General features: G+C 32.2%; 10 protein-coding genes across 21 annotated transcripts; 6 read left to right on the top strand and 4 right to left on the bottom strand.

Moving 5' to 3' along the window:
• Positions 1-3,837: 3,837 nt before the first annotated feature.
• LOC115875164 (signal transducer and activator of transcription 5B-like) lies at positions 3,838-32,868 on the bottom strand. Of its 5 annotated transcripts, none has more exons than XM_030890559.1 (16): positions 32,707-32,868; positions 32,259-32,411; positions 28,834-29,010; positions 23,140-23,308; positions 21,538-21,619; positions 21,383-21,480; positions 21,127-21,305; positions 20,862-21,071; positions 19,027-19,193; positions 18,796-18,968; positions 18,061-18,189; positions 15,027-15,283; positions 13,846-13,970; positions 13,627-13,782; positions 13,286-13,427; positions 3,838-6,691 (listed from the first exon to the last, which is right to left on the bottom strand). In XM_030890559.1, exons 2-16 carry the CDS (start codon positions 32,390-32,392, stop codon positions 6,556-6,558), a joined length of 2,334 nt encoding a protein of 777 aa, XP_030746419.1. In that variant the 5' UTR covers positions 32,393-32,411; positions 32,707-32,868; the 3' UTR covers positions 3,838-6,555. The 5 variants fall into 5 exon arrangements, with proteins under 5 accessions (XP_030746419.1, XP_030746421.1, XP_030746423.1 ...); XM_030890560.1 differs by lacking the exon at positions 3,838-6,691 and adding an exon at positions 10,561-10,731; XM_030890561.1 differs by lacking the exons at positions 28,834-29,010; positions 32,259-32,411; positions 32,707-32,868 and adding an exon at positions 27,578-27,696.
• A 1,052-nt stretch (positions 32,869-33,920) lies between these two features.
• On the bottom strand, positions 33,921-99,348 carry LOC115875163 (S phase cyclin A-associated protein in the endoplasmic reticulum). Of its 4 annotated transcripts, none has more exons than XM_030890556.1 (9): positions 99,197-99,348; positions 98,875-98,917; positions 51,676-51,845; positions 49,884-50,069; positions 49,428-49,574; positions 46,603-46,743; positions 45,066-45,218; positions 39,272-39,412; positions 33,921-36,081 (listed from the first exon to the last, which is right to left on the bottom strand). In XM_030890556.1, the coding sequence occupies exons 2-9, from the start codon at positions 98,912-98,914 to the stop codon at positions 36,013-36,015; spliced, it is 1,047 nt and encodes a 348-aa protein (XP_030746416.1). In that variant the 5' UTR covers positions 98,915-98,917; positions 99,197-99,348; the 3' UTR covers positions 33,921-36,012. The 4 variants fall into 4 exon arrangements, with proteins under 4 accessions (XP_030746416.1, XP_030746415.1, XP_030746417.1 ...); XM_030890555.1 differs by lacking the exons at positions 98,875-98,917; positions 99,197-99,348 and adding exons at positions 59,316-59,393; positions 94,399-94,661; XM_030890557.1 differs by lacking the exons at positions 46,603-46,743; positions 98,875-98,917; positions 99,197-99,348 and adding exons at positions 59,316-59,393; positions 94,399-94,663.
• LOC115875162 lies at positions 96,259-98,782 on the top strand. The gene is made up of 10 exons (XM_030890554.1): positions 96,259-96,603; positions 96,959-97,130; positions 97,198-97,311; positions 97,363-97,549; positions 97,605-97,712; positions 97,768-97,940; positions 97,998-98,141; positions 98,232-98,388; positions 98,441-98,576; positions 98,644-98,782. The coding sequence occupies exons 1-10, from the start codon at positions 96,599-96,601 to the stop codon at positions 98,738-98,740; spliced, it is 1,293 nt and encodes a 430-aa protein (XP_030746414.1). The 5' UTR covers positions 96,259-96,598; the 3' UTR covers positions 98,741-98,782.
• A 910-nt stretch (positions 99,349-100,258) lies between the features above and the next one.
• On the top strand, positions 100,259-101,750 carry LOC115875161 (protein lifeguard 4-like). The gene is made up of 5 exons (XM_030890553.1): positions 100,259-100,388; positions 100,523-100,770; positions 100,832-100,937; positions 101,011-101,162; positions 101,219-101,750. Exons 2-5 carry the CDS (start codon positions 100,535-100,537, stop codon positions 101,469-101,471), a joined length of 747 nt encoding a protein of 248 aa, XP_030746413.1. The 5' UTR covers positions 100,259-100,388; positions 100,523-100,534; the 3' UTR covers positions 101,472-101,750.
• Positions 101,751-104,102: 2,352 nt separating this feature from the next.
• LOC115875160 (anoctamin-1-like) lies at positions 104,103-116,352 on the bottom strand. 2 transcript variants are annotated; one of them, XM_030890551.1, is made up of 19 exons: positions 116,257-116,352; positions 115,973-116,116; positions 115,666-115,902; positions 115,228-115,413; positions 114,913-115,069; positions 114,790-114,858; positions 114,597-114,668; positions 112,838-113,001; positions 112,614-112,782; positions 112,324-112,556; positions 111,991-112,151; positions 110,048-110,280; positions 108,367-108,531; positions 108,101-108,304; positions 107,914-108,042; positions 107,735-107,855; positions 107,473-107,678; positions 106,482-106,908; positions 104,103-104,476 (listed from the first exon to the last, which is right to left on the bottom strand). In XM_030890551.1, the coding sequence occupies exons 2-19, from the start codon at positions 116,092-116,094 to the stop codon at positions 104,304-104,306; spliced, it is 3,228 nt and encodes a 1,075-aa protein (XP_030746411.1). In that variant the 5' UTR covers positions 116,095-116,116; positions 116,257-116,352; the 3' UTR covers positions 104,103-104,303. The 2 variants fall into 2 exon arrangements, with proteins under 2 accessions (XP_030746411.1, XP_030746412.1); XM_030890552.1 differs by lacking the exon at positions 114,597-114,668.
• Positions 116,353-122,922: 6,570 nt separating this feature from the next.
• Positions 122,923-135,922, top strand: LOC115875159 (zinc finger protein 501-like). 3 transcript variants are annotated; one of them, XM_030890549.1, is made up of 6 exons: positions 122,923-123,120; positions 123,361-123,535; positions 123,597-124,141; positions 124,194-124,469; positions 124,531-124,734; positions 124,918-126,893. In XM_030890549.1, the coding sequence occupies exons 2-6, from the start codon at positions 123,386-123,388 to the stop codon at positions 125,102-125,104; spliced, it is 1,362 nt and encodes a 453-aa protein (XP_030746409.1). In that variant the 5' UTR covers positions 122,923-123,120; positions 123,361-123,385; the 3' UTR covers positions 125,105-126,893. The 3 variants fall into 3 exon arrangements, 2 of the variants coding, with proteins under 2 accessions (XP_030746409.1, XP_030746408.1); XR_004048979.1 differs by adding an exon at positions 135,885-135,922 and having other exon boundaries at positions 123,118-123,535; positions 124,918-125,180; XM_030890548.1 differs by having other exon boundaries at positions 123,118-123,535.
• Positions 133,319-137,633, top strand: LOC115875179 (pickpocket protein 28-like). Its single transcript, XM_030890583.1, has 6 exons — positions 133,319-133,555; positions 133,617-133,928; positions 135,885-136,179; positions 136,575-136,773; positions 136,833-137,021; positions 137,209-137,633. Exons 1-6 carry the CDS (start codon positions 133,404-133,406, stop codon positions 137,337-137,339), a joined length of 1,278 nt encoding a protein of 425 aa, XP_030746443.1. The 5' UTR covers positions 133,319-133,403; the 3' UTR covers positions 137,340-137,633.
• A 21-nt stretch (positions 137,634-137,654) lies between these two features.
• LOC115875178 (mitotic spindle assembly checkpoint protein MAD2B) lies at positions 137,655-138,454 on the top strand. The gene is made up of 4 exons (XM_030890582.1): positions 137,655-137,679; positions 137,746-138,031; positions 138,098-138,263; positions 138,323-138,454. The coding sequence occupies exons 1-4, from the start codon at positions 137,655-137,657 to the stop codon at positions 138,452-138,454; spliced, it is 609 nt and encodes a 202-aa protein (XP_030746442.1).
• LOC115875158 (histone H4 transcription factor-like) lies at positions 138,095-143,544 on the top strand. The gene is made up of 9 exons (XM_030890547.1): positions 138,095-138,263; positions 138,323-138,633; positions 139,679-139,826; positions 139,886-140,218; positions 140,394-140,546; positions 140,600-140,798; positions 140,856-140,988; positions 143,002-143,120; positions 143,177-143,544. The coding sequence occupies exons 2-9, from the start codon at positions 138,460-138,462 to the stop codon at positions 143,511-143,513; spliced, it is 1,596 nt and encodes a 531-aa protein (XP_030746407.1). The 5' UTR covers positions 138,095-138,263; positions 138,323-138,459; the 3' UTR covers positions 143,514-143,544.
• Positions 143,545-145,584: 2,040 nt separating this feature from the next.
• On the bottom strand, positions 145,585-220,720 carry LOC115875156 (chitin synthase chs-2). 2 transcript variants are annotated; one of them, XM_030890546.1, is made up of 18 exons: positions 220,472-220,720; positions 193,871-193,970; positions 171,671-171,915; positions 170,783-171,076; positions 168,416-168,816; positions 165,828-166,629; positions 163,270-163,440; positions 158,137-158,403; positions 156,526-156,724; positions 156,306-156,471; positions 155,914-156,180; positions 155,400-155,705; positions 155,003-155,247; positions 154,618-154,927; positions 152,573-152,749; positions 148,253-148,417; positions 147,946-148,192; positions 145,585-146,325 (listed from the first exon to the last, which is right to left on the bottom strand). In XM_030890546.1, the coding sequence occupies exons 2-18, from the start codon at positions 193,966-193,968 to the stop codon at positions 145,994-145,996; spliced, it is 4,692 nt and encodes a 1,563-aa protein (XP_030746406.1). In that variant the 5' UTR covers positions 193,969-193,970; positions 220,472-220,720; the 3' UTR covers positions 145,585-145,993. The 2 variants fall into 2 exon arrangements, with proteins under 2 accessions (XP_030746406.1, XP_030746405.1); XM_030890545.1 differs by lacking the exon at positions 152,573-152,749 and adding an exon at positions 153,090-153,266 and having other exon boundaries at positions 220,472-220,718.
• Between the last annotated feature and the right edge of the window lie 2,707 nt (positions 220,721-223,427).

Genomic DNA, 223,427 nt, shown 5'->3' with positions numbered 1-223,427 from the left:
TCCATAGAATACAGGTCATGCAACGGAAAATGGAAAGGTCTATGTTGGGTGTTACACTCAGAGATAAAATACCCAGTTACACTCAGAGATAAAATACCTACAATACGAAATCGAACAGGAGTAAGAGATGCGGTGATATCTGTCTTACATCTTAAATAGAATTGGGCAGGACATGTGGCTAGGATGACAGATGGACGGTGGACAAAGAGACTTGTGGAATGGAGACCGAGACACGAGGCCTATAGAAGCAGAGGACGACTTCCTAGTCGATGGACAGATGACATTAAGAGGGTGGCTGGAAACTGGATTCAAGTGGCACAAAATAGAAGGAAATGGCTAGAGTTAAGGGAGGCTTTTGTTCAGCGGTGGACGGTATAAGCTAAATGATGATGATGGTGATGATTCCTTCGAGTTCTCTGTTCCTATTGCTCTAGTTAGATTTGTCATGCCCATTCAGTGCCAATTGAGCGCCTATGTACACGCTCAATTTGTAGATATTAGTTTAGTTTTAATCATCTGCTGATGATGCTAACATGGTTAGCGAAACACGCGTACAGTGCAGAAGTAAAGCGTTTAGGTGTAACGTGAATTACTTTACTTTGCTATTGTAACACCAAAGCTTCCAATCCTCAACTATAATCGGATTAAGTGGTTATGTTATCTACCATAGGATTAAAAGAAACACGGCGATAAGTTGGCTCGGAAATGACGATTGGTGTCATTTACTATATAATTTTTCATATAAAATGACAGTGATATTCATTTCTAAGTCCGTTCTAGTGCCGTTTTTTAGATCTTGTTGTATTGTAATTTATAGTGTCTTATTTTAGTGACGATATTCTCACACTGAAAATAATATTGAGGTATACCGGGTGCGTCTTAAAAGCGTCTCACCCCTATAACTTCTTTATTTTTTTCAGATAAAAAAAAATGAGATTTGGTATGACATAAATTAGGATTGATTGACGTATTCAATTGTTTTTTATCACATCCTGTTTCACCGGAAATAACTACAACTTTTGATTTTTAAATCCTCCTGCCTCCTCAATTTGTTTTTACTTTATTCAATAGAAAATGACACTCTGAGTAGAATGACATATCATGTCAAAGTTTTGACATTTTCTCTTATGGTTTATTTGAAATTGTAACATGCGGTTCATAACGACAATTTGACTCGAAATATCAAATGTGTGGTACTAAATTATTCGTAAAAAAATGCTTTTTCCAAATATGTTAATAAGCCACCCTCACTCCGTTTGAAAAAATTGAGATATGATTAAAAATACGATTTGGGCATCTTTTAAACGGCCGGGTACAATACGAAAAACATTAGACCATGAAATCTATTTAAGGGTCGGGAGCCTACCTCTAAACCCAACAGGCGACACAAGCTACCGTTTCGTCTACCCGGCCTGGGTCGTAGCTCCTCGACTGTGAGGGACACGGGTCTCCGTAGGAAGTCCTGGGACTGTATGATGAGTTATAACTCAAGAAAGGGGAACACAATAGATCTCTAAAGTCGCAGAAATTAACCCCCCTCCCACTTATTCTAATTCTAAATCTATTTTTCCAATGTTCCTTGATTAAAAATTAGTATTTTTTTTAACACAACCATGGGCACTCTAGATTGAAATTTAAAATACGATTTTTTTTAAAGCGAAAATGCCAAAAGCTGACTTATGATATGTCATTCTATTCAGGACGTCATTTTCTATCGATAAAGGAGAAAAATACCGAGGGTGCCATTTAAAAATCAAAAGTTGTAGCCGTTCTGGTGAAACAGGAAGTGACTCAGAATAACTGAATACGTCAATCAATCCTAATTTATGTCATATGCTAACATACTAAATGTCATTTTTATTTGAAAAAATAAAAAGTTATAGGGATGAGCCACTTTTGAGACGCACCCGGTATACAGTTGTCCTTATTTAAAATAAATAAAAAAAAAACAAATACAATTACATTAAACTTTATTTGAAAGCAGCCAAAAATGACTTACAATATTTTACTTTTGTTTAAATCTAAAATGGTCTAAAAGTTAGAGATTGTCTAAAAGATTTTTTAAGTCTAATCGATATAATTGTTTATCAACTATCCAAGAGCGATTTTCAGTACTAATGTTCTTTCATGAATAAAATTGGTAAATTGCACGTTATTTATATTTTAATCTATTTATTCTTATTACAATAAAAACACGATAATAGTGAAAATATGTTTGAATAAAATATTATTTGAAGCACCAAAAATATTTATAATATAGACAAATTATATACAAAAACTATTTAACTTATTGCACTAACTTAAACGCTAACGTATGACAAATCAAATAAACGAAAAATCAAAAATAAAAGATTTGTACTAGCTATCCTCCTGCGATAAAAATATTTCAATTCACAAAAAAACATAAAAAGCGTATATAACTACATTGTTAAAATACATTGTACAAAAAAATAATTTCACATAGAGACCTTCACTCTAAATTCAATTCCAAGTCAAAAATCACCTCCTTTATATATTTCTAAAAATATATATCTCTCTCTTTAAAGGATTTTAGTAACAATTAATAAGATTAAGTAACCCACTCTAACGGAAGAGGAACAGGCAAGGTTGCTATAATGGGAACAAAAAGCTCAATTTTGCCTGTTCTTACACTCTTAAATCCATAACAGTAAGTATGAGCTTATATGCATCATGATTTTGTAATGCGTTTCTCCAATCCTCCTGAAATCTCATCTGTTATTTCTAAAATAAACCAATGGAATCGCAAAAAAACGACTACAGACGACGCATACCGGATTCATATAAACTCACCTTAAGAGAATAAACTTCGATAAAAAATCGAAAATATAATATGGCAACTGTAGAAATAGATAATTTCACCTAATTCTAAACAACTAGTTTAAGTGCAGCAACTTATTTTAGTTATAATTTTTTAAAGCTAAGGTAACAAGAATCCTACTCTGAGTGACGCTGTTTTTTTTTTCGATTGTATGGTACAATATGATAAGGCGGGAGTATGGTACAACTATATGATCGAAAAAAAAACGGCGTCCAATTGGCTTCAAAACAGGGTTGGCAAATATCATGATATTTATATAAATATCAAATATCGGATGTATATCCGATATATATCAAGTTTTGATATTTATTTATTTTTTATTTTTTACGTAAAACTGCGTTTAGTATCAAGTAAAATCTACAGTTCAAGCAAATATTTTTATTTCAACTTAATTATTGTTTTTTGTACATAATAGGAACAACATTAAAACAAAAATATATAAAAAATATACAGAAATTCTAAAAAAATAAACAGAACTTCTAAAAAATAAACAGGAATTCTAAAAAATAATCAGGAATTCTAAGAAATAAATGGAAATTCTAAAAAATAAACGGAAATTCAAAAAAATAAACAGATATTCTAAAACTAACAACAAACAAATTTATATTTGATTTATTAATTTCATTAATGGTAAATCATCGTCAGATTCGTCGGAGTCAGAATCAATTCATGCTGTTTCTGGCAAAGTTTTTGGTGCATTTGAATTGTCCCAGATCTAATCAAAATTATCTTTTTTGTTTTTTTCTTTCTAATTGTTGAGTTTTATTTTTTTATAAATATCATGATATATATCAAGGTATAAATATCATGATATATATCAATGATATATATCCGATATATATCATTGATATATATATATATATATATATATATATATATATATATATATATATATATATATATATATATATATATATATATATATATATATATATATATATATATATATATATATATATATATATATCATGCCAACCCTGCTTTAAAATGACGATCGATGACAGTTCCCATATAATTTTACATATAAAATGAAAGCGATCTTCGTTTAATAGCTATCGCTAATGCGGTTTTTTTTTATCATGTGGTATATTATCGAGCACAGTTAGACTTTGACAGATAAAGAAATTCATTCATTCAAATATGACATAACCTAAAAGTTTACATTGAATTTATATAACGAATTATTTTGTGTCGGCAAAAACACAACAAAGCTTTAAAACTTTAAACAGCTTATTCTTGTATATGAAAATCACAGACAAATATATAAACAAATCTAATTAAGTATAGGCACTACAACAGCCGTATCATTATCTACTTTAAGGCGTCCTAACTTGTATATAGGTATAATTCTATTTAATAAATATATTCTTCAGGATCATGTAAATATACTTTTAGTTTCTAAGATAGAGATAAAATTTCAACACTAATTCTAACAACATGTTAACATTCAATTTTGACAAACTCCTAATATTTGATAAAAACTAAGTCTGAAAATATCCTCCCGAATTTATGTAAATATAGTTTCACTTTATTTAAACTACCAGTTACTGCACTTAAAAATCGTGTCATCTTAAAACTTAATATTAGTCAATTAGTGACAACACTGAGACGACATAAGCGAGTGCCAGCAGACAAATATTTCTATTTTTCTATATCTGAGAATATAGAAAAAATACCATTAAATCGACACATAAAATTTATTTTCAAAATTATTTTTTTATGTTTAATAATGCAGATAGTGTTCTTGAAATTAATAAAAAGTTTGCGCATATACTATATTCCTATTAGAATAATTCTATATCGTTTTATTTTCCCAGATTATATAAATTAATTTAAATACATTGATAATATACCAAGGTAATAGTTCCAAGTTACATTAGAATAACTATAACTTTTATGAATATGGCGACACACGATCCATCAAGACGCTCAAAGTTGAAATGGTGTCAGAGAAGAACAATCGTAGAGAAGCGACAAAATGAATCCCGCCTAAAAATTTGGAGTGGGAGGTAAACCCGCTAACTGTCATCTCAACGTGTTTTCGGAATACGGCCAGCGTTGCCATTGTTAACGATAAAGTCCTGAAATCTTACTGTTTTTTTATTTGTGTACATAATTAACCTTTTTGAATTAATTAATCTATATTTTATCCTTACCTTATAATACCGTATGATCGAAAAAAAACGGCGTCCGGTTGGCTTGGAAATGACGATCGATGACATTTCCCATATAATTTTACATATAAAATGACAGCGATCTTCATTTCATAGCCATCGTTGACGCCGTTTTTATTCGATCATACAGTATTACTTAAAGAAAGAACTAATTTTCAGAACTAAATATTATTAAAACTTAAAATAGGTGCAGGTTGTTAGCGTTTAATAAAAAATAATTAGAAAATTTAAACTCTGTATTAGAAAATTAAATAATATTTTATCGCGAATATAATATATTAGCGACGCTAATTTAAATTGTGTTATCTTTAAATTAATGTAATATGTTTTTTTATGTAAACTATGATTTTTTAATATACAGTTACATAGTTTTAATCATCTGCTGATGCACTGCAGAAGTAAAGTGTTTTAGGGTATTACGGTAAATTAGTGTTTTATTTTGCTGTTGTAACACCCCGGTTCCAACCCTCAACTCTAATTATGTTATTTACTTTTTGGTTTGTTTTAACTCTTGTGATAACAGCTGATAAATATTCGAAATTGTCTTAAAATTGTTTTATTTATAATTTTAATTAAAAAATACACTTTCAGATATTAATTTCGAAACAAACAATATTATCAGATACGATTCGAAAATGTCCCTCTAAAAGGAATAGGTTAGAAAATGATTAGAACGCGGTAAATCCACAAACCGCGGAAACCCGTGTTAAATCTTAAAAGATAGTTACTATTCAATATGATTCCTAAATGAAGTTTATAGCTTTTTTCATTTCTTTTGCCTTCATTGAATTTCTCTCAGAGTAGCTAGAAACCGGCGATCTCTCAAATATGCCAATTTGAAGGTCACAAAACTTGGTCCCCCTCACTTCAATAGTGCCGACGCCGACGGTTTTTGTCGTTTCTCTACGATTGTTCTTCTCTGATCGTGTAAAAACAACATCTGTATTTAATGCATGCAACAGAGATAAATATAAATGACCAGTTGACAGACAGAGAGACAAAATAAAAAGCATACAGTGTTGCCGGTTTTTACGTTTGTAGGTAAATGTGTTCCAATCGTAGATGCATCATTTTTCATAAACGCCTACTTGTGCGGTTTGAAATTTTGATGCAAAATCCGGCAATACCGCAAAGAAATGTATCAACTTTTATCTCTTTTGTCAGCTACAACACCTGATCTCCGAGACCGCCGCAGCGTAGCCCTTCTTTGAAAAACAAAGCTGGAGCAATATTGCGAATGCTGCATCATTCTTATAAGAATCATCATTATAATCATCTTATAAGAATGATGCAGCATTCGCAATATTGCTCCAGCTTTGTTTTTCAAAGAAGGGCGTTTTGAGGTAAAATTAATGTTTTTTGTTGAAACGTCAAATGTTTCACCCTAAATTGTATAATGGCATTTTAATTACACATATATGGCTCAATTTTATTAAAAAAAACCTACTACTAGCTGCCACAGTATCCCTTCAAGTAACAGAAACTCTCGTAGATCGTGGAATTAAAAAACAACAATACCTTCCTAACTTATCTTTCTGTTTTTTATTTGCCGTAATTCATCATGAGATCGAAATCGTTATTGAGGCCGAGAGCTGCGTAACTGTTGTCGTCCAACTGATCCAAGTAGTCCATGCCTAACTGAGGTGCGGTAGCGGTGGTGGCCACAGATCCGGCATAGCTGTAAACAGAACACAACCAGACTTAACACTGCTGCAACACAGACCATAACCATGGCATACTTAAAACTTATCTCAATATAAAAATGTTAAAATCTTTCGAGTTTATTGACACTCTATAAGTGATACCAATTAAACTTTTAGCTACGTAATCGAGGGCCCGATTTTAAATTCATTGTTGCCAACCATGGACATTTTCGGCGCCGGGCTGACTAACTGGAATTTAAATATTCCGCTGGGGATTCAGGTGGTAGCTCTGCTGTAAAAAATGTCAAGTTGACACATTTATTTATTTATTTCCTGGCATGGTGTCGTTCGTTTTGACACACTGGTTTTGTATTACGAGTTTTTGGTTTAAGTGAATTGTGTTGTGATACTTTAAGCTTCAAATTTTTACTAGTAGACCTTGCAGTCGAAAATTCTTTTTAAAACCGCTTTTAGTGTGAAATGTACCAGATGCCGAAGCAGCTCAACAGCCGTGAACGGGAAAGCGATAGTAATGGCCCTTTATGTCCCTTAAGTGCTGTTAAAGAGTTTTGTTAATGTGAACAATAACTGTATACATATATTTATAATTAATTCATTTTTATTTCCTAAGATATTTTGATTAAAAGAAAATATGTAAAAGTAGGCAACGCTGTGTCGGTCAAGCTTAATCACGTCACTAAAAAGTTTATTTGGTATGAACTATAATGTATTTATTTCTATTAAAAATTTGTATATTTTTTAAGAAAACCGGCAAAATCTTTTGTTTGTTTATTAAAATACCGCCGCTGTAACGCAAATTTTGTGTCTATGTTCCGTTCTTAGTATTTATATTCAACGGTGTAAATATACAGTGTGAGTCTTATATAAGTGCAAATATTTTTAGGAGTGGGAGATCTCGATAAAAGAAATATATATTCTGTGTCTGCCGTTTTTCAAATTAGGCCAAAATAAGACTTATATTACTTTAAAAATTAAAAAAAAATATATATTTTTTGGCTTAAAATTTGGGAACTACTGGATTTTTTCTGTTTTTTTTCCTTCTCCTAAATTAATTTACAACCTATGTTGCCATATTATCAAGATATTACATTTTTAACTATTTTTTTTTAAATCGCAAAAAACTCATAGATCTGTTCCTGGGGGCGATTTGGTTAGGCTGTAAGCCACAGGGGCGAGCCACTTTTGAGACGCACCCGGTATGCGTCGTAACTTTTTTATTTTTTTTTGTTAAAAAACGGGATTTGGTATGTTAGTATATGACATAAATTAGGATTGATTGACGTATTCAATTGTTTTCGGTCACTTCCGGTTTCACCGGAAACGACTACAACTTTTGATTTTTAAATGGCACCTCAGGTATTTTTTTACTTTATTCGATAGTATATGTCACTCTGAATAGAATGACATATCATATGTCAACTTTTGACATTTTCGCATATAGTTTATTTGAAATTATAATTTGCGGTTCGTAACGAAAATTTGACTTGAAATACCAAGTGTGTGGTATCAAATTATTCGTAAAAAAATGTTTTTTCCAAATATGCTAATGAGCCACCCTCGTTCCATTTGAAAAAACTGAGATATGATTAAAAATACGATTTGAGCATTTTTTAACTGCCCAGGAAAAGACACTAAAAAGCGAGGGGTAAACCGCAGAGGGAAAAGTGTACACCGTAATTCCTTTTACTCAAATAATTCCTCAGAATTCCTCGTAATTCCTTCGGAATTCCTTGGAATTCCTGGTCTTCAAGGTCAAGGTCAATCATTCAAGGTCTTCCGTGGTACGAACTCGGTAACTCTTTCAGTCTGAACCAGCGTTGCCACCTCGGTTTCGCAGTTCCGCTATGAATTTTCTGGTGATTTTTATAAATGTCTAATGTCTCTATAAGTACTAGATCTAACAATAAAAAGTACTCTTACGAGATTTACGTTTTTTTAGTTAAATTTTAGGACTAATAGGGGATCATGAGGTGAAAATACTGGAAATATGTCGGAACTTACTTATTAAAATTAATTTTTCTCGAGATTTTTTGAAAATGATAGGTACCTAGTTATACTCGTATCTATAGGAAAGGAAATTAATAAAACTTCAGTTGCACGTCATAATACGATCACCAGTAAATTCCATAAGATTACGCATGGTATCATTGATGAAGTGCACCCAAAGTGGTATTAATTTCCCTATAGTATATACCTAGGTATTATTCCGAGGAAATGAAAAAATCAACTTTACACTTTCTGAGTACTGAATAAAAAAATCTTATGAGGGTTTCTTTAAAATGGCGAAATCAGGGAACGTTATAAGTAGATCTCTCGGGGGTGGTTCGGCCGTACTATTGGAATATATTTTAGATATATAATCGAGGGTACAATATTAAATTAAAAGAATATCTATCTAACCTGTAGATATTTGATATTGGGAAATTTTGGAAGCGATTCTAAAACGAAAAACGGATAGTAAAAAATCGCCTGCAAAACGTTTTTCTTTAAATTTAGTACTACCTATTATAGTATTCATGGTTTACTAATGTTCGTTAATTTTTTATAAAGTTGCTTGTAATTCCTTGGAATTCATTGGAATTCTTACGGAAATAATTGGAATTCCTAGTAATTCCTATGGAATTCCTTGGAATTCCTCGTAATTCCTTGGAATTCCTGTAGAATTCCTTCATAGTGTACACCATAATTCCTCTGCGGTTTACCCCTCGCTAAAAAGATTGGACAATCAAATTTATTTTTCCAATGCTCCTTGATGAAGAATAAGTGTTTTTAACATAGCCATGGCACTCTAGATTGAATTTTAAAATACAATTTTTTATTAAGCGAGAATGTCAAAAGTTGACATGGCATTCGATTCAGAATGTCATTTTCTATCGAATAAAGTAAAAAAATACCGAGGGTGCCATTTAAAAATCAAAAGTTGTAGTCATTTTCGGTGAAACAGGAAGTGACCAAAAACTGAATACACCAATCAATCCTAATTTATGTCATATACTAACATATCGTTTTTTTATCTGAAAAAATAAAAAAGTTATAGGGGTTTGCCACTTCTGAGACGCACCCGGTATACCACCAATAAAAATATTTGCATTTATTTAAGACTCACCCTGTATAATCACGAATACCATCCTATCGAAAAGAATCGGCGTCATAGTGGCTATGAAAATAACAATCAATGAGAGAGACATCACGAATTTTGAGAAGAAAAACTTATATCATAAATCAATATTTAAATAAAGTTCAAGACACGTTAAATATTTCACATGTAATATAATTAAAAAGTTTTTTTATGGAAAATAGATTTATACCAGGAGACTTTTTACTTTTTCCTAAATTAAATATTAATTTTTGAGTATATTAAAAGTTATATTGTTGCCTACTAACTTATCTTTTATGGTTTTTACATTTCCAAAAATTTATCAAATATTTAATTTATCTAATGCAGAAATGAACTTGGCACCTAAGAAACATCAAGTATGATATATTTCCCTTTATTCCAAGTATGCAACCTATTACTAATGTCTTGAAACATAGTGTAAGAAAAATAAAATTTGTAATAAACTTGAAACCAAAAAAAAGTTGCAAGTGTGTCTGGTTATGTCTGTTTGCAGCATGTAATTTGTCATAGGGGTTACAAATATGAGTAATAATTGTAAAATATAATGGATTATCGGGAAATAAAAATTCTACACGAATAGAATAAAATAACGGAATGAAAATGTAGTTTAAAAAGTATTTTATTAGAAATTTGTTTTAATTAAATATAAACGTTATATTATATTTAAATTCATAAACTTTACAAAATGTATAAAAACTTCAAAATCCAAAACGCCAAGACAAGCGATTTCGTATGTATAAAATAGATATAAAAATACAACTAATATAATAACTGTCACAAATTTAATTGTATTAATAATTCTTAAATATTTAAAGACAGCATATATGATATAAAAATGTTTATAAATCTTTATCACTCATATTATATAAAGCTAATATATGTTATATTCTTTCATAACCCATAAACCTCTTTTAGAGATCGAGCATACTCTGAAAGCTAAGAGATAAAATATTTTATTTTTTTTTCAAACTTATCATCCTGTATAAGGAACGTTATACATGAACTTCATGATCATTTAATTCTCCAAAAAAAATATAAATATTAACTTATATCCCAGCTTGTTAATAGCATACCATATAAGTGTGATGATCTATATAGAACACTGAAAAAATATCGAATACACTCTGATTAAAGAAAGATGACAATTGCGTCAGAATATTTTTATGTGAAAAAGATATGCGGAACTGATATTTAAATATGTTAAGTCAATTTCGGGCGAACAACCGTTGGATATGGTTGACAGATAAACAATGTTTTAAACGCCAGTTGGCTACCGATCGTTTGACAACTGACGTTTAAAGCATTGTTTATCTGTCAACTATAACCACATTTTGTTCCCTCGAAATTGACTTTAGAGTGAGACAACTTTTTAATTTATGATCTCAAGACCAATAAAAAAATCCAACTAGATGGAAAAGAAGTACTGCCATCACAGGAATTCAAATATCTGGGAATAACTACGGACAGGAAAATTCTATGAAACATGCATATTAAGAACATTACCAGCAAAGCCACAAAGGCTCTCATGATATGCATATGAGACCGGCGGAAATAAACTAACATTTTGAGCTGGATATATACCGTGATAGTAAGACCATAGTATAAAGAAACTAGTAGCTTTACTCCTTGTCAAATCCTTTGTTCTTTTTCTGCCACTTTATATGACCTTGTTCTCGCGTCCCGTGACCACTGACCTAGCTGTATAGTCGTGGTCTATAACTAGGCAAAGTATAGTAGTGACACTCGCCATAGTTTCACAGAGATGTATTTAGGAAAATATGAGTTCAGAATAAAATAAAATTCATCATCGGTTAAAAATTTGCTTGAAAACAGAATATTTTCACATTTCGTGTAAGTAACAATTCTTCTGTATCATCTTGATGGGAAGAAATGCGGAAAAAATATATGACATATTTTATTATCTATTTCAAAGATTTTCTACAACTTTTTTTTGAATTTAAAACAAGTTTAATTTTAACATTAATATGTTTGTTTTGTAGATATATATGGGTTAGATGATTTTCTTTGGATAACTAATACATTCAACAACACATTGTACTAAATAATAAAATAACATATTTAAACTTCAATAATTGCTAACAAACATTACAGAAATTTCAAAAGAGAAAAGAAGCAAGAACAATGAGAAATAGCATCACTACTTTCTCACGTAATAAAAGAATAATTTTTTAGTTATTGTTACCGAGTCCCGAAGGTACCGAAAGAACCAGGAGTTAATATTTTCGAGTCCCGGTTCTTTGATATCTCAAAAGAACCGGGAATTTCCGGTTGAACCCTAAACTGAACCCTAGTGATCATATTATCAATAAATTATTTTATTTTAACTAAAAACTAAAAAAAATACTAAATCCAGATTTTTTTTCAAAAAAAAATTGCGCAGAAAAATCCTCATATGTCTGGTGCCAAAATATACTACCCCTAAAAGTATTTGCACTTATTTAAAACTCACCCTGTATAGGGAAAATCACGGTTATGGTACGTTATAGCGTTTCCGGAACGGGAGCTGTTTTTCGGAACCGGTAATTTCGGTGCTACGCCTCTAAGGAACCGGGATTTCCATTTTTTTTTTCGGTATTTTCGGTACTAGCAAATTTTTGTTCAATGATGGTGCAGTTCGTTAAACAGCAAGCAAGGGATGGTTGTCAAAAGTAAAATCGATAAAAAATTGAGGTTTAAACGAAAATAATATCAAATTATTAAGTAGTAATCAGTCAGGATAAAATTAACCTGAACAAAAACATGATCACAAATGACTCTCAAAAAAAAATTCAAAGCACAATTTTTTGAATTATTACTACAACCAATAGCACCACACAGTAAGGCACTCATTTTTTGTCAATCCGTCTCTGTGCTGGGACGCAACGCTCGAACCTCGCAGGTCGACGGACGGAACTCAACTGAAACGCTCTGCAATCTGCCGATATTCGACAGATTGTAAAAACTGACAGAAAATATTTGGGAGAGTGCAACTACTCTTTTCCTTAAACTATGATATTACCCCACCTCCAAACTGACGTTCTAAACATAGTATGACTTCGCCAATTACGAAGACAAGAACAATTACTCACAAAAAACTCTTCGGCTTAATGTGCACGTTAAAACAAGATCAATTTTTTAAGCGGTAAGACCCATGATACTTGGTACATTAAAGTAGAGCAACGTACAGCAAGGCAAAATCTCTGCAAAATGCAGAGTGGCAACCTGCCTGATGCTTCCAAAATCAAAGTAGGAGCAGGGATAGAAGTATTTGAGCCGAAAATTAAATAGCCATCTGATCTGAGAGCCAAGCACCATCAGAAGCGATTAAACGATCAATTCGAAGTTTTCATTTTGAATGGACAAACAAATCACATATCCACATACAAGTAAGTATTAAGACAACAAAGTTCATGTATAAAGGACCTTATATTATGAAAGTAATAATAATAAACTATAAAAAATAAAGGCTTAAAAAGAAAAAACAGCTTACCTGCTATCCACAGAAGGTGTATCTCTAGTGGGATCTGGACTCATAAAAGCGTGAGGAGGTGTATTGTAGTTGGTTCCAGCCAGTCCAAGTACTTGTGTTACCAATACAGGCTTAATATATCCATTAGTTGACGGCCGTTGTTCTGGAAAAAAGAAATGTAAACTGCTATAGAAGATAAAATAAATATGAAGGTCATAATTAAATCAAGTGTTTTGTACCCACAAAGTTTTAATATGTATGTACAGTTTTTTTAAAGAGTTGTGATAAAATTGTCAATTAGAAAAAAATAACAATATTATACAAAGACTGATTATTCATAATTAAAAAGGGGATTAAAATACCTTGAAATGGCGTATAATATTTCTGAAAGTATATTTCTTTCGCCGTGTCCGGATACAACGTCACCAAATGGCCCAAGTCGGCAATTCTGTCCGCAAGGGATCGCACCGAAAAGTCCTTAGAGGTAAACGGCTGCAAACTGAACACCTCCTGTGTATCTAAAATGTGATCAAAAAAACGTTTAGGTATATATTTGTTTCATGATAATTTAAATGCCTTACCGGAAACCCACGCTATAGTAATGCCACCTAATTCACTGTCTGAAAATCTTAGAAGGAAAGTACCAGCTTGGCAAGTAGAAAGCATTTCCTCGGCCTGTTTCTTCTTCACGAAACCCATAATGGCGCTGTAACATAATTAATTTTGTAAATAATAGTTGTATGTGAGAGCAAACATTTGTATAGGCTCGGTGCATTTCAGCTGATTTGAACGAATTCCGACCGCAGCGCTTCAACAGCAAAAATCTGAAATTATCAGTACCTATTTCACGCCGCCGCGCCGTCATGTTGAGCACATTAAAATAATACTGAAATCGGGGTTTTGTCATAATATATAAGTATTTTAGTTTTTTGCTAGTGCAGTTATTGAGACTATAAAACACTCAGGTACGAGGTTTGTGTGATATAACGCTGTTTCAGGTAGTAAAAAATAAGTGAAAAAGAATTCGAACTAGGCGTCGTGTTGTGTTGTGACAATTTCAAATGTAAATATTACCGAAAAAGTGTTAACGCATAAAGGAGAGCGTAATTAGGGCGTTGTTCGGTGCAATAACATTCAACAACTCAACTTTCCCGGATATTCAACTCTTCCAAAACAACATTTTATAGCTTCATAGGTTCTCACACCGATTTGATCAATAGCAAAAATTGATTCAAGCAGTTCGCCGAAACAAGTGAGTAAACAAAGTGCTCGTTACATAATCAAAAAATTAAATAGACATATACTATGAGAGGATAAGATATAATTTGGAATATTAATGGTATACTTTTTTTAATCAACTGGTGATTAAATGTTTTATTAACATCTTCTAAAATTTATAATTATGTACCTTTAAAAAAATTTCGTTATAGCCGAAATAGCCCCAAATATGCCCTGCTATCAAAACCGGTGATTAAAACTATGCTCGCTACCGTAGTTGAACTCATCTAAAAAGTTGTTTTCTGCAATAATAAATTATAATACAATTTATATTATATATATTTATATTTAAGTTTTTATTTTTATTTTTAAAATTCTCACAAATTATACTTCCTAACACTTTTAGAATAATAAAATAATAAATTATTCGTACTCTCGCTATTTAAACCGGTGTATTTGTTTGTTTACGATATTCTCCGATGGTGGCAGCACCGGCGGAGAATGCACCAAGCCTATAAACACTCAATGTATATGATTATCTTACCCATCAACCCATGGTCCTCTCAAATGTTCTCTGGTCAATTTCATTATTGCAAAGAACCATTCCCAGAAAGTAAAATTTCTGTCGCTCAGTGGTTCCTTGCAGAACTGTGCCCAACTGAGCATACAGTTGCTTGACTCACTGTAGTTTCCACGGAAAGCTTTCTCAGCGAGGAAACGCAGATTATCTTCGGTCAAACCGCGTCCAGTGGCCCATTTGAACTTCTGAGACAACGTCTCTTTCACTTTACCCCATGGAACCTAAATCATTATTTATTAAAATGTAGCCTTTATATCAATGCAATAAGTATATTCGATACCAATTAAACTTTTAGTTACGTAATCGAGGACGCAAATTTAAATTCATTGTTGCCAACCACGGACATATATTCGGCGTCGTGCTGACTAACTGAAATTTGAATTTCCCACTGGGGTTTCAGGTGGTAGCTCTACTGTAAAAAATGTGCAGTTGTCACATTTATTTATTTATTTCCTGACGTTGTCATTCGTTTTGAGACTTTAGTTTTGTATTAAAAGTTTTTCGTGCAAATGAATTGTGTTGTGATATTTTAAGCTTATAAATTTAACTAGTCGACCTTGCAGTCGAATATTTTATTTTTAGAACCTCTTTCAATATGAAGTAGTGATGTGTCGGTATTTGAGTAACGCGATTTTGGAGCGGTATTTTTTTGTAACGTCGTGTCGCGGTCCACAACAAATCAGGAACCTGTTACTGAAGAACGACGATCGTAATGACGACAAAATTATAGATTACTAGCATGTACCCGCGACTTCGTTCGCGTCGAATTAATCATTTGTAATGGTGATATGATAAAGCAAAGCAAGAATTTCCATTAACATACAAACTGGAGCAGAATCGTGGTTAATCAATTACCCAACTTTTTGGAACACCCTGTATGATTTTTTAAAAAAATTAAAAATATGTAAAAAACAAAATAAATTATACGTGTCCAAGCGTTTTCCTGAAAGACTAACCGTTTTTTAAATAACAAATACTGTAATATTTGAGGGGCGTTTTCTTCTTGGAATTTGAGATTAGAGAAACCCCTCCTCATCGAACCTCTACACCCCACAGTCAATCCGTTTGCCAAAATCAGCTTTAAACGTCAAGCAGTTTAAGCAGAATCGTGATTACTCAATGGTCATATTTTATGAAACACCCTGTATAAATTTATAAAAAAAACTTAAAATATGTAAAACAACAAAATAAAATATACGTTTTTTTTACACCGGTTTTTAAATAAAAAATATTCTAATATTTGAGGGGTGGTGTCACCCCCTTAGAATTAGAGTTTCGAAAAATCCCCTCTTATCGAACCTCTAAACCCTAAAGTCAATCCGTTTTCCAAAAATCAGCTTTTTACGTCAAGCGCTTTAAGCAGGATCGTGATTAATCAATGACCAGATTTTTCGAAACACCCTGTATACATTTTTAAAAAATCTTAAAATATGTAAAAAACAAAATAAAATATACGTGTACGAGCGTTTTTTCGGAAACTTGATCGTTTTTTAAATAAAAAATATGGTAATATTTGAGGGGTGGTTTCACCCCCTTGGAACTGGGATTTCGAAAAATCCCTTCTTATTGAACCACTACACCGTAGAATCAACCTGTATGCCAAAATTGAGCTTCTTACGTTGAGTGGTTTGAGCAGGATCGTGATAAATCAGTGAGTCATTTAAGAATGTTATATATTAGTATAGATTATTTGAGGGACGTTTTCACCCTCTTGGAATTTGAGGTTCGAGAAACCCCTCCTTATCGAACCTCTACACCCCACAGTCAATCCGCTTGCCAAAAATCAGCTTTAAACGTCAAGCAGTTTAAGTAGAATCGTGATTATTCAATGGCCATATTTTATGAAACACCCTGTATAAATTTTATAAAAATCTTAAAATATGTAAAACAACAAAATAAAATATACGTGTTTAAGAGTGTTTCCGAAAAACTCACCGGTTTTTCAATAAAAAATATTTTAATATTTGAGGGGTGGTTTCACCCCCTTAGAATTCGAGTTTCGAAAAATCCCTTCTTATCGAACCTCTACACCCTAAAGTAAATCCGTTTTCCAAAAATCAACTTTTTACGTCAAGCGCTTTAAGCAGGATCGTGGTTAATCAATGATCAGATTTTTCGTGACACCCTGTATACATTTTTAAAAAATCTCAAAATATGTAAAAAAAGAAAATAAAATATACGTGTTTAAGCGTTTTTTTTTCGAAAACTTGACCGTTTTTTAAATAAAAAATATTGTAATATTCCACCCCCTTTTTACCCCCTTAGGAAATGAATTTAAAAAAATCCTTTCTTATCTCACGTAAACATCATAAAAAGAACCTCTGTGCAAAATTTCAGCTTTCTAGGGTCAAGGGTTTGGTCTGGGCGTTGATGATTTATATATATATAGATTTATAATTTGCAAATAAATTATTTATAATCGCTCTTGAAGTTAGCTGAAACTGTAGTAACCGCATAGCGACCTGTTTAGCTCCAGCCGTCGCGCGTGTTCGCTCCAGCTGTCGCGCGTTTTCGTTCCAGCCGTCGTGCTCCTAGAGAGCCGTAGTTCCGCCTGTCGCGAACAGAAGTAACAGGAAACGGTAGGTATGAACAGGAAAGCGGTAGTAATGTTATGTCTCATAAGTGCTGTTAAGAAGGTGAGTTTTGTTGATGTAAATAACTGTTTATAGCTATACATATTTATAATTAATTTATTTTTGTTTCTTAAATATTTTGATTACAAGAATATATGTAAAAGTGGACAACGCTGTGCCTGTCAAGCTTAATCACGTGACTAAAAGTTTATAGGATAAGAATTATACAAATTCGCCTATCAAACAAAAAAGATCAACTATCAAGTATGAACTATTTGCCGTGAATACAACCAAGCATATTGTGCACCTTGTTTTGCAGAAAATGATTAATCTTCTGCTCAAAGTACTCACTCGAGCGTGTACTTTCAGAATAAAGTTTAGCTAAATTTTTAACGCACTAAACGCAACAGAGATTGTTTACTTACTTTGTCTGGTACTTGAAACGGGCACCTTCCTGGCTCACTGAATGCGTTGTCCCACGTTATTGTGGCCCAAGCGTGGGGCTCTTGATTGCCGTGAACGATAACGACTACAGGCAAACTAAGAGTCCACACCTGCAATAGATAGATAAATTAACTCTAATCAAGCATACTGTTAATGACAACCTAATGTCTGTCCGGCAAAAGCATATGACAGTCACAAAATAGAAATGCAACCCACTCTATTAACCTAAACATATTTCCAACACAGTGTTGACAACTAAAGGAGACAGGATCGTCATCAATGACGCAACTACATAGCGCTCCTTCTTTATATGCGACCACTTTACGACTCCTAATTATATTAAAATTAAATAATTATCAGTGGCAGCTCGTCGAGTAAGTAGATGAAGAGGCTCTTGTATAAACGAGTTTTATGAATTTTATTTAGTAGTTTCAGTAGCGTACCAGTATTTTTGTTATTAAATAATTACATTTTTTTTAATATTAACATTTATTGACGCAATATAAAACAATAAACCAGCAAATTAATGACTCTACCCGAATTTATATTTTAACAATTTAAAAAGAATAGGACGCCACTGATAAACCAGAATATCACATAGCTATATTAAACTACCTTTGGGGATTCTCTAACTTTGACGATAATATGCTCTTTCTTTAGTCTTTTTTTCAATACTACTAATAAAATTATCTCACAGCAAAAAAAAATGATTTTACCTGGAACATTAATTCTCCACCCCCAACACTGAACTGAGACTGGAAAAATAATGAAAACTTCTCATCCATCACACTCTCAGTGCCTTTCTTTTCTGCTCTCTTGATTTTCTTCAGTTGCATATTTCGGAAACTTACAGAGAGTTGTCTGGTTGTTTGCTGATACTCCATTGTACCTGAATAAGAAAATGTTTTCATTAACATATCAAAAATGTACTTTTTTTTAACTTATACCTGTGTTATTTAATATTTCTCCTGAACTGTCACCGCCCTTGATCAATTTGTCATTTTTCAGTAAAAGATTAGCTTGCGATTCGGATATGATGGTAACCTTAACTTGGGGAGGGGTCATGTGTACATTTAGCTTACCACCAACCAACAGGCGAACAGTTGCTGTAAATCTACGAGAACCATCAATTTATATAAAGTGAGTCGTCAATTTGGCAACAAATGGAGAAAATATTTAAAATTGAGTTCTTCAATAAAATTAATGCAAATTTATTTGAACATCAAAAAGAAACATTTTAGTCCATTAAATAGTCCGAAAAAGTAGCAAAATAAGCGTTGGGCATTTAACGTTTTATGTAAATCTGGCTAAGTATTATTACACAAATGAAGAAGGAAATTAAAGATGAAGGATTACACTATACAGGGGCGCCGACTTTTATGAAACCTCGTGGGTGCTCATCATCGGTAGTAGATTATGTTTACAAAAAAGAAAACCCAGAAAAAAAACTGTGGTTCTCAATATAATATCTTAATTAATATTAAGATATTTTTTAATTAAAAATTAAAAAAATCCATTTTTTTTGAAAAATACCAAATTTAAAAAAGAATCGCGAAAGAAACCTTATAGACGTGTTTCTGGGGTCGAAATATACCACCCCTAAAATATTTGTACTAATTTAAGAACCTTTTTAGAGCCTCCACAAACGCACAGTTATTTATTTTTATTTTTATTATTAAACACAGGCAGACTGTGCAGGCCAGTCTGGCACAGTTAGACTGGAGCGTGTATTGGAACAAACCTGTGCAGTTTTTTTAGCCGGTGCAGGCGACCGGCGCAAGATTAAAAATCAATTTTTAAAGAAGCACCTTACGATAAACCTGTGCGTGTGTGCATGTTCGCCAATGGCCTGCGCAGGTCGCATCAGTTGTTATCTGCTGTCTGTGGCAAGTGTAGTGTACGGTTTGCCCACGTGGTACAAACTTCCATATATCTTGCGGAAAGAATGTGGCGCCACTGAATTCAAAGAGAGTTCTGACAGATTCATCGAAATATATAGATCTCATCCATTCGGAGATGTTTGTAGTTTTTGTAATCTGCATGTTCGAATTTCAATACAGCCATTAAATTCACGTGACTATACGTTTTTCTTTATAATAACCAGTTTTTACACCACTTTGTTCGCTTCTTTTTCACATCAGTGAAAGTGCATCGTCGTTTTCAACCCATTCCATGTCCATCTCGAAACGAATTGAAGAGCTCTCCGGCATACCCGATATGTCCCACACACGCGGTAAACCTGTGCAGGTACACCTGCACAGGCAGACCTCTCCGGTAGACCGTTATGTATGTGGCCGGCATTACAGCCTGTCGCACACACATGCAATTTTATAGTATAGTTTTATCTATAATGAACTGAGTTATGAAATCACTTCGGCACATTTTTTCTCAGTAAAAATGGCCTCCCGAAATACACATCTGTCTCGGATTCTATTCGCTTATAGAATAAGCAAAAAAGCAAAAAAAAAACAATGGTTACTTAAAGGAAATAAGTATCGCCATGTTAATTTGCTTTGCTGATTTAACAGTTGAAAAACAGGATTGATTTAACTACCTAAAAATGAACGAGGAAACTTCCTTACACCTACTATTATTATCCGTCATGCGTGGTCTGTCGTTCTGTCACCTCAATCTTGTTCAAGTATGATCTGTAATTCTTGAAATAAACCAATAAAATTGAAAAAAAAAAACAACGATGGACAACGCATTACGGGTGCATGTAAACCCACGCTAAAACTGCATAAACAATATATTTAATTCAAAGAATATAATTATGTTTTACCTTGTGTTGGTTTTCATGACTTGTGGTGGTTGTTTCTCGATGATAAAAGTCGAAGTTACGAGCGAAGATAGCAGCTGGGTGATTTCGGTTAAAAGCGATGGCAAAACATCGACCACTCCTGGTGGATCGAGTGCCAATTTTTGTTTAAGCCTTTCCACCTCTTTAATTTGCTGTCTGCTGTGCCATATTATTTCTGCCAAGCTTTCGCACCTAGAAATGAATCGTTGCTACGAGGTTTCTTTAAAAAAGTACTAGTACTACTTACCAGTCTTGGATTTGGTCCAGATTACTGGTGAAAGGTACTCCGTTTCCGGCTAATTGCTGGTCGCGCTTCCACCGAATTAGCTCGTCGTCGATTATCTGACTTTGTAATTGATGTAGTACTTGATAAATTTGTTTGTATTTTTCGGTTAATTTTAACCTCAGTTCCATTAGAGCGGCAACCTAATTAAAATACGTTGACAAAATACTAATTTCCGCAAACTAAAGCTTCATTATTAATAATTGACTTTTTTACTTACCCGGCGATTTAAATCTAATTCCAGCATTTCCTTTCGTTTTATGTAAGTGGCTTGTTGATCTTGAGCCGTGCCTTGACTAACCAGTTGTTGGATATGTGCTAAAAGGAAAATTTAGCTTTAAATATACTTCAACAGGAATATAAAACTCAACATACCATTAACTTTTGTACATTCGTGGTACTGCAAAGCAAAGGCTTCCTGATCCTGTTCCAGTTTTCGAGCATCTTCAGCAGTAGACTGCAAATAACGTATAAATAATAAAGTACCCTGTTTCTACATCATCGTTAATAAACTATACATCAAATATGGCCTTTATATAGGGCCGGTATATACAAATAATTATTCTAAAAGTATTAAGAAGTATAATTTGTATAAATTCTAAAAAAATAAAAAAAGTTAATACATATTTTGATATCTTCAGAAGGTCTAACTTGTATTATAATTTCTACAATCCATTCGTTACACTGTTCCAAGAATTTGTGGAAGTATAGAATAGTCGGTCCAACAAAAGAATATGCGTATGATAGTTACTGTATGCTATTCTATCATTGTTATTTCTGTCATTTTTAATGTCAACTGACGAAATCATAATTCTCTTACTGGACAGACTGCAATAACCTTACAGAGTTTATAGAATTACATTCCTATCACTTATAAACGACAAATATAATTTTTGCAAAAAAAAAGTACTTATACAGCAGATTATAATCTTTGTTTTTTCTTTATTGTTTTTCGTGGTTCCAATTTTCGGAATCGGGCACTAGTTAGGTGACTAGTTTGCGCACATAGCACGCCCACTTATGGCCTCTAAAATTGTACACAGCGCCTGACCGGCACAGTTATTAGAGAGATATCGGAAAACTGAACAGCGTCATCCAGTATTTACGCGTACCTTATCATGATTACGATATGCCCGAGTCAATTTTTAACACCCGCTAATAACGTTACGGTCTGACGTAATTTGACGATCAATTACACCAAGCGCTCTTTCTAAATAACCTCTGATAACGTTTAAAAATTGCTTAAATGGGCATGTGCGGGTATTTGACAACCGGAGCCGGCCGGCGAGATCTTTTATTTTAGGTTATGTTTGAATTGTTTTGAATTATTGCTTTAGTTTTATTAGGTAATTTGATATTTAAGTAGCTGGGATTAGTTTTAATTAAATAAATATGGCACAAAATATGGATTCCACCTCTTCCAATACTAAAGAACCTATAAAGAGTCTTAGGTTTACAGCAGATGACGACTTAGCCCTTCTAAGAGAATTTGTTGCTGGTTGCCCTAAACCCACTGGCAGACGTTGAACAATAAAGCACTGGAAATAAGCACTTTAGCCCTTTAGTTTTAAAATACCTAGTAAATAAAACAATTTCAAAGTTAGGTTAAGTTTAAATAGCGGACGCGACGCGATCAGAATTCTTTCCGATCCGATAACTATAAATGAATAGAATTAATACCACCTCACGTAAAGGAAATAACACCTAGCCTTATTAACGTCCATGCACGCTATTCGGTTTAGCGATATCTCTCTATTACGCTGTTTATTGTTATTTTACGCGAGTTTATTTTTGCGCACAGGAAATTTGACTCGTTTGCACATCGTCATAAAAAACAACTTTCGTACCACGAATTAGGGACAAGATTTTTATCTGTATACTTATAGGATACCTAATCTGTGGTACTTATGTCGTTTATGCAAATCACATTATTATCTTTAGTCAACGGCTAAAATAACACAGTTCCGCAATACATACCTGAGTGCGCCTCCTTAAATCGTCCAATTTGTGTAGGACTTCGGCGGCAGAGTTGGACAGCGGCAACGTGGGCCCCATTCCCAAAAAATCGGCGCCGGCCGCCTGCAGAAATTTCATTTCCGTGGCCAGACACTGCCGGATAAAGTTGAACAACTGCAGCGGGTTCGAGCTGTTAACAGATAAGATAAGCGGGTGAAGTGCAAAATATTGGCGGATTATGACGAATACGACAAACTGCGTTAGTCAGTGAAATTTCCCGCTTTTTATTTTCGAAGGAAACAACATGGCCGCAATCGAATTTGTTTACGTTTCCGATGCGATAAAATAAACGAAACTCCCGCGCGAAAGTTTGTCTTGTTGAAATTATATTCCGTTTAAACTTGAAGAGATTTATACCGGGTGCGTCTCAAAAGTGGCTCACCCCCTATAACTTTTTTATTTTTTCAGATAAAAAAACGAGATCTGGTATTTTAGTATATGACATAAATTAGGATTGATTGACGTATTCAATTGTTTTTGGTCACTTCCTGTTTCACCGGAAATGACTACAACTTTTGATTTTTAAATGGCACTCTCGGTATTTTTTTACTTTATTAGAAAAGTTATAGGGCTGAGCCACTTTTGAGCCGCACCCGGTATACAGGGTGGAGCCTCTCATACGACGCGGGAGCTCCATGGAGAACGGTACTTTATATCGAAATGAATTTTTGGTAGTTTATGTAGATTAGTTTCAAGCATTTTTTAAAAATATAGAGGACTCTATAGGGTGTCCCCAAAAAAAGTTACGCATCAAAGTTGTTTTTTTTTGTAATGGTACAACCTATATATTAATTGATTTTCGAATTCTAGGAAAAAATAAAGGTTTGAAGAAGTCATTAAAGAAGCATACGCCTAAAATGTAAGGATTTTGACATATTTCAAATTTCGTGAAAATGAAGAATAAATTTTAAATTTCAATAACAGCTATCTAAATTGTAATTTCCTCTGTCTAGCTTGATATTTAGTTAAAATAACCGTTGTATGTTAAATAAAAATGTGACCCGAAAAGCTATACAGGGTAAAACAAAATTAATATAGAACATTGGTCACATTCAAAAGCAAGTTACTCCTTTATTTTAAATGGAACATCCAATATAGTATTCCGATATTCAATGGAGAATTGATATATTTTCAAAAAGCTATTAAGCCTACCTCTTAGACAAAGATTCTCCTAGATATTTTCATTTTTATAATTTTGCGTAAGTAGATCTTTATTATTTGATAAACTCCAGGTGGTTAGGGAAATACCTTTTGTTAATTTAGAAAAAAATTAAAGAATGTAGAGTAAAATATTCATGGGTAATAAACAAATACACGTTTAAAACATTTTTTAATTATTACACAATTAAAACTAGGATAAGTTTCCATTTTCCGCAAAATTCTGAGAATTTTGTTTTGTTTTAACTGAAACAAAATTAGAACTAGTTGTTAAAGTTGAACTAATGTGACAGCTATGTTGAAGTAACGTCAGACATATCACAGCCACCTAGATTTTATCAAATAATAAAAATCTACGGACACTAAATCTTAAAAATGAAAATATCTAGAAAAATCGTTGTTGGATGAGTAGGCAACATTAATAGTATTTTGGAGAGACATGAATTCCCGATTGAATATCGGAATAATATACTGGGTGTTCCATTTAAAATAAAACAGTAATTTGCTTTTAAAAGTGACAATATTCAATATTAATTTTGTAATAACTAGTTTAGAACCAACCGTACATGAATGTAGGTGGTAGACAAATAAAGATCCAATAATGTTTACATAATAAACTACTGTTCTCTAGTCCTCTATAGCTAATAACTTTTTTCAAGAACTGTTAATAATATTCTCTATTGAACAGAAAAAATAGTTTAAAAAGAAATTTTTAAGGAACGGTTTTAGAAAGCCGAAAAATAATAATCCGTATATCGCATGTAGTGAAGAATCAGATTCATATGACTACATTTCCAAACGAAACTTATTTATACACAAGACACAAGTAAAAATAGCAAAGAAATTTAGGGTAACTTAAACCGGATAGTACTTACAAGCAAAGATTAAAAGTTTATCATCATGTTAAACATAATATATCGTAAACAAGCACATCGTGGCACTAGATTACACACACGAGCTGAATTAAAAACATCGTAATTGTATGCTATTTAGTATGAATCATGGTATTTGTTTACAAGGATCCTGATGTGATATCGATGACCGGAGATGCATGCATACAAATTATTAACATGTTTGCAAAAAACCTTCGAGCATTCGGTGTAAAAGACCAGTTGTTAAGAAACAACACCTGTAAAACTTCTTCATAGGGTGGATATGCCAGTGATCGGACAGTTTAAAAAAGCTGAGTTTAAATATTTGTCGATTAAATTTTCTTTATTGATGGCGTGGAAATGAAATTTTATGAAATAGATAGTGTAGTTACCGTTTATTGTTATATGTTATCCATATGAAAAAATCATCTTTAAACGATACCAATGCGGTTCATAAAACCACGCTACCAGTTTACTAATGGTAGCGTGGTTTTATAGCCTTTTCAATTTTTCTTCTTCTAGATACAATTTTTTCATCTGTATTAAGTAACACCTGTTTTTTTATTGGAAAACCGCAAACGGCTAAATTTTCAATCAAAGTATCAAAAACGTCGCTTATTTGTCTTTAATACGGTCCTGTACTGTTGACTTGGAACCCTGTACTGACTGCATGTTTTACGCGATTTTCTCTCTTCTCGGACAATTTGGGACTGTTTTTTGTAATGCATGTTTATTGTATTGATGAAAACTCTCTTTCAAGGATTTCTTCAGTAATGTCCATTGCTATACATTTTTGCACATTAAGAGCTTTGTGAATTTGTAAAAAGTTGTCAAATTAAAATTAATTCATTTTATAAAAAGCTTTTCTTGAATTTGTAATTTTATGTGCATTTTTTTACATTTTAATACATATATCTAAAACAACAACAGTTTCATGTAATGCGCTTATCAACAAATAACGTATAAACATAGCTTAAAATTATCTGATGATGACTTAATACATAGATCTTATCGCAAAACAAACAACAATAATACCAATTTAGAGTTCAATGTCAACTTAACATTGAACCACTGGACATTAATTATTGAACCTTATATTTTTAAAAAAAAATCATAACAAGATCATCAATAATAATTTATTATAGATTTGTAAATAAAATTATATACATAAAAATTAATAATTAACATCACTTAACTTATAGGTTACTTAGAAAATAAATATAAATCTTATCAAAAAATAAACAAGACAGAAATTTGTAATACGTCATATCCATATATTTCATAAGATTTATAAAATATAGTTTAAAAAAAAATACTATTAAAAACATCGAAAATTCATTATGTTGAAAATAAAATTATATAGAAAAAGCTAAATTCAAATTTAGAAAGTAATGACATACTTACATAAGTTCAATAACTCCACAATCTATTTTTTTTTTAAATATTAAAAAATAATATCAGCGACTTTAAAAATTGATTATAAACTTGTGTAAGATCTTCGATTCGCAAACTAAGCGTTTAGCAAATGCAAACCATCATCATAATTTACATATTTCTCGGGAATCAACCGACACATCTTACGTGTACAGGTTTACTTAATATTTTATTATGTGCAAATAGTTGAAAATGTCCAGTAAAGTGTTATTTGAATTTATTAAAACACTTTTGCAATTACATATTAATTATTGTATACGGCATTATTTCGCTACCATTTTGCGCTTTTGTTTTAGACTAGTTTCTAAAAATATACTTTTTTAACGAATCGACAAGATTTTTAACCGCAAATCCGGGTGCAACGATAACATGAGTCCAAGGCAAAGATATAAGGAAAATTAAACGTTTTCAGAGTCCATTTCACTAGTCTACTAGAAAAAATAGCAAATAAGTATTTTTACACAAATGAAGAAGGAAATTAAAGATACTTCATTATGTTACGATTTACCTCTATACAAAAATGCTTCGTTTGTCCTTTAGAGGGCATGAAACTTAAAAAAATAAACACGCTTTTTTCAGATATCTACTTTAAGAACTGTTATTCCAATTTAAATGAGATTTTGGGTGTCTATGTTTTGCTAAGTGCTTTAGTAATACATTTGACTTTTACAAAAACAAAAACCAAGAAGAAGTACGGTAAGGGTGAAAACTACCCCCACCCCTACATAAATTTTAATAATAATAATAATAATAATATAGCTAAACAAAACATAATAATTGTTTAAATCGAAAAAAAAGACAATGGAAGTTAAAAAAACGGTGTATCTTCCAAAGAACAAAGCTATACAGCATAAATCATTCCTGCTTAAAAAAATCAATGACCAACAAAAAACGTTATAAAAGAAGGTATTAAGTCAATCTTAATATTTACTTACTTAATTATCTCTGCATAAATAATTAACGCACACTAAATTAACAACACTTTATAACTGATTTAAAACCATGTATTTTACTAATGAATGTAATAGCACGACTAAAATTTATCGTAATTTAAAATGATCAAAATAAAATATTGCGGTTTCCGTAACCTACTGATAAGAATATATGCATTTAAGAAAATAATATCAAACTAGGACTTCCCAAAATTACTGATTTATCGTTTTCCTCTAAGTGTTGATAATATTTTTTTTTATTAAAATTCGAAAATCTTGACCTCTTAAGCGTCCTCTACACATTTAACATAGGTAAGAACCTGTAGACGAAAAACGGACGTTTTAAGGTTGATTATTATACTTTCCGTTTCCATTCCATATCCGTTCCGTATTTTTTATTGTATTGGCGTTATACGTAAGCTTCCGTTCCCTATCAGTTCCATATCTTTTATTGTACAATTTATAACTAATCATTACGAAAGTTTAATTTTAAAAATGTGTATCTTTTAAAAAAGGTAATAGATTTAATTAAGAGGTGAAAGGATAAATAAATATCAGCAAAATTTTAACAGAGCTGGTACAAATGTAAGAACTTAACAACGCTGTTTCCGATTAGCTTCAGTCCAATGACTAAAGAATACAAGGACATGTAACGCCCATATACGGGCTGCAGCAGAATTTGTTACGTTAGACGCCATCATTTTGGAGCCTACGGATGAGTCACCACCTCGTCAACAGCGATAATTTTAGTGATTTTTAATAAGTTGTTGTGTACAGTGAATTTGTATAAACTTTATTACAATGGTAACTTGTTCAGCTTTCAAATGTAAAAGCCGCAACGATAAGAAACAGCCAGGAGTTACGTTTCATAAGTAAATAAACAGTCCACTCCACCTCTTTAGCGTTTTCTTATTGAATTTGGTAATTATTTTTCTCATACTATATGTTCTTAATATTATGTGCTATACTTTAATACTAGTTTTGTACCTTTTGTTAACATTTTAATACGTTTTTTTCTAATTAATTAGTTGATACCACCGCCTATGCCATAGGCGTTAAGAAAGTTAAGAAAAATATATGGCCACGGCACTGTTTGGAGCCATGGTAACAATTTGGTCTCGGGTGTTATATGTCCTTGTATTCTTTAGTTATTGGTTCAGTTCGTTCGCCAAAAAAATGTTGGGAGGAAAGTAAATGGAACGGAAGGGAAACGGAACGGATAGTGTGCATTGTCCTAAAAATAATAAAAAGCATCTTACCTGTAACGTTCTCTAAATAATTTGGCAGCCTCGGCTAATTTCAGTTTGGTTAGGAAATACTCTGAAGAATCCGTGGATCCTTCAGCTTTATTTTCTATCTCCTGTATTAGCTGATTTACCAGTGTTGCCACATATTGTTCGTAGCTGGGATTATCGGAGACAGGGTCTATATTGGACCTGAAAGGACAAATTCAAATATGATTTTCGAGTAGAATAGATTAAAGCTTCATTCGGTAGCTCGAAATTAGTGAATTTACGTATACTTTATACTAATAAGAGCTTGTATCAGATGTATCCACAGATAAAGTCCTATTCTAGGCCATTATATTTAATACCAATTAAACTTTTAGTTACGTAATCGAAGGCACGATTTTTAAATTCATTGTTGCCAACCATGGACATATTCGGCGCCGGGTTGACTAACTGGAATTTAAATTTCCCGCTAGAGATTCTGGGGGTAGCTCTGCTGTAAAAAATTTCAAGTTCCCACATTTATTTATTTATTTCCTGACATTATCATTCGTTTTGACACTTTAAGCTTAAAAATGTTTACTAGCAGACCTTGCAGTCGAACATTGTTCTTTTTAGAACCTCTTAGAAGTGTACAAGATAGCTTAATAGCCGTAAAAAACTCAACGCAGCTTTATTAGAATATTTTGAACGGGAAAGCGGTAGTAATAACCCTTGATATCCCTTATGTGCTGTTAAGAAGGTGAGTTTTGTTCATGTAAATAATAACTGCTTATATATCTATAATTAATCCATTTTGATTAAAAGAAAATATGTAAAAGTGGGCAACGCTGTGCCGGTTAAGCTTAATCACGTGACTAACAGTTTATTTGATATGAATTATAGACACATGTAATAAGTACTTTCAAATATTGCCACTAGGTGCTATAATAAATAAATATTACAATTTATATTAATAAAATTCGAATTTTATGCGGAAAAAGTCGCGGGAAAAAACTAGTTATCTTATAAAACAATAGATTTTTTATTTCTAACGACAATATTGCTTTTGACAGATGATGAGGAACAAAATTACATTACTGGCACATGCGCAATAGCAGTTTCAATTATAATTAGTGGAAAAAGTTAAAAGTTTGTTTAAAGCTTCTTCTGCTAATTGAAAAGTACTACTAGGTTATAATTTTTACATTCTGAATGCTTGCATCCAAATTAGAACATAGTTTATGTACTCAGCTATTATATTTTAGTTCTGAATGATGTTTAAAAAGTATGAGTAATTCATATTTTACAACCAATATTTTAATAATGAATAGCAATTTTAACTCAATGGCAATTACTAATATTATATATAAACAAATTTGAGAGATTTAAAAACATATCAGTTATACTGAATAATTCCTTAAATTTCTGTTTATTTGCTATATTAATTTATCAAAGACTAAAACGGATAAAGTATTTATACAAAAGATTAGCTTAGATTAAGATTAGATCTATAAAATACCCTGTTTATGGAATGAAAACTACATTACAGTAGGCGTAGTAACAACCTTTTAATTCAAGTCAAGTCGACTTGTATTCAATATAAAAACGCAAATACCTTACAGATTAATATCATATCAATTATTAACTTTACGATTAAGCTTGGCCGCCACAGTGTTGCCCAATTTTACACATTTTCTTTTAATTTAAATATTTTAGAAAACAAAAGTTTTTGGGAAACAAAACTAAGTCGCTAATTGTAAACCGCCGATTGTAAATCGCTACTTTAAAATTTTGAAAAGCTCTTTTTAAGATCAAAATGGTTAAAAATAAAGCCTAAACTACCATTTGAGATTAAACGGGAGGTTCTAAATAATGTTGCCGATTCTAAACAATAGTAAAAAATGATACTTTTCGTGGCGAGACTATACGTTTGACGACATTACAAGCAAGGCACAAAAATTAATTTTTACTCTGAATAGAACATGCTATTTTTTCAAACGTTCACAAATAAATTTTTAAACCAATATGAAAAAAATTAAAAGTAATACCCCGTAAGTATTATACAGGGTGTCTGGAAATTAATGCAACAAAATTTGGTCATAGATTCTTGGGGAAAAAATAGATGACCCGTATTTTTAATTTTTGGCGAGTGGCCCCCCCCCCCCTTTCAGATTTACAGCCCCCTGAATTTCGCCCCTAAAACGATTTTTTTTAATATCTCAGGGCCCTGTTGGACGAAAATCACTAAATTTGATACACGTTGTTTCACCATAAAATTACATTTTTGTATAGCTATAAACTTTTCTTATTTTCATCAGTGGCGTCCCTACGGTATTTAAACTAAATATTATCAAGAGATCCAATTTGTTCCAAATTTAATGTAGATTTTAAAAATAATTTTTATTTAAAAAAAACAGTGGCGTACCATTTTTTTCTTCAATAATATTTAGTTTAAATACCGTAGGGACGCCACTGATGAAAATAAAAAAAAGTTAATAGGATCAAAAAATGTCATTTTATGGTAAAACAGCATCTACTAAATTTCGTGATTTTCGTCTAACAGGGCCCTGAGATATTAAAAAAAAACTCTTTTAGGGGCGAAATTCAGAGGGCTGTAAATCCGAAAAGGGGGGCCACTTGGCAAAAATAAAAAATACGGGTCAAATATTTTTTTCTCAAGAATCTATGACCAAATTTTTTTGCATTAATTTCCGGACACCCTGTATATCGAGAAATTATGGTTACACTCGTTAAATTTGACACTTAATGTCAGTTTAATAATAGATTTTCGTACTTTTACTTAGGCGTAAAAGTGCTTTACTTTTATGCCTAGGCGTTCAAATGACTTTTTTATCTTGCAATCACGTCGCAAAAATTAATACTTTTGTGACGTTTCAAAAAAAAACATTTATTTATAAGTTTTAGAACAAGTCTAATTAAATTTGGACGAAAGGAATATTGCTTGTTGCTGTACATCGCCCAGGTACCATGGTATGATAGGCCCAGGTACCAACCTTTCAGACATTTTATAACGGTGGGTACCTGAGGATAGTGTATAATGATTCACATAGAATAAACACAAAATAATTAAGATTAGCACCTACATATGTATATATTACTTCTTTATGCTAGCGTCACGAAAAGTAAATGGAGTCCTCAGACAGATAGACGGAAATAAGAAGTTTTACTTCAGATCAATGTCTCAGATTCAGAATTCACTGTCATTGTCAAAATTCAGTAATATAAGTAACTCTTGTACTTCAATGGCACAGTAATATCGACTGATAAGATAAGGTATAGATAAAAATGAAAAAGATTTATAAATTTCATAAAATGGTATTTTTCTAATGTTTTTTTTCCAACAATAAAGGGACCCGATTATTAATTTTAAACTAATCTACAAAACGCTTTATTTAAATATTTTTTGTCAATATAAGTCTATATATAGTATGTAAAATGAATAATGTGCTTACCAGAATTTTTCTTCGATAAATTGGGCTAGGTAATGCCTAACCTCTATGGGAAAGTGTTCCCCATATATGCCTCTTATTTGTTGCAAATGAATACTATCGGCAGGGAGTTGCTGTGCCTTAGCCCACAATGCCATGTTGTATATTTTTCACTGCCTATAAATAAATAGGTACTTATATTCTATAACAATACTTATCCACATAAACGTTCATCTAAAAACCGGCAAAGAAAAGAAATGTATGTATACACAATTATCATAATTATGTTTACATTCAAAGTTGATATGATTTGTATGATTTCATTAAAAAGGAAGGTAATTAGATAAGTTAATTTAGCAAATGCAAAAAATCAACATATAACTCGGAAGCCAAGGTCATATAACATAGAGCCGCTATTTATTTGTTTAATGCAGACTTACTACCGTTTATTTATATATAAAAATACACTAACCTGATGTATAAACTCTAATTTGCACTACTCGAACAACAGACTTCTTTTTTTAACATTTAGTAAAAATTGTAACAACACATTTACGAAATAAAGTTACTTTCTGCAACGCACTCAAAGAAAGCGCTTACATGTCAGCCATATTTGCTTGCAATTGACGTCAATTTATCACGTGAACAGGTAGCGTCAAAGATAACCAAACAGTAAGATTAGTATGCAACCTCAAATACACCTGCAAATTTTGCACACTATCCATGATAAATAACTTATTGTATTAAACATACAATATTGATACTTACTAAGTATAATCAGGTATAATACGGTATAGTATTAAGACAGAGAATACTCTTGTATAATATTTTCAAAAATATTGCAGGTATAAAAACACAAAACTATAAAAGTTGAAATAACATTACTAGTTGCATAAGTAACGATTTCTTCCAAAACTAAAGTCTGTTCAACAAGAGAAGAGACAATTTTGACAGACATCCAAAATTATAAAAAAATTGCTGGCATCTACTCTTTAGTTTGCTTTAGCCATTGTCATAAATTTTATCCTGGACAGCGTATAACATATAAAAAATATGTACCGGCTGTGTGTACCGGTAAAAGCCCATAACTCCATTCTTCAATTATTTCTTGTTAAATAACTAAAAATCCTGGATAAATAGGTGTAATAATAAAGAAAATTTAATCAACAATTTAATCTCAGCTTTTTCTAAACTGGCCGACCACTGGCATATTCGCCCTATTTGAAATTAATAACACAATAAAACGAATTAGTATTTTTAATATGTTTATTAATAAGCCATATTAGGAACAAATAAAAAAAACTATTACACTTCTTAAACTAAAACATGTTAATATATGATCTTTATTAAACTAAACTATTTTAAGAAAACTTTATATTATACGGCTGTCATACTGCAGAATATAAATTTATTCCCTTACAACTAAATAAATGCAAAGTAATAAAACTATTGATAAATACATCGTGCATCACCAAGCAAATTAGAACAGATGGCACTTAACTTTCAATAATGGCAAGATTCTCCTAGCATTCATACGATTTTACGTCACAATGCACATTACATTTATCAAAAACTTTAGACTAAATATATTCCAAACATTTATCTTTAAACCAAACTTTATTAAATGACCAACGTTAACTGAACAATAGGAATAAAAATGAAATTTTAATATGTTTATATATGATCTTTTTTTATATAGGTAATAATTAAATTAAACAATCCATCACAGAAGCTAGCAGGTAAAACTTATGTCTGTTTTTTTTTCATGTCCTCGCTTGATATTTCTTCTAATCCTTAAATTTTCTAAACTTTTGAGCCAAATTTTCCCTAAGAAAACATTTCTAAGCTTTCCATTGCATAAGCATTTTTTAGAATAACATTATTTATACGTATTTATATCGAGATATTTTTATATAAAAGGCAGCAATAGCGTTTTTATTAAAATCTCATCATTGGATAAAATACCAACGGGTGTAAAATTTTTAGTTAATTACATTTAAGTAAAAAAACAACACATTTATATAAATCCACGTTTAAGATAAAAGAAGTTCACTATACACACACCAAGTGGTAATAAATATTATAATTATAAAAGTAGTTACAATTAAACAGTAGATGAAAATCGCAGTTTGAAATTCTTGTAAATTATCATAAAAACATAATCGTTTTAACACATAATCTAAACGTATATATCTTTTCTTAATCTATACAGGGTGCGCCAAAAATAAAAGTGGAAAAAGTGGGGTTATAAGTTACAAAATTTCGAAAACGGACCAAGAGAATGGTTGTTTATAATTCAATTTTAAGTTTATGTACCAAGATTCATAAACATATACAGGGACTGTATATTGATTAAAATGATGTTGATCAGTGATTATGTCGTATGACATTTGCATTTTCTTTGTTACTGGGCATAAGTACTGAAGTAATTCCACATTTTTCAATAACTCAATAAAAAAATCCCCTATGCTACGAAATTTATGGCGCACCCTGTATATTTCAAAAGATATTACGAAATGTATATATCCAGATGTTTAATTATACATAGTAAAAAATAAAAGAAATTGAAAATATTTTCTGTACTTGTATATTATTTTTTTTTACCGAGTAACAAAAAATAATTTCAAATTCATTTCCATCCTATACGTCCATTCTACAATTATTATTATTTAGAGTCATATGGCGGTTTCTACTTCAATGGAACACCCTGCTTCTGCCAACAAATCTTCATACAAGTGTAACTTACACCTAAAGATCTTGCATAATACATAAATACTTTAGAAATAATTTTTAAAGGTAACATTAACTTCCTAGAGTGGTCTTAAGTTACTAAGTTTATTGTTACTCACTTTTCTTCAAAAATACAATATGTATTTCGGTTAACGTTATTCAACAACCAATGGCAGGCAATACTCTTGTTCTCCCCTTTATAATTCCCTAAGAGCCCGCCTCTGGTTAGTAAAAAAAAACATTAACTAAAATATACATCTCCTAAGTTTTTATCTCTAATATTTGCAACTGTACGAAATTTAACTTTTTCTTGAAAAATTCTATCCAATTGTTATCACTTGTATTTTAACTGCAAACACTCGTTGAAATCTACAACTTCAGACAAATATTGTGTTTTTTCCTCTAATAAAATATTCTTTTATTCCGAACCTTAAAATTATTTAATACTTTTATTTCTTACTAATCTAATCCTCTATTCTTATTAGAATACTTACCTTTTTGTTGTACAGTTTTACAAAATAATTATTCATATAATTTGAAATTCCTAGCTACCCGAAATTGCAACAAAACTACGAAGCTACATGGTTCTTACTCACAACGCTAAGCTAGCTGGTCATTTAACATTTCTTATATATTTTTTTTTGTTTTTTTTTAGAATCTCTTAAGTAGGTCTAGCCTTCAAAATACAAAGCACGGTTTGCGAGCTGTGAAAAAAACTTTCAACTCGCAAAACTTTGCACAAACAAATAAAAACGAACTAGAAATATATAATATTAGTATTTTAGTATGGTCAAATGGTAAATAATGTAGAATAACTAAAAATTAAATAGAAAATACAAATAAAACAAACTTAGAATAAATCGTAAATGAAGAATAATAAAATGATCACAAAAAAAAACTTCAGTCTAAAAGCAATACTTCGAGGAAAGGACTCGAGAGTGCTCTTCCCTAATGATATAAGTTTTAACCTCGGGTTAAGTTAACCGAGGTTTAAAGCAGTTGAGTATAAAGTTTGAGAAGGGGATAACTACTCGCTGCTGCCTGGACGTTAACCAGAAGATGGAGCTTTAGCTGCCAGTACTGCCTTGTTTTGACGGACCAGTTCAGCATGTTTCTCCTTGAAAGAAAAGAATTATTAAAATACATTGCCGGATCAGAAATATTTAATGGTATTTAATAAAAATTAAAAGGAATAGAAGCAAAGACACAGCCTTAAACTGTAGAATTCAACTAACAATAATTAGTAGCCTTTACGTTCTCTAAATTAATTAAAAAAAGTATGCACACAAAATCGCAATTATTTTAATATGTTAAATTAATTTAGTCCAATTTATACTTTGACTTTTTTGAAAATATACTGTACAGGCTGGCTCGAATTCGACGTTCATCATTGGGATTTCGGAAACCGTAATATATACAGGATCGGTTAAATGGAGGCAAAGTTGCGCAATTTGATGCCCAATAAAATGCCGTGTTGCATTTTGAAAAATTCCGAATATGTATATTCGAAAAAAAACAGAATTTTCAATTTTGTTTTCTATTGTTTCCCGGCTTTATTTGTTAAGATAACTTAAAATGAAAAACACATGTTTATGGCCATTTTTTCTGCTCTATAACTCTGAGTGATTAAATATTGACTCTGACGTTTCGGCTTCTGGCGACCATCATCAATTTAATTTTTTTAAATACGGACCTGATTTTTTTTTCAATTTAATTAAATCCTTTCATCACTCTTAAAACACTATATATATATAGTCACTTTGATATTTGCCGACGTTTCGTACAGAAAATTCCATCACCAGAATATTTTATGCAAAAAAAATAAAAAATAAAAATGCAATACAGCATTTTATTGAGCATCAAATTGCGCAACTTTGCCTCCATTTTACCGATCCTGTATCTTTTACGGTTTCCGAAATCCCAATGATGAGGGTCGAATTCGAGCCACCCTGTACAGGGTATCCCACTAAGAATAGCTCTCGGCTGTATCTCGGAAAGTATTAGCCGTAGGGGCTGCGGATAAAAATATTTATAACTAAAGAGGCTATGAGAAATTGCTGGAAATTATTTTCAAGTTTGTAGAACGACCGCTAGGGGGCGCAACTGCAACAAAAAATAAGAAAATGGAGTTTTTACACCATTTTGCCTAGATAAGGTGTACTATAAATAATAGCTTCATAATCTTCAGTAAATTTTGAATATTTTTTATTAGAGCCATTTTCCCCTATCTACCAAAAGTGGTGGGGGAAGGTTAGATCTGTTTTTATTTAAATATTAATAACTCTGGACTGGATGATCGGAATCCAACAAGCAAGGGCTCGTTTAAAAGAGCGTTTCTTACTCTATATTGTACCCAAATACGTTTAAATTTTCTATACCGCGGCCTCCCCATAAGGGCAATGAGAGAATTTATGTCCCAGTATTGAAGGAGGACAGAAAATCGAGTCGAATGGTTTCAAGACATAGGTTCATCCTTGTTTAGTCAAACCTCCTACCACACAAGGATAGACTTATGTAGGAAATGCATTGAAATTCTATAGCCATCCTTTAACATCGGGACAGGAATTTAAGCGGTACCCTCCGTATAGGTAATTTAAACGTATTTGATTGTACCATATAAACAAGAATAATAAGCTTTTGAACGTAGACGCTAGGGGGCGTTGTCTTACAATTTAACAAACATTGCGCGTTTTTTCAAAAAAAAAAAAATAAATGCAATAGTTTAGCTGATAGTAAAGAGTAGTAAAAGCTTAAATAGTCAGCGAAAACCGCATCTTGATATCTTCTTTCAAACCGAAGATAAAACCGAAGTAAAATTATAATAAATACCAAAAAATAAGCCCTTAGTTACCTTATTTTTACAACATGGTATCAGTAGCCCTCTTGATTATGCCCATTCCAACAAAAAAATAAGATAGAAACAGTTAGTTTATTTTAAAATCGACGAAATACCAGAATAGCATAATACCAGAGGTATTAATATCTAATAATTAAGACATTAATAACAGTGAACAAGAAACGATGATTCAGTGAAGTCATGGTAGGCTTTGGAAAAAAGTTGCTTTTCACGTAATAGTATAAACGTCAAATTGTTATTAGATCAACATTTTGATAGTCTTACCAGCGTTTTTTATCTTTTGATTGCTTTTTCAAAATGCCAACAACTTCAACTACTTCAAACAATGAAGTTATTTTGAAAAAAAAATTAAAAGATAAAAAACGCGACTAAGACTATCAAAATGTTGATTTAATAACAGTTTGACGTTTATACTATTACGTGAAAAGCAACTTATTTCCAAAGCCTACCATATGACTTCACCGAATCATCGTTTCTTGTTCACTGTTATTAATATCTTAGTTATTACATATTAATACATCTGGTATTATGGTATTCTGGTATTTCGTCGATTTTAATTTAACTGTTTCTATCTTATTTTTTGTTAGAATGGGCATAATCAAGAGGGCACTGATACCGTATTGTAAAAATAAGATAATTATGGGCCTATTTTTTGGTATTTATTATAATTTTGCTAATATCTTCGGTTTGAAAGAAGATATCAAGATGCGGTTTTCGCTGACTTTTTAAGCTTTTACTACTCTTTACTATCAGCTAAAATTACATATACTCTCGTATTTAATTTTTTTGAAAAAACGCGCTATATTTGTTAAATTGTAAGAAAGCGTCCCCTAGCGTCTACGTTCAAAACCTTATTATTATTATTTTTATGGCATAATATAGGGTAAGAAACGCTCTTTTAAAAGAGCACTCGTTTGTTGGATTCTGATCATCCAGTCCGGAGTTATTAATATTTATATAAAGATAGATCTAACCTTCCCCCACCACTTTATTTTAGCAGATATGGGAAAATGGTTTTAACGAAGAAAATCCAAAATTTACTGAAAATTATGAAGCTATTATTTATAGTACGCATTATCTAGGCAAAATTCTGTAAAAATTCTATTTTCATATTTTCTATAGCAGTTTTCGCCCCCTAGCGGCCGTTTCACAAACTTGAAAATAATTTCCAGCAATTTCTCATAGCCTCTTTAGTTATAAATATTTTTTTGCGTAAGCCCTACGGCTAATGCTTTCCGAGATACAGCCGAGAGCTATTCTTAGTGGGACACCCGGTACACTTTGCTTTAACCCTTCCAACAAGACGATCAATGAAATTAAAATAGTATTTTTTAAAAATAAAAAATTACACAGATAAGAAAGAACCGCTGTATTTTCAAACGAATATAAAAATAGTTTCGATTCTTGTGTAGCAATGCATGAAATCTTCTGCTCCAAAACGAATACCTACATGTTTTTTAATATGCTCGAGTTTCTTCTGCATTTCCTGTTCCCTCTTCTGTTCGGCGGCGGTGAGCTTGTTTTCGATTTTGTTTACTTGCTCGCTTTTACGATTCCCTAGCGTTTGCTTAACCTCGTTTAAGTGCTCATTCTAGATGAAATGAAAGAGTGAAACGTACATCAAATGTGAAGCTACGAAACAAAAGGCGAAATAGGGTGCTTTTCGAAAAGGAAAAAACTACTGTATATTTTTTATTTACAGCATCTAACTAGAAAAATCTGCCTGTAACACGGTGGTGAGTTATAATCATTTTCGATGCTTAGTAGTGATGTAAAAATTCTAAGTAGTGATGTAAACATTAGTTAGTTTTATAGACTCGGAACTACTAGTTACTTTTCGTAATAGGACTCGTTACTTTGGACTCGTTACTTTAGTTACTCGTTACTTTGGTACTTAGTATCGTTACTTTATAATCGTTGTTTTGTGTACAAGTAGGAAGACTTTTCACTTCGTTACTTATTGTGCGTAAAGTAACTGTTACTTTGTAACGATTACTTAGAATTTTTACATCACTAATTCTAAGTAATCGTTACAAAGTAACAGTTACTTTACGAGGACTCGAAGTAACGCTTACCATTTGAATTTAGGACTCGTTACTCGTTACTAAGCTAATTCGTTACTTTTGCGCCGACAGTAATCGTAATTCCTGGAAATGCACGAACCGAGGACTCGAACTCGATACTGAAATATTCCTTACTTCGACGTAGGTCTAGTTCTTATCAATATGCTTATGTTTAAAGTGTTGACTTGACGCCGGCCGGTGGTTTGGATGCAAATGTGTGATATTTTCATTAAAATTATTATGATTGGCTCATGCCGACCCGGCGCCGGCGGCGGTCTATCCCTTTGCCGTTTGTCCGCTTTTTATTTATGTAATTCCGCACGTTTTTTCAATTTTAGTTGAAATAAATAATATAAGATATTATTTAGGAGTAGAGTGTGTTTTATTTTTTGATTTATAGTTGCTCGGTGGGCGAAGAATAGAATTGTTTATTTAGATTAACATGTCTTAGATATTAATTAAAAATGGATTCACGTTAGTCACAAAAAATATTAACATCTGAAAAAGCAGAGCAAATATTTTTCCTTTTTAAAAAAGAATAGATATTTCGATACTTACACTGTAAGAAAATCTACAAAATAAAAATAGTAATTTTTAGTAAACACTGCTGCATTAATCCAAAGAACTTTTTTGAAGAAATGAATCCGCCACAGAGGAGTATACATTTTTTTAATATTTTTACATTTTAACAAAAATATATACATTTTTTTTAATTTTTACTCTGTAATGTTTGCATATTTATTAATGTAAAATACAAAGAGAGAGAGAGAGAGAGAAAATAAAAAACATACTTTATACTTCATATTATACACATATTTTCTTTGTTTGATTTGTTTTCTTTTATTTTTAATTTTATTAATAGTATATATAGTTTTATTTAACATATCATTATAAAAATATTATTCATACTATTAAAAACATATTATTCAGCCCAAGTAGCATTTTCACAACTTGCGACCACATGTTTACTAAACACAACGTTGGATTAATTACAAAAATAGTTAGCTCCCTACCTTGGGTATTAAAATAAATTTAAACGTTTTTATAACGTTGTGCCGACGTTGGATTAGTACTACAGCAAAGCAGAAGCTTCTGCGACGTCGAATAAACGTTGTCTTGTAACCTTTTTTGCTTAAGTGATCTTTAGGTGATTCAGACAACGTAGTTACAGCGTTGGACAATATAGAGTTTTCCGACGTCAGTTTCAGGACCTATTCCAACGTTATGCAAACGTCGTCTGTTTTACTAATTCCAACGTTGTTTAGATTTCCTTATTCTTACGTTGGTAGGACGTCGAGTCACTACCTTTTTGCAACTGTATTGAACCATAACCTTAAATCTTAAATTTTCACTTCATTGTTCTGTTCAGTCAGACAGTTCAGTGCTGTTTTTGTTTTTATAAAAAAAAACTTAATTAAAATGGGACATAAGAAAGGTACATATAAAACTAAATTTAAATATACATCGACATATATTACCGATAGTTTATCTACTCCCTCGTTTATTAAGATTATAGAGGGCGGCACAAGCTAGACTCTAGGATGACTAAATTAGGCAATCTTGCGACTTTATTAGTCCAGTATGCGACTACTCGAACTACTCCGTCTTAATCTCCAAAACAACAAAGTGAAAGCCGCCATGTTGTTAAATAAGAAAATGTTTCGTTCCTAAAATAGCAATTCCTGCTTTTTGAACACATTAACTTGAAATATTTGACCCTAAAAAACACGCGGAAACAATTTTTTCGACTGCGAATAAATTATTCTCATTTTATTAAAAAAAAATTCAAGAAAATTTTTAAAACTTCTTTAATTTTCAGGCCCATTCGTATTTTTCAAAGTAGAAACAATACATTTATCAATAAAGTTGTTTGCGTTTAACTTTTTTGCCTCGGGTAACGAGTTACAGAGTCGGTTAAAGTGTTTAAATAATTATGATCTTCAAACATCCTCCACACTTAAATACTTTTGTTTTGTTTTCCTTCACTGCCATCTAACTAAATCATAAAAATAATATTTTTACTATAATTATCCCAATTTAGGATAAAATGCGACTTAGACGCCATATTAGTTTTGTATTTCTGTGAAATAGAAATTACATACTAATAATTATAATATACACAAATAAAGTTAAAGGTATAAAATACAAGACAATAACACCGCCACTGGATATTTCAATACCAGTCAATATTGCCACTATTTTCAGGGAAGGGCATACAATTGGGTGTAGCACTGACCAATAGAAAGACTTATGAGCATGGCTACAGCCTGGCAACGAAACGTATAAGAATTTCCACCAATTAGGCTGATTGAATCCATGATGATACAATGAATTTTTACGGCGTTGTCAGCTTGCCTGAAGCAGATGGCATCTTTAGAATATATTTACCTTTATAATAGGCAAAATTAAGAAAATCAGTAATTAAATAAATATAGATCTAACAACAAGTATTAATTTAAAATACTGAGTATACAGTATGTCCCCGGATTGTCTTTACAAGAGAAAAAACTTTTTTATTATTGACATTTTGAGAAAGATACATTCTTCATAAAAATTTTTGCTTGTTCTAAAATAGTTAATCTCGTTTCAAGGATACTATAGAGCACTGTCAGTTTTTTACGTCATCTAGGGACCGAGTTGAAGTTGGCGCTTTTTTAGTTGCGAAGATTTTAGACAGTGACAGTTATTTTTGCGTTTGACGGACGAGCGCACAGTGCGGTGGAAGATAAATTTAACGGGACAAAACCGTTTGGTTAGAAATAAGTCAAAAAATGTGTACTGATAAGAATAAATAGTAGACATTCCAATTGATTTAAAAATGCATGAATATTCCTTGTATTTCGATACATTTTTATCAACCAAATTTTTTTTTCAATTCAAATTATACAGCAAGATTTAAATAATTGCAATTTCTCTAAGTCAGGACTATTGAGATGGCCGACGGCCAAACTCAAAGTGACGTTAAGCGCGGAGAGGCGCCTTGAAGTGATGTTGACAGCGCCTCCACAGAGCAGTGAAACGATAACAGGGTTGCTGACTAGAGAACGTAAAAATTACGCCAGGCGCGTCAAGTAAATTATCCGGCCTGAACGATGGGGAATCATATACATATAATATACAAAGACATGTAACGAACTAAAAACGTTACAATGCATGAATATTCTTTGTATTTCGATACATTTTTATCAACCAAATTTGGTCGTTTTCTTTTCAGCAAGGCAGAGATCATACGAAAACAAAATATTTACAAGTGCTTATACATTTTATTCCGAAGCCAAATTATGTTGAAGATTGCCAAAGGTAACGTAGCCAGTTGTAAAGAGCCAAATAAACCGATAAAAATCTCTCAAAAAGAAGATATTTCATTTATTTTAATATTTATACAATCCAAAAGTTTTCCATATAAATAATATTTGCCGCAAATTGAAATGAGATTCTGATCAATTAACTAAAACAGCAAAGACTGACCACAGCAGATGAGATAAATATACGAAAAAAAAAATGGAATCGAAAATGAGAGAACAAGACCGACTAAAGCATACTGGCATGTACTCACGTTTTTCTTGAGTTTCTCCAGCTGTTCCTGTTCGATCTGTTCCCGTCTGTTCGTAGCCTGGACCAGCTTCTCTAGGATGGTTTTCCCTAGGTCTTGCAGTTTAGTGTTATTCGAGGACTTTACCTTTTGAACTTGCTCCTCCTTGAAGTAAGCAACAAAAAAACAGTGCAAAACGAAAAAAAATACATGTAGTGGCGCAGCGAAAACAATATAGTTTCTTTCGCATAAAACATAAGCTGGATGATGAAGATGTACAACTAGACTAATAGAAATTGAAGAGCATTCAAAAGAAGAATTGGGTTTTGCAAGTACTATGAGCTTTAGGGCTAGTGGGAGTAAGGATGCTGCTGTAATTGTTAAAACCTTAACTCCACTGAAAGGCACTGAGTTTAAAAAATTAATAAACAGTTAAAGCAAGGCACAATACCTATACGTATCTCTCGACACATAACGCAGAAACCTAGGTTACGTCTGCCGTTGCGTTGTCGTGTAAACAAGAGTTAAAGCAAGTATTGTGACGTACGTAACGCCAATTAATTTTAAAACTGAAAATGGATATCTATTATTTCATCGATTCCACATTAAATTGATAAAAGTAATATCGAAAAATTGAAAAGAAAGATTACAAATGGATGGATTATAAATGGAAATTATTTATTACAGAAAGTAGTCCTTACAACTTAAAATGCTCTTAGTAATAAAAAATATTGAAAAACAAACACAGTTTTATGACTATTTATTAGTTGCAAGTTGTTTGTGAATTTGAACGTTCGGCATCATTCGGGTGAAAATCGAAACTCCTTCGGCTCGATACGTTTGCGTTTTGTACGTACGTAAAGGCACGTAAAGATACGTATCACGTATCGGTAAACGCAAGTGAATTTCTCACTGCGCAAGCGTACATGTCAAACGATACGTTTACATGTACGTCTTTGGCCGTGTTTTAACTATCTAATAGCTGACTATACACGGAAAGGCCCGGCCTTCGGACTTGGCCTTGAGGCCGTGGGTTTCACTCAAATTACCATAGCGAAAATATATCCGCGGACTTTGCCTTTTACTGAAACCTATGGTTATTATACTAAATATACTAATGAAAACTAAATTATATTACCATAGAAACACGTCTTGATTTCTAAGACTTTTCTAAAAATTCAACTATGTATTCATGGTTTTTTTTTATTTTCTCTAAAACGGTACTAAAATTTGGAGAAGTATAAACGGGATAAGCCATTTTAGAGCAAGCAAAATTTTTTATGAAGAATGCACCTTTCTTAAAATGTCAATATTAAAAAAGTTTTTCCTCTTGTTAAGACAATCCGGGGACATACTGTATATGTAATGAACTAAGCTGGAATGAACTAAAAATATATTAAATTTAGAGATAATATATCGCAATTTCGCTTTTGTATTGTTAAACTTGATAACATCGATTTTTTTTATCCGCATTCATGATCCCTATGACAGATAATACTTTGAAGGTATTTTTTTTAGTTGACAAATTTAGTTTAAAACAAAAAGCAATTAACCACAACAATATAGATGCCCTGTATTTACAACACAGTAATAATTTTCGTTTTATGAAAAGCACCCTTGTACCGTATAAAAAAAAACAAAATAATTACATGTTTCTTAGCTAGTTCCACCTTTTTCTGGATCACCTTCTCTCGAATCTGTTCGGCGATGCAGAGTTTATTCTCGATCAGATTGATCACCTCGGACTTTCGACTTTCAATAGTGGATTCTACAGATTTCTGCTTTTCGAACGGTCTGGAATTCTACATGATACAAAATAAAAATTAAGCATGTCAATAGTCAGCCTTTCGTGTGTAAGATCCATATTATGTTTAAACAATACATTTAGATGTTTGTAAATTCATATTAAAATGGATGACATGACATGTATTGATATATATATATTTAAAAGCCAACTCTGACGCTGTTCTTTTCAATGGTAGTTCCTAGTATAGTCTGTCCAATGACAAGATCCTTGACAGTGACAGTTTTCTGTCATTTTTTTGACGTAGTTTTTTTTAACGTTGCACAGACTTTAGTAAACTCTAGCTAATTTTTGAAGATCACAAAATATCAATTTTTGACGTTAGAATTAGTTATTTAATATTCTACGTATATTCTCCCAACTGACTAAAGCGACAGACTATGACAGATAAAATCAAAAATTGACAGAAAATACAGTTTACTTGTAAATTTAATACGGCACACAGACATCTGTCACTGTCATGCTCTCTCTATTTGGATAGACTTCACAGTGTCACTGATTAAGTTTGCAACTTATGAAATTGTTTTTATTCATTGCTTTAAGTCAAATTTGACTTTGGAATTAGTTCTTGCTTTGAATTGGATTGAACATTACACAAAGAAAATTGGCGCCGGGGGCACGTACATATAGCCGCCCATACTAAAATAAGTTAATAAACAGTTGGTGCGCAGTAAAGGAATTTTTTCATTTTTTTATCTCAAAAACTGCGACTTTGACTGATTTTGATGTTATTATAAATTTTGTTGCAAATATTAATCCTAATCTTAAATTGAAAACCGCGTTTCGCTAGCTACGGTAATTTTGGAGTTACGATTTTTTAAAATTTTTAACCCCCTCCCATACCCCCTTACCAACCCCCACCCCCACCAAAAACTAATGGCCAGATTCTCGGGTGCCACAGTATTTTTGTGCCAAATTTGGTTAAAATCGGATTAGCGGTTTTTGAGTTATCGTGTTACAGACGGACAGACGGACAGATAGAGACCATGAGAAAATATTTTGTATTTAGGTCATTTATGACCCAAATAAGTCATTTTGAGTGAAAGTGCATCCATTTTCAGTTATCTAATTTATTTAGATGAAATTCCCCTTAATTTTGCACAATTTAAATTACATAAGAACTATAGTTGAAAGAAAACTGAAATAATTGAACAATAAATTTAAAATGGAATAAATATTCGTAAGTCTCGCAAATAGAATACGCCACCCATTTTAATATTAATACAACCCAAAAATTTAACAACAAACATTTATAATTTGAACAGGCTGTTTAGCTAAAACGGAAAAGACTGACCATAGCAGATGAGATAAATATTCGAAAAAAACAATGGAATTGAAAATGAGAGAACAAGACCGACTAAAGCATACTGGCATGTACTCACGTTTTTCTTGAGTTTCTCCAGCTGTTCCTGTTCGATCTGTTCCCGCCTGTTCCTCGCCTGGACCAGCTTCGTTAGGATGGCGTTCCCTAGGTCTTGCAGTTTAGTGTTATTCGAGGACTTTACCTTTCGAACTTGCTCCTCCTTGAAGTAAGCAACAAAAAAACAGTGCAAAACGAAACAAAATACATGTAGTGGCAGAGCGAAAACAATATAGGTTTCCTTCGTATAAAACATAAGCTGGATGATGAAGATGTACAACTAGAGTTTGTTTAACTAACACTAATAGTAGGTAACTAATAACTTGAATATGTTAAACATGTAATATAATAATGGAATTTAAGTAAATAAATTGATTTTAGTTTAATTTGGAAATATATATAAATTAAATTTCCAGAATTTGATAATAAGAAACAGTCTAACATTTTTCAAAAAAACTGCCATCATCAAATATAGAAACAAAAAATAATCAATTTAAATAAACTCACCGGCAAAAAAAAACAGGCCACTAAAAACTAGTCCTAATTTCAAAGTTGGATTTCTCGCGAACCACTCATTAGATTTTGATGATTTTTTTTTTAAATTGTAAATTAATTCCTTCTTAACGGATGCTACCTACGTCAGAAATACAGGGCACAACAATAAGACGAAGTTTTTTGCCCGAACTTTGTAACACCCTGTAGGGTGCAGCAGTTGTAGTAGCTATTGCTAAATCAAATCACATTGTAGCCTCATCTTTTGTGAGTATTTTGTTTTTTTTTAATCACGACATTATCTCTCTCTGTATTGGAGATACGCTGCTTTAAAACGAACGTCTCGGAAAAATGCTTCGCAGGCAGAAAGTTTTATGTGTAAATAATCAAGAGGACATAGGCGCAAACGGATTTATGAGTATTTGCAATATGACAACAACGGTTGTCAAATTAAAAAATGCCATTATCTGTGACGGATGTTGCTCGTATTGTTGCTTTAATTGAGGATAGAAGTGGGAATTCTAGTTCCTTAGTTCTAGTTCCTCCAGAGGAATAGTTCCTTGAACTAGGTCTTTAGTTCACAATAGTTCCCGACTAACATTGACATCCCCCTTGCTTGCTAATGCGTTTCGTTGTCAGTCAGAACTATTCACAGTATGAACTGTATAATTTTTATAATGTACGGAGATATAACGAGACGTGTAATTGTGTATGTTAAAAATATATATAGGGAAATTGGAACAACTTTCGTTGCACGTCATCAATGACACCATGCGTCGTCTTATGGAGTTTGCTGGTGGTCGTATTATGATGTGCAACGAAAGTTATTTTAATTTCCCTTATAGGTAAGTTTTATTGCAGATAAAAAATATAAAAAAGAAACTCAAATCAGAGTTTGAAAAACTATATCACAAATCAATTAGAGCAAATATTACAAAAATTTTACGAAAAATTGCATTTTTCCTCACTAAAAATTCAGGATATCTACTTCGTTTTATAAGATATTTCTTAATTTTAGGGACCTAAAGTGAAACATTCGCATAAAATATTTAAAAAACAAACTAAAAATCAAAAACAGTATCCACGACAATTTTCTGTAGTAATTACGCCGCGCCGGCTGTGGCAATAGACAAGGCTGAATCCATCGTCGTCGCCTTGTATTATATCTCGGATCTGCCGACTGAATAGATTCCCGTGAACTAGTCTTTTAATAGTTCCTCTATGTCCGCATCCGATACGGCTGGCACTCCCCACGCCTGCCTAGCATCAATCGCGCTGGCTGATCCATACGTAAACTAGTCTTTTATTTAGTTCCTCTAGTTCCTTTAGGTCCGGATCCGATAACCATCCGATAACATACGGCATATGACTGGGACTCCCCACTCCTGCCTAGCATCGATCGCGCTGGCCCGATTCGTACGTACGTAAACTAGTCTTTTATTTAGTTTAGTTCCTCTAGGTCCGGATCCGATAACGTGCCGCTGGCATTCCCCACTCCTACCTACAATCGAGCTACGCGCGCTAGCCGATCCGTCGCCGTCGCATATCATTCTATATCGGTCACAGTCTCAATCCCGGAATAGGTCCTGAGGAACTAGTTCTTTGAGAAACCAGGAACTAGTTCCTTTCATTCCGGGGTCGGAATAGTTCATTGGAACTAGTTCGTTCACGAACTACACCTCTAATTGAGGATGGCCGAAGTCAACGTTATGTGTCCGATACCCTGGGTATACCTCAAACAACAGTCAAGGATGCCTGGAATTATTATATGAAAACGGGAAATTTCACCAGGCGAGTGGGTTTCGGAAGAAAACGGAAGACAAATGACGATCGCTTTATTGTCCTGAATACTTTATGAAATCGTAGAATTACAGCGTTTCAGGATCAACGTCTGCTACAAGCCGTGCGTAGAACTCAAGTCAGTGAGAAAACAATCCGACGAAGACTAAAAAAAACAGCTTGTCTGCAAGGAGGCCTGCCACAGAAAACAAAATGCCCACAAAACATGAGGATGTGATTTGATTTAGCAATAGCTACTAGAGCTGTTGCACCCTACAGGGTGTTACAAAGTTAGGGCAAAAAACTTCGTCTTATTGCTGTGCCCTGCATATGCTCAAAATAAATTCGGAACAAAAATTTCTGACGTAGCATCCGTTAAAGAAGGAAGTAATTTACAATTTAAAAAAAAATCATCAAAATCTAATGAGTGGTTCGCGAGAAAGGCTACTTTGAAATTGGGACTAGTTTTTAGTGGCCGTTTTTTTTGCCGGTGAGTGTAATTTTAATAATACAAAATCTAGAATGAATATTATATTACATGTTTTATTGGGGGTCTAAAAAACGTCAAAAACTTACATGTTCCTTTAGACGTTCTAACATTTTCTTCAGGTTTTCATCCCTTTGAATGGTGGCAGTTTTCAGTTTCTCTTCAATGGCAGTACGGACTTCATCAGTTTGTTGTTCCAAAGACAGTCGAGTTTTTTCAACGTTTTCAATGTGATCCTGCAAATAAAGATATTTCTAAATAACTTGTTTCTATATTACTATAAAAATAAACTAATCCCTTCAATTTGTTAACATTATAAAAAAATGTTAAAGAACTAAATGAATTCGTTTATTTTTGCTTCTAACAATGGAGTAAGATATAATATCCGTTGAAACGTTTTATTTCAAGACCCAAAAAATAGATTGTTTGGACAATTATTATGACAATAAAAAAACAAAATTAATACGTTTGATAAAATAGTCACAAAATTAGTTTTAGATAGGTAGCTAACTTTAAATACCTACTGTACCTAAATCTATAGTTACCTTAAGTTTGGTCTTTAAGTCGCTGATATAAGCTTCTCTTTTCTCGGTAACTGTGCCCATTTTCTGTTCCAAAGCGTCGCGAGTAGCTGTAATGAACTGAGTGGTCTGTTCGTCCTTTTTGCGACTGGCCTCTTCAATTTTCTGCATCTTTGCTGACAAAGCAGCAATCTTAGAAGATTCTAATTGCTGTAACAATAATAAAATCAACATTACTAAAATGAAATAGTAATAAAGTTTTTTTTAAATTTATTATTCTATCTATTTTGAGAGAAAATGTCAACTATAACATCCAAATCGCTTGGTATACCACATTTGGTGTACATTTTTACCTCCAGAAATTGAGGTATAAAATATATTAGATATTTTTTTAGAAAATTGAACACCTGGGCTCTGTTAACATATGTACATTATTCTTCAAAAAATAAAAATGGACTGTCTATATATAATAAAGTGAACCACCCTGTATATGAGTAAGACATTATGCAAAGAAGACACTTGTATCATATTATAATTTCAAAAAAATTCTATGTACCTACGAACATGATGTAATAATATGTATATATTACAGTAATAATATTCATCAAGGGTTGTATTATACCAATATTAGGATTGGGAAAGTAATTATTTTACTTAAACAAAAAATAGCCTTAAACAAAACATGATGAAACTCTATAACTTAAAAAATAGCGCTGTTTTTAGATACAGGAAAAATACTTTTACCAAAAGCAGCCTCTGTAGCCTACAATAATTTATTACATCTTTTCTTGCCTCTATAAGTAAATTTATCTCTATAAATCTTGAAGGGCTTTTTTCGTGCCAAAATAAAAAAAAACTATCTAAAGGGAGTAAAAACCTTCTTCGGGCAATTTATGATGAAAAAGTCTTATTCTTAATACTCCTTTCTTGATAAATTGCCTCTGGATTAGATTTAGTCTTTCTTTTATAAGGTGTACTTTCAAGAAAAAAAGGTAAAGCCCTTCGGCTTTATAAAAAATGATTTATTCAATTCAAAGCTCAACATTTTTAACTTATATTAATCCTAATTTAAAAAAAGACAAAAGGATTTTTGTAAATTTAATGAAATTAATTCTTATTTTTTAAGTTAAAAAAAAAAACAGAAATGTCTTTGAACTATATTTTAATGATTCATTGATTAGTTCGATTTGTAACACAATTTAAAAATAGCATAAGTGTGTCAAGAACCAATAATACACAATAAAAAGGATTAGGGAACATTCTAAATTCAGTTTCTTTTAAAAGATGAGTGTGGGTGTGGGTTTAACAGTTCGTAGGCAGTATTTGTAGTAATAATTTTTATGACACATATTCATAATAATATCGAAAGTTACTTTCTATTTATGCATTTTAGATTATGATGTATCTTTAGACAATATAAATAACAGTAACGATTTTTATTGCATCAGGTTACCTAGTTTTTCATGAAATTATGTTATTGTACTGTTGTTGAGGGTCCCAAATTTGGTTTCAAATGAGAGATATCTCGCTTATTAGTAAGTATAAAACAAAAACATTGTGCTTTTCAGGATCCTGCGCTACTGATTTTTGAAACCCAAAGATACCGAACAAAATTGTCATGGCATTCTTAGTTTCCATAAGACAAAGTGCTTTTTCTTGCTTTTCGCGAAAGCCAAATATTAGTATCTAATGAGCTTATTTACCAAACCAAAAATACGTAGTAGTTCTATGCCAACGGAAGATTGGGACACCCTGTATACTGATATGGCCACTTCACCTATTACTTATTCTTTTATCTATGACCAATACAACCCACCTGTCTGCGTTCCTCCGCGGCCTTGAGCTTCTCCTCGATGTCCTGCACCGACACGGAGTTTTTGGGGGACAGGGGCTTTTTGGGGGGCGCAGCCTTGACCTCGGGCTCGCCCAGGATGACCTCGTACCGCACCCCGCCGCGCGTCTTCTCCTGGCATCGCACCTCCGTAGCTAGAAAACCAAAAGAAAAATACCTTGAGTTACTTCTAGGGTTAACGAATATCGATTATTTAGGATTTTTTTCATGTAGGCTATAGTCTATTCTAACATTTTTGTTGCAACATTGGTACAATGAATGCATCAGAAATGTTAAAAACAATATGGATGAATTCGAAGGTGGTAAAGCTGATTATAATAAGCAAAATATATTGTGATTCAATAAAGACAAGGTCAGAATAGTGGTAAAAACAAAATATCAGTTTAAAACTTACTATTTTTATTAGCTCTTGTTTATAAGTTCCTGATAGTGACAGAGGCAATAATATATATTAATACATATAACTCTTTCTACAATATAATTCGACGTTAAACACTACAACTATTCTTCTGTAAAAAGAAATTTGTAAAATATACTTGAGTTAAGAGACAAACCAAAAAAACAACTTGTTGGGCTCTATTCATTTTGATATCACATGAAAACATACTTGTATTTTTAAAACTCCCCTACTCAAAAAGATGATATCCCTCAAAGGGTAGTGCTAGTTAAGTAAGAATAACTAAAAATAACTTTGAGGGTCGAGTCACCAAGAGTAAATGTTGAAAGATTAGTCAGATGAGAAAAACGACACAAATATCCTGAAGCAACAACCACTAGGCACTTATTACTGCCCAGTCCAAAAAAGCTAATTCGCCCCAAATGTATGTATCTTCAAAGAGAAAGGTTGAGCTTTACAGAGAATCGACTAACATATAAACAACACACAATATCCTCCAAAAAAGGAATTTTAAGTCTACTATTGCCCCGAACAAACGAAGACTTTGTTCTGAATTACTTCAGAATGATGCCAAAGACAATCAGACAGAGATGATAAAATCAAGACCTTGAAGACAAGGATGAAAGTCTATTACCTATTGCAGTCTCTTGTCGTCAAGGTAAAACACTCCGACGTCGAATAATAGTTAAGGAAATGGAAATAAAGATTATGGAAGACTCTGCAGCCTAGTACAACTGTCGCTTCTTCAGCTTGAAAATGAGGCTGATGGCCAGTAAATCCCACACTACAAATAATTGGATTGGAAGTCACTTCTTCTACTACTGTAGCCGATTTAAAGATGAAACCCATGAGGTAGTGACTCACATTGTCACCTTCTTTTCTAAATTAGGTTGCCTGGTAACTTGGAAGATATACGTCCTCTGAAGAAGGATTTAGAAGAGGTATAATAAAGCCTAAGTCTTTAAGTTCTTTTGGACTGCTGTTCCTCTATCTATCACATCATTAAGGAGATGGTATTAAAAACTAGAATAATTTAAACAATCTCACCATGATAATGACTACTTTGCTAGATATATGATCGTGTAAGATGACCAGTAAAGATAACTCAACAACTCTCCTAGTTTGAATGTTGTTAAATCAGCTTTTGACTTTGAAATCCAACTAGATCAATAGCAGCACTACGTACAACAGTCACAAAACCCCTTTCTTTGTTCCCTATTCGGAACCCCTTTGGGCTAATCTTTTCCCCATGTATCTCCTGAATATTTTACCTCGTCGACGGCCCCAGGGTTAGGCCAGTCGCAGTCGGCGCCTCGTCGTCTGGAGGCGTCACGACGCCGCCAGCCTTCTCGATCGTCGTTCGCCGTCGGCGGCAGGTCGCTTTTTTTCCTGATCGATACGGTTCGTGTGTCAAAAGCAGGCGACGCTTTGTATAGATTACCTTTGTGTCGACTTTGAAAAGAGAGCCGATTAAACAAACCGGCGATCTTTTTTATACAGATTGGCGGTTTCACACGTGACTTCAAAAGGTCTTTTGGGTATTTTTATTATTTTTTCTAACTATATAAACTGTTATATTTGATAAAAAATAAGTCTCAAAATGAATTTAGCAAAAAATAAAGTAATGTACAACGAACTAGTGGAAATACAAGACATTCTAATAAATAACACAACATTGGAATAGTAGAAGAATATACAAATTTGGGAAAACTAATATACACAGCTCTACTACCAGAAATCAATACAGAAGAATTGCTATGCATGCGAAATCTGAACACTTAAAATGGACATCACAAGGAAACTGCAGGTCGCACAACGTTCACTGGAATGAAATATGCTGGGAATAACCAAGAAAGACAGTAAAATAATAGAGTGGATACGACAAAAGACCCAGGTAATAGACGGCATCCACAGAGTCAAATGGCAATGGATAGGACACCTGGCAAGAAGAACGGACAACAGATGGACCACAAAAATTACAGCATGGTAATTAAGAGAGCTAGAAGAAGACCGAACCTGAGATGGGATCATGATATTAGGAGATTAGCAGGGATAGCTTGGGCCCGCATAGCCAACAGTAGACAACAATGGGCCCAACTACAAAGAGAGTATGTGAAGGAGGCTACACCATAATTGGAAATGGTTAAATAAACTGAATATGATGATGATGAACATACTGTACGGTCTTTTATAAATACAGGATGGTCTTCTTTCTAATTATGAACATAATAATTAGAAAAATTTACCAGGACAGAGGCAGACGAAATAGTTCACAATAGAACACTCAAAATTTTCAGCAGACTTGATCAGTAAAGACAGGAAGACTGTCAAAACTGTAGTGGTCTAATAGGGCAATACAAGCTCAATAGGCTTGTAAAGCTGATGGAATTGAAAGATAAAGCCAGCATGTACAGATACTGGAAACCAGAAGAAGAAACAGCAGAATATTTTTGGCATTTTGGCATAACAACAGGCATATTTTTTCACTGCGATAGCCTGGCAAATTTGCGGTTTTTCAACTATATAGGCGATGGTAAGCTATTACCATCTCGGCGACTCTTAAATACATAAGGGCAAACATTTTTATGACAGGTAGATTAGACTTATCTTAGATAGGAACTATCGGAAACAAGAAATAGCCATCTTGTCTGATAGTCAAGCAGCGTTAAAGGCGATCAACTCAGTATCAATCAATTCGAAATTGGTCAAAGAATGCATAGAGAAGCTGAATAAATTAGGCAAAGAAAACAAAGTCCTCCTACACTGGGTGCCTGCTCACCAAGGGATAGAAGGCAATGAAAAAGCAAATAATCTAGCTAGGAAAGGAGCGAACACTCCACTAACTGGACCAGAACCGTTCTGCTTTCCAAGTGGTAACCAACCCAAGGCGGAACTCAAGAACTTGGAAGATTCCATCCGCAACCTGGAATGGACATCTTGCAATGGTCTAAGACACTCGAAGAAGTTTCTGAGGGCTTATGATCAAGAAAAATCACAGATCTTCCTGGGTCTGAGTAAGAACAATCTTCGGATTGTCACGGGGTTTTTAACAGAACACTGTCTCCTCAATGAACACCTCAGTAGATTGAAACTAAGAAGAAACGGCGAATGCAGATTCTGTGGGGAAGATGGGGAAACACCAGTACACCTCATCACTGAGTGCGCCGAGACGACAACCATTCGTGCCATGAATTTTGGTACGACTGATATTGGAGATGGAAAACTACCCTCTATAAAACCGTCCCAGATACTGGCTTTTGTCAAAGCCCTGGGACTGTATGATGAGTTATGATTCAAGAAAGGGGGACACAATGGATCTGTAAGGTCGAAGTGATTAACCCCCCTCCCACTCATTCTAAATTCTAAAAAAAATGGCAGGTAGATCTCGCTAAAAGAAATATATTTTCTCTTTGCCGTTTTTCAAGTAAGTTTAACATAGCAGAGTTGAATATCTACATATATAAAATGCTAATGCTTATCAGTGTCGTCTCTATTGAAGTAACGACTTGCTCTAGAAAGTTGCCTTTTTTACTAAAAGATAGCTAATCCGCTCTTCTAAAAACTGTCGTCGCCGGATTTTTTGTTTTTCATTTAATTAAAAAAAAATAAAAAGTATTTTTTTTCCTGATGTCATGGCGGATGCGCCAGGCTCCAACTAGTTTAGAAAAAAAAATTATTTAAATTTTGATAAGTTTTTACTTGAAAATTAAAAAAATTGCAGAATAAAAATTTGTATTTTCGAAAAACAAATAGTGTTTCAGGTATTGAAATGTATCACCCCTAGAAATAGTTGAACTTATATCAGACCCACCCCACCGTGCGGATTATTCTCACGAAGCCTGAATATTCAAAATAAATGGATCTTAGATAAGGACACTGGTCAGGACATGGCCAGAGGAATGAAAAATAGTCAGGTCAAATAACTACCGAGTCTGCATAAGAATGACTTTAAGTACTCATGCAGGCCTTCCATGGTAACGAAATTATGTCCAAAGATATATAATGCTAAAACCGAAAAGGAATAAACACTCAGTTGATAGGATACATTTGTGGCTATGAAGTGCCATCTGAACAAGCTTAACCTGTATCAAGGAAGCATTTGCTGCAGACTCTGAGTTCTAACTCATCATACAGTCTCAGGGCTTTGACAAAAGCCAGTGCCTGAGAGAGATTTACAGAGATTAGTTCCCCATCTCTAATATCAGTCGTACCAAAGGTTATAGCACGAATCGTCTGGCGTACTCAGTGATGAAGTGTTCTGGTGTTCCCCATTTTCCCCACAGTGAACCTGCCGTTTCCTTATGACGTCCCTTTTAAGTGTCCGGGTTTCGCATGCATAGGTCATGACTGGTAGTACACTTTGATCAAATGTTTTCTTTTTTAAATAGAGTGGCATTCTAGATTTGAATATGATTGAGTTTCTTCCATAAGTACTCCATGCTAACTTAATCTTCTGTTGATTTCTGGTAGTAGAGATCCCGAGCTGTGTATTAGTTGTCCCAAATCTACTATTTTTTCTACTATTTCCAATGTTGTATTATTTATTAGAATGTCTTTTCTTTCAACTAGTTCGTTGTACATTACTTTAGCTTTGGCTAATTTCATTTCGCGACCCATTTTATTGCTCGCTGTACTTAGTTCATTAATTCTTCAGGACTATTAGAAATTAGGACTATCTCATCAGCGAATCTTAGATGATTAAGATCTTCTCCATCTATTTTTAACCCTTTGTTGTACCAGTCCAGTTGAAGGAAGATTTCTTCGAATGTTGCTGTAAACAGCTTTGGCGATATTGCGTCTCCCTGTCGTACTCCTTTGCCAGCTGGGCCTTTGTCATGAGAAATAAGACCGACCATCCTGTATTTATACAAGACCATACAGTATATTAAACACCCATATATCTATTTTTTCTCTCTCTAAAGCGCTAACAATCAAACAACCTCTTTAAAATGCAATGCTACTCTCGTTCCCAGATGCATCTCGACCGCAAAATGGAAAACCAAACGGTCTTAAACGATGTTTGGCCGTTGCTCACCTTGAGTTCCCGTTTTCAAACGTGTTCGTTAGACGCAAAAATTGAGAAAGATTTTTTTCGTCTGACCGAGACTCAAGTAACCGACGACGGACGTTTCTGATTCATGCGGCATTAATTTTACTTCCTAAACGGGCAGTGTTATTTACCTTTTAAATTGTCGTTAGAACGCCGAGTTAATATGCGGTTTAACGGACTTTTCGAAATGACAACAGAAAAAAGAAATAAGATACGACCTTCACATTTTTTTCTGTTTGCGTTTTCATTCATTTAGAGACCGATTTAAGGTGATTATTCAATTTATTGATACAGAGGGATCCACAATGTCTGGAATAGTTGGCAATACTGTTTTAAAAATTTTTAGGATTAATGATTGGTACCGATAGTATATCTAATTATCGATTGAAAAATTTATTATTTACTAGAAAATTAGGTATGAATTAACCTCTATAAATTTTTATTTTTTCAGATAAAAAAACGAGATTTGGTATATTAGTATATGACATAAATTAGGATTGATTGACGTACTCAATTGTTTTTGGTCACTTCCTGTTTCACCGAAAATGACCACAACTTTTGATTTTTAAATGGCACCCTCGGTATATTTCTACTTTATGCGATAGAAAATTACACTGAATAGAATGACATATCATATGTCAATTTTGACATTTTCGCATATGGTTTATTTGAAATTGTAACATGTGATTCATAACGACAATTTGACTTGAAATACCATCGTGTGGTACCAAATTATTCGTAAAAAATGCTTTTTCCAAATATGCTAATGAGCTAATTTATACTATAAGCAACTTAAACGATTAACAAATTAGGAATAGACTATAAAAAGAATTCGTCTAACATTACTTCTAACTTTACTTTAAATTTTTGGGTACTTACCATCGTATGACCCACGTAGTACTGCGCAGTTATTCCCAGACGCAGACTCATTTTTCTGGGGTACGATTACTGCAGGTACCCCACAGAAAAATCGGTCTTAGTATTGAATTTAATACCACCACAGACTTACTATAAGTAGGTCTGTGATACCACATAACAACAGTTGATTTAGCTGGTAAAAAACAAAATAAACCAACTGTTGTCGGTAAATTACAAAAAAATATAAAATATACACAAAAAATGGGTGCCAAAAAAACTATAATGGACGTTTTATAAGTACTAGTAAGGCATTCTAAATCTATTTAAACGCCAAAAAGTGTATTCTGTGGTAAAAAATAACTAAAAAATAAGCGAAAATAGATGCACCAAACAATAGTAGCTTTGTCTAACAAAAAAAAAATCCATTCTTCGCAAAAACTTATTACTACTACAGAAAATGACAGGTCCAAGAGACCAAACCTTTTTCGAAAAAGAGTGCCAGACTCGTCATAGTTAAGTAACAGAGAAAGTTTAAAAATATTCCAATTCCCCTACTATGTTGGGTGGGTTAGCCTTCAAACTACTAGCAAAACTTAAAAAAAAAGTTATGAAAAATACCATACAATCGAAAAACCAAACTTTAAAGTTAGTTTAGAAATGAAAAAAAATTATTTTTAAATGTTATCGATCGCTATTTCCCAGCCAACATGATGCCGTTTTTTGGATTATACGGTATCAATTCCAAATGTATGTCAAACAAATGAAAACAATTCGATTAGGCGTCAGAAATGTCAACATCATAAAAAAACAAGAATAAATCAATTATTAGAGTAAAAAATGAGAGGCGTAAAAAAATATTCTACCCACTTTGATGCAATAAATAAATGAATTCCAATGTCAAACTAATGCAACTAAAATATTCATTGTTAGAATGCATTTCTAGACCTAGTTAAACAATACTGCAAATCACTTTGCATCATTAATATTAAGCTAGAAATTCTGTGAAAGGGTGCTGTGTTCGTGGCAAGAAGCCATTCTTACTGAAAAGCTAATAAAATATAATAAAAACAACGGAGAGAGCTAGACAGACTACCAAACTGCAGTGCGACAACTTTTTTGAGATGCCTTTTAATTAATTACGTGAATTCATTAACAGAACAAAGCTAAAATAAAATAAAACACTACAAGAATAAAAATAAAAGGTGCTTTATTAAATAAATGATAGAAAAATACAACAGCAAGATATAAATAAATAATAGATAAAATAAAACACAGTAATAGAACAAATAATATACTTACTAACAAACTGAACACGTTTAGGTTGATTAGTTCTTGGTTTGGTTTTGACTTTCGTAATGGGAATATTCCTCCTGTGGACTGCATGAATAAAAAAAGGAAATAGAACAAATTAGAATATTTCATTAAAAAATATATCGTTATGTGCTATGAAACTAAATCTATAACTACCGAATCAGATTCCTTTATTGAATTAGCTTGAACGAAATACATATTTTCAGGTACCTATACGAGTAACATTTTTAAGCAATATATATTTTTGATGTAGGTTATTGAAACATCTTAATGAATAATTAAATATAGTATAAAATATATCAACGATTAAGTAATAGTCATATTTACTACCTACAACATTTAAAATCTCCCGATATTTGGGGATGAATCGATAGTTTGACATATATATAATTAATAATTCCAAATTATATAGAATATTTGACTTGCTATATGCTCTAATGGCTGGTTTATATTGCTAATTTGCTTTTAAGATGGCTTCACAATAAATAAAGATAAAGTTTGTCCTACAAGTCACGGAAGATCTCGACAGACTATATTCAAAAAATTACTAAAAATATAGTTTACCTTTGAATTCATATGTATGTTAGTTATGTTAATATTTAATTATTAGTTATTTGTACTTCGAAATTGCTAAAGTAATAAATAAAATAAAAATTCCAATTTAAATTTGATTCTGTCTCGTAATTAAGTCAATTTTATCAGATTCAGAACACACAGCAATATTCCATCACATCTATTTAATCATACTTATTACTACTATATAAATATTATCATTCCCTCGCATATATTTGTCCTTAACTCGATACCATCATCGAGTTCAGACGCATTTCAACTAACTTTTAACGCTTGTTAGTCGAGTGGGAAACTTTCTTAGACGACTCATAACTTTCGAAAGACGACTCACGAATTACATTTACCCGGGGGCAGCTGGGATGACTAAGGGCGTTTCTTGTAAAACTTACGACATCGTCGATCTGCGAGGGAAGGAAGTTTAAAAGGCCTATTTGCCGGAGTTGAAACGTTATGAGACAAAGGGTAATTTGTTTTGGCAAGTTGTTGACTTATTATTGCTGTGCTGCGAGTACTTTGCAAAGTGGTTATTAGTCTTCTGTGGGGTGAGGGTAAGAATGAGATAAAATTAAAATGTAAATAATAGGGAATTTTATTTTTAGATCAGCACAATTTTTTTTTTTCAAACGTCACAAAACTATTAGTTTTTGCGACGTGATTTAAGAGTCCATTTCACTAGTCAGTCAAAGTAACAAAATAAGCGTTCGGCATTTAACGTTTAATGTAAAATTGAATAGGTATTTTTACACAATGAAGAAGGAAATTAAAGATAAAGGATTATACTATATCCGTATTGTAGCACTTTTTTAGACAAATTCTTTATTTTTAAGATTTTGATGGTCAAACATCAATAAAATATTCCTTATGTTTGGACTAAATTTTCTCGAAAATAAAGACTTAATTTAAAATTCCGTTACAATACGAAAATAGATTGAAGTTTTGTGATTACAGTGATATATAATTTATATGGTTTTGTAACAAATTGCTCACTATTTTATGACAAATGCTGAAGCTCTTCAAACCTTAATCAAGCCTTAATCAAAGCACGTGTGTTTGGAATTTTGGGCGTGGCTTAACACGACAGGATCGGGTAGTCTTAGAAATATTTCTGAAATATAATATATATTTCCTTCGACCACACTCGCTGTACCCGTTCCCTGAGAGCGACTCGAAAGTAGAGCGTAATAGATTCTTAAAAATCACTGGTATTACTACTTCATATTCTAACAATTACCTTAATTTCAAAAAAATGTGCCAATTCTCTGTAACGTTTTTAGTTCGTTACATGTATTTTTTATATATGATATATATGATGTCTGGCGTATCGTCATCGGATTCCGATCGTTCAGGCCTGATAATTTATTTGGCACGCTTGGCGTAATTTTTACGTTCCCTAGTCGCCAACCCTGTTATCGTTTCACTGTTCTGTGGAGGCGCGCGCTGTCAAGATCCTCTCAAGGCGCCGCTCTGCGTTTTAACCTCACTTTGTTTTTTGCCGGTTTGCGGCACGGTTGCAAATCCTGCTTTTAGAAATGGCAATTTAAATCTTGCTGCAAAATCTGAAGCAGCTGCCATTTCGAAGCTACAGGGTAGAGTTTTGGATTGACCCACCTTAACTCGTTTGTATTTTGCTGACACGTTGTTCTACTTTTGCTGTTGTCCTCCAGAATGTTAAATGGAAGAAAGGACAGTTCTTTTGTTTATTATTGAGCCCTCGGAAGTGTTTCGAGGGTCTCATGGACGGACTGTGTCCAAGGTATGGGCAGGTGTCCCATATCTATGTATTGATTCCAAGGTACGGGCATTATCCAAGGTCCTAGTAGTGCTCCAAGGTACGGGTAGTGTTCCCCTGTACCGTTATCTTATGGACAGTATCCAAGGTTATAGTCCTAGGTTATGGTCCAAGGCACGGGTAGTGTTCCCTTGTACCATTATACTATGTACGGATGTCCTGTGGACGAGTCCCCAGTAGGAATGATTTTTCTTACATATAAAGTGCCCTAGCGTGGATGTAGCTTGAGCCCCATGCTGCTTCGTTCCCATCTATAAGCTAGTTAGTAGTTACGGCTGTATGAATTCATGATGTCCTCATTCTGGCCCCCTTTTGTTGTATTGGATGGCCGAGTACAGAGATGCGAGCCCACCTCAAGCTGTTACTGTTTGAAGCAAGCTTACATAAAGAACAGCTAAGTGTAGATTTAAGTTCTAGTTTTACATTTAACATCTAAAACATTTTCAGTCTTAAACAATAACGTACATCTTAAGTAATATCGTACAGACTATGTTTAGTGGTTAGATTGTTAAGAACATTCATGTCGATTTAATATTTAAAATATGATTTAGATCTTAGGTTTCATTACATTACGTCTTGTAATGGTATTACTTTCATAGATATTATTATTGCACTATTTTAACAGATGAATAACCAAACATAGATTCTAGAATCTACGGGTTGCAACATTTTCGATGCAAATGCTACATTTCATATATTCTCTTAAACTTTATATGTCTTCTATTTTATCATAGTTGTTTTCATAGATATTTAGTACAACTCTTAACACCACTTTCTTTGACATATAACCACTATATATTTATTAGAACTCTATAATGTCATGTACCAGCAAAGAACATGATGAATAAATATAGTCATTAGTTTTAAGTAATATACAACTGTGTTTTCTTTCTCTGTACATGCCTGGCGCCCAATATCTATATTTTTTTGTTTATTGTTATTGATTAGTTTTCTTTCCAGTGAAATACCTTATCGCAGTGGTAATGTTTTATAAAAAACGTTACATCTCTATGCACATTTTATTCCTTTTTATAAGACCACTTTTACTCTAAATTTGAGAAAAAATTAAGATTAACTTTTAACATTTTAAACAAAAAGTTGTAGTGCAATTTTATCCTAGAGATCAGCTTTATCTTGAAAGATTTGTTGAAAAATTTGTTTATCTTATTTATATGACTTTTTTTTCTTTTCTGAGATGGACGTCGTTCTCCTAAATAGCCTCAAAGAGAGACACAAAATAACATACTGGTCGGTATATTAAATAATACCATAGCCACAATTACCTTTTAGAATGCCCGTCGTTTTGGTCATTAGGTCGGACCTTGACGGTCGTTTATTAAATTTTCAATTAAAATTTCATCACCGGTTTAGACCAACGGCGACGACATGCTTTTAGTGCTTTAGGGATTTAGGGAGGGAGGTCAATTCCGCGCCTAATAAACCCTCCGGGCCGTGCCATTTGGCTTTAAATTAAATTCCCAGCAAAAAAGTCGGTCATTTGATAGTCTAAACAATAATTAAAATGAAATAAATGGATCTATATTTAGATTTGATAAAAATCTTAAAAAATACTATCATATAATATTAGGTCTTTTGTGGATTTTGGCGAATGTTCAACTTTGAATTTTTTGTCTGCCTCTTCCCTGGTGAATTTCTCCACCATTTTAGAGATTTATTGGCCAAACACCGTTTTGTGTCATTTGCCGTTTGTTCTCAGTCATTCTCGTGACTGAATGGTTCTGGACCTATGAATAACATTGGTGAGCAGGGTTGCTACAAGCTACACACTTGTGTAGTTTGCTACACATTTGCTTGAGCTAGAGCTACACATTTTGAGAATTTACATATTTCGTATAAAAAATAATAGCAGAACAGTAAATCAGCTGACAAAAGCTGATTTTTTTGCTTTTATGTTATCGAAGTTAATACATCAAAAGAGGCCACAAGTGTACTTTAAATTTTGAACTGACAAATATCATTTTCCGTCATCAGTGTTCGGGTGTTCAGTAAAATTAACTTAACCTTAAATAATACATAATACTTTGGCCAAATTTCACTGCTCAATTACGTCACTGTAGTTCATAGTCTCACTTCCCACTCGTTTGAATACGTGAATATTATTCAGTTCCTATTTCACTTCCTCCCATGACAGCAAGGACTGCAGTTTCTATGGACTTTTTTTTTATTTGGCCGATTAAACAGTCCTGAATAGTTTACAGTTTTTAAATAGAATTAACCGGTCTAATTTGTCCATAAAACCGTTAGTTTCGCGACATCAATTTTGATCGCAAAAAAAAAATAAAAGCGTCCAGTGTAAAAGTAAAAGTGTTTTGGTGTATTGTGGTGATTTAGTGTTTTTATTTTGCTGTGTAACACCAAAGGTTCCAACCCTCAACTGTAATCAATTTTGATGTCACTGCAATACTTGCTGGCATGAGAGGAAATGAAATAGGAAATGAATATATTGACGTATACAAACGAGTGCAAGTGAGACACGTAATCATGCTTTAAAATTTAGCAAACGTACGTCTTATTGGATAGTTTACAGTTATTGGTCATGGATGGGTATACAATGCTACACATTTTTATGGTCAAGTTCTGCACAATCAAAAATTTTCTCGCAGCAACCCTGTTGGTGGGCCTTGTTTGGCCATTTCATCTGCCAAAAGTTAAAGTATGTTACGTAGATAATTACTTATAATATTATTATTAAACAAAATAAAAAAAAACACTTGAATTAATATTTTTTATTGCATAAATGTAATTTAATCTTAGAAGTACATACCTATTAAATTATCATTAATTAAATGACTCATAACAATTATCTTGTTTATTTATAATAATTAAAATTAAAAATAAATCCTTAATTTTTCCCTTTGCAATTTACAGATAACAATTCATCAATTATATCCTCCTATCATGAGTAGTCATAGATTTGTATTGACGCATACAATCCGAAATGTCATTATTATATTGAGTATTCTGGTATTTCGTATTCATTGTGACAAATATTTTATTGGTCCGTGTCGAGCCCAAAACCCAAAACCGTTTACAGAACTGCCGTTAGTTCTCCAGACGTTCTTCCTTCTTAACTGGCAGGCAAAATTTAAGGTGTAGAAGGAGCTTTATCTTTAAATGAATACTTTTTTTAAATAATCTCACGAATTTCTAATTCGAACATATATTTATAAGCCTAGAGTATGAACAATATCAAATTTGTCAAAATAAATAAATAATACCACAATACTCAATAGAATAATGGCACTTTGGATTAGCTGTTTGTATGCGTCAATACCAATCTAAATACAAATATATTGCGCACATCATTATCTACCTACACATACTATTTCATTGATTGTCAGCACAATAAAATTAATTTTATTAAAAACAATTGTGTATCTGTGTATTGAGCTACATGAGGGAATAACACAATCATGTCAATATATTTGATTAAAGTTGGTTAGTAGAAAAGCATAGTATACAATTGAAACAGTTCATTGAGAAAATAATACATCAATACAAAAGGATTATTTATTATATCAATATCAACGTTATAATAGACAGGATGGCCTATTTAACGGCCTTTATATAGAAAATACTTTTTCCTTTGTAATTCTATAACAAAAATAGTTTAATTATTTTATCTTATTTATCTATTTTTATATATTGATGAATATTAATTAAACAGATTCTAGAATCTGTTCAATCTAGAAAATACGGATTTAACATCGTATAAAATATAACAAATTAAATAAAGTAATGCTAATTTTTTATATTTTCAATAGCTCTATCTGTATTGTATTTTTTCATAGTATTTAATTGAACATATTTAATATTATTTTTAACATAACTTTCTTTGACATATAACCACCATAATGATTATAATTTTACAATGTTATTTACCATCAGAGTCCATCGTGAATAAATATAGTCATTAGTTTTAAGTAATATACAACTGTGTTTTCTTTTTCTGTTCATGCCTGGCGCCCAATATTTATATTTTTGATTTATTATTGTTAGTTTTTCTCCATTATTATATCTCCAGAATTAAGAGACCTAGAAGACCAAACCTAAGATCGGATCATGATATTAAGAACTAATAATACATATAAAAAAATAAAACTTAACTTGGGCCCGCATAGCCAACAATAGACAGCAATGGGCCCAACTACAAAGAGAGTTTAAATATGTGAGGGAGACTACATCATAACTGGAAAATGGTGGAATAAGCTGAAAATAATAATTAGAAGAAAAATATTGAAGATTAATTAAATGTCAAATAAATCCCCCATGATAAGATAATACAGATAATATCTCTATAGAATTTATTGCTAATACTCGGCGACATTATATACCCCATATATCACAGTAAGGATCATGTCAAACCCAAAACGAAGCGAAACTTAATTAGGCTGAAATTTGTTATGACCCAATTTAACCCTTAAGCCGGCGGAAGTTTCATTTTGACGGAGCCATTTTGAGGGAGCAATTCCGCCGCCAATTGTTCCACGATTCGCCCCTTAACGCAGCCATTAAGACCTCCGCTGTTAATTTCATTTCAGTTCGGCCTTTTTCCTCCGAGATTTCATTAGATATTCCGTTGTTACGACGAAAAAGCTTTGTTAAGAGATCTATTTCTTCGTATCTTTCATCTACATCTATTGATTTTACGTTTTTATTCAATTTACTGCAGTGTACAGGGTCGTTGTAATGCTGCATCTATCCGATAGTCAAGTAGCCTTAAGAGAGACCAATTCAGTAACAATCAATTCGAAGTTGGCCATAGAATACCTGGAGACGCTGAACAAATTAGGTAAAGAAACTAAAGTCCTCCAACTCTGGTAATGAAAAAACAAACTATCCAGCTAGAAAATCCGGAGCAAACAATCCGTTAACTGGATTAGAACCGTTCTGCTTCCCAAGTCGAAATCAACTTAAAGTAGAACTGAAGAACCTGGAAGATTCCATCTGTAACTTGGAATGGAAATCCTCCAACGGTCTAAGGCACTTGAAGAAATTTCTCAGGACTTACGACCGAGAAAAATCAAAGATTTTCCTTAATTTAAGTAAGAACAATCATCGGATTGTCACGGGGTTTTTAATATGACCCTGTCTCCTGAATGAATACCTCAGTAGGTTGAAGCTAAGAAACAATGGCCAATGCAGATTATGTAGGCAAAATGGAGAAACACCTAAACACCTAATCACTAAGTACGCCGAGATGACAACCATTCGTACTATAAACTTTGGTACGACTGATATCGGAGGTGGAGAACTAACTTCTGTAAAACAGTCGCAGATATTGGCTTTTCTCAAAGCCCTGATACTATATGATGGGTCAAAAAAGGGGGACATAATAGATCTGCAAGGTCGCGCTAATTAATTTCCCCCCTCCCATGTAATCTACAATCTTGTCCATAAAAGATGAGTCCAAAATACGATTATGCGTAAACGCAAAGTAGGAAACGCCCTTATTTTATCATTGGTAGTAGTTGACCTCTGGGGAAACTATCATAAATTTTTATTACAGAATAAATAGGTACGTTCATCAGCCATTCCTATTTTTTTTTGCTAAAATTTACCATATTTTTGTTTGTGCTCGTTTAAAATTAAAATATAATAATTCATAGAACTTGATTTAAGTTGCTAAAAATATAAAAAATTCTGTATAAGGGAACTTATTTATCCTGAAAGTAGAGTATAATCATCATCATCATTTTCAGCTTATTCAACCAATTCCAATTATTGTGTAGCCACCCTGGCATATTTAGATACTGTCTTTGAAATTGGACCCATTGTCGTCTATTGTTGGCTATACGGGCTCAGGTTATCCCTGCTAATTTACCATGATCCCATCTCAGTTTTTTTCTTCCTCTAGGTTTCTTAATTCCCCGTGGATACCATGCTGTAATTCTTGTGGTCCATCTGTTGTCCGTCCTTCTCGCCCAGAGGTGTCCTGCCCATTGCCATTTGAAGGACTTGATTCTGCTGATGACATCTATTACATATTGGGTCTTTTGTCGTATCCACTCTATTCTTTTACGGTCTTTCTTGGTTATTGAGTACATACATTCCTAGTATGTTGAGTATAATATCTCTCAAATGGCAATATATTGGTTCAAAATAGTGATGGGCAAAACTGTTATTTTTAGATAACAGTTGAAACTGTTATAGTTATTTATAAAAAACAGCTTAAAATAACAGCTTAAAAATAACAGGTTTCTTTATTTTACTGCTAAATATCTGAAAGAGTATGAGGCGGTCACCGCCAGGCGTATTAACGCAGTTGCAAGTTGCAACAATGACGTGCTCGGTGGTAGTATTTCCAGGGTGTCAAAACATTTCTAAATATCGATTGTTATCTAAAATACCTCTCTAAAAACGGTGGTTTGGTTTGGTAATAAGCGCTGTTTACAAATTGCGATATAAAAAAAGCCAAAATTCCGCCACTCGTCTATACCTATACATTCCGATCTACCTACGCCCTGCCCCTCGATCCGGGTAGATCCTGAATTGCGTAGCAGTGTACAGGGTGCATCTCACTCGACGGGCGGGAAGCTCTTAGTTATGCTTTTACCATTTGCGTCAAAAAATAGCAATATAAGAAAATATGTAATATATTCTTCATAAGTAAACCAACTACACACTAGAGTTCGAATTAATTTTACACTTAAACTAGCGTGTACCCGCGACTTCGTTCGCGTCGAATTAATAATTTCTAAAGGTGATGATAAAGCAAAACAAGAATTCCATTAACATACAAACTGGATAAAATTTTCTCACATTTGCCAAAAATAAGCTTTCTAACGTCGAGCAGTTTAAGCAGAATCGTGGTTAATCAATTACTCAACTTTTTGGAACACCCTGTATGATTTTTTAAAAAAATTCAAAATATGTAAAAAAAAACAAAATAAATTATGCGTGTCCAGGCGTTTTCCCGAAAGACTAACCGTTTTTTAAATAACAAATATTGTAATAGTTGAGGGGCGTTTTCACCCTGTTGGAATTTGAGATTCGAGAAACCCCTCCTTATCGAACCTCAACCCCACAGTCAATCCGTTTGCAAAAAATCAGCTTTAAACGTCAAGCAGTTTAAGCAGAATAGTGATTACTCAATGGTCATATTTTATGAAACACCCTGTATATATTTTTAAAAAATCTTAAAATATGTAAAACAACATAATAAAGTGTTTTAAGAGTTTTTCCGAAAAACTCACCGGTTTTTAAATAAAAAATATTCTAATATTTCAGAGTAGTTTCACCCCCTTAGAATTCGAGTTTCGAAAAATCCCTTCTTATCGAACCTCTACACACTAAAGTCAATCCGTTTTCCAAAAATCAGCTTTTTACGTCAAGGGCTTTAAGCAGGATCGTGATTAATCAATGACCAGATTTTTCAAAACACCCTGTATACATTTTTAAAAAATCTTAAAATATTATTCTGAAAATTTTTCAGAATAAATAAATACCTAAATATTGAAACTTAATAAGTAAGTACTGAAATATACAGCGCCATAATATCTCGACCTCCGTCCGTTATGCTCGTAACAGGTTGAAACAGAATGTATCTAAAACAACTGATGCATTATTCCCCAACCTGTTTCGAACCTCCATCGACAATCGACCGATGCAGCAGCGTTCCTTTCCCACACCGATTATCTCGACCGCCGCCCTGTTATGCTCGTAACAGGTTAAAAACAACATATCTAAAATGACTGCTTCTCCAACCCGTTGCGAGCCTCCATCGACAATCGACCGATGCAGCAGCGTTCCTTTCCGACTCCTGTTATCTCCACCGCCAGGCGTTATGCCCGCAACTGTTTCAAAAAACCTGCTTCTTTTATATCCTATTATTTTTAAGCTGTTGTAAATACGACCATCGACGGTATCGACCGAAGCAGCTACGTTCGCCGTAGCGCTTTCCCCACTCCGTTGTCTCGCCGCCTGTATCGATGGTTGACGAAATAACATGTTTTCCATCCATACTAGTTGTTTTTTGGAATTGCTTCGAGCAGCATAGAATTTCGTGGTGATGCAGAGCGCCGACTTCGTTTTTCGTTTCACGAGCGGCCGATCTCTACGTGTCGTTATTTTATATCTGTTATTTTTTAGAAGTAGTAACGGTTGCGTTATGTTATTTATAAATAATTGTTATAAAATAACAGATAGTTAAATAACAACCCATCACTAGTTCAAAATAAATTAATGTATATTGGTTAGTCTCATTTGTTCATTTTTATGATATCAATTATTATATATTTTTGACATTTAAGAGTTCAGTTTCAGTGGTGAAATTAGTTGAAATTGAATTTTCACTTTATACATGAAATACCCATTAAATGAAAAAAAAAGAGATTCTCTTTCCATTTTACGAAGTTATTTTTTCTTTCACAAAAGTTATTTAAAAAAATACGAGAAAATTTCGAAACGGCTTTCAAAGGAACGAAGAAAAATGACGGAAGACCCGACTGAAAAGCTACGGTATTTACTTTTTTTCGTTCTGCAGAGGATTTTAATAGAGTCTGGATTGAGGTACGCGAGAGGAATTTTTATTAGTTCGGAATCAGAGCTTTGGAGGTATGGATCGTGGGTAGAGAACTCGCTCAATTTTATTCCAAAAAAATCTCTGTTAAAAAAATAGCAGTAAAATAGGCCCTGGTCAGATAAAATTATTCGATAGTTGTCACTGCTAGCATTAAAACTATTAGACAAAATTTTTCTACACTTTTTGAAAATATTTTTGTCAATATACATGGCGATGCAAATATATATACTGTAGATTGTATTGTGAGGATTGACTTTCCCTTAAGTTATTATCAATCGACAACCAAACCAAACCTAATCGATAAGATTATATAAATCATTACCCCACCCTTTCATTAAAGCACCCAATAAAATAATCATCCCCTCCGGCTGCACACAGCGACGCATCCTCTCCTCTCCGGTACCGCGTCCCGTTTCCGGTCGTTCAACTCCCGGATTCTCACTCGTCGAAAACTCCTCCGGTAACCCGGAATTCCCCGTCTGCTTAGCGCGCGCCACCAGACGGCCGGCGCCACATTAACGGGCCTAGGGGCGCCGCAGGAGTATGGCGAGGGATATTGTGACTCATCCGTTCGCCCTATGCGCCCTCCACGCAATTGATATAGGGCGGGAATGGGGGGGAAAATGCTATGGTATCGCCGGCTGGCGCCCCACGAATGTCGTTAGGCCGCGGGAACGTCTGCGGTAAGTAATTAGCACGAAAGTAAAGCATGATTAGAGTGGTGGACAAGGAAGGTTTCGTATTTGCGAAGTAGGGATATTAGAATTTTATCTGTGATATGGAAATATAAAAAAAGAGGTATAAAATATAGGGGACACCCGAAAATTTAGTCATAAAAAAAGAACTATCGATGACTAACTCCTGTCGTTTCAATGATTCTCAAAATGTATTTCAGATTATTACGATGCAGGGTTTTCTATTCCTGAAAATAGATTATTAAAATTGGAGGGCTTATTGCAATAACATGATATGCCACAAATCTATAATTCTGAATTATTCGACTTCGCAGTTTTGAAAAAATGTGTAAATTTAGCTATTAAAAATATAAATTTGAAAACGTTTTATAGTTAGTTTAGTTTAACTCGCTAAGTATTTAAAAAGTTAAATTCAAAAGTTAAAATTAAAGAGAGAGAGAGTTCCTAGTAAATAAAACTGACTTCTGGTTGAGTGGCTTATGTTATTGCAATAAGCCCTTTAATTGTACTGAAGATAAATAATTTAGACAAAAATTTGCTATTATGTACAAAACCAAAATATATGACGCAAATATAAACAGAAAAATACCAGATTTCTACTTATTTATTAAACACTAGCGTGTACCAGCTTCATTCGCGTCGAATTAATCATTTATAGTGATGATGATAAAGTAAAGCAAGAATTTCCATTAACATACAAACTGGATAAAATTTTCTCACATTTATGTCAGCATGAGAAAAAACAATATGGCGATATTATTGTATTGTATATAACTTGGTAATATTTGAGGGGTAGTTTCATCTCGTTGGAATTTGACTTTCGAAAAATCCGTTTGCCAAAAATAAGCTTTTTACATCAAGCAGTTTAAGCAGAATCGTGGTTAAGAAATTACACAACTTTTTGGAACACCCTGTATTATTTTTTAAAAAATTTCAAAATATGTAAACAAAACAAATAAATTATGCTTGTCCAAGCGTTTTCCCGAAAGGCTAGCCGTTTTTTAAATAACAAATATTATAATATTTGAGGGGCATTTTCATCCTCTTGGAATTTGACATTCGAGAAACCCCTCCTTATCGAACCTCTACACCCCACAGTCAATCCGTTTGCCAAAAATCAGCTTTAAACGTCAAGCAGTTTAAGCAGAATCGTGATTACTCAATGGTCATATTTTATGGAACACCCTGTACAAATTTATAAAAAATCTTAAAATATGTAAAACAACAAAATAAAATATGCGTGTTTAAGAGTTTTTCCGAATAACTCACCGGTTTTTAAATAAAAAATATTTTAATATTTGAGGGATAGTTTCACCCCCTTAGAATTCGAGTTTCTAAAAATCCCTTCTTATTCGAACCTCTACACCCTAAAGTCAATCTGGTTTCCAAAAATCAGTTTTTTACGTCAAGCGCTTTAAGCAGGATCGTGATTAATCAATGACCAGATTTTTCGAAACACCCTGTATACATTTTTAAAAAATCTTAAAATATGTAAAAAAACAAAATAAAATATACCTGTTTAAGCGTTTTTTCGGAAACTTGATCGTTTTTTAAATAAAAAATATTGTAATATTTGAGGGGTGGTTTCACCCTCTTAGAACTGGAATTTCGAAAAATCCCTGCTTATCGAACCTCTACACCCTAGAATCAACCTGTATGCCGAAATTGAGCTTCTTACGTTGAGTGGTTTGAGCAGGATAGTGATTAATCAGTATGTCAGTCACTTAAGGATTTTATATATTAGTATAGATAGGAACAATGTGCTGCTAATATAGGTACCGGGACATGGCGGTCTAGAGGGAAACAAACGTGTCGACTCCCTCGCCAAAACAAATGTCATTTATGGGTCCACAACCGACACTTAGCGATCCAAAAAATGTCCGCAAGATATAGGCTCTGAGAATGGGTTATGGGTACGGCGACGCGACGTTACGAGACTGGAATGGCAGTCCCGGAATGGAACATGCCAAGAAAATCCTAAGAGAGCCATCCAAACGCAGAACAGGTGAACTATTGAAGGCCGGCAGGACTGGAGCGCATACGCTCACTCAGTATACACGGGCCACTGCCGGCTGAGATCCCACCTGCAGAGGATGGAACTGGTGGAAGACGCCGAATGCCGACTCTGCATGGAAGATGACGAAACCATGAAACACGTTATGTGTACCTGCCCCGCTCTGAGCGGGTTTGAGGTATTTGGCAAATTGGGTCTTGTTGAACTGAGCCACAATAGGCCATCGCGATCGTAGTGGAGGGTCCCACAAGGGACTCAGTTTTAGTAAATTTAAAAAGTTTTTCTCAAAATCAAATTCAAATAAATTGATTCATTATTGAAAAATTCTGTATAAAAGTCCTGTTTCTCACTGCAATGCAAGTTATGACACAATGTTTTTTTAAATTGCATTATGCAAACCCTGTTATAAAATACACAACAAATTACATAAGATACACCAAATGTATTAAGGAAATTGATTCATTATATACATGAATTTAAAAAGGGTGTTAGACTCTTTTCTCGATCATTTTATTAAAATCAACTTGAAGACGAATACAAAAAAAAATCTTCGCCAAGCTCTATTTTAATATCTACAAGTATATGGTCAAATGTTTGCCTATCCTTGAAACTATTAATCCCATCCTAGCAAATATGTCTCCCTATTTCTTTCCCAGTTTCGCAGAGTATACACAAACGGTTAGAAAACCGACACACCAACACAAGCTGCGAGAGGAAAAAACTAGCGAAACTTTTCTGGAAAGGTCTCCCGGGTGAAGGCCACCACGAGGGAGATCCTAACGCAATTTGGCCCTTAATAATCCAGAGACGGGAAAAAAGGAGAGAGAGAGAGAAAATTTATAGGCGACGGGAAATATGGGGGAACCGAAGAAGAAATATAGAGGAAAATGGAAAATGTAATAACAGAAGGAAGACGTATCAGTCTTTTGAAGACGAGTGAAAACAGAAATAGAAAAAAATAAACTCTATAACAGTTATTCTTAGAAAACAAACTTGTTCTAAAGAAAATTGAATTAGTTTGAAAAAATATGTTAGGCAATACAATGAAAACCGGAAAAAAATATTTTTTACATAATAAATATTTTATTTTTAATCTGTTCAAGGGTTTAGTTTGGATCTATTCTGATCAGTATTTAAGTTCCTAATGAAAGTCACAAATTTCAGTAGAATATCGACACTTTAATTTTATGCCTCTATGACTTTATGAAATTGCCTCTAGCAAAAATCTATTAAAAAATGCAAGACTTGCAAGGGTCTTGCAGCAAGACCAAAGCCTAGACCAAGAAGTCCAACTTCGACGTTGTGCGATGTCTAATCGCCATTGGTTTCGTTCATCCCAATCTCCGTCACGCAGATCCCTTGAGCTCATCGCCTGCTTGTAGTGATGGGCAAAACTGTTATTTTTAGATAACAGTTGAAACTGTTATAGTTATTTATAAAAAACAGCTTAAAATAACAGCTTAAAAATAACAGGTTTCTTTATTTTACTGCTAAATATCTGAAAGAGTATGAGGCGGTCACCGCCAGGCGTATTAACGCAGTTGCAAGTTGCAACAATGACGTGCTCGGTGGTAGTATTTCCAGGGTGTCAAAAATTTCTAAATATCGATTGTTATCTAAAATACCTCTCTAAAACGGTGGTTTGGTTTGGTAATAAGCGCTGTTTACAAATTGCGATATAAAAAAAGCCAAAATTCCGCCACTCGTCTATACCTATACATTCCGATCTACCTACGCCCTGCCCCTCGATCCGGGTAGATCCTGAATTGCGTAGCAGTGTACAGGGTGCATCTCACTCGACGGGCGGGAAGCTCTTAGTTATGCTTTTACCATTTGCGTCAAAAAATAGCAATATAAGAAAATATGTAATATATTCTTCATAAGTAAACCAACTACACACTAGAGTTCGAATTAATTTTACACTTAAACTAGCGTGTACCCGCGACTTCGTTCGCGTCGAATTAATAATTTCTAAAGGTGATGATAAAGCAAAACAAGAATTCCATTAACATACAAACTGGATAAAATTTTCTCACATTTGCCAAAAATAAGCTTTCTAACGTCGAGCAGTTTAAGCAGAATCGTGGTTAATCAATTACTCAACTTTTTGGAACACCCTGTATGATTTTTTAAAAAAATTCAAAATATGTAAAAAAAAACAAAATAAATTATGCGTGTCCAGGCGTTTTCCCGAAAGACTAACCGTTTTTTAAATAACAAATATTGTAATAGTTGAGGGGCGTTTTCACCCTGTTGGAATTTGAGATTCGAGAAACCCCTCCTTATCGAACCTCAACCCCACAGTCAATCGGTTTGCAAAAAATCAGCTTTAAACGTCAAGCAGTTTAAGCAGAATAGTGATTACTCAATGGTCATATTTTATGAAACACCCTGTATATATTTTTAAAAAATCTTAAAATATGTAAAACAACATAATAAAGTGTTTTAAGAGTTTTTCCGAAAAACTCACCGGTTTTTAAATAAAAAATATTCCAATATTTCAGAATAGTTTCACCCCCTTAGAATTCGAGTTTCGAAAAATCCCTTCTTATCGAACCTCTACACACTAAAGTCAATCCGTTTTCCAAAAATCAGCTTTTTACGTCAAGGGCTTTAAGCAGGATCGTGATTAATCAATGACCAGATTTTTCAAAACACCCTGTATACATTTTTAAAAAATCTTAAAATATTATTCTGAAAATTTTTCAGAATAAATAAATACCTAAATATTGAAACTTAATAAGTAAGTACTGAAATATACAGCGCCATAATATCTCGACCCTCCGTCCGTTATGCTCGTAACAGGTTGAAACAGAATGTATCTAAAACAACTGATGCATTATTCCCCAACCTGTTTTGAACCTCCATCGACAATCGACCGATGCAGCAGCGTTCCTTTCCCACACCGATTATCTCGACCGCCGCCCTGTTATGCTCGTAACAGGTTGAAAAACAACATATCTAAAATGACTGCTTCTCCAACCCGTTGCGAGCCTCCATCGACAATCGACCGATGCAGCAGCGTTCCTTTCCGACTCCTGTTATCTCCACCGCCAGGCGTTATGCCCGCAACTGTTTCAAAAAACCTGCTTCTTTTATATCCTATTATTTTTAAGCTGTTGTAAATACGACCATCGACGGTATCGACCGAAGCAGCTACGTTCGCCGTAGCGCTTTCCCCACTCCGTTGTCTCGCCGCCTGTATCGGTGGTTGACGAAATAACATGTTTTCCATCCATACTAGTTGTTTTTTGGAATTGCTTCGAGCAGCATAAAATAAATTATGCGTGTCCAGGCGTTTTCCCGAAAGACTAACCGTTTTTTAAATAACAAATATTGTAATAGTTGAGGGGCGTTTTCACCCTGTTGGAATTTGAGATTCGAGAAACCCCTCCTTATCGAACCTCAACCCCACAGTCAATCCGTTTGCAAAAAATCAGCTTTAAACGTCAAGCAGTTTAAGCAGAATAGTGATTACTCAATGGTCATATTTTATGAAACACCCTGTATATATTTTTAAAAAATCTTAAAATATGTAAAACAACATAATAAAGTGTTTTAAGAGTTTTTCCGAAAAACTCACCGGTTTTTAAATAAAAAATATTCTAATATTTCAGAGTAGTTTCACCCCCTTAGAATTCGAGTTTCGAAAAATCCCTTCTTATCGAACCTCTACACACTAAAGTCAATCCGTTTTCCAAAAATCAGCTTTTTACGTCAAGGGCTTTAAGCAGGATCGTGGTTAATCAATGACCAGATTTTTCAAAACACCCTGTATACATTTTTAAAAATCTTAAAATATTATTCTGAAAATTTTTCAGAATAAATAAATACCTGAATATTGAAACTTAATAAGTAAGTACTGAACATACAGCGCCATAATATCTCGACCTCCGTCCGTTATGCTCGTAACAGGTTGAAACAGAATGTATCTAAAACAACTGATGCGTTATTCCCCAACCTGTTTCGAACCTCCATCGACAATCGACCGATGCAGCAGCGTTCCTTTCCCACACCTATTATCTCGTCCGCCGCCCTGTTATACTTGTAACAGGTTGAAAAACAACATATCTAAAATGACTGCTTCTCCAACCCGTTGCGAGCCTCCATCGACAATCGACCGATGCAGCAGCGTTCCTTTCCCACTCCTGTTATCTCCACCGCCAGGCGTTATGCCCGCAACTGTTTCAAAAAACCTGCTTCTTTTATATCCTATTATTTTTAAGCTGTTGTAAATACGACCATTGACGGTATCGACCGAAGCAGCTACTTTCGCCGTAGCGCTTTCCCCACTCCGTTGTCTCGCCGCCTGTATCGATGGTTGACGAAATAACATGTTTTCCATCCATACTAGTTGTTTTTTGGAATTGCTTCGAGCAGCATAGAATTTCGTGGTGATGCAGAGCGCCGACTTCGTTTTTCGTTTCACGAGCGGCCGATCTCTACGTGTCGTTATTTTATATCTGTTATTTTTTAGAAGTAGTAACGGTTGCGTTATGTTATTTATAAATAATTGTTATAAAATAACAGATAGTTAAATAACAATCCATCACTACCTGCTTGACACCCTCCATCCAGTTTGTCCCTGATCTTCCCCGTTTCCTTCTCTTTTGTGGAAGCCAGTTTAGTACCTTCTGAGGCAGTCGCCTGTTGTCCATCCTTCTCACATGTCCATACTTTCTACCGCCAGTAATTTTCTTTTGTTACTCTCCGTTAACTTCCATGTTTCCGCCCCAAATAATAACAGATTGCTCTTTATTACCGCATAATAAATCCTTAGTTTTCTGTATTTACCTATTTCGTTACTCCAGAGTATATTATTCGGACATTTTATTGCATTTCTGGCCTTGACTTTTCTCGAGCTTATTTCGTTGTCGTCTTTCCCGGATTTATCGAAAGTAACGCCTAAGTATTTGTATTCGTTACATGTTTGTATATATTCATTATCCAGTTTTATCGCTGTTTGATCCAATCCAACGCAGAGATATTTAGTTTTTGTGATATTCATCTCCAGTCCCCAAACTTGGTATTCCTCTTTAAGTTTTCGTGTCATATATTCCAAGTCATCTTTGTCTCCTGCACAAATAACCTGGTCGTCAGTGAATTGCATAGGATGAATAGTCATTTTAAAAGGTTATTTTTATTTAAAAATGAAGGAGGGCAAAACAATATACTATATTTCGCCAAAGAAATTTAAATTGATATAAATGAATACATGTAATCTTAAGAAAACTAAATCGTTTAATATAAAAACTTCAAAAATAACAGAATTTACTCACGCAAACTAACCATTACGTATTTAGCATCACCTGCAAACTCTCTGTTTTAATCAAATTACTTCAAAGTTTTAAGACAAAACCTAGTATATTATTCATAATAGCGAAAGAACAATGAACAAGAATAAGGAAGCAATACAATACAAATTATTATGTTATTGCATGTGAAAGATAATTTAGCACTTGGATTACAACGAGGAAGATGCATATATTTTATTTTTTGCCAGAAACTGTTCAATTATTAGAATAAATATGTGTAAATGCAAAAAAAAACTTTTTTCTTGAAAGCAGTACTACAATTTTATAAAACGGGCCATTAAAATACTATGGATAACGCAAACGACGCCTCGCGAATTGAAATGATATTCTATTGGTCTGACGTCACCCGCCGTTCTCGTCGACGCGCGATGGCCAGCAGCAGCCAGACGTGTTCCGTTTATGTACGTATTTAGGTGGCGTACTAAGACATTTTTGTTGCTTTTAGCGTTGATTGAAGGAGCTTTTTATGTTTTTTGTGCAGTTATTATTTGTATGTGTTGTGTGTTCTGAGAATTTTTTAAGTAATGGCAGATTCCGGGTTTGTAAAAGCACAATCAGATAACTTGCCAAAAGTCGATACTTTTATGTTGGCTGCTTTTATAAATACAAATTCCCAATTTATTGGTGCTGAATTACGAGGAAAAAACAGAGAGGTATATAACATTTATTCTTTGTAGTACTGAGGCATATTTAAGTATAAGTAGGTACCTACTGTTACGAACTTTTATATAGTTATAAATATTAATGTTATAAACTTATTTTTCAGATCAGGTAGGGAGACGTATGGAGATAATGCTTGTAGGTTATGTAGAAGTGAAAAGAGACAAAAATATTTGGTTAGTATGTGGAAAAATAACTCCAGAGCATAGCGTGAAAAAGAATTTTTTTTTATATATTGACACCCCCTTACCCTTGTTATTTTTAAAGATTGTTTTTTTATACGAAATTATAGGAAATAAATTGTTTATCAGCAATGAAAATATTATACAAGGTGTCCCATAAGCAAACGCCAAAATTAAGTTACTTTTTTAAGTGAAACACCCTATATATTTTTGGATTCTTCGGAAATTTCTAGATATTCTAGATATATTTCATGTATAATATCCTATACCTATCTTCAAATGTTTACAAAATATTGACAGTTGAAAACCAAAAATACCTACAATTTTCTGAACCACCTTTTTTGAGACACCCTGTATAACTAGAATTAATTTTAAAAGAGAGTATATGAAAAACCATGCAACTTTTTTATTTAATGTTTTCTTCTGAAACTTGCAGTTAAGGCTGTATGTGGGTGTCAAAATATAATGAATAACCCTGTACATTCCAATTTCATATACCTGTAAGACAATATAGATAAATATATGAACTTACATCAAAATGATCTTCACAACAATAAATCGTAAAAATAAAGGATAATTTAATGTTTTTCTTTTCATCTCTTCTCATGGCCTTGGACCATTTTTTTCTGTTTTCGCTCATCCATTACTATTTATAAATATCACTAGTTATGATTAATTAACACAAATAACTGAAATTTTGACTCGGATTCAACAGCGTTTAAAAGCAAACTGTGTAAAATAAACACGCGTCTGGCTCCACTCAACCAGAAGAACGGCGGGTGACGTCACAGCGGCAAGGCGCGGTAGAGAGCGTTTGCCCGGCCATTTAAATTAACAATATTTAATTATTTTATATTAGAGGCATTCCTTAACCGATATCAACGATTTTTTTTTGTTCAATTTGTAATTATATGAACTATTTTTTAAAACCATTATTTAAAAACATGCATTTTCCTCATTTCAATGGTATTACTCCATGTGCATTGTTCAAAATTTCTAAAGCATAGTTTCGTATAGTTCAAGAACTTTTCTTTTATTTGATTTTTTTTCTTTCTGATTCTGCTGGTCACTACCAAAATTTGAAAAAAATCACTTTATAATTTTTCATCCGTTCCCGGTGGTGAATTTAAAAGAATCTGAACTGGAGTTAATTGAAGAAAATGTTGAATATATGAATTTCTCAGCAACTGTTAAAAATTGTTCATCCTCTAGCTTATAGCCCCTCTGTCTCGGTTAATTTTGATTTGAGCAAAAAAAGTATAGAGATTATTTTTATGTAAAATTTGACGCTCTACAATTTACGATTTATACGAGCTTCTTATCGAATCTATTTTATGAATCGAATAAAGTAAAAAAATATCGAGGGAGCCATTTAAAATTCAAAAATTGTGATCATTTCCGGTGAAGCAGGAAGTGACCGAAAACAACTGAATACTTCGATCAATCCTAATTTATCTATTTATGTCATATACTAACACACCAAATCTCGTTTTTTATCTGAAAAAATAAAAAAAAATTATAGGGGTAAGACACTTTTGAGAAACACCCGGTATACGTAAGTTGACGATCTCCTGTTTAACCAAAAAAGGTACAGATCGATAAAGGTGCAAAAAAAAGAAATAAAATGCTATTTTAGGGAAGTAAAAGTGACACGCGGTCCTCGTAACTTGAAGGTTTTCCCACTTTTCCGACCCCAAACGACCTTTTTTCCACAGACAGTCATCTGAGCGGTACAAAAAACCGTAAAAGTGTGTTTAGATAAGGTAAGTTTCCAGGTAAATATATTATTGACATTTCCCCAGTCGGAGATAACGAAAATTTATACTCCTTGCGGTCACTAATCCCACTTAAGCATTTCCACGCTGGAAAATTCCTTGGTGTCGTATTAGTAAGAGTAATATAGCCTTATATATTATTGTGTGCAGTGTTGTATGGCAGAAATTTATAGTAAACGTAACAAAGAAATATAGTTTTTTTCCATAGCAACTGTTAAAATTGCCTTATATCTATCAAAAATAGTAGATAAAATAGTACTTTAATCGCAAGGGTAGATTAAATGCAAAAAAATGGCGCCGGGAGGCACGTATAGCCCCCCATACTAAAATATGTTAATAAAAAGTTGGTAGGCAGTTCTTTTAGTTTCAATTATCTCAAAAACTGCGACTTTGACAGATTTTGATGTTATTACAAATTTTGTTGCAAATATTATTCCTAACCTTAAACTGAAAACCGCGTTTCGCTAGCTACTGTAATTTTGGAGTTACGATTTTTTTAAATTTTTAACCCCCTCCCATACCCCCTTACCAACCCCCCACTCCCACCAAAAACTAATGGCCAGATTCTCGGGTGCCATAGTATTTTTGTGTCAAATTTGGTTAAAATCGGTTTAGCGGCTTTTGAGTTATCGTGTTACAGACAGACGGGTAGACAGACAGACAGACACCATGAAAATATTTTGTATTTGTGTCATTTATGACCCAAATAACTAATTTTGAGTGAAATTAAAAAAAAATTTTTTTTTGCCGATCTTAATAGCCTACCATACCTGTTGGTATGGTCGGCTAAAAAGCAGTGCAAAGAAATTTCACGGCATCTTCTGGGATTAAAATTTTAGACTTTTTCGGTTTGTAACCGCTACATGACTGCTTCAAGAAATCTATGAGCTTGCAATATCTACAAAGTTTAGATGTTACTATACTACTACGAACATTTAAACGGTATAGCATATCCTTAACCATGAAATATCAATGTTTTCATTGACTAGTATTGTACTTTTTAGCATTGAATAGTACGACCATAAACGGGACGGCTGCATTTTCTTTGATTTTTCAGAAAAATATGCTAAAAGTATGTTTTTACTTGATCTTTCTTCTCGCACGTTTTTTAATTGCTTCCAATTTTGAAAATTTTTGTATTCCTTTTCATAAGTTATTCGGGATTTAAATGGAAAGTTATATCTTGATATTTTGTTAATTTCGATCTCCTTGATGAGATAAACGCAAATTGATTAATCACAATTAATAAAATTAAAATAAAAATAAAATTAATAATTTATTTATTTTATCTAAGTATTATTAAATATTATTACTATTAGCTATTATTATTATTAGCTATTACTACTATTAGCTGTTACTACTACTAGCTGTTACTACTATTAGTCCAACCGTCCAACCTACAGCAATTTCAAATAATAAAATAATGGTATTTAAGATAATTACAAAAGACATAATTTTGAAAACTTTTAACATCCTGAAACTTTAAAACTATGCATTTCCATAACCATGTTTATAGGAACTTTTTTCATATTTTTTGATGAGAAATCAACGAATACTAATTTTAGCACTTTCGAAAGTTAATGATAATAAAAATTATAGGCTGCTACTAGACTTGGATCAAAGTAAATTAATAAAATTGCGTTTATCAAGGAGACCGAAATCGACAAAATATCAAAAGACAATTTTTAATCTCCATTAAACTGCTTACACTATTTCGCTAACAAAAGAAAAGAAAGTCAGTGGCGTACATGTATTTTTTAGAAAAATATTTCAGTGATTACCGATATGCACGTCCCTGGTGAATATGTCAACACTTTTTTAGCATTAAAATATGCCTCACTTATAGTAACGTTTACCACCAAAATTTCATTCGAATCGCTAAAAATCATATAAAACAAACTTCAAAAGAATACTGCCAACACAGGAAGTTAAATACCTGGGAGTAACCCTGGACAGTAAACTCCTGTGGAACAGGCATATTAAGAACACTACCAGCAAAGCCATAAAGGCTCTCATGACATGCAGAAGACTGGCCGGAAATAGATGGGGCTGCTCCCCTAACATTTTGCGCTGGATGTATACCATGATAGTAAGACCCATGATTACTTATGGAGCAGTTGCCTGGTACACAAAACTAGAGCAACGGACGGCAAGGCTAAACCTATGCAAAGTCCAGAGACTAGCATGCGTTTGCATCATAGGAGCCATGAGAACCTGTCCAACAGCAGCAATGGAGGTCATTCTAGATCTAACACCACTGCACATTGTCATTGGTAGATATGCCAATGCGACAATGATTAGAATGGTCACTTACGGAATTAGTACTGGGAGAATTGTCAGATCAGGGGCTTGGAACACCCTCATAAAGGAAATACCACTCCTGCAACTCCCAGTGGACGATATGCCAAGAACGTACAACTTTGAGAAACATTTCAATGTAGTATTGAGCAATAAAAAGGATTGGAAGAGCGAAACGCTTGCCCAGCAGTTAAAAGACCATACCATAACTTGGTATACTGATGCTTCCAAACCAATACGGGAACAGGGATCGGGTGTTTGGGCCGAGAGCTAATTACTCCGAACCAATGGGCACTTACCCTAGTATCCTACAGGCAGAAATCTACGCTATCGAGAGATGCGTACAACTTATCTTAGATAGGAACTATCGGAAACAAGAAATAGCCATCTTATCTGATAGTCAAGCAGCGTTAAAGGCGATCAACTCAGTCTCAATCAATTCGAAATTGGTCAAAGAATACATAGAGAAGCTGAATAAATTAGGCAAAGAAAACAAAGTCCTCCTACACTGGGTGCCTGCTCACCAAGGGATAAAAGGCAATGAAAAAGCAAATAATCTAGGTAGAAAAGGAGCGAACACTCCACTAACTGGACCAGAACCGTTCTGCTTTCCAAGTGGTAACCAACTCAAGGAGGAACTCAAGAACTTGGAAGATTCCATCCGCAACCTGGAATGGAAATCTTGCAATGGTCTAGGACACTCGAAGAAGTTTCTGAGGGCTTATGATCAATAAAAATCACAGATCTTCCTAGGTCTGAGTAAGAACAATCTTCGGATTGTCAGGGGTTTTTAACAGGACACTGTCTCCTCAATGAACACCTCAGTAGATTGAAACTAAGAAGAAACGGCGAATGCAGATTCTGTGGGGAAGATGGTGAAACACCAGTACACCTCATCACTGAGTGCGCCGAGACGACAATCATTCGCGCCATGAATTTTGGTACGACTGATATTGGAGATGGAGAACTACCCTCTATAAAACCGTCCCAGATACTGGCTTTTGTCAAAGCCCTGGGACTGTATGATGAGTTATGATTCAAGAAAGGGGGACACAATGGATCTGTAAGGTCGAAGCGATTAACCCCCCTCCCACTCATTCTAAATTCTAAATTCTAACTTCAAAAGAATCAATGTGTGTGATACTCAATATACCATAAACCATGTATAGGGCAACATTTATAGGTTGCGATATTCTTTCGTTAGTTTCTTCCTTCAGTTAAAAATCGATTTTCAGTGACTTTAAAATAGCAGCAAGGCTGTATATTCTACTTTTTGTAAGACTGCAACCTTCCGACGAAAGCAGCAATGTAATTTAACACACCCATGCAAAACGACAATCAAGGATTTATATATGTATAGTGCACAAACATTTCTTTATACTTTCCTATTTCCAAATGGGAGAATCGATAACGGAGGGTATGAATCGTCTGACCTTCAAAGCGATCGACATTAATACTTAAAGAGCTCTATTGCATCAAAGTTAATGTACTTTTTTACTACATAAGGCTTTTTTGTTAAACCCCAATAAAGACAATACGAACAACTTTTTAATAATATTTAAATTAGGTTGCTTGCTAGCCAAAATAAAAGTTACACAGAAATTATTATTAATATGCAAATTATACACCGTGTGCGTCTCAAAAGTGGCTCACCCCCTATAACTTTTTTATTTTTTCAGATAAAAAAACGAGATTTGATATGTTGGTATATGACATAAATTCGGATTGATTGTATTCAATAATTGTTTTTGGTCACTTCCTGTTTCACCGAAAATGACTGCAACTTTTGATTTTTAAATAGCACCCTCGGTATATTTCTACTTCATGCGATAGAAAATGATACTCTGAATAGAATGACATATGACATTTTCGCATATGGTTTATTTAAAAAATTTTAATGTTTATTTGAAACACCAAATGTGTAGAACTAAATTATTCGTAAAAAAATGCTTTTTCCAAATATGCTAATGAGCCACCCTCGTTCCATTTGAAAAAATTGAGATATGATTAAAAATACGATTTGGGCATATTTCAACCGGCCAGGACAAGACACGAAAAACATTAGACGATCAAATCTAATTTTCCAAGGCACCTTGATTAAAAATTAGTGATTTTAACACAACCATGGCCACTCTATATTGAAATTTAAAATATGATTTTTTAAGCGAGAATATGTCATTCTATTCAGAATGTCATTTTCTATCGAATAAACTAAAAATATACCAGAGTGCCATTTAAAAATCAAAAGTTGTAGTCATTTCCGGTGAAACAGGAAGTAACCAAAAACAATTGAATACGTCAACCAATCTTAATTTATGTCATATACTAACATTCCAAATCCCCTTTTTTTATCTGAAAAAATAAAAAAGTTATAGGGGGTGAGCCACTTTTGAGACGCACCCGGTATAATTAAACCAAAATTAACATATAAATTTATGTATTTGTATCCAAATGAGATTACATTAAATAATTATGTAGGTACACTGAAATGCCATAAACAATTTCCAGACAAAAGATACCGAAAAACGTAATTATATAGGAGTAATTAACAGCATTACTGAAACCAGATGCGACAATTTCCCAAAACAGCATTATTCAATTGCGAAATTATTGTTTAAACACGTAAATTATGTCCGGCAACAAACCGCAGGTTCTAAATTTGAATCGAGTATTTATACCGCTATTTTAAATAATAATACATTTTCACAGGGAAATATATTTCCTGTTAACAAAATATATTCGAATTTGGAAATGTAAAGGCAATCACGAAAAAATATTTAGTAAAACTACAGATTTATAAATATTACGTATAAAACAATGTTCATTCCTCTATTAAAAAGGGATACAATTATAAAATATACAGGGTGCTACAAATTCGAGGTACGAGCATTGATATCTCGCAAACCGTAATAGATACGAGGATGGTTAAATTGGGGCAAAGTTGCCCCCTCCTTGGGATGTTCAGCAAAATGCCATCAAAAAAGTTTTAAAAATTTCAAGGATTGCTGAGTTTTTTGGAAAAAAACGACTTTTTTGAAAATCAATTTTATTTTTTCCTGTCGTTACTTTTTAGAAAATTAAAAAAACTAATTGCACATTCTCATGGCCACTGTATTACGGCTATCTGATCGTATTTTTAGATTTTCAAATTAGCTGATAATTTGTGAGATACAGATATAGACGTATATACTAGCGATGGGAACTATCGAATGAATTAGACTATCAAATGGTTAATGAATGAATGATTTCAACTATCGAATGGTTTTATTCGAATAAAATCATTAATTCATTTGTATACTAAAGCATATGGTGTATATTCTGTGCCAGGACTATCGAATGCTTTTGATAAATGAAATTTAGTATTCGTTTGATTTTTTGTTTTGTATGCGTCAGTGCATTATTAGTTCTTCCAAATTATTATAACTTCGCCGTATAAATACTGTGCTATTTTTGCGTTTATTAAAATAGTTAAAATACTAAAATAGTAGTTATTTTTTAATTTTATTTATTGACGATTGTGTGCATGTGCAGGTGGTCAAAATTTTTCCAAAAATTTGTGTAGTTTTCCGTAGTCCAATCTTTCAATTATTTAATTTTATAATATATATATATATATATATATATATATATATATATATATATATATATATATATATATATATATATATATATATATATATATATATATATATATATATATATATATTTTATAATATATGGTCTATTTTTAATGGGAAATTTTGAGAAGTAGCAATTTTTAAGAGAGATGAGATGAACTTACAATTAATTTTAAAAATACATATTTGTATTTTAGATGTTGTAATAATATGAATTAGTTGAACTTAATAATCATATTTAAGTAATGTGGTTAAGTAAATGGGGTTATCGAACTCAAACTATGGGGTGAGAAAATTAAAATGAAAGTTTTACACGTGCCAATTTAAAAAAAAAGTTAACGATGGTTGTATTATGTTTATGCTAATTCTCTTACATGTAGTTTTTTGCGAAGAAATATTTCATTTATTTTTTAAAGTAAATGCCAGTAAAAGTAAATATAATTTTTAAATAGTAATATAAAGCACCTAATATAAATAATTTTGATTTCTAATTTTTTATTTATATTTTCCTTCCATTACACTGCATGCTTAGAAAATTAATAAATGTTTATATTTCATGATTTTAAAATTTGTTGTTAATATAACAAATTAGTTCTGTAATAATTATTATTTAATAAACCAACGTTGCCACACACAAAAAATTTATAGACTATATTATTTTTAAATAGGATCTAATATAAATAATTTTGACATCTAATTTGTTGTTTATATTTTGCTACTACTTAAAAAAAAAATATTTATATTAAATGATTTTAAATTTTGTTGTTAATAGGTATAACAAATTATTACTGTTATTATTATTTATTAAACCAGTCTTTGCTTAAAAACATTAAAAATCATTTTCCTACATCCAAAATAACAAGTATTATTGCAGTGTAACAACAGAATATTAATAAAAAGAATGCAGAATATATAGACATACTATCCCTAACTAACTAAAGCCAAACAATAATATTCTTTGCTAATATCAACTAATACCAAAATATGGCAACAGCGCCCTTCATAATGTATTTTCTGTGTAAATACTAGCACCTCAATAAAAAAAAATAATGTGTCCTTATCTATATCTGACTCCGCAAAAATCAAAGATGCCGGCTTCTTTCATAGCATTGCCACCGACCGTTGTCGGGTTTCTCGGAAAGAAACCTACGTCGCCGGGCGACAACTAAAATTCAGTTAATATTTTATTATAATCGATCCTGACGAATAAATGAATTTCATAAATGAATGAATTTTATAAATGAATGGTTTTTGCTGCCGAATTACTAGAATACAGTATTTCAAGGCAGATGACGGATCTATTCGATAATTTTTATTCGAATAGTTTTCAACGAATGTTTTCTTACTAACTATCGAATTATTCGAATGAATTGCAACTATCGAATGTTTCGATAGTATTCATTCGATAGTTCCCACTACTAGTATATACATTTTTTACCCTTTATAATGGTTTAATGATTCCGCTATTGTCTAAATGAACTTTTCAAAGACTAAATAAATACTACATTAATCATTTCCACTGAAACTACGAACGAATTTCGCGTGTCAATTTACTTCCTTTGTCCCCTTTGACCTCGGCTGCCCCTACTAAACTAAGTCAACACGTTTAAACGGCTTAACAAGTTAACCCCCCGACTCGTTCGTATAATATGTTGATAGGTTCTGGCGCTAGCGGAATACCAAAAAGCGGTCAATAAAGAAAGGGATCTATTTTTAGCGTCCGTGGGCTAACGGGCCCCATTTTTGGCAAAGGCTTTGCAACTCGTTACAAAAATTGATTTATGATTGCTTTTGTTTTGACGTTTTTTGTTGCAGGTGGCCGAGAGTATTCCTATTTTTCCTTTGTTTTCCATTCGCTCGCGATGGCATGGCGTGAGTGGTCGCTTTTGTTTTTGATTGGGGTAGGATTTCCCGTTTTGTATGGATATTTTGTTTTGCCTTAATTGGTACGACTGACTGGCGGAAAAATATCATGAAATTATGACGTAAAAAGTCATAGAAACTCGCCTTGTGGTAATTCAGTTTTGGACTTTTCTGTGAATTTATATCGCCCAGCATACCAGGTGTTTTTCAAAAGCTTAAACCTCTACAACATTTTTGTTTTTTGAATAAAAACACAGGAGATTTGGTATTTTAGTATACCGGGTGCGTCTCAAAAGTATTACCTTTTTTTTTCTTAGATGAAAAACGAGTTTTGGTATGTCAGTATATGACATAAATTAGAATTGATTGACGTATACAATTGTTTTTGGTCACTTCCTGTTTCACCGGAAATGACTACAACTTTTGATTTTTAAATGGCACCCCCGGCATATTTTTACTTTATTCGATAGAAAATGACACTCTGAATAGAATGACATATCATATGTCAACTTTTGACATTTTAGCTTAAAAAATCGTATTTAAAATTTCAGCCTAGAGTGCCACGGATGTGTTAAAAACACTAATTTTTAATCAAGGAGCCTTGGAAAAATAGATTTGAGCGTCTAATGATTTACGTGTCTTGTCCAGGCCCGTTATAAGATGCCCAAATCGTATTTTTAATCATATCTCAATTTTTTCAAATGGAACAAGGGTGGCTCATTGGCATATTTGAAAAAGGCATTTTTTTACGAATAATTTGGTACCACACACTTGGTATTTCGAGTTAAACTGTCATTATGAACCGCATGTTACAATACCAAATAAACCATGTGCGAAAATGTCAAAAATTGACACATGCTATGTCATTCTATTCAGAGTGTTATTTTCTATCGAATAAAGTAAAAAAATACCGGGGGTGCCATTTAAAAATCAAAAGTTGTAGTCATTTCCGGTGAAACAGGAAGTGACCGAAAACAATTGAATACGTCAATCAATCTTAATTTATGTGATATACTAACACACCAAATCTCGTTTTTTTTATCTGAAAAAATAAAAAAGTTATAGGGGTGAGCCACTTTTGAGACGCACCCGGTATACCTATCTATAAATTAGGAGTGCAAAAGTAAAGTGTTTTGGTGTATTGTGGTGAATTAGTGTTTTACTTTGCTTTTGTAACACCAAAGTCTCCAATCCCCAACTGTAATATAAATTAGGATATCCCTAAAGTAGATTCAAAATTTTATCTGACACTTAAAATAGAGTAAAAACAATATTATACTCAAAACACACGTTTTATGAATATCAACAATAATGTATGCTCTTCTTCGTTATTTTTTATCTATGCTTGTATCTTTGTCGTTATTTCTAATTAAACATAAAAAGGAGTGTTTTTACACTCAAATAGATAAATTAATCATAACGGCGTAACTAGTATCTCTGCACATTACAATACAAGGTATTTCGTTCACACATTTTCAGAATATGTCACTCCTTTTCAGCAATTTTTTACTTGTTGGTGGCATTTTTTCGTATGAATAATTAAAAATATAAATCATGCAGGAAGTGGCAATATTGCATCCCTTTTAGTGCCGTTACCATGGTAATATCAGAGATTAAAAAATTATACCGTACAAATATGCTAATGAGCCAAACTCGCTCCATTTGAAAATATTGAACTATGATTAAAAATATGATTTGGGCATCTTTTAACCGGCCAGGAGGACACGAAAAACATTAGACGATCAAATCTATTTTGCCTCCTTGAAAAATTAGTGGTTTTGACACAGCCATGGCACTCCAGATTAAAATTTAAAATACTATTTTTTTTAATTGAAAACGTCTAAGGTTGGCATATGATATGTCATTCCACTCAGAACGTTATCAATCAAATAAAGTAAAAAAATACCGACAGTACCATTTAAAAATCAAAAGTTATAGTCATTTCATTCATACGTCAATCAATCTCAATTTTTGTCAAATACTAACATACCAAATCTCGTTTTTATCTAAAAAATTAAAAGTTATAGACGTGTGCCACTTCTAAAACACACCCGGTATAAACTACTTATGATACAAAAATTATATAACATAACATATTTGATCATAAAAAACTGAAAAGCAGTTTGTTACATAAAAAAAAATGTTCATCATAGACTGAAAAATTATGATAAAGTTATCAATCCGAAAATTTAGAAGTTTCTAAAGTCAAAAGAGTATAATGTATTAAATTTGATACTTAAATGCTTACAAAATATATAAAATCTGACTGACATGTGCTATTAAGAACCTTTTTTAACTTAAAAACAATCTGTAAAATATTCATTACAACTCTGTATTCAGTACACTGTACAAAGTGTCTGTACAAGGTGCCTTATGGAGTGAAAACAAATAAATGTGTATATATATTGACTATCTTTTTTTTTATCTTTTATGCATGTCTATAAACCATCCAAAAAGAGATATGTAAGTGTTTAGTACATTTTTAGTGTTAGTGCTTTTTTATAAGCATTGAAACGTTCTTGAATACATGAAGATATTGCTTTATGCAAAGTTTTCTTTTTCATCTAATATTATGTAGCATGATTTTAGTTTAGTAAAGAACGGTCTTAGAGTACTTTATACGTATAGTAGTATACTTATAATAACATTCTTAAGTAAACTACAAGAAGGAGAGACTGTGATATAAAAATAAATCTAAAGTCTGCAAAATATTTTCATAAAAATTCCGGTTAACCGATCAATCCAGTCAGCTACAGTTTACCGCATTTGTCAATTTTGCTGAGCTATTTTATATGCACGACGAACATTTGTTCTCCAACAATTACCCCTGGCAACGTGACATGAAAAGTACTTGCCTAATTTTTTTTGCAAGTCTTTTAAGAGAACATTGCCTAGCAACGACGACAATAAAGTTAATCTATATCTTTCAATCTCATTTATCAAAGAAGAAAATATAATGATTACAGCATTTACATTATATAAAATATAAAACCTTTTTATTCTTCATTCCTTCTAAAAAGTTTAACTTATAAAGATCATAATATTTTTTTAATATAATTAGTTCGTATAATCTAAAGATGAAACTAAAAAATTAATTTCAAATATTTTAACACCCCTTTAATATTTTAATTAATTGTAATACAAAAACTTATACAGGGTGAGTCTTAAATAAGTGCAAATATTTTTAGGGGTTGTATATTTCGACCCCAGAAACACGATTATGAGGTTTTTTCGCGAAAAAAATATCTTGAAAATTTCGATTTTAGTTTTTGGTTAAAAAAACATAATTTCTTGATCATATAGTAACGTAGGTTGTCTATTAAATTTACAAGAACGAAAACCCACTTCAGACTCACCTTGTATAATGGTCTTAGAGTTTATAGTAATTTTCAAAATAGATTTTCTATCTACAAATATTAAAAAAAAATATTTTCATTATACTACACAGTTCTTATCAGAGTAATAGTTATTATTTTACTATAGTATATGTAGATCTGATATAGGCACATAACGATATTTTAAAAAATGTATAAAATGTACATCATGCCCCGAAAGATTATGATAAAATTATCATAATCCTAAAATTTAAAAGTAACTAAATTAAAAGTAATAAAAGAGTTTTGTATTAATTAAATTTCATATTTAAATATTTACAAAATATATAAAATCTTAATGAAAAATATATCGAAAATAATATACCTAAAACAGTTTATAAAATACAAAAAACAACATTGTGCTATTTTAAAAAACTCTTTTAAAAACTCTTTTAAAAAAAACGTAATCTGTAAAATACTCATTATAATTCTATAATAATTGTAAAATCATAAAGTTAAGGAAAAAATAATTTCTGCATTACAGCTATGTGCGATCACAGAGAACTAACATTTTATCAACAGAACTACTTATTCTCTAAGATTACACGAACAACCAACGATCTATGTTTGTTAAACTTTTTTCGGTTCGAAACATATTATTTTATAAAAAACAGAAATGTTCAGTAATCTTCCAAGAATATTGCCATCAAAATAAAAAAAAATATTTCGTTATGAATCACTGGGTGGTTCAAAACCAAAGTTCAAAACCCAGACACAAATTACCTATAACAGATGCGAAAGAACACCGAATTACGCGTTCAGGTTTCTGTGACCTTCAGAAAGAGTTCATAGACAATCCGCATCAATGTATAGTTTGGGTTATTATTAATTTGGGTGAAAATAATCTGCACCAATATGTTATCGAGGCATATAATCTCGCAGTAATTTAATAGATTGCTCGTCATATTATATCAGTTCGTTCAGGAGATTAGGAAAAAAAAGATATTTATAGTATAAAAAAATAATTTTTTTAACAAAATTTAATTAAAGATGTGACAAAATAGTTACTTTTCTATTGGTTCTATCGGACTTTTTTGACTATATAAATCTTTATTTGTAAACTTTAATGCATAAAATACAGTAAAGACTCGATAATCCGGATCAATTAAAGCACAGGTTAATCCGGATTAATAAAAAATCCGGATTATCGCAATTTGCATTTTTTATAGACATATAGTTAAAAAAACGAATAAAATAAATGGGTAAATAATTTCGAGTTATCCAGAGATTCGGATTCTTTTGCAAATTTTAGACAAATATCACATTGATGTATTTGAAGACCCTTTTTAATGATGTAGTCAAACATAATTAAACGCATTTTGAGTTGAAAACATTTCTCAGAGGCTGTTTGATATAATGAAAACTATAGAATTTGACCATCCATGTGAGAAATTTCCTCTTATTTACATCATTAAATGATTTATTAGATGGAAAATATTTGATGTATTAAAGTTTACAAATAAAGATTTATATTGTCGAAAAAAGTCCGATAGAACGGATAGAACCAATAGAAAGGTAACTATTTTGTCACATTTTTAATTAAATTTTTTTAAATAAATTAATTTTTTATACTATAAATATCTTTTTTTTCCTTATAAATAAACACATTTATATCCCATTTTAAATAAGATATACAAATTACCAAAACTTAGAAATAACAGTTCAAAAGTTCAACAAAAATCCTACACGCGTTTTTAAAAAGAAACATATAACCACGCACTATGGCACTCCAGCAAGCGAAGACGACACAACATGGGTTTCCGGACTAAACGACTGGTGTATTTACACCACTCAATAGGCGTGTCGGGTTTGCCGAACGGTTTCCGATGCAGTTTTCGCTTTCTTTCGCATCTGTTATAGGTAATTTGTGACCCAGAGGAACACATTTTCCACTGACTCTTTATTTGTACGCAAACCGACTGACTAGTAAAGAAAACTTAAAGCCTATCCTCAACTTGAAGCTCTATCGCAAACAATCCAGATTTTAAATTGATTTTTATTTTCTGTTCCAGATGACAGGCGAAGATATACCCTTCAAACGTCAAGTGTTTTTGACGACTAGACAAATTTGAGTATTTTTTTATGCAGAAAGTGCCTCTAGTAAAAATATATTAATAAAGTACAAGAACAAGGCCAAGGGAGGAGTCATGGTCTTACATTTGTTCATCACTACTTTTTCTATTTCAGTAGCAATATTCTCAGAAGTTGAAATTAACACCATATACAAAGACTATAATTAAATCAAATTATTTACGCTGATAGTATGGTTGTAGTACAAATAAATGTTTCGAAAAGAATTCAATAGTTGTATTTTGGCAACGAATATTTTTTCTTGCCTATTATTTTTTCCTTACAAAATCAATTTACTTACCAGCAGCTGCTGGTATCGGTGCCCGGCACGTGTGACAGAAGCATTGCATTACCGACTCTCTGACCAATCCGATCAACATCTTGCCTTCTCTTTATTTCTCCCTCCAAATAGCCACAAGTATCAAAGAAAACCCGTTGGAAAACCCTAAACGATGCTGGAAAAGTAGCCGTAGAGTGGTTTGGATGATCGCCAAGGGCGGAAATCACCTCCAGGAAAACCTGTCCTGCGGAAAAGCGTGCGGTTCGCGTCGAGGGTTGGGTGCCGACTGGACGCCGACGCTGGGGCGGATGGCGTCGCGGCGCTGGTCGCAGAACGGACGACGCAAAAGAAGGGAATTCGCGGCGATCGAAGAGGGCCGTGTGGATGCGGTGGTGGAAAACCGAGTCGAATGGATCGGAAAAATCAAAGGCGTATACAGGATGCTTCGAATTGTAATCAGGAAACTTCGTAATACAGGGTGGCACAAAATTTTTTGTGGGTATATGTAGAGAGGCAATGGGCATAAATTAAAATTATTTTCAAATGTACAGGTCAGAACTAAGATCCATACCAAACTTATATTATTTCTTATGGAACACCCGGTATTTTATTTCATTTTTTAATCACGATCCTGCTCAAACCGCTCAACGTAAGAAGCTCAATTTTGGCATACAGGTTGATTCTAGGTTGTAGAGGTTCGATAAGCAGGGATTTTTCGAAATTCCAGTTCCAAGGGAACCAACCCTCATTAAATATTACAATATTTTTTATTTAAAAAACGGTCAAGTTTCCGAAAAAAAACCGCTTAAACACGTATATTTTATTTTGTTTTTTACATATTTTAAGATTTTTTAAAAATGTATACAGGGTGTTTCGAAAAATCTGGTCAATCACGATCCTGCTTAAATCGCTTGACGTAAAAAGCTGATTTTTGGAAAACGGATTGACTTTAGGGTGTAGAGGTTCAATAAGAAGGGATTTTTCGAAACTCGAATTCTAAAGGGGTGAAACCACCCCTCAAATATTAGAATATTTTTTATTTAAAAAACGGTGAGTTTTTCGGAAAAACTCTTTAACACGCATATTTTATTTTTTTGTTTTATATATTTTAAGATTTTTTCAAAATTTGTACAGGGTGTTTCATAAAATATGACCATTGAGATTTTTTAGTAAGGTTTATATCTTTGGTTGAGAAGTCAGCACAAGAATTAATTCTGAAAAGCAATGTACAGGGTGTGGACAATATTTTTTTATTACAGCATGCATATTTAAATATCTTTAAATATCTCAAAAACCAAAGCCTGTAAACATATTTAACCCTTATAATAAATGCATTTTATTGTGTCCAAGGATCCAAATATGGCATAAAATACCGGGTGTTCCATAAGAAAAAATATAACTTTGGTGTGGATCTTTTAGTTCTGACATACCCTGTACATTTCACAATAATTTTAAATTATGCACATTGCCTTCCCACATATACCCGTAAGATATTTTGTTTCTACATATTTCCGTTTTCGTATAGTCAACCGAGGCGAATGAGGTGCGCCACCCTGTATAAAATATAGGTCGTAGATAAAAAATTATTGCCAATAATTGAGCCAAAACCAATAAAACAACAGTCATTCTCTAAAAAATACTTTTTTGGACCTTAAAATTCTTCAGATAAATAAGTATTAGAAAATTTAGTCAGCAAACAATATTCAACACGACATAGATTTAGGCTGACATATAATGCAGAAACAACCGTTATGAAAACGCATATTCCGTATACGCGTAGGAAGACGGACAAAACCTCCACGATATTAAAAAACTTGCTTGCATGTAGGCAACGACAAAGCTTCCTTATAAGGCAGAATGAGGCCGTACCCGTATTACTTTTTGAACTGCAAGAAACGACCGTGCCAAAATACAGATTTAAAAATAAACGGTCAAAATCGAGTTCGTTGATCTTTGCTTCACGGTCGCCATATCCGTAGCCACTCCCGGATTATTTGAACTACTTTGAGAAAATCTAACCTCAAATGCCAACTTTCAAAAACATTTTATTTGTGAAATATTTTAGTGTCTTTATTCTTTATTATTAATTTAAGGATAATATATATTTTAAAAGCCTTTTAGTTTCAGATATTCCAAGGAAGTTATTAATGTTTTATTGGCATTTTATCTTGGATATAGATAACACAAAGAAATAAAATTGTCTATTATCGAAGTAAAAATTATGGAGTAAGTTTATGTTGAATATAAACCGATCTTAATCTTAACAAATTAAATTTTTAAAAGTTTATACAATGAATCATGATTTAACAATCAAGTAGCTCTTAATATCATTGTTGATAAAAAATATTAATCTATAGAATAAAAACATACCGTGTTACCAAAATATTTATAATTAAGAGCTTTGAGTTTGATAGTTAAAAAAATTCCATTATTTATTATTTTAATATAATTTTCCCTATGAATTATTTTTCTGTTATCATACAAAACATACTCAATCATGAAACGTCTGATCCTATTGTACTTGAATAAAACATCTATAAAATTAGTTTGAACTTACATCAATTACAATAATTTGTTTTAGACCGATTATTGAAACTGAAAAAAATGAACAATTGCCTGGACAAGTTTTACCTAAACCCTTTGAAGTTCTCAGTAATATTCTCCAAAGAACTAACAACCATAAAAATAATCCACACTTATGTAATTTGTTGATTTGTGAATCGAATTTAAACCTGACCTGCGAGGCTTATGCAGTAAATATCTTTTGATTTATGAATTATTCATACTAATAATTCTTTAATACAATTCTTATCCTTGTAGGGTAAACAGTGGGGATACACTGAAGTGTTTGATCATGGAGAAAATGATGAAAACGGTAAATACAAAACATTAACGAAAAACAGAACAATGGCTACACAGGCAATAACACTGATGGTAAACAAAGCAACTAAAAAATTTCATTTTCTAATTCAGTGTAATTTACAGGTGGTATCGCTGGAAAGTAACTGGAAACTACCTGTTGGATTACTTTTCACAGACAGTTCTATCGAGACGCCATTAGCTAGTACAATCGAAGTATACCTTACTAAACTTAATTCGATTGGTATTAAAACAATCTCCATAAGTTTGGATCTTCTCAGCAACTTGAAACATACATTGCTGACCCAATTAGGTTTTATTACTTAGTCAGTTATCAAACTAATGGTAATGGTACAAAAAAATTTCAGGTTTTGATATAGATCATATGGAATTAAATAAAACAACCTTTAAGTCCTACTTTAGACACCCTGTTTGTGGAAATATTTACATTTATTTTGAATTACCTCCCTTAATAAGTATATTTCTTTATATGAAGTATATATTATAAGTTTCAACACAGTCATTTTGTAGATCACATCTGCAACTGTTGGAAATGGGAAAAATGTCTGAAACACAAGGACAATGGCATTTATTATTCATTCATAAATCACGTTAAAAATCTTCAGATTGTGAAAAATATACTTACTGAATCAGAATACAAGAAACGAAAAATAATTAACGATTGGTATATTATTCAACGGCGAGTATGTCTTTATAAAAACTACAGGGCATATATAAACTTTATAAAATGTATTATTTAGATTATTTACAACGATAATGCTATTAGTAAGACAGTTGCAGATGCATTAACTTATTTAAAAGACATGGACTATCCTACTATTGATGGATGTGGCCCTACAATTCACTTTATAAGAGTGATGGACTGCCTTTCAAATTTCAGTAATGTACGATATGCATTAGAGATATAAAGAGACTAGAAGTTGCCGTTATGGTTTTTTAAACTAAAAATGTATATTTAAATATATTATTTTCAGAATTCAATTCACAGTAAATCTTCTGTCTATAACATGGACCCAAACTATGAAAGTTCATGGATGCCAGTACTTGAGAATATCATCGCATATATCAAAGATATACGGAAAATGTACCATAATGATGATGCCCAATTACAATTTATAAATTCTATTAGAGGTAGCAATATAATTTTGAATTAATTGTATACTTTAACCAAGTAATATTCTAGGTATTATAATATCATTGACTTCATTAATAGAAATATATAAAAACTACTTTAAAACAGAAAAGCAAGAAAGTTTAATCCAATATTCACTGTATAAACGGTTAGCTCTAAGTAACATGTCTTACAAAATGAGTATTTTGTAAGTACAATTACAATTATTTATCTTATACCTACATAAAATATTTGTTTTAATTTATTTTTTACAGGTCCATTAAGTGGTCAGCTTTAGAAATGTATAAACGAATAAAAGCTCTTAGTGAAACTCCCCAGAAAATATTTGACGATGAAGATATAAAAGCATAATTTATATTGTTTTTAATTTATTTATAATAAATGCACTTTAAAGCAAGAATTTAAAAATTAATTACCATCCTTCATATGTGATACTGTCAGTTCATATAAAAGTAGATACATATAAATAATTAAAATTTACTTACATTCTTGAGCCAAAGGAATTTGACTAATAGTTTCCGCCATAATCTGTAAAAAACATACAATTTTTTATTATAACCAATCCATACAGAAGACACTATACTAATAGATTTATATCTAAATCACATTAACACCTGTAACTTTGATATGCGTTTAAGTTCATTAAATGAACTCTTTCAAGCATATTTTATAACTACAAAAGTTTATTAAGCTAAAAAATATTAATAAAAACGCCTAAATCATCTACAATTTTTAAAACTTCTAAAAAAATTGTCAAACAAATTCTGTCAATATTATAATAAAAAAAAGAGTCTCAAAATATCTCACCTTTAAAAAAGCACTTCTAATTAAATCGTGGAAAGATTATTTGGATAGTTCTGCAAATTCAAAGTACGCGAATATCCTTTTCACAGCACCTACTCAAACACAAAATCGCAAAATCAACGAAAACTTGTCAGAATCAACTTTTATAATCGTGAAAATGATGTGTTCGTTTTAAATTTTAACCTGTGCGGATTAAGTTGTAAGAACATTCCTCTCTTTTTCTGTCTCAAAGAATTGTCACTTGAAAAGTGATTTCGGTGCATATGTGGACCACCTATTAAAATAAAAGGAATTGTTAACCGTCAAGAAGGAACGTTCATTTGTGATTGGTTTATTTGGTGTATGTCCGTTATTTTCATTGGTCGCCCGGCACAAAGAATGATCTCTAAATTTAAATTTTTGAAACTGTTTGAAACAAAGAATATGGCTTTTATGTTTTATTTTTTTAGATGACTAAATATAACTGTGTGCCCTGTGTGCTAGGAGTAATAAAGAATTTCCTAAACGATAAAATAAACTAATAAGAATGAAAACGAGCTCCAAAAGGTACGGGTACCTATAGTTTTTTATTTTACATTTTCTGAAAGAATCCAAATCGTAAACATGCACTTTTTATTTTTGATATATAAAGTGAAAGTGATTGGATTATTTCTTACCTCAGCATGATATAATCTAATATTTTTGTAACAATCCTATTGAGTAACAAAAATAAATGTCGGAAAAAGCCCGGATATCAAGACCTTGCAAGAGAACTAGCTCCTTTCAACTTCATAAAAACTTAAAACAGCAATAAAAATAATAGACAGGTAAAAAGAATAATAAAATAAATATTTATATTTCCTGTCCATAATTCCCTGCATCTCCCATATCCCCCGAATCCTGTTCATTTCTTGAATGAACATAATAACCAGAGAATATAATAACATAATATCCACAATAATATCAACACGAGATATGTAATAATGCTTGATCATATATATTGTTTAAAGATTGATCATATATAATTGGCTAACAAACCTCTACATCTATGATACAGATATATCATATTTACGATTGACAATTGACAGTAATCAGCTGATTATAAAAGTGTTGTTATTGACTTAACGTTTGACGTTTTGATTTGACAAATATTTTCCAAGGAAAAATTTTTCTGATTAGTGAAAGTCGTTTTCAGCTACGGCAATTTAATCATAAGGTAAGAAAATTAATAATAAATGTAGACGATCTTATTTATTTAACATGTTATACCTAATATAATATATAATTGTCACTATATTAACTGTATTTATTTCTCAACATTAAACAATGGGCATACATGTTTTTTTTTAGTTAAACACAAAAATGTCACAAACAGTCCCTTTGATCCTTGAAGATGTAGAACAGGGCGGTAAGGAATACGACGAGAATATTGAAAACGATTTTGCATACAGAAATAATGTAGCTCAAGCTGGTAAAGCTATTCGTTTGGCCTTTCTTCGAAAAGTGTATGGTTTACTTACCATGCAAATATTTTTGACTGTAATTATTGCTGCTCTGTTTATGTTTACACCGCCTATTAAGGAGTTTGTCCAGAAAAAGTAAGTTTTGTTTTTGAAAGGATACATTAACGTTTAATATACTTGTTCCTTTTGTTTGTAGTGACTGGCCTATGCTCTTTAGTTTCATTGGAAGTATTGCGGTGCTAATACCACTTCACATAAAGAGAAAGGAATCGCCTACCAATTTTATTCTTCTGACAGCATTTGTGAGTATAATTCAAATAAATTTTATACTTTAGTGTTTTCTATAAACATACATAGTTTTAATATCAATTTCAGACTGCAATTCAGGCTTATACAATTGGAGTAATAGTGACATTTTATTCTAAAACTATAGTTTTGGAAGCATTACTTCTGACCTTTTTGGTTTTGGGTGGTCTCACTGTTTATACATTCCAGAGTAAACGTGATTTTTCTTCTTGGTATTCAGGGTAAATATTATATATTTTATTAATTTACAATAAAAAAATTGACCTTTGTTTTATAGCTTATTTGCTGGTCTCCTAATTTTAATTGTTGGAGGGTTTATGCAGATATTTATTCAATCACCTATCTTTGAATTGTTCATTGGACTTGGAGGAGCTTTACTGTTTTGCGTCTTTATTATTTGCGATACCAAATTGATCATGGAAACCTTATCTGCAGAGGAATATATACTGGCTACTATCAATCTATATTTAGATATCATTAATCTCTTTTTATATATTTTAAGAATTTTACAGGCTGCTAATAGGCAATAGATTGCAATTTATGATGGTTAAATAAATATATGTTTTATTTTTGTTAATGTTGATTTTGAGTATTTTATATATTTTAGATAAATTTAATAAAACTAAAAGTATTTCCTAGCAATAGGTCTATCTATAAGTGTTTGTATATGTCTCATAATATATGCAAAATATGAGTGATAAGAGTAAAAAATGTATTAGTATGTAAATTTGGTAAAATTAAATGTCATCTTTGAAATACACATAAGTATTACGTTACTCTAGGGTAAATAAAAAACAATTTTAAAACAGGCTAGTAAATTTATTTCATTTATGTTCAAACTCTCATAATGTTTTTGTCAAAGGTAGAATGGTAACACGGTTAATTTTTATTAGAAGATTCAAAAAAACATATAACATAGTCTCAAATAATATATAAAAGATTTAGAATCCTTTTATAAAACACAGGGTGTGCCAAAAATATAAATTTTATTTATTAATAAAATTTATCTACTAAACTAAGAAATGTCATCAAGGCAAATTACAAAAATCGTCCACATATATTATGACACAAGCGTTTTTATTTTTTTATTTTTTCAATTATTTACAGAAAATTTTTTAACCAAAAACGATTTTTTGTAAAACTTCCAAAATGGTTGATATTTTTCGAAAGCCCCCGTATATTTATGAAACTTGGCACATGGACGTAAAATCAAATATTGAACAACTTTTCTATGACTTGGATATTATCACCTAAGTTCATTGAAATTTCACATACTTTTTCTAAAGCTTAATAAAAAAATTCTCATTTGAACAACTTTTTAGCACACCCTGTACAACCTAAAAATATCAACACAGCCTTTCACACAACTTAGAACAATATAAAAGGCATGATTTATCACAAATATGAAAAATCATTCCATTAATAATATATTTTTTTTAAAAATAGCATTTTATGATAAATACAACAATATAACAAAGCAAATATTCCATATATAGAATACCATATGATCGAAAAAAAATGGCGTCCAGTTGGCTTGGAAATGACGATCGATGACATTTCCAATATAATTTTACATATAAAATGACAGCGATCTTCATTTCATAGCCATCGCTGACGCCGTTTTTATTCGATCATACGGTATTTAAAAATAAATCACTGTCTCAAAAAATAACCTTCAAACACGCAAATTGTTTTTATTCAACCTCGTTGTAAAATACCATACAATAAAAAAAAGCGTCATAGTCGTCTTAGAAAAACCAATCGCAGATAATTCCGGTTGGGACAACTCCTTTTATATATTATCTATTAAAAATTGATGAAAAATCGATCAGAGATTGTGATTCCAAAGGTTTATTTGGTGATTTTGATGCAGTTTATTTTTTCGATAATACAGTATATGATCGAGATATAATTTTTTATTTTATAAATATAAATTTATATTTTAAAGGAGATTCAAAAAATAAGTTCTTTTTGGTATAACACAGTCTCAACTAAGTGTTTAAAAACATTTGCTAGCGTTTTATATATACAGCACAAGAATAAAAAATAACCTATTTTTTATTTGGATAGACAAAGTACGATCGATGGAAACGATCATAATTTTACACATAAAATGTCATCGAGCGTTATTTCTAGGTAAGTTGATACCGTTTTGATTGATCATACGGTATTATAGTTTTAACAATAATTGTGCTAATTTTTTTGTGGTAAACCCTCGTAGACGTGCATATATTTAAGCGTAGAAGGAAAAATAATATTTAAGACCCATCCTGTATAAATTACAAATATTTCACAAGCTCATACAACCTAAAAATATCAGTGTAGCTTTTTTCTTAATTTTTAACAATATAAGGCCGCTATTACACTATCAAATTTCTTTGTCACAGATCTTTTATAAAATATATTTGATGAAAAATTTGACAGTGTTAATATACAATATTTTATAAAATCACACATATTACTGTGTCAAATTCTTTGACAAGCTAAAATCTTTGACAAAGAAATTTGATAGTGTAATAGTAGCCTAAGAAACATGAAATTATCACAATAATTATGAAAAAATGAGCATTATTTAATAAAAGCATATTAATATAATAAAACATTATACAAAGTGCGCCACAAAGTCCGCAACAAGTGGTATTTTTTTATTACTGACTTATTGGGAAAAAATTAAACGAAATTTCTTCAGCATTTCTAATAATAAAAAAAATTGACTTGATTTATGCAATTTGCTGAAAAAATTCTACGTGAACTTTTTTAAACCCTCAATAATATAAAATTTTCCCATTCGTTGGGAACTTTTAGGCATATCCTGTATAACAAAATAGAGTATAATCAGATAAAATCTTGACATATAATTTGTGTTTAGAGATTCAGAAAAAAAATATAAAGTATAACATAATACAGTCTGTCCAACGAGTCCGGAGTGTCCAAACAGAGACAGTTGTCTGTCATTTTACTCAACAACCACATTATATATTTTATCATTTTTGGCTGTCGTCAATCGAAATCTTACCTGATTCGTCGGATAGACTTTAGTCAACTAACAACGCTTTTAGTTTTAAAAATTGCTTTACAAATATTTATTTAATATTTAACAAAATTATACAACCTATAAATATCAGCGTAGTTTTTTTAAATTTAAAATAAAATAGGATGCATGAATTATCACAAGTATGAGTAAATCAACATTATTTAATAAAAGCATATTGTAGATATATATAATAAAACATTATTATCAATAGAATAAATTCTCCATATAATATATAAATATAAAATCTAATTTATCAGATCTACTAGAATAATATCAACCTAGTAAAAATCAGATCTTTCGTGACTAGACTCGCATAGGAACGTCAGGGTTATATTGAGCTGGGTGTGTGAACTGTTCCCTGTGCACTATTATTACCTTCCCCGTGAACCAGAAGATCAAACTCACTGCCAGATAAAGATTTACTTATTAATCTATCCCACTGTTCTGGCGTCGACGGAGCCTCGTTGATATTTTTTATTTTTTCCACCTTGTTAGGTTCCCCTGAAACATAATTTTCATGTATTACAAATAGTGTTAGGTTAGGTTAGTAATAGAGAGAACCATAAAATAATTAACTAGAAAGAAGTGTCAACTCTGTGTTAAATCGTGGAAACACGATACGCCACCGAAAGCCTTCGTTGTCGTCTGGAGAACTAATTTTCCAATTGACAGGTTGACATGATAAGGACATGATGGCTTAATTTTCATTTCCGTTTCCGGTTATTCAATGGCGGGCCCTCTTTCAGTTCAAATGTATTTTGTATTTTTTCTTTTCATAAATAAAACCAAAAAATAATTTATTCACATATATTTATTTGAAATATGGAACAACGTGACTAAATAAATATAAAAATATAGGGGATTGTATTGTTTCAATACCAATTAGTTAATTATATGTACTTTTAACGTAAATTAGTTAAGGTATAAGCATGACTTACAGTAATTTGTAAATAAACACACGTATTCGCAGACTTCAAGAACAGAAAACGGACACAGGAACATGAAAACGAGAGCCTTATACAAAAACCTGAAAACAGAAAAACAAATTTTTTATACTAAAATTAACAATGTAAAAATATCAATAGGTATAAAATATAAATATACTGTTTAAAAAAGCGTCCATTATTCCCAAAGAGACCTGGCTTATAAATCAAAAAGAAGCAAAAAGAGACTTTTAGTCGGATAATATAATCAGATTATCAGTCCGATTTATTGCATTATTGACAATAAATCGCACATACTGGAGATAACTAATGTTGGCAATAGTTAAAAATGATCTTACCTTGCTGTAAATTGTTTCCATTTTCAAAAAAATCGCCGATCAAAGAGATTATAACACCATTTTCTTGCATCTAAAAATGTAAAAACAGTGTTTATTTACTACCTATTTTTCATATACATGGGACATACCTACTACTGCAGAAACGTCATTTTCTCCAGGATTCTTCATGTAATATATATTTTATATACTTTATTACCTTTATATTTATAAATTTCAGCCGAAATATTAAATTGAACTTCCAAAACGAAACTAAACGGAATGAATTAAAATGGCGTCGAATATTTTCGAATTTGTTCTAGAACAAATCTGAAGTTGTCTCTGAAACTGAAATCTGTCAATTCTAAACTGTGAAGTTAGACAATAGTTAGACAAAAACAATGCTGTCCTTGTCTAGGCGGCCATACTTGTCGTGAGGAGAATGACAAGAATGACATTAATGACTGTTTCCAATTTTCCTATTTCACTGTCACCCCCCTGGAGAGAACGTTCCTATTCGTGATGAGGAAACTCTCAAGTCCTAAAAATTAAAACGCGTTTCTATGGTAATATAACTTCGTTTTCATTATTATTTAATAGATTGTAATTCATAGAATTTTAATTAACGTAATGTTTTTTGTTGTTTTAAAATGTTAAAGAAGCACATAATTTATTTTTAGTTTAATGCTCCGGAAAGGGTGATAATAGTTACCGGAAAATATTATTACTTTAACAACAGGAAAGAATATGACATTCATAGATAACGGAAACAAGTTTAGATTGGAATGCTCGGCTTGCCGCCAAAACATAATTGTTTTGGAGCGCATACGTTGTAGGGCGCTGCTATAGCGGTTGCTAAGAACAACCGCAAACAAGAACAGAAATAGTTTTCTCATGTCAAAAGTCAGAATCTTCAAAAATTATAAAATCTTTCAAAATTTAAACCGCCCTCACTGAAAAAATATCGAAAAGTGTTTAAAGTGTCATTTTGTAGTAATTTATTGCTATCTTGTGAAATTAATTTAAATTTTATTTACTTAAACCCGTGATATAATGGTGAAAAGTGGCATTAAAAACTTAAAAAGCTGTGCTGTGAACTGCTGAATAAAATTGTAGTAATTTCTGGTGAAACAGGAAGTGACCGAAACTAACTGAATACGTCAATCACTCCTGATTTATGTCATACTAATATACTAAATCTCCGTTTTTTATCTGAAAAAATATAAAAGCTATAGTTAATATAATTACTTAAAAATCCATTTTGTGCTCTAATCGTCTCTTGTTTAATGATGATCTCGTTGGTAATGTAGGCCTCTCTCCTTATCCTGTCTCTTAACTCACTGGACATATCCGGAATGCACCATTTTACGATAATCATAAGCAGCACGACCAGATTCTCGAACACCACGACAAACACGAGTTTTGCCGCTAGAATGTGCCAATAGAGGGCGTTGAGTTCGTATTTCTCCGGTGACCAAGGTGGATTCCTGTAATCCGGATATCGGCACACCTGTTCGACGGCGGTATTCCTGGGTTTAGAGTCGCCGTGAAAGTCGGACGTGTCGAAATAGGATAGGGAGTTGTTCACGTATCCTTCCAGATTGCCATTTTTGCTCACTGACATTCTATATACTAGTTGGGGTATAAATTCGGACGTGAAAGCTATAATGAATCCCTAAAAAATAATTAATTATATAATATTATTACACTATACTTAAATAACGTATTGATTTAAGTCTTTACAAAAACGACTTGACTTGCAGTAAAATAATTTAAGTCAAAGACTTAAAGCTTAAATCATTTGAACTTTATGTTGAATTTGACATAAGACTTGAAAAATATATCGATTTCAAAAAGAACAAAGTACAAAACAGGTAGATTTAAATGAAGGAAAAAGCCAAAAAAAATGACTTGCATGAAATGAATTGCATGATTTGCTAAAATTTTTTGATCAATAATTTGTTTTTGCATCAGTACCATCACTAGTCCGTATCGTTCCGTATTTTCTGACATATTTTTGATGTCATTGAACAGAGTTCACTGAGACTAGATGATAATTTGGATAGTAAATAAAGAAACATTGAGAATTTTTCTCTGTAAATTCTAAACTCAGTACAATTCTGCATAAAATGGATAGTTTAATTTTTAAGGTTTTCAGTTGGCGATATTCACACAATATTATGAAAAAACATATACACTATTTACTGATTAACCAAATCAACTTGTACTGTGTACTTACATTTGTTATTACGGATAGTTTTCCAATTGAATCCAGAATCCTATACCAAACACCAATATCTCTGACCCTCTGAGACACTGGTCGCCTATAGTACGTGAGCAATTTCTTTGCATCCAACCGCATTTCCAAAACATTATTCAGTAATGCAAAAAATGGCGCTAGTGGAAATGCTGCCACGAAAATAGTGACAAATCCATATTGTAAAACTGAAGAAATAAATATATCAGTAATTAAAACATATAAACAATTTCTTCTTATATACCCATCTCTAAATATTCGGGAAAGAGACTTCTCGGGCCCCACTCGACTAACTTGAAGTCTTTTACCCACTGCGGTCTACAACCTTTACACGAAATTTGATCTTTTGAAAGTCCAGTTTTGATCTATAGAAAATAAAATTAATCTACATTGTCATCGTTTTTATTTTTATCTTGTACTTACCTTTAACGTATTAAGCCATTTAAAAAATAAAGGAAACACCATTTCTAACACCGTATTCATTGCTTGTTTTCCAACCATAATCACTGCAAGTTGAATACAAAGTTCCATTAGACAACCGCCTGGTCCACACTAAAATATATGTTAACTGTATTCTTTTTCAGGCAGAATAATATTTTTTCTAATTTACCTCTTCTTGTCTGTATCCGAAAATTCTATTGTATCCTTTGGGAGAACCGATAAATTTACCTTTAAAGAAAGCGATGTAAAAAATAGAAGCGTAGTAGTTCACAAACTGCAGCAAGTAGATTTTTAAAGTGAGAGAATCGTCGAATTCAGTCTGTGTTCTCAGAAGTTCGAATTCTGTGAGATATTGTGCCACAAATGTATATATCTACAAAAAAATACATGTTCAATATTCACACACCTTTCTATTAAAGATTACTATGGACTTACATAATTGAATATAAAAATGCTGATTAAGTTGATACAAGCAGCAGTGACTGTGGTGAATAATATGGCATAACTGTTATCCACTTTGTCAGAATGGACCTTTAAAGCTACCAACATAGACATTCGATATAAAACGACAGCAACAACAGCTGCCATAGCTAAACTTACCTAATAAAAAAGAACATATGTATGTACCTTATTGAAGAAATTTTTCAAAACTTGACGATATAGTCTATATTTCGGAATTTATTTCAAAATATAGTTTTCTATACAAAAGAAGGAAACATTAATCATTAATCGTCATGTCCTCAACAACTCGTAACCGTAGTTGAGGGCAAGGCCGATTAATTTTTCCTTCTTTTTTACATATTCCCCCCATTATTTTAACTTTTGTTTTCTATATACCGTGCTGGTAACTGATACTTTTGGGTCGGTATTTACATGTACGTGTGAAAGTAATACTCCATCTAAATCGCATAGAGATCTTAATAAGTCGGAGTGAGAGAAATACGACGGTGTGCTGTTGCGGCGTTGCCACATTTCTCCGGTACGCCTTTCCCTATCGAGTAAAGTAAAATCACGATAGCAAACAGCTTATTATTAAAATACTTTTTTTGAAAAAATAACTAGATAAAATTATTAGATATGTTTCTGAGCATCTGAAATGGAATTATATGGATATCGTTAAGGTGTCCACTTTTTTATAACGAGAAAACGTCAGTAATCAAGATGATTTAAAAACAACTTTTTAAAACATAACACGCGATAACTCAAGAACCACTTTAGATATTGAAACTTTTTTTAATTTGAAGTTCGGATCTTTTACAAGATGTTTAAATGAGAAAAATTCGATAGGCTTGTTTTCTTTCCATTCAAAAATTTAAAAAAAGCCGTCCATTTACTTTTTAAAGATTTTGACATACTGTCTGCAGAAATGTTAAGAAAGTTTTTGAAAAAAACCCCAATCGCTACAATCAATTAATTCTAATGGATTTCGAGATATCGATTTTTGAATTCAGAGTTTTAATAGCGCGACCACTGTCGAACACCAACTCAATTTCACTTATTTTTACTAAAAGTGCAAGTGTTTCTAACTTGCAGTTAAAATTTTTCAAGCTATAGTGAAAATTACAGCGACTCAATAAATAAACAAATAAAGTATCACGAGACGTAATTAAATCGTAAAGCTGAACGCATGATGTACACCCTCCCTTAGAATTTTAAGTACTGAGAGGTACTGATTGAGTCGACCGGTCGACCGCGACGAATCTGCTATATCTCCTTCCACGTCTCTTAGCAATGTGCAGTTTCTCGGTTTATTTCATACGTTTGGCAACGTTTTTACTAATCTCTCTTTGTTCAGTACATTATAAACGCATTGTACTCTTCTTACATACGGAAATCTCGAAGTTGATCATTCCGTATGCAACAAAAATATTTCTATAAATAAAATTTTCTAAAAATTGCTGACTGTAAAGTGAACTGCATTATATGCGGCAAGTAAAATTGCTGCAACTTTTCTTGCATGCAAGTAAAATAGCGAACTGTAAAGCGGCGTTAAGAAACAACTCTTACTTTCACAATTGATTATAGCGCAAGCGCTGGCGCAAATATGCAGCCTCCATACCGAAATTTAATATCTAATAAGATATAGTTAAATAATAATTTATGGATTCCAACTTACCAATAACAAAACGATAGAAAAACTAAATATCGTCATTGGGACTTTGATTTTCCAAAAAGGCACGTGGGGTTCCACAGTGTTCGTTACTATATTCACTGATTTTTTCTTGACGTGTGCTAATCTCGCTAAGTACTGTGGTCGAGGATGTTCTTCCTGAACATCAAAACCAGTCAGGTCCCAGCGATGCGTTATTTCGGCCGAATAACGCTTCCACATTTCTAAGAAAGTCGTAGCTAAAAAATAATTACATTCTTAATTTGTTCACCATGAATCCATAACGCGTCGTGCGTCGTTGATTTTATGAAATTTTATTGGTTTATTTCAAAAATGACATTTCATACTTAAATATGATTGGAGTAACGGAACGACGGACGACGGGATTACACTGTGTACAAAATTACTGACAACAACTGTCTCTGTCAGGGATCATATCATTGGAGAGACTATAACTCAAAAATTTAGGGACATATACCGGGTGCGTCTCAAAAGTGGCTCACCCCTGTAACTTTTTTATTTTATCAATTAAAAAAACGAGATTTGGTACGTTAGTATATGACATAAATTAGGATTGATTGACGTATTCAATTCTTTTCGGCCACTTCCTGTTTCACCGGAAATGACTACAACTTTTGATTTTTAAATGGCACCTTCGGTAATTTTTATACATCATTCGATAGAAAATGACATTCTGAATAGAACGACATATCATATGTCAACTTTTGACATTTTTGCTTAAAACAAAATGAATTTTAAATTTCAATCTACAGGGTTGTTCACCACATACGACACGGAGTATTGTAGCTAAACGATGAGATTTTTACAAATTGTAAGTTTGGGGTTCGTTGAAGGACTATTAGAGCTACAATTTAAAAATATTTTTACAAGATACAGAGTGTCCCAAATAAATAAAAAATATCAAAGTTGTATTTTTTTAAAAGGAACACCCTGTATATTATTACATTTTTAGTTTCTACGATTAAAATAAAGGTAAATTTGATTAAGGTTTATTATACTTAAACCTTACCGTTTTTGAAATATTTTCAATTTTGTGAAATTGCAGTAAAAATTTTAAAGCTTCATTTCTCCAAGGGTATCAATGTTTTTAATACTAAATATTTAATGAAGTTTATTTATTGATCAGTTATTGTGTTGCAATAATAAAAATAATACTACCTTATACAGAGTGTCTAAAAATATATTTTAAATAATTATTAGTTTGTATATTGATAAATAAGTTCTAAATTACAAAAAAATGCATTTTCTACGGAAACTTAAAGAGATAGGTAAAAAATGGTATAATATAATTTGATAGACAATTAAATTGTGCATCTGATTCTCGTAAAATATACAGGGTGTTCCATTTAAATTAAACAAGTTATTGCCGTTTGAAGCTGAAATGAGAGAAGAGGATCCTGAAATGTTTTCCTAAAGTAAAGTATAGTCTCTCCAACGAGTCAAGGAAGATTTCGACATCCCCAATGATTGTCAGCTCTCAATGAGTCCCGTCCCTCCGTTAAAACGATCTAAATTAAGACTTCCGTCTTGCTTAGGACGTTACATACGTTAATAATTTTATTCTGATACAAAATTCGTACGTTTTAATTATTAAATTATATTAATAATACTGTATATAATATGAAGAAAGTAAAATAGTGTAAAGGAAATGTTGAAAAAGTACTTAATCAGCAAGCTTAGGGAGTTATGCATTTTAGCTGACCACATTTCATAACTAACAGGATTCAGGATATTTCAAAATGCTCTAACTCACTGCATGGTGTATTTATTTTGTACAAAACTGGAAAACATGGCATTATAAGAATTATTCAAATGTATAAAAAATAATTAGGATAAATAAATAACATTTTTAAAATTTAGGATCTTTTGTCTCTCTCCCAAAACGAGTGACGACAAGATTAGTTCAAATAAACTGATACAATTCTTACCCCAAAAAGACATGAAAATCGCATAAAATACAGTGGTGGGATTATCAAATAAGTAAGTTATCCTAGAATGAACACAAGCTTCCTTTAGGTTCCAATAGTTACACCACACGTCGCATAGAGGGCACATTTTGGTATTTAGTTCCATATTACAAATATCATTACTGGAAATAAGCTAATTTATTTCAAACACTAGAATCGCAATATCAAACTAAGAACAGAATTTTGTTTATCATGCATTTATTATGAAGTTACTTGTGAAAGTTGAAATAAGGCATCAATCTAAGTAACAGTGGATAGCTGCTGTTTAAAATGATGTACAAATGAATTTCCTACCTTGGTATATGATTATACATCGTTGAAACCGAATAAATAAAGCATGCTAACCCAACTACAGCAGGTAGCATCAAAATATGAGTATAAAATCCCAACCAAGCAAAATACAAAGCTATCTTTACACCAAAGTATTCCTTAATGCAATCCAACGGCTGATACCTATACCATTTCCTTACAGAAGCCCATTCATTATACAGGAGATTACGAAAAGTACCTTCCGTTTTTAAATCGCCCTAAAACGTTTATTTACAAAATAAATTCAGATTTTAAGGGAGTTTTATAATACTTACATCATGCAGGGGATAGGCAGCTGTATAAATTTTATCATTTAACAAGCGTTCTACTCCAAACGCAAAATCGTCATTGAAATTGTTACTAAACCTTTTCCTGTCCAAAATAAACTGAACAATTCGAGAATGAATTGCTGGAGTAAAGAAACAAGGAGACTCAGTGTCAAATCTAAAACAATATTATTATGTTACTTATAAAAAATCTTGATAAATTAATTTATTACAAATATTCTCTATCTCTACTGTAAACAGCAGTAAATCTTTGTTGACCTTTTTCGGGAAATTTTTCCTTGTCTACTAAAACCCAGGCTTTAATTTTTTCCCACTGGTCATTGATGCCTTCCAAAATGGAGTTTGTTTGTTGAGACACTTGTCTTAGAGCTGGAATCTAAATACATTTTCGATAAGCACTAAGTAATAATATGGTTTATGGTTAATATAAAAGTATAGTAAAGTCTGGCCAACGAATTACAGAAGATTTCCACAGACGACATCCAAAAAATGACAGAAAATACAATTTTTTTGATTTTTTAAAAAAAAATCATGATTTTTTTCAACCCTGGTAATAACCATACCACACGATTAAATTTTCGGTACAGAGGGTCCCATTTTAGTTGAAATCATACGGTATATCCATTATTAGTGATAGCCTGTTATTAGTGATAGCCCAGTAGAACTGTTAATGTTATCAGTATCGGGGTATAGATTTAGCCATTTATGATAGGACTTTAATTGGAAATAAGTCCTAGTCATTTGGAAATCCGAGTTAAATATTGTTTTGAATTAAAATCAAAGAATCTGATTTAAATAAAAAAAATCTCATTTTTTTGATTTTTTAAAAAAAAATCATGATTTTTTTCAACCCTGGTAATAACCATACCACACGATACACACGATTAAATTCTCTGTACAGAGTGTCCCATTTTAGTTGAAATCATACGGTATATCTGTTATTAGTGAGGACTGAAGGATGCGGTTTGCACAAACCTGTCCCACTTTTTTGTCAAACGAAAGATGCTGCAAACAAAATTTTCATAGCCCTCTTCGTTTCTAAGCTACAGGGTCTTTTTGAAAATTTTGGAATTTGGGACACTCCCCTTATATTGTGAAAGGTATCAAGAAGGTGAAAAATGTTTATTGCAGAACTTTTTACGGAGAATACAGTGGCGTGATCTGTTATTCTACGAAAATAAAATTTTCGATGATATGAACTATAGTAATGTTTTCTTAAATGGGACACCCTGTATATTTATAAATTGTATGATCTGGTCAAAGATCTGGTTTGCTATGAGCTTCTCAAAAATATATAACAATCTATATTTATTTTCACTATTTATTCCAATGTTCATGTCATGTTTTTTTAAAAAAATATCAAATGTTGAAATAAGAAAAAATTTAGTGAGAAAAGCTATATTCAGATATTATGACGCTGTAGCTTTGACCTTCACCAAGACTTGCACCAACAATAGAATAGATTGATTTAATTTACTCTATATCCATAGTCTGCCCAACAACTCAGGGAAAATTTTGACAGACGACATCCAAAAAAAAATGACAGAAATGACAATTTTCCAGTGAGGGTGCATCCGCACTATCCTAGAAACGACCTTGAATCGATTTCCAGCAAAGGTCGTTATGCCGATACGCCGTTTCTAGGAAAGTTTGGATGCACCTTCAGTTAAACTGATAGACATAACTGTCACTGCTGTCAGAGATCCTCCCGTTGAACAGACTTATATCATAATAATAATAAAAAAATAATTTGTAAACTTGTTTTTGCGTACACTAAATATTAGCTTTGTTTATATATTCTTATACAGGTATATCAATCCATTCTGCACAATAAATAACTTTTTATATGTAAAAAAATGAAAATTAGTATAAAAAAGCGAAAAAAGACAGATCATAAGATTGTTAATTGTTAGTAGGTGAGAAATAAGCGCATAAATAATGATCAAAAATTCCAAAATCAAACTGATGTACCTTGCAAGTAAAAAAAGAACTGGGATTACCAAAAAAATTTAACTGATACTCTCTGGGCTGTTTACATAATTCCTATGGGCAAATAAAAACATGCTTTAAAAAAAATTAATGATGGTGTAGATAGATATATGTAGAGTGAACAAATTAAATCAGCAACAGAAAAAAATTACAAAACTCTTTAACTTTCTTTTACCTCTTTCATAGGCATTCTTAACTTTAATATCTCACTATATCTTCTCAGTACTTCTCTTGGAGCATGAATCTATAAAAAGATATCAGTGAACTCTTTGTATTTTATCAGTATTACAATATTAACTTTAATAAAATTAAGTCCACTTGTTTCTTGTGGTTCGTATTCTATTTCCAGACCTTCTTTGACCAAATTTGATTCAAAAATTTGCCTCTTTGAATATGCAACGGGATTAACAGCATCCTCTTCTAAAGCATCCCAAACTAGGACATAATCTACAGATCTTTAAAATAAAAGAAATGCACAATATTTATTTATTAACTACTTTTAACTATGTAATTATATAGGTAACTATTAAATTATTATCTGAAATATATTTCAATTGTATTGAAAATAAAAAATATCAAAATTTGTTAAAATATATATTTTAAATAAAAATACCTTAAACCATCTCTAAAGAATATTGTAGGATGGGGACAAGTCATTTTCTCACATTTACAAACTGATTCCTTAATATTAGCTAAATGAGTGTGATTTGGTGCTTTCATATTTGGTGCAAGTGCATTTTCTTCAAATTGCTTGAGTTCGTTGTCAACTACTTTATTACTGTCAGTCTCCAAAAAATCTCTAAAAAATATTTATTATTAGTAACAGTAAAAATATAATAAAAAGTAACACCTCCAGCCTTGAAAATGAATATTATTGGGATAAACACTCATGTTAAAATTTGGTATATAGACTATAGACCACAAAGAAAAAATCAATAACATCAACACACAGTTATGTATTGAAATGTAGGGTCAACTCTATTAGCTAATTAGCTCTAATGTATTATAGAGTGTTAAGTTAATTACTATACTAATTAAAATTCTTCTATACCTGCTGGTATTCATTTGGTCCTCTAAATTATCTGCACTCTTGTAGAAACTCACTACTGACATTGCGGAAATATCATTATGAGGATTACTGCTATCATATCCAGATTGGAAACTTTTAGTTATATACTCAGTAGAAGACTTGCTGTTTGCAAAATCATTGGCATGGCTATCAGGCAGATCCAATGGATTTGCTATTGAATTCCAGTGAGGAATTGAAGAAATATACCTATTCTTGCCCCTACAAATACACATTTATACTATGAAAAAATACAACATATAACTACTCAAAAGGACAAGTCTTCTAATACCTATTGTGCAAATTTCTCTTTGATGCTTCAACTTCTGGTGATGATTGCGTTCGAAGCAATGGAATTCTATCAATAATTTTATTATTCTGTGCATTGTTTTCACTCTTTTCTATATTCGACATTTATTTCATAAATTATACTAATCTAAAAAAAGTTGAAATAATATCCATTTGACAACTGTAGCTATTGTAGGGAAATCTATTTTAAAATATTTAAAAATAGAAAATTCAATAAATTATATTCTTGATTGTTATGATTGTCAGTATGGAAGAACGATTACTTACATAAATATAAAAGCCGTAAAAGCGATCAGTTATAAATTATTTTCCTAAAAATAAGAACAAAATTTCAAAATAAGTACATTCTTATTTTTTTAAAGATAACCTAAAAATTTTATAGGTCAATATCACTGACCATAGACAAAAGATGGACAAAAGATTACAGCAATTACAGACAAAGAAAGATATTTAAATTTTAAAGTTTTCATATTTATTGTTATCGATACCTCCCTAATTAAAATACAAAAATTGGCAACCCCGGAAGTGGCAACACTGTAAAAGAAAAGATGATTAAGAAGAGAGTCGCTAGTCGCTCACCGGCTTCGAAAGACGTCGTCACGGGATGGTCACGGTCACAAAAAGAATAAGGTGGAATTTTCGAGGCGAGCAGGTGTCCAATACAAGCGTAATGGTTTTCTTTCTAGGTAAGATCCTTTTTATTCCCTATAAAATTCAAACAAGTAGATTATCGATCTCGATCGGTAGAGCTAGCCGGTAATAGGTATTAATCAATAATATTAATAAAAAATCGAGAACGATAACATGGCGCCCAATACGTGTGGCCTGAATAGAACGATTCTGTTCGGATCTACGACTGTAATTGTAATATATACTTATATGATGTGATTTTGATTGTAAATAAAGAAAATATTGTGTTTTATTTAGTTTTAAGTATATATATCTTTTGGTTTACGACTGATTCTTTCAATGTTTCCTAGTACCTAAATTAGACAATTTGACCTTGAAAAAATTTTGAAATATTGGATATTTCACAATAACTTTTAATTTTCTTGCAATTGGAGTTGGTTTCATCAAGTTTTAGTTAAAATATTCTTATAATCGAGTATCCTTATCATTAAAAACATTCCCGTAAAGATATTTAGAGTTTTGAGAATCGGTTTGACGATGGCCTACGTTGATAGTGACGGTGACGAGTTTTTTGACTCGTTTGAGACCTTAGATGAAACAGAAGTCGAAGATTTCTCTCCATTATATCATCCAAAACAATATATATACCAAGATGTACCAGAAAATTACGTATATCCAAATTATACATTTCAAGAATGTTACAAGTTTACAAGTCGTCCAACCCAGCATTGTCCATCTTCGGAGACAGCTTTCGAAGTACCTCCTGTGTATGATTATACTCCATTCAACAATAAGTGTCATTTTCAACAACACAGTAGTGAACAAAATGATAAGTTTTATCAGTCAAGCCTTATCGAGAACAGTTTACCAAAAATCAACATAACCAATAAATCAAATCACATACAAACTAAAACACCAGAATATCCTCAAAATCATCAGGATATGTCAAGAGAATTTTTATCCGCAGTTCAAATGATAGCTCAAAACTTCCACAAGAAAGAAATAATCTATCCAACATTTACTGGTAACGAGTCTGAAGATCCAACAGTGTTTCTGAAGAATCTAGAAGAACTGTTTCGTCAAGAACGTGTCAATATCAAAGAAAGAACAAACATTGCTGCTTCACTTTTAAAGGGCCCAGCACAACAATGGTATCAACCCTACAAACATATTGCCTTATCCTGGGAAATGTTTAAGTCACAGTTCATGGATGCATTTAGCAACACTGCAGTTATCGCTCACCTAACAACACAATTGTACGGAGAAAACAGAAAACTAACGAGTCAGCCATCGTATTTATTACAAAGAAACAGGATTATTCTATAGACTGATACCTCAAGCATCCGAAATACACCTTATTAATATTATAATGGAACAATTAGTGCCAGATATTCGATCCAGACTAAGAGGACTCCAATTTAACACTATACAAAAACTGTTACAAGTTGTTACGGCAATAGAAAAGGACCTAACATATACACATCTTAACCAGCAATATACTACAAAGGAATCTTCCATCGAAGACCTAAATAGAGCCACACAAAATAAGTTAAGGCAAGAAAACCGTCCACACAGTGCCTGTAAATATTGCGGAGCTTGGCATTTCCATAAAGATTGTAGTCGAAACCCTTATAACCAAAGATCACAAGAACAAACAGTTACGAGTAACAGAAGAGATCACGTTAATGGGCATCAACCAAATCAACAAGAACACAGTTCAGCCAATCATACACTACAGGAAAACTGGAGGGGAGGACAGAAGCCTGTAGCTGGCCGTCCCTAAACATGTTTTCAGCAGGCAGTATATCGATCGCCGATCTCTCTAAACAAACTCCAAAAATTATGATTAAATTTAATAATGTTTACATAAATGCGTTAGCCGATACGGGAGCTTCAGTTAATCTTATATCTTCTCAGTTTTTTTCTGAATTGCCTAATTCGTATAAACAAATAGTTAAGATTGGTTGTGGTACAGTAGAAATGGATATTCATGGTATTTTTGAGTTAGAATACACAGTCCTTGATGTAACATTAAATTCAAAATTTCTGATAGTCCCAAATTTATCTGAAGAATGTATTTTAGGGTATCCTTGGTTTTTAGAACAACAAGTAGTTCTAGATACTGTTAGATCTTGTATGTATTTTGGTAAAAATATTCGAAGAACTATTTATTTTGCTAATGGAACTCCTCCTTCTGGAACAGTTATAAATAATATTTCATTAAATCATCTCGATGATCTCATTAAAGACCAGTACGAAGCTATTTTGGATGAATATTCTTATCTTTTTGATGAAAGTCTAAAGAGACCAGTTACCCGTACAATTGAACATGATATTCGATTAAATTCTAATAAACCTATCAAAATTAAGCCATATCCTTTAAGTGAACACAAAAAGCGAATAATGAATGAACAAATTCAGGAAATGTTATCCGCAGGAGTAATTGAATCTTCTATCTCTCCTTATTCATCATCACCTGTTATTATAGAGCGTCCCGATAAAAAGCCTAGGTTTTGTGTCGATTATAGGGCTTTAAATCAAGTAACCGAGGATGAATTTACTAAACTTCCTAAAGTGCATGAAACTTTGAAAGAGTTAGGAGTGGCTAAGATATTTACTTCTCTTGACTTAAGAAGCGGGTATTGGCAGGTCGGTCTGTCAGAACGCTCAAAACCTCTTACTGCTTTTTCAACGCCTGACGGAGGACATTATCAGTTCACGGTAATGCCCTTTGGACTTAAAAATGCCCCTACTAGTTTTCAAAAATTAATGTCCGAAGAGGTTTTGACCGGCTTTTTACATAAATTCGCATTAGTTTATCTGGACGATATAATTGTTTATTCACGAAATCATGAAGAACATCTGAAACATTTACATCTTATTTTAGAGCGGCTTAGCCTTCATGGTCTCCAAATCTCTCCAAAAAAATGTCATATTGCTAAAAATAATTTAAATTTTCTTGGTCATCATATAAAAGGAGATTGCAATACTCCACAAGAATATCATTTAAATGAAATTTTAAATTATCCGACCCCAAAAAACAAAAAACAGTTACAATCTTTCATTGGGACAATAAATTGGTTAAGGGAGTATGTGTTTGGGTTATCCATATTAACCGCTCCTCTTGTTGATCTTTTATGTAAAAAAGCTAAGTGGAAGTGGACTGAAGTCGAACAACGTGCATTTGACGCAACAAAAAATGCATTTTCACAACCTCTAAAATTGCATCGTCCTGATCCTACATTACCTTTCTTACTACAGACTGATGCTAGTGACTTAGGAATGGGAGCTGTACTGTTTCAAGAGGGCGAAGGGGGGAAAAAGCAAGTGATCTCATATAGTAGTGCGCGTTTAAATATGACCGAGCGAAAATATCATATTAACGAAAAGGAGTGTTTATGCATTGTTTGGGCTATAAAAAAGTATAGACAGTTTCTTGAGGACAGAAAATTTAAATTAATAACCGACAACAGAGCGTTGCTCTGGCTTAATAAATATAGAGATTCTAAGGCTAAACTGACTCGTTGGTCTCTTTTGTTATCTGAGTTCAATTTTGACATAGAACATTGTCCAGGTAAATTAAATTTGTTTCCCGATTTTCTATCGCGTAACGCTAGAAACGAACAGACATCGTTAACGGAATATGACATGTCACGATTGATTCCTCCTGAAAATAGACAGGACCAAAAATTCGAAATTAATAACTCAAATTTAATTCATTTAAATTATTTAGCTCCTATTGATGACTCATCTCTCTATAAAAACATCTGCTTAGCTCAAACTACCGATCCCGAATTAAGACAAAAGGTTTCTCGCTGGAATTTTTTACAAAGCAATCTTTCTTGTTCTTCAAATGATCGTCAGTTATTGAACAATTATTTAGTTAAAGATGATTTACTTTTTAAACAGGACACAGGTCAAGTAATAGTTCCTACAAATGTAATTGAAAGAGTGCTTTATTTTTATCATGATTCGCCATGGGCAGGTCATCCAGGTCGTGATGAAATGTTTAACACTATTAATCAATATTATTATTGGTCAGAAATGAGAAGTGACATTTCTAAATATACAAAAAATTGTTTAGTTTGCCTAAGTGTCAAAGGTAGGAACTTACAACAATCAGCCACGATGACTGCTCATGTTGCGACTAATCCGGGAGAAATTTTTAGTATCGACATAATGGGACCTTATCCGAAAACGGGTTCAGGTTGTCGTTTTTTGATTACTGTAGAAGATCTCTTTACTCGCTGGGTTGAAGCTAAACCAGTACCTACTGTTCGGTCTAAAGACATAATTCATTTTTTGAATAATGAAGTATGTTGTAGACTAGGTTATCCTAAAACCATTATATCCGATAACGGTACACAATTTATGTCAGAAAATTGGAAAAATTTCTGTAAAGAATATCATATTAATCACGTAACTTCACCAATATATCATCAACGTGCCAACCCAGTTGAGCGTAGAAATCAAGAAATCAAAAAAGTTTTAAAAGCTCAATTATTTAATAAAAACACACAAAATTGGGACAAGAGACTGCCTCGTTGTTTATTTTGTTTAAGGAACCGAACAAATGCCGCAACAGGACTATCCCCTGCTATGAGTCTGCTGGGATATTCGCTTAGTGCCCCAGGAGAACGGGATCATCCCAAATTCGCAGTACCTGTTATCAATAGAGGACACATGCGAGAACAGCGTTTGCAGAAGGCTAGGGAAAACCAAGAAGCATACCAAGGCAAATACACGAATGGTATGTCACGCCATCCAACGTTTCAGTCTGGAGACCAAGTGTTGGTTCGATCCATGACCACTAAACCTGGAGAAGCCTTTAATCCTGCCTGGGAAGGACCCTTTACTATCATTAGCCCCTTGAGTGAGGCCGTCTACATTGTATCAAGGAATGGTGTAGACTGTAAAATTCATATTGATGACATTAGACCGATACCTCCCGAACAACTACTCAGTTTCCAGAAAAATCCAAAAGTTGGATCATTTACTTCTGTCAGCTCAGAGGAGTTAGAAGAAGAGAACAGGGAATATGGAATAAGCCCCCAGTCAAGTAATCCCGATATGGAGCTTGAAAACGTCATGACGTATCTTGACAGGTCTTCCATTGAAATTGAAGTTTGTTCGGACAATAGCTCTGTATCATCATGGAATTCTGACGATAGTAAGCCTACCTGCATATTACCTGATCAATACCCTAAATTGACTACTCGTACTCGTAAAGCACCAATTTTCCTTAACGATTATGTTTGTAATTAACAGTTTAGTTATACCAACTTGTACTCATATCACTAAGTTACTAGTATAACTTTGTTTTAGATATAGAAATATCTTTATTAATTAGTCTTAGATAAGATTAATTGAATGTTAATTTCATAACATTCTTGCAGATTGAAAAACTGTAGGATTGATTATTTTTATGTTACAAGTCCGAAGACATGTAAATAATTACCTTAATTGTATTATTTTCTTTGAATTCTTTCTGAATTTTGTTTTCTTGTGTAAAGAAAAGAAAAAAAAAAAAATTTAGTAGGCCGCTGGATATACGAAAAGTTAAAATTTTAGTGATATATGCATAGACTAGATTCTTGTTTTATAGACTGAACGGTTATAAGGAACTTGGTTATAAGTATTTTTTTTGAATTTCTATGACTAAGTCTTATTGTAAATTGTTTTGATTTTATAGTTACTATGTTGTTAAAAGGAATTAATGTTACTAAATTTTTGTTCGGAACTTTAGTAATAAAACGACATTTTGAAAAAACCACGAAAATTCCATCTTAGCAGGGGGGGTGTTATCGATACCTCCCTAATTAAAATACAAAAATTGGCAACCCCGGAAGTGGCAACACTGTAAAAGAAAAGATGATTAAGAAGAGAGTCGCTCACCGGCTTCGAAAGACGTCGTCACGGGATGGTCACGGTCACAAAAAGAATAAGGTGGAATTTTCGAGGCGAGCAGGTGTCCAATACAAGCGTAATGGTTTTATTTTCTAGGTAAGATCCTTTTTATTCCCTATAAAATTCAAACAAGTAGATTATCGATCTCGATCGGTAGAGCTAGCCGGTAATAGGTATTAATCAATAATATTAATAAAAAATCGAGAACGATAACATTATTATTTTGCTTATGATTTAAAATTTAAAACCACAAAATAAGCAAGACGGCAAAATTAAAAAATGCCTTTATAAATTTTATGATATACTAATAAAGTTAATAAAGACAATGACAATAAAATCTGTGATATTAAAAAAAGTATTGTTGATTATTTTAAATTGGCGGTTTAAATTTTAAATTTATGGAGGGAAAAAAATAATTTAGTACATACTCAGAGATATAGAGGTAGGAGGCGCTGATTACTGATAACATTTTCTATTTCTTTTTATCGTTCTACAAACATTTCTATTTCTATCCTTGTCATTTGTCCTTGCTGAGCATGTCAAATGATGTCAGGTCGTCAGGTGTAATTTTCTGTGCCTAAAAATTTAAAAGGGGTAAGAAATTTAAGAATATTTTGGTAATGTTCTTAAAATTATTACACTATCTTTTTTTAATATATGTAACTTCAAAGTTAAATAGCAAACAGTAAGATTATATGTTACATTTATTATAGTTAATTCAAAATCTTTCTTGCATTGCGTTCTTTGAGCAATTAAAAGGAAAAGTAGCGAGCTTCAAGGAAGATTTGTTTATTGATTTTCTGACAGAACTTGTTGCATTAACTAACTTTTTAGAGTGCGTTATTAAGTAACTTACAATATGAGTGCAGATTTGTATAAGAATATTAAGAACCTGTGCCGTACTTGTATGTCAGCAGAAAGCAATTTAACTTCTTTATTTGCTGTTTTGAGTTTAGCAAATAAAGAAGAACCACTTTATTCTATTTTGTACAAGTGTACGTCAATTGAGGTAAATATAATTATAAATAATAGTAATTACAGTATTGTAAGTAAGCTAATATTATTTTTAGATATTCGACAGTGATATGTTACCGAATAATATTTGCATTAGTTGTCTGGAAAAATTAGCAATATGTTACTTATACAGAGAACTTTGTTACGATACACAGAACAGACTGCAACAGCTATGTCAATCCCAAAAGGATTTGTATCCTTATGTACCTGAGATACCTGAAACTACTAGTAATGAATTAGATCAAATCGATTCAACTGATTTTAGCCAGGTCAATTTAAGCTACTTAACAGAGGACAGAGAATTAGTTTCAGCGAATGATAACTTGCCAGAAGTCGATGGCACTATAGATAAGGAACCTTTAAGTCAGTCATGTGATTCTTCTGATTTTTTGAGCTGTGAAAAAACAAATTCCTTCGTTGAGACTGAGGAGGAAAAAAGTAATTCTAATTCTAAAGGTGAAAATGTAGAAAATAAAGGTAAATTTTCTTGTGAGATTTGTTCGAAAACTTTAAATTCAGAATATTTATTGAATAAGCACATAAAGAGTCATTCGAATGGTGAGAAACTGAAATGTCATATCTGTATGAGAAAGTTTACCAGGTAAGTTTTAGTTTATTTTATAGAGCAGTAGTTTATAGTGGTATTATTATAGAGCTACTGATGTTCAGCGTCACATGTTGACACATACTGGAGATAAACCATTTTCCTGCTTTATTTGCCAGCGCTCTTTTACACAGTCTGGCACATTGACGGCTCATCTGAGGAAACATAGTGGTTATGAAAACTACAAAGCACCTAAAAAGAAACGACGTGATCCATATTTGTGTTCAATATGTGGGAAATCATTCACACACTCTTCCACACTTACTATTCACATAAGGAGACATGTTGGGGACAAACCTTACGGTTGTGATGTTTGTCAATTAAAGTAACTTCATTATTTAATTCATTTATTTTTTTTCCTAAATATACTATTTTTTTTGTTTCAGATTTGTATCTAGTGGCAGGTTAAAATCGCATATGAGGGTTCATACTGGGGAGAGGCCTTTTGTTTGTGAAATTTGCAAGAAATCATTTGCTCATTCGGCAGCTATATCCAGGCATATCAAGGCTCATATTGGAGAAAATGTACATCCTTGTGGGTATTGTGGCAAAGAATTTACAACAACTTATTGTTTAAATATCCATATCAGGTATACTTATATCCTTAAAAATAAATAAAATGATAGATATTCAGAATCATTGTTCAAGAAGTCTAGTGTTAACAAGTTTTTCCGCTAGATGTAGTTATTTTTATTATTCCGCTAGATAGTTAGATGTAGTTTAGGTTTTAAAAGTAAATGCTTGAGCATTTTACAAGAACTGTGGATTTTTAGGCAACACACTGGCGAAAGACCATTGAAATGCAAAGTGTGCAATAAAGCTTTTGGCGATCCTAAAAATTTAAAACAACATGAAAAAACCCATTCTGATGAGAAGCCATATTTGTGTATGGAGTGTGGAAAAAGGTTCAGAAGGAAATACCACTTGAAAACGCACACGAAACTACATAATAAGGATTAAGAATACCTTTTTCATGAAGTACATACAATAATATAAATGTTGTTATATGTTTAATAGAATAAGGAATATACAAGGTGTAAGTAAGAACCTTTAAGTACATTATACATTGTTATTAGAAGCATTGTATTTATAACAATAAGTTATACAACCTAATTAGTTCTGTTGATTTATAGACAAAAATGGTAGATAATAAGGATAATAATGAAGATAGACTTGACAAAAATGCCTGCTCATTCAATTTTGATAAAAAATTGAAATAGATTGTGAATTTTGCCACCAATGTTGTCATTTAAAATTCTAATTGTACAAAATACTCAATTTTTATAATGAAATAATTGTTCACAATTTAAAAAAAGCACATTTGATTTCTCAAAAGTATATTTTTGTCTATTTTCCAAAGTTGTTTTTTTATAAATATTTTAGTTATTATATTTTTCGTGTAGTTAAATAACTGTTACTCCTTATTTTTCTTTTTTAAGTTTAATAAAAGCAGCGACAAAAAATGCAAAAAATAGTAATCAAGGTTTTCTCTGAATTTCACAGTTTTTCATGTTTATAGAAAACAAAAGTCTTTGGAACGTTTTTTTTTGACTAGATATGTCCTAAAGATAAACAAGTGTTGTCTTCACGTTCAATTTTAGAACCGTAGATGATAAATAAGACTTAAAAATACCTCATTACAGCGATATATTAACAGTGTTTTAATATTAGAAAGTTTTTATAAATTATAAATGGGTTTATCAGATTGTTCAAGTGTTATAAAATGATTAACTTAAAATAATTTAAAAATATATACAAAAAAAACATATAAATACTATTTTAGTGAATAAGAAAAGTTTCAGTTAAACACCCCGACAAAACAATATTTTATTAGATATTATATTTATACCAATATATTATGATCTGAAATATATACAAATCAGTACTTTTTGTAATGACAGATATGTCAATTGTTCAAAGAAAGTAAAGGCAAGAAAGTTTTAGCAAGAAAGTGGACGATTTTGACAGACTACATTCAAAAATTGCCAGAAAATTACAATTTATGTTTCATTTACAATGAGTGATTACATGTCAGTGCCATACATTCTCTTGTTGGACTATAACTATACTTACAGGGGTTCTCAAAAGGAAACATATTTTTATATATTGTGCCACTATAATATTGCTATTGTATTGCTTATCAATATAAATACAATGCTTAAACATAAAATTATACTCAAATATTGCATGTTTAAAATGTTTAATTGTGTACCCTAATAAAGTTCAATTTGAAAGTGGTTTTTAAGGCTAAAAATGTAAATTGATGTTAGCCACTGATATTTCTAGCTAAAAAATTACATAAACAGTTGTTCATATCAACTTATTTTTTTAGTCCTGCAAACTCAAAACATATCCTAAATAAGTCTTCTCTAGTATTAAATAAAGTATTTTACATAATCAATAAGACTATACAATAAAATATTGACAATCAGTTTGTTGATAAAAGCAACAAAAAGAAACTTAAGTCTTTGCAATGAATTTCACTAAAAGCATTTCTCTTTTCAATATTTTTATATGTACTGTGTGTTTTGTGATAGTATTTTTCTATTTATATCTAATCAATAATTATAATACTTTTAAGGAAGTCGTTAATTGCAGAACTTGTTCTTTTAAGTTTAGTCAAATTTAAAGACAGTTTGATAACATTACACTAAGGGCTGGCAAAGGTTAGTCTTGGGTCGAGATTTCCGTATATCAGAAGAGTACAATGCGTTTGTAATGTACTGAACAAAGAGAGAACAGTAAACACGTCAAACGTATGAAATAAACCGAGAAACTTTACACATTGCTAGGAGACGTGGAAGGGGACATAGCAGATTTGTCGCAGTCGACCGGTCGACCCAATTTACTGTCCTCCATTCACGCAGTTGTGCAGCTCTGAACTGTTCAAGAACGCGATATTCTCACTCCATTCAATTGAGTCATAAAGTTCAGAACTGTCCCGCGCCATATGAAGGCACCAGGCTATCGCGCACAGCTCCTTTCAGAACCGTTCTAAGTAGCCCAGAGCAATTGCTGTCCTCTATTCACGAATTTCGAGTTCCAGAGCTTTACGCCCTGGGCTACTCGAGAACTGTTCTGAAAGGTGCTGTGCGCGATAGCCTGGTGCCTCCATATGGCGCGGAACAGTTCTGAACTTTATGACTCAATTGAATGGAGTAAGAGTATCGCGTTCTTGAACAGTTCAGAGCTGCACAACTGCGTGAATGGAGGACAGTAAATCAGTACCTCTGTCAGTACTTAAAGTTCTAGGGAAAGGTATACACCGTGTGTTCAGCTTCACGATTTAATTACGTCTCGTGATACTTTATTTGTTTATTTATTAACGAGTCGTTGTAATTTTCCCTATAGCTTAAAAATTTTTAAGTGCAAGTTAGAAACACTTGCATTTTTAGTAAAAATAAGTGGAATTGAGTTTGTGTTTGACAGTGATTGCGCTATTAGAACTCTGAATTCAAAAATCAATATCTCGAAATCTATTAGAAATAATTGATTGTAGTTTTTTTCAAAAACTTTCTTAATATTTCTGCTATATTTTCTTCGCAGACAGTATGTGAAAATCTTTATAAATATAAAGTTACACGCTTACTGAAAATTGCTATACACTAAAAGTAAATGGTTGGGTTGTTTAAAATTTTTGAATGGAAAAGAACAACCTTGTCGAATTTTTCTTATTTAAACATATTGTAAAAGATCCGATCTTCAAAATAAAAAAAAAGTTTCTAAAGTGATTCTTAAGTTATAGCGTGTTTTTAAATTATCGCGATTACTGACGTTTTCTCGTTATAAAAAATTGGATACTCTAACGATATCCTTATAATACCATTACAGATGCTCAGAAACATATCTAATGATTTTATCTAGTTATCTTTTCGAAAAAAAGTCTTTTAAAAATAAGCGGTTTTTGATCGTGATTTTACTTTACTTGATAGGAAAAGGCAACGCCGCAAGAGCACACCGTCGCATTTCTCTCACTCCGACTTAATAAGATCCCTATGCGATTTACTTCCACACATATAAATACCGACCCAAAAGTAACAGTTTCCAGCACGGTATGTGTTTTACTCTATTAATTCACTGATCTATCGATAGACAGTATATTCGAATTTACCGTGTTAATTTCCAGCATATTTCTCATGACGATTTCCTATAGAGCTATTCTTAGTGGGTTACCCGGTACATTCCAGGGAGGGTTATAGATAGTCAAAAAAAAATTTAATGTCTTCTAATCTAAAAAAACTTTTGTTCAAATAACAAGTTTTGTTGGTAACGACTTTCAAGATTTTTTATATGCGATATTTACATACCATTCCTTAAAACGTATTAGCTTAGTTAAATGTGTTTTTCTTATACAACTTTTTTGAATAAGAAATATTTTTGTCCATATAGCAATATAGCACAATCTCATTAGTTATAGTCTATTTAATATTAAGTTCGTACAAATTTTTTACCTATATACATATTTTTTTTATTTTTATAAATATTTAATTTATTTAATATATGTCGTTTTAGTTCGTTTGCGTTTGATAATAATCTAAAACTAAAATGGTTGTGTCCTACTTATATCTAAATGAGACTATATGTGATCCCATAGTGTTATACGTATATACAAGGGCGTAAACAATATTTATACCTCTAATAAATGTTTTCGACTTGAAGAAAAAATTATATATCATGTCTACCTTTACAATATTAAAATTTTGTCAAATTATGAAAAATTGTCGTTGTTGATGTTATTACTGTTGTTGATGTTTCTTGTGTGTATATGTTCTCAGCAACAAATCTGTTTGTGATCTATGGTTATTAAACGAAAATAAAAGTGTCTTGTGAGGCGAACTAATTGTATCTTTATTCATTAATGTTTCCTTCCTTTAAAAACAATATTTGTGTAAAAATAATTTCCCAAATAAAAGAAAATATGCAATAATTTGTTAGTATACTTGTGCGCGACAGTGTTTTTTATATATTTTATTAATTATGGAACATAAAGTAAATTGATTTATCTGGGTATAAGATTTTTTGAGGTAACTATTGGCCTGTTCCTCCGCGATCTTTTCAGATCTGTGGTCCTCATCTGAACTGTATGTCCGATTTCCAGTCCGACTCTTTCAAAATGTCTAGAAACTTGGAGACTCAACCCGCCATTTAGGTCTTTATCAATGGCTTATTCTTCCTATACCTCTTTGTCAATGGCCTCCCATACGCCACAAGATTTAGCCTGCTGATTTAGTCCGCGGACTTGGCCTGTCACATACCAAAACTTTCGTATTTTGGACAGCCCAATCTGCTAATTAGATTTGTCTGATTTGTCTGCTAATTTGATTTGTCTGATTAAAAATTCTCATTTGGGACAAATTCGACGTTTTCAACTTCTTTAATTTGACAGATCAAATCAGCGGGTTTGGCCTGTGACAGGCTTGATCAGCTACGGGCTTGGCCTGCTACTAAAATACTGATTTTACACAACACCTACTTTATTACAATTCTATGAAATTATATGGAAAAATAAAAGAGAAAAAAAAAAATTGGTGGCAGCGGTGGGGTTTAAGTCTATCAGAAAAATATATATTTAGTTTTTCCCAGAGAAAGGGTCCCTTATGCGAAACAGAGTTTACCATTTTTTTGACTTTTTGGGCCTCCAAACAAGCTAGGGTTGTTATCTACGCTGTAAAATATTCCGTTACAGCTTATCATTGCCTAATATACAGAACGTTTGTCAGGCTGTCGCTGTGTTCTGTCGTTGCTTCTTCTGGTTGACAAAATCTGCACATGGTACGTCCGTCAATCCTATCCACTTTATGTGTTTATTGAGTTTGTAGTTGCTCTGTTAGTAGATCCACAACAGTTTAAACAGTCTTTTTATTTTTGTTTAGTGGATTTGCCTTAAATTTTGGCAAATGTTTTACTATGACTTTTTCGCCTGTTTCTGCGCTATGCAATTAAGCTACTAAGCATATTTATATTTTAGGAATATCGGTATAGTATATACATAATATTTATATTAATGTTTTATTTTACCATGTAATTAGCCATAGAAAATTAATGACTAAAGAACAGTATTTTTTACCATGAGTTAATGCATATTTAATTTCAACTTTGAATCATTTAATAGAATTTAGTAACTACATTGTGTTTGATATAAACAGTAAGTTAAAAAGAAAAAGTAAATAAGTTTCAGGATTATTTCAATTTCCAAAAATGAACAAATTGAAGATTAGAAAGAAACTTTTTTTTATACATATAGTGCAAAAATTTTGTGATGACACTAATATATCGACTTGCAAATATTTAACTAACCAGTCATTGTGTAAAAAGTATTTATTTTCTACTACAAAATCGAAATTATTATTAAATTATTGCACTTTTTTCTAGAATTTTTTGGATATTTGTCATTTTGATTAGTTTATCCAGCACACTGGTAATATTTCGCTACAATTTTTTTGATTGGGAAGAAAAGGCTACATATATTACTGTAGATCCTCTAGGAACACCCATAACTGATGTGAACTATCCGGGAATCATGGTTTGCAATTTGAATAGGTTGAGTAAACACAGAGCTGAGATTTTTGCTGCTAAAATGTGAGAAGACTAGCTGATTTATTTTAATAAATAAACACTACCTCTAATTATATTTGCAGACACAACCGTGTTAAAACCGAACCTTATTCTGATATTTTGAGATACGTGAAACTTCTAGGCACCGCAGAAGTCTTTGGTATGGAAAGTTATAAATACTTCGTTAAGTTTCAGAATATTTTGGATGTGTATTTTTTTATTGTTCTATTAATTATTCTATTCGACAATAAGGGGTATTATAATATCTTTGAAAAAGGTTATTGATTAAATTGTCACTTTTTTAATTATTTTTTAGTGAAAATGCTATAATTTTAAAATTCCATAATTTATTTTTTTGTGGTTTGATTTCAAATCATTTACAGAAAAGTGAAATGTCATTAGATTTCAATCTTTTCCACGAAAATAGGTGTGTTTGCCATTCTCGGCTACGCACGCATATTTCTATAACATTATAAATCATTAAATATTCATTTATTGCCTGTTTTATTTTAAACGACTTTGATATAATTTTGCTAAAGTAATAAACGAAATAAATCTATAAAGTATTTTATTTGAAAAATAAATTAATTTAATACATTTAAAATTGTCTAGTAATAATAAAACGGTAAAGTATATATTATTATGTTAGCCAAAACATCAAATAACCACGGATGTGTTAAAAACACTAATTTTTAATCAAGGAGCCTTGGAAAAATAGATTTGAGCGTCTAATGATTTACGTGTCTTGTCCGGGCCCGTTATAAGATGCCCAAATCGTATTTTTAATCATATCTCAATTTTTTCAAATGGAACGAGGGTGGCTCATTAGCATGTTTGGAAAAAGCATTTTTTTACGAATAATTTGGTACCACACACTTGGTATTTCGAGTCAAATTTTCGTTACGAACCGCAAGATATAATTTCAAATAAACCATATGATATGACATTCGGGTGCCATTTAAAAATCAAAAGTTGTAGTCATTTCCGGTGAAACAGGAAGTGACAGAAAACAATTGAATACGCCAATCAATCCTAATTTATGTCATATATTAATATACAAAATCTCGTTTTTTAACTGTAAAAATAAAAAAGTTATAGGGGTGAGCCACTTTTGAGACGCACCCGGTATATATATGTTATATACAAGGGGAGTCTTAAGTAAGTGCAAATATTTTCAGGGCTGGTAGATCTCGATAAAAGAAATATATTTTCTCTTTACTGTTATTCAAATATGTAAGTTCAAAATATCCGAGATATTTTAATTTGAAAATAAAAAAAAATGATTTTTCCTTTACGTTATGAGATGAGAACCGCTGGATCTTTTCTGGGTTGTCTTTTTTGTAAATTTAATCTACTGCCTATGTTGCCATATTATGAAGATATTGCGTTTTTTAACTAAAAATTAAAAAATCTCCAAAATTTTTATAAAGAAATTCCAAATGTTCAAAATTTTTTTATTTAACCGGATATTGTTACTAACTTCTAACAACCCCTTATACAATGTGGGATACAAATGATAGCGTGATCAACACACTTGTGAAATATTGTTTTAAAAGCAATAATTATAGATTATTGATCTTTTTAATTCTCCTCATAAACTAGTGTTTTAGTTTTTGTATCTAGAGCTATAACTTTTTTTATGAAATGTGTTAAATAGAAATTAGTTACAATAATGTTTCAAAGACGTTTTAAAAAACAAACAACAGTTGTTGAAATTCTTGAAAATTTTGCAAACGTATCTAATATTTCTACATGTCAATATCTGAACACCTCTTCAAAGTTCGAAAGGTATAGGTATTTTTATTTTACGTAACAGAGCAGTACACAAAATAGAATGAAATTACCATAATAGAACTAATAGTTGTCTGAGAAATATCAGTAAAAGTTGTAACAAAGAATCGGCACAATCATACATGGCACAAAAAGTCTTGTGTATAGAACAGATTAAGCAGAATCACAGCTTATTCGGTACCAGCTAGTAATCTTAGCTTATTAGTTATTCTCATATATATGCCAGTAGTCAAACCATCAGTCTCGATCCCGAGCTGTGTATCAGTTATCCCAAATATGCCTATATATTCTTCTACTATTTTCAGTGATGTGTTATTTACTAGAATGCTTTTTTGTTTACTAGTTTGTTGTACATTACTTTAGTTTTTGCTAAATTCATTGTGAGACCTACTTTCTTGCTGGCTGTATTTAGTTCGTTAATTTGTGTTTGTAGTACCTGAGGACAATTGGCAATTAGGACTATGTCATCAGCAAATCTTAGATGGTTAAGATATTCCCCATCTTTTTTTAATCCACTGTTGGTCCAATCCATCTATATATTCATCTATCTTTTATATCTGTCTTTATCTCTATCTTCGCCCAAAAAATCGATTCAAACTACTGGTGCCTTGAGATTCGGACTGTCCAATACATGCGAATTTGGATAGCTGGGTATTGAATAAAAGCTGTGATTTGTATTGTAACAGGGGGCCTGGGGAACAAAAATTAGTAATTGTAAAACACCAGAGGGATACAAATATAAAATACATACTCTTTTAACAATTAACAACCTAGTTTCTAAGTCAACTTCAAAAATTTCTTATTCTACTAAAAAATATTTAAAAAATCATGGTAATATTATAGCAGTGTTACTTTTAGAGCTTTTTGGATTTTTGTCATAATAGGAGGCTTAACTGGCTCCTTTATAGTCACGATGTGCGTTTACTATAACTGGGTGGAAGATCCAACATACGTAACATTAGACCCATGGGAATTACCCATAACTGACGTCAATTTTCCCGCCATCGACATTTGTAACGTGAACAAACTAAGCAAATGGAAAGCTCAAGAATTAGCAGAAAAAATGTGACCCACATATATTTTATTTATTTTTATTTTTAAATTACATTATAACAAATATTTTTAGACATTCCTATTTCAATAATGAAGCATATTCTGTTGTACTGAGGTATGTAAAATTATTAGGAAACATGTACGATTTCAGCTTGCATGGTTCTAATAATTTTGCTAGACTACAGAATATTTTGGATCAATTTTTGAACGGTACGGATTTAGCGGTACTTCTTTTGAAGCTGATGGTTCCATGTGACGAGATGCTACAGAAATGCGAATGGAACTCTGTAGAATATGATTGTAGAAATTTGTTTCGCGTTAGGTTAAGCGATGGTGGGTTTTGTTGTTCTTTTAATCAGATTCAACCCATTTTAAGACCTGAAATGTGAGTAGCATATAGCCCCGCCCTAATATGCCCTCTAAAACAGCCACTACACTATACCCGAAATGTTTTACGAAATAATTCTGGAAGTATTTCGTGAAACATTTCGCAAAACATTACTGAAAATAGAACGATAAATACCAAGCCCGTGTTATAAAAATTAGTTCCCACGTTTCCTGAAATCGATCGAGACGCGTCGTGATTGGTTGTTTGTTTTTTATTTTTTATTGTTACAATATAGTAGAATGGATTTATATAAAAACCATGCTGGGTGCTAATAAAAGTATCGTTTACAGAGTTCTCCTAAGAACAATAAAAGAACATTGCATTTAAATAATGTTTGTGGACTATACTTTTGTTGACATCGATCGGGTCAATTAATAATTTTCCCAAGCGGATATGATAATGTTACCAGTATTACTCATCAAGCAATACTACTTTTATATTAATCAATTAAGGCCGTAAACAAACATATTATATACAACTTTATATACTAATTTATAAAAAAAAAAAAAAAAAAAAAATAAAAAAAAAATTATGTAATAAAAAAATATAAAATAATAAAAATAAAAATAATAAAATTAATTAGATAAATAATTATATTATTATGATTTTTTATAATTATATTAATTATATTTTAATATTATTATTATTATTATTATTTTTTGATAAAATTAAATCATAAAAATATTGCAATTATTTTATTATATTTCTGCAGTTTAAGTGGAAAATTTTGTTCCTAAATATCTTCTATACATATAATAAACGCGTGTTCAAATATTAATTCTGTCGAATACATAGATAAACGAAACAAGTTTAGATTGGAAAGTGCCCATAAGGACAATGTAAACACTATTTGGCGCTATTCTTGCTACGGTCGCGACCCAAAACTTTTGAAAATTTCGGAGCGGTTCGGCTTTTTCCGGAACTATATCGCCAAATATTGTTTATTCAAATTTATTATTATTTTCGTTTAATTTTATAAATAAAAGACAGTGTGTTGCATACAAGAAACTTTATTTTATATAAGGACGCATGTATGAAATACCTATGAAACATTGGAAACCGACGTTATGCCACGATCCAGGATGGTTTTTGCAGTTCACAGTTCACAGCACAGCTTTTTAAGTTTTTATGCCACTTTTTCACAATTATCACCGGTTGGAGTAAATAAAACTTGAATTAAACTCACAAGATAGCAATTATTACTTTGAAAATGGACGCTATAAACACTTTTCGGAATTTCTTTAATGAGAGCGGTTTAGATTTTGAAAGAATATTATGATTTTTGAAGATTCTGACTTTGACAAGAGAAAATTATTCTGTTTTTGTTTGTCGTTGTTCTTAGCGACCGCTATAGCAGCGCCAGATCGCGTATAACGGTCGCGACCCAAAATAATTTCGCGACCTAAAATTTTTACGGGCTTTCCAATCTAAACTTGTTGCATTTATCTATGGTCGAATATATATGTCAAAAATTGACATTTGATATGTCATTTTATTCAGAGTGTCATTTTCTATCGAATAAAGTAGAAATATACCGAGGGCGCCATTATTTAAAAATCAAAAGTTGTAGTCACTTCCGGTAAAATAGGAAGTGACCAAAAACAATTGAATACGTCAATCGATCCTAATTTATGTCATATACTAACATACCAAATCTCGTTTTTTTACCTGAAAAATTATAAAAAAGTTAAAGTGGGCCACTTTTGAGACTGCACCCGGTATAGGTAAAAATTATATTCATGAAAATTTCGAACTAAATATATAGTAATATATTTGAGGGTCTCTTATTAATAAGTTATAACACCCGTATAAATATATCTACGTATAAAAGTTATTTCTGCTTTTTCCAAACTATGGAGGCTTTCCTGGCTTTACTAACTTTCCAGTACTTGTTCGTTCAATCTTAGATTTTTTATTATATTAATCGTTTCTACAATTTTATCTATATTCAAGATACGGTGCATCAGAAGCCCATTATCACCTACCAAAAACCAGCAAAAAATTTGAAGGCTCCGAACTGAACAACGGATTGACAGTTACCATTAGTAACAACCTCAGCGATTACTTTTACACAACTCTGGCTACAAGAGGTGTTACCATAAAGGTGTTCCTACCTACAGATTTCCCAGATGTCAGCAGCGGATCTTTGAGGGAAGTAATCGTGAAAGAACAATCGGAAGTTTTTATTAAATTGGAACCTTATTCGCTGAGGAGTCAGGATACAATAAGGGCTATGCCTCAGTCTCTGGTAAATATCGTGATAATTGTCATCTTGCTTCGAAATTTGTATTGTTTTCGTACTTAGACTTTCCAGATATTCTTTTGTCTCTGCCTAAAACATATTTATAGTATAGTGACCTTTGAAATAACAACTTTTAGTTACGTAATCGAGGGTGCAATTTTTAAATTAATTGTTGCCAGTCATGTACAGGGTGGACCATTTTGGTTGTTTCTATAGGGTGGTATCTAGGAAACCGTGAGAAATATTCATATTTTGATACTGCAGTCTCGGGTTCTTTTTTTGAAAAAATCACAATGGCGCAAGCGGATCGTGGCTATCTTGATCGGTTTCGAAGCTACAGGGGGATTCTCTGTTGATTAACTCATTATTTGCCTATACCTACGTATATATTTTTATTTTAGAGAAAATGTAAATTTGCTGATGAGGAAAACATAGGATTTGGACTATATTCTTCCAGTAATTGTTACGTAAGCTGCAAGATAAAAAGTATTTTGTCCTTATGTAAATGTATTCCATTCATGTTCCCCAAGATAAAAGTTGAAAAGAATAATTTGCGATATTGTAATGTCATTGATATTCCTTGTCTCAACAAATACCAACGTAATTATAATTAAATATCATAAAATACTGATGATATAGTTTATATTCGATTTTTTTAGACAAAATATTAAGATATTATCCAACAGAGGATCCCGATAATCCAGAGTTGGCTTTTGAGCTAGAAGATTCCTTGAAATGTCATTGTATACCCAACTGCGATGATGTCATTTATGACGTAGATGTCCATGAAATCGAATATTTTGGTGGTGATTCTGGAAATAAGTTAACACAATCTATTTTTACTATACGTATTTACTAGTTTAAATAAATAATTTTTTTTTCTAGAATGGACTCAAAAGTTCATATATTTTCGTACATGGCTTACGCAGATATAATGAAAAAAACATCTACCATTACTTGGTACGAAGCTCTAAGTAATTAATTTATAAATAACATACTTAGAAACACTTGAACTTAAATTAATTCATATTTTAGGTATTTTCGGTGGAATATTGTCCCTATTTTTAGGAATCAGCGTCATGAGCTTTATAGAAATATTATTGCTTATATTTAAACTGATTTCATTAAAGATTTATAAACTGCTTCACAGCGAAAATAAGAATTAATTAGTATTATCGCTTTATTCCATAATATTTCATTAATTACCAGTTTTATAGTTAATTCAATTAAATTTAAATTTGTAAATCCCCATAATTTGCTTGGCCATCTCTGATGCAATGCTAAAATTAACTTTACATGTGCTGCCATCTATATATTGAAAAGCACCATTTAGAATTGAAACTAACCTCACATTTAATGTTTACCTCTGATGTTTACATTTAAATTTGAAATTTTTTATCTTTACCAGTTGTTTTTAGTAAAAATAATACTATTGAAAATAATTTGACTTCTACAGTAAGATTTAGTGTGGTAAAATTTCGATGACCTCAAATGATCAGTTGGCTGGTAAATCATTAAGTTATATCCTTGTATATGAATATTTAAATTAAAAAAATAATCCTTTCCTTATAGCTGTTGAAGTTTTGTGTGAATTTTTCGAAATAGCTATTCACAATATACTCTACGCTAGGAAATTGTATCCAGACGCTGTATTCGAATCCAGAAAGAAATATGGTGTTGTCGTGTATCAAGCTGTACATCCCGGTATACAGAATTATATACAGAACTGTTTGAAAGCTGTAGCATTTCATTGTAAAAAGAGACAATTACAAAGATTGTATGTTTGTTTTGAATCTGATGAAATAGTGAGGGAACGATTTGTTTTTGATGTTTTGGGTGTTACAGAATTATACGATAGGTATACAAAATACATTAAAAGACTTTTAATCAATTAGTTGCTTAAAAAAATTTGTATTTATTCTAGTGATCCATTTTTTGTTGAACTTGAACAATATTTTAGAAGCTTTATTCTAAAACTACATTCATCTCAAATTTATTTACCGGACCTGCCAACCGATTCTTCATTTAGTATCAGACTACAAACCAGTTTTAACTTAAGTGTAGAATTTAATGAAAACCCTTCATTTGAGGTACTGAATTTGATATATATTTTCTTTAATATGTCATTTAATTTAAAATTTATCTGTAGGAATTTCCTTGGGTTGAAGAAAGCAAATCTGATATTATATCTGAAGATAGACTGTCTATAATACCAGTGTATACTGTAGATACACAGTGTTTGAAAATACAAATACTTATAGAAACACCTCAATTACCTTAGTTATTATGGAGTCTAAAGAAGAAGTCTTGAAGGCTAAAAGTTTGGCAGTGTTTGAGAATGTGATAACCAAAGGAAAGCAGCAGAGCAAATGTAAGAAATTTAGAACAAACAGATTCTCCGATGATGACTCTTCACAATCTGAAAATGATCTTGTGATTGTTGATGAAATGAAAGACGAGGTAAGTAAAATTCATTTATTAGTTGATTTGTTAGTCAGTGTCGTCTTTACTTATTTTTTGTGTCCTGTGTATAGCAGATTTAGTCTATATTTTAACCTATTTTATATTGTAGAAATATATTTGTTTCTTAAATTTGGATATAATTTGTATGATATTTATATATGTTATTTTGTTTTGTTTATTTTTTTTGTGGATATTGTTTCTCTATTCTTTATTTCTGTCTAGGATTAGTATACAGGGTGGCGCACCTCATTCGCCTCGTTTCTTATTAAACTATTGTAGGTACCTTTAAGTAAACTGTTATAAATTATTATATATAATAATGTCCATAAACTAATTTCGATTTTGAAAATAGCTACTAACTGTCACCATGACGACACTAGCCCTCTTGGTTGCCATTTTATTAAAAAAATTGCTCTTTATTCAAAATCTGAACTAGATAGATATAGGAAACCCTAATATAGTTTGAAAGAACATTTGAATCTGCTTCGATATATTTAAAAAAATACAGGGTGTTGTATTTGAAATAACGGAGTTTTTATGTAAAATAAATTCTCAAAATAGATCAGCAATTTTTGATACCCCTGTATAAATTTAAGAAAGTAATAACATTTTTCTGTAAAGTTTATTTCTCTACCTTTAAACTCAGCACAAGAATTAATTCTGAAAAGTAATGTACAGGGTGTTAATAATCTATTTTATTCTAGCATGCAAATTTAAATATCTTCAAATATCTCAAAAACCAAAGATTTTAAACATATTTAACCCTTATAATAAATACCTTTTTTTGGTCCCAAGAATCCAAAAATGAAATAAAATACCGGGTGTTCCATAAGAAAAAATATAACTTTGGTATGGATTTTTTAATTGAAAATATTTTATAAATTTCCTTTTCAAAACTAAATATATTGAAATGTATGAATAATATATTACAATAGTACAATATATTGCAAGGTTTATATACACAGGGTGACTCAAAACTAGAAGTATTATTCTTGCTTAACATCCTCTTTAAATGTAATATCTTGTATTTTACGACATTTAGGAAACAAAGAAAAGAAAACATTGTGTTAGAGTTACATTTAAACAAGAACCTCTCAACATAAGTTGTTTATGGGATAATTGCTTGGAAACATTTACAAATTTTGAATTATTCTATAATCATTTAGCATGGCATGTTGAACAAATAGCAGGTATAAAATTTGTGAATGCTTTAAACTAAGACTTTATTTTGAGCATTCTTCAATTGTAGACGATTTTGAGTGTAAATGGATCAATTGTCCCAATCCAGTGGACTTGGGATCATACGACAAACTGCTGAAACATATAATGTATCATGGTTATTATGCCAGATTGGTTAATATAGGGGAAAATATTATCCAAAGGAACAATCTGCCAGAATGCAGAGTAAAATCTTTCTATTCTATTGATGTTGACACTAAAAGCTATCTATGCGAATGGGAAGAGTGTGGTCATAATAGCAATACAATTTTGGATTACTTTTTTCATGTGGAATGTCATGCTAAGGCAGCTCCATCTGGTAAGAAGAAGGGTGAAAATGTTGTTATTGAATGTCAGTGGAAACGTAAGTAAATATTGAAAATATTATACCGGGCGTGCAATCTTTGATCCAATATTTTCGTGTACCTACTCAATAATAAAAAAATTCTCACTTGTAGCGAACATTTTGGCAGATCCTTTCCTGACAGGGTTGCCAAAATTTTATTTTTATTCATTTAATAAAACAGATATTTTTTCAGTTTGTAAACAAAGGTTTTCTACACGCTACAGATTATCAGACCATTTAAAAGTTCACACTAAAGAAAAAATGGTCGCCTGTCCTGAATGTTACACTTTATTTTCCACAAAACTTACTTTTTCTGATCATAGAAACAGACAATTAAAAAGCGACTGTGAGTTGTATACTCCACTGTAAAAAATATACTCAAAATTAATTTAATTCCAGTAAGAAGTTATCAATGTTCACAATGTTTAAAACTATTTTCCAGTGAGCGAATTCTGAGTGAACACATGAAAGCTCATATAAACCAATACAAATGTAATATGTGTGATATGACCTGTCCTAAGCCTTCTATGCTAGCTAAGCATTATAGGTACAAGCATATGGACATAAGAAGTTTTGCTTGTTCGTTCTGTGATAAAAAGTATGGCTTCTCTAATTTATATCTATATGTATTTAAGTAATTTGTTTTTTTTATTAGATTTGTAGCAAAGTGTAATTTAAATACTCACCTTTTGACACACCAAGAGAAACCGTTTAAATGTGATCAGTGTGAATTTGGATGTAAAAGTAAAATCGGATTGACCAATCACATGATTAAAATTCACGGAAAGGTAAGTTTTAAAAGTTATATTTATTGCAAAAAAATTAATTGGTCTCAGTTGTAATATATTCAAATAACTTAAGTTTAACTAAAAATATAACAAAAAATATCATAACTTAAGATCTATTATTCAATGAAGCAGTTACAGTTTTTTTTCAATTTGAACTTGAATACCGCCGAAAAACGAGGTAAATTTTTCGAATACGGTAGTTGTTACTAAATATAAAAACCGCCGTTCGGCGGTATACTTTCTGAAGAACAGGAATACCGCCCTTATTCTAGCTTCCAACTATGGAGTGTAGAGATGAAAAATATCTTTTATGGGACTTTATTTGAAAAAGTGGTCACATGGGAAGATGACAAATGACCACAGTGCAACATAATAACGCATAAATCTAAAAATGAAAAGTAACCATAGATAAGGGAATAAAAGTAACATAACCAAACATTACCCAAAAAAAGCTTTGTTTCTATTTTTTAGAATATAAAACAATTCTTTTTTATCCATATCTTGTGTTTTCTTTATTATTTAACGATTGTGAAAGTGTTTTTGGTGCGAAGTTGCTTGAATAGCTGATGGAAAAATAAAGAGCAAAGAATAATTTTTTCCCCTACATTCTTATACCGTGCTGACAACTGTTACTTTTGGGTCGGTACTTACATGTGTGGAAGTAAATCGCATAGGGATCTTATTAAGTCGGAGTGAGAGAAATGCGACGGTGTGCTGTTGCGGCGTTGCCGGTACGCCTTTCCCTATCAGGTAGAGTAAAATCACATCATAATTTTTAAACGACTTTTTTTCGAAAAAAATAACTAGATAAAATCATTAGATATGTTTTTGAGCATCTGAAATGGAATTGTAAGGATATCGTTAGGGTACCCATTTTTTTTTATAACGATAAAACGTCAGTAATCGCGATAATTCAAGAACTCAACTTTTTAACACATAACACTCCATAACAAGAATCACTTTAGATATTGAAACTTTTTTATTTTGAAGATCGGATCTTTTACAATATATTTAAATAAGAAAAATTCGATAAGGTTATTTTTTTCCATTCAAAAGTTTTAAACAACCCATCCATTTACTTTTAGTGCATAGCAATTTTCAGCAAACGTGTAACTTTTTTATTTATAAAGAATTTCACATACTGTCTGCGAAGAAAATATAACAGGGATGTTAAGAAAGTTTTTGAAAAAAACTACAATCAATTATTTATAATAGATTTTGAGATATCGATTCATTTCGAATTCAGAGTTCTAATAGCGCGACCACTGTCGAACACCAACTGAATTCCACTTTATTTTTACCAAAAATGCAAGCGTTTCTAACTTGCACTTAGAAATTTTCAAGCTATAGGGAAAATTACAAAGACTCGTTAATAAATAAACAAATAAAGTATCGCAAGACGTAATTAAATCGTGAAGCTGAACGCATGATGTACACCTTTCCCTAGAACTTTAAGTACTGACAGAGGTACTGATTGGGTCGACCGGTGGACTGCGACAAACAGCCCTTCCACGTCTCGTAGCAATGTGCGCACTTTCTCGGTTTATTTCGTACGTTTGGCAACGTGTTTACTGTTCTCTCTTTTTTCAGTACATTATAAACGCATTGTATTCTTCTTGCATACGGAAATTTCGACCCAAGACTAACCTTTGCCAGCCCCTAGTATATCTGATACCTCTACACTCCATACTTCCAACGTGTTTTGATTGCTTTGGTTTCACTCTTTTGTTTTGTTTTTCGTTTGTCTCTGTTTGATTACTGCTCATCTGATTGCTTTGAATATTTTTATTTTAAAATTGAATGATTTTCTGTGATAAAATAATCAACAAATAACATTAAATAAAATTAAAAAAATCCAATAAATCTGCTAAAATACAAATCAGTTTCAAACGTGTGTCAACTGAAATGTCAAACATCAAAAACTGGCGTCTCATGAAGTCGATTCCGTCTTAAATGCGTATTAAAATCTGTAGTACATACTCATCAGGGACAACCTGTATATTATTTTTTTAGGAAACTACCTATTATGAGTGCCAGATCTGCAAAACCCCTTTCTTGCGTGGCTGTTATCTAACCAAACATTTGATGAATTTTCACAAGTTTCAATGGCCATCTGGTCATTCGCGTTTCAGGTGAACATAGATATTTTTGTCACAATGACATCTTATTAAACTCAAACGTTTTATAGATATAGGAAGGATTCTGATGGAGTGTTTCGTTTGCAAACGGTTCGGTACGAAAGTTTAGAAGTTACGGAAGAAATGATAAAAAGCGAGTCAATGAAGCCCGTTGAAAAAAGGAAAATAACTACTTATAATTTGGTTCGGGATGAGACTGACGGTAGTTACAAGTTGACATTGATGGAGGAGGAAGAACAGACTGTGAAACAAATCGAAAATTTGGATATTGCTGAAGATAGAACGGTAGAAAATCGGGAAATTATTGTTACGATTGAAGACGTTGACGAAAATGGAGTGATCATTAAGAGCGAGGAGATTGAAGTGGGCGAAATTATTATTAGTTAACTTTTTTTGTATTATTATGAATTTATTAAATCAGGTCATTAGATTATTGCATTTTTATTAAAGAGATGGAGATGGCGCTTATCGCTCTGTCAGTCTTGTCAATATTGTTTTTTTTGTCGAGAGTTGTAATAATATTTCAGATAACATATTTAAATGATGATGAATTTAAATTTAAAAATGTCCAAAAATACTAAAAACTACTCAGTTTTTGCTATTATCGTTGATTGAAGAAATAAGAAAATGCGCAACCTTCTGGGCGATTTCGTAGCACAAAACCTGCCCAGATGTAGCTGGCGTTAACGTCAGCCTGTCTGAGAATTCCGAGATTTAGTTTAGCTTTGCGCTGCTGCGCACTGTTTTTTACAGCGCAGCGTATGAAGAATATTGTACCGTCGCAACGTGGTTGGGGCCGAAGGCAGTGTCGCCAGGAACTACTGATTAATCCGTAGATTTACGGATTTTGGGTACAGTACGTTATTCCTATTGTTATTTCTTATGTAAAATATTATGGTAACTGTCAATAATCGTCATTTCCAAGCTTACTAAACGACTTTTTTCGATCACACGACGTATTCAGTACATATAAAAGAGTTTTTATTTTTGTTGTTTATTCTATGTTTAACACCAATATATTTTAATACATAAACGCGGATTTTCCTTCCGAAGATATTTTCGTCGAACGTATTACAGATATTATACATTTTAATATGGCAACACTGTCGCTTTCAGATCCACATCGCCTTTGATATGCCTTCGCTGGCCGAATTAGAGAAAATAAGTGTTTTATACGTTGACCGCAGAACGATTGGTGTCTCCACCGGACAGCACTTGAGACGCAAGGCGAAATCATATCAGCCTCACCCCAGTCTCACAATGTACCGTTTTAGTCCGGGAAGGATTGATAGTTTCATAGTTGTCGATTTTCGAAAAAAATCAGTACAAGTATATTATTTCGTATATTTTTCATTTTATTGATTTTATGGAAAGCACTGTTCATTAAAATGTTGTATCCTATGTTATAGGGCTTGTTTCTCTCTACAATTTTCTGTCACACAATGTACCGTTTGTGTCCGGGAAGGGCTCATAGTTTCATAGTTGTCGATTTTCGAAAGAAATCAGTATATGTGTATTATTTCGTATATTTTTCATTTTATTGATTTTATGGAAAGCACTGTTCATTAAATCGGCCATTAGGTTGGATATCTTTCCAATGAGAACTGTGTTTCACTACGTTTTACTTCTTATATCAAATATGTCAGTCATGAGAACAATACATTAATTTTAATATTAACTAAAAGTTATAAAAGATTTAAAAAATTACATATCTGGACAACTGAATTTTTAACTGACGTGTTAATCTGTATTTTATGTGAAAAAGTTAGGTTTATTTACAGAATGCTTATCTTTATGTACCATTGCGATAAAAAAAGTAGTACCACAAAATATGATTTAATCTGCTGGTCTATAATAAAATAAAAAAAAACTTGAAAAATTGCCCATTTTTAAAAAGTCTCTAAATTTTTTATACTTTTATTTCGCCACGTATACCTACCAATTATTATCAAATTCATGGTAACGCCTAAAAAGTTAGGTGGCATACTTATAGACCAGGAGTTCTATCTGAGGCTACAAATTCTTGTACTACTTTTTTTTTATCGCAATGGTACATATAAATATCCTCTAATCGAATGAACACAGTAAGCGTAGTAGAATTATTTCACATTATTTAAATTTGATTATTTTTTGAATATGTTTAAAGCTGCGCTCTTGATAATGACATATTATAAGCGTCATTTATCCGTTGTCCAACGGCAAAACTATAATATAAAAAAATATAAATAGGTTCCAAACGAAATAAGTATTTTAGAACCTATTCATATTTTTGATATTGTAGTTTTAATACCACATTGTATATTGTGAGAGATTTTTTGGCACTGGAGGAATGGATAGAATGAAAAAAATATATTTTGGCGTATTTTTCAAGTTTAGTAATAGTTACACACTTACACTGTGATGTAAAGACACAAAGAAAGTGTTGCTTGTCTCTTAGTAAAATAACATTTATGGAGATTCTTTTTAATTTATTAAAATCTTATCACAAATTTCAAGCCCTAACACTAAATATAAATACAATTTACCTAAATATAATATTTTTACATTTGAGCTTACTTAGAGTCTTATAAAAAAGAGGTAAAAAAAGAAAAAAGAGAGATTACAGGTCAACTTATATAACTATGGCAGTATAAAAAAATATCTTAACTTTCTTGGAGAGTACAAATGCAAAGACTAAAATTGTTTTATCAGAATGGCTTATTGTTGTTTGAGAAGAAAACAGAAGAACTGAAAATTTTAGCCATCCAGACATATATTTATTGTCTTTGACAAGAAGGTAACATAAAATACGGATTACAAGAGTCGTTTACGAGTATTATAGGAGTATTATTGGCAGTGATTTGAAAATTTTACATTTTTCCTAATATTTACATTCTGCTATTGCTTCCCTTCCATTGAGGATTACTTCTTTTCTGCATCTGTAGCGAGTTTCGGCTTCCGTAAGTGCTTTCCTCCTCAAAAGCTTTGTTCACGTGACCGTTCTCGAAAATCTCTTTGGCAGGTATGCTGCTGGCCACGCTGCTCCTGTGGTTCCTCGTCAGGTTGTTTACGTTGTTGTTGGCCAGGTTGAATTCATTTTTGGCACCTAGTGTCTTCATTTGTGACTTTCTTCTTTCGGCCATCACGGAGTTTACTCTCACTTCTAGAGCTTTCATTGTTTCGCGACGCATCGTCATTCTGCGACTTAGAACGGGTGTACCTAGAATAAAACATTTTTTTTTAGTTTATCTTAATACATTTCATAGAATATCAGCGACTAAAATGTATTTTAATATTTATATAGGTGATGCTGTAATAAAATTAGAATAATACTTTCAGAAATTTGTCCTGGAACTTCAGAAGTTGTTTGGGTTTTTATTTAAATCTTCAATTTAGGCTGCAGATTTATCAGCAACTATATTTTAAAGTTTATTTCAAGGATGTATAAAATTTTGTCAGGAGGATTTGATCAAGTCCAACTGCCAATTCGCATTAATCTTTTAATTTAGAAGAAAAAGTGAAACGTGGCAATATATATTATGAATATACCTAATTATCATACTTTAAAGTTACACCATCTTGTGTATTTTATTTTTTAAAAAAGCATTTTAAAAAGCTATGTATTTTCATACCCATGTTTATAGGAACTTTTTTTCATATTTTTTATGAGGAATCAATGAGTACTTTTCTACTAAACTTTCGCAAGTTAATGATATTAAATTTTTTGAGAGGTTGTGACGTTTATCTCATCAAGGAGGCCGAAATCAACAAAATCAAGAGACAACTTTAAATTGGCATTAAATTGCTTACACTACTTTTCTAACAGAAAAAAAAGTCAGTGGCGTAGATGATTTTTTTAGAAAAATATTCCAGTGATAACCCATATGCACGTCATTGGTGAATATGTCGACACTTTTTTAGCTTTTACTTTGTTTTTAGCTTGTAACTTTTACCCTCAAAATTTCATTCGAAACACTAAAATTACTTAGAAGAAAATTAATTAATAATAAATCGAAAAAATATTAAGACTTTAGTTACACCCTGTAGTTACGAAACAAAGCACCCTTTACACCCTGTAGTTACGAAACAAAGCAGAATCGGACCTATGTTATGACTATGATATGTTGATATGAAAAATAAATCTTATTTCTATGTGAGGAATCTCCGCACGGGAGATGGCACATGTTTTTTGAAACACCCTGTAAATATTAACTATAAAAATAATGTTATTGAGAATTTGACCAGGTCAGAGATAATTTCGTACTACGTATTTCTTTCAATCTCATTATTTAGAAAAAGGCTATCGTAGTAGCATATATTATGAAAAAAATTCTCAAACAACTTTTGCAATAAGTTATGCTGTTTTTGGTATTTTTTAATTTTTTTAAAATAGTTGGCTTGTTTTTCATTTAATGCAATTTATATATTGAATTAAACAATTGAACTAATACAAAAAGAAATAAGATCTTGAATTCGTGGTTGTAGTAATACCGCAGATTTATTAGTGACAATCATTTTAAGGAAAAATTTCGACAGATGACATTCAAGAAATGACAGACAAAATAATCTACTTTTGACTGAAAATGACAGACCACAAATGCCACCCTCACATGTACTTTTCTTGGACAGAGAGACTGTGGTTATACTTATTCCATCAACTTTTTAATTAGAATAAGTGAATCGTAACCTCAGAAGTTATGAAAATAATATTCATAAGTAACATTTAGAGAAAAAATCATTGAATTTAATAATTATTATCAAATATCTATAAAGTCATAAGGTATTTAAAATTGTTTTTAAGACATTTACATTTTCAATTTGTTTTTGTATAAGTACTTACCTCCATTAGGATTGGCATTGATTTTAGCAAATCTTTTCTTGAAGGCAACGTCCAGCGTTCCGATCTGTCTTTTCTTCTGAGCAGCTCTTTCAATGTTATGGATCGTTTTCCTGCGGCCTATTCTATCAGGGCCTGATCCAGAATCATTATCATAATCTCCATCGTCGATTCCTTGCAATTTTTGCAGCTGCTTCACTATTTCTACAGCTTGTTTATCCAGCAGAGCATTTGGAGACAGTTCCTCTTTCTGAAAATTTTATTCAAGTTCAATATTAGGGAAATCTTTTGAATTAAAGTTGTTTATTACCTTTTTGCTGCATAAATTCAACTCAGTCGAAGCAAGTATGTGGGCTATGGTTCCGAATCTGTGGAACAACATAGCTACGAATTGGATCACCAAAATAAGGGCAAAGAAGAACACGAAAACTAAACCAATGGGTTCCAGTTGAAGATATTCTTTTGTGATGTGAACCTAAGTAAAAAAGACGTTTAATTAATAAAATTGTTCTATTTTATTACTTTTAAATACTTATATAACAACTTATAAATAGGAAATAATATATATTTTAAGATACTATCAAAAACAGTTATAAATAATGTGAAAATTATATTTAATACTGTGAATTTGTTTTAGTAATGCCTTTTTTAAGTTTCTGTATTTGATATTGAGCCACATTTTTTTGTAATTGAGTTTTTTACTTAGAAAAACTGCAAATATTTTATACTGTATGAAAAAAACGGTGTCCAGTTGGCTTGGAAATGAACATCGATGACATTCCCCATATAATTTTACGTAGAAAATGACAGCGATCTTCACTTCATAGCATTAGCTAACGATGTTCTTTTTCGATCATATTGATATATTGATCACTTAAAATAAAGACCTAAGATTTTAGTTCTAAATTATCTGTGTCTTCAGTTTATTTGTTAGCAAGTTTTGATCATTCTAGAAATAGAATAATTGAGAGTTTCACATAATAATTAACTGTTTTATTGAGAGTACCTTTGTTTATTATATATACAACTTTAAACAGTAATTGTTATTTGATTGAAAATATATATAATAGTCTTTTATCATACATATTGTCATTCGACTCCATGCAATTATTTTTTGCAGGCCATTCAAAATCCTGGTTAAAAGCTGGTATTTTTTTAAGTATCGTTTTGTAATAACATTTCAGAGTGTGTTGTATATAAAATATCGTTTTAAACACTTTATAACTAAACAAGTTATAAGATCAGTACAGTGTGTTATCACATAATGAATTCGTGAGGAAAATTAAGAGTGAAGATATTGGTGCAATTTTTTTAGAGGACTGCCATAATGTAACATACCAAAGAAGGTTTAAAAGACGAAACGTGTTTAAAAATCCGAAAAACTAGTGTGTGTGAGATTTTTTGTTTGTTTGAATAATAAGTGATTAGTGAATGTTATTTAATTTTTGTATCACAAAATTGTCAAATTTTATAAATTTTGACCGCAAATGAATATGAATGAAATGGTATTTTTAATTGTGTAAATTTCCAGATTTTGTATTAAAATTTCGAATCTGTTTCTATTCTAATTGAGTTAAGTTTTGGAAATATATATTAAATGATTCGAAATTTTAATAATCCTTGGTTTTGTGTTGCTGTTGGTTTTTGTTAGAACCTTAAACTGGTGTAGAACATATACATATATAGTGCTAATATTAACACTCTCCTTCCAATGTTAATTTTACCATCAACCTGAAATCTTTGGGATGCAAAGAAATAAGAAGACCACTTTGGTGGAAAGGTATGCTGTTTGGAGGAGGAGGAATTTGATTAATCACAAAGGAATTCACGTGATTCGTAATTTATAACAAACAGTGCTCAGTATACTGTACCTATTGGCGAAGAATATATAGAAGTATATAAGGCATGTTAGATCGCATGCATTTATAATAATAAAAATGGATGCTTGTGTCAGAGTAATATAAATATAGAATTTTTAAAAAAGTATGTATCTTATGTGAAGTTTTACACAGAGATTTTAAATTGGTTCATTAAACGTTTTTTTATTTATTATTAAGTTTTGTAAGTGACAGTGCATATGTCTGTTAAATGCTATCTGGAATAAGCTCAACCTGTATCAAGGAAGCCTTTGCTTCAGACTCTGCGATAAAGATCCTGAAACAGCAGAGGCTAGAATCAGAGGAATTATACTCACATCCTACCTAGGACCTGCACATACGTGCTGTACGTTTAACAGGTACAAAAAGTACATTTTTACGCCGAACAAAACATACTATTTTTTTTTGAACTTCACTGATACTTTTTTTAACATTTTCAGACGTAGAAAATAATATAGAAAGTAATACCTTGTAAGTAATTATATATCGAGCAACAATGGATACACTCGTTGATATTGACACCACAACACTTAATGTTAGTTTAAATTTTTGTACTTTTGTGCGTAGGCCAAGGCGTAGGCGCAAAATTCCTTTACTTTTATGCCTAGATCAGGGGCCGGAAAGTGAAATAGCAAAAGCGGTTCCACCGTTTCAACGGAAATTTCAAATAAAATAGTTCCAGCCTCGGGCGCTAGGTGGTAGTGCAATTAATTTTTAGGTTAAGAAGTTGCTACTAGTTATTGCCAGATGGCGTTCAATCAGATTTTTTTTGTAGTTTCCATAGTTTCCAACGGCCATTGTCATACTATTGTCAAATTCTCAAAAAATATTGTCGTTGTCATAGCGCCAATCATAATATTATCAAAAATGATTACCAACACGTTTTTCAAACTATAATTTGTTATATGTGTTTTTATTAGACAATTCTTTTTGTTTGTGGCCCTAAAAATATAATGTAAGTTTTTTATTTTTGCCATCATTTAAGTACCTATTTATATTTACTCCATTTACAAAACTTTGGGCGTGTTACGTTGGTCTTGTTTTATTATAATAAACGATGTTTAAATATTTTTCTTATAAATAAAAACTTTAAATAATAAATAATATTTCACATGTTTGGCTTTAATTGTATTTAATAATTGTATAAATTATACTGTTAAATCTTATTTTTTACACATCACGACGATACTTGTTATTAGTATTGTTGAATTTGTGTAAAAAATAAGATTTAATAATCAAATTTAATTATTTTAGAGTAAAATTCAATAAATACGCTCATTTAAAAAGCCCGCGCTTCGGTCCATTTAAAACAAGCCCTACTCAATAGATGGCGCCACTTCTGTAGGACCATTTTTCAATATGACAGAGTCCATTCTTTTTCTAGCTAGGTATATTCTTTGGCCTAGATGTTAAAATGACATTTTTATATTGTCAATTACATCGCAAAAATTAATACGATATATACTATTTGGCGCTATTCTTGCTATTCTAGAACGGTCGCGACCCAAAGCTTTTGAAAATTTCGGAGCGGTTCGGCATTTTCCGGAATTATATCGCCCAAATATTATTTATTCAAATTTATTATTTTCTTTTAATTTTATAAATAAAATACAGTGTGTTGCATACAAGAAACTTTATTTTATATAAGGACATGTACGAAATACCTATGAAACATTGGAAACCGACGTTATACCACGACCCACGATTGTTTTTGCAGTCCACAGCACAGTTTTTAATACCATTTTTTCACAATTATCACGGGCTTGAGTAAATAAAACTTAACTTAAATTCACAAGATAGCAATAATTACTTTGAAAATAGACGCTTTAAACACTTTTCGGAATTTTTTCAATGAGAGCGGTTTAGATTTTGAAAGATTTTATAATTTTTGAAGATTCTGACTTTGACACGAGATATGGACAAGTGAAAATTATTTCTGTTTTTATTTGCGGTTGTTCTTAACAACCGCTATAGCAGCGCCAGATCGCGTACAACGGTCGCGACCCAAAACAATTTTGCGACCCAAAATGTGGACGCGCATTTCAATCTATATTTATTTCATTTATCTATGATTAATACTTTAGTGACGTTTGAAAAATATAGTATTATTGTTTTATTAAGAGTCGTTTAGGAGTAAAAATGATACTTTTTGTGGTGAGGCTGTACGTTTGACATACAGGCCAAGAACAAAAAGTAATTTTTACTCCGAATAGAACATGCTACTTTTTTCAAACGCCACAAATATTTTTTAAACAATTTCAAACTTTCCAAATAATATAAAAAGGTTTAAAAGCAATACCTTGTAAGTAATTATATATCGAGAGAGTATGGTTACGCTCGTTGAATTTGACACTTTATGTAAGTTTTATAATATATGTTCGTACTTTTGGGCTTAGGCGTAAAAGTGTTTTACTGTTATGCCTAGGCATTATAATGACTTTTTTATATTGTCAATCACGTCGCAAAAATCAATACTTTTGTGATGTTTGAAAAAAACATATTTTTTTAAGTTTTAGATTTTTACAAATCTTTTCTTAGTTATTTCTTGATGTTTCTTTCCCCATATTTTATTACTCTGACTTATATTCACGATAGCCTAATAGATATCAGTAACCTATCACCGTTCTTCAATAAATCACAGGAAGAAAATTAAGTCCCACAGGCCGGGTCACAAGAGACACACATCATTAGTAGTTCCAAGTTCCAGAATAGAAGACGTGTAATAACATTCTCAACGGTCCTTTAAATTGTACCTCAGAGGTCTCCTCGACGTACGTAATATTCGTTTTAACTCCGAGAGGCCACTTAACATGGATCTGATCCTTGTTAAGTTGCAATAAGAATACCACTAATACGAACAGAGCGTTGAACATGAAGAATGCGAATACCGACTTATTGCGAAGCTCGATTAAGTCCTTCGCTATGCGGTCCTGCAATCAAAAAGTTAAGGCTACATTAGTCAAAGCGGTCCGTGTTTGGGACACTTGGTACCTTTGACGAATATCCGGAAGCAGACGGTTTACCAGGCGCGCGAAAACTATTGAAGCTTAGTACATTTTGTTTAGTCAATTTTCAATAATTATTCCGAGTCCATCTTCAAAAAAAAAAGAATGAAATATTTTTTTTATAAAAAATCCTTTTTGTTATCTTTTGTATATTTTTACATAAATATAAGTCATTCTGAGTCTATGCCCTTATAATATGACTCAGATTGACTTATATTGTACATTTTTTCGTCAAATTTGTGCCAAGCGATCCCATTCTAGTTACCTCTTGTGAGCTCTCGTCGTAGGTTATGTTGGTCTTGACGCCGAAGGGCCATTTGATATGCAGATGGTCCTTTTTCAGGGTGAGTAAAAATACGATAAGAACAAAAAGGGCGTTCAGCATAAAGAAAGCGAATACTGATTGGTCTCTAAGCTCTTTAAGGTCGGATGCAATGCGGGCCTATAATTTTGCAAAAGTCGGTTATAATTTGCCAATTCGAATTTGGTATTAGAAATATACAGTATCCGCAAAATCGTCTGCAATAACTTTTATAAACCTGGGGTAAACAAATTCCATTAAATCCATTAAATTCTATAAAAATAAATTTTTATTAAAAAAAGTTGGGGTACATTTACACCCCACTCAATAATTAAGTGGGGTACAAAAATACCCCTACGTTTTTTAGTAGAAATGCCCTTTAAATGTTGTTTTTAGCGGGGTATACCTGTACCCCAAGCAATAAAGTCACTGTAAGTTGTTTCAATAAAAAGAAATTTGTTGTAAATTCTATATACTGAAATAAGAGTACGTTTATGGAAGATAGCTCAGACGAAATTAAGTAAAAAATAATAATTCAGAAAATACCACAAAAAATGGAGTCTGCTGGGGTACATTTGTACCCTTCTCTGGTTTATGAAAGTTTAATGGCATTTTTAATGATTTTTAGAGACTGAACATGGGTAACACAGGTAGTTTTTGCTTGTGTAAAAACAAAAATTAAATATATCTACAGTTATATATCTGCGGGTTTTGATTTACCTGTCAATATCTTGTCAAAATGACAAAAAGTACCCTCATTTATTGCAATTTTGAAAATTTTTATTTAATTTTTCATATCTTAATATTTTGTATCTACCTAAAATACTTACTTAAAATTTGATACCTATTTAGAAAAACAAAAATGCCTGTTTCTAATAAAAATAAAATATCATTTGATGCGGACTTTTTGCGGATAGTGTATAATATGCAGCTAAAAGAAATATCTGAACATTTTAAAGAAAAATGAATAACATTTTCTAGAATATGTTTATACGCAGAGAAGACTGGGACTTGGAAACTGGGAATATTATTGTTACAGTAGTTTTTAAGAATCAATATATCTGTTTTATGTAAAGTCCTACTGGAATGATAATCCACATAGGCAAATTTCCTACTTGTGTGCAAACTTTCTGATTAATTATTAGTGATTGTTTACAAGATCATACACAGTTTTCTCATAAATGTTTCAGTAAAATCTCTTCCTGTTGTCAAAAGACAAACATTGAAAAAAAAGAACACAAAAATTTTGTCGTTTCAAGAATAGTTTGCAATAAACATAACATAGATATTTCTATCTATTATTTTTTCTTTTAAAGATTTGGTCAGCGACATTATTGCAAGAAAGTAAGCACTTAATAATAAGAAAGAAAATATAAAAATTGAACAATATATCGAAATTATACGCCAATAAACCCAATCTTCCCTTTCAAAGTAGGCCCTTTTGTTGACATAAAACTTTATAATACTTTAAAACAATCTTAATAGATATTACCTTTTCTTCTTTGTTTTCATCCAGAGGATAAAGATACTTTGCCAACAAGTCTTTCCAGAATTGCAATTCGTTGCTGCTCAAGAATTCCACTTCTCCTTTACCAACATCTGGATCTTCTATCCAGTAAGGATTGACTAAATCATCCCTCTTGTTCTGTGGCACGGTCGACGTACTTTCTGAATCGGATTCAGAAGATGCATCTTCAGCTGCTTCTTCGTTCACCGCGCTCAGATGATGGTGGTCTCCTCCGTGTCTTGAGGAGGCAGACATGCTTCGTTTTCTGGATGCATGACCCATGGGATCAACGATTCTATAACATAGTTAAGTGCCAAATTTTCTTGGATAACTGAATACCCAAATAAGAATATTAGGAACACTATATTACTTTTCAATATGATCCAATCGTTTTCCAAGCATATCAAGGGAATCCCCGATGTGGATGAGTTGTGCCTTTTCATCGCCAGCTTTTTGGTGAGTGCAGAGCATACATTTGAACAGACCAGCTAATGAAATTTCGATGCTTCCTTCGTCATCTTCGCTAGTACCACCGTTCTGTAGAAAACCGAGCAGTGATTTGTGTTTAGTTTTCTTCTTTAATTCCTCGGCTTGCTTCTTTTCTTCTTCCAGTTCCTGAATATATTATTATAATAATTAAATAAATGTCTATAGACTCTATATCATTGTGGTGGGTTCATTTCTTTTTCGGCAATTTAGGTTTTAAACATTATAAGAAAATATAATTTAGTAATATATTCATTTGCATTGTTGAATATTTACGTTACCTTTTTAGTTTTCTTAACTGCTACTTCACGAGTACCCCACGATACGTTGTTCAAATTAATGATAGAGTAGAGAATTAACAGCAAGTACATAGAAGGTATAGACAAGAGGTATATAAGTCCAGGAACTATACACCAGAATTCTTGTGGATGCAGACACGCAGCTATGAAGAACGAACCCGTCATAGCTATCAAGAAAATGGCTGAAGGAGATCCAATGCCGTCTTCACGCAATTGCAAAGCTGTACCAACTATGACAGCCATCATGATTAAGGCGTATCCAGTTGAGAGAATCTGTGCAACTATCAGCTGAAAGGAAAGGAAAATTATTTTATTATTCTACTGTATTGGGTAATGGTGAAGTCCTTGGACATAATATTCAGAATTAGTCGAGTTTAAAGTGTGATTTTTTGTTGATTTTTTATTGAGATACCAAAATAAATTAAAGTCTTTAGTGTTACAACAACAAATCACGTTCACAAATATCACGATACACCAAAATCATAGGTACTCTTACCTGTATGTTTGACTTGCAAGTGAAGCACACCAACATAAAGAACAAAATGGGATACAAGTTGTAGTAGAAGCTAGTCCAGTTATCGATTTGGAAAGCGGCCACGAAAGCACCCACCAACATAAGGAATATAGTACCGGGTCCAAGGATGGTACCTCCCATAAGAAGAATTTGGTAGCCGATGTAGGGCATGGAAATGTTGTCGTTGACGTCGATGGTTCTTTTCGAGTCCATGAGCAAGTCCATGATGTTGGCAATAGTGGAAGGTACCTAGAAATCAAAATCATTACTCTGTTTACTTTATTTTCTATATAATATTTAGAGATAGGTGTAATATACGTCAAATCAAATGTATAGTTTCTTCGACAATAATGAATTGGTGAAACCTAACTTACCCATCTTCGACGTTGATTGTAGAATTCATTGAAACCTTCAGGAGCATGAGTATAAGCATCAGATGCAGCAGAATACTCTACACGATATCCTCTTTGCAGAAGTAACGTACATAACCAACGATCTTCTCCCTGATCGTATTGCACGTAATGCCTAGCCTCTGCAGAACTGAAATGACAGTTATTTTAGTACAAAATACTTTTTGCTTATAAAGTCTTTTACCATGTGGTGTATTTCTTCATGACATTGTCGTCCATCAAAGCCTTTCCTCTGAAGAGAGAGAAACATCCAGGACTACAAAGTACACAGCCAATGACGTGTTCAGTAGCTTTTTGCAGCCAATGACCAATAGCATATTCGAAGAGTTGGTACCACACCATGGGACCGGAACCTACAGGGTGGATACGACCACAGGCAGCTCCTAAAAGGATTTATATAAATAATATTAATCAGTTGTACAGGGTGTACCATTTTGTTTACAGGGTTTCTCGTTTTTTACTTACAAAGATGTGGTTTACTTTGCTACTGTTTGATAAAACTAAACATGCTCCAGACATAAAAAAACGTTGTCTATACTATTATATAAAATCCTTAAGTGACTGACTCACTGATTAATCACGATCGTGCTCAAACCACTCAACGTAAGAAGCTCAATTTTGGCATACCGGTTGATTCTAGGGTGTAGAGGTTCGATAAGAAGGGATTTTTCGAAATTCCAGTTCCAAGGGGGTGAAACCACCCCTCAAATATTACAATATTTTTTATTTATAAAACGGTCAAGTTTCCGAAAAAACGCTTAAACGCATATATTTTATTTTGTTTTTTACATATTTTAAGATTGTTTAAAAATGTATACAGGGTATTTCGAAAAATCTGGTCATTGATTAATCACGATCCTGCTTAAAGCGCTTGACGTAAAAAGCTGATTTTTGGAAAACGGATTGACTTTAGTGTGTAGAGGTTCGATAAGAAGAGATTTTACGAAACTCGAATTCTAAGGGGGTGAAACCACCCCTCAAATATTAGAATATTTTTTATTTAAAAACCGGTGAGTTTTTCGGAAAAACTCTTAAACACGTATATTTTATTTTGTTGTTTTACATATTTTAAGATTTTTTAAAAATTTATACAGGGTGTTTCATAAAATATGACCATTGAGTAATCACGATTCTGCCTAAACTCCTTGACGTTTAAAGCTGATTTTTGGCAAACGTATTGACAGTGGGGTGTAGAGGTTTGATAAGGAGGGGTTTCTCGAATATGAAACTCCAAGAGGGTGAAAACGCCCCTCAAATATTACAATATTTGTTATTTAAAAACGGTTAATCTTTCGGGAAAACGCTTGGACACGCATAATTTAATTTGTTTTTTTACATATTTTGATTTTTTTTTAAAAATCATACAGGGTGTTCCAAAAAGTTGGGCAATTGATTAACCACGATTCTGATTAAACTGCTTGACGTAAAAAGCTTATTTTTGGCAAACGGATTTTTCGAAAGTCAAATTCCAACGAGATGAATAGTTAGAAGTTAATATAATAATATCGCCATATTGTATTTTCTCATGCTGACATAAATGTGAGAACATTTTATCCAGTTTAATGGAAATTCTTGCTTTGTTTTATCATCACCATTACAAATGATTAATTCGACGCGAACGAAGTCGCGGGTACACGCTAGTACAAATATAAAATACAGAAAAATTTTTAATTAGTTATAATAAACTATAGATTGGCATATGTTGCCAATCGTCATAAAAATATTACAGAAACAACAAATTTTGCTTATTTTAGTATCTAATAGATATTCACAATATTTCCCACAAGTTCTTTACCTAGATTCTTATTTTTCTTCATCAAATCGATAAGCAACAGTACAGCGGATGGCTGAAAATCAATATCGCCATCAAGAGTCAACAAATAGGTATTTTCGGCTATGGCTTCTTTTCTGTCTACTGAAATGGGTAATTCCATGAGACGGTGTCCCAAAAGATAGTACATGTACATCACTTGGGACCATCGTTTCCTGTGTCTGATCTTCATTTTGTCCTTCAGGTGGGCGATCATCTTGGTTTTTCCCGGCAGTTGCCAAATGAGACGACCTACGAATATTATATTCATACTATACAGTCATGCTCATAAAATTTCCGTTAAAAGTGATTTATTTCTCAATTGTCATGTCAGTGTTTTATTTTTGTAACGATATTGCTTTAATAAATCAGGCAATATAATTAGAAAAAAGGACAATATCATCGTATTTTGATGATTTTTTTAGATTCTTTTCTAAGATATAAGATTTTTTGGAACGTTATAATTCGCACTTCTGGCAATGACAAATACCTAATTGATTTCTGAAGGTATTGTGTGGTAGGCGTTTCTCAGTTTTTATTAAATTTATCGTTATACATAAAGAAATAGCGATTAAACAATATAAAAATGATGTTGCATAAACAATCTGGAAATATATACAGGGTTGTTCACCACATACGACACGGAGTATTGTAGCTAAACGATGAGATTTTTACAAATTGTAAGTTTGGGGTTCGTTGAAGGACTATTAGAGCTACAATTTAAAAATATTTTTACAAGATACAGAGTGTCCCAAATAAATAAAAAATATCAAAGTTGTATTTTTTTAAATGGAACACCCTGTATATTATTACATTTTTAGTTTCTACGATTAAAATAAAGGTAAATTTGATTAAGTTTTATTATACTTAAACCTTACCGTTTTTGAAATATTTTTCAATTCTTTGAAATTGCAGTAAAATTTTTAAAAGCTTCATTTCTCCAAGGGTATCAATGTTTTAATACTAAATATTTAATGAAGTTTATTTATTGATCAGTTATTGTGTTGCAATAATAAAAATAATACTACCTTATACAGAGTGTCTAAAAATTTATTTTAAATAATTATTAGCTTCAAACGGCAATAACTTCTTTAATTTAAATGGAATGCCCTGTATATTTTAGGAGAATCAGATGCACAATTAAATTGTCTATCAAATTGTATTATACCATTTTTTACCTATCCCTTCAAGTTTTCGTATAAAATGCATTTTCTTATAATTTAGACCTCATTTATCAATATATCTATGGAATATTGACATTTTAGATTGTTTTTAAAGCAACAAATGTACAAAATGTACAGACTAGTAATATTATCGTTTTTAGCAAAACGATAATATTACTAGCCCATTTGTATGCAAAAAGAAAACTATTTAAATCTTTATAAAAGAGTATACCATTAATTAAATATAACACCATTATTTGCGCCCATATACTAATTAATTACATACTTAATTGTGTTCGTTATTAAATTATTATAAATAAATGTGGATTTGAGTCAGAAATCAATATAATAATAAGTTATCAAATTAAAGTCTCTGTAGTTATAAATAAGCATTTATTAAAAAATGAAATATCATTTTTAAGGTGTTACTTTTTATCACACTGTCTAATGCCCATACAAAATTCAGTTTTTTAGTATTTGGAGCAATTATTATTAATCAACGCAAACAGTCAGTTAATGTGGTTTGAATACTGGAATCATATTAATTGACCCTCTTTAACAAATATTTAAACAGTTTTTTTTTATTTTTTAATGAAATAAACGAATTATATCGACAATATTAGTATCTGTACTCTTTAAAAATTTGGTACATCTTTAAAAATAATCTAAAATGTCAATAGTCCATGGGTATATTGATAAATGAGTTCTAAATTACAAGAAAATGCATTTTCTACGGAAACTTGAAGAGATAGGTAAAAATGGTATAATACAATTTGATACAAAATTAAATTGTGCATCTGATTCTCATAAAATATACAGGCTGTTCCATTTAAATTAAACAAGTTATTGCCGTTTAAAGCTAATAATTATTTAAAATAAATATTTAGACACTCTGTATAACGTAGTAAAATTTTTATTATTGCAACACAATAACTGATCAATTAATAAACTTCTGTAAATATTTAGTATTAAAAACTTTGACACCCTCGGAGAAATGAAGCCTTAAACTTTATACTGCAATTTCACAAAATTGAAAATATTTCAAAAACGGTAAGGTTTAAGTGTAATAAACCTTAATCAAATTCACCTTTATTTTAATCGCAGAAACTAAAAATGTAATAATATACAGGGTGTTCCATTTAAAAAAATACAACTTTGATATTTTTTATTTATTTGGGACACTCTGTATCTTGTAAAAATATTTTTAAATTGTAGCTCTAATAGTCCTTCAACGAACCCAAAACTTACAATTTGTAAAAATCTAATCGTTTAGCTACAATATTCCGTGTCGTATGTGGTGAACAACCCTGTATGCAATAATTTTGGCCATGTGTATAACTCTGTTTTTTTTCTCAGGTAAGATTTCGACAGACGATGACAGAAGAAAAGCAGATGACGTCCCATACCAATCTATTTATTTTACTAAAAAAAGTTTCTAATAATTTTTAAGTTATCTACAGGGCTCAGTCACTCTTATGGAGCATTAAATTACAAATTGACGATTCGGCCCACTATAGATGGTGCTAATTTACGTCGTGTATATATGGTTGCAGAACAGTTCTTCGTGTATGTATGGTTGCTTCAAACGTTACGATTGGCTCGGTCTTTAAATTCATTTTATGAATTTTGCGATTAATTTCCCTCTTCCATCCACACAGTACTTCAAATACTCCTTTATTTATGCTTCAAACTATATTTAAGCTGCCTTTATTTTGTTTTTAATACAAAATGTATTTCTCGTGCTTTTTATTGTATTCCGACTCCAACTTTTTCATATTATATTATTCAAAGGTGTCATATTTCTTAGTGCTTCTTGAATTATACAACTGTGATGAACTGCAACGAGATGAATTTTCAAAGTATAAGCAGCCTCTAGGATAAATTTTACATATCCGTTGTAGCAGGCTGAATTCATAATTTATTACCATAAAGATATAATTCTCGTCAAGATATCTGGTGGTGTAGGGGATAAGGCTCTCGTCTAGCAACACGAAGGTAGCCGGTTCGAATCGTGCCGCCGACACGACTTTTTTTATTTAATAAATAATTATTTTGACCTTGAAGCCCTGAGCCGCACTCGGCCCACTATAGATGGCAGCAAAAATTTTGTTCGCTTTTTTATTACATTGACTGATCGTTCTGTAGTTATTCTGTGGTTATCTATGGATGCGTTTAAATATAAATCCGTCATGCGTCGTGTCTTGTTGTTTTTAACCAGTTTTATTGGTTTATTTAAAAAATGACAGATCGTATTTCAATTTTATTGGTTTGACGGAATGATGAACGACAAACGGACGCCGATGCGTATGAACTCGCCTTTTTCATTTTTGTCATTTTTGACGCTTGTCAAAGTCTTGCCAAATTATAGGTTATAATTTTGTGTCAACTTTTGTAAAATACCCTGCGTTTTGGAAGATGATGCATTTTGATTCGTATTATTACGTGTGTTTTGTGTCTTTTGAAGTCAAGTGGAGGAAAAATCGACTGAAAATTAACTGTAGACCCAGAGCACAGTTTATGGTTAATACTCGCTGCCCAGGTAAAAAGTCTTATACACCAATAAAGTTACCATCATTAAAGTTCGTATACCATCTCGTCGTAGATAAGTGCATCTCGTATGTGGTAGAAGGATCAAACTAAACACATACTAAAAACTGGAGTAGCTGTAAAATATCGACATCACACGATAGGTAAATAATGGATTTTAATACTGCAGAAAAATAATGTCAAAAGGTACTGGTTTAAAAAAATTAAGATTAAAGTTAATTAATCAACCTTTAAGGTATAAAATTTGGTAGGTGTTATTATTAATAAAATAGTTTGTTTTATTTACCTATGTTGTTTTATTTATTCCTGTGGAATATTACAAAATGCGGGTAGTTTCATAAAGCTTGAAAGTAAATAATAGTTCTTTTTTATATTTTTTTGGTATGTAGTGTCTTGTTCTTGTTTGTTTTGTATTAACACATACCGTTTTTATTAAATAAAATAACTCGATTACATTTTTTCAGTTTTATACAGTTTTTTTCACAATATTTTGAAATAATCACCATAGATAAATGAAACAAGTTTAGATTGGAAAGTGCCTATAAGGACAATGTAAACACTATTTGGCGCTATTCTTGCAACGGTCGCGACCCAAAACTTTTGAAAATTTCGGAGCGGTTCGGCTTTTTCCGGAATTATATCGCCAAATATTGTTTAATCAAATTTATTATTATTTTCGTTTAATTTTATAAATAAAATACAGTGTGTTGCATACAAGAAACTTTATTTTATATAAGGACGCATGTATTAAATACCTATGAAACATTGGAAACCGACGTTATGCCACGATCCACGATGGTTTTGCAGTTTACAGTTCTCAGCACAGCTTTTTAAGTTTTTAATGCCACTTTTTCACAATTATTACCGGTTGGAGTAAATAAAACTTGAATTAAACTCACAAGATAGCAATAATTACTTTGAAAATGGACGCTATAAACACTTTTCGGAATTTCTTTAGTGAGAGCGGTTTAGATTTTGAAAGATTATTATGATTTTTGAAGATTCTGACTTTGACAAGAGAAAATTATTTCTGTTTTTGTTTGCCGTTGTTCTTAGCGACCGCTATAGCAGCGCCAGATCGCGTATAACGGTCGCGACCCAAATTAATTTCGCGACCTAAAATTTTTACGGGCTTTCCAATCTAAACTTGTTGCATTTATCTATGATAATCACTTGTCATCTTGTCAACCAAATTTTAAATATTTCCTTCTATGCGTTCCAGTTGTGCCAACTTATTTCTTTGTAAAATAAAATAAACTACTTTGAAATTAAAATGACAGACACATCTATCACTGTCAAGGATCTTCTCGTTGGACAGACTTTATAATATATGGGCGTGGATTTCTTTAACTGTCAAAATCTCTCTTAATATTAAATTTTTGATCATACGGTACTTATGTCGTCTTACCTCCGTAAGGAGTGGGTATTTTCTTAGGTGGCCTGACTCTGATATGGGTCTGGTGCACATCGGATGCCGCCTCGTCTATGGTAGCCACCAAAAGTTTAACGAACCTGTTGACTTGCGTGTCGTCATCGTTGTGGTCGGCGATCTCGAACGCGTCATCGAAGAAGATATGAGCTGTCAAGAAGATTACATTGATTTTTCGTCAAATCATCATTGTGCAGGAGAAATATGAAAGTAATATGCGTTGGGTCTTTCCCGGGGGAGTGGCGGCGTGATTTACAAGATTCATTGTAGTACTGTTAGGTTACTGTTATTTTTTGGTTGATAAGATCGATCGGGGAAGAACAGTTAAGGCTTTCGATAGAGTATTGTGGTGTACAGGGTGTCCAAATTTGTGTTTTGATTGGGATTTCAAAAGCTACAAGAGATACAAGGCCGTAGTTTTTCAATTAAATGTATGTTTTATACAGGGTGGTTTGAACTGTATTCCGGAAACTTCGGCTAGATAAAAATAAGTAAAAAAGTTCGTATAAATCTATGTCCTAAAATGCTTCGATTCAGAGATACAGGGTGTAGAAGTTTAATTTTTTTTGATTTTTTCCAAATAATTTCTGAACTAATATCGATATTTGTATGAAAATCGGTGTCTGGGAGTTCTTTGACATGAAAAATTTGACTTTTATATCAATATGACTCCTACTTGTAGAGGGCACCACCTACATGTGTTTTAACCTTTGAATAAGAAGACTAAGGAAGGAGCATATCAAAAATCTTAGGTACACCGCGATGGGCCTCAAATATGGCCGATTTAAATTCCGGTTTATCAGTGTCGTTCTAATTTTATTTAAAAAATGTAAAACTATGATGTAGGGTAGACGTGGGGTAGACTCAATAATTTGTTGTTTTATTTTACGGTGTGAATAAATGTTGGTAGTTATTAAAATTGTTATAAAAATATATAATTCTAATAAAAATAGATAGGTAAGTTATAATAAGTATTTATTACCACAAACATCCGATACGCTACTGAAGCAGATGAGTCAAATTAACGTATCTAAATTCTTTGACATCTAATCTTTGACAAGTAATAAATAAAAGCTAAAATGCAAGAAAAATATATAATTTAGTTAATTTAAGTGAATTTCATAAATGATCGGTTTACTACACGTATGTATATTATATAGTCACTTACTAGCGAAAAGTTGTTCCATTATTTCACTCAATTTTTGCCGAGATCTACCGCACGCTACACAGCCAACTATTTTAGAGTCTTTTTCGATAAATCGCGATAGTGTCACTGTTAATTTAAGTGCTGCCACAATTTCCATCTAGATTTACTACCTTTGTACAACTATCAGTAGTAGAATAAATAATAAATAACATAAAATAAGCTCCGTAAAGACTGACGAATCCACAAAATTTCAAATCAAATTCAAATGTGTCAAATGAATCGTCAAACAGAACTGTCAAGAATCCCCACCCTAGAGTGCTTTTATGGCGCTTTTTCCGCCCACCATGCATGAATACATGGATAGCATTATGCTCCTTCCTTAGTCTTCTTATTCAAAGGTTTTAACTGTTTTGAAGAGTAATAAGTTTTCGTCCGTACCTGTATAAAACCACAGTGTAAAAAATATACATTTATGACGTTTTTTACGTAAAAAAGGTCTCTTGTTAAAAATCGCTTGGAGTAATGGTTTTCGAGATATTTGGAATCGAACTTTATCTATTTGTGATTTGGAAACGAAAAAAAAAACAGCGTCAGCGATGGTTATGAAATAAAGATCGCTGTCACTTTATATGTAAATTTGCTAACTGGACGACATTTTTTTTCGATCATACGGTAGTAAGTTTCAAATTTATCATTTCATTTGACTGAAACCCTTAAACCAACTAGTCAACATATTTATTTTTTGTTAATAATGACATGTATTGACTATTTCCATTCTAAATATCTTTAGAACGATTACTCGTAGCGATTTTTAAGATATATTTTTAACGTGGAAAATCATGTAAATGTATATTTTTTCACTCAGTAGTTTTATACAGGTAGGGACGAAAAGTTATTACTCTTCAAAACAGTTAAAACACATGTTGTAGGTGGCGCTCCCTACAAGCAGTCATATTGACATCAAAATCAAATTTCTCATGTGGAAAAACTCCTAGACACCAATTTTCATCCAAATATTGACGTTACTTCCGGAATGATTTAGAACAAATCGAAATAAAAATGAAACTTCTACACCCTGTATACGGACATACATTTATACGAACTTTTTTATTTATTTTTACCTGCAGAATATGCTGGCAAAGTTTCCGGAATTCAGTTCGGATCACCCTGTATATACAGGATAAAATACAGGAACATAAATGTAATGTAGTATCATTTGAAATTTTGAAAAAAAATCTCCGATACTCCACAGACAATAATTTCTATAAATGATGGTTTATATCAGCACTAAACTGATTATTTTTAATAAAGAATTTACTTTTATAAAACAAATTTACTTTTTAAAATAGTGATTCCAACATACACAGTATTGTTTCTATTATATACTTACTTTCAAATTCATAATAATCTGGATCAACCACCCTCAAATACTTCTGCGCCACCCTTCTAGCAGATTGATCTTCATCCAGTCTCAAAATCGACTTCAAGAACTCTATCATTTCCTCCTTGTTCTCGTGCCACATAGTAGCACAAGCATAGATCCTCGTAATGTTGTCAGAACTCTTGATAGTCTTCGGGGAAGAACCGTCAGTATGATTCGAAATAGTCTCGTAATACTCGTCAGCCTTTTCTTTCTGAATCTCGTCCAAATCTTCCGTTTTAACATCAGCCTCATCATCTCTTCTTCTGTTCATACCCATACTTTGATCGATGAGAAGCCCCTCGTACATCGGGATAACAAAAAGTTTCTCTGTCCTAGCCAAACGCTCGCATTTCGGTGTCCAGATATGCAAAGTGACCCATGTTTGAGACAAAAGCCACACTAACCAAATCCAAGCATGCTGGTGCGAGATGAAATCGTTCAAAAATGCCGTTGGAGGTATTTCGTAGAACAAATAGTCTGGAACGGTCTCATGGAAGAAGCAGGGATCTCCGTTTCTTAACCCACAAGCTGCTATTAAGAGTGATACGCATACTGGGATGGTGAGGTTGACTGGGAAAGCGTATGAGAAACCTTGGATCATGATTTTGCAAGCGAATTTTCCGAAAATGTAGACGAAGTAGGACGCCAGGATGTGGATCATCATGACGTATAAGGCGCTCCAGTCGTTTGATGGTATGACAGTGTCGTCTCCCGTGGGGATTATCTCGGAGATGTCAGGTAGGACGGTGCCACCCAGGACGGGTTTGATCTGAAAATGAGTAATGGAGCCATTAGCATAATGTTCTTCTACCGAAAAAAAGAATCGAAAATCGGTTTTGCGTTTGATTTATTATCTTTTCTGTTTAGGGGACCTTAAATTTGAATATTGTCCAAACTTTAGGTTGTAAAATTGCTACAAAACTGGTGTTTCCTGTCAATTTATTGTCTGTATACTATATATTACGTTAGTATTATTTATGTATTATTGATATGTAAAATTCAAGTCTGAATAAACAAATATACAGGGCGTCCCAGGCTGAGCGTGCCTTAGAAGTTTCTAGAGAACTACAATATCCAGATCGGAGATATTTTGTACATTATTTTTTCACAACGAGATCTATCGATTAAAAATATTTTCAATATGGCGGCCTTTCCGGAAATACCGGAAGTTGTCAGCAACTTTCTTATTTTAAATGGGTGCTTCCATTTTTTATTACATACTTAAATTCTCTGTAAAATTTTATGAATTTTGATATTCTATGAAACACTTTATATCTAAAATTAACCGTTTTTGAGAAAAAATATTTAAAAATTTTTGGACGAAAAAAACGGCCTGTCAAAAGTATGTGTATAGCCTAAACGTCAAATTTAGTGATTACCACAGCCACTGTGCCATAAAGAGAAGACATGTGGCTATCTATTTCAAAAATTAAATATTGTTCGAATGTTATATAATAATTGCCGCAGCTGTCATGGTATTGAGCGACTAAAAAATATTATAAATCATTTTTTTCAAATGGAAACCCACTTTTCTTCACCAGTGAAAAGGATTTTCAATTCGTTACTTTTTAACTATACAATGAAGTGGAAAAAATCTCCGATCCAGATATTGTGATTATCTAGAAACTTCTAATGCACACTCAGCCTGGGACACCCTGTATTCCATATTCTGCTGTGTACAAATTCCGACTAAAAAGTTGAGTAAATTTATTTGTAGTTACTCTATGTAACTCTAAAATATCAGAGATTTCTAGTTGGTTTCTATAGACTAATTTTTAAAGGAATTATTATTAATAAAATTATTTGTAAATATAAATTACTATAATACCTTTAACATTATGGATAATGATTATTTATTTATTTTTCACAGTATTTGCTTTATTTATTTTATTTTAATTTTGAAATCTATCTTAAGATTTTCTATGGAGGAACAATATTTTTTTCTGTGATTTTTTTCAAGCTTTTGTTTACTAACAGCCATTGATAGTAAGAATAGTATTTTTCCCTATAATTTCATAGCTGTTTTAAACATTTTTCTTTTTTCCTTATAGTGTTTCTTTTATAAATTGTTATTTACCGTTTAATACCTTCTGACTAGCAAAGTCGAATGATTTTTATGGCTTGATAACAATATATTCAAGTTTTCATTTAACACTTTTTTCAATTTTGAATACACTGTGGTTTGAAATCACTTTTTTGCCATAATTTTGATTAAATGAACTAATATTTTAAATGATATGAAGTATTGTCTCCTAAAATATTTTTTTAAGAAAACAATTCGTACTCTATAAACGAAAAAAGGGCGTCACAGAGGCTTTGAAATGACAATCGATGAAATGTTTGTGTAAAAAATTGGTATTCAAAAAGAAAAAACATCAAATCTGACTAATAGTTATACATATCTGATTAATGAGTGCCTTTTGAATACCAGAAAAAGTATTAACCTTATCAAATACATTATTTCAAACGTTTTCTATGTAATATTATATTCTGTATTGTCAAGGTTGTGATATTAATCGAACTGTCACGCCGAGTTAAATGCCTATTTATCTTACCTCTAGCACCGTGATCGGGTGAACGTTGAAGCTCTCCGAGAACTCCGTAAAGAAAAACGCCACCTCTCCTTCCCTGATCAATATGATAAACAGGATGGTCACGAAAAACACTAGTATTTTCCAAACGGAGATGAACATGTAACTGAAATATCTGGTCTGGTCGAAGGAGTCCTTGATCTTGCCCAGTTTTTTGATGAAAGGTATGGGGGAATGCTTGGAAATGTAGTTCTCCCACCAGCCGATGGAGATGAGGAATATCGTTACTGGAATGATCCAGAGATCCGCTCGGTTTTCCACGATGGGCCATACGATGAAACCGGTGGCTTGTGCTGCGATGGCTATCATGTCCATGATCACTTTTATGAATCTTCCTGATTCTTTGTTGTTTCGGGATAGAAGACCTAGAAATGGGTCACATTTTAAGAATATTTTTATATAATAAGAAAGGAAATTAATTTTGATATATTATAAACTAAATAAGCGATTCATGTAATTTTGTAATTCATGTTCACATTAATTTTGTATAACCCATACAGCTTTATTTTGTGAACTAATTAGATTGATATAACAAAACGTGCAATTAGAAACTATAATTAGAAATTATAGTTGAATCTTTTCTAAGTTGTAAAAACCATAAACGTGTTTCTATGGTAATATATATTCGTTTTCATTCTTTGATATATTGTTATTGATAGAATTTTAATTAACATATTTTTGCTGTTTTAAGATGTTAAAGTAGTACAAAATTTATTTAGTTCAATACTATGGTAAGGGTGATAATATTTATCGAAAAATGTGACACTATAACCACAGTCAAAAATATAACGTTAATCAAAATTAATCATAACCAAATCATAACCACCTGTCAAAGAATAAAAACGAAATTATATTTCAATAGATTCTTGATTTTTAGGACCTAGAAAAAAATCAACCATTTCGCGTTTTTTTAATTTTCTCTAAAACTGTATGGAAATTTGGAAAGTACAAAACGGAATTCACCATTTGGGAACAAGCAAAATTTTTTGTGAAGAAAGCATTTTTCTCAAAATTTCAGTTATAAAAAGGTTTTTCCTCTTGTAACAACAATCCGGGGACATACTGTATATTATTTATTATACCTTTGAATTAATTATATCCTGTTAAAATTGCAATTTATATATGTCACATTCATAACTACATGATATGAACAAACAAAGAAATAATAGTTAAGGTGTGGTACGCTGTTATGAATTTTACACATAAGATGAAATTCTAGTACTTAAATTGTTAAACTAAAGATATTATTATTATTTCCTATAAAAACGGCTTCCTTAAATTTAGGCATTTTTGTTGCGTTTTTCGCTTTTTTTTCAAAATGAAGGAAATCTCTTTAAGGTAAAGTATGTTCAGAATAATGATGATCAGTTACAAAGAATCAAATTTTAGTTGAGAGAAGTACTTGATTTTGACCAAGCTATTTTGTAATAAGAATGGTGTATAAGAGCTTTACGTAGACAATTTAAAAACAATTCCTAAAAATATTTATTTAATTTTGTCGCCAATTATTCATGTTTCTTCTGATTGGACACCAAAGGCTTTTCAAAATGGGAGCCATTTAAAAATCAAAAAACTTTTAATTCTTAAATGGCACCCTCGGTATTTTTGTACTTTATTCGATAGAAAATGACACTCTGAATAGAATGACATATCATATGTCAACTTTTGGCATATTCGCTTTAAAAAACATCGTATTTTAAATTTCTATTCATGGGTGTTTTAAACCCACAACACTAATTTTTAATCAAGGAGCCTTGGAAAAATAGATTTGATTGTCTCATGGTTTTAGTGTCTTGTCCTGGCCTGTTAAAATGTGCTGAGATTGTATATTTAATCATATATCTTTTTTTTTCAAATGGAATGAGAGTTGCTCTTTGGCATATTTGGAAAATGAATTTTTTACGAATAATTTGGTACCACACTTTTGGTATTTCGAGTCAAATTGTCGTTATGAACCGTATTTTACAATTTCAAATACCATATGCAACAATGTCAAAAGTTAACGTATGATATCTGTCATTTTCTTTAGAGGGTCATTTTCTATCGAATAAAGTAAAAAATACGGATGGTGCCATTTAAAAATCAAAAGTTGTAGTCATTTCCGGTGAGACCGGAAATGACCGAAAACAATTGATTACGTCACTCAATCTTAATTTATGTCATATACTAACATACCAAATCTCGTTTTTTTATCTGAAAAAATAAAAAAGTTATAGGGGTGAGCCACTTTTGAGACGCACCCGGTATAGAATATGTTGTCTACATACACATAAATGTCTTTGTTGTGTAATGTTTTTTTTTTCTTCTGCATATTATATTGATATACATTACCTAAAACTGCTGGCATGAAACATAAGCAATTCGTTAACATGGCTCCTTTGACCACATCGATGTCTGGCAGAACATGGAAGAACAAAAGAGCCAATCCGATGGTATGGGCTGTTTCGGGTAGGAACAGCATGAGAAAATGTGAAAATTTCGGCCTTTTTGACGACTTGAAGTAGCACATTCTCGTCGATCTGAACAGCGCTCCCAGGTGAGGCACACAAAACGCGAAAAACAGGCACCACATCCATGCTACTCGTTCCTGCGTCGGTATTTTTACTATAAATTGTTTTTCTCTACCTGTAAATCAACAACAAGAACACTTTTAATATAATCATTTGTTACCTCAACAGTAGTTTTATCATCTAGTCTCTATCTCTACTCTTCTATCAATAGAGTTCTGTCTGATATATGATAAGTTTCCATTTTCGGCAAATTTCTGAGACTTTTTTTATTTTAAATTACACAAAATGATAACTAGTTATTGAAGTTGAATTAATTTGACAGTTATATTGAAGTAACGTGAGGCTTATCACAGCCACCTTGATTTTAGCAAATAATAAAGATCTAGACACTAAATCATAAAAATGAAAATATCTAGAAAAATCCTTGTTTGAGGGGTAGACAAACCTAATAGTATTTTGAAGCGACACGAATTTCCCACTAAATATCGGAATAATATACTGGGTGTTCCATTCCAAATAAAAGAGTAAATTGCTTTTAAAGGTGACCAATGTTCAATATTAATTTTGTCTCACCCTGTATAACTTTTTGGGCCAAGTTTTAATCTGATTTAAATTACATTAGTTAGTTTAAGTAAAAATTGGGCTCTACCAGGTAAATTCCAATTTAGATTCCTGTAATCATATTTATATATGTACCAACTTTACTTACCTAAATCTTTATTACAATATGGTACGACTTTGTCTGGTTTTAATTGCGAGGTCATAAATAATAGGGTTCCTTTCGATATAACACCAGACGCTAAGACTATAATAAATGTGACTAAATATGCTACTACTTTTAGACATTTTACGGTAATTTCTAAACATTTTTGGTTTGCCATCGATCCAGACTCCTCCTTGATGGGAGGGTCCCTGAACACGTCCCATCCTTTGGTTTCTTGCACAGTTCTAACACTGAAACAAAGAAAAAATAAAACAATTAGCTATATTTTCTTGGATGTAATTAGAGTGGGAATACTTTGTCCAGTAAAAGAATATGTGACAGTGACAGTTATTGTCTGTTAATAACGTAAAAACGATATATTTTAGGTCTAGGAACATGTATAGTCAAAAAGTAACAAATTGAAAATCTTTTCACTAGTGAAAAAAGTGGGTTTCCATTTGAAGTAAATGATTTGTGTTTGACAGCTACGACCAATATTATATGACATTCGAACAATTAAATTTTTGAAATAGATAGTCACATATCTTCTCTTTAAGTCACAGTGGCTGTGGTAATCACTAAATTTGACGTTTAGGCTATACAATTTTTTTTGTCAGGCAGTCTTTAAAAATTTCAAATATTTTTTTCTCAGAAACGGTTAATGTTAAGTATAGATTGTTTATATCAAAACTCATAGAATTTTACAGAGAATTTAAGTATGTAATAAAAAATGGAGAACCTATTTAAAATAAGAAAGTTGCTGTCAACTTCCGGTATTGGAAGTGCCGCCACATTGAAAATATTTTTAATCGATAGATCTCGTAAAACAAAAAATCTCCGATCTAGATATTGTAGTTCTCTAGAAACTTCTAATGCACGCTCAGCCTGGGACACCCTGTATACACATTATTTTTAAATAATAATATTATTAATATAGGAGATAAATATGCATATAGTAGTAATTATAGTTATTAACATATAATATGTGCATATAAACTAACATTCTTGTTAACTTACAACAATGGACGATATGCCAAGAACGTACAACTTTTACAAACATGTCAATGTAGTATTGAGCAATAAGAAGGATTGGAAGAGCGAAACGCTTGCCCAGCAGTTAAAAGACCATACCATAACTTGGTATACTGATGCTTCCAAAACCAATACGGGAACAGGGATCGGAGTGTTTGGGCCGAGAGCTAATTACTCCGAACCAATGGGCACTTATCCTAGTATCCTACAGGCAGAAATCTACGCTATCGAGAGATGCGTACAACTTATCTTAGATTGGAACTATCGGAAACAAGAAATAGCCATCTTATCTGATAGTCAAGCAGCGTTAAAGGCGATCAACTCAGTATCAATCAATTCGAAATTGGTCAAAGAATGCATAGAGAAGCTGAATAAATTAGGCAAAGAAAACAAAGTCCTCCTACACTGGGTGCCTGCTCACTAAGGGATAGAAGGCAATGAAAAAGCAAATAATCTAGCTAGGAAAGGAGCGAACACTCCACTAACTGGACCAGAACCGTTCTGCTTTCCAAGTGGTAACCAACTCAAGGCGGAACTCAAGAACTTGGAAGATTCCATCCGCAACCTGGAATGGAAATCTTGCAATGGTCTAAGACACTCGAAGAAGTTTCTGAGGGCTTATGATCAAGAAAAAATCACAGATCTTCCTGGGTCTGAGTAAGAACAATCTTCGGATTGTCACGGGGTTTTAACAGGACACTGTCTCCTCAATGAACACCTCAGTAGATTGAAACTAAGAAGAAACGGCGAATGCAGATTCTGTGGGGAAGATGGTGAAACACCAGTACACCTCATCACTGAGTGCGCCGAGACGACAACCATTCGTGCCATGAATTTTGGTACTACTGATATTGGAGATGGAGAACTACCCTCTATAAAACCGTCCCAGATACTGGCTTTTGTCAAAGCCCTGGGACTGTATGATGAGTTATGATTCAAGAAAGGGGGACACAATGGATCTGTAAGGTCGAAGTGATTAACCCCCCTCCCACTCATTCTAAATTCTAAATTCTAAAAAAATTCTAACAACAAAACAGACTAACAAAAAATGACGTTATATACCTAAATGATAGATTAATGTAAATTCGTTGACTTCTTAAAACACCTTGTCTATGTTATTTGTTAAATTCAGAAATATGTATTATAATCATTTATAAGCAAATATGCAAAACTTAAATCCGTTTGTATGCTAAGTTCTAGACGCATCATTTGATTTAAAAAAAAAATATGTTTTAATGACAATAAAATTACCTAAAATATACAATTTTTAAATCATATGTGGTGGCTATCCACAAGGCAGTAGAAGAACTGGTCGTCCAAGATATACATGGCAAAGGACAATTAAAAAGGAGATCGAAGCAGTAAACCGATCATGGCGAGATGTCAAATCAACTGCCAATAACCAAACCCGCCGGAGAGCATTTATTGAAGCTCTATGCTCCACGTAGGAGTAAAGGACAAAATGAAAAATAAACGTATATAAATGTTTTTATTAAGATTTTACCAGTCATCAAACTCCTTTTTTATTACCATTTTCTAAAGACATAAAAATAAAATTCCCAATAAAACCCAACCGAGAACATATGTTCCAATAAGCGTTCTATCTGTGCTACCAATAGAATTGCGCCGCAGTACCACCTTCGATATGGTTCGTTCGGCCCGAAACGAGAAAGTACGTAAAGCCGTTCACTTTTGTTTTTATGCGAAACTGGATCTGCGATCGACCTTGCCGCCGCGCCATTTTTCTCCTTTTATTTTGCCCCCAAAGGCTGTTTCGATCTGGTCGATGCCGTTTGAAAATCGCAACCAGCCGACCGTGTATATATGGTTTAGAATTCGCAGATGTCTTGTGGCGTTTGGGTTTGCGTAACGTTGCCATTGGTCAGTGACCAGATTCAGTTAGGCATGATAATATCTTATATCGACCGTCGAGATTTTATAGAAAATCAAAATTGAATCGATAATATTCTTGAAATTTTATTTGGAACGTGGGTTTGCGTAATGTTGCTATTGGTCAGTAACCAGATTCGATTAAACCCCATACTCACTACTTGCTGATGCAGTTCGTCGATTCGGTTCGTCAATGCAATTCGTTTTTTTTTCTTCCAATAACAAGGGGCCTTCTTCTGCCGGAAACACTGCGACCTGTGAGGCCTATTGTGTTTGTCCCCTTTCTATATCTGCACCCATTCTCCTATCCCTGAGCCATGCACTAACTTATGTAGGTCCTTGATAGGATGGAAGAATAGTTCCTCCGGTTCTAGCCTAGTTTTCCCAAATAAAAAGTGTCGTTTGCCATCCAGAGCCTCGCATTGACATATTATGTGCTCCACTGTTTCAGGATCTTTACTGCAGAGTCTGCAGCAAAGACTTTCTTGATATTTGCTGAGCTTGTTCAGGTAACACTTGACAGCCATGTGTCATGTCAAGAGGCCTGTTGTAATCCGCACTTTATTCCTGTTAAGCATTAGCAGTTCTAATGTGCGGTTTTAGAGTTAGGTAAAGGCCTTGATGTGCCTGTGCCCCTGTCTGTTTCTCCAGTGGACATTCTGCTTTTTCCTGATCCAGAGTTTTAGTGCACTACGGGCCATACATTTGGGTACCCCCAGTACTGGCTCTGAACCAAGATAGGATGCCGATGGTCTTTGCCTAGCTAGCTCATCGGTTTTTTTGTTGCCTTTAATGTTGCTGTGGCCTGGAACCCAGAATAATTTAATACTTTAATGCAATTTGTTAGTCTGGAAAATTTTCCAATGTGTTCGGGATATTTCTCTTGATGGTTTGCTCAAAAACCGACATTGCATCGACTAATCGAACCAAACAACCGCATCTTGGTCAAACAACCGCTTCTTCTTCGATTTCTAGGGGAATATTCTATAGCTCTTTTTGGCCATCGATCTTCCCAGAGCTCTCATCACGGGTCTATACCAGACAAGTTGTCTTGTTTCTATGTTATCTATAGGTGTGTATATGTTCCCCGTTTTGATTCAGTCTTAATCTTCATTTCGAATATGTTCTGTTATTGATATCTTACACGCTCTTCTCAACAAATTATTTTCTGCTTTTTTTTCAATTGCCATCAGCATTCTGACCCATACGATAAAATATGCTCTGCTATCGATTTGCAGATTGTCATTTTTGTTTTTAATTTTATTTTATTCGACCAAAGTACTGAATTTAGACCGGCAAAATCTGAGTCTTTTCAGATACATTTCTGCCCTTGTTGTGTTCTATGTCTGCTCCTAGTTCCAGTCTACTTGTCCATCCTCTGCCATTTTTAGATGTTCTGTTTTTGTCATGTTCATTTTTAACCCCATTCTGCGTCCTCCTTTTTTAATTTTTTGAGCTGTTGTAGATTCGATTTTTTGTGAAGTAATAAAAAAATAATTCGCCACAATACACCAAAACACTTTACTTTTGCACTAGAAGCGCGTTTCGCTAACCATATTAGCATCACCTAAACGTAAATAAAAATGTTTTAATCATCTGCTGATGATGCTAACATGGTTTCTGACAAAGTTTTAGTAATGTCCAATTAATTTGAATTATGGGGTAAAACCTGTTAAAGTGGTTTGGTATGGTTAGGTAACTAATTTTCGTAATAGTCTCTTTCGTTATATTATTCTCAGGCAGTGGCCTACTACAATAATCTAATTTACAGAAACACTAAAGAAGAAATAAAACTAATAAAATAAAGTTAAAACATCATTGTAGTGTTTCTTGACAACATAATAATGAATGCCTTTACAAAGTTTTTTTTATTGGCTCTCTCTATTACTAATTATTATGTTCTCAATTTAAATCTCAATTCTCGACATTCATATTCGAATTTGTACCTATTACGTTTATTGTACGGATTTTTTAGCTCAAGTCGCCTACAGCTACTTCACCAAGAAACCTTGCTCTCCTTGGCATTTCGTCTGATATTTAGATAAGTACTGCCAAATTGTGGTCGCTTAAAAATATGTACTTTCCTTGTTTCATGTCTCAACAATTCTATTTATTACACCCACATAACAAGTAAAATACTTTGTCCATGGTCAAAAAAGGTTCAATAGTTATTTTTTAGACGATAAAATGGCATTTTATCGTTGACCGAAAAGATTAATTAATTTCGGGAGACGAAAATGCAATTTTATCGTCTTGTATAAAACAATATTTTTTTCCATAGCGAGGTACGTTTTAAAAAATATTCAGAAATTATTATTTCAAGGAATTTATTACGAGTAGAAAAAATATTGTGCTGGGTTGGCGTTGGTTTCTATGTAATTTGACAAATAAATAAAGCTGTCTCTTAAAGTTGTCAGTTTTGAGTCAATATATTTTAAGTCTCTTCCATGTCGATTGCTGATTGAATTGGAGCCAGAAATGGCTCAAAACGAAATAAGTAAATTACTAACAGATATTCAGGCTGAGGCGACAAACGCCATATCCAAACTACTTCTATTTAAATCCCGAATAACTTATGAAAAGGAATGCAAAAATTTTCAAAAATGTCCGAGAAGAAATAAAGTTTTTAACCTATCCTCGCTGTTAAAGTATCATTTAATTTACCCTTGCTGTTAAAGTACTATTTGATCTACTATTTTTGATAGATATAAGGCAATTTTAACAGTTGCTAATACGACTGCTGTTAAGACAGCTAGGATGCATTTATTGTGAAACATTATAAGCATTGAAAAAAAAATGGAACTATTTTTAAACTTGTTAATATTAATTTAAATTCTCTGGTATGTATGCAAATGGTCATTCCAAAAGAATTATGACCAATCAGAGTTGCTGACAAACTGCCTGCCAATAAAGTAACTTTGAGCCGAAGTTTTATTTTGTTTCCATTTCAGTGATTTATAGCATAAGTCTTGAGGCAAATCATAAACTTAACAGTCAATTGAATACTCGTAGACCCATTGAATGGTATGATACCTACAGAGTTATAAAAGATACAGTGAGGTGGTTTTAAGGCCCTGTTCTTCTCTACATAGATTATAATAGATATTGCAATTTTATTTTTAAATTAATTTTCTGTTGTAAAATATATTTATAGATCCTTTTTAAGCTAATTCCACGAGAAGATTTTTGTCGAAATGGTAAATTTAAGGTTTTTTGATGAGTTGAAAGAACTCTCAAAAGATCAAAACATTTATAAATGAATGGATCACTGGTCAAGATCAGAAGAATCAATTTTAGCATATACTGGATGCGTCTCAAAAGTGGCGCACCCTTATAACTTTTTCATTTTTTCAGTTAATAAAACGAGATTTGGTATGTTAGTATATGACATAAATTAGGATTGATTGACGTATTCAATTGTTTTCGGTCAGTTCCTGTTCCACCGGAAATGATTAAAACTTTTGATTTTTAAATGACATCCTCGGAATTTTTTTACTTTATTCGATAGAAAATGACATTCTGAAAAGACATATTGTATGTCAACTTTTGACATTTTTGCTTAAAACAAAATTGTATTTTAAATTTCAATCTAGAGTGCCATCCATGGCTGTGTTAAAAACACTAATTTTTAATTTCACAATCAAGGAGTTTTGGAAAAATAGATTTGATCGTCTAATGTTTTTAGTGTCTTGTCCTGGCCAGTTAAAAGATGCTCAAATCGTATTTTTAATTATATCTCAATTTTTTCAAATGGAACGAGGGTGGCTCATTAGCATATTTGAAAAAAGCGCATTTTTGTACGAATATAATTTGGAATAAACACGCTTGGTATTTCGAGTCAAGTTGTCGTTATGAATCGCATATTACAATTTTATAAACCATATTCAAAAATATCACAAGTTGACATATAGTATGTCACTCTATTCAGAGTGTCATTTTCTATCGAATAAAGTAACAAAATACTGAGTGTGCCCTTTAAAAATCAAAAGTTGTAGTCATTTCCGGTGAAACAGGAAGTATTCTAAAACAATTGAATACGTCAATCAATTCTAATTTATGTCATATACTAACATACCAAATCTCGATTTTTATCTGAAAAAATAATAAAGTTATAGGGGTGAGCCACTTTTGAGACACACCCGCTATATGTCTAAAATAAACAACACCTCATTTAGTTGAATTTAAATGTCCTGTCTTCTTTGATATTTTTATTTTTCACGTTACGATGACAAATACGTAAATAAGGATAAAATCCCATGAACATTGTGATTAATATTAAAAAACTTTATGATTTATAATGTGCTCCTTCAAAAGGTTCCGGCAAACAAATGCCTGACAATATCTTAACATCACAAAGTACAAATTACTATACGCATTAAAAATTATGTGAAATTATTCTTTGGGTTAAAGCAACATAAGTTTTTTTTACATTTAGGGAACAGTTACGTATCTGCTTTTTATTCATTTTCATCAGTCAAAAGAAGAGCCTGGTAAGGTAACAATGACGTCACCTAGAACACATTTTCTTTAAAGGAATAAAATGCTCACTGGGCAGCTCCTAGAATCAACGCGTTCTCTATTTTCCTTCTGCTCTCCGGGCTTTATCATCCAAATAATACCCTTCATGCATTAAGAACTAAATCAAAAATGTGTACTACTATTCATGACCTATGCACGAGAAACCTGGAGTGCACACGACAAAAGACCCAGGTAATAGATGTTATCAGGGCCGTCCTTAGACTGTTGGCCGCCTGGAGCAATCCCGAAAAATGCGTCCCCCTAAAGACAATCGTTTTTTTATTAGTGCGAAGTTTGATCCGAAGAATCAGGTGTGAAAAAAAAATATGAAAGTTGTGCCATAGATGGTAAGAAATATTATCAAAAGCTTTCCGAAAAGAAAGGAAATAAATATGGCAAGATTTTCAGAATTAGCATTTAAATTTTGTATTTAAAAGGAGCGTCACATGGTACCTAACTAAAACTTTTTCCCTGTTTTTTTTTCGGCAAACTCTGAAATAAAATCGTCGATGTTTAGACTGTTCGATGTTTAGTGTGTTAATCGTTCTTGTGTCACACCTGATCTCAGGCAGTTCTCAATTATTTTGAGTTTAGAAAAACTTCTCTCTCCGGTTGCCACTGAAACCGGCAGTGTTAATGAGATTCTTATGGAGATGTAAATATTTGGAAAGTTTCCAATCAGATCGTGAATTTTTAAATATTTTAGTGTTTGTTTTGGACAACTGAAGTTTTCGGCATTATCTGGTGGTTTAGAGCAATTAAAGCTAAAATCTCGTCCCGAAGTTCTAGGCTATTAATATCATGTTTTATCTCCGTCCGTTAAATAGAGATGAAGAACCATACAATGCTTTGTTATTTCCTTTCGGTTGATATTCCTGAGAACTGTGAAGTCGTATAAAAACGAAAAATAGCCCCAGTGAGCTTTTAACAGGTCAAACCTTTCCTGGAGCGCCTCATGGATTGTATCCAGGACAACAAAGAAAAATTCGATTTTAAACTTTTCCTGTGGATCTAAAATTGGCTCATCCACTGATTCATACAAAAACTGTCTAGTTTTTTTTTCTGGGACGAGCTCTAATGTCATTAGTAAAAACTGCTTCAATTTCCAGCTCTTCTGCCAGCTTTGCAGCATCCACTAATATCTCTCTAAAATGGTCGTCGGTCCTTATTTTGACAAAATAGTCGTCGATAGCTTTTTGAGCTTTAGTGGACCCAATGTCGAGTTTCTCATTCTGAAGCAGTTTACTAGTTGCATTTATACTGTTGGAAATTTCGTAGCGAAAATGACCATTTTTCCAAGATGTAGTACTGACGACGACGCCGACGTACCGAATTTGGTCAAAATGTACCGAATTCAGTTTAATTGTACAGAAACGGCCACCCTCAAATTTGGCCGCCTGGAGCAACTGCTCCTCTGCTCCACCCCTCAGGACGGCCCTGGATGTTATCTACATAATGAAATCCATCAAGTGGCAATAGGCAGGACACCTGGCAAGAAGGACGGACAACAGATGGACCACAAAAATTACAGCATGGTACCCACGAGGAATTGAGGAATTGAGGAATCTAGAGGAAGGCCAAACATGAGATGGGACCATGATATTAGCAAATTAGTAGGGATAACTTGTAGTATCTAAATAAATGTGAGGGAGGCTACACCATAATTGGAAATGGTTGAATAAGCTGATAATGATGATGATGATGATGATATAAATAAAAACGAAGTAATGCTAATTCTGAAAATTTAGGGCTCAGAGTTTTACCAATTTCTTTCTTGTTTACACTTTTGCATACCATTCTTTATTTCGAATGCATTCTTCACAATCGACGATATATTTTCTCTGCTGCATTTATATCATGTTTACGACCAAACCATCGCAGAATTCGAATTTCTGCTTGGGTTTACTGACTCTTTAACAACCGAAATCCGAAAAAATCTCGAGGGAACAACGAACCAGCCAGAAAGCCAATACGTTAAATTTAATCAGAATTCCTTTTCCTGAAGCCTCGACTTGCATAAATAAGAATAAACACGATAAGAAAATTCAGGGAGTGAGTGGAGTGGATGACGTAAGTACCAAGTGAAAAAAAAGGCAAAAAGTGACGGTATCATTCGGATTTTTACGTTTTTGGGGCTTTGTACGAATCTGCACGAAGGTCGCTGTCGATCGAGGTGGAACTCAAAAGGTCAGTCACTCGCGATTTGATCGTTTTCTGTTGAGTCACATTGCGGCGGCCATTGTTTGAGATTCGATTTATATCTACCGCATCGCGAGCATTCTGTTGCGGTTTTTAAAAATAGTTTTTCTGGTTTTTGCAGATGAGAGTGCTTCTCTGGAGTCAGAGGAAGTCTTGGAGATCAATAATGACTCGAAAGAATTTTGTTTGAATGGTTTTCAGAAAAAAAAAATAATTTTTTATAGACTTGCTGCATTCCCCGCCGGTGCTGCCACCATCGGAGAATATCGTAAACAACTAGCATACACAAATACACGGGTTTAAAGAGCGAGTATACGAAAAAATTATTATATAATTATTCTAAAAGTGTTAGGAAGCATAATTTGTGAAAATTCTAAAAATAAAAATAAAAAAGTAAATATTTTGATATCTTCAGAAGGTCGTCTAACTTAAACTAAAAAAACTTTTTATATGAGTTCAACTACGGTAGCGAGCATAGTTTTAATCACCGGTTTTGCTACTGGGGTCATAATTGGGGCTATTTTGGCTATAACGATTTTTTTAAAGGTACATAATTATAATTTTAGAAGATGTTCATAAAACATTTATCCACTAGTTGATTAAAAAAAGTATACCATTAATATTGCAAATTATATTTTATTCTCTTATAATATATATCTATTCTATCTTATTTATTCACATGTTTCGTCGAACTGCTTGAACAAATCGGTATGAGAAACTATGAAGTTATAAAATGTTGTTTCGGGAGAGTTGAATATCCGGGAATGTGAAGAAAAAAAGATACAAATTGTTTTATATAGGCTGGTCAAGTAAAACCGCACAATGTAAAATATACCCTGCTGAATATATTTAAGCTATATTAATAAAAAAAAAATATTTAAAAATATTTAAAATTGTATGATGGAATGAAAAGGAGAAAATGTACTTTCAATGCCCTCTGTATATCAGAGAATATATAGGAAATCAAAACCAATTGTAAAATTCGGAAGGCACAGATATATACCGTATGATCGAAAAAAAAACGACGTTAAAAACTGATCTGGCCAAAATTATCATCGATTGCCATTCCCCGAGCGTTTTTTTTCAATCATACGGTATTTTTAATAATCGTATGAAAACTCAAGTCTTTGTATAGCTTGGTTTAGAATAAAATTACTGAAAAAAACTATCCACTCTTCTATATCTTTCCATCTCTAGTAAAAACAAAAAAAAACAGAAAAATGACATCATTTGATTGTGATTTTCCCCATACTTACCTTTATTTTTAATATTCACAAATTCCTTTAGGCCTAAAATCATTTATTTATACATTTATTGATTGTACGAGATTATTGTTAGTTATAGTTATTTATCAAAAGAAATACATGTATCAAAAATTATATTCTCTGATCTTTTTTTATTTGTGTAATGTAAACAAAATTGCACAACACCCTGTACATAAACATATTCAATCAAATAAGTAAGAAATATTTCTTTCTTATGATGAAAAACCGTTTTCTTTTTTTTTCAAAACACATTTCAAAAAAAAATAAGAAAATATATGTAGATTCTTTTTTTTTGTTGAAAAATTCGTCTGTTTGATATGTAAAATAATTTTTCACCTACACTTACAAAAATTAAAGTTATACAGGATGGTCCGAACATAAACTTCTGTTCAGAATATGTTGTCGAAGTTTCCCGCTTACAATTCGGACCACCCTGTATAACAAAATACATTGCATTAAAAGAAAAAAGAACTTATTAAATATAATAATTTTATATTGGAAAAAAATTTGGCGTCATATGAGCCCCTAAAATAACATTCAATAATAAATTCGGTCCGTTTAATACAGAAAAAATAAAAAAGTTTCAAGTTAGAATTTACTTAAAAAATTAATAACTTTGACAAGTTTTTATGTCAAATTACTATCGAATATCATTTCAAAGGCCACCGTGACGCTGTTTTTTTTAAATTTTTTTTTCGATATTTTTAAATATCAATAAATGATTTTCTAATTTACAGGGGAGTTATTGAATGTTATTGCACCTAACAACGCCTTAGTTACTCTCTCCTTTAGTTCCTTAGCTGATGTCCATTTTTTAGATATGATTAATTAGTATTCATGTAATGTCAAGTATGATTAATATATATTTTTGATAAACCTTGTATAAAGGGATCTTTAACCTTCCCCCGCCCCGTTTCGAAGGACGTTTGCTGGCCTTTCGCGAGACCGGTCTCTCGGCTATTTTTAGGACTCGTATAAATTGTAGCATGCCTTTTATTCCTTTTTTCGATCTCTACTGAAATAAAGCATCCTGCAAAGATAAATTGGTATTTTATTGGTCAGGATTGAACATTCTTGAATTTTTTCTTTATACCTGAAGAGAAGTGCGTCATCAGAGTTTTTATCACTTAAATATTAATAATTCGATCACTTGGTTAATGAATGCTTTAAATAAGTTACAGTAGATTTGGTTAGATTTTTTTGGAGTGGCTAACCCAAGCAGCATTTGGACGTCGGGACAACGTTGTGTCACGCGACCAAACGTCGGGACGCGACGTCGGTACAACCTCGTGCCAACCCTAGTCTGCACTAGTTTGGAGAATAATTTTTGGGTCGAAACGACGTTGGATACCGACGTTGGCTAGAAGCCTAATTTAGTACAAACTGCAACGTTGTTTAAAATCCTAATTCACAAAAATACAAAACTAATATGGCGTCTAAGTCGCGTTTTATCCTAAATTGGAATAATTATAGTAAAAATATTATTTTTATGATTTAGTGAGAGACATATGTCAGATGGCAGTGAAGGAAAACAAAACAAAAGTATTTAAGTGTGGAGGATGTTTGAAGATCATAATTATTGAAACACTTTAACCGACTCTGTAACTCGTTACCCAAGGCAAAAAAGTTAAACGCAAACAACTTTATTGATAAATGTATTGTTCCTACTTTGAAAAATACTAATGGGCCTTAAAATTAAAGAAGTTTTAAAAATTTTCTTGAATTTTTTTTTAGTAAAATGAGAATAATTTATTCGCAGTCGAAAAAATTGTTTCCGCGTGTTTTTTAGGGTCAAATATTTCAAGTTAAAGTATTCAAAAAGCAGGAATTGATATTTTAGGAACGAAACATTTTCTTATTTAACAACATGGCGGCTTTCACTTTGTTGTTTTGGAGATTGAGATGGAGTAGTTCGAGTAGTCGCATACTGGACTAATAAAGTCGCAGTTCGGCCTTAACAGGTAGTATACTAGTCGCAAGATTGCCTAATTTAGTCATCCTAGAGTCTAGCTTGTGCCGCCCTCTATAATCTAAATAAACGAGGGAGTGGATAAACTATCGGTAATATATGTCGATGTATATTTAAATTTAGTTTTATATGTACCTTTCTTATGTCCCATTTTAATTAAGTTTTTTTTATAAAAACAAAAACAGTTGCAAAAAGGTAGTGACTCGACGTCCTACCAACGTAAGAGTAAGGAAATCTAAACAACGTTGGAATTAGTAAAACAGACGACGTTTGCATAACGTTGGAATAGGTCCTGAGACTGACGTCGGAAAACTCTATATTGTCCAACGTTGTAACTACGTTGTCCGAATCACCTAAAGATCACTTACGCAAAAATGGTTACAAGACAACGTTTATTCGACGTCGCAGAAGCTTCTACTTTGCTGTAGTACTAGTCCAACGTCGGCACAACGTTATAAAAACGTTTAAATTTTTTTTAATACCTAAGGTAGGGAGCTAACTATTTTTTGTAACTAATCCAACGTTGTGTTTAGTAAACATGTGGTCGCAAGTCGTGAAAATGCTACTTGGGAAGCTATTGACCAAACCAAACCGAATTTTACTATTTTTTTTAGATCTTTTCTGTTCTCTAGGTTTCATATTTTAGTTGTATATTTTTCTGAAAACTTGGAAACTGAACCATCTATAGTTTGTTGAATGATAGGATCCCTGACAGTGACTGTTATATCTGCCTTTTGTATGTACAGGGAAAAATTGAGTTTTCTGCCTATTTTTTGGATGTCTTCTTCAAAATTTTCCCTCATTGGACAGACTTTATACAGGGTGGTCCGAACTGTATTCCGGAAACTTCGGCAGCATATTCTGCAGATAAAAATAAGTAAAAAAGGTTGTATAAATGTTCTAAAATGCTTAGTTTGGGAGATACATGAGATTTCATTTTTATTTCGATTTTTTCCAAATAATTTATGAAGTTACGTCAATAATTGGATGAAAATTGGTGTCTGGGAGTTTTTTGGTATGAGAAACTTGATTTTTATATCAATATGACTCCTATTTCTCGGGGGTGCCACCTACATGTGTTTTAACTGTTTTGAAGAGTCATAGCTTTTCGTTCGTACTTGTATAAAACTACTGAGTGAAAAAATATATATTTTCGTGCTTTTTTACGTAAAATATGTCTCTTGGTAAAAACCGCTCAGAGCAACCGTTCTCAAGATATTTAGAATGGAAATAGTCAATACATGTCATTATTGACAAAAAGTGAACATGTTGAGTGGATAGATATTTGACTGAAATTATAAATTTGGGAAATTTTCTTTAATCATAAATTTTCTTCAAAAAAAATGATGATAAAACAGTTTCTGTTGAATTTTTGGCACAAAAATATTTCATATTATAATTTCAGTCTAATAACTATTTAGTCCACAATGTTTAATTTATGTCAATGATGACAGGTATTGATAATTTTGATATCAAATATCTCGAGAACCATTGCTTTTAGCGATTTTTATCAAGAACCGTTTTTTTACGTAAAAAACGTTGTAAATGTATATTTTTTACTCAGTAGTTTTATACAGGCACTGAAGAAAAGTTATTACTCTTCAAACTAGTTAAAAAAATATGTAGGTGGCGCCCTCTACAAGTAGGAGTCATATTGACATCAAAATGAAATTTCCAGGGAAATTTCACTTCTCAAAAAACCTCTCACAAACCAATTTTCATCCAAATATTGACGTTACTTCAGAAATTATTCGGAAAAAATCTCGAAATAAAAATGAAACTTCTACACCCTGTATCTCCGAAACTAAGCATTTTAGGGTATACATTTATACGAACTTTTTTACTTATTTTTATCTGCAGAATATTCTGCCGAAGTTTCCAGAATACACACCACCCCCTTTGCCAATGGCTTCTCATTGTCTAGTACAAAGAACCACACATTTGCCAGGCTATTCCACTGACAAACTATGTCATGTTGTTTGTTCTTTTGATTGACATAATCCACACATGGCTTCGTCTCTAAATTCCAACAGCTTTAAAGGTCCATTGAGCCTGCAATGCCTTGTTAGTAGATCTACTGCGATTTTGACAGTTTTCCTACCCTTGCTGATTAGGTCTGCCGCAAATTTTACTGAGTATTCTATAAACTTTTTCGTCTGCTTCTTTCCTGGTAAATTGATTCCACCGATTCTACCATTTTAGAGATTTAGAGGTCCCATTGTTTTGTGGATATTTTCGTGAATGCTTTTGAAGCACCCGTAGAAATTACTGGTATGATTAATATTTTGTTAGAAAGTTACATCTTTTTGTTATTATGTTTTAATTTTAACTCAATTCTTGAGCTCTCTATATATTTTATTTAACAAAATACCAACTTGAAGAGAAAAATGCTGGCAATTCTTAAAACCGACAGCTTTATTGTTCTTCTGATAAAGCCTCCAAGTATCCACACAGCCGTTATCCGTATCTTGTCCTGTTATTTTTTCTTGAAAAAGCAACAGAATACGCACACCCACGTTTGCAATGTGTATGTGTGTGATACCAGCTAAACAACATTTTATACAATGCAAACGCCATTACTTGTATTTTTTTTTGTATCATTCTTGCCTTACAGGGCGACCACACCTTGTTTATATCGAGTTTGTTATTTTCTTTAATAGTGTATTTTAATTTAGCAATGTTCATTTAAAATAATAGATCCTAGTATTCTTTCTATTAAATACCGTATGACATACCGTCATTTACTAAAAATTAACATAAAACTTTTTAGAAATTAACACTAATTATAGAAAGATTTAAAAATAAATTTTTCTAATTTTAAACTACACCATTTAAAACTTATTTTTATTCAATATAAAAATAAATTACTACTTTCTTAAAGCCAACTGGCAATAAGCGGCATTAAAAAATAAAGAAAAGTACGGGTCAAGTAAGTGACGTCTAAAGCTTGACCTCGCCAAAATTATCATCGATTGTCATTCCCCAGCCGCCTTTGACGCCGTTTTTTTTCGATCGTATGGTCATTATTTAATATTTTAGAGAAAGTCTGAAGAAGATTCATATGTTAATAGTTATTTCAAAGTTGATATTTATATAGTGATGTGATAATACTCTATATGAAAATACCTACTTTTTCATATTCTTTAGTATCCTGACTGATATAATTTTTGATTTTTTAATTTAGGTTATTCAAATGTGTGTCAGTGTAGATCTTTTTGACAAAAGTGTATAAATAACGGATACTAATAACCTTGTTTTGTTTTTAACAAATGTGAGAATACTTTCTCTCAAGGAAACTGCTACTGTAAATTAAGATGCTATCTGGAATATAACCTCAAACGTGAGACTTAATTTTAGTTAGAATTTTCCGTAAGCGATATAATCCAATAAGAAAAATATATTTTTTAATTAATATAATTTATTATTTATTTTATATAATTTATTATTATATTTATTTTTTTATTTTAATAATTAATTAAATATTAAGAAAAAGATGTTTTAAAACTACTGACTTATAAACATGTATAGTTCATATCAAATAAACTTGTAGTCACGTGGTTAAGCTTGACCGGCACAGCGTTGCCCACTTTTACATGTTTTCTTTTATTCAAAATATTTTAGGAGACAAAAATTGATTAATTATAAATATATAAACAGGTATTATTTACATCAATAAAACTCACCTTCTTAACAACACTTAAGCGACATAAAGGGCCATTACTACCGCTTTTTTTACGGCTATTAAGCTATATATAATCTCGTACACTTCGCACTAAAAAATAGTATATTATTGAACGAGCAATTTATGCTAGCCATTATTCACACAGGGTGACGTTTGCGTCACGAGCCGTAGGCGAGGGGCGCAAATCACCCGAGTGAATAATGGTTATAAATTGCGAGTTGAATACTATATTTGTCCACGGCCATTATAATAATTATGAGGAGTGTTTGAATTTGTATTTTTAATGTAAATGTTACTATTAATTTGTATTCATATTTTAGGGGAAAATGTCAATACCTACTTAAAATTTGGCAATTTCAAACGTCAAAATTAACTAAAAGATAATAAAAATGTAAATATCATCAGTTGCTATGCATCGAGAGTCGCAGTCATCTCGAACTATTCTGTTTTCAAATATTTGGGAAGTTTATTATTAGATGTGTTTTACGACATACCTGTATATTAGTACTTTTTTCTACCACCTTTAGTAAAATAAATTTGTTGAAAAATGATAGATCGTACGACAAGCAGCTGACTTTTTGTTGTTTTGTGTAACTAGAGTTGGTAATTTGTGTTTTATTTATCGTTATATATGTATTTGAATTTTATTGATGCTGCTTCAAGTTTTTGCAATAAAACATACTTCTACCAACTTTAGTTGAGTACAGATGTTAGAAAACGATAAATTGGACTACCAGCGGCTGACTTTTTGTTGTTTTGTGTAACTAAAGTTGGTAATTTGTGTTTTATTTAAAGTTATATATGTGTGGAATTGATGCTTAGACATTTTTTTAGAACTTTTGGATTTATCATAAAAAAGCAACGAAAGGAAGCCAATAGGAGCCAAGAAGTTTTCTTGACTCCTATTGCCTCCTATTTCTAGATAACTGGATAGCAATTAAAATATTAATCCTTGTATTAACCTTTAATATTGCTAAAAACGTTATACTCTGTTTATAATGAATTTCAAAATCTTTGTGTTAACAGCAAACACACAATTTTATACATAGAAAGGCAATTACCAGAGCCTCTATCACCCTGTATGATTTTCCGTGGCGAGGGATAGTTACATGACCAACTACTTACTGCAGTATCAAGCTCGGTGGTCGTACCGACAATAAATTCGAATATTTCAGCTTTGCCGGAGTCCTTGAATGGCAAAATAAAGAAAATGGGCCCGGCCTGGCTGGGCTCTGGCAGCAGCAAAAGCAGAAAACGTAGACAGACTTACATATATCTCGTTTTTTTTTGGTTTGGGCTTGGTCGTCATTGCTAGCTTTTTTTCGGCTTCCTACGTAATTGTTTTACTAGAGGCTAATCTAATATGCAAATAGTTTGATAGTTTTACATAAATATACGCTTAATAAAATTGATCTTGTTTTAACGTGCACATTAAGCTGAAGAGATTCTTGTGAGTAATTGTTCTTGTTTTAGTAACTGGCGAAGTCATACTATGTTTAGAATGTCAGTTGGGAGGTGGGGTAATATGACACATTTTTTATTCAATTTTTTAGCTGTTAATAAGATAAAACACAAATATAACTGTTTTATCGGACTTCCAATGTCTTTATTTTATAATTTATACAACTACGTACTCTTCGTTACACAACGTACTCTTTGTACTACAGTTTGTGTCACAGAACCATGGCACTACCTTATTTTTTCACTAATAGTATATTGTTTTATTAGGAGTAAAAATAATACTTTTTGTGGCGAGGCTGTACGTTTGACATTACAGGCGAGACATAAAAAGTCATTTTTACTCCGAATAGAACATATAGGCCAGGAAGCGAACACCAAAAAATACCGCAATTCGGAAAAAAATACCTTGACCTTGTGCGTTAGCAGGGGGGGGGGGGGTGAAAAGGGCCGGTTTATATAGTTTTCGTTATTATCTCGAAAACTAAGCATCCTAGCGAAAAAAATGTTCTATACAAAATGAAAGTAAATTCAATTGTTTACACAAAAGGTCCTATTCATATTTTGCTAGGAGCAGTAGTGAAGAGTGTATGATGCTTTTTATTAAGCCAAGCAGGGGAAAGGTGTCAAAGTCTTCACTGATCCCTTAGCAACACAGGACATGGTAGCTGACGCAGGAGAGCTGCCTTTTTTGGCATTGTACCAGGCCCCAAAAGGAGCAGACCTGAGCCGGATACGATACCAGGCCTTTGTTAAAGCGTCAACAAAGCCAAGGCCTGATTTTGCGGCACTTCCACCTACTAGAGGCGCTGCTCGCCAGCACTCCCTCACACTCTATTTGCAGGTTTGTGTCAATATATGCTTTGTTTACCTTAACATTTATTTTGTATTACTGTAATGACCAACAACGAATTAATTATAATTTGCAGCTTCAGCAATGGCTGCATGGAAATCGGCAGCAGGAGCCAACTGCTTGGGGATGGTTGAATGGGTTGGACGGCTTCCTCATTCCTGTCACAAGCACGGATCCAGTTGCGCCAGAATCTGTCCTAAGTAATATATTTTGCGGGTGCGAGAATGGTTGCGGAAGCCGTTGCGGGTGCCGTAAAGCAAGCATACCCAGTTTTTTTCCACCTATTCATATTTTCAAAGTATTAACTACTAACAGTATTACTTAACTACTGCTCACAGTGAAAAAATGAATAGGACCTTTTTTATGAACAATTAAATTTACTTTCATTTTGTATATCGCATATGGCAGCTTTTGGAGGTTGGTGATATTATACCAACGTGACTTCCTTATCTTTCACCTGATTGGCTTAAAGAAAAGCATCGTACACTCTTCACTACTGCTCCTAGCGAAAAAACGAATAGAACCTTTTTTGTAAACAATTGAATTTACTTTTTTTTCGCTAGGATGCTTAGTTTTCGAGATAATAACAAAAAACCTATAAACTGGTCTTTTTTACCCCTTCCCCCTCCCTCCTTTGCTAACGCACAAGGTCTATGGCTGGGAACTTTTGGTATGTTATACTTCTCTGGGTCAACCCAACCACTTAAAACAATGATCTCTTTGACACTATTGTTTTCCAAATTCATGTTTTCGTTTCCTGGCCTAATAGTATTTTTTTTTCAAACGCCACAGATAATTTTTTAAACAATTTCAAACGTTCCAAATAATATAAAAACATTTAAAAGTAGTACTCATTATATATCGAGAAACTATGGTTACACTCCTTGAATTTGAAATGTCAGTTTATAATATAATCTTTATGTCAGTTTAATAATATATTTTCGTACTTTTATGCTTAGGCGTAAAAGTGCTTTACTTCTATACCTAGGCGTTAAAATGGCTTTTTTTATATTGACAATCACGTCGCAAAAACTACTTTTGGGACGTTTGAAATTTTTGGTTTAAATAAAGTTTTAATTATATTTAGAAATTATAAATTAAATTAAAAGCTCATACTCAAAGTTAACACACAACGTTTTTAAAAGTAAGACCCAAAATTAATTCCTTCAGTGCATGTGATATGTTTACCATGAAGTAAAGTATAATTATTTTTTTATATATGTATAGACTGTTTAAACTTCAAGAACTTCAATCACTAAATAAGAGAAGATGGGGGTAAACTCTGTAAGTCAGGGAAGATGTGGAAAAGATCCAGAAATGACAGAAAGCACATTTTACGGGTGTATTATAATGACAGACATATCTATCACTGTCATGTACATAGATAAAAGAAAATAATCTATTATTAAGTCATGTACGAGTTAAAATTTTGGATCTTTTATGCTTTGCTATCAAAAAATACTAATAAATTGTGGTTTATTTAAAAAAAAATTCAAATTGTTGATAAATCAGTGCTTGCCTAGCATTAAGAACAGTGTTTTGAATAAAAACATTATTTTTAAATTTTCATTTTTTAATTTTGTGTTAGTTTAATAGTCGTTAAGTCTAGTATCAAGTGGCTATTATACATTCTTGATGATGAAAATCTTTCGGTTTTGTCTTTGTTGAGAAGTACCGTATGATCGAAAAAAAAACGGCGTCAGAGACGGCTGGGAATGACAATCGATGAGTGTTTTGGCGAGGTCAGTCTCTAGACGTCATTTACTAAAAATTGACACAAAAATTGTCAAAAATTAACACTAATTATAGCAAGATTATAAAACGATAGAACGTTTCCAGACAATATTTCCAAAAATTTATTTTTCTGGAATTTTAAACTACCTCACCATTCCAGCATAAAAATAAATTATTAATAATTCAAAACTATAATTACCATTATCATTGTCGGATATTCCCATATTCAGTATTCAAATTAAAATATAAAAACTCTAAGAATTTAAATTTTAAAAGTAATAATGTTTTGTCGAGCAGTAGGCCATTGTCTATTAATTTTATACTTAATCATATGAATAATCTTTTTCTAATTGCTTTTTTATTGTCACTTTCACAAATTTGTTAAATCGTATGTAAATATCTGGACAGCCTTGGTTCTGGTTGCAAATTATGCATTTAAAATACATTAGGAAAAGTTTAAAACAATCTTAATGCGGCAAGTTATCTCCCATTAAGTTATTCAACATGTGGTTTATTATTTTATATCATACGTTATATTTAACTTCTTTTATAAATACTGATGTTTTTGAATAACTTTTTATTTATGTTTAATTAAAATATACTTTTTCCTGAACACCCTGATTTGTTTATAATATTTATGCCCTTCAGTGCATAGAACATTCATTTTTTTTCTGTTAAGAATGTCAAGATATTAAGAATTTTTTGGACATAGGATTATCCCATTACTCATAAGAAAAGAATGTCATGGCCTGTAGAGTATACTATTTTTTAAGTGGGATATTGATATATTTTGAATTTACTGCATTTCTTTATTTTATTAATGTAAGGTCATTTTAGCATTTACAGTATTCTTTGTTCCTATTTACTGATTTACAATTATTTAGATTCTTATTTTAAATATGTTGTTCTATTTTTCTGTAATCAACTTTGTATTGGAGAAATAAAATTTACCGAAATAAGTTAGAAGAAATAACACTACTTTCACTTTGAAGGTAACATATTTCAGAATTAAAGATCTAATTGTTTTTACAAAAATAATACCGTATGATCGAAAAAAACGGCGTCAAAGATGGCTGGGGAATAACCAGCGATGATAATTTTGGCGAGGTCAGTATCTAGACGTCATTTACGTGAATAAGACTTTTTCGATCGCATGGTATTATATGTATTAAAAAAGATTTCGTGGTATTTACTGACAAAACTTTTTTTCCTTGCACAATTATTGGATAACCATTTATAATTTTGTAAAAAAATTAACGTTAAATACAAATAACTTAAAAAAATAGAGTAATAAGTACACAAGAAAGAAAATAGTTCACTTTTTTTTATGTTTTCAACACCCATACATTAATGCAATACATTCACCACGGGTATCCACTGTAACAAAAATAATGATTTTTGTGGCTTGGCGTTTGTGATTTATGTTTTTTGGACGTATTGGCTAATTGATATAAATGAGCAAATGCACTAAAAGTAAGTAATTTGTAGAAAAAGAAAGTAGCATGTATATAGCCAGTAGTTTAACATGACTTTAACATAACAGCTTTAAATAAAATGGCAGATATATGTGTTTCATACAAAAGATTAATTTTTAGTGATGTCTTACCTTCCTCCATATAAATTTTCTGTAAGAGGAGAGCTTTCATCGTCGGAAAAATTATCGTCGCTGTAACTGTTGTCATGGCGTATACCATTGGCTGTCATTTCTGTAAAGAAAAAATAACCTAAATTAATGCTAATTTATCCATTTAATAAGACATATATAAAAACAACTTATTAATACGATAAAAATATTAAGATTATACAGGGTGAGTCTGAAATAAGTGTAAATATTTTTAGCGGTGGTATATTTCGACCACAGAAACACGTCTATAAGGTTTTTTTGCGAACATTTTTTTTGAAAATTAGGAATTTTTTGAAAAAAAAATTGTTTTGATTATGTTACACGTCTAATGCTCTAATAAAACATAAAATGTAGTAAAAAAGTCTATATTTATTATTTTATATTTTACAAGGAACAATTTTGCGGTTGAATAACGTTACCGTTTTAGTCAGTGTTAAAAAGTAACGGAACGTTAAAATTATGACATGCCAAAACTCTCCAATAGTTTCTTCCGGATCACCAGGTGGCTCTAAATGACGGATTTATTTGTTTTATATCAGTGTCCAATTTTGATTAATTTTTCGATAACTATTATCACCCTGTCCATAGCATTGTACTAAATAAATTTTGTGCTTCTTTAACATTTCAAAACAGCAAAAAATATGATTAATAATTATAATAGAATATGATTATAATTAAAATTCTGTCAATAAAAATATATCAAAGGACTAGCGACTTCGTTCGCGTCGAATTAATCATTTGTAATGGTGATGATAAAGCAAAGCAAGAATTTCCATTAACATATAAACTGGATAAAATTTTCTCACATTTATGTCAGCATGAGAAAAAGCAATATGGCGATATTATTATATAACTTGGTAATATTTAAAGGGTAGTTTCATCTCGTTGGAATTTGACTTTCGAAAAATCCGTTTGCCAAAAATAAGCTTTTTACGTCAAGTAGTTTAAGCAGAATCGTGGTTAAGAAATTACCCAACTTTTTGGAACACCCTGTATGATTTTTTAAAAAATTTCAAAATATGTAAAAAAACAAATAAATTATGCTTGTCCAAGCGTTTTCCCGAAAGACTAACCGTTTTTTAAATAACAAATAATGTAATATTTGAGGGGCGTTTTCACCCTCTTGGAATTTGAGATTCGAGAAACCCGATCTTATCGAACCTCTACACCCCACAGTCAATCCGTTTGCCAAAAATCAGCTTTAAACGTCAAGCAGTTTAAGCAGAATCGTGATTACTCAATGGTCATATTTTATAAAACACTCTGTTCGACCAGCCATTGCAGCCCTTATTTTCCGAACTTGAGGAGGGAGGAGATACGTGACGCAGTCCGTCCCAATCATAGTTCATGAACCGACCTAGTTATTATTTTACTATTATATATTGCAAACAATTAATTTGCTGACATTACATTTCATGTTATTGAATATTAGATATACCTATTCACTTTATGATTAACTTTCGTACAGTACGCAGTTACTTTATATTGTCAAATTATTAAATTGTAATTTTCTTGAAGAAAATAAATTTTTAAAAACAAGTTAGTTACAATAAAATACATAACTCGTGTTTTGATTTTTAGGACTTTTAGACGCGTTTTGATTTTTAGGAAAACATTCAACCATAATTTCAAGTTTTCTTTAATTTTCTCCAAAACGGTATGGAAACTGGAAAAGTATAAATGGGATTAACCATTTTAGAACAAGCAAAAATTTTTATGAAGAATGCTTTTTTCTCAAAATGTCAACAATAAAAAAGTTTTTCTTCTTGTAAAGACAATTCGGTGATTACTGTTAGAAGACCTTTCTTGGTCACAAATATTTTGAGAAAATTGTCAAAATATTTGTGCTAGAAGATTGAATATTGCGCATCATTAACTACCCAAGCATTTAAATTTTAAATTAATTTCGTAGGACGCACGACGTGCTGAAAATAACATCGAAGCGATCAAAATCATAAAAGAAAAAGGAAGCGATCTTCAAGACGGTTCTAATCGATTTGCGGTACCGTTAGCCGGTGCCGAGATGAAAGAAAGCAAGAGTACTTCGCTGAAAACGAAATTATCTGCTTCGTTTTTTCGAAAAGTTAAGTGAACTCGAGTTCGGTTGTGCTTTAGGGCGTTAAACTCTTGTCATTCATTGAAAGAAATGGAGAACGAAATTATTATTGTGGTTTTGTGTTTTAAAAACATTTTTTAGTATTATCTCTTTTTAATTGAGTGTTGGTTTTAGATCAGTTACAGTTGCTGTAGGTACTGTTGTATATTGAGGATATAAATATAATGAATATAATAATTGTTTTATATTGATTATTGAAAATTGGCAAATGGGTTTATATTCAAATATTTTTTTTTCTTTAAAACTTAAAATCCTTAATACCGGGTGCGGCTCAAAAGTGGCTCACCCGTATAACTTTTTAATTTTTTCAGATAAAAAAACGAGATTTGGTATGTTAGAATATGACATAAATTAGGATTGATTGACGTATTCAATAATTGTTTTCGGTCACTTCTTGTTTCACTGGAAATGACTACAACTTTTGATTTTTAAATGGCACTCTCGGTACTTTTTTACTTTATTCGATAGAAAATGACATTCTGAATCGAATGACATATAATATGTCAACTTTTGACATATTCGCTGAAAAACAAATTGCATTTTAAATTTCAATCTAGAGTGCCATGACTGTGTTAAAAACACTAATTTTTAATCAAGGAGCCTTGGAAAAATAGTGTTGATCGTCTAATGTTTTTAGTGTCTTGTGCTGGTCGGTTCAAAGATTCCTAAATCGTATTTTTAATCATATCTCAATTTGTTTAAATGGAACGAGTGGCTCATTAGCATATTTGGAAAAAGCATTTTTTTACGAATAATTTGATACCACACACTTGGTATTTCGAGTCAAATTGTCGTTATGAACCGCATGTTATAATTTCAAATAAACCATATGCGAAAATATCAAAAGTTGACATATATGTCATTCTATTCAGAACGTCATTTTCTATCGAATATAGTAACAAAATACCGAGGGTGCCATTTAAAAATCCAAAATTGTAGTCATATCCGGTAAAACAGGAAGTGACCGAAAACAATTGAATACGTCAATCAATCCTAATTTATGTCATATACTAACGTACCGAATCTCGTTGTTTTATCTGAAAAAATAAAAAAGTTATAGGGGGTGAGCCACTTTTGAGAAACATCTGGTATATGTCCATTATATGGCAGATTTACTACTTACTTAAATTAAAATGATAATTGTTCTAGTTGTTAGTAAATTGTATTTTTGGTTAATAAAGGGTTAATTGTGTCTTCAGGGTTGGGAAGTTATGCTCAGAAGGAGTCATCAAAATACCTTCAGTTTTTCGTAGGTGCGCCTAACCAATGCAACATTATCTCCAGTACTATACGAGAGACTGAGATGAAACTTGGATTTTGATGAAATACCATCCAAAGTATATCTTTTTAATGCTATTCCTCAAAAATAATTACTAAATTATCTAAAATAATTGCGTTAAGGTCTCCCATGATTAAGACTTCTTGGTCCGGTTTTATTTTTATCAAGATATGGGAAGTCTTGAAGATTTTAGAAGTAGATAGATAGAAAATAGAATAGATATTTAATAAAAGGGCTATATAAAGAAAATGAATCGCATGTTAAGATAGGACATAGGCTATCCAAACCGATTAATACCACAGATGCAGCTTACACTTATTATGCTACTTTTGATCTTCAATGCTTACGTCGAAGTAGCCCTTAGGGAATGGAAGAGGAGTTGTCAAGGTATGGGAATACCCATTGAGGACGATACTCTCTTTACCCTGAGTTTTGCAGACGATCAGGTCGTGATTGCGCAGGACTCATATACGAACTGGTGTTCATGACTAAGAGGCTTTACCAAGAATACAACAAAAAAAGACGGAAAACTTAGCTGTCAATTCCAACGCTCGTTTTGAAGTCTTTATTAATGATAACGTCCAGATTCAACAAGTAGACAAATTTAAATACCTGGGTGCCACAATCAACAACGAGGCTTTGGGCAAAGAAGAATTACAAACCCGAATTCAGAAGAGCAAATAAATTATTGGATGTTTTAATAGCCTCTGGTGGGACCGAAACCAGAGTTAGCAAAAAAACCGCACTCAGAGTCTACAGCTCTGAACCATAGCAAAGAACTGATTCTACCAATGTTCGGCCACCGGTCCACCATTCTCTTTACTAATACGATAAATACAAGGCCACATAATGTTTTGACGCACCCTGTACAGCAAAAACCCGTTAATATCAATTTAATTACATATACCATCCTCAATCTATAAAGTACTCTGTCTTAGAAAAACCTCCTCTATAACGCCTCGTCCAAAACTAATTAAAAAAAACCTAATTTACTTACATAAACCGATATAGATATTTACGCTTATCGAATTTCTCGTTGGCGTTTTTTGCCATTACGATTTTTTTGTGTTATTTAATAAAACCAACGTACAAATAACGATACGGAACAAAGAATATCGGAACGTGACTGTCCGGTTTGCCTTTTGATCTTTCAAGGAAACGACTGCCTTCTTGTTGGTTGGTATCTGGGGCTACGCCTTAAATAATAAGATAATTTCTGCTTCGATATATTCATACCATAAATTATGTATTATTTATCACACACGTTTTCTGTATTTTTATTTTCAATTTTTATTGTACCTCCAGTGTGTTTTTATTATAGGCACTTCTTTGATGGGAACCTCAGATTCATCATCATCATTTTCAGCTTATTCAACCATTTCCAATTATGGTGTAGCCTCCCTCACATATTTAGATACTCTCTTTGTAGTTGGGCCCATTGTTGTCTATTGTTGGCTATGCGGACCCAAGTTATCCCTGCTAATTTCTTAATATCATGGTCCTTTAGTCTTCCTCTAGATCTCTTAATTTCTCGTGGGTATCATGCTGTACAGGAGCTGGGATAGTAGGGCCGAAATAAGGGATATCCTTCCTCGTAAGCCTATCTAAGGATGTCACAATTTTCCAGACAGAAATAACGGCGATCCACTATTGCGTAGAAGAAATAATAAGGCAACAAAGAATAAATTGTTCTGCGGTCATCTTCACAGACAGCCAAGCAGCGCTAAAGGCACTCGGCTCCACGGAGGTCAATTCTTGACTAGTGTGGGACTGTATGCGTGCTCTATATACTTTAGGCGAACGTAGCATTGATACTTTGGCCTGGGTACAAGGGCACGAGGGTCACAAGGGTAACGAAAAGGCAGATGAAAGGGCCAAGCACGGCTCACCAATGCCATTCATAGGCCGAGAATCCTTCTGCGGCGTTACAAAGGCGGTCACGAGAATGGCCACAAAACGATGGGTGGCCAACAAATCTCTAGAATGGTGAAGAAACTCACCAGGGAGAGACAGGCGAAAAGGTTTATTGTAGAACATCGAACTAAAAATTGAGACACGTCTGGTTACCAGATTAAATCAGCCAATCCTCCGATATTTTGGCCATATTGCTAGGAGTAGTACCTCAATTGAGAGACTGCTGGTGGAGGGGAAGGTAGAAGGAATACGATCACGTGGAAGGTCACCTAAGAGGTGGGTAGACCAAGTCAAAACCCTAGTGGGCCACAACCTCCCGGAAGCTTCACATATGGCGCAGTGTCGAACAACTTGGTCCAAGGAAGTGAGGGGAATTAACACATGATGTCACCATACTCTCACGTAGAGTGAAGGACTGAAGAGAGAGAACATTCGCTGAAATTCACGGTAGACCCGATAAGCAAGGACAGAGAGACAGTCAAAACTGCGGTGGGTTTACTAACAGGGTAAGCTTGTAAGCTGAATAGGCATCTAAAGCTGATGAGACTGATATGTTCTGCCAATCTGAAGAAGACACTACAGAACACATTTTATTTCGGTGCGACAGCCTGGCAAATGTGCAGTTCTCGGTATTATGCAATGATAGGTCATTGTCAGGAAGCTACATGGAGGGTTCAGTCTTCAAGTTGCTAAACTTTGTGAAAAGAAAACTGGAGAATGTACTCTAAGGATCAGAAGGGGACCACAATAGATCTGAGAAGGTCGCAGTAGATCAGGTCGAGAGCCACTTCTAGGAATCTAATCTTATATCTAACTATGCTGTAATTTTTACTGTCCATCTGTCCCCTTGAGGGATTTGATCCTGTGAATAACATCTATGACCTGGGTCTTTTGTCGTATCCACTCCATTCTTTTACGGTCTTTTCTGATTATTCCCAGCATATTTCGTTCCATTGAGCGTTATGCGACATAATATCCATTTTAAGCGTCCAGGTTTCTATTCTATTTTCCATGTATCATTGTTGGTTTTTAAAAAGCATAAAACTACTCAATTTCATCCAGCTTTTCAATTAATATTCAATATAAATTTCTTGTAGTTATCGCTCCCGATAAAAATTGTAAAAATCATTATGAGAAAAAGCAAATAATCGAATGGAATAAAAGTGAAGAAAGTGTTTCTAATAGTTGTGGTTTTATATGCAACGAAATCTGCATTTTCTTCGCAGTAAATTGAGACTGAGGTTAAATTAGCTTCGGTTGATTATACATGCGTGAAAACAAATCTGAATGGAAAGCGACTTCCGTCTTATTGTTTTTCACAAGATTTAGAAGATATGATCGATTACGTAGCTGTTTCAGATAGAATAGTACATAGCTATTGTTTTGGTGTGGTTCATTGAAAAAATGTAAAGGGATCCATCTCTATCGCTGAATATTTTTGACACAATCATGGCTACCTGTACTTTTAAAAAATCCTACTATGTTTAAGAAATTATGTATTTTTAATATACCGAGTGGTGCATCGTCGTTGAAAACATAGAAAATCCTATGCAAATTTTGACTTGTCCAAATATTGGCAAATCTAAGCTGTTAATAGGGTTTTTAAAGATGTCCAAATTTGAACATTTTTGAACGGGCCAATTTTAAGTAATTTAAGAAAATCTGTATCGGTTTTTAATTTAAAACTGAACAGGTATATGGTAACAATGATCAAGGTAACGAAACTGAACACTGAACAGGTAACAAAACCAGTCAAATGTTAACATACCTTAAGTTGTCAATCTATGATTTTATTGTTGTGAAATTTAATGTAATTTGTTGTGTTGTCTACACTACTACGTTGTAGTATGCCGGGTGCGTCTCAAAAGTGGCTCACCCCTATAACTTTTTAATTTTTTCAGATAAAAAAAAACGAGACTGTGTATGTTAATATATGACATAAATTAGGATTGATTGACTTATTCAGTTGTTTTCTGTCACTTCCTGTTGTACCGGAAATGACTACTATTTTTGATTTTTAAATGGCACACTCGGTATTTTTTTACTTTATTCGATAGAAAATTACACTCTGAATAAAATGACATATCATAATATGTCAACTATTATTACTAACATTTATGTAAATTATCTTTATACAAAAGTAAAACACTTTATATGAAACTAAAAACACTTTGTTAAAAAAATAGACACCCAAAATTTCATTCAAATCAGCATAACGGTTCTTGAAATACGTGAAAAAATGTGTTTATTTTTTTAAAATTTAATGCCCTCTGACCGACAAACAAAGCACTTTTGTATAGAGGTAAATTGTGTCCAATTAACTTATGTTTTCAAAAATACGTAGTAGTTCTATGTTCACGGAAAAATGGGACACCCTGTATAGTTACAGCACTATAGTCCTTATATTATAGATTATATATTATATAATCTGCACTAAAAAAGCCTAAGTAAAGACAAAATAAAAAAAAGTAATTGACAAAAATATATCGAATCCAATTGATCATCTTTTATGAAAATATTATACTATATTATTCTATAAGAAAATTCTGCACTTCGTGAATGTAAATTTAAAGCCAGTAAAGTGAGGAACACCCCCCCAAATAATCACAAGTTTTACAAAAAACTTGGAGCCATTGGACAATCTATAAATCACAAAAATATAAACAGGTTAAAGTGACAAGAGGACACTGACCTGAACGGTAAATAATACACCTACATCTACATCTAGAACTACGATAAGAATCTCTTTTTTATTGTAAAATTTAACTTTAATGGGCGAAGAGCACATTTCTGGCAAGAGAAGTAAGGCAAATTGCTGTCCAAAATATAACAAGCTCGTAATATGGAAAACATAAATAATTTTTAGCCTTGAATTCGCTGAGTGGTTGCATATAATATAATCTTCAGCTTCGTACCTGATAGAATGATAATTATCTTAAAATGTCAGAAGTATAGACAAGAAACAACAACTGATCAGTTAACGTAGAAATAAATCGTTTATTACGATATGGTATTTGTAATAATTCTGCTTTCTTTAGCACATATTTTTAAGTTATAAAACTTTTTCCTTAATGAAATCAGGCTGTACGCAATCAATAATAATTCTATTGCCACCTATTGCGATGATTACCTAACAGTATCAGGCGATAAAGAATATAGCAAAGCTTTTGAGCAAGAAATCGAACAATGTTTAACTTTAACCAGAACGATTTACTTTATGGTATTGTGGGTGTAGTTCTGTAACAAAATGAATAATTTATACCAGGATTCTGGTACCGTCCTTCGTTGGTACTAGATTTGTAGATTTATGGTTTGTTAATTTACATTCTGTTAATAGATATTGCATTAGGAGACTTGTTTGATCAGTTATTTTCCCATTTTCCCATCATTCAATGTGCCTTGTAAGTACCTAATTTTTTAGTTTATTTTCTAATTGTTATTTTTAAATTTTCAATGTGCTTTTAATGTCCGGAAGTAAAATAATTTTATGAAGCGACAATCGATTGAAAATGTCAAATATATAAAGTAGAAATAACAATGGATGAGTAGAGTGAAATAAAACCTTTCCCATAGGTTTCGTGATGCTATGGCATTAAAACAATATACCTAACTTTTGAAAAGGCAATTGTTTTCTGTTGGTTAGGCAAATCAGTGTAGAATTATTAGAGGTCACTGAGAAATTTGTTTCCATAGATCATGTAGTTTGTAGCCTGTTATACAATAACACAAATAACCTAGTAGATTAATAATGACTATTTTTTAGGACATGGCTCATATACACCGAAATTACAAAAAGTCTACATCAAAGCTAATACAGCTTTGCATTTTGGAAGTGCAAAGGAACGGGCCTTTAGAACCTCAGGACATAAACATGGGCATTTCTTTTAAAGGCATGTCTATGGACTTTATTATATGTAATAATACAATAAAATGATCTAAAATGATTACTGACATACTATGTGTACGAAACTAGAAGCAGTAGGTGGGAAGCGAATAGTCAAAAACAGGCAAAGATGACCATCTGGTTCTGAATAAGCTGTGACAGTATCCACCTGTAATATCGGCAAGAGACAATCTTGTGTTGGCATTTACATGACTAGGAGTCAAATTTAAATTTGTTAAAAAGTGTTTACTACAAACCACTTAATACGACACTATATTTCATTCGCTTGCCGACTCTGTATCTTTCTACTAATCAAGATCAAACCAATAATCTTATTATGTAATGCTCACATTTAAAATTATTTCTTATAATAGTAAAAAATCATATAATTGCCACTATTTAAATGCAAAATAGGTCTGCTATTGTATTTAATTGATCAGACATTGAATAGAATAATGAAATATCAGCTGAAGAATGCTAAATTTAGGACAACAGGCATAAAACAGTATTTTGTGACTGTTATTGACTGTGTTTTTTGAGAAGGTTGGAAGAATTAGGTATCTCAATCACGTATTTGGGCACAAAGACAATACTTAAAGACATAAAAATAGAAATTCTTCAATAAACAACAAACTAACTGTTAATACATTTTATGTAATACAGAGAGAAAAAATAAATAAAACATCTTTACATTAGATTACTAATCTTATTTAACAGTAAACTTTTAAGGCATATTCACACATGTAAAGTTACGTCTCAGTTATGTTACCGCTTATGTAATACAGAGAGACAAAATAAATAAAATATCTTTACATTAGATGACTAATCTTTTTTAATTTAACAGTAAAAACATATGGCAAAGCAAAGGCAAGGTTGGCGCTGGCCAGGGTTCGCCTATGAAGCGGTATTTTCGACACACTTGTTGAAACTCGCCAGTGGGCTTGATCGCCGTACACACGACATATATGTTAGTCCAAGAGAGCTTGAGTTTAAATGACAATAAAATTCTAATTCGTTTGAATACTTCTTGTTGTCAACTATTGTTTTTTTTAAAGCAGAAATGACTGAAAACTGGTGCAATGAAACCATTATGGAATTCCTTAATTTATATAAAAAGTACTCCATTATTTGGGATCCGCAACATGTTAACCATAAAAACAGGAATTTGGTTTCCGATGCATGGGCTGCAATTGCCGATGAAATGTCCGTTACATGTACAGTCGGAGTTCATCATCGGAGTCGAACTCCATTTCTTGTGTTATTTGTACCCTTGTACAACGTTCGCCTTCACTTGCCTCGAAAAGACTGGCAAAGATAAAATATGTAGTGTGTACGGTCGTCGGTGCGCGAATATCAAGCAAAGACCAACGCTTCTACAAACGTTTGCTGAAACGCTGGCCATGGCTTGCCATGCCGTCTGTAGCCGGCTTAAGGCATATTCACACATGTAAAGTTACGTCTCAGTTACGTTACCGTACCGTCTCAGTACCGTCAGTCAACATTGGTGACGAATTGTCCTCCAATTGAGTTAGTTAAATAATAAGACAAATAATCACAATTAATAAAATTAAAATAAAAATAAAATTAATAAATTTTATATTTTTAAACAAATTTTTTGAAAACCACTCCAAAGGGCTCATGGAACGGCCGCTAAGTCCGGAAATAATAAACTTATAAAAAAAATTCATTAGGCGAACTTATAGAGAATGTTCTTATGTACAATTTGCGTCTAATTATTTTGTTGTAGTACAGTTTAAAAAAAACAGCCCTATTGCTCAAAAACCGCAAGGGGAAAATTTCCAATTTTGTTAATTTTACTCTCAGAAGACAGTCGCTGACAAACTCTGAAAAAATCAGCTTGCCCGTAATTTTGTTTTTCACTCTATACGGCGATACAATTTTACTGGATTAAAGCTGGTTTGACGGAACGGAACTGACGTTACTGATACGTGTGAACGGATCTTTACTCTTCATGGTTTGTCAAGCTTACGTGTTTTTAAACTAGAATCAAGGTTCTGCGTTATAGACGCTTTTGGTTTATCGACATTTTCAATTGCCGAGATATTTACATATTTCATAATGTACACGAATAATTAAGAAATATCTCATATATCTATCTATAAACTACGGGACTTCTAGTTTGTTTCAGTCAAGGCTGGTTTGTTTCCCGGCTGCAGTCCTTATTAACAAATTGAATTGTGTAACTGTTTTTGTATAAATATTATTAAATTAAATATGATTATAATTATTAAGATTCGACATAAATTTGAATATTTTTTCTTCTATTTCTATTAAAATATAGCTTGTAGTCCATTCTAGCGGTAATAATAGCCCAAAAGTTCTTTAATGCCCGCTTGTTCATACTTAGTTCAGAGTGAGATCAGATTTAAACCAAGTTCAAAAATTAAAAGGACGTTTAATGACTTCTTATCGTTGAACTTAGTTCAAAAATTAGGTATTTGAGCTTTGAAATTGATCCAGCCCTTTTCGAGGCTTAAACTGGGCTTTCAATCTACTTATAATCTTATATTGCAAGAATATACCTAAATGGAATTGCCGAGTTCAATTTTTAACAGTTCACGTGAACTCGAGTTTAAGCTAAAGACTGTTCCGCCATCGTTCACCGTTACGTCATCATTATTTGTCAAATATGAGTTTTAGGGTGTGTCTGAGATCAGTTCATATTTAAAAAATTTTAAGTACGTTCCTAAATTATTGATTGAGAGAGTTCGTTTTTCTTATCGGAATTTATTTATTTTTGGTACCTATTTATTCATTTTGTTGTACAGCAACAATGAAATTTTAATTTTGACATTGATCGATGTCAAAACATGATTATAACCCCAAATCGAATGACAGTGACAATTACTAAAAAGAATATACAGTTATTTACAAAATGACTCTGTTTCATCTGGTTGTCAAGTGTTTGAGAGAGAACATTCTATACCTATTCTGGTTGAATACTTTTGTCTTTCTATTGTTTATACGACCCATAATAAACAAGACAATGAAAAGTTGTTAATTGTTTGGTAGAATCGTTTTTGGCGCAATACTATGATAACATTCATAGATAAACGTAGACATATCTATGATATCCTTTCAGATGTTTCGTCATAATCTTTCAGTAAAGAGTTGCTAGAATTAGGACTATGTACAGAGTGTCACATAAATGATTCACATTAATGATTTTCTGGTAAAATCTTATCAAAACTCTATTCTCTGTCTCTCTCTAATATACAGGGTTGTTCACCACATACGACACGGTGTATTGTAGCTAAACGATCAGATTTTTACAAATTGTAAGTTTTGGGTTCATTGAAGGACTATTAGAGCTACAATTTAAAAATATTTTTACAAGATACAGAGTGTCCCAAATAAATAAAAAATATCAAAGTATAATGTTTTTAAATGGAACACCCTGTATATTATTACATTTTTAGTTTCTACGATTAAAATAAGGGTAAATTTGATTAAGGTTTATCACACTTAAACCTTACCGTTTTTGAAATATTTAGGTTTTTGTCAAAATACAGTAATAATTTTAATGCTTCATTTCTCTAAGCGTATTTAAGTTTTTAAAACCAAATATTGTACTGAATTTTGTGTTGTAATAATAAAAATTATACTACCTTATACAGAGTGTCTAGAATTTTATTTTAAACAATTATTAGCTTTAAACTACAATAACTTGTTTAATTTAAATGGAACACCCTGTATATTTTACGAGAATCAGATGCACAATATAATTGTCTTTATAATTGTATTATACCATTTTTTACCTATCTCTTCAAATTTCCGTAAAAAATGCATTTTCTTGTAATTTAGAACACATTTATCATTATACCCATGGAATACAGACATTTTAGATTATTTTTAAAGATGTACCAAATTTTTAAAGAGTACAGATACCAATATTGTCGATATAGTTCGTTTATTTCATTAAAAAAAACTAAAAAAAAACTGTTTAAATATTTGTTGAAGAGGACCAATTATTATGATTTCTGTATTCAAACTACATTAATTGACTGTTTGCGTTGGTTAGTAATAATTGCTCCAAATACTAAAAAACTGAATTTTGTATGTGTATTACACAGTGTGGTAAAAAGTAACACCTTAAAAATGATATTTAATTTTTTGACAAATGTATATTTATAACAACAGAGACATTCATTTTCAAAACTTATTATTATATTGATTTCTGATTCAAATCCACATTTATTTAGAATAATTTATTAACGAACACAATTAAGTATGTAATTAATTAGTATTTGGGCGGAAATAATGGGTGGTATACTTAATTAATGGCATACTGTTTTATAAAGATTTAAATAATTTTCTTTTTACATACAAATGGGCTAGTAATATTATCGTTTTGCTAAAAACGATAATATTACTAGACTGTACATTTTGTACATTAAAAACAATCTAAAATGTCAATATTCCATGGGTATATTGATAAATGAGGTCTAAATTATAAGAAAATGCATTTTCTACGAAAACTTGAAGAGATAGGTAAAAATGGTGTAATACAGTTTGATAGACAATTAAATTGATCATCTGATTCTCCGAAAATCTACAGGGCGTTCCATTTATATTAAACAAGTTATTGCCGTTTAAAACTAGAAATTATTTAAAATACATTTTTAGACACTCATTGCTACTCATAAAATCGATTTTATTGCATTTCACCTTCAGTAACAAATAACATTAAATAATTTTGAAATAAATAAAGGAGACGAATAACCATCACATTAACGATGGGAACGTAATTGGAAATAGTCTCATCTAACGCGCTTACGTAACCAAGTTTCCCATCGAACTTAGAATCGTCATATTTATGAGGAAAATATTGCCCAATGGTCGTAAAACAACGACCCAAACCAACTGCGCTGCTCTGATTCACACGAAAATACCAATTTGACTCAGTCCCAAGCCGAATAATAATAATATCGAGAAAAAAATGTCTCGACACCGAGAAATTTCAGTTCCGAAACCGGCATTTTTCACGTTTTGTCATTCCTGTCAAGGTCTACAGGATATAGAGTTTGGTAACCTTAATTTAGACCAATTCACATGAGTATACAAGAATGTAATTAGCTTATTCTTCGATTGGTCTTGCATACTACACCAACGAAATAAAATTTAAAATTTGAATGACATTTATGGGTGCAAATAGGTGATTTGGATTGAGGAGATTTCAAGGAACTGCCGATGTAATAAAAGAAAATAATAATAATTATTGGGTAGAGACTGTCTCTTGTCCTTAAAAATGACTCACTAAAAATAGAAAGGCAAGGTGAAATAAAATAACAGACATATCTGGTCGTGCCCAGAAAATGTCATAGGTGATCTAAAAAACCATAAATATAACTGCTGTTTGAAACCAGGATTTATTTTAATCATAAATTTAAAATATTACTATACTTACAATTTCTTTGTTTTGAGTCGAGTCATTTTTAGACTCGAATGGATACAGGGTATTTCTGGCTGAACATGTTTTTTGATACCCATTTGATTGTTGTAATATATATTATTTTCTCATCGTGATCTCTTCATTATTGTCTCTATCGATATTGTTGTTGTTTCATTATTTATGTTTAATATATTTTGTTATAGTGGGTCAATTTGGTGCCCGGTGGCTCGGATCAATTTGGTGCCCACCGGGCACACAATGGTGCCAGAAGCATTAAGTTAGCATTGAGTGCTTATTGAAGAAACTCAATCATATTCAAATCTTGAATGCGTCTTTATCTAAAGAAGAAAACATTCGACCAATGTGTACTATCAGTCATGACCTAAGCATGTAAAACCTGGAAACTTAAAACGGACATTATAAGGAAACTGTAGGTCGCACAACGCTCAATGGAATGGCATATGCTGAACGGGAATAGCCAAGAAAGACCGTAAAAGTATATAGAGTGGATACGACAAAAGATCCAAGTAATAGATGTCGTTGACAGAATCAAATCCGTCAAGTGGTAATTGGCAGGACACCTGGCAAGAAGGACGGACCACAGATGAACAACTAACATTATAGCATGGTACGCTACGTAAATAATTAAGAGACCTAGAAGAATATCAATACATTTTAATGACAATTGTTCAATGAAAGTGATATTACAAAAACAATAAACAATATTTTATCTGAGATGGATGTTAAAATTGCTGGAAATCATTACTGCTTAAGTATTGCCAAATTATAGGTTATAATTTTGTGTCAACTTATATCAAATATCTGCGTTTTGGAAGATGATGCATTTTGATTCGTGTTATTACGTGTGTTTTGTGTCTTTTGAAGTCAAGTGGAGGAAAAATCGAGGGATATATAACTGTAGACCCCCAGAGCACAGTTTATAATTATCTACTCGCTGCTCAGGCAGAAAGTATTATACACCAATAAAGTTACCATCAATAAAGTTTGTATACCATCTCGTCGTGGATTTTAGTACTGCAGAAAAATAATGGCAAAAGGTACTGGTTTAAAAAAATTAAGATTAAAGTTAATTAACCAACCTTTAAGGTATAAAATTTGGTAATTGTTATTATTAATAAAATAGTTTGTTTTTTTATGTTGTTTTATTTATTCCTGTGGAATATTACCAATTTTTATTTGTCCATAAGTTATATTGATAAATATAATAATAAATGTGGGAAGTTTCTTCTTTTTGGTATGTGGTGTTTTTTTATTGTTTGTTTTGTACTGACATGTACGTTTTTTTTAATAAAATAACTCGATTACTTTTTTTCAGTTTTATACAGTTTTTTCACAATATTTTGAAGTAATCACTTATCAGTCAAATTTTAAATATAGTAATTTCCTGCTATTCGTTCCAGTTGTACAAACGTATTTCTCTGTAAAATAAAATGAACTACTTTGAAATTAAAATGACAGACACATCTATCACTATCAAGGATCTTGTCGTTGGACAAACTATAACATAGATAAAAGAGTATCGGCTGGTTCTGAATAGGCTATGGCGATACAAAATAATTCGAGCTCTCTCTATGGCAATTTTATTCGCGTTTTCTTAAGAAATATTAGACCAAATAAGAGATAAACATAACGAGATAGGAAATAAAGAAATTATAGTTAAGAATAGTTTAAACCAAGATACTATTTCACTTCTATATCGCTTTGCTGGACATTACTATCGCCTGTAAGCCGTTGGTTAGTATAGTTTTCAGCCAGCTGCCAATATTTAACCTACTTTCACTTGCGCCGTAATGTTTCTCCGGTGCCTGTCTTGCTACTTAGACATATTATTTATATTGCGGAACGTTCTAAATAATTATTTAAAGTTACACAAACGAAAACGAAGTCTATTTACCTACACGACAATCTTGGTATGTGTGTTATTAAAATAATGACAAATGTTACACAAAAATGTGACGTTTTCGAACCAGTACCTTCTTCAAAAACAGAATGTAAAAAATATATCACATTGCGCAATAATTATTATCGAGGATACTGCTCAGGGGTTAGAATGAAAAAGTTAATCACAATTAATTAAGTGTTTTTATCTCAGTTTTCGCGTGTGTATATTACCCAGTAGTGTAAAAAATTAATACATATTAATTACAGATGTCCTTGAATAGATAACACATGTCCTTGAATTGATAAATAAAGAATATTACGTGAAGTCAATTATTTTAAAATTATTTTGATCATTAGATGTGTAAAAAAGATATTAATTTACACCGATTTGGTTTGATCCAACATATACAAGGAAAATGTAAGCAAATTTTTGTTTATTTGCAGTTTAATTTGACCATAGATAGAATTTTTTTTTCAAGATAACTATGATATCTTCGATTGAAGTATAGGACGAAAAAAAACGCGTCCAGTTGGCTTTGAAATGACGATCGATAACATTACGTATAAACTTTGACATAAAAATGACAGATGATCTTCATTTCAATGCCATCTTTGAAGCTGTTCCGTTGTGATACTATAATCATAATATATTTGCATATCATCTTTCTGTTTACATCTGGTTTGTATATCTTTGCTACTCCCGGTTGCTACAGTAAGTTTGTTTATGGTTAAAGAAAACCCAGAATAGATCCAGTGGTTCTCAAAATTTAAGCAAAAAAACATATTTTTTGGAAATTTTCAAAGTAAAATAACTCGGTTATTTTGGATTTATTTGAAAAGCGGTAAAGAGAAAATATGTTTCTTTTATCAAAATTTATCAGCTCTGAAAATACTTGCATTTATTTAAGACTCACCCAGTATATATACTATAATCCCTTGAATCAAATGTAATATATAAAGAAATAGACGGAAAATCCATATTAAAAAATATAAGAAATAAAAATATTCATAATAAAAAATGAAATAAAATTTGATGTATTACAATTATTGTCATTTTAACATAATTATATCAAATCAAAACATTTTTGATATTTGTAATAATTTTTTTTAAATTTCTTGGCAAAATTAATGTCTTTGATAATAATGTATTTTTTTAATTCATTTCTATACAAAGGTTTATCGTTTTATTGGGTGTTGATGTCTCTGACTAAAATATTCAGTTTCAAAACTTTCCTACACATTCGTTCATTACTAGCAGATGTGATTTATTTAAAACATTTATTAATAATAAACAGTATGATCAAAAAGTTTTATGCTAAATCGAAAAACTCTTACGGAATTTCTCATAAGATTTATTTTATCTGTCAGCATACAACGCATTCCTGGTCACACAACTTTTTGACCATATTATGCTTAAAAATAAACTGTTTTTTAATCGTGAAAATTAAGCATCCCGAAAGCACTATTTTAAATTATAGCGATAAATTAACAATATAATAACCATGTTACTTAAACAGTGTATAATTATACTTTAATAACGGTTGTTTAATAATAGATTTTTTTATAGCAAGATTATTACGTATAAAACTCTTTCCAAATCATGCATTTAATCATCAAAAATATTTTTTGTAACAATGTAGTACAGTTATTATTGAAAATACAATGGAGAATTAAGAAATGTTCTTTTAAAGTTTCATTTTTTGAAGTTTGTCTTCATATAATGTCATTATAACAGAACGTCAATGGTTTATAATCTAGGCTCAATAATTTGTTGTTTTATTTTACGTTGTCAATAAATGTTGGTAGTTATTCAAATTGTTATAAAAATATATAACTCTTATAAAAATAGATAAGTCTTTGACATCTAATCTTTGACAAGTAGTAAATAAAGGCAAAAATGCAAGAAAAAATATATAATTAGTTAATTTTAGGTGAATTTCATAAATAATCGGTTTACTACACGTACATATGTATAATATACAGTCCTTGAAAAAGCTAATTGCGAGAGTATTGCAGTCATGCTTACAAAATCCCGCTTAAGATGGGCTGGTCACGTATGCAGAATGCAAGAAAACCGCATACCAAAATCTCTGCTTTAAGGAGGGCGCGCATTGCATCGGATCGGACCGACCAGCAAAAGCGACTGCGACCATCGTACATATAGACGGCGCCGGCGTCCACTAAAACATTTCGGCCTGTAGAGGCCAGATTCCTGCCTCTACCTATCTACGATAGTCAAGTCATCGCCTTCGCCGTTTCTCGCTGGACTGGTACCGATTCAGTACGCGGACACCTTTTTACGGTAAGCTTGTAGACGGTAAGAGGAAGCCGGGTGGACAACTCAAAAGGTACACGGACATTTTCCACGAAAACTTAACCTTCGAGAGATAACATGCGGAGCATGACTCCGCGCGTTCAGAATTTTCCCGATATTTGACGAATTCTACCGACTTTGACGTACTGCGCCTGAGTAGCTGTTGCATTTGACGTTACGAAAATACTGTCAAATAGTGAGCTTAGAAGACTGCTTAGTTCTCGAATATTAGTCATTTGCGGAGTGACACTCCGCAGGTTATCCTTATTGCAACATTTTTGAGGTGAGTATCTTCTTTTTTTATTTGTGTTTGCTTGATTACTGAGCACAATTATGTATTTTTAGAGTGCGCTATGGACTATGCGAAAGAACAGGAATATCTTCAACGACTCTTTGACGAGGTAGATACCGATGTCGAGCTCGATGACGACGATTCAAGTTTGAGCAGTGACAATGAAGAAATCCAAAATTACAACACCGATGATGACCTAACAATTGAGACCATTGATGATTTGAATATTCTGCTGATAAACGAACAAACGGGACAACATGGGGACAACAGCTTGCTGCGCTTTATACGGGGAAAGATGAAAAGACAAACTGGCGTAAGCACCCTGGAAACATTGTAAAAACTCGTGCAAAAAACATTATCAAATGCCTTCCTGGTGTAAAAGGAAATGCAAGAGGAAAAAAAATGCGATGGAGATTTGGAGCCTTTTTTTCCCCGATGATATTTTAGAGGTTATTGTTGAAAACACAAATATTTTTATTGGCATGAGCCACTTTGATCCCTCTAATCGATCAGCAAGGCGAACCGATATTATTGAATTGATTTATATTAAAAATATGATTTATAAACATGAAGCAATAATATAATTACTAAAAAAGCCGTAGTAATATTTTATTTTGCCAGTATTTTTGTCAAATTTCGAGAGAAAACAAGTGCGGAGTCTTACTCCGCACGTTATCTTTTATGTCACGTTTCGGCACGTTATCTCTCAAAGGTTAAAAGATCGCGCACTATATACTATATACTATAACTATAACTATATACTATATACTAAGGTTAAAAGATCGCGCCCACTATACCACAAACATGTAAATATTGAAGGGTTTGTCAGTATTTCGAGTACGCTAGCTGGCTCAAGTCGCATGATGTAGGTTAGATTTCGTTTATTTTTGTTCGAACCTTTAAATCGTTTTAAATATGAATGAAGAAAAGCTTATTTTACTGGTACAAAAGTATCCAGAGCTGTGCGATACGAGCCAAGCATTTTATATATAGAGACCAAGAAAGAAAAGATGCAATATGGGAGTCGATAGCAAAACAAAATAATGAAATTTGATTTGTGACATTCGAAAATATTGGAAAAACTTTTCTTCGAATCTTTTTAATTCAGGAAACAAATAATGAAATTCGCCATATTGCTTTCTCTTTTGATTTATAGGGTGAACCCAAAATCTTCTTTTTTTCTTAGCTTCCTTCTCTTCCTCCTCTTCTTCACACAACATGGCTAAAATAATAATTTCTTCGTCTGAACTACTCATTTTCAATACTTCTATGTTGCACGCTCTAGTAGTTGAGCCTTGACAACTGTACTTTTTTCGAAACTCTCGCTTATGTTGCTGGTCTGTGGCGGTAAAGTGTGCGATGTCATGCAGGATGCAGGTTTGTGCTGTGCTGGTCCGTACTGGTCCGTGTAGGTATAGTGTGCGCGATCTTTAAAGGGGATTAACATGCATTGGGAAGAAAGAGTTCACAATAGAACTCAATGGAGAAGAATTGTAAACTCAGTTAACAGCGACAACCAAAAAGTAAAGAGGCAACAAAGCAATGAGATTTTTGAATGTCCGGAGTGCGGTAGGCAAATAACATCCCGCATCGGGCTTTTCAGTCACAGAAAAGGTCATGAAAGAAAACTCCTTGCGTGACCATCCTCTGATGCGTGTCGAATACTCGTCAGCGAGTAATGGCAGTAGTAGTATATTCTAATGAAGTGAAATTTCAATACCAAGAGGTTTGAAAGTGAATGCATGATCCGTTAAGCATATACTTATTAGCTGACCCTCGTAAACAACAATATTTACTCATTTTTAATAACAGTACCCATCGTAGATCGGAATATTTACGGCGATGAGCAGATGAATGATCGTCCTGCCCGCGTCTCTAATTATTATTAGCGCAACCTCAAGCACGCCGTTTATTTAACATAACGGTTTTTAAACATAAACAATTTTTACAGTACACTTTATTTATAGTCGACGCTACGTAGGTGAACCTCTTATTTCAAGTGTTTGTTTTCTATATTTGGACAAGTTGCACTAGAAAATTTCAGGTCAAAATTTGATATATTTTAATTTATCTAGGTATCTATTATTTTGAATTAGGTAAGCTTGTTGGATATTAGTGAATATGTTATTTTTAAGTAATTATTCATTAATAAGAAATTCGATTCGAAGAATAAAAAAAAACAGAAATTATTCAGTAATAGTTACTAATAATGAGGTTCTTCTTCAATATACAAATAACTGTTTTTACACATAAACAATTTTTACTTTTATTATTTATTATTTGCATTACGTAGGTGAGAGAACTGTTTATTTCAAGTGATTTTTTCTATATTTGGATATTGTGTAGCTGTAAATTTTAGATCAACATTTTATTTATTTCTCATTCTAGATATTGTTTTAAAAATTTTAGGTGTTACGCAATGCTTTATTTTTAAGTATTTATTCACTAATAAGAGATTTATAGGTTTGAATGAAAAATAAAGATGATTTATATCTATTAATGGTCATAACTAATAAATGAAGACTACACGGGAAAAACGGCCTAAGTCCAAAAAAATGGAAATTGAGATAACACTGCCATCTTATGCCCATCAAGTGTCCGTTCCAAAATAGGAATAATGTAACACTGAAATAATGATCTAAGTCCACTAAAATCAGCGATTAAAATACTAATACTTTGGAAAAGCGATCTAAGTCCACGTGAATTCACGGAAGACCGATCCAAGTCCATATTTCAAGTTTGTAAACATATCGACGCATACAAAACGAATAAAAATAGCTATATATTCAGCACCATAACGACTTTATGCTGACCTAATTCCTTTGCCCAAACTCAAGTATGAGCAGTTACAATCTTTGAAAATTTCGTAGATGAATCTCTGCAAGACTACTACACAAATTTGCCTTGTGCGTCAAAAATGCTCATCTAAACGATGCAGATATTGTGAGTAATATCAATTAAACTATATTCCTTGACATTTTTGCCTAAGAAAAGAAGTTTGATTATGTCCATTGTGTCACTAGTTTTAAATTCAAAGAAATATTCTGGAAATGTTCTAGTGGAACCATAAGGAACCGTCTAGTCTAGTAGTGTAGTTTCATTTTATCAGAAAAAGATCGCCATTCCTAAGTAAAATATAATCTAATGCTAATAATATTAATAAAAATAATAATAAAATAAGAAATAAATAAAAAAATATAAAAATATATTAACAATATTAATAATAAAAATGAGAATAAAACATATTTTTTCTTTTATTCTCAGCATGAGTAATCTCATACCTCATACAGGTATACAGTAACCTCATACAGAATTATTCCATATGGATTGGGATCACATTTCCATTGAACCAAGCGAATACGACTTTTATTTTATCTAACAACTTTGCTACAAATTATTTTTTATTTGTTTTGTCTAATAATCAGTTCGCTACATTTTATTATTTCTTTTGTCTTTAAAGTTTCAAAATCATTTATCTCAAAAGTAAGAAAGTTTTGTGAAAATCGCCCTTTCGTAAATAATCTTTGTTCTTTAATTCGAAGATTTAAGGGTTTAGATTTTTCACCAATATAAAATTTATAAAATTTACATGGTATTTTGTATATTCCATTTTTGTTTGTTGTCCAGTGCTCATTGGTTTAGTGTGTGTTAAATGGATCTAAGTGTATTTTATGCTTTGTATTTTTTCTGTTTTTTTTGTTTTTTCTTAACATTTAGACACTTTTTTTCCTCTTTCAAATGTCTAAAATTGCTCTGTGTAGGCTAGTAAAATGTGTATAGTAAGAGACAAAACATTATGTTCTTTAGATTAAATAAATTAATAACATATCAAACTATCACAGACTAAAGATTAATTCCTCGTATTTTTCCAGAACCGCTACTGTTGAGAAAAAATGTATTAATTTTGGATATTAAAAGAAGACAGTTGTCTCATTCACTTTGTCCCAAATTTGACAGATACTTGAAGAAGTTGATGATTTGAATATAGCTAGTTATCTAATATGATTTTAAAATCAAATATCATTTAAATAATACACGTAATAAAAAATACATAGGATGCCAACTTTATATAGACACTGTATATTGAAAATTTATTCACACATTTATTGTTTCTTATTTTATCTAAATAAAGTAGTTAATATGTAGTAAAATCTACTTTCCTTTCAACATATCTAGGGTGCCAGGGAAAAAAAGTATAAGTCAAAAAAGTTGATTTTTCAGAAATCAAATTTATTTATATGTGATTTTATGGAATTAAATAGTTATGGTTGTTACTGCATTAACAAAATATTTAATGAGATAAGATATTATACAAGTGAAACACATTAACTCAGCGTTATCATTGAACAGAAAACATGACTTATCCTAATTTGACCAAATGAGAAATGTCACTTATACTATTTAAACCAAACAAAACTAAATCCCCAAACCTATAAGCAATATAAAATCGCTCGAGAATAATAAGACAAAACTTTATTGATGCCTAAAATACTTCATAACTGTTGCAGTTGGTCGCGTAGGTCATCATCTTCTGAATCAGGGTAAGTATCAGGCATGTCACTACTTTTAAGGTTTCTATAAAAATCGTGAAATGTTGGTGAGATAAGAGGAAGAAGATCTAAAATATCTTTTTTCTTCTCTTTTGAAATGGGTATGAAAGATGTATAGAGGCGTTCTGGGTACAAACGTGCATCTTGTTGTCCCCGACGAGTAAGGCATAAGGTGTGAAAAGGCTCATCGTTGTCCAAAGTAGTTTTGTAAAGTATTTTTCCGGATTCGCGTGTATAACGAAACCACTTTACAGAATGCCAGTTGAACTGATTTCCATCGGCATCCTTTTTTCGAAGTTGCAAACTCTTTTTTAGCAGATCTGCAAAATTAAGGAAATCCGAATGATTGAGCTCGATAACTTCAAATTTTTTCTTTTTCCCAACTGAACGAACTAGCTGGTACCAATCATAAGGGTGAGAGATAGGCACTTGCAACTTCTTCTTTTGCTTTTCAATAAGTCCATGGTCCACATCACACTCTAAATGAGTGTGTCCACTAATAAGGAACTTATGATCCACAATTTCCAAGTGTATATTTTTTTTTTTGTTGCATGGGCCACTAAAAACATGGTGGCAACATGGGAGTTTTTGTTCTGCCCTCCACAGGTATCAGAATATAACGTTACCTTTGATACCTGTTGAGGAAGCGAAGTAAGTTCCTTAAAAATGCATGTAGCTATTTGGTTTCCTCCCCGGCCACCCTCAGCTTCATGCCACATGTAACATCTAACATTTTGAGTACTAGTTTCATGTAAGGTTAGGTTGAAAGTCCAAAGTTGCCTTTTGTAAAAGGCAACTGACGTATTCAACATGGGTAAATGATGGCTGCAATCAAACATAAAACAACGCCGAGTTTGATCATTTGCTGCCAGTTCTTTATCTTTTCTTTTCTCTTCGTACGCGTTATCAGCTTCTAAATGGTGTATAGCTAACTCCTCTTCATTTTTCTTCTTTTCTTCTTCATCCCCTGCTACTCTGATTTTCATTCTGAGCAAGTCACATTTATTACAAGTATCGACTTTGGGTTCTTTGAAGCTTAAGTTCATTTTGTGAAATTCTCTTTCGTAGATTTGCCTGGATACTGGCTTTCTTTGGATGCTATTAATTTGGTCACAGTAAAGACTGTACATCAAACTTAGACTTAAATGAGGAGGTAAGCATTCTGCTACTTTCTCTTCGTGTATAGTGTGATTGGTATAGGGGAAACGATGATATGTGGTCTTTAACTTGTTGTAGTGTTTCAATGGAATGTTTGTTAGCGGAAACTGATCTACCCCTATTATCATCATAGGTGATTCCAGATAATGTGCTATTCTTATTACAGAGAGACAATGTAACGAACATTTGTGTTTCCCCAAGCGTTTTCATGAAACAGGCACGACACACACGAACCCTTTCACCATTAATAACAAAGTGAAAGATATGTGTCTTCGTGCGGAATTTTTCTTTATCAGGATCTACTGTTCTTTTTATCGAAGAAGCGGGCTCTTTAGTATCCACTAATCCAGCAATAAATCTTACTCTTTTGTTTCTGTCACCAAGTGCCCAATACTTGAAATATTTTTTTCTCTAATAGTTCTCTCTTCAAATTTCACTTCCAGCTTTTGGCTACATTTCATTCGGCATGACGCCAAGGGCTTTGACACTCTCTCTTTCACTACTTTATTTTAGCCGTTATAACTTTTTTCCGGTGTTTTTTCTTTTCTTTCGCTTCTCTTCTTTCTCGAATAAGTGCCTTTCTCCGCACCATTTTGTCTTGAATTTTCCACCGCAACATCTTTTTGAGCAGCTGCGCATGGTTTTTTATTTCTGGGTCTCTTTGATATCTTCAATGCTGAAACGGTCTTAAATACGTGCACATCATTGTCGTCACTTGATTCGGATGCATCTGGACTATAACTTTTGTCAGCCACGCTGTCGTCACTACATTCCGATAGTACATCAGTTGGTTTGATGGCCTAAAAATTGTTGAAAAGCCATTCAAAAGAACGCGCATTTTATGATATTTTTAAAAATGATATCAAGTCTTAAATTTTCGTGACTTCAGGTTATCAACAACGTTATGGCATGCTCCACGCGAAAATCAGTGTCTATATTTTTATTTTTGGGCGATTTTGAATATAATAAAATTAACTTAGAAACATAATAAAATAGTAGTTTTTACCTGGAACTCCTAGTATTGAGGAAAAGTCCTGCATAGAATTTGATGGTTGGCAAAGATTTTTGCGTAGATCTGCTTGTTGACCATCTTCATTCCGCTCTTTTCCTAGATAACACAACAACTCAGGAAGGTAATCTACATACAAACCACTCTGGTAAAAAAACTAGTCATTCACAATTCAACGTAATGCGTCAAATCATTATATCAAAAAATAGAGGCGAGTGTGTTTTTCCACCCAAACTGCAAATAAGAACGCAATATAACGGTAACGCGGATGTGAGCTACGAATAGAGCCCCCTTTAAAAGGTTTTTAGAATACGTAACTGAACGAAGCAATACCGATTTTTGCTGTTGTAATACCAAAGGTTCCGACCCCATTGATTTTCAAGTTGTTAATACCTTGGCTTTAATAATTTAACCAATTTCTGGATTATACGTAATTTTCCAACACTTTAAAGATGGAGAAAAAACACTAAAACACTGAATTCAATCTATTTTCATAAAAATTTAGTGTTTTTAGAATCTAGATTAATTATGCTTAACTATTTTTAAAAATTTTCTGATATTTTGTATTCGTTTATTGAAATAAATCCTATAGGTGATTCCTGAGAGAGATTTTTAACCTCGATCATACTTCTATGACAAATTTAACAGTACTTTCTGTTAGTTCTGTCTACTAGAGCCCACGTATTTTTTTTGTCGTAGCACCGATCAATTTCCGATCACCTCCCTAGAATAATAATGAAGAAAGCTACTTACTCGCAACTGCTTCTCTAATTTCCTACTTTTACCACTGAAAAGGAAAATGCACTAGCTGAAGAACTCGAGAAAGAAATTGAACACCACTTTCACCACGATTCCTTGTATTTCATCCTTCTTCTTTTAGGGATGAGTTTGATTCAGTCTGTCATCATCGATATTAGGGGTGGGATTCGAATTTCGCGCCACCGTATAGCCAGACGGCGTTAGCTATTGCTTCATGGTCTTGTCGCGCGCAGACTTGGTTAGGTTATCGAGTTACAAGACTACTGACAGCTGAAGAAACGAAGAAGTAGATGCCGTTCTCTTTTGCAGTTTGGTAGGCATGCGCGGCTCGTGGGTGAACGTCTTAAGTAGGTAGTCGAAGACCTCGAAGATTGCGGATATTCCTGCTGATATAGACGAGGAGATATATGCGTCCGTTATTTTGTTATCGTTTAGGTTAGGCACTGAACTATTTTGGAGGTGTATCTCAAGAGCAAATTTGAAGATAAACCTTCAAGATAGGGGTGCAGAATACCCCTTTTGTTAGGATGTAGGATTCCTGCCAACTGATAAGATATGGGATGGAATAACCATATTACGAACAAAATTAAGGATAACATTTTAAAAGTCTGCAGAATATATCTACTTAATAACTTTATTATTGGTTTTTGTGTTTTAATTAAACTTTAATATACTTATACCGGGTGCGTCTCAAAAGTGGCCCACCCCTATAACTTTTTTAATTTTTCAGATAAAAAACGATATTTGGTATGTTAGTAAACGACATAAATTAGGATTCATTGACGAATCAATTGTTTTTGGTCATTTTCTGTTTCACCGGAAATGACTACAACTTTTGATTTTTAAATGACACCCTCAGTATTTTTTTACTTTATTCGATAGAAAATGACACTCTGAATAGAATGACGTAAACTTTTGACATTTTCCCATATCGTTTATTTGAAATTGTAACATGCGGTTCATATCGACAATAATTTGGCTCGGAATTCGTATGATGACCAAATTATTTGTAAAAATGCTTTATTCAAATATGCTAATGAGCCACGCTTGTTCTATTTGAAAAAAAATTGAGATATAATTAAAAAAACGTTTTGGGCATCTTTTAACCGTCCAGGACAACACACAGGAAAGTAAAAATATACCGAGAGTCACTTCCGATGAAATAGGAAGTGAACAAAAACAATTGAATACGTTAATCAATCCTAATTTATGTCATACTAGCATACCAAATCTCGTTTTTTTATCTAAAAAAAAATAAGAAAAGTTATAGGGTGTACTCAAAATTGTATTGCGGTAACATTCTCGACTCGTTTCTTTAATATTACTTTCAGGACCAGTTGAAAAAAAGGTTGAGATGGTTATTTAAAACCTTAATGCAGGCTTGGCAAAAATGGCATCAAAGACGGCTGTTGAATGACAATCGGTGATAATTTTGGCGAGGTCATTCCCTAGACGCTTTTTACTAACAATTGCAATAGAACTTATACAAAATATAATAAAAGGCAAAATCAAAAATAAAAGGTAAATATCTGAAACAAAAATAAAAAAATACTAATAAAATATTAATAAAATTAACTTATATTAACAAATTTTATTTTGAGATATCTTTATTGACGTTAAATCACTTAATTCAATTACACTGGTAACATTTCTTTTATAAGTTTAAGTAAAGAAAATATTAAATTAAAGGAAATTGACTAAAAAAACATATTGTAATTTTTTTAATTCACAAAAACAACTACTTTTGATTTATTCCTTATAAAATGATACCTATATTGTGCACAAAATAGACCAAAAATGTTAAAAGTTACTTTAATCTATCTATGTATTGTTTAATTGAATGAATTGTGATTAAAACCCGCTCGACTATAGGTACTGCAAGAAACTTGGCGCTCCGCAGCAAATATACGGTAGCGAAGTACGACCGTTGACGTCACGCCTGCAAAAGAAGTGAACGGTACCATGGCGCCCAGAATGAAAAGGAAATTGAAGATTGAAATGGTCTGCTAGTACGCCTAATAGATCATCAACCAGTTATACATCATTTATTGTTATTTTATAACAATTACTTAATTGTTCTTTAATAATCATCATATTTTATCTGATCTGATCTGATAGATATTCGAAACGATTGCAGCCACAGTAGAGCAAATTTTACATAGGGTGGACTTTCGGATTGACGAAAGGGTGGGCAGTAGCATAGCCTATGTTGAACCGTGTTATCTTCCTGTTTCGATTTCCTGCAGGGTAGTGTGTCTTTTAGCTTCATTTAATGTGCATTGGATTGGTAATATTCGGCGGTTAGAATTCTAATTAATATACAGGATATAAGAAGTTATGTTTTAGAATTATCAAAACCATTGCCTTACACAAGGATTATCTAGTACATTGTTGTCATAAAATAGAGTTGATGTACTTAAGGTAGTTGTCAAATTTAATTTTGTTAGTGGGGCTTAACTATTATACAGGGTGTCCTAGAAATAAGTGTAAGTATTTTAAGGGGTGGTCGATCTCGATGAAAGAAACATATTTTCTCTTTATGGTTTTTCAAATAAGTCCAAAATAACGAAGTTATTTTACTTTGGAAATTTCCAAAAAAAAAAATTTTTTGCTCAAATTTTGAGAACCACTGGATCTTCTGGATTTTCTTTCTTGCAAATTTAATCTACTATCTATGTTGCCATATTATCAAGAAATTATGTTTGTTAACTAAAAACTAAAAAAAATCCAAAAATTTTTGTACTAATTTAGTACCACAAATTATATTTGACAATAAGCTTCATATAGAGCTTAAAAAAATAAATTTTAAATTAATTAACGTCCGTGTTTATTTTTAATTGATGCCCTGTAACAGACAAAAGAAACAAATGTAAATTATATGCAAATAATTAATTTTGATGAAAAAATACGTCTATGTTCTATGTCCACGGAATATTGGAATTCCCTGTAT

This window comes from Sitophilus oryzae, unplaced genomic scaffold (assembly GCF_002938485.1).
Source record: "Sitophilus oryzae breed Bouriz unplaced genomic scaffold, Soryzae_2.0 scaffold_1350_pilon_pilon, whole genome shotgun sequence".
Taxonomy (NCBI): Eukaryota; Metazoa; Arthropoda; class Insecta; order Coleoptera; family Curculionidae; genus Sitophilus; species Sitophilus oryzae.
The sequence above is the reverse complement of the archived record's forward strand: the minus strand, read 5'-3'. Positions and strand labels throughout refer to the sequence as shown.

Bases quoted from the DNA above. Each gene is read 5' to 3' on its own strand.
- LOC115875164 (XM_030890559.1), bottom strand. From the start codon at position 32,392: ATGGCATTGTGGGCTAAGGCACAGCAACTCCCTGCCGATAGTATTCAT. The intron at 21,620-23,139 runs GTATGTATTGCG...CGTTATTTGCAG, and splicing joins ATTTAAGGAGGCGCACTCAG to TCTACTGCTGAAGATGCTCG. The intron at 13,428-13,626 runs GTATTTTAATCC...TCTTTTTTCCAG, and splicing joins ATATTATACGCCATTTCAAG to AACAACGGCCGTCAACTAAT.
- LOC115875163 (XM_030890555.1), bottom strand. From the start codon at position 94,477: ATGTTGATCGGATTGGTCAGAGAGTCGGTAATGCAATGCTTCTGTCAC. The intron at 50,070-51,675 runs GTGGGTTGTATT...TTATTGTTACAG, and splicing joins CCGCGGAGGAACGCAGACAG to CAATTAGAATCTTCTAAGAT. The intron at 45,219-46,602 runs GTGAGTACATGC...TGTATCATGTAG, and splicing joins TGGAGAAACTCAAGAAAAAC to AATTCCAGACCGTTCGAAAA.
- LOC115875162 (XM_030890554.1), top strand. The intron at 97,713-97,767 runs GTATATTTCTTT...GTCATTTTGTAG, and splicing joins TGAATTACCTCCCTTAATAA to ATCACATCTGCAACTGTTGG. The intron at 98,142-98,231 runs GTACGATATGCA...TATTATTTTCAG, and splicing joins GCCTTTCAAATTTCAGTAAT to AATTCAATTCACAGTAAATC.
- LOC115875161 (XM_030890553.1), top strand. From the start codon at position 100,535: ATGTCACAAACAGTCCCTTTGATCCTTGAAGATGTAGAACAGGGCGGT. The intron at 100,771-100,831 runs GTAAGTTTTGTT...TTTTGTTTGTAG, and splicing joins AAGGAGTTTGTCCAGAAAAA to TGACTGGCCTATGCTCTTTA. The intron at 100,938-101,010 runs GTGAGTATAATT...TATCAATTTCAG, and splicing joins TTATTCTTCTGACAGCATTT to ACTGCAATTCAGGCTTATAC.
- LOC115875160 (XM_030890551.1), bottom strand. From the start codon at position 116,094: ATGTCGAATATAGAAAAGAGTGAAAACAATGCACAGAATAATAAAATT. The intron at 115,070-115,227 runs GTATTTTTATTT...TTTATTTTAAAG, and splicing joins TTCTTTAGAGATGGTTTAAG to ATCTGTAGATTATGTCCTAG. The intron at 114,859-114,912 runs GTTAATATTGTA...ATCTTTTTATAG, and splicing joins GTGGACTTAATTTTATTAAA to ATTCATGCTCCAAGAGAAGT.
- LOC115875159 (XM_030890549.1), top strand. From the start codon at position 123,386: ATGAGTGCAGATTTGTATAAGAATATTAAGAACCTGTGCCGTACTTGT. The intron at 123,536-123,596 runs GTAAATATAATT...TATTATTTTTAG, and splicing joins ACAAGTGTACGTCAATTGAG to ATATTCGACAGTGATATGTT. The intron at 124,142-124,193 runs GTAAGTTTTAGT...GTATTATTATAG, and splicing joins TGTATGAGAAAGTTTACCAG to AGCTACTGATGTTCAGCGTC.
- LOC115875179 (XM_030890583.1), top strand. From the start codon at position 133,404: ATGTGCGTTTACTATAACTGGGTGGAAGATCCAACATACGTAACATTA. The intron at 133,556-133,616 runs GTGACCCACATA...AAATATTTTTAG, and splicing joins CAAGAATTAGCAGAAAAAAT to ACATTCCTATTTCAATAATG. The intron at 136,774-136,832 runs GTAATTATAATT...CGATTTTTTTAG, and splicing joins TTGTCTCAACAAATACCAAC to ACAAAATATTAAGATATTAT.
- LOC115875178 (XM_030890582.1), top strand. From the start codon at position 137,655: ATGACCTCAAATGATCAGTTGGCTG. The intron at 137,680-137,745 runs GTAAATCATTAA...CTTTCCTTATAG, and splicing joins CTCAAATGATCAGTTGGCTG to CTGTTGAAGTTTTGTGTGAA. The intron at 138,032-138,097 runs GTATACAAAATA...TATTTATTCTAG, and splicing joins GTTACAGAATTATACGATAG to TGATCCATTTTTTGTTGAAC.
- LOC115875158 (XM_030890547.1), top strand. From the start codon at position 138,460: ATGGAGTCTAAAGAAGAAGTCTTGAAGGCTAAAAGTTTGGCAGTGTTT. The intron at 140,219-140,393 runs GTAAGTAAATAT...ATATTTTTTCAG, and splicing joins TATTGAATGTCAGTGGAAAC to TTTGTAAACAAAGGTTTTCT. The intron at 140,989-143,001 runs GTAAGTTTTAAA...TTATTTTTTTAG, and splicing joins TGATTAAAATTCACGGAAAG to GAAACTACCTATTATGAGTG.
- LOC115875156 (XM_030890546.1), bottom strand. From the start codon at position 193,968: ATGACAGCCAATGGTATACGCCATGACAACAGTTACAGCGACGATAAT. The intron at 148,193-148,252 runs GTAATAAACAAC...TAAAATTTTCAG, and splicing joins TGAATTTATGCAGCAAAAAG to AAAGAGGAACTGTCTCCAAA. The intron at 146,326-147,945 runs GTAAGTACTTAT...GTTTTATTCTAG, and splicing joins CAATGCCAATCCTAATGGAG to GTACACCCGTTCTAAGTCGC.